This window comes from Pisolithus orientalis (assembly GCF_024613125.1).
Source record: "Pisolithus orientalis strain OTSU chromosome Unknown F5J12scaffold_6, whole genome shotgun sequence".
NCBI classification, from domain to species: domain Eukaryota; kingdom Fungi; phylum Basidiomycota; class Agaricomycetes; order Boletales; family Pisolithaceae; genus Pisolithus; species Pisolithus orientalis.
In genome coordinates this window covers 1,030,419-1,277,226 of record NW_026260787.1, presented here as the reverse complement: position 1 = coordinate 1,277,226, position 246,808 = coordinate 1,030,419, and the positions used below count along the sequence as shown (strand labels likewise).

The window sequence follows — 246,808 nt, the reverse complement described above, 5'->3', positions numbered from 1 at the left end:
CGACACTTATTGGGCAGAGTATTATTGCATATCTGCAGCAGAAGGGCTTCCCCGAGGTGCGTGGCCTCTGGAGAATGATCACTGCCAACTTTGGCCAACTGTCCCTCAGATCGCGCTCCATTTCGTTCAAGACAAAAATACTCGGTTTGACCTTGCTATCGAATGTGGAAACCTTGACGTCGCACTGGAGACCGCCAGAAGTATTGACAGACCTGAGTGCTGGGATCGACTAGCACAACAGGCACTCAAACAGGGTAATCACAAGGTTTGTGAGGTGCTCCTTCCATCACAATGGGGAGCCTGATCCCTGGCAGATCGTTGAAAAAGCCTTTCAACAAACGAAAAACTTCGATCGTTTATCATTCTTGTACATGGCTGTCGGCAGCACAGAAAAATTGTCCAAGATGCAGAAGATTGCTGATGCTCGAGGCGATCCGATGTCTAGGTTCCATAACGCCCTCTACGCGGGCGACGTTCACAATCGTATTGCCGTTCTACGTGATGTCGGCCTTTGTGAGATGTCTTTGTTTCCTTTGCAAGATAACGTACTGAACCAGGAACAGACTCCTTGGCGTACCTTACTGCAAAAACGAACGGGCTTGAAGACCTGGCGGCGGATATTCTCGGAGCCGCAGGGTTGACGGAAGCCGACGTCGATGATGTTCCTTCTTTCGGCCAATCAACACTCAAGCCCCCACCGATCATTAACTCTACTCAGAACCTCAATTGGCCTCTTATCTCTGGAGCAGAAAGCTTTTGGGACAGAGCCCTTGCGAATGGACATCTGGATATGGATGGCGAAATTCCCCGTGCCAACGGCGCTGATGCTTCGGGCGGTGCGCTATCTTCTGCTCTCGACGACTGGGCGAAGGAAGAAGAAACCCACGACGTCATCGACCCCGAAGAAGGTGGCTGGGAGCTTGACGCCGATACTGCGGAAACCGAAGAACAGGAGGACGAGTTCGAAGACGCTGTCGACGAGGAAGATGGTCTTAGTGCGGGAGCTGCACCTGGCGTGAGTGAGACTGAACTTTGGGTTCGCAATTCGCCATTTGCCGCGGATCATGTTGCAGCCGGTTCTTTCGAGACTGCTATGCAGGTATGCGACTCTCCACTCGAGCATTGCATTGTGGTTTTCATCCTGATGCGTTCCAGCTGCTGAACCGTCAATTCGGAGTCGTGAATTTTGCACCTCTCAAGCCTCTATTCCTATCGACCTACCGATCTTCCCACGTCTACCTTACCCCCATTGCTGCTATGCCACCAGTGCAACTACACGTGAGACGCAATCCGTCAGAAAGTTCCGCCAGTCGTGTGTTACCTGTAGCAGCCCGGACACTCGCTACAATTCGTACCGAGCTGACCGAGGGCTTCCGTTTCGTCTCAGGCAACAAGCTTCATGACGCCCAAGCCACATTCAGGTCTGTTCTTCAAGCATTGCTCTTGGTGACTGTGTCATCGGATGCGGACGCAAAGGAGGTCAGTAAATTACTTTCGTCGTTCCCTGACTCTGGCTAATGCATTCTCAGTGGCGAGATACAGTCACAACTGCTCGGGAATACCTATTAGGGGCGTCAATTGAGCTTGAGCGGCGTCGCGTGATGCAAGAAGAGCCGGATAGCGTCCGTCGTGGTCTCGAGCTTGCAGCGTACTTTACACATTGCCAGCTCCAACCTGCGCATATGCAGATCGCTCTCCGTAGTGCCATCGGTGTCTTCGCCAAGGCCAACAATCATGCAACGGCTGCTAAATTTGCCAGGCGTCTTTTGGACCTCAACCCTGACCCGAAAATTGTCGCCCAGGTATGTATCTTTGATGTATGGCGCTTTTCTAGTTGACATCACATCGTTCCAGGCACGGCAGCGCATTGCGGCGGGCGATCGTAACCCGCGGGATGCTATCGAGGTTCTCTATGACGAATTTACCGAATTTGAGATTTGTGCAGCGACATTCACACCCATCTACAAGAAGTCGCCCTCGTTGCGCTGTCCGTACACCGATGCGGCATACTTGCCAGAACTCAAAGGCAAGCTGGACCCACTGATTGAGCTGACTGAAATTGGCGCTGCGGCGACTGGACTGCCTGCCCCGCGATGAGGAAATGGACGTTTTAGATTGGACTAGGGTAGCTTCTCTTGTCAGCGACAATAATGCGATGCTTTTCGATGACTACAGGCAATTTTTACAACCTACTCCCTTGTGTGCATGATGCGTCATGTGACTCTGCGTTGGTATAAAACGCGTCTTCAGTGACCTGGAACTAGTCTGACCCGACGTACATTCTGCCATGAACGCTACTGAGTATACCTCGTCTCCCCCCACAGCAGACGATGACAGAGCTGCTAGTGATGACATTTGCATCACCACTGCTCCGGCGACTGATATCCCTTCACAACTGACGAAGGCACAGTCATCGGCACCCACTCTGGAAGAGGTCCTCACTCAGACCTCGACCACTGACACACTTATATCGTCGATCGCCGGCACTGTTGAAGACTTCGCGGGAAAAGACGAAGCCTTCAGAAAAGGTAACATTACATTGTTAGCGCATGTATGCGGGCGGTAGGTCGACGAGAATGCTACAGAGCTCCGCAAGCGGCTCTTCCAACTTGTACTCAAGAAATATGCTTGGTGGTCCGCCCGCCTTGTGCACGAGCGCAACGTTCATAACTATGACTTGGAGCGAGAAATCACCGAGTTGCAGCAGGCCGAAGTAGAAAGAGGCAAGTCGCCCGTCTAACATGCCTTCCCACTGAACAGTCGACTCTGACCTTGTCTCTTGAAGATCGTCTGCATGCGAAGCTCTCGGAGTTGTTTGCCATGGTCAACAGAGCTGTCGAACTTTCAAGGCAATTCTGAGAGATTACTAGTGTCACAGTGTGTGTATGGTTGAATAGGGGCTTTTCTCGATTTATGCATGCCTCGCCAGAAAAGGAAATGTGATCAAAGTTGCTGTTCCCAAGTCGTCGTTGACGAGGATCACCAAAATCGTTATGCTGCTCTAATCGCTACATAAGTGTCCATATCACAAAATACCCCTGGAATAGTCATTGTGGACGTAATTGTCAACAACTGGATACCATGGTCACCAAGGGACCACACTGCTCCTTCGTTCTGCTCGCAGAATTCGACATTGATAGCGGTGCGCAACTCACATATCAATTTCCCCAACCTTTGGGCGCAGACGAGGGGTGCGAATTGCACAACTCAATTCCCATCTTCGTGGCTGACTCTCGAACGCAGGTTACTTGCACATCTGATGCTCCCTGATGGGGCAGAGCGACACCTCGAAGATTGGACCATATTCTTCCTTAATCAGACTCCCTTCAACACTATTGCCCCCGTTCTTGCCTTGGAGACGCCCGAACCCAGCGACGACCATTCCGGCACAGAGGGAAGTCGCCCAGAGCTGATATATGTCCTAAACCTTGTACGGACAAAACATGATAAGTCGGTTCGAAGGTGCGTGTTTTGAGAGTACTTGTCTGTGGCATCCCTCATTGCAACTTGTTATATGTAGAGGTGCCGTAGTCAAAGCAATGGCCGTATGCACGCGTCATCCCTTCATTCAAATATTTAAAGTATGTACCCGCCGAGATCATTGCAGTTTTCACGGTTGAAACACCTGCCATCAGCCTGTGCTTCTTTTGGCCCTTGATGACTATTTCGCCAACCCATCCCAGGACTGTCTCGCTCGGCTCTTCGACACGATAAACTCTATGGATATATCGACCGCTCCAGTGATGACTCGATTTGAGAAGCTCATTATGCGTGCATCCGAACGGAAAGACATTTTCTCCGAGAAGTTCGCTCCTCCCAAAGTTCCCCACACGGCAGCAACACCTCTAAATGGATCACAAGGCTCGCAGACCAACAATCAGCACAAGACCACCTCATCTTCAAGTTCACACTCGAGTGAGGAAAGTATCGTGGCGAAAAACCGCAACCCATACAACGGAAGCGCTCGGGAACAATTGGCAGCGAAGAGTAGTACGACAAGTTTACATCAACAACAGCACCACCCATCTTCCCCGTCAGATTCTTCATTTTCTCTGGGGGGGAGTGCCGTTTGGGTCAATGACGACAGCGTCATTCTCGATTCTCAGGTCGGCCTAGCCATTGGAGGGGGCCCAGGTAGCGTTGCATCTGGCAGCGGTACTCTAGCAAGTCGTGGACGCAGGTCTACCGACGCGTCATCCTCGTCATCCAGCGGGATAGGGACAGATCATACGCACGGTGTACCGATACCCACAGCCTCGGACTCCCAATTGCGTTCCGGAATATCGAAGGATACCCACTTCTTCCAGACATCTATAATTTACAAAGAACATCATTTGCCCATCAAGCTTCCTCTTGCTACCTTTCCAGAAGAAGTTGGCGATGTGAGTGCCTGTTGCAACTTCGAGTTTACTTCCTCCCGTCTTACTGACATCCTTCATTAAAGTATTCCTTAATTCAGTTAATTCAAACATTCTCTACACCACTAGTTACGGTCACAGGACCTTTACATCCTCATCTGCACTCCAACGGAAGTCTTACTCACCCTATAATAATACTCTTCAATGCCCTCATCACCGGAAAACGCGTTCTTTTCTTGGGGCACAACATACCCGCTGGACAGGTGGCCAACTACGTGTTGTCGGCCTGTGCTCTCGGATCAGGATGTGGTGTAGGCATGCGCGGGTTTATCGAGCGGGCGTTCCCGTACGCTGGATTAGCTGGTGGAGAAGATTGGGCTTCAACGTTGGTTTCATAACCATAGTCTTGCCGTCAGTATGTGCTAATAGCGGAAACTATAGGCCGGCATATATTGCAGGAGCTACCAATCCCATCCTCGAGACCTCCATAGCTTGGGACTTGTTGATGGACATTGGAACTGCCAGGGTAGTGGCACATAGGGATATTCATATCAACTTCCCGACTACTCCACCGGCGATCGGACCGCTGCTAACTCGTCAAGCGATTCGTGCTGAAAATTCTGGCGCAAGCGAGGAAGAGATTGCACGCATCGCGACGCGTGACAAGGAAACAAGTCAGAAAACTGATTTCACTGCCAAAGCTGACAGCTTCGACAACATATTTATGGAAGATGCACGTGTTTCTCTTATCCGTTCCCTGCTACTGCTCACCGAGCTTGTACAGATCATCTCGGCTATAACGTCACGCTTCGGTGAGAACGTCGTGCGTCTACGGTTTGTAGAGTACGTTGTGCGTTTTGTGAGGCTGGCGTCGCGGTACGAGGAGGTGACTTCTGGGACTACGAAACTTTACTACCCGAGCGCCGCTCTCGCCGAGGGATCACTAGGCAGTGGAGTGGTCTTCCCAGATGAAGCAGCGGCACTAAAAGAGCTTGCAGCCAACGCTAGCAGAATAGAGGGTTGGCGGCGTACAAAGTTGCACCAATATTGTGTTTCCGTAAGTAAAGTCTAACTGTCAAATCGTTATAGCGTGGTGCTGATTGAAAGACAGGATTTTCAAGTATTTCTGGCGACCAGCTCAATCAAGGGGTTCGACCTCGCTCACCAGTTGTGCCGCCTACGTTTCGGGAAGAATGTGCCAGATGTCGAGGTAGAGCTAATCACGCGGAAGATCGCCGAAAACGTTCGATCGCACGAGCAGGTTGTCGAGGTATGTCACCGTTCACGTATGTCTTCCTTAATACTCACCTCGGGCGCCAACTCGGAACCTTGTGCACACATAGCTTTTGGCACATACGCCGCTGTACCTAGGCGGACTTCAGCCACTAAGCTTTTGTCTATTCCACCAACAAGAGGTGGTGCGGGAAGCAACGCTCGACATCTTCAACGAGCTGAGGGCACATCCGGTGGGTAGTTACTGCAGTTTTTGTCAACCTCAGCGAAAAGCTTATGAAGTCTCGTTTGACCTCGTAGGTTGGAGTGATGTTCCTTCAAACCCTAAACCATTTCCAACGGTACGCCTACGTCCGCCAAGCGCATGCACGGGAGATGCGGAGCAGGGACCAGACACAACAGCTCATCCCTCCTCTCCCATATGCCGCTAGGACACCCTCATCCCGAAGTGAAGTCAGCTTAGGTGGTATATGAAGATGGGACAGTGTGTTCTTAGCACAAAGAGTAGCACAGTATGCATCCTGAGTTTGACTGGACATTGGATTAATACCATACACGCCTGGCGATGTTTCACAAACAGACAGCTGAAGAAATGCCATCTTGCCTGTTGGTAAAGCGTTACGCAGGTCAGGTACAATCACGGTACATGTGAGTTTTCGTTGTGCAGGACTTCAGACGTCAAATCATCTCAATCCTGCACAACGAAAAGTCAGTCAGGTAGAGCCCCTCACGAAGAGAGGAATGAAGAAAAAAAAATGGTTTAAAAAAAGCCATCCACGACAGCCCGAGAGTAGTCTGAATCGAGTTTCGCAGAGGTACTGCGAGCCACGAAGTGCACTGAAGGGGTGGAATTACTCGACCGGTCAAACGATGGACCCGTTGTCACTCCCCATACGGCGTACGAGCATACCCGTACAGTGGAAGGTCGGTGATCGACCGATATCCAGTGCAGGACTGGAGTGCGTAACAAGGCGTGTGCCTTGGGTGAGCAGGCGGCAGGGCCGCCCCAGCTGCAGGGAGCTGGAATGGGGAAGCACCGCGGTTGAGCGACTAAAATCCACGTTCGATGGGAGAAAAAATCCGCCCGATCCCCACGACGCCTTTCAAAGTAAGCTATCGCCGTCGCTCTCCCACATGAACGTGGTCATGGAGTACAGACGACTCGCCACTGCTTTTCTGGTACGTCGCGCTGCCCATTAGGACAGGACCCGGCTAGAGTCGATCGAGGGGGATTAAAATACTCAGACCTTAGCCCGCTCACAAGTGAAGAGGCGCGCAAAGACGCTTCTCGTGCGTAGTGAGCCTCGTAGCTTTCGAGCTGTCGCAGGATGAAGGAAAGGGTTGAGGTGGGCGAGCCAAAGTTGGACTGTCGACGGCAATCGCCGGAGAAGATCCGGCGATCGCCGAGCTTGAGTATGACGCTTGTATGACGCCAATGGGTGAACCGCCTAAGCAGCATATCTCAGGTGGTTGCACTAATGCTCGCTGATGAACGGGCAAACTGCTAGCATACCAAAGAGCGCGATTATAATCATCAGAAATTATTGCAGAATATCGACTCTGACACAGGCGTCAGATCTATTTGAAGACGAAACTGCCGTAGTTGGGGTATAAAAATGTAGTCCCGTTAGGTCGCCAACAGAGAAACCTCCTAGCAGAAGGCCACCGAGCCACACGACATCTCTGGCTGTTACCTGTGACGAGCTGTTGGAGTCCACGATTGTGGTGCTTCGGGAGTTTTATTGGCAGTTGCCCATGGGTCATACGCCTTCGTGTCTGGTTCCCGGCGGTCCGATTGTGCTTTTTTGGGATCCAAAGGAGGCTCCACGTGTTTCGGTATGCCAGCCCTCAGCGCATGCGAAAGCTGAAAAGCAGTCTGAGATGCCAGGCGAGCGCGCTCTTCCTTTTCCTTCGCCTCGAGTCTGGCAGCGTTCATTTGTACCCGTTTCCGATATGCTAAGTCCGCCTGAACCTCCTATCCATGCATGCCAACAAATGCGTTGTGATGTCCGATGACGAAGTGATAGACTGATTAGCAATATAGCATACCTCTATTGTCGGAGCGTCACGTCTAGTATAGGTCAACCAAGATGACCATTGCACTACCAGGCCATCAGCTTTTTTGAATGAGAGCACCAAAGAATTCTGGTACCTGGTAAGCGTTTCCCACTAGCAACGTAAGCCAACATATCATCGTCGCTGGTGTACTGTATAATGCGTTTTGGACGATCTATCACGGCTGTGTAAACGAGCAGGACAGGGCAAATTGGTATGACTGACTGACCGCCCCCCCGGTTAGGGAACTCGAAATATCGATTTCCTGAAGGAATCTATTAGCGCAGCCCGAACGCAACTGCGCCATCATGCAGCCATGTACCTTCTAAGTCTTTGCCTACAAGATATGGCTTCCTTGACACGTCAAAATGGAGACGCTATTGGCTTAGACGTGGCCTGACTTACTCGCCAGAAGCACCGTTGCCACATACTCCGTAGGAAGGACATGTTCGCTTGTTTTCAAAATGTGGAAGCTGTGAATTTCTGTGTTAGCGGCCCCGATAGACCGGCCGGACCGAATGGTCAAGGAAGAGAGTGGCTCCGTGGGGGTATAGTCTCTCCGTGCCGAATTCAGCACGAAGACTGCAGCTCTGCACAGCAAGGCCTTATAGCTCAGTGGTAGAGCATACGATTGCAGATCGTGCGGTCCCGTGTTCGAACCACGGTGGGGCCTTCTTTTTTATCTCCCAACCTGCCGGCTCTCCGCCGCTGCATTACTGGCCTACTGAACTGTAACAAGTGGAAAGCTATGGAAAGGGATATGTAGACATGTACACTAGAGCCTTGTGTTTGACTTTCGAAGTTGTTCTTTTTTTGTTCACTTGCTTTGGCGGTCATAAATATTTCAGTGACACGTCAACGCGGAACGGAAGCATCAGACATTCTCCTCAACCATGGTACCCCGCATTGCACTTCACTTCACTTGGCTACTTCTTGCCGTCTGTGTCCATGCTGGTTCCCTGTCGCTTCAGAACCCCCGGTTCACCATAACCTCTTCAACAGCAGCCCAGCTGCGTGCGGATACGTATGTGTACTAGAACCGTTCGATATCCCGCAGCACCTGACAACACGTCCCAACAGTCTCTCGCTCACGGAAAAACCAGAGCCCTTGAAGCTCGAACCCTCCGACACGTTGAAGCTCACGTTCCAGATAACAGAAAAGAGCGAGGGCAAGGGTGTGCAACCTCACCAGACATTCCTTCGCTTCTATGACAGTGTCTCCGGAGAGGAAGGCATACAACCTGTCCGAGTCACTCCGGGAGGCAAGGCCAAATTTGAACTGGTCTGTTCCCAGTTATGGGTGCCAAGTACTTGAACTAATGCGCCAGAAGAATATGGCACGCCCTCCGGCATCTTTGCCACCCACTACCGATCACCCGCTGGAGGTATCCCTCATACTTGGTTCATTCGTACACGAACCTACGACATTTGATCTATTTGACCTCTACGTGCCGTCATCGTACACGCCAGCACCACACCCCGACGAGGCCAAGTTCCACGAGCTGCCACTAATTCACCACACTTTCCGTCCCGAACAGAAGCTCCCTCCAAAATTCGTGTCAGCGGTATTTGCGGCTCTCGTACTCTCGCCGTGGCTGGTCTTACTTGGTTTGGTGAGTTTGTCCAGAACGCGAAGCGCTTTGCCTTTAATGCCTTGCACAGTGGAGCAAAATAGGTGTGCGGGTGCCACATCTGTTCTCTCCCCGTATCATCCCCTTCACTGTTCTGCTTGGCGCTTTTGAAGCCCTTCTTTGCTGGTATTGGGTGGACCTCAAGCTTGGCCAAGTTTTGCTTTATGGGGGGATCCTCGCTGTACCGACTATCTTTGCCGGTAAGACGGCACTAGCGGCAACGGGAGAATGGAGGACAGGGCAAAACTGAGTATAGCGGATCAGTGTAAATGCAACATTCATATGTTGTCACTCTTTGGACTTGCATTCCTACCTGCGACTGGCTTAGACTGCTGCTTTTCGCCATGAGTCTCGAATGTGTGACATCTGCGGCAGTGCTCGATGCGACTGATCAGGGGAAGATTGTACCTCGAGAATGCGCGCTGAACCGCATTACTGTAACAACAATTAATTGTTGTAGGCATGCCCAGTGAATGTTCCGGAAAGTGCTGCGCTGGATAAGGGGCACTGAAAGTTCACCTGACGTGATCCGATATAGCCGTCCAGACTAGTGCCTCAGCCCATCTTGTTATCTTACCACCACCATCGCCTCACTGGTAGCCGAGCGAACTCAGCTCGTACGAGGCTAGAGACATAAGCAAAGAATCTTTCTGGAATCTGCTGTGGGTTGACCCAACCGGTGGCTGCCATGAGTCGTCAGGGACTACCCCTTCTCAGTGGACCGCCTCCGCCTCCCTCGCTACCTGAGGCCAGTACATGCAGGAAATGTGGAAAGGAGTTCGGTATTGTCTTCAATCGGCAGAGGAAATGCATGCATTGCGGTATGTCGTCATTCCCGCCTCTGTACGAAACACGCACCTTAACAGATCTCTATACCTCAGGATATACCTACTGTACCAACTGTACGGACTATCAGGCCCTAATGCCTCGCCCTGCCCCAGTGCGCGGGTATGATCTTGCCCACGTGTGTGCGTACTGCATCGAATTACTGAATGGTACGTGTAAACGTTCTACATGTTGCTCATGTGGTCCTATCATTCATTTACGATATATGTTGTGCGGAATTTAGTAACTTCTCTTGGGAAGAACCAGCTTAGGACCCTGCCTCTTTCTAAACTCAGGCGCTACGTCGATGCCTACAACATTCCGATCAAGGGAGCAGTGGACAAGAACGACATCGTTGACGCGTTGATAGCCACTCGGGTTCGTCTTCTTGCAGTTGTCATCCTGTGTAGTGGCTAGTGCACGCGACTCTTTTGTCTCTCCTCTTCGGTTTCTTTGAGACATAATGTAGTCTAACACCATCTCTTATTTTTTCTTCGCCACCAGACACCACAAGGATGTCTCCCAGCGGCAAATGAGGCACACTACCGAAAGCACGCGGTGCCGAAGTATGCCAGCCGGGGTGGCCCTTCCCATCATTCTGCGGCAGCGTATGCTCGGAACTTATTCAATCGTGGCACGTCAAACAATCCGCCTCCCGCCTCCTCCAGGACTGGCTCAAATCACGCAGGGAACACCAGTCGTACACCGAACAGCACAACTAGTCACAGTGTTAACTCGCGAGCGCAACCGTTCCCTCGCCCGGATCTTGATGAAGTGTATGGTCATCCAGAAGCAAATCGTAGGCCGTATGCTTCGCGATCCGCACCCGCGAGCGGTGGAAGAGCTCGAGCGGCATCTCACCCCTCGAATTCTGGTTCCCCGCGAACTTCAAGTAACTCACGGTCTCAAGCGCCACATGGACAATCTCGCACTACCAGTTTCTCTCGACAAAATCATCCTGCTTCCGACCGTCCAACCCCACCTCCCCCTGCCCCACCCCCGCCCGCATCCGCTGCACCCTGCACCCCACCTCCACTTGAGACGTTGCTCACCCAGTCTCGTTCTGCGATAGCAGGGTTATCGGTAGCCATGCTTAAGAAGATTCTATGGGAAGCACGTGTAAGGATACCACCCGGTGTCTGCGAGAAAGAGGACTTGGTGGACCGGGTTTGGATATTCTTGGAGGAGGAAAGAAGAAGGGTGGACGGTGACAATGACGAAGACTATTATGAAGATATTGATACTGAGTGGCGTGATGCGCGGCCAGGACCTGCAAACCCAGGACACGAGTTTCCTGACTATGACAATGACCACATCTACGATGAGTTTGGTATGAGTGGGCATGAACGAACTGGCGGGGATGGTGGAGGACATTCTTCGGCACCTGAGACTGACACGGGCGCGAGACCACGACCAATTACACCACAGCCATCGGGGCCACAGTCCCAGTCACACGCGTCGACTGATTCGACGCATTCGAAGGGCAAGTCGCAGCAAAGTAAACACCTGGATGCGGATCGCTCTGGTTTGTGCGTCGTCTGTCAAGATGCAGATGCAAACATTGCCGTCGTTGATTGCGGGTATGCTGGCCCTTCCAGTTACTTGGATAATCTGAGTTTCTGACCCTCATTTACTGCAGACATCTTGCCATGTGTCGTGAATGTTCTGACCTGGTCATGCAGAGCTCAAGGGAATGTCCATTATGTCGTACACGGATAGTCACGGAGGCACGCCTTTTGAGGATTTTCAAGACCTGATGGTTCGTTTTGATGGATGTTTCGAATACCCTTGGATATTGGCGACCATAGCTATTTATCACCCTGGTGTCACGTCCAATGGCTTGATATTATTTTGATACGGCGCTTATGATGACTCCGTTATTATGTAGATTTGTATATAGCTGCGGCTTGTGCTTATATAAGACATGCAGACGGTTAAGGGTCTTGTAGTGTAGCGGTTATCACTCAGGATTCTGATTCCAGCTTTCCTGAAACCCAGGTTCGAATCCTGGCAGGACCTGTAACTTTTCTTTTTCGCCAATTGCCTGGGGGCTGGATAGGCCAAGCATTATATACATTGCAGGTGCTCAGTATTTCGCCCTCGCAACCTTGGTATTAACCGTTGTGAAGGAATTCTGCAAGGTACGCGATCACGTGATCGCTACGCGTCCAAGTTGGTCGGAAGACGAGTTCACCTTCTCTGTACTTATCATTGTTCACAGGTCCAGCCACTGTTTGGCTTTCAGCGAACTTAACCAGCATATCTTCGTTACAGGTAGAAACGAGAACAGGAGAGGCGGCGCCTTTGACAAGTTTTGACAGCGATCACCTTTGCTACCGTTCTGACCTGGGCAACTTCCCCAGACTGCTCAATCATCGTGCACACGCTTGGTCATCTCACCGATTCACATACATACCGTCATCATAATCTAGGACTTTCCATTTCATGGCCACTGCCACCCACAGAATCAAGATTGCAGCTCGCGTTCGACCACGGTTGCCGCACGAGATCGACGACGAGGGCATACAAGTTTCCCATACGCCCGGGAGTCTGTCCTGTATAAGTGTTCCTAATCCTCGTGATTTGTCGCAAATATTCAATTTTCCGTAAGCCCCTCCATCCCTTGAGGTTTTGAACTATCATGTTCTGATTCTCAATGCAGCCTTTCGTCTTGCTATGACCAGAATTCCACACAAGAAGAGATTTTCGAACGCGACGTACGACCACTGATCGACGTTGTTTACAGCGGTGTTGTACGTATTTCCATAGATATTTCTCGTCGAGGCTTATCCTAGGACGCTTGTATTCTAACCCTCACTCTCGAACCACTTGTAGACGGTGACCATTTTCGCATATGGCGTCACTTCGTCCGGCAAGACTCATACGATGCAAGGTACCAAGGCAGAAGCTGGAGTTATTCCTCGTGTCGTGGAGGTCTGTCTTTATCAAATGCCTTTACCCCTCTGTTTATGAAAACTGTGCTGTAGGCAATGTTTCAACAAAAGGCTTCCCTCCAGAAGTCCAGAGTTGAGCTTTCTGTATCCTACATGGAAATATACAAAGACGAGGTCTACGATCTTTTTGTCAATCGAGACACAGTGAGCACTTCTTTTTTTTTTTTTTTTTTTCTGCACGTGCCTTTCGCGTCATGAGGTGGAACCTCAGAAATTTGTTGGACACGGGAGATTAATTTATCTGTGGTCAGGCTCCGAAACTTCCGGTGCGGGAGAACGACGCCGGCCAGGTGTTTGTTGCAAATTTAACGTCGCTACCCATTGAATCCGTGGAAGAGTTTGACACAATATATTCGTATGTTGGGTTATGGCCTCGTTCATAGCGACGTGAACTGAGCTGAACTTTGCAGACGGGCCTCTCGGCACCGTTCCGTTGGTGCAACAAATCTTAATCGTGCTTCCTCTCGTTCACATGCAGTCCTTACTCTCGAAGTAACAATGACAGACTCGACTGCCCAGAAGAGTGAGTACACTGCACAACGATTAGCACCATGCATTTGAAACGAGTGTGCCGCGGCCAGCTCTCACAGGCAAAATCAACCTCGTCGATTTGGCCGGTTCCGAGAACAACAAACTCACCGGAAATGACCCAACCCGTATGGCGGAATCAGCTGCTATCAACAAGAGCCTGAGTGTTCTGGGCCAGGTTGTTCATGCGCTCAACCAAGGAGCGGTGCGTAGTTATTGTCGAGTGGACGTTGTCATTCGACTCATGAAATTAGGCTCGCATACCATACCGCAATTCCAAACTCACTCGAATCCTACAAGATGCATTGGGCGGTTCCTCTATTGGACTGCTGATATGTAACATAGCACCCGGAGTTAAATTCAGACAGGATACATTAAATACCCTCAAGTACGGTTTTGCTCTTGAGTGATAACCGATTAGCTAATGCTTTTCCAGTTTTGCTGTGCGTACGAAGAATGTTGAGAACAGGCCCGTCGTCAACGAGCGCGGTGTGTACTTTCCTCTTGACTTTGTACCTTTCTCATAGATTGAGGCATTTTTACGTCTTTAGACAACCGACCACAACCCAAACCACACTTTGCTGCCGTTCAGCCACCTCCACCCAAACTTGCACCCGCCATCCTTAATTCTGTTCCAGTACATGCTTCCTCTACCACCGCAGTGATGACCACCGCGGTAGTCGGTCCAACTAGAGGTCCGCGCCCGTCACGGGTTCCTCGTCCAAGTAACGTGGGTACAGGGCTCTTACCTCCAGGCCACTCCAGGCCCTCTTCTCGCCATTCGTCGATTCTCGCAAAGCCGGAACTCGCCGTACAGTTGACTGACAAGGAAATTGACGAAAGAGTGAGTACCTACACACATTCCGGAATTTCCTTTTGTTGGCCAATCTGACGGCCGAAACTTGTACCAGATTGCAAGGGCAGTGGAGGCCGAAGTCGCACGGCGCCTCAAGGAGCGTGAAGAACGCGAGCGAGAGGAGCAGGCTCGCCTTGAACAAGAGAAGGAGAATATTGCAATCATGGAGAAACAAGCAGCCGAAAGGGAGAAAGCAGCAGAGCAGAAGTTACCACCTGGTGTGTTGACTCCATTGCTGAAGCGACATCGCGACTTGGACGAAGAGCTCCGCGCAAGACTTGCGGAGCTCGAACAGAAGTAGTGCGTTTTCATTCAGTCATGGGAATTGTCCGTCAAATGCAAGCGCTTATATTGTGGTAGTGAGCGCGGAAACAAGGAGCTGCAGCTTGCAGATGTCCTCTCGCCCTCTTCCAGGAAGAAGACCGGACGTGCATATGTAGCCCTTGCACGAGCTCACTCTGAAAAGTTGGTTCTTTTTTCATCTTGACTTCTCGCTACTGTTTGCACTTGATCTGATCAAAACCTCGGACAGGGGCGATCTTGACGTGGCCCTCGAACTTTACCGCAAGGCCGAGACATATGTCCCGGATAATATCAAACTCAGAGAGAGGTGGATACTTTTCATCATCAATGTTTTTCTATGTAAATTGTGCATGAGTGGAACCTAATTCTGACTTATTTTTCTCTTATGGTTTCTTTCCCGCATGTGCATCGGTGCTGTTCCATCGTCCGCACGAATGAATATGTACGTCGACTGGACCGTTGCACGCTGTAGAGTCCTTGAAATCGAGTGGGCGGTCAAGAACGGGAAGGAGTTCATCCCTTCGCCGAAGAAATCGCGCAAGGTCAGGGGGAAAAAGCGCAAAATCGCCATCGACCGTACCCACGAAGGCCCTTCCGTGGATCACGACTCGGTCGTTCAGACTACAACGGATGACGGGGAAAGAAGGAGTGGAGACGGCGCTGGAGAAGCCAATTCGACAGGGATATTCGGCAAGGTGAAGGAAGAGGAATATGAGGGTCAAGCAATGAACCTGGAGACACCGGCGAAAAAGTCCAAGTGCGAGATCAAGGTAGAACACTAGGGCGTCAAGGTTATAAGGTGTTACATGATCCGGGAGAGGGAGGATTCCTGGGTGCCTGATACCGTCTGGTTGAGTTTTATTTGTGTATTATATTACCGTGTGCAATGATACGGCTACTGCATAAATCCTTTTCACTCGGGAGGCGGCAGAAGGTATTCAATACTTAAGATTAGATCATACAAGTGAGAACACAACGAATGGTATAAATATCAACACCACCACCGTGAAAGAAAGGCAACACATTTTGGATCGTAAGGATACGTTACAGTAGCCAAAACCATAGATGGCTGATAGGTATCCGACCGACTCGTCGGAATTATTGCCGGTAACCGGTAAATACGTACATTCGTAGCATCGTTCTTTACTTCCAAGTTTTAAGGCACTTGTGTGTGCCAGTCATTGATTTATTTTCCGCGTGGGTTCCTACTCCATATTGAAGAGGTCGTCATCATCCGCGGTTGTTACTGGTTGACCTAATGGGCTGAATGCCCCGTGCTTGTGCCAGTGCCTATCATTGTTCGTCGCCGACTGTGGCGACGTACGACGAGGCGAGTGTGCTGTCGGGAGACGGGAGAACATAGAGTCAAGTCCTGCCATGGAGGACGGCAATGGGACAGGACCAGGAGATGGGGTGGATGTTGTTTCCTGGCGAGACGAAAGGGAGAGGTGCGAAAAGGTTTCTGTCAGAACGTGAGAGTGGTTGGAGAGCCAGTCTTGTCCCACACCCAATCCCGTGCTTGAACCTGCGTTGGTCCCGAAAGGTATTTGTCCCTGACCAGGGCTGAGCGCAACACCACCGGCGGACGTTCCAAGGGACCCGGGGGACACTGCAACTGGGAGCGCGTGGATACGGGAGTAACCCGCTGCGAGACCCTGAGGAAGACTCTGCCCTGGTGCGTGAGCCTGGAGAGCTCGGATAGATGGAGATAATGACTCTCCAAGACCGGCACCAGCACCGGTGCCCGCTCGCCCTTCATCGATAGCAGGTGTGTGCAGAGGAGTGTTCGAGAGGGGAGACCGGCTCAGTCCACTTAATCCACCCAAACCTCCACCAACTCCCAGTCCGTTCGTATTTGAAGGCACGCGTGCATTAGCCGCGTTCATCTTAGAGTAGTAGTGGTGAAGACCTGGAAGGAATGCAGCGGATGCATTAGAAGGCGCAAGCAAGGATGGTGATGGCGAGTGGAGATCATCCGAAAAGGGGGATGCCCCAAACGGAGACCCGGTTGTCGCACTTGGTCCGCCTAAACCGGAACCTGGTGCTCCAAAGCCGTTTGACTTGAGAGAGCTCGGTGTACCCGAGCCGATCGTGCCCACACCGAAAGCATGCGTGTCAGGAGATCCAGGCAACCCATTATTTGGGGCTGCACGGTCCGCCCAAATCGACTTGACGTCGCCAAGAAGCGAAGGTGCTGGTACAGAGCGAGAGTAGCGGTGGTGCGGCTGGTGACTCTGATTTTGGGAGTTATGCTGGGGGTGAAGGGGTGACGACATGTCGCCCAGGTTTGTTGGACGGGAAGAATTGGAGTGAGTGCGAGACATGCGGCGGGAGCGCTCAGAAGGTGTGAGTAGGTCAGTAAGGGAGGATGGTAGAAACTCCTCCAAATCCTCCTCAGAACTAGTGCCGTCTCGGTCGCGGTCCTTCTCCGCCCGTGTGATCTTCAGACCCACAGTAACATCCATTGTTGTCTTGGCAGTCAATACCTGGGAAGGAACTGGGCCAAGCTCCGTTTTCCATGCGGGCGGGTGGGTGGAACCAAGCGACGACGCTATACCTCCTTGTCCGGACCCAAGGCGATTCCTTGTCTCAGTGAGCAAAGATGTCTGAGCATGGAAGGTGGATGGCACAGGGTCTTTCGACAAAGGTGAATGAGCGAGCAATGAACCTCGTGGAGGAGATCCTATTGGACCAAGGTCCGAGGCTTCCGCAGAGAGAATGGGTCTACGGGGGGCACTGGGCACACTGACAGGAAGTGTTGGCGGAGAGGGATTCCTGGCATCTGTAGGGGAGTCGGACGGTACAGAAGGATTTGCGGAGGAAGGTCCGGATTCATCCTCGTTGTCAGCTTGCCCTTTAGTAGACTCGGCGAAGTCCACAGCATCGGAAGTGTCAGCGGGCCCGTTAGCTGTGGTTGTGTCATCGTCGTCCTGAAGCACAAACGCCGCAAAGTCTGTGTCTTTGAGCGGTGGTGCCGGTGCAGAGGGAGAAATGGTGGCTTTCAGGGGCATGGAGATCGGTGGGCGAGACGAGGTAGCACGTGTCGGTGCAGTCGATCCAGAGAGAAGGCCTGGACGTCCATGAACAGGCGTCCCCTTACCCGAACCACCATCAACTGGCTGTCCACTCGGACCGTCCTTCTTTTTCGAGCCTTTACCTCCCCCACCACTTGCGCCAGCATTCACGCCGCCGTTCGCGGCTAACTGGGCAGCCTTCTTATTTTTCCTGTCCATAGACATACTCTGACCCGGAAGTACATGTGCGAGTGCGCATTTGTGCCCGAATTTACAATTTCCCTTGATAAACCACGCACAGACGTCCTTGGTTTGACCAGGTTCCGGAACAACATGGGAGAAGGGGCAAGAGGAACCCGCTGTGCAAGCGCCAACTTTGAAGAATTTGCAAGGAACATGGGATAAATCTTTCTCTGGATGTTCGACGGGTTTAGGATGTGCGAGTACGGACACCGGTGGTCAATGAAAACGTACGTTTTGAAGAGGAAGAGGACTTTGATTTGCCCGACTTTTCTCTGTCGGGATCGGCATCCTTATCGTGGTCTGACATTCTTTCAGCTGTGCTCTGTTTTTCTGTCACTGGCATGGCTGAGACTCGGATGTCGTTGGGAGCAGAGGACACGAGGTCGGGTGAGTCGAAATGCTTTGGGTCTCAGTCAGGGCTTTTTGCTTGGGCAGGCAAGGCAAGGCATTCGTTAATGGAATTATGATATGATAAGCTAATCAATAAAAAAACTGAAAACAAAATTAAATATTTTATTTTTCGACACAGGAGGTGGAGAGGCCAACGACCAGAGATTCCTGAATCCCCACGTGCGGTGGACACGTCAAAATCGGTGGCCGCTGATACACTTCACCCGACAGGCGAAGCCCCCCACGTCAACCCGCTGAATTTGCGATTTACCCACTAGCTATGGGTCACCCTCGTAAACCCACGGACCCACACGCCAAGCATGCCAAGTGAGCAAAAATGTCGCATGCTACGAAGTTACTGACTGTGATTCCCTTTCTTTCACCCAAGCGTAGACAGCCCACACAAGACTTGAAGGGTCATTGGCTTGGACGGCAGCATGTATGATGTCTCCCAGGTCTATTTCCACGCCATCCAAGTGTGCGCTAGCAGATGCCAGTTGCCGGGTATTGGGGACAGAGAGCAGTGTCAATATCAATTGTTGTGGAACTTTTGAAAAGGGCGAGGTGATGTGATAAGTTAGACGCAGCTCGTTCTCCGATTCCGCGCGAGGAGACTCGACAGATAGCAGAGAACGATGGGCAGCCAACCCTACTTGTAGCCTGCGAGTAGTTCAATGAGGCCCCACGCGGCCCAGATAAGCTGAAGCACTAACCAATCATAAAATTTGCCTAGTCCCGGGTCCTCATCGCCGCATTCTTTACCAACAAGCTCGAGTTCTGCAATGCGTTCTTTCTCCACCCCCCTTAGTCGTTCTACTTCTCGCATTCCGGCCTTTATCTTCCCCTTGGATTCGTCTATCCCCTTCTCCAAACCTTGTAGTTCATCGTCCAGAGCTTGCATTTGTGTAACCTGCTCGTCGAGCGTGGCAGTCGCTGTGGCAATGGTTAAGCGTGGCTGAGGATGAGCTTGCCGCAGTCGAGTGAGCGCCAGTTTCGCATCTAGAATCTTGGCTGAGAGTGACGTTCCGAGAGATGTGAGGGAACGTGCTTTTTGATAGTCTTGTGGTCAAAGCGTAGTGGGCAGTAAAAGGGAAGAAAAGCCATAAATGCCTACACACCTTCCTCCACCAGAGGAGCGAGCGTCCGCACGTCTTGCTGTTTCTCTAGTAGTTTCATTTTTGCTTCCTTCAACTTTCGTTTCTTCTCCTCATTTCGCAGGCGGATTTGCTCGTTGGAGGCGGCGGTTATGAGCGGAGCGTCGTCCGATACGATGGTCTTGACATACTTATCTTTCGCGTTCTGTTCCAAGTACTGAAACTTGAGTTTCCGCAGAAACAGCTGCAATGAGATGGTTACGGTTGCAACCGGACTGCCAGGCTTGTGGGGGGACGAACAGTTTGTGCAACGACGTCGCTGGCTATGATAGCTGGATCGCTGAGTGCACCCTCGCCAGAGGTCGAGTCGTCAAGGCTTTCAAAGTGATAGGACTTCAGTTCCGCGCGGGCATCGAGGATGTGTAGTTTCGCGATTTCCAGCTTGTCTTGGAGTTGTTTCACTGCATCGGAGGGGGTCGACATCGTCGTCGCGTTCAATGGTCGCGTTTCGTCACGTGCACGACAACAGGACTACATACTACATGCTTTCCTAACAAAACCGAAAGCCCCCACAGCTTATGTCGTTGATAAACTTCACAAAACCGATGTGCTAGGGTAAAAATGAAATGTTGCGTTTGCTCCAATGGCATCATACCATTGGCGCAGGAGGTGAGCCTCTTCAATGTCCGGAGAAACCGTTATGACGCTAAAAATTCTCATCTCTAGTGATCTGCCTTAGGGTACTACACATAAGGAAAAAAAAATAAAATAGGTGACTATAAGCATGAACTTACCACGAAAATCTCCGACCCATACGGTCTTCGATGCGACAACCGAGAGGTCTTCTGCAAGGAATCTTTCCGCCAGCTTTTCCCACAGTGTAACCCTGACAACATGCTGAGACTTGTCCACAATGTTAAGGTGGCGATTAGTGGCCTGCGAGGGAAGTAGGGAATGGCATTGGTGCTAGCATGGAGAGAGAACGCTCACCGTTCTTCCAGTGGTTGCACAAAGCCTCTTTCTCAGGGGGCCGATGTCCTTCAATATACCAATAACATCTGTATGCAACATTTGACATGCTTCTATGGCAACAGTTAGAAGAAATACCACAGTAAGAACCAGGTTTCAATTCTCCGAGCGACGCAATCGGTATGAAGTTATACCTATTGATTGGTATACTGGTCGGCTCCAGGCACTGTTATAAATTACCTTCGACGTCAGCCAATGACACGGCAACGCAGTAAGCTAATACCTTCTCCACTTTTGTGTCCTTATCAAATCTCAGTTCGTATTTGCGCCAGGCTCGTAATTTCTCCTTTGCCTCGACCACGCGTGCTTGTGAAATATAATACACATTTCCCGGGTCCAGCTTGTCGCAAATGGCATCGACAGCACCATTGAAGCCAACTCCACCGATTTCCTCAGACTCGTCCACCAATGTGACGGTGAAAATCCACCCCCCTCCTCCCGACTGGTAGGGTCGAATGTCAGACTTCCCTGTGACACGAGCTCTGATGGTCCAGTCCCGCATGAAGATGTCAAGACACTTGATAGAACACATCCATCTCCCTTGCGCAGTAGGACAAACTGGAACACATCTTAAGTCAGGGATGTCAGAATGTAGAGCTTCGTCAGCGAGTGTTGGTGAAGTGACTCCAGGCCGAGCAGCCACTGGTGGTAATGATGAGGGGATCGGGTTACCTATCCTCTTTTCTTTCCGGAATATGACACGTAGATCCAATATAATGAAAATCCCGAAAGTTCATACCTATGTCATGACAGATCGGTGATGATATCAACAACAACACCTTTTGCTTTGAATGATACAGCAAGTAAAGCCATCGATTGCGATGACAGAATTTTTGGTGATCTTCTTGTTGGTCACTAGATTATGTAGTCTCCTGGCGAGCGTGGCTTGAACGAAGTATTTGCCATTAGATATCGTAATCCAATAGCGGTCAAGGGCCCGAGCGGTGGTCCTCTTGATCGAATGTAACTGAACAGCAAATCCTGCATTGATTGCGTTGACCTCGCATAGTGGGGCATTGCCCAGCCAACCGCAGATGTCAGAAATGAGCGGATTCATACCTCGACCCAAGGGAGCTATATCTATGGTCTTCTATCGCCTTTGGTCCGCCTGGCGGAGAGGCCCCAAGACCGCAACCCAAATCAGCAAACATCCTTGACTGATGTACGATCAGTACATATATAGTGTCGAAATATCATATCCAGAAAAACTGAAAGTATGAAAACAAGATCTCACAGGAGGGGAGGAGTACTTCAACCCCAAAGCAGTAAATATCTTCGATCGATATAGATACATATGATGTCAAAATATCAATACTCCCTCATAACCCATACATTTTTCCATTTCCCAAATTCCCATACTTCCCCCAAATAGCTCTTAGAAAACCCATACTCTCTCATACCCCATACCCTATGGCCTATCCCGAATGGGTATGGGTTATAAGGGAGTCGACTGTATATCCAAGAAAACTCAACATATGTAAACGAGACTTCGCAGGTCGGGGGTCATGCATGCCCTATGTAAATCAGTCATCAAATTTGCGATGCTACTGCGCGCTTGGTCCTCTCCTGGACGGGTTTCGACTGCACAGACATGAACTAAAAGACGGTGTGTGTCAGCGAAAACTACATGGCACGATGGCATTTGGACACACCTTTTGGTCTACTTCGTTCACCCATTCCGCCTGTATCCTCTTCAACTTCTCGTACAGCGTCTTAAGGTCTGCAATCGTATCTTCATCGGCCATCTTTGCAACCTTTAGTTCCTCCGCCTCGTCCTCGACTCTCTTAATATTTGTTCTTGTGTCACTGAGTTCCTTGTCCGTCGTCTCAAGCTTCTTACGAACAGTAGCCAATTCTCCACGCGCAGTGTTGAGATCCGAACGCAACATCGATACAGTTGTCTGCTCCGATACCAAGGCTACGTGCTTCACCGCAAGCTCTCCTCGGACTTCTTGGATTTCCATCTCGGCTTCGTGCACCTGCTCTCGCAGCTTGGCTGCCTCGGTTTGGGCAAGACCGAGGGCTTGTTTCGTGGCTGCGCTCTTTCCGGCCTCATCGTCCCGAGCGCTCTGAACTGCATCGACGGTCCCCAGAAGCCCCAGAATCGCCTCCTTCGCAGCAGTATGCTCTGCACGCGCTCCCCGTAGGTCACGAGTGAGGGAGGTAACTTGGCCGCAGAGCTCTTCATTTTGCGTGTCCGTGCTTGCCTTCTCTGCGCGCAGGACTAACATAGCAGCCGCGAAACCGTCTTTTTCCTTGCGAACCGCGTCGATGGTGGCACGCAAGTCCGTTTCCATCTCAGTTTTCTGCGTTTCGGAAGATCTCAGGCGCTCGATCAGGTCGTCCATAGAAGTTTGCGCCTCCTCCAGTTCTTCACCGATACTTTGTACATTCCCTTCAAGCTCTGCGATGGTAGCATCCTTGTCTGCGATCTGTCTGTTCTTCTCGTCGAGGTCGTCCTCTTTCTGTTGGATAGTTTGTTCCATCTCAGAGAGTTTTTGCAGCACCCCGCGGTGCAGACCTTCAAGGCGTTCCTTTTGCTTTTCGGTTTCTCGTAGACGGTCGCGGGTCGCATTGAGCTCTGCTTCTGCTTTCAAGACCAGCGTTTTTCCCTCAGCGTGGTCTTGTCGCATTTTCTCGAAGGCCTCTTGTTTGGCGCGCGCCTCGTCACGCACGGTAGTCACCTGCGATTCTGCCACTTCCTTTGCACAGCGCAAGTTGTCGACTTCGGAACGCAGTGTAGTAATGATACCGTCCTTATCCTTGAGTAGAACTGCCTGGTCGCGCAGTTTGTCTTCGATATCGACCAATGTAGCGCGCGTCTTGGACAGTTCGACATCCTTCCGAGACAAGATACCGTCTCTTTCTGCAATGGCGATATCTTGATTAGCAACAGCATCCCGTAGCTGGGTGAGTCTGTTGTCCTTAGACGTAAGAGTTTGGTGCAAATGATCCATTTCTTTGCCCTTCTCCTCAAGGGCCTCATCTTTGCGCGCAAGGTGGGACCGCAAGTCGGCGAGCTTCTCGTCCTTCTCCGCCAGGACCCTCTCCAACGAGGCGAGTTTCTCACGGAACACGCTCGTGCCTCCTACGTCCTGCTCCTCGTGGACGGAAGGTGTCATGTCTGGAGTAATCACTTGACCACCCTCTGTGACAACCTGCCACTCCTGACGACCGTTTTCAAGAACATCCTCCGCGTATGCCATGTCACCCTCGTTAGTGGTATATTCCATTCCCTGGTCGGCATCTATATCTAAGTGCTCTTCGTCGGAGGGAGCAGGTGTAGGCTGCTTGCTGACACCATGAATCACGGAACCGGACTCCGTGCGAAGAAGCATCTGCGACTCGCGTCTTGGAGGCGTGGGCGTGGGCGGCGTGGTTCGTACATCCCGTCTTTGCAGTGTCAACCATTAGACCTCTGTATGATGTTTCGGGCATGACACGTACATAGATGACAATAGACCAGCGACTGAAGGTGGTAGAACGTGATCTTCCACATCGGTGAGCTCTTCGTCCTCGGCGCCAAAGATAGCGGTTCTGCGGCGGTACAGGTTCAACTCGGTGCGGACCTCCTGTAGTTCCTTGAGGAGGTCCGCTCTTTCTTCGTTGGATCGTTGCGTATCATCGTGTGGTGTCCCAGTTCGTGAAGCAAAGAGTATCGATTGGAGTTCCTTCACTTTTGCTTTAAGCTATAACGATGACGTCAGGGCCGAAAGCAGGAAAGGAAAGTCGACTTCTTCACCTCAGTCTTGTTCATCTTTGATAATAGCTTTGAAGGTGTAGGGTGGGAGAACGGATCGACAGCTGTGGTTCGCCTCCTCTTTGAAACCGGGGTCGTATATTCCGACGCAAGCGGTGCTTCAGAATGGTCTTCGTCTTCAGTCATACCTCCACGGGATTGACGGCGGCTCCGCACCGACCGTCTCCGTTTTCTACTCGATTGTACATCCGAATAACGTCGACTTCCCCTACTGATGTGAGATGCAGGGGATAACTGTTGGTTAATCGAACGCCACAGTAGTCCCTCTTCCTCTGGTGTCGGGTTGTGTTTAGCGGAGCTACCAAGAACTTTCCGACGTGCTACATTAAGGCTATAATATGTTTCTGAGTAACTGGCACGACATGGCAGCTAGAAACGATAGGATATAACTTACACTTTCTTTCCCTCCTCGGTCATACGCACATATCCACTAGAGTCGATAGGCTCGAGCACACCCTGTTCCTCCTGTACGCATCAAGTCAGTGCGAGTGACACGTAGAGTAGAACGACGGGTATGCATACTAGTTTCCGCACCGCCTTCCCTACCCAGCTCGCCCAGTTTGGGCCGAGTTTGTCTTTGCGCTCCTGGGCAGTCTTGCGGACTGTGGTAGGTCAGTGGGTTATAGGGGTGTTTGGTAAGAGGTTGTCACCTTGGGCACGAAGAGTAGCGATGTGCAAACTCTGCCTTCTGTGCTCCCGCTGCGCTTGCGAGTAGGCATTGAGTACACCTGTAATGCAGCATGCGAATCAAATACGAGTTTTATCGAGAAATCGTCGCGGCGGAGAACCATGTGGCGCAACTTACGTTCTGCGTAAGTGTGTTTCGTAGACTTTCCGGATCTCGTCGAGACCATGCTAGGCTGTGATAGTTACAGATAGAACTAAGTACAAGGGAGGGCAGTCTTCGTCGTGGACAAAGCAGGGGGCGTGGTTTGCTCGTGGCCAGACGGCTGGTTGTGGACAGGGGCGGGAACACCACGCTCAAATTATATAACGCGCCCCTCACGTGACGCGCATGACTCAAGAACGGAGGTGTGCCTTTCCTAATTAGGTGTCCACAGCAACGTCGGGGCCGTCGGGCAGCGCGCTGTTTCCAGAGTGTAGACTACTACTGTAATAATACCCAGCTACGACGACTTTCCAGTCTGTGGCGATGGGGGCGTGCGTAATGGATTGTCTTGTCGAGCCTGCTCTAGCAGTTCATCTAATCCCCGGTCCTTCAAAGCTTTCTGGAGAGAGGGGTCAGTCGCGTCAACGGTTAAGAGTGAGTGGATGTCTGATGCTGAAGCAATGTTCTGCTACAGCGCAACTAAGCACATACCTGCACACAATCTTTGTACTCCCGCCAAACAGCTCCGCAATTTTGATCGAATTCCTCTGCTTTCTTCTTGGCGTATTCATTCCGCTGTCCCTCCGAGAGCTTTTTGGAGTTCGCGATTGCCGGTTCAAGGTAGCCCTCGAACCAGCTGTTGAAGCAGGAGTCGTACGCGTGCTTCAGCGGCGTACATTCAGGTGAAAGGGAGTGGGCCATGGTGGGACGATTGAAGTGGCCGGGCGAGCGGGCTTTAAATTGTGTCGGTGGGCGGGGGCGTGTATGCGGTTGTCGTTCCCGTCTCCCTCAATACTCAACACTCTTGCCACATACTTCTGTGTGGATTATGGACCTTTCAATTGTGATTTCCATCATCTTTGGTCAAGCAGGTGTTCTGACATTTTGCTAGTCTATAGACAGAAAGAATTAATGTCCAGGCGATGCAGGGTGTCATACTTAACACAGCCTTTCTCTTTCAAAACACGGCAGGGAGGGATCTCACTTGTCCCTGCATCGGACCACCCACTATCATGGGTGATCTGACTGTTTTCCAATTCTTTAGCTTGGAGTGTCGATGGTATTCCACGCCAATTTCCTGCCCCGAGCGACCGAAACGGCTCCACCCCTGGTCTGAATATCAAACAAAGTGATCATGGTGCCTGGGTACGAAGCCATGCTGGAAGTGTTACATGGAACTTCTCTTCTTGCCATGCACCCGCGCTATACATGGGAGAAACGTGGATTGCGCCACTGCTAAGCTTCATGCAAACCATAAATCGGTGCCGGTTGTACCCCTACGTGCAGGTTTGCAATCCCGAAGCTACATATAGAGCCAGCTCAACATTGCCAAGCACTTGCATGTGACTGTTCCTTGGATCTATAGTGATCGCACTGGTTGCATTGCCACATGAACGAGTCTTGACCTACCCATCGTCCCCGCCGTGACAGTAGATTCGAACCCACGGACCGAGACTTGTGCAAATGGTATATGAACGGAAATGAATCAGAACAGAGTTTATCTTCTTTTGTCCTAACATATATTGTTGTTCTACTTCACGTTCAAGCCGAAATCGTCCGGACTCTTACAAGTACCGCCACACAGCACAGATTTACTATGGAGGTACGTGTAATTACCGAATTAGGCCAACTAGCAAAAGAGCTTGTTATCGATGAGGAACTCAGGCTGTGTAAGACAGACCCTACTCAAGCGCGTTAAGCATGCAGCGACAATAACATACAAGACGGGCTTCGCGACAGGCATATACTCGACTCATACCTTGCAGAAAAAACTTAGGTCTCGCACGGTGAGCGTATCACCGAACGATTCTGCTGATGAGCGTTTACATATGTATATGGAATTGTGGAGAACCGACGGTGTAGTCCACATTGGCCTCCCGTGTAAACGTGCAGCCTCTCACGCATCTCCCTGTGCCTATAACGCTCCAGCCCTTGTCGTTGTCATGGTCATCATCATGAGAACACGTATTAGACTAACCCACCGGAAAGTAAATTTGCCACATTGCGGATCTCCCCCCAAAGCAAGTAAGGTCCCTGGCGGCAACGCTCCGCCCCTAGTTTGAAAAACGTCACAAATACATCGCGTTGTCGGTATCAGGACCGATGATAAAGTAAGTCTGGTTATGTTGGTCGGCGGCTTAACATGCAGAACGCTAAATCACAAACCAACGTCATTGCACGTGCCATTACCGTGCGCGATCTCTGCGCAGCTTCAATGCTACTTCGCATCGTACAATCTCGAACGCACTCGGTCTTTTCTTTAGTGGGTCAAAGGAAACATTTGCCTAAAAACTCTCCCTTCGAGCTTCACGTAGGGAAAATAGTAATCGGGATTTTTTAAAGAGCGTATTTTTTTGAGAGATCATTGAGGCTGTTTTAACCTTCTTTCAGATCCGCAAAGCCACGGCACACGTTGGTTTTCTGGCCAAATGAAACGGGGAATTAGGCCAGTGTCTTTGACGCTTGAGCTGAACGCATCTAACCTAAGCTTAATCGGAAACTATGCCTTTCGGAAAACTTAGCGGCCGCGAACGCGACTCGTACTACATAAGATGGAAGAGAATCGGATGGGCTAGCATTCATCCCTCATATCAAGTCTCTTATCCGTGGTATACAAGTCTAAGATGAACCCACCCCAGGGAAATGAAAGACAACCCAAAGCCATTAAGCAGCGGGTGTACCGGAGAAGGGAAGGAGATGATTTCGACGAGCTCCGCGATACTGTCAAACAATTGGATGACTATCAACCCGAGACTCGGCGCGAAATTTTGCTGGAAGGTGTGTCCCTTGTGTGTTGCTGAAGAATGGCACTGACTTACGTTTGCAGCGACTCGATTGTTGAAGAAGCTCAGGGATGAAAATGCTGCTTTAAGACGTCAAGTGTCCATGATGTCACCTACACCAGGAAGCGGGGGAAACAGTTTTGGTTCCCCAGGCCATCCACTCCCTCACGGCGGTGCGTAAGCCATTGAGAATATAAAGGGGTTATTTTCTGAAGTCTTGACAGATCCCCATGGATTGCGAGGGGGGACTTTGGCGGCTAGTCAGGGGTTCTCCCGTACTAACAACGCGCAGGCTCCTGGAACGTCTCAGAGTCACGCATCAAATGCATTGCTACTCTCCGACAGTAGTATGCCTGAGGTCGACCGGTTATTGCGTCTCCTCGACGGAGACTTCCAACGCCTCAGTGACGACTTCGCGTATGACAGGAATTAAACCGGGGCCAGGACTATTGGACTCCCTAATGCTTTTTTTTTGTATTTAGCCTTTTGTTTTTTGCCTTTCACAGCTTTTTATTCTTCGCGTTATGGGATGTTATTGTATCGATGACTCTTATTTATTGTAGCGCTAGATAATATCTTGGTTTCCGAACAGTAAATAGCTAGCGGTAGTTGACCAGCAACTTGGTTTCTAATAATAACAATGTTGTTGTACACAATCTACTTGCGTGTATGTTACCAAGCTAGCTTCTTCGGCTCCTTAGTCCTACGGCCTGCAAAAGACCACTCGATCTGGTGGGCAAACTTGGCCGCTACTCCAAGATCACTTGCAAATCTGAAGTGGATGTCGTATCAGCACAAGCGCAACCTGTGTGATAAGGTAGGTACTTACGCCCATACCGAAGCCGGGTTCTTTTGGAACTGTCGTCCAACGGAGACAACGTCTGCCTGGCCCTCGTCTAATACTTCCAGGGCGATATGACCATTGCTGATTGATCCCACAGCATCAACCAGAATCCGGTCGCCGACTGCCTTTTTGACAGCTTCCGCGAAGGGCGCCTGAAAAGCAACAGCCTTTCGCACCACTACCGCCTTGGGACTATTTCCACCAGTAGAAATATCAAGGAAATCAACGCCGTGGTCAGCAAGGATACTAGCGAACTTGACAGTATCTTCCGATCGCCACGAAGGTTCGTTAGGCAGTGATTCTTCCAGCCAGTCAGTCGCCGATATTCAAAAATGAGATGAGCGACACTGAGACAGATATGTGTGCTCGCTTTACCTGAAGAATAGAGGCATATCGTCTGGAATGACGTTCCTGACGGCATCCACGACTTCCAAAGGGAATCGAACGCGATTCTCGAAGCTGCCTCCATATTCATCCGTGCGTTTGTTGGTGTATGGGCTCATGAACGATGTCAGTAGATACCCATGGGCCCCATGTACCTCTATCACGTCAACCCCCACTTTAAGCGCACGTCTCGCTGCTTCCGCAAAGGCAACAACGACCTTTTTTATTTCTTCTTTGGTCACCTCTTTTGGATATGGATGATTTTCGTCATAAGGGATAGCAGAAGGACCCCATACATCATCAGGCCATCCCCCCACCTCTTCCGTCGCCACCATACCACCGTGTAACCAAGGGGCTATGGTGGATGCTTTGCGACCCGCGTGCGCGAGTTGAATGCCAATCTTCTGGTTTTGTGAATGCGCAAACTCGACGATGGGATGAAGAGACTCGGCCTGGCTGTCCTTCCACAATCCAGCGTCCTCTGGAGTAATCCGACCTTCCGGCACAACAGCGGTAGCTTCAACCATGGCAAGACCCGGTCCACGAGATATGATTCCACCGACTGTGCATTATTTAAAAAAATCTAAATGTCCAAACCTGTCGTTTGCCACTGAGACTTACGATGTGCCATATGCCATGACGTGAAGTGGCCATCATCAGATGAGTACTGGCAAAGGGGCGAGAGCTGTACGGAAGACCAATGTTATTGCCTAAATGAAGGCCTTCAATCATATAAGACAGCGCAACTCACAAAAATACGATTGTGGAAAGTCGTTCCGCGAACCTTTATAGGCTGGAACAGCTTTGGGATTGGTTTCCCATCAGGCTGGGGGTCGCACGCAGTACCCGCAGCAGGTACTTGAGCAGGTGTATAATAAGAAACAGCCGGAGCGGGCTTGTTTGCGATAGTCATAGATGCAGAGGTGATTGATTGAACTGTGCGATAACGATCGCAAAATCATCTAACTAGTCTTTATACTCCTTTCCACAGCATACTGAGTCAGACAATTATTCATGACATCAGACACGCGGTGAGCGAGGGCAACGTCGAACATGATGAAGTGAGGGATGCGTATTATTGATGATCCAACTGCCACATTCTTCTACATAAGTCAGCGAGTTGAAATGTTGGGTAATCTTTAGTAAGGACTCATGGAAGTATGTAGTTTCATTATTCCGAGAAATGAGCAGGTGGCTGTGGGCATAGCCACTAAAAACGTGGGTGCTGGCCGCTGACTAAGCGAAGGGCGCGCGTGGGAGCGAGGTCGACATCCGTTGGTACTCGTCTCGATGCTGCCACAAGCCACTGCAGGTAGCCGTATTATTGTATACGAAAAAAATAGCTATTTTGCAAAGAAACGTACCTGAGCGCTTGCCCAAAAAAATTGCTTATCTACTGCCGATGTGGTCACTTTACAACACTTACAAGCCACTCCCTGCACAATTCTGCTACTTTTCATGAGATAGGAGAATAGATAAGAGGCATGGCGTGAACAGAGATCCTTTAGTTGGCACCCGATCTACTGCCCTGCTCGAACACTCCACCCCCACCCCCGCTTAGCCGCCTGCCAGTGGTTTTTCCCTTTCGGAAAACTCACGCGACATCGCCATCGCCGTCTTATCTAATCGTATCAGCTTGCGCGCGCCACGTGACAACGTTGATCAACGCGAGGAAACGAAGCGTATCATAATTGTGCTGTCGTGCAGGGGCCACTCGACGTCAAATTTGACCATGTGCATGAATACTGTGTAAAAAAATGGCGCTGACAGCCGGGCTCGGAAAGTGAGCGCCCGCGGGGTTCATGGAGGAATGCAACCCAATGGTCTTCTTTTGTTTACTTGTCCCGGAGGGGTCATGAGGAGGATCGGGATGGAATATCCGTTACCCATGTGCCCATGATCTTCATTCGGGCACTCAAGGTGCGCTCAGCAGAATCTGTTTAGCCGGACCAATGTGACCCTGGCGCTCAGCGGAGAACCATTCAAAAAGTGACGGCCAACCAACAAAGCCTTCAGTTTCTTTGGCTCATCCACGGACAACGGATTGATAGCAAAGAATCCCCAGAGGTTGCAGCAAAACATGGGCGTAGGTCCCGCCGCTGTCGCTGGTGCTGTCCAAGATACTTCCTTTGCACATCTCCTCAATCCTAACAGGAAGTGGTACAACAACAAGCGGTTGGTGTTGCCGTTCCATTACCACTCTCTTGGCGTTGTTCATTCGTGTCTCCAATAGCATCATCATCCTCAATGCCTGGATAGTTCTCCTGTGTGTTCCGTCGTTCTCCCTATTGCTGTCATTTCTGACTCACGGTTCCGCAGTCTGATCACCTCTTCAACTAACGGTTACGATGGTAGTATGATGAATGGTCTCCAGTCTCTTCAACAATGGCAAGATGACTTTAACCACCCGTCAAAGGGAAGATTGGGCCTTCTCAATGCCATCCAGGTGAACAAATTCGTTCTCATTTGTCTGTGGTTATTTTTCAACGCCCGCATCAGAATGTTGGCGCCTTGGCAGGCTATCCCTTCGCTCCTTACCTCTCTGACGGTATCGGCCGCCGTAAGACGGTTTTCCTTGGCGCAACCATCATGCTCGTCGCTACAGCGTTGCAAACCGCTTCTCAGTCGGTTGGCATGTTTATCGGCGCTCGGTTCTTGATTGGCTTTGGTCTGACCTTCGCTGGTGGGGTCCTTACGATATCATACAAAATACCGAAAGCTTAAGTTGCCTGCAACAGCTAATGCTGCGCCTATGCTTGTCACCGAACTGGCATATCCAGAATACCGCGCTCCTTTGACATCCTTGTACAATTCCCTTTGGTATTCCGGCTCCATTGTGTGAGTGTTTCTGTCCTGGTCTTGTGGAGTTCCCCAAAATTGACGAAAATCTCAAGTGCTGCTTGGGCTACATATGGGACATTCAGGATCAACAATACATGGGCGTGGCGTCTACCATCCTTGTTGCAGGGAATACCTGCAGCTTTGCAGTTTTCATTGGTCCTCTTCTGCCCAGAGTCTCCTCGTTGGTTAGTTAGTAGGGGTAGGGATGCCGAGGCTCTCCGTGCCTTGGCTTACTACCATGCCGATGGTGACGAGTACGTATTTTTTGCACTCGCGTGGGATACGAACCTAAAGTCCGGATAAGGCAGGATCCTCTCATCCAGTACGAATTCCGTGAAATCAAGACCGCCATCGAATTTGATCGTAACGGTATGTTACACGTGGACGCTGTGTACTGAGCTCTAATATGCAGACATGGCTTTATTACAGTTGCTGCCAACGTCGGTTGGAAGTCTCTCATTGCCACTCGGGGCAATCTTAAGCGCATGCGAATCATCGTTGCTCTCGCCTTCTTCTCACAGTGGTCTGGAAACGGTCTCATTTCGTACTACCTGAACGAGGTTTTCACTCAAATTGGCATTGCGGATTCGGGCACTCAGTTGCTCATCAATGGTGTCCTGCAAGTTTGGAACCTGTTTTGGGCTGTCCTCGCTGCCTTCATGGTTGATAGACTTGGGCGTCGATTCCTTTTCCTATCCTCTGCCGCTTTGATGACCTTGTTCTACACCGCACAAGCCGTTTGCTTCGCGGAATATAGTAAGCATGGAGTGGCCGCTGCTGGCCACGCCGTCGTCGGCTTTGTCTTCCTGTTCTTCGCAGCCTACGACATTGCATTTACTCCCCTCATCGTCTCATACACCGTCGAGATTCTTCCATTCTCTCTGCGCGCGAAGGGTTTCAATGTCTTCAGTTTCGTCATTTCCGTGGCCCTCATCTTCAATCAGTATGTCAACCCTATCGCACTTGATGCTCTTGGGTGGAAGTACTACGTAAGTTTTGAACTTTCTCTTCGTTTCTCCACGTTGATTTCCTACAAAGCTCGTCTATGTCTGCTGGTTGGCAGTCGAGTTCGTGTTCTTGTGGTTCTTCCTGGTCGAAACCAAAAACAGGACGTTGGAAGAGACCGCAGCTATTTTTGATGGTGAAGATGCCCTTCGGAAGATAGCGCACGGAGGGACGGTCCAAGAAACCCCTGATATTTATGAGAAAGCAGACGGGAAGGCATAGTGTATCGCTGCGTACCTCACACATACCTTTAGTTATTTCCCTGTCTCAAGAAATTTCTTCTTGTGTATACTATCTAATTTAATCCTATAAGCTTGCGCACGTCCACCCACGACAACGCTGGTGCCAGGAGACTAAATGATGTATCATTGCGATGCAGAGGCCACTCAACACGGCGTTTATGACTCCTAAGGACACTTACTCTCACCAAGCCCTCGTACTCCGCTACCTACTCCAGTTCGTGATGGTAACCCGGCAGTGTATACGGACAGGTCAATGTGAATGTTGCCCCAAGACTGACCTTTCGCCGCCTCCAGCGCATCATAGAACTTCCTAGATGCCTTCATGCTCGTGAGTGTATCCTCCATTTTTGTTGCTCAATGCGCCATTAGGCAGATGTCGACGGCAAGCTTCGTAGTTTTCTGAGGGCATGTACTTGGAGTAGTGCACCTTTTTGATTATGGTACCTTTGCTTTCGGACGCTCCCCCCTCGATTGGGCGTCCATGAAGGAGGTCGCAGATGTACTGGACGGTCGGTGGCGTCGATGCATGGCGATGCCCATCTGTTCGAGAAAGTCACGCGAACTTCTCTACCGCTCGATTATATTGAAGTCAAAGTAGGTTATTGCGCAGAGGAACGGGAGAACGAAGAGCAAGAGGCAAGAATACTTGCCTTATATCAGAACGGTAGTAGCATTTGAAAAATTGGTAAGCATTGAGGGGCTCAGTTGTCGAGTAGACAAGTGAAGAACGAATTGTAGAATTCGATAGGGATTGAGGAAAAAATCCCCAAGTTTATATACATGAGTAGGTACGCATGGACCAGTAGTGTAAAAGGAAACTACTACTCAGTATAGTAAAGAATAGTGCAGAAGGTCATGGAATATGATGTATAATATGATGTCACTATGACATCATTGTGGAGCTGATTGCTAAGGAATGTCATGTGATGAACAACGTGTTGATACATGTGTAAGTCTGGATCAATCTAGATGTCGGAACTATTATGAATATTTCCAACACTCCCCCTCGCTCTAAAATGGTAAGGTCACAAGACCCATTGACGAGTGATTAGTTTCGAACTTCTGCCAAGTGAGAGATTTTGTGAGACCGTCTGCTTTTTGTTTGTCAGTTTGAACATATTCAATACTGAACAAATTGTCTTGAACACATTTGCAAGCGAAGTGCCATTGGACGTCAATATGTTTTGATCGTCCATCTGATACAGGATTCTCAGCAATAAAGCGAGCTCCCATATTATCGCAGTAAAGAACAGTTTTGTCGGTCTTCAATTTGAGTTCATCAAATAGCATTGAAAGCCATTTGATTTGTCTGGCAGCATCGCATAAAGCCATATATTCGGCTTCAGTGGAGGAAAGTGCGATAGTCTTCTGTTTTCGAGATCGCCAAGAAATGAGGGAACTGCCAAGATACATGGCATAACTGGTAGTTGAATGATGTGTGTCTTTATTAGCAGCCCAATCAGAGTCTGCAAAGCCATAGATTCGAGATTCAAGTCCCAAATAATATAAAGCCAGTTTCGGAGTAGATGCAATATAGCGTACTATATGCAAGGCTTTATTTCGGTGATCTTCGGTAGGATTTGCCATATATTGAGACATGCGAATAACTGCAAAGGCAATATCAGGACGAGTACCAAGAGCCATATAGAGTAATGACCCTATGATTGACTGGTACTGTGACCGAAGAGAAGATGTGGCTTGATAATCTGATGGTGCTTTTTCTGGTTGATATCCCGAGGGTAATGGAGTATGAACATTTCGAGCAGTCTCCATGTTAAACCATTTGATAACCTTTTTGACATAAGGTATTTGGTCAAGATAGATTTCCTTCTTTGACCTATTTTGGTGAATTTGAATGCCAAGATATTCCTTGACTTCACCAAGATCTCGGGATTCCCATTTCTTCATAAATTGTTCTTTCTTGGTTTTTAGAAGACGTTTGTCCGATCCTAGAAAGAGTCCATCGTCGACATAGACGAGAAAGATGACAATTCCGGCTTTGGAAACGTGGATATAAATTCCAGCATCCACTTTTGAATGAATATAGCCCATTGCGAGTAAGGATTGATGAAGGGCTTTATTCCATGCCAATGCAGCTTGCTTTAAGCCATAAAGGGCTCTAAGCAACCAATAAACCTTGTGTTCTTGACCCGAAACTTTGAAACCTTCTGGTTGCTCCATATAAATTTCTTCATCAAGGTTGCCATATAAGAAGGCAGTTTTAACATCCAGGGCTTCAGTATCCCAATTTCTTTGGGCAGCGAACGCAAGTAGAATGCGAACAGTTTCAAAACGAGCCACTGGAGAGAAGGTATCTTCAAAGTCGGTACTGAATTCTTGTGTAAAGCCTTTTGCCACAAGACAAGCTTTGTAACGACCATCGCTTTTGATAGCGAAAACCCATCGACACTTTACAGGTTTCCAATTTTTTGGAGGATCCACCAAAGTCCATACTTGTCTTTCTTCAATAGATTTTAATTCATCCTTCATAGCATCGAACCACTTCTTTTGTAAGTCGGGAGATAATTTTAGCACATCTTTATAATGTTCCGGTGATTCTTTAATACAGGCAGCCAATGCAAACTCGAAAGGATGCATTTCCAGTTGTTGGTCTGGCATGCCTTTTGGCGAAGAAGGAGTATCCGGAAGTGGAGTAAGTGGAGATCCAGGAGTCAGAGGTGTAGTTCCTTGTGGATGTTCAGTCCACTGATGAGGAACTTCAGGAGGAATCATTGCAGGAGGTAACCTCAGAGAAGGAGGTCTTCTTTCTTCTGCATACCTCCGAATATCCTCTCTGGAATTGCGAGCATGTTGCTCAGCATTACGAATCCACTGTTGTGCTTGATCCTGATTTTGTTGAATATCTCATTCAATTTGGACTGGAGGTCTGTCTCCATAGAGATTTCCAGGACGAGATACTGGTATAAAACAACACTTTGGATGAGGTTCTCTGTCATTGGTAGGAGGATGAGCTCTGCGAACATTATGCAAGTCTCCTTGAATAAATTCTGGTTGATAAGGATGCCTAAGATGATGAGGGTCGACTGTTGGTGCAGCAGCAGGTGCTCTTCTTTGTTGTTGTTGAGCTCTAGGCTGGTCCGCAGCTCTCTGCTGTGGGATTTGTGGTTGTGGTGGAGTATTAGGACAAGGTGGTTGCCGGTGATGAGTTGGTGGTTGGATCTGATCAGGATCCGGAAGTGAATGTAGGCTTTCTGTATCGGAAACAGATGATTCATGGTTGTCTTCGGTATCGGGGTCAAAGGTTTCAGATTTATTTTGACCAGAGCAGAAAGGAAAAGAGTCTTCTATGAATTTTGCAGTTTGAGAAAGAATAATCTTCTGTCCATGAAGGAACTGATATCCTTTTGTATTAGGCTTGTAGCCTAAGAAAATCATTTCGACTGCATGAGGTTCCAATTTGTCTTTTCTTTGTTCTTTCGGAACCCATACAAAAGCTTTGCAGCCAAAGGTGTGAAAATAGGTAATATCTGGGACTTTTCCTAAGAAAAGTTCAACCGGAGTTTTGAACTGGATCCTCTTGAGAGGAGTTTGGTTGTACACATGAAGTGCACAGTCAAAGGCAAAGTTCCAGAAGCATTTTGGAACACATGCATGGTGTCAAATGGTCCCAGCTTTCTCGGAAATGGTCCGATTAAAGCATTCTGCATGACCATTTTGTTGTGGTTGATCGGCAATAGAAAGTTGATGAGTGAGTAATACCACGCGAAGAAAGGAGCGCCTTGAAAGTAAGACCCATAAACTCTCCCCCGCAATCCGAACGGAGTGCAAGTAGATGATGCCCAGTGGTATTTTGCACAGAGACCATCCAGTTGGCAAAAGCAGTATAAGTGTCGGATTTGTTACGAAGGTAGAGGCAAAAACCGTAGGATGAATAGTCATCCAAGAGGGTTAGAATGTATTTGGACCGAAAATAAGATTCGACAGGTAATTCGAGAAGATCAGCATGGACCAACTCGAGAGGTTTAGTTGCTCGTTTCCATGATGGTTTAAAAGCTTCAGAAGAAAGTTTGCCTTGTGTGCAACCTTTGCAAGAGGTAGTCTCCCCCTGTATTGTAATATCTGGTTTAAGACCTAATCTGCGAATATGTCTGAGAACTGCTTGTGCAGGGTGACACATGTGATTATGCCAAAGAGACTCTTGTGTTTCCTTGACCAAAGGGCAAAGGACCCCAAAAGCAGTGGTAGGTGGAAGCGGTACGCCCACAAACCAATGTAGAGGTGAAGTCAGTGAAGCTACTTTTGCTTCAAGGACAATCCAGCCATTTGGTGCTCTGATAGTCTCGCCAGTAAGTGTCGCTGCGCTCCTATACCCGTTATTGAGGAGCGCATTTCATGAACATAGTCACTTTGAAAACAAAGGACTGTAAACAACATTATGTAGTGGCAGGTTACTGCCATTTTCCAGGCGAATAACCACTGTTCCTTGACTGAGAAGTTGAACCTTTTTAGTGCCTGTGGTAGAGGCCAAAGGTGGATTTTTAAATTCTCGATAGGTTAGGAAATCAGTTTTAAATGGAGTCACATGATGTGAGGCTCCAGAATCCAACATCCATAAAGACTCACCCTTTGGTAGGTTCTTTTTTAGATTCACATATGACATAGGCACACCCAAGGGGTACAAGTCATAAGAATCGAAGGCATGACCATCAAATTGCATGGGTAAATACCCAGAGGCAGATTCGTTGGGATCATACTCGATGTCTGGATTATGCTTTATACGAAACATTTTACAAACAGGTTTATCTGGCACAGATTCGTGAAATTGTGACAAGGACATAGGGCGATTCTTCTTTTTAGAAGAATTTTTAATTAATACGGATTTTCAGAGAGATCCTCCGTCTCTACTATTCTGTCCTCGAAGTCGAGGGGAAGAGAGATTAAAAGTCCGTTGTTGTGTCTCAGATGCATTGCCATTGTCCTCAACATTCCAATTCTCCACCAAGTTCTCGCCAGCCAAAATGGGAGTTCCCACTCGTACTGAGGGTTTGAGGGAACCACTCGTACATGTCCCGTTCTGCTCAGCAGGGGGAAGGGAAATCTTCCTCAGATGAGAGTCCGAGTACTCCCATTGCTCCGGTTCCCAAAGGGAAACCGCCAGCAGGTTGCAAGTTGTGGCTGTTCGGCGACATATCGAACATTGGCAGGAATTAGAGCCGGGAATGTTAACACGAATCTTAACTGACTCAACTTGATCTGGTTGGAAATTTTGAATTTCCTCCAGATACCAAGGAGCAAGATTTCCGGTTGTGACATCAACTGGATAATTTGGGGAGTCCCCCACAGTTTCCATCGCCATAGTTAAATCTTGGTGAGTTAGATCAGGATCATACATCTCGGTGTCAGTAATGACATGTTGCCCGAGATATGTATTAAGATCGCTAGAATAGACTTGTTCAACCGGAGTTTGATCTGGGAGAGAATATTCTGGGGATGGTTCACGGTGTGGAATTTCGAGAGCATCTAGCTCCAAATCGCAATTAAAATTTTCAGCAGCATTCTCGAAGTTTTGTTGATCTGGGTAAACATCCCAAGATCTAGAATTCGGATCATAGGAACCTTCTGGAAGTTCCTCAATATAGGCAGCGTCAATTGCTTCCACGCCTTCTACTTCGAGATTGTGAGCTTGGGCTTTGCCCTTGCCTCGGCGTCTATTCTGGCCTCGGCTACGAGAACCAGAACCTTGCTGCTGTTGTTGTGGAACATAGGGAGTGTAACCTCCACATCCATGTCCACAACCTCCGCGACCTCTTCCACGACCTCCATGGTAACTGCAAAAGGATCCTGATCCAGATCCAGATTGATGATCGGAAGTATTATGACCGCCTCTGCAAATTTGACAGAGTGGCAGTTTATTCATGCGTGCCAGAAGAGAATTTGATTCTTGTTTGATCTGGGTAGATGAAGACCCAGCTTTATCCTGTTGTGGAAGCATAGTTTTGCCCAATTTGTGGGCCCAGACTTCTTTCATGTGAGGTATTACAGTATCAGGAGAGAGTTGATCGGCAGCAATAGATGATAGGATATTGACAGGTGCTTGTTCCCAAGCCTGCATCATTGAATGGACTAAAATTAGCACTTTCATTTTGTCATTTAAGGCAATGCCTTGAGCGCTGATGGCCGCGATGAGCATAGTTATTTCCGTGATTTTGGCCATTATGTCATCCTTCAGTTTAATTTGAATGCGGATAAGTCTTTGAAATTCCATGAAGGTTGTCATGGCCAAAGGAGTTCCGTATGTGTTTAACAACACTTGCCATTTCAAATGAGCAGTAGCTTGCCCATCAATAGACATTGTGATCATCGGATCGCAGTAAAGCATAAGAATGCCTTGGGCACGTGTGCCAGAGGTGACCCAGGCAGCAATGTCTGTGGCAGGTTGTCCAGCCTGCAGGACGTGCAACAGTGCCGTCAACGATTCCCATAATACCAAGAGTTTGCATATAAGCCTTCATAAGAACTGACCAAGAGGCATAATTCAAGCCGTTAAGCTTGGGGATCTGCTTGGAAAGACCTTCAGACATCTAGTGTCAAAAGTCCATAAGCAGATGTTCATATAAGAACGAGTGAGTCAGATGAGTTTGAATGGATGGAGGGATTAATTGATAATGATTCTGATTCTTTTTGGGTCTGCGAGCGGATGCTCTAGCAGCTTGAGATGGTTGGCGCCGATGGGAACATTGATTCTTGAAATAAGGACGAGGATTTCTTCGCTTCTCCATTTTTGTTTCTGGTGCCTTGGTACCTTTCTCAGCGAATCTCCAAGATGAGATGCAAGAATTGTTGCACTCTAGACTTAAAAAGTCTAGCAGAGGGAAATAGTGGTAGCTCATAAAGCTCCAGTTGCAGTCATGCAACGAAATCCCATCCGAGCGAAAACCCAAATAGGTTTCGGCGCAAGAATATGGTACATTGATGGCAGGAGAATAGCGAAAATGTTTGTCCTTAACTAATACTTTGAGACAATTGTATGACTTGTACAAATTACAAGTATTAGTTTCCCAGTGGTTTCAGCCGCCTGATACATACGGTGCGTCCAGCGAGTTTGGAAGAGGATAACTTTTGACGTATGGCTCGAGCTTCACGAGCTCGGCTAAGAGCCGTGGTGCGTATTCCTCGAGGTCGGGGAGCTGCGAGATAGTCAAAAGTAGTGTCGTCCATGACACGTTCGAGATCGTGTAGAACCTCTTCTGTTCCAGGCCAGTAAGCGAACTCTGCGTTAATGGGGTCGAGACCCCATGAAAGATGCCAGTTAGCAGAGTTATATCGCAAGGTAACTCCCACATCTGCCTCATCCCTATACTGTCATATAGACCTAAAGAGGTCACTATCAAACCTGTCTCCTCTGCGTCTGCGTTCTCTAAACCACCCTGGGATACAGGCAACGTTGGTCGATCCGTCAACCCAAGTTCCTCTGAAATGGAACTCAAGATGCTGGTTCCAAAGGCGGAGAGGAGGGATGATGCTGTTGAAGCAGGGATCGTAAAGTGGGTGGATGTTGTAGTAGATGTAACAAAATGTATCATGGGTGACTGAGAAGGCAGGAACAGTGTCGAGGGAAGGATCTTCATAATAGGCACTGGGAAGATCACAACCGTTAAAGTTAGCGATGGCGTGAGGAGTTGACGTATGGGATAATTTAGGGAAGAAGTCAGTTAGATAACCGTGAAAGGCTAGATGGAGACCCGGATAGAAGAAGGGCAATTCAAAACCAGGAAAGTGGGGCATTTGTTGCCACGCTGTTTCCACAGTGTCAATTGGGACGAGATAAGTCGCAGGATTTGGCTTCTTGAAGAAAGCCACTGACGACAGAACCGCTTCTCTCCAACTTGCACAGTCGCATACGTATAACATCTCAGTATACTCTATAATCTCTTTTACCACATACTTCTGCCACTTTATTTCATACATTCCATCCCGCTGCTCAGCGATAGCAAGCTCGAGTTTCTTTGCAATGATGAGAGACATTCTTTTGAACTTATTAGTTCCCGTAATTCTTTTAGAATAACCACAAACGAGTTAGAGTAAATCGAACTCTGCATTATCATCATCGACGACAGCGAGAATGAGCTCAGGATTGAGTAACTCGTTAAGCGCAAAAACTTCCTCAGAAAGAGGAGTCAATGCACGACATGGAGAAGGCAGATTACGTGCTTCAGCCTCACCATACGGTGGTACGGGATCTAAGTCAGCGTTGAAGTCGATATCAGGAAGATGGAAGTGAAGATAGTGTGGGGGCGGAGTCAGAGGACGAAGAATGAGTCGCTGTAAAAGCGCTCTGCGAAGGATCTGCTCTTGAAGCAGAAACTGTCACCTTTGCCACCAAGCGGAGAGACCTAGAAAAGAAAACCAAAAGGCTACCGAGCATACAAACAACTCGTGTAGGTGAATCGGATCATGGCCACCATAATGGAGTAAAAGTACTGCTTGGTTTAACCCAGCAGCAAGCGACACAGCGAAGACTACTACTACCATTCCTAGCATGTCTAGGCCTACGACATCCATCATGATTTGCCCATTGGCAGTGATTGCTCGATGCAAATGTGTAAATAGCTGACCACCTAGTTATAGGCGGGGCTCATAACCTATTGCGCAGAGGAACGGGAGAATGAAGAGCAAGAGGCAAGAATACTTGCCTTATATCAGAACGGTAGTAGCGTTTGAAAAATTGGTAAGCGTTGAGGGGCTCAGTTGTCGAGTAGACAAGTGAAGAACGAATTGTAGAATTCGATAGGGATTGAGGAAAAAATCCCCAAGTTTATATACATGAGTAGGTACACACAGACCAGTAGCGTAAAAGGAAACTACTACTCAGTATAGTAAAGAATAGTGCAGAAGGTCATGGAATATGACATATAATATGATGTCACTATGACATCATTGTGGAGCTGATTGCTAAGGAATGTCATGTGATGAACAACGTGTTGATACACGTGTAAGTCTGGATCAATCTAGATGTCGGAACTATTACAAATATTTCCAACATAGGTATCTTCAATCACTGACTTAAGATACCTCTTACCGAGGAGGTGGTGCTGCATCTGCGGGTTAATAACAAGACTGAGAAGAGGAGAATACGATAGGTATGGCACAGCAATCTCAGTTACAAAGAGACGCTCACATCCACCAAGCGCCGTAGCGTGGCCATCAAAGTACTCCGATAAACTGGTGACGATTGTATCGGCGTAGAGAAAAACATCCACATTGGCGAACGTCCCCATGGCCTCGTCGATGACGATTAATAAAACTATTATTTATCTGCCAAAGCGCGCAATCGGGGCATGTCGCAGCAGAGTGTTGGATGGGCATTCGACCTACAGCGCTAGTATAGGAGGCGAGGACGAATTTTCCTCGACTTTCCTCGCTAGCAACTTGTCTATGTCATCGATATCAGAGTCTCGGCCATGACCATAGAATATGGCATCTGGGTCGCTTCGCTGGAGCAATTTGAGAGTGTCGGTGCACGAAAAGCTGTACCTATGTGAGATGTTTATTACTGTATCTCCGGTGCATGGTCAGCAGAAAATGGCTTGCCCAGACACAACGCTCTTGTCTGGGGAACGAGCTGCGAGCAATAGCTTTCCAGCAAAGCTAACATTCCAGTCGGGAAAGGAGCCCAGATATGTCCTGAGGTTTGGACTTTGGCTGCCTCATCAGCATCGGGCACGAAGTTCTCTGACAAGAATGCCGGTCTACGGGAACCCTGGAACACTAGGAGAGATAGACAGCGTTCGGCGTACTGAGATGAAATACCTAAGCCACGCATCTGCCAGAACTGTCTCGCTACCATGTATGTATCGGCACGGAAGAACAGGATATAAACTTCAGAGCACTTGTGCAAAAGTACTGACGGAGGTATGGGGACGCTTACTGTTCCGTTCGTTGGTGGGGAACTCGCCGGCTCGATGGGATAGCAGACAACTCTGACTTCCGATGGTTTCCTGGTCAACGAGGCTTGACTGGTTACGAATGAATTCCTTTTCGTACTCTGCAGTTTTGTCTGTGGGACACAACAGACACATTTCGCCGTCAAGTCCAAACTCTTCCTAACAAATTGTTATGAGCTAAGGGGGAGGTCGGTCAGACGTAGTCACTGAATAGCTCGACAGAATCTACCCACATACCTTCTGGACACTACGATGAACAAAGAAACAAGGATAGCCAGTCATTATCGCATTGACAGCAGATGATTCACTCTTCCTGAGTGCGACATCACTCAACTTCGGGTACGACACTGCGATGGCATAAATGGTAAAAGGAAGAGGCAGTCCTAAAGTATGACGGCCAATTGGGATCATTAATGAGTAGGTGGAGCCTTCAAAGTCGGAGAATCGAGTAAACTGGGAATGAATGGGTGAAATGGATGGAACGTTGGAGTGGAGCGAGGAGATGAGGGGAGTGTGATAAACACTCAATCACGCGCCGTATTGGATCCGAAGAAGGGCGACATACTTCAAAGCGCTCCCACAACCAGAAAGAAAGCGGAACAGCATTACTGACACGGGTTTGAACACACGCACCAGCACTTCAGGATGGAATGGACAGATAAGGTGTCCCTGCACACAAGGGTTTAATGTGTCAGAGTTAAACCTGTCACTCAATCGCAACAACATAGCCAGTATAAGTCAATCAAGCAGTGAACTGCATCTCAAGGACCCCTCAAGGGATGCGAGGACATCGAGTTCCCGACAGCGGCAATAAGAGTCCGAAAACTTCCGTATCCCTTGATTCCATCGATGATCATGAATAGGTGGTAATATATTGCCAATGTCAAAGATAGCAGACGGGAAATGGCTAGTTTCCCCCAGACAAACCAAACTAGAGAGAAAATAAGCATCGGGAAAGCGCCTAGCGTCCTCTCGAATATGGATGGAATCGGGAATTTTTTCTATCCCCACCTCTGCCATGCGTAGGTCGCGTAGGAGGCGCCACAGTCGCCTTCGAAGATGTGAAGTCGATCTGCGTCCGTTTTGACTGGGCGGCGGCTGCCTGCTCCGAGCGCGCTTTTTGTTGCTCGGCTTTGAGCGCACAGGTTTCGGTCGTCGTCAAAGTCACCCGTTCGTTGCACGACAAATTGCGTGGGGGAGCCCAGGTTGACCCGGTGATGGATTGCAAGTCCAAACGAGGCAGAACCGGCATGAATATGCATTAGGATGACATCCAAGAAGTCAGTACTTACCAATCTTATCCGCAAACCATTCGGGTTCCACATCGTACGGATCCCATATATGTGACGGAAAGTTTGTTGTTCGCTCGTCTACATCAACGAATTCGACGAGTTTCGCGTAAAGATGAGGATTGCGAAACGAGCGATTGGACATTAAAGAGTCATTAAAGTGCTTAGGATTGACTGGATCGCGTTTCAACGCATGGAATTGTGCTAGTTTTGCCTGAAACGACATATGGAAACCTTGCAAGCCCCGATCAAAGTAAACAACACACTTCAATGGCAGGATCACATGGTGCAGCAGGTTCGGGGGGTATTCCCCAATCTACCAGACCTGGTATTGGGCACGGTCTCAAAAGATCACGGAGTAATGAGACTTCATCAACTTCGGAAGAGGAAGTCGCCTCTGTTTGGATGTCTAGTACATCTTCTGCGGAAGGTGGTGGCGGAGGAGGCAGAGACTCCGTAGGCGTCGAGCTGCCCACGACGTCATCGGATATTCGCGCTCGTGGATGACTTTTCAGATGCGCAGGTCGACGAATGATTACTTGGGACTTAGGTAACAGTCGAGCTTCAACCAAGCCGTCTCAGCAAAGCTGCATCGCGTCGCATGTCAAAACAAAGATGTATAGACGCACCATCTGGCGGGGCAGCAGGGGAGCTTCTCGACGGCTTATCCTATCCCAGGCAGAAAAAAAAACACAGCCAGCAAAGAGGGAAACTATTGTGCCAAGTGCTGGCGAGGAAACTCTTACATTGCTGACAATCCCTTTGGCAATGGTGGATGGAGTCGAGGCAGCGTGCGCTTCCGAATCACTCTGAGAGTCGTCGTCGTATGCAACCAGACCTGGTGTAAATGTAAGAAATGTCTCCACCGTTGTTAGCTCTCGTCGAACTCACCGTGCATGGGGGGGCGAGGAGAGTAGTCTGTTTCAAACTCCGCGGTTGATCTTGTCTTAGTTTGGCAGGTCATGCCGAGCCAGTGCCGACTCGACCAATAAGAGCTAGTTCGGAAACCTCGGGTAAGTCGCAATTAGTTCCTTCAATGCTTGTACATGTGTTTCCACCGGGGCAGTTTGCATAGTGAGTTTGAATTGAGTTTGAAACATTTCCTCCTGTACATGAGATGGACGACATTGATATCGGTGGTGATCATGAGGAGATTCACTGCCAATGCTTGCTGCACCATATTGCTCTTGTTGTCAACATCATCCTCTGCATGATTGGTCATACTGAAGTGCAATCTATGCCAATCTGAAGGATTCTGGAGCCTTACCACACATCAGCACTAACTGGTGAGGAATGGCTTATTGAGCTCCTTGCAGGTCATCCAGGATGAATCCAATGCGAACTTGGTGTTCATGCTGATGTCTTTGCATGACTTGTGGAGGAGCTTTGCCAGATTGGTCATGGCAACTCTCAATTCATTTTGCTTGAAGAACAACTAGCTATTTTCCTCTATATGAGTGTGATGGGTCTGACTATCAGGCACATCAGTGAATGTTTTCAATGGTCAAATGAGACCATATCTTGGTATGTCATCACCCTTAGTTTTCCAATACTTTTCTAACCTCCTTGATCAGGTACTTTTGCAAGATACTCTTCATCCTATTGTCATCACCCTTCTATTCCATGTACATCAAGATGCCTGGTGCTGATGATATTCAGCCAAAGATTAGGGGAGATAAAAGATTTTGGCTGTATTTCAAGGATGTGATTGGTGCATTGGATGGGAGCCATATCCATGCCACTCTGGCATTGGAGGACCAGGCAGCATACCAAAACTGCAAAGGCTCCATATCACAGAACTGCTTGTTTGCTTGCAATTTCCAGCTGATGTTTACATACTCATTGACTGGTTGGGAGGGTTTGGCTACCAATGCACATGTATACCAGGATGCATGTACAAAAGGGCTTGACGTCCCAACAGGAAAGTTTCTCCTTGCAGATGCTGGATTCCCCCTGTGCCCAGAAATTCTAGTCCCATATGGGGCAACTCACTACCACCTCACAGAGTGGCACCAAGCACATTTAAGGTAACTTTCTTTGAATTATCTGTCTTATCATCCTGCTGAACTGACAAGACCCAGGAACAAAGAAGAGTTGTTCAACCTCTGGCACTCATCTGCATGCAACATCATCAAGTGAATATTTGGTGTCCTCAAGCATCATTTTTGCATCTTACTACTAAGCCCTGAGTACAACATCAACATCCAAGGCTGAATCCCCTCAGCACTCTGTGCACTGCACAACTTCATCTGTACTCATGATGCCAAAGAAGGTCCAATGCCAGGACAGGATGTCCATGTAGATGAGCAAGGTGTGGGAGGGCCTGGGGGATCAGCAGATGAGGGTGGAGCCAATGAAGATAATCCCAATGTAGGTCAGCTCGAAGTGGCATGCACTTTCCATGACCAGATCACTCAACATATGTGGGATGATTATCAGGAAATCATTCAATTGCAGGATCTCAGGCAATTGCCCTCAGGTAGTGATGACTATAGCTCTGATGACTCCACTAACACCAGTAGCAGTATGAGTGATATATCAATGTTGTAGACATGTAGTTCATTTGTTCCCATTCCATGCAATATATGTACACTTTCAGATCTCTCATGTGTGATGAAGAAAAAAAAGATAGATTGCAATAAAGAAAAAAAAAGATTGCAATACAATGATAGCAGGTATGGAGGTACAGCAAACATCAATCTACCTATAGTATTTTTTACTGTGTACTGGTCTGAGAACTTCCAACCCTGAGTTTCATCTGATACTCCAGTTCAGCAAGCACCAAACGATCTTCCTTCTTTGCTGTCCTCAAGTATACATCAGCAAAGCTGAGATTCTGTGCAATCAATGATCGGATGAATGCTTTGATGGGACTGGGGAAATCTTGGTCTTGATCATCCAGTAAATGAATCACTTGTGCCCTTGTTGTTGATGCTTTATCAATGGCAGATGTCATTGATGTGTTGATTGATGAAGTGAGGAAGTTGATCAAGCCTTGTAGGCCTACCGTGATAGGGTTTGATATCGCAAGTGAAGGTGGAAGTGGAGGATTGTGAGAATGACAGGAACAGGAGCTTTTTGCATAGTCCAAAGTGGCAGAGAGGTTGGTGCATTTGTTGGAGGCAGGAGCAGTAGCAGAAATGTCACTTGCATTGGTGTATGGGAAAACAGACATGGTAGTCAAAACCTCATCATCACCAAGCATGTCAGTGTGAGACCACTTCCCACTAGATGGTGGAGCACTGGATGGAGGGATAGAAATGTCAGATGGGTTGATGGTAGATGGCAGATTGTTGAAAAATGGGAAATGGTCATCATCCAACCCAGGCAGGACTAGGGGAAGCGCTGGCACAGAATCAGCAGGCACTGAAGTGGATATGGGTTCAATGGGTGTGGGAGTGGAGGAGGGTGCAGATTTGGAAGGCGCTGAAGTGGAAGTGGTTAGTTGAATGGTTGGCACTCCACCATCTCCATTGTCTAGGCTGTTGGTGGTGGCATTGGAACTATCTGGACTAAAGGCATTGGCCCTGTTATGCCCGAGCGCGGTGACTTCTTCAAATAGAATAGGCACGAAGCGCGCGAGGGGGGGGAGTCTATGGGCCGAACTTGTCGTAACCCCTATGGCTGAGTTATAGCGATAATCCGGCAGAGGTTCCTTCTTCTGGCGAGTCCCTAAGGTTGTTCGCACGGAGAGAGAACAAGGATGAAAGCCAAGTGATTAGCTCAGTTGCAAGCTATCGAAAAACTGGAGATACAGGGTAGAGTACGTGGGTTTAAATACCTCTAAGTACGAGTACCCTACCAGTCGCGACGGACGCGTCGCGACGCGTATCCACAGTAGTAAACAGACTAATCACTGAAATAAATATGAGTCACCTGGAGTCAGAGATGGGGATAGACCTGGGGACGAAGGCTATACCGGCTGCGCAATCAATGCGCAGCGAGGAGCCAGACTCCAGAGCTATAGTACAACATACAGGCAATATAAATGAGTCAGAAGTGTCAGCGGAACACCAACAGGACATCGCTACGATCATGAGGGCGGTGAACGTCACGGACGGATCACGAATGATGAGTCTCGACAGGTATTGGAAATACCTGGACAGCGGGTGATCCGAACTCTCCCTGTAGCATCTGCACCCCTAGAACAACCACCACCACGAGCGACGCGACGAGGCACGTGACGCACGTGACCGCGAGGACCGAAAAAGGAAAGGGGCCGAAAAGAGAGCGTAACATCACCCCCCCCCTACGGTCCTCAGACCCTTGAGGACGAAGGTCCGGGCGCGTTGCTGAGGCGGGCGGATAGGGGTTGGCGAGTAGTATAAACGCGGGAGCGCGTTCGACCAGCGATAGGCGATGGTGGCGATGGAGATGGCGGTTCCTCGAGGGCCGGAGTATAACGGGAACCCCGTCCGTTGTGGCAAGACCAATGTCCCAGGTAATGGCATTGGTAGCAGGCATGGGGGTAGAGAGGATGGTCGGTGGGTACCAGGGACTGTCCACCGAGGTAGAACCGAAGTTGATTCGAAGGGACGGGGACGAAGGGAGACGCAGGGAGAGGATCGGAGGCGTGGACGGCATTGAAGTAATTTTTATGGATTCCTGCCCACGACGCATCCTGTAGTAAAACCTCCCAAGCGGAGTTGTGAGTCCCTGTTCCCAAGCGCAAACCGACCTCTTTAAAGAGTTCTCCCGAGTCTACAAACCCTAACTCCACGGCGCGCCACTCCTTCTCCTTCTCCTGATCCGAGAGATCCAGCTTTACTGGTTGCTTTTCGGAGATTGCTTCTTTCGGGATGATCTGATCGAGAATTCGAGAAGTAGGCAGGGCGAGGAAGTCGTTTATTTGCTGGTGGCGCAAATGGTGATAGGCACCTCCCGTGATTGCTTCGGTGATTTCCGCCGAAGCCTTCTCTAGCATTCCGATCATTATTACTTCCGACAAAGGGGCAACCCCTGTAAGCTGCCTGGTCCGGATTTTGGAGATGAGCCCATTGATCACGTCTGATGCTCGGTAGATTTCAGACAACAGCCCAAAATACTTATCTTGTTCTGATGAGCACCCGTCAACGTGGTCCCCGTCATTGAAGAGGTCAAGTGCCCTAACAACGTCCACGTATTCACTTGCTGGGACTGGTAATCTTTGCTCGTCAGACCGGGCAGCGGAGGCGACTGCAGCAAGGATATCAAGGGCCGCCCTGTTGCCTCGGTCAGCGTAGGTTGTAAAGGCGGTGCATAAGTGGGGAGTGTCGGTAGCATCGGCTTTGCTGGTTCCGGCTGTTGCACTATCGGGGTCATTGTCAACCCACGCCTTACCCTTTCCCTTTCGGCTACTGTCCTCTCCAGGGGGGACTCTGACCTTTGGGACCGGGACGCGTTTGACGCTGATCCCCTGTAGTGGACGCGGTCCCGTCTTTCGGGGGACAGAGGGCGATATCGAGCGGGGCTGGGACACGGGCGAGGAGAACCCGGAGACAAAAAAGCCGGCGGGAGAGGTCGGGGGAGAGGTTGGCATATAGACGGAGACTGGGGGAACGAGCCCGTCGTCGTCGGTGTGACAAAAGGATTCTGAGGGAGCGGGGAGGTCGGTGTAGTCATTCTCTGTGTCTACCGAGCGAGGCGAGTCCATTTAGTTCCTGAGGTGTCGAGCGAGTTTGTATTGGTCCAGCACATCTTTTGTGTGCTCTTTTAAATGTTCCTCGGGTTCCCACATATTGGACGAATGCGGGAATCCTTTCCATTTAACCAAATATTTTCTTTTTCCTCGTTGACCATCAATCTTATGATTAAGGACTGACTCGACCTCCCATTTGATCTCATCGTCAACCAACTCCGGTAGGGGGGCTGCGTCCACAGCTCCGTAGGTTTCGTTCTCGACGAACGGGAAGATCCGCGACCCGTGAAACACCGGATGTACCTTCCACGTTGCAGGGAGGTCCAATCGGAAGGCGACAGGTGACACGACCTGAGTCACTTCAAACGGTCCGAGGCGTCGGGGCGCAATCTTGTCGCACTGGTTTTTGATGTGGAGGTTGGACGTATCCAGGAGAACCCTATCTCCTACTTTAGGAGCAACATATGCTCCTCTGGACCTATTTCTCATCAGTTCCTGTGCTTTCTTGTGCGCAATGACGGCGACGTCTCGGTTGGCCGCAAGCCGTTCCAGCCTTTCGTCAACAGATGGTACCGGGGAGATCCGAGCCTCTGGATAGGGGGAAGGGTCGTATCCAAGGAGGAGCGAGAAAGGAGTCATTTGATGTACCGAGTGAATTCGCGAGTTATGGGCAAACTCAGCGGACGGAAGTTTCCCGCTCCACGAGTTAGGAAACTCGGAGCAGTACAGTCATAGGTACCCTTCCACCTCCTGATTTACTCGTTCACTTTCTCCGTTAGTTTGAGGGTGATACCCGGTAGAAAGCTTGGATTTTACCCCTATCGCTTTGTACAGTTCTTTCGTGAATGACGAAGCGAACTGTGGTCTGCGATCCGATATTACTGACTCCGGCAACCCAAACCGGGTATAGACAAAGTGGTGGAACAGCCTTGCCAAGCCTTCAGAGTCAATTGCTTTGTGACATGGGATAAACAGAGCCGCTTTTGTCAACCCTTGATCGACAATCGTGAGAATAGAGTCATAGCCTTCCTTCCTGGACACCGGGAGGTCGGTAATGAAATCCATTGAGATTTGCTGAAAGGGGAAGGTTGACTGGGCAGTCTCGTGCGGGGTAATAGGGGGTCTCGGAGGGTGCGTGATAACCTTGCTTCCTTGACATGCTGGGCACCCGGCCACGTAAGACTTGATATCTTTTCCCATACCATCCCACCACACCTCCTTTCTCATTTTAGCGAACATTGCTTTCTGTCCTGGGTGACCGGACGACTCGTGGTCATGATAGGACCGCATGCAGTGTTGGCGATTTTCCGGCGGGATATAAAGGCGAGTGGTTCTGAATCTTTGCGTGCCATCGGAGGCGGTAGTAACATTTTCTTGATTTATCGGTGCTTCCTTTCTGGCGCTTTTCTTGACCTCCTCGTACAGTTCCGCTGAAACAGCGAACACCCCCTTTGCTCCTTTGATGGGTCCCTCTTTGGGGCGAGCTACAGGGTTCCTCTCTCCTTTGGTCTTTTCCTCAAGTGGGCGAGAGTAGGGTTTGGCGTTTTGAGAGCGTTTTATCCGTGCGGGGAGGCGCCGAAGTCGTATACACCGGTTTATTTTTATTTGTTTTATTATTTTTGTAAGAGAAAAAGTTGGAGAAATGAGTCAAACTGGCGTGTCCACCCCCTCTGTTAGCCAAAGGTCCGGAGGGAGGACCGTGGCAACGGGGGCCAGCTCGGCGGACTCATTCTTCCGCGAAAGAGTGTCAGCGGGAACCTGCAGGCGACCTGCCTGCCAAGAAAAGCGGATGGGGTAGGACTGTACTGTCACGGCCCACCGTGCCTGCCACGGGGTCAGCTGCTGAGGTTCCCGATAATATTCTAGGTTTTTGTGGTCAGTGAAGACCACCGTCGGCTCGACCGGGGAGAGTAGATAGGGTCGGAAGGCTTTGAGCGCTCGTATAACAGCCAGCATTTCCAGGTCATACACCTGGTACCGCTGTTCCGCACCCACCAATGACTGAGAGAGGTACGAGCAAGGGTGCCACTCTCCGTCGGAGCCTTTTTGTGCGAGTACCGCACCTGTTCCGAGCTTGGACACGTCAGTAAACAGAGCGAAAGGTTTTGTGAAGTCGGGGATAGAGAGGACCGGAGCCGAGCATAACAAAGCTTTTAACTTTTCGAAGGCAGCATTACGCTCGGGGGTCCAGACATAGGACACTCCCTTCTTTGTGAGGTCATGGAGGGGACGAGCGACGCTTGAGAAAGATGGGATGAACTTTCGGTAGAAATTGCAGAATCCAAGGAACCGGCGGAGCCCTGTTAGGTTGTCAGGGGCCTCCCAGGTACTAATCACGTCTGTTTTTGTTGGCGATGTTTCCATGCGGCCTTTTCCGATTATCATTCCTAAGAATTCAATTTCTTCAGCTTCAAAGACACATTTGCTAATCTTCAGCCGAAGCCCTTCTTTCTGGCAGATTAACAAAAACTCCCGTACACAAGCTCGAAGCTCTTCGCAGGTTTTTCTGTGAATTGCCACATCGTCCATATATCCTACCTGCTTTCCGTGTTGACTTTCGAAAGTCCGGTCCATGTATCTTTGAAAAGAGGGTGGTGAGTTACACTGCCCGAAGAACATTACCGTTGGTTCGAAAAGTCCACGAGGGGTGATGAACGCTCCTTTCCACTCATCTCCTTCCTTCACTCGTAAATTTGTGAAACCCCACCGAATATCGAATTTGGCGTAGTATCTTGATTCGACCAATTCATCAAACAGCGCTTGTGCGTTTGGCAAGGGGTGTGCGTCCTGGATGGTGAAGGAATTAAGGTATCGGTAATCCTGAGTTAACCTTTTCTTCCCATCCTTCTTGGCTACGAAAAACACCAGTGCTGCTTGAGGTGAGGTTGAAGGGCGAATCTTCTTACACTTTAAGTTTTCTTCAAGAAACTCGTCGAGAACCTTGAGTTCGTCCGGTGACATAGGATATACCGCGGCCTTCTTGGGCTTGAAATCCGGTTTGAGACGGATTTCGTGATCCAGGCCCGGTCGATGAACCGGAAGCGGTATGTCTTCTTCAGAGAAAACCTTGCTAAACTCGTCGTACTCTTTTGGGAGTTCTACCTTTTCTTTGCTGGAGGCTAAAGCGGCCTCAAGTTCGGTAGACAGGGTAGTTTTGTTAACCGGGACCGAAGGAGGTTCTTCAACGGAACCATCTTCTCTAATCTTGACCGCTGATCCCTTATAAAAAGGGAACCTTTTATGAATGTCAAGATCCGTGTCTCTGCTTGGTACAAACCCGTTGTCCCAACAAGAGATCTTGTTAGTTTCCCAATTTACCCTTGGTTTATATTCCCGAAGGAACGGCATCCCAAGTAGGATGTGTTCCTTTCCTACCAGTGGCCCAACGTAGCATTTTACCCGGACAATTCGGTTCTTGATGAACAGCCGAAGCGTGACCTTCCTGGTAACCCATTCTATGTCCTTGCCGGTAAAGGAAGTTGTCTTGAACTTGCTCTTGACCCGGTAAGTTGGGATTTTGAGTTTTTGTACGATTCGCTCCGAAATGAGCGATACCTCTGCACCCGAATCGATGCATGCCATTACTCCTGCTTTGTGATTCAGCATGTATACCATCCCAAGTGGTGACCCGATTCTCATGGTCGATTCATCATCTATGGTGGTAGTACATATAGCGGATAACACTGAAGCGGGACCTACGTGAGGAGTTTCCGTGGTCCCCTTTAAAAATCCTTCTCATTCAGACCGTAAGCCTTAAGCTCGTCTCCAGTTGCCTGGCGATCTCCCACATAAGCAACCTTTCTTCCATCGTCTGAAAGAACGATTCGAATGCTGGGGTGACTGTTGGTCTTCTGAGATTGGCAATCACGTTTGTAGTGGCCTTTCTTTCCACATTCGTAACACGTGATGTCGTCATTTGATCGGCATACATTTCGCCTTCTTTTGTCGACGTCCATCGCATCAGAATCTCGGGAGTTCCCGCGGTAATGAATGAATTTGCGTTCATACCGGGATTCTTTGCCTTCAAGTATGTGTCTTGTTGCGATCGTGGTCCTGGCTTCTCCCGCGCACTGTATCCACTCGATGACGGTGGTGGGGGCGCGTCCTGAATTCAGGACCCAATCTCGATACTCCTTATTAAGGCCTTTCCCAAAGAAGATTCCTGCTTCTCGCGACTCTTCTTTCAGCTGGGCTTTATTTACAAGTCCGGTAAACTCAGCAATGTAGGCCTCGAGTTCTCGTTTGCCTTGGGTTATGTCGGACAGACGAAGGATAGCGAGCGCGGTTTGGTCTCCAGATTCGAAAGTAGCCTTGAGACGTTCAACGAACCTTTGGAAAGTATCGGAGTACCAAATAGTTCCGTCGAGGAGCTTGTTCTCGTTCTGGTAGTTTTCGGCGAACATTACCACGGCTCCCTTTGTCATATACGTGAGAGCAAACGAAATCTTGAGGGACTCCGTATTGTAGACATGTTTGTTAAGGTTCAAATATCCTTCGACTTGAGTTACCCAGGTTTGAAGCCCATTGTGGCTTCCATCATATTCTCCGGGATGCCCAACATTAAACTCCCGTCCTCCATTGGGTGGGCGGACACCATACGAGTCGTCGCCAGCATCGGCCGTGGCCTTACCCTTACTTGACCCACCTGCGGGGTCATCTGGGGGGATTACCTTTCCGAAACTTCTGGCGTACCAGGCTCGCAGGGCCGAGTCCGTAGGCGTTCCTGTTGGGAAGGGATCACTCGACTGTCCTTGACCAGCTATCTTCTGCCAGTCCTCGGCCAAAGAGTGCATCTGTCTTTCCAACCTTTCCTTCAACTCCTCTTCAGAATATACCTTCGGTGGCATTTCAGGAGCTGATTCCCCGTGACCAATTGTCATGGACATTTCCGTGATGCGTGCTTCTTGTTCTTCCTTGAGGACTGATCTGAAAGAAGTATCGGACTTCTGATCGTCTTCTTCTTCTGAACTAAGCACGATTTCTGATTCCCTAAAGTGGGACAAGTAAGACAACCTAGGGTTACTTGCTGTGGCGGACGGCCCAAGTCTTCCTAGCGGTATTGGCGGTAAAGGCGGGTTCCTTCCTAACCCAGTTGGTTTAACACGAGGCGGGACAGGAGGTCTCGACTTTGTAGGGTCTGACACTTTGATGAATAGTGACAACGAAGGCTGAGGGAGGATTTATTTCTCGAAAGAAACCTGTCAGCGTAAGAGGGATTGTGTGCGAGTGATTTTACATGTAGGGAACCACGAGCACAAGCTCTAGGGAGGCGATCTATTAAAGCCTAGTGGCTGCCTGTAGAGCGGTGTATTTGGTTAAGAGTAGAGGGATGCTTTTCAATTTCGAGAGGCGAAGCGAGTTAGTCTTTACACGTAGGGAGACCAACGAGCTTTTGTTTGAAAGTGAAGCGTGGTTTGTTGAAGTTCAGTAACCAGGGACGAGTAGACTTCCGCGGATTGGTCGACGAGTCCCGAAAGCTGCGCAGAGTTTTTCGATTTTGTTATGCCCAAGCGCGGTGACTTCTTCAAATAGAATAGGCACGAAGCGCGCGAGGGGGGGGAGTCTATGGGCCGAACTTGTCGTAACCCCTATGGCTGAGTTATAGCGATAATCCGGCAGAGGTTCCTTCTTCTGGCGAGTCCCTAAGGTTGTTCGCACGGAGAGAGAACAAGGATGAAAGCCAAGTGATTAGCTCAGTTGCAAGCTATCGAAAAACTGGAGATACAGGGTAGAGTACGTGGGTTTAAATACCTCTAAGTACGAGTACCCTACCAGTCGCGACGGACGCGTCGCGACGCGTATCCGCAGTAGTAAACAGACTAATCACTGAAATAAATATGAGTCACCTGGAGTCAGAGATGGGGATAGACCTGGGGATGAAGGCTATACCGGCTGCGCAATCAATGCGCAGCGAGGAGCCAGACTCCGGAGCTATAGTACAACATACAGGCAATATAAATGAGTCAGAAGTGTCAGCGGAACACCAACAGGACATCGCTACGATCATGAGGGCAGTGAACGTCACGGATGGATCACAAATGATGAGTCTCGACAGGTATTGGAAATACCTGGACAGCGGGTGATCCAAACTCTCCCTGTAGCATCCGCACCCCTAGAACGACCACCACCACGAGCGATGCGACGAGGCACGTGACGCACGTGACCACGAGGACCGAAAAAGGAAAGGGGCCGAAAAGAGAGCGTAACAGGCCCCACAGGCACCACCATGGGGTATGATATCTGCAATATAGGGATATAAATCCCATCCACTCATTTTGAACTGGCAAATGAGGGGGTGACTCTAAGAGTAATCATCAGTTCATCAAGCCACAGGGTTAAAAAATAAAAATAAAAATACCTTCACAAAATCCTTGAACACCTGCTTGGCATGCTGACCCTGAATATTAGCTCCCTTCTCATTGTCCCAGTGGGCTCCAGATGGTTGTGCTCAATAGTACTTGATATCATGATATATCTTTTGAATCTATGACAGAAGATCAGTAAAAATCACAAGTGGTTTACAATGCTGACTTACATAGCCAGTCCACTTGTTTCTCACTACTTGATAGTTCTTAGGAGGTCCATCTGTGCAATAGTTGGTGATATGCAGGGCAGCAGCTTGATATGTAGCCATCTTGAAGTTCCTGTTATTGCCTGCCTCATGCCAGTTGTCATGCAGGAACCTTACAAGAGCAGTGGTTTCTTCATGGTTCCAATGAACTTGTGGAGTGGGAGCACTAGTCTTATTAGGCATCAAGTGAGTTAGTGAATCCAGAGTGTACTGGGATACAAGGGCAACAACAGTGGCAGCCAATACCCAGGCAAGCCTAAGCTGATCCAGATCATCATAATCCATTGCAGGACATGTTTCAAACTCAATTCAAACTCACTATGTGAACTGCCCCAGTGGAAAAACATGTACAAGCATTGAAGGAACTAATTGCGACTTGCCCAAGGTTTCCGAACTAGCTCTAACAGTGACCATGCAATGGCTGCAACACCTGCCCAGGCATTGTCTGTTCTTGCTGGCATGTTTGGCAGCTTGGACATCGGCCGTCTCTCAGGACGAGCCGGTGGCTAATTTCTTTGGAAAACATAACGGTACGTCAGGGCACACCAACAACTGGGCAGTTCTCGTATGTGCATCGAGGTATTGGTTCAATTACAGGGTATGCCCACCTGCTTTTGACTTTTTCCCAACTCTCATTCTTTCCAGCACATGGCCAACGCGCTCGGGATGTAAGGTTCCCTTGGTCAGAACCTGATGTTCACTTCAATCACATCACACGCGTCGACCAGGTATCGCACTGTCAAGCGTCTCGGCATTCCCGATTCCAATATTATCCTCATGCTCGCAGACGACGTGGCGTGTAATGCGAGGAACAAATTCCCTGGAAGCGTTTACGCCAAGTCGGGACGTCACCTTGACCTGTACGGCGGAAATATCGAGGTAGACTATCGCGGGTACGAAGTCACGGTAGAGAACTTCATACGCCTTCTGACGGGTATGTCCTCCTTTTTCTGGATCACGCCTTTCTCCTGCGTTCGAAGCTCACGCGTGCGACAGGACGAGTTGATCCGTCGGTTCCGCGTTCCAAGCGTCTCCTGACAGACGATCGGTCTAACATCTTCGTGTACATGACCGGACATGGGGGTAATGAATTCCTTAAATTCCAAGACAACGAAGAAATCAGCGCATTCGATATTGCTGATGCTTTCGAACAAATGTGGCAGAAGAAGCGGTAAGCATGTTGACCAAACCGCTTGCGACGCAGCAATCCCATTCCTTGTCCGTCAGCTACAACGAGATATTCTTCATGATCGATACATGCCAAGCGAACACGATGTACTCTCAGTTCTACTCTCCGAACATTCTCGCAACGGGATCTTCTGAGATCGGGGAGAACTCCTATTCCGTAAGTTTATGGCTGCGGCACCCCCCAACCCAACTTACACCAAACAGCACGAGAATGATAACGACGTTGGCGTCTCTGTCATAGACAGTTATACACATTTCGTACTCGAGTTTATGGAGGGTATTAATAAGACAAGCCAAGTCTCAATGCAAGACCTGGTTCGTTCTCCCTACTTGGCTCATCTATAGCATAAACTAACCTCCGGTGATACTCAGTTCTCCTCGTACGACCCCGTCAAGATTCGGTCGCATCCAGGCGTGCGGTCGGATCTCTTCCAACGTCCATTGGAGGGCGCCCTCGTTACGGATTTCTTTGGAGGCGTCTCGCAAGCAGAGATTTTCCCTGTGACCGAGGAGGACGCAGACACCGCCCTGCAGTATATTACAAGGGTTTCTTTCCCCGACCACGTAGTCCACCCGGACCCAGTCAGCCCACAAGCATGTCACGACCAAGGCGTCAACACGACAAGATCAAATGCCACAGCTTTGACGCCGGAGAAAGACAACATAATGTTGGATGTACGCTGGAAGGACATCAGGAAATGGACCTCAATAGCTATTGTGGGCTTCCTTGTAGGCTGGGTCTCTTTTGTACGCTAAGCGCCATCGGATAATGCTAGCTGTCCACGACGGGATTACATCTGCAATTTTACACAGGCTAATGATTGTACATGGAGGATCAACGAGTGAAAAAAAGTACACTATTGCACAACAGTGTTCGCGATGCACAACGAGGGTTGGGTGAAGTCCATGGATTTCCTTCACTGGTCCACCCTCACCCCTGCCTGGCTGATACACCACTCCAAGACCGAACACGGCGGCCATAAACCCTCGGGCTCGTCACCCGCGTCCTGAAGGAGCAGCGCGACGACACCGTGCGGAGGGACGTTGTGTGCCGTGAAGCTCCTTACAGCAGTGCCGTTGTTTGTATGGGTCCAAAGGTCCTATGAGGGCACCATTTTCTTGGTATTAGAGAAATCCTACTAAAATGTCTGACTTACCCTAACGGAATACTGTCTACCCGCTCGGATCCACGGAGATTCGGTCAAATTGAAAGTCAGCGAAGCAGGTTCGTCCAATGTATTAATCTACTACCGTTGGAGACCATTTCGCAAAGAAGAAAAAGAAAAACTTACCAGCATAAATACGGTCCCGTTCTGGCTTTGTCCACTCCAATACTGTGCGGGATGCGTGTCGTTACTGACGAAGTCCGGCTAGAGGGGCTCAACCATAAGGGACAGATATTGGATCGTAACCACCAGCACTCACATTAATGCCCCATCGGAAAGGAGTGACACTGGTTCCGACGACAGGATCCTGATTAATGGCGATGATTTCACGGTTGGTAAGAATCTCTATGGTCTCTTTACTCGCTGTCTCCAACTATTTTCATCGAAATCAGTGGATGGAGCATAGAACACAGGTGTAAACCGCACGTCAGTTCCGATCAAGAGGGGAGACTTCATCAAGGCCCAGGCAACAAAGTGAGTCTTGGCTTCTTCGTATGTCAAATCGCCGTTCCCACTGAATAAAGAGGTTTAGCGGGGTCGCTTGTTTCCTGGTTGCCACTCACATTTCAAGCTGCAAGAGTCTGTGAAACTCCTTGACTACATAATGGGATGCTGCTACTCACCATGTCCATGTCGTTGTGTCCGTAGAAGTCATTGGCCCAAGCGTAGAATGAATTCCTAAAAGCACGTTAACGAATCCGGGCACAGGCATCAGAAAGATGGAGTACTTGTTGATAATGCTAGCGACAGACTTCCAGTTGGCACCTACGAGTGTTCAGTACATGCATATATGCGTCCCAAAATCGGATCTGGGCACACCAATATCGTCCGTAGTCTGGACCGCGGTGTCAGGTGTGGTATGATGGTTGCATGTACAAATACCTACCCGCCAACTCTGTCCATAGTTTCTACCCCACAGCCATACTTGCTCCTGTATACGAAAGTCATAAGTAACGCAATAAGGCGCAATGTGCGTCGTGCATACTCTTCCCCATTGACACAAGGACAGGATGAGAGGCGGCTTGCCAGTCGACTTGGATAAATCAGCGATAGCACTTGCCATGGGCTCGTACCCTGAGATCGGCTAAGACATTGGGTAGAACCAGACAATGCATTCATTACTCACGACCAATGATATTCTGTCGGGTAACATTGTCAAATGGTACGGCACAGTTGTCGTACCTAAGAACAAGAAGGTGAGGGTGATCCGAATAGAGTCTTCGGAATCGTACTTGAGATAATCGAATCCCCACTCCTCCCGAAACAATCTGACATCCCTAAGAACGTCTTAGCATACGGATCATGAGAAATCCATCAAACACACCTTGCTTCATTTTGGTATGAGCCTGGATAGAGCTGGCAAGTGAACCATCCCGCGTCACTGTACTTCAGAGGGGGTCAATGGACCTTTGTGTTTAGTTAATCAACTTACGATTCCAGCCTTCCTGTTAGACAGTCATTATCGCTCACGACATACGAGAAGCCAGGAACTCACAATCCCAAAGCGTGAATCCTGTCTGTCAGGGGCTTCATTCCTGAAGGAAACTTAGTTTTGCCTAATAAATGAGCTATTTTGACATCCCAGTATGCCGATACACGAGCTTACTTGCGACGATATCGCCCACAGGACTGCGCTGTCTCTCGGAGTAGCAGTCATCGATATTAACATAGTTGTATCCGACATCCTACAGGTGCAACTTGAGTATATGCGCTGAGGGTGGAGCTACTATGGAAATACGCACCACCAAACCCAGGGATATCATGAGGTTGGCATTCTTGATGATAATGTCCTCGCTGATGTCGCACTGTATGCGGTGTAAATCAGTCATAGCAGATTACAAGACATGCGAAAGACATACGTAGTATGCATTCCAGGCTGTATGTGGAGAATATCGTATCAGTCTGCGGTGGGGAAGCAAGAAGAGTGCCTACTATTATAACCCATGACTGGCAGAATCATCAGAACAGCACTGCAGAGGATTAATACAGCACATACCAGGAAGCTTTCCGACGCGGTAGTCGTACCCATTATATCCCTTGCCAGCGTGGAAGAGAAAGAAGGACGATCCGAGGGCAAGCACGAAGACGACAAGGCCAACGAATGCACTTCGAAACCTTCGCTTGGGTATGGTGGCCACATCTGCAGACGGCCTAGCGGTCAGCGTCGGGTCCATTTCAAATATCCTCTTTGCGTGTGCGTGTGACCCCTGTGAAGGATTAGTACTCACTGGGTCTGAGTAGGGGTGTCTGTGACGTCGATGGCTCTGGGGCCTGGGGAGGGTAGTCGTCCCCTGCAGTTGGCTTGGCAGTCATATTAGGACAAGCTTTGTCCTGATGGAAGTCGTGTCGTCGTATTAGTGAGAGGATGGACGACGGTCGGCAGGCGACGGGACATCAAGTCACCGGGGTCACGAGGCGAACTCGACGAATCGGCTATGGACAGGGGCTCGGGCAGATAGGCAACGCATCACCTCGGAATCTCATTCGACTGCTCTATGGTGTCTAAACCAGTCGACTCGACAACATTGCATTGGAAAGCACAGTAACAGTTTCTTGGAGAGTTCGAACCTCGGAACTCGCTTCGCCCGTCCGTAGAAAGTACGGTAGATTAAAAAATAAAATAACTCATACAACTAATTTACAACAGCCAGATGCCAAGAGTAGAGAAATCCGCAATATGCCCAAGATTACTTGGTTGCTGAGCTCGAGAACTGCAAACAGGATCAGATAGAGGTCGAGAAAGACAGCATCGCAAATAGGTACCTTGGTGACGCTCTTCGTGCCCTCTGAGATGGCATGCTTGGCAAGTTCACCCGGCAGGATCAAGCGTACCGCTGTTTGAATCTCCCGCGATGAGATGGTAGATTTTTTAGAGTATGCAGCAAGTTCTGAGACCATGTCAGTCTATAACACGCATTAGCCAAGTACCTGACTCACTGGATGCCTCGGTGGCAATGCGTTCAAAGATGTCGTTGACAAACGAGTTCAAAATGGCCATGGCCTTGTTTGAGATGCCCGTGTCAGGGTGGACCTGTTTGAGGACTGCAAAGTATCGTTATAAAGCGTTTTCATTGTTAGCAAGTCACTTCACGTACCCTTGTAGATGTAACTGGAGTAAGTCTCCTTGCGAACCTTGCGCTTCTTCTTCTTCTCGCCATCGGCGCCTGCATTAGCCGCAGAGGTCTTTGTGGCTTTCTTCGCCGCTTTGTCTGCAGTGGTCTTTGCAGGTGCCTTCGAGGCAGGGGTGGAAGCGGGGGCCTTGGAAGCGGTGGAGGCTGGTTTGGGTGCCATTGTAAGTTGGTCGTTGGTCGTGTGGTGTGAGCTGTGTGGATTCGACTGTGACGATGCATTTATAGGGCGGGGTCGCGTGTGGTCTTGTTTGTCACTCATATCTGATCGTGTCGCGTCTTTGTTGATTGGCAAACCTTAATCAGCCATGTCACGTGAATTAGTATAAATATCCGGCAGCTACCCCTCAGACCGCATCCATCCATACATCCGTCCATCCCACCCGCCACACCGCACCACACCCACAACCATCGTTAACATGTCTGGCAAAGGCGGAAAAGCAAAGTCCGGTGGCAAGGCCTCCACCGATTCCAAGTCTCAGTCTCGCTCGGCAAAAGCTGGCCTTCAATTCCCAGTCGGTCGTGTACACCGTCTCTTGAAGAAGGGCAACTACGCCCAACGTGTTGGTGCAGGTGCACCTGGTAAGCGCTTTGTTATTTCGAGAGGTTGGTGTATTCACTTACGCTCTCTGTAGTCTACCTCGCTGCCGTTCTGGAGTATCTCGCTGCTGAAATTCTTGAGCTTGCTGGCAACGCAGCTCGGGACAATAAGAAACAACGTATTGTACCTCGGCACTTGCAACTTGCCATCCGAAACGACGAAGAGTGCGTATTTCTGGTAGAGTTGTTGGCTTTTGACTGACATGCCACCAGGTTGAACAAACTCCTCGGTGACGTAGTCATCTCACAGGGTGGTGTCGTACCCTTCATCAACCCTGAGCTACTACCCAGCAAAACATCCAAGGGCAAGAAGGAGAGTCAGGAAGTGTAGATCTCGCTGCTATTCTTATTGGTGTTTTCGCTACTGTGTAGGATGTATTGTACAATATAGTCTTTTATTTCATTCCCTCTTGTCAACACTGATCTAGATCGGTTTGGTTCAGCACTTGTCGCATGAACCAGTAATTAAGCTAACTCACCATACGATGCGGCAAACCCAACTTATACAATTTCCAGTACTTCAGGCTCGTTGTTAATGATACTGGCTGAGCCCTGAGCGTGAGCGATGATTTTGCAATCAGATGCGATCCTGGTGTACTCGTTGTGAGGCAACGTCTTGAGCAGAAGCGCATGGAATGGTTGCTCAAAGCGCTCCAGTAGCATCCATACAGCGCTGTCCTTCGCTCCGGGAAGCAACCATTTTGGATCCCAAGGACGAATGAGAGTGTATGGCAAGTGACTGCCTGAACCTTCCTGGAGGTCGACCGAAATCGTGACTCGGAGAGGCTTCAGATCAGATGCATAGATTTCATATTCGTGACGCGAAGAGTCGTATGACGGTCCTAATAGTTTGACTGCTGTAATTGGGTAACGGAAACAAGGTAACGCAAGCCTGCGGTTGACGAAACGGGGGCGCGGTAACTTGACGATGGTTCTGTACAGCTTCCACACCCGTTTCATACTAATGTCGCTCCGTCCGGCAGGATTACCGGGGGTCGATTGCATGTAGGGCACAGTCTGATACGGCCTGAGCGTGGCAGGGAAACAGCTATGGAAAGTTGACCGCTGTCCAACCCAGTCCAAAACTGAAACATCTCCCGACTGTGAAATGATCTCCGCTAAAAGACGTCCCAGGGCTTTCTCCGCAGACTCTCCATATAGAACTGGTAGGTGGAGGTCAAAAATTCCAAAAAGCGAATAGGCAATATCTTCCGGTTTGGTGGTACGACGTGCTGACGCCCATTGGAGCCTCGATCTTGCATCATCCATACCGGGGCGGAAGTTCCTGAGATGCCCATCGGCTATGCCTGTAGCGCTTCGGAGCTTCTCAAGCACGCTGACATCTGCTTTGTGATTCGATGATGCGCTGTCCATGTAGAGTGTCCAGTCGGGCATATAAAACAAGACCGAGGGAGAAGCCAGCAACTCCTGGAGGGTCCAACCTCGTTTGAACCACACGCTGTTGGTGAATGAGGCTCTGTCGGGCACGTCTGACAGGTACACGATCGTCAGAGCTGCCCGACGGTACCAAGAGAACATGGACCCAATGGCCTCTTGCACCTCCGCGCTGCTGCCTTTATCGATGCAGCACGTATCGCTCCACGCCCACAAAAAACCTTGCCTAAAGGCAAGAAGACAAAAGCTCTGGAGCTTCACGACCCCGTCACCACTAGGCAAGTAGTAGATGCTTGTATCTCGCATGTTGCAGAGTAATGGTTCACCCCTTCCCCACCTATGAGACATCATGGCGTACCGAAAGAATTTCGAGACAGCCTTCCGGACCAGGGCTTCCAGTTTCCGGTCATCCAACATAGAGACCGACGAGAGTAGTTCACTGTATAGATCACTACGCTCGAAACGCAACATCTGTGCATCCCGATCGCATAGGGCTCCAGTTTCTGTGTTCAGCAATCGCAGTGGGATAACGGTTTCGTCAACGATGTTCGAGATCATTTGTTTGATATCAGAGTTAGGGGTGACAACTGGTGAGTCCCGTTTCTTGATTTTCAGTTCGATACAGTTCGCAAGGCATGCTCGAGCTGATAATCGATGTTCCGGAGGACAGAGTGCCACCGCATCCTGCGCAAGTCTGATAGCTTCATCCAGTTCCGCGTCCGCATCCACACCCAGTCTCTGGTATTTTTCACGAAGGCAGGTTGCAAGGTTGACTAGAGACATGAATCGATCGGGAGAGGCTGGAGAAGTGCACTCTAAGATAACTCGTCGGAGAGAGATCCTTCCTTCTAGGTCCGTCAAGGTACTCTCGCTTTCGAATCGCTTGTCCAGAAAGTCCACAAGGGCGACGAGAGGCGCAAGGCGTCCTGGATGCCCTGGCGGCATGAGTTCCAATGCAGCACGTCGATGGGTAATGATTTCTGTCAAATCTTCTTTAGCGCGCTCCCTCCTAAATCGCTCATCCAAGTTATTCGCAAGGTCCGTCAGACACACACGGCGTCGAGGATGCCCTTGCGGAATGAGCTTCAGTGCAGCACGTTGGAGGATGATGATCTCCGTCAAATCCTCCATAGCACCCTCCTTCCTAAATCGCTCATCTAGGTTATTCATGAGGTTGACGAGTGCCACCAGGCGTTCTGCTGAGGGAGTGGATTCTACCACAGCACGTCGGAGAGTAATGACTTCCGTCAAATCTTCCATAGCACCCTTCCTCCTAAATCGCTCGTCCAGGTTGTTTGCAAGGCCGGCGAGAGACGCGAGGTGTTCCGGATGCCCCGGTGGAATGAGTTCCAATGCCGCACGTCGGTGGATTATGGCTTCCATTAAATCTTCCATGGCGCCCTCCTTTCTAAACCGCTCGTCCAGGTTGTTCGCGAGGTTGACGAGAGCCTCCAGACGTTTCTCTGAGGGAGTGAATTCCAATATGGCACGTCGAAGAGTGATGATTTCCATCAAATCCTTCACGGCGCTCTCCTTGTTATATCGCTGGTCCAGGTAATTCACAGCGATGATGAGAGAGGCAAAGTGTTCTGGATGTTCCGGAGGAGTGGATTTCAGCACACCCCGTACAACGGTGATTATCACATCTAAAACAACTTTCTCCCGTTTGTCCCAAAATCTTTCAGAAAGTGCATCGGCAAGACCGACAAGAGCTGAGCGGCGGTCTGATTGCTGCGAGGGAGCGCATTCCAACAGAACGCGTTGAGATGCGAGGTTTTCCATGGCATCTTCAGCTGCACCATCCATCCTGAATTGTTCCTCCAGATATCTCGTGAGTTTAGCAAGAGACGGCAGATATTCTGGATCCTCTGGGGGCATGAGCTCCAGCATAGCATGACGAAGGGCAATGATCTCTCTCAAATCATCCATAGCACTTCCCCCCCTGAATCGCTCATCCAGGTAAGTCGCGAGTCTGGCGAGAGATGGAAGATGTTCTGGATCCTTTGGGGACGTAAGTTCCAGCACGGCACGGTAAAGGGAGATGAGCTCCATCAGATCTTCCATGCAACCATCTCTCCTGAATCGCTCCTCTAGGTAATTCGCAAGGTTGAGGAGAAAAGTTCGCCGTTCCGGATCACCCGGAGGAGTGAGCTTCAGTGCAGCACGTCGAAGGGCAATGAGCTCCGCCAAATCTTCTATGCCGCCGTCTTTCTTGAACCGCTCGCCTAGGGCTTTCGCGAGTTTGAGGAGAAACCCAGAGTAATCTGGATGCCCTGGTGAAATAACTTCCAACGCAGCACGTCGGAGGTTGATGATTTCCGTCAGATCTTTCACGAGATCCTCCTTCCTAAATCGCTCATCCAGGAAATTCACGAGCTTGACAATAGATACAAGGCGTTGTGGATGCCGTGGAGGAATGAGTTCCAATACAGCACGTCGGTGAGTGATGATTTCAGTGTCACCTTGCATGGCATGCTCCCTCTGAAGTCGCTCGTCCAGGCTATCTGAGAGGCTGACAAGGGACGCAAGATGTTCTGGATACCACGGGCTACTGAGTTCTAGCGCAGCACGTTGGAGGTTAATGATTTCCGTCAGGTCTTCCATAGCCAGCTCCATCCGGTATCGCTGGTCTAGGCAACTCGCAAGGCGGACCAGAGACAGACGGTAATGTGGATGCCACGGCGGAGTGAGTACCAAGGCAGCACGCCGGAGTGTGATCATTTCCGTCAAATCATTCATTGAGTCCTTCTCCGTGAATCGCTTGTCCAGAAGATTTATGAGGCAGTTGAGTGATGCCAAGCGCTCTGGGTGTCCTGGGGGCGTGAGTTCTAGGGCAGCACGTTGGTGAATGATGGCCTCGCTCAAATCTTCCGTGGAGCTCTCCCTCTGGCATCTCCCACCCAGGTAATCTGCGAGGTTGACTAGAGACGAACGACGTTCTGGATGCCCCAAAGGAGCCAATTTCAATGCAGCACGTCGGAGTGTGATAATTTCCATCAGGTCGTCTGGGATATGTTCCCTCCGGTATCGCTCCTCAAGGAAATTCGCAAGGCTGACCAAGGATGCAAAGTGTTCCCGGTGCTGTGGAGGAGTAACTTCCAGCACAATACGCCGCAGGCAGATTATCTCGTCTAAATCGGCCTTGATCCCTTCCTTTCCGTACCACTCAGAGATTGCATCAGCAAGGCTGATGACAGCTGAGCGACGGTCTGGATGTCCTACTGGAGCACTCTCCAATGCAAGCCGCTTGAGGGTAATCTTGTCTAGGGCCGCTTTCTTCGCGTCCTTCAAGAACGGGGGCCCCAACTCAAGCCAGCGCTTTTCTTTAAACTCCTTGGATCTCCGCCCGAACGGGCGCTTCCTTCGTCCTAAGCAGTTTAAAAACTCCTGGATAATGAGCCGCGCCATGACGGGTGCTCCGTCGAACACTATCCTGAGCATCGATGCACCTACGACATTTGCCTGATGTCGCAGCTGTGCCATTAATGCTCCGAAATCCTGAGCGGTTAGCCCCGCCCGCGAAAATATTGTGGGCACGATATGCCCGGCGCTAGGGCCAAGATTTCGAGGGCAAGCACGCCAGAATGCTTCGAAGTGCTTCGATACCCTCATGTCTGCATCGTCCGGGTTTGATTCGACACTGTGCATGTACAGAATCCCAGATGCCTTGGAAAACGCAGTAAAACTGATCGGATAGGGGTTATTCACCACATGGAAGAAGAAAACATGTCTTACTTTGAATCTATCCATTTTTTCAAAATCTCTTCCCCGCCAGTGTTAGTGTAAAAGGACGGCGTGTCCACAAGGACGATGTCTCTTTCGTCTCCCTCGAAACGGCACCTTTCCGCATAAACCTCCGTTGTAGGGGATTTCCGTCCACCATGGAGCGAAATATGAGACTTTGCGATTTGTAAAAGGATATCAAAAAACTGGAGTAGCAGAAAGCAAAATGAACAACAGCACAAGGAGAGGGAGAGGAGCGCTGATATTACCCGACTCTTTCCCGAGCCTGAAGGGCCTATGATGCTAATTGTACTCTTAGTGATACTGCATAACCGAGGACGGTACCAGTGCACTTACAACACTATGGTATCTGTTGGTGAAATGACCTTCGCGGCCTTAGTCTGTCGAGACCAGGGAAACAGGGACATTATCTGGTAAACGACAAGTACTGAAGTGTCGGTTGAGCAGTGCGAAGGCGAGATAGAAGAATGACGCTCGTGCGCCCCTGAGCGTCTCGTCCGGCACCGCCCTTGGCGCTCATTCCAGTGGGTAGTGCATCATGGTTACTACTGCCGGAGCACCTTACTTGCAAACCCGGCTGGAATCCTGCCTCAAACGATTGTAGACATCTTTCAAGTCGTTATATAGCTTCGTGTATCTGGGTCATGGTGTAGGGCCATGCAAGTCGCGGTCGATCGTCGATCGTATTTCGCACCGGGCCGGGTGCGTAGCCGGGCTACGCAACCGGCTAACACTAATGTTGGCATAGCTCAACCGAACAAGAGGGTTGGTCATCGAGTTGCCTATCCCCAAATGTAGCTTCATATTTTGACATGACAAACAAAAAAGATATATCTCAACATCTAGTAATGATTTGGCTGAACTTGTGAAGCTGTAGCAACCCCATGTAGCCGAGCTGGTCACCCGACCCACGAGTAGGGGTAGTATCATGGTCCAGAGCTACGCACAGAATTGCGCAGCTGCACAGTGGCGCGCTCCGCTTGCTTGTAGATGTCACTGGAATGAGTGATGGGTATGCTTTTTCATATGAGTTTATATGCTAAGAGTATGCCTTCGAGTGTGTCACCGTGCACAGGGGCTTCAATGAAGTATCCCCGGATCCGGAGCCATTTGCGGTCCAAATTGCGATCAAGCCACACATGCTTCTTTATAAGGAAACACGAAGGAAGTATAAGCGTTGGACCTCCCTACCAGCTAAATGATAGTGCAAAATTCTCATAACGCACTGTTGTACGAAGAAGTAGCTACGTCGACTGACCGTCAGTCTTCAACGTTCTCCACCTCGTCCGGAGTTGGTTAGGCTCGTTCAAGGTGCGTGACATCCTCACATTATATTTTTGTTATCAACTGGCGGAAAAAGCAAAGTCCGGTGGCAAGGCTTCCGCTTCTACCGGTCCTAAGTTTCAGTCTCACTCAGCAGAAGCTGGCCTTCAATTCCCAGTCGGCCGTGTACACCGCCTCTCGAGGAAGGGCAACTACGCCCTAAGCAATTTACTATTTCAAGAGGTGGTGTGTTCGTTTACGCTCTTTGTAGTCTACCTCGCAGTTGCATGGAGTACTTTGCTTTTGCTACTGAAATTCTTGAGCTTGCTGGTAACCCATACCGGGCCAACAAGGAATAACCTACTGTGCCACGGAACTTGCGACTTGTCATCCGAAACAATGAGGAGTGCGTATCTCTGGTAGAGTTGTTGTTTTTGATCGACATGCCGCCGGGTTCAACAAACTTCTCTGTGAGGTCGTCATCTCACAGGGTGGTGTCGTACCCTTCATTAACCCTGAGCTACTACCCAGGAAGACATCCAAGGGCAAGGAGAGCCAGGAATTGTAGATTGGGTTGTTATTTTCATTGATGCTGTGGTGGTGTAAGTTCCAACGCAGAACACCGAAGGCTAGTTATCTGGTCTAAATCAGGCTTGACCCTTCCTCTCCACGACAAAGTTCCAAGATTGCGCGGGTAAGACTGGTAAAAGCTGAACGACAGTTTGGATGTCCTGGGAAAACGCCAACCAACGCAATCCGCCTGTGGATGATCCTGTCCAGAGCTGTTTTCTTCTGCGCGTCCAACTGTCGTCCTATGGTGTTTAAAATTTCCTGTGCATCGTCCCACGACATGTCGGGTCTTCCACCAAATGGTCTGCAAAGCATCGAGACACCTACGTTATCTGCCTGATGCTGGAGGAGTTCCATCCTTGACTTGACCGTCTGAGCAGACAATGTTTTCCCTGAAAGCATAGCCGGCACGACGTACACGAGGCTAGGAGCAGGATCTCCATGGTAGGTGCGCCGAAAAGCATCGAGATGTATGACACCCTCCACTGCGGGTTCGATACGACATCGTGCATGTACAGAACCACGGCTTCCCCACACGGGGTGGTGTAACTGCTCAGGTAGGTTTCGCGTCGCATGTGAGGGAACAAAAAAAAAAAGAAGCGTTTTACTTTAAATTCACCCATTGCTTCAAATTTTCTTCCCCGTTAAGTCCTTCGTTGGTGTAAAAAGACAGCGTGTTCACAAGGGTGACAACGCTCTCGACTCCTTCGTTGAACCCTAAGGACCTATGACGCCGAAGACGGCATCAACGCACTCGCAGCACTGCAATAACTGTCGGCTCCGACGGGACGAATACATCTGACAAACGGCAGGTGTTGAGAGTTCGGGTAAGCAGTGAGGAAGTGAGGTGAAACTACACAAGCCTTAGCCCTCTATCCAGCAGTTGGTATACAGCACTGTAGCCGACCACTGAGTCATCTTACTTCCATCCCTCGCTTGGATCAAGTTGAGCGCTTTCAGAATCATATTGGACGTTGAACTTCCTCCTATTTTACTAGTAACTGAATCCGTATGCGGGATTTCCATATTTGTGGCCTTCGCTTATGTAATGCGTTCCCTGTTGGAATACCGAACGACTTTCCTTGTGTACTTACGCGGTGACGACCTTGCACGATTTTATGGACGAAAAGCAAACACCACAGCAGACCTCGTCGCCTTGCGCGTTGGCGGGATGTATGAAGAAGTGGCTGCTTCGACTGATGGTATTCTGCGCTCTCTACTTCGTCTGGAGTTGGTTGGACACGGTCAAGGTGCGTGGCATCCCTAGCGTTCTATATATTTTATTTTAATAGACGAGTCGTGTCGTGCAGAGCCGGTGGTATGTCTTTGACCCACCGTTTCTTCATGAACTCGCCAAGGATGCCGTCGCTGCCCACCCAGACAACCTCGACGGCATCATCCAACACATTGTCACGAACCTTACCAACACATATCCAGCCTCTGCGGGCATCATTTCGCTCAATACCGACTCCTCCGAATGGACATTCAATAACGCAGGAGGTGCCATGGGTGCCATGTACATCATACACGCCTCTATCACGGAATACCTGATCATATTTGGGACTCCCCTCGGTACGGAGGGGCATACCGGTTTGCACCCTGCGGATGATTATTTCCATATTCTGCATGGCGAACAATGGGCGTTCGAGCCTGGCGCACTTGAGATGGAGAGGTATGTGCCTGGAGACGTGCATTTCCTCCCAAGGGGTACTGCGAAACAGTACAAGATGCACGAGGGGTGTTTCGCTTTAGAGTACGCTAGAGGTGAATATTTTTTGCTCCTGTCTCTCCTTGTAAACTGGGACTGACGAGAATGACCCTCTAGGATGGATTCCATTGATGTTGCCTTTTGGTTTGGCAGACACGTTGACGTCTACACTCGATATCCCAACGTTCATCCGCACTGCACACATTACCGGTCGTGAAATAATCAACAACTTGCTCATTGGAAAGATTTGAATTCCATCATCCAGAATACTTAACCTGTGTTATCTGTCTGGGAACCATCCACAACAGTTTGCATGTATAGAGTACGATACCCACCGCCAAATTTAATCTGTTGGACACAATCGTCCAGTCTCATGCTGATGCAGGGGCCGTATATCTTTGGAAAGGTTACTCCTTTTTTTTGCATGACCCACGAACTTTGTGGAAACTATGTCTGGCTCACTTTTAGAGGTGTTTGTTGGATCAATTTGTGGTTCGCAGGCCACTGCTAGCTACCTGTGGTCACAGCTCCCGCTACTGAGTCGTCCAGCTCAAAATCGCAGACCCTAAAATACCACAAGTAAGCTAGTATTTGAAAACCATCCATGTATGAGACAAGTATGCGGGGCCTCAAGCAGATTTTCCCTCCATGGCAGCCTCGACGAGTTCACCAACCCACCGCTCGAACACTTCCTGTGCCATGACACCCTTTTCGTCAAAGAAGGCACTGCACTCTTTAGATCCCTGTGCGCGGTTCTTGCAGAGCAGGGACTTTCCACTCGAGGTAGATTGAAGGTACGTGATGTTTAAGGAGTAAGAGGGAGCGTTAGAAGGGGATGCGATTGGGGTGGGCGATGATACGGGGATGGTCCGTGAGGATATTGTGATCTTCTCGGTGTTGATTCGTTTACTAAAAGATTTACGTCTTCCGACGAAGATGACATCCCCTTCTACGAAGTAAGCATAGAGGGTTTGTAGGGTGGTTAGGATAACATAGCTAATGCGGAGCGTGGTCAACACGTTCAGAGAGAACGAAATGGCTTAAGTGCGGGGGACGTACAGGATGAATCCTGCCCATACGGCTGGCTTGGCTCGTTCAAACTCAGTTTTCCAACCGTACAATCCCGTCGCCGCAGCGACAAACACACTAGCCCATCCTAGTGTCAGCCTCACGTCTGTGTGGAGATGTATTTGCTTGAACAGGTTCGGACGCGAGAGGTACTGCACGAGAGACGCATGATATGAGTCCACGTGAACTTTAGAAGAAGAGATAGAGAGAGGCACGGACGCGTTTGAGAGCGTCGTCACAAGCGTTCTTCAAGTCGGTCGCATTGGCATTATTGACCTTGATCGTCTCGCGCTCTGAAGAGGGTGCGGCGGGGATGCTGAGTGGCCCTGGTGGTTTCTCTGGCGAGGCTGAGCTTGCCCGACGTGAACTGGCTTTCGTTGCTGGTTGTGGGGAGCTTGTCTCGTTGGGGGTCATTTCAGTAATGCCTCCTGGGGAGTCCGTCACTGAGAACCCGCGAGACGACGTGTTCAGAGGTGGGAAACACCTTCCTTTTTAGTCGCTCACCCCACGTCGCTCAGCTCTGGACCGCCCCACAGACGCTTGACAATGGGGCCGACGTCCATCGCCGTGCTTGGTGGTGGTCTGACAGGACTGTCAGCTGCATTTTACCTTACAAGGCGATTTCCGACTGCACGCATTGCAGTTTACAATTCAGAGGCACGTTTCGGGGGGTGGGTGCGTTCTGACAGAGTCAGGGTCTCATACACGAACCACCACAATGGCAAACTGGAGAACGCAGACGTCATCCTTGAAGCTGGCCCAAGGACGTTGCGTCCAAACGCGCGCAGCGTACTCGAGTTGGTGGGTCGCTTTTTTTCGCTATGAGGATGAAGAGCCATCCTGTTCTCACAGTTTGCACGCTCTCGCTAAGACTAGATTCATCTCTTGAATCTGTCATCCACGCTGTTGACTGTTCCGAAGACTTCTGACGCCGCGAAGAATCGCTTCCTGTATATCCCTGACTTTGGCGAACTATGTCGACTTCCATCGGCACCTTTAGACTTCCTCACATGGTCTGGTCCATCCAGACAAAATATCAGGAGCTTGCTACTCTCATCCGTCGCACGGGAGCCATTCAAGCGTCGGAACAGGAGACCAGGTCTTGACGACGAATCCGTCGACGACTTCATGACAAGAAGATTCGGAAGTGAATGGTCGAGGATCTTTGCAAGCTCACTTGTGCACGGCATCTATGCTGCAGATGCACGGAGACTTAGCCTGCGATCGGCATTCCCTTCTCTTTGGGAGGCTGAAGAACGCGGAAATGGCTCCGTTGTATCTGGGATCCTCAGACGGTCTCCTCCACTGACGTCAGACGAAGAGCCTACGTCATCGTACGAGTTAGGGAACTTAGCAGACACGATGCGGGATGTTTCTGTATACACCTTTCGCGAAGGTATCAGCACATTGACAAATGCGTTGGTCAGATATCTGCGAGAGCATCCCAACGTTTACATGTATGGCGGGGTGCGTATAACAGGCCTTCGCATAAATTCAAGAAGCAAGCACTTTGAGGTAAAGCAAATGATGCATTGTTTGCACATTCCATTCCTCGAATCACTGATTTCCGCGCTTTACGTAGCTGATAACGACGGTTATGGAGACTGCGTCCCCTACCCACGTTGTGTCCACCCTCCCCTTGTTCCGATTGCACGGCTTACTCACACCCGCAATATCACTTCCACATCTCACAGCGAATACCTACACCTCCGTTACCGTCGTCAATCTTGTGTTTCCGCGCCCGCCGCCTTCCACCGCCCCGCTTCATCCCGAAGGGTTCGGCTACTTAGTACCCCGTCCGACAGATGGGTACTTCAACGACAATAGTCGTCTAGGGATTCTAGGCTGTGTCTTTGACTCATCATCCACCGCCACCCAGGACTCTAGCGATGCAGTCGTGAAGATGACGGTGATGCTCGGTGGACCTTACGCTTCCCGTTCTCTCCCTCAAATCAACGTCTCAGACCTGCTTAGCGAACTATCTACTCATCTCGGTAGAACGCTCCCTGAACCCGTTCTCGTAAAAGTCCACCATAATCAGCACTGCATACCACTTTATTCCGTGGGTCACCTGCAACGCATGGAAGAATTGAGGCATGTATTAGCAAGCGAGCCATGGGCTGGCCGGATGGAAGTGATCGGTGCGGGTGTGGGAGGCGTTAGCGTTGGCGATTGCATCGAGGCTGGGCGGAATGCTGGAAGATTCTGGTCGTAGAGATGATCTTTCCAATCTCACTCCTACTGGGTTCATGTGGTCGTGGGAGTTGGCAGGGCAGTTGGACGTGCGAAGGTAGGTGCCAACCTTTGTAATGTGTCTCAATTACAGATACAGCACTTGGGCACGTTGAAATGAGAGATTCGAAAGAAAGAAAGAAAAAGGGCTAGTTGGTCCTGCCAACTACTAGTTTCGTTGTTGCGTTGCGAACGATGAATATTTGATCCTGGACCTGATCTGATATCTCCCACGCCGTCAACCATTCACCTATCAAATCGCTGCGTACTTGATGTCAGACAACACAGGTTTACACTAGTCCTATGTCCGGGAGGTACAACAGCGACTGGGGATGGTTTAGCAAGGATAGTCTCAGGATGTCCCTCAGTGGAGGAGATGAAGTCCTCATGTGAATCGTGCGTTGCGTTGGCTCCTTCAAATGCGTCGCGGGACAAATTGAGGAGCGGTGACACGATTTCGAAGTCCATAATACTCCCCTGCCCAGCGCACAAGAACAGCATGCATTACACGTTCATGGTGGTGTTTTGGAGCTTTTTTTTTGGCCGTTAGTCGTTTCTTCGCTCCGACCAGGCGACTTTTTTTAATCCGACCTTACTACACTGGTTGGTTCTCAGGGTGTATCCCGATCGCAGCGTTCAGACTCCATACGACCCTGCACACGGGTCACATCGGCCAGTGACCTGTGCGGTCTCGGCTTACTGGAACACAGGTGGCTCTATTCGCCACCATGATCAAATTGCCTATTCCCTTTTGAACGTGGAAGCTATTCTTGGTGAGGTATATCATTCAGCTCGCTGGCACTGTCGTATTCATCCCATTCATACCCACTTCTCACGCTACTCAGACCCTTGTGCCCTTTGGGCCATTTAGGTCCCGTTTTCATTTATCGATCTTTGACATCGTCCACACACCGTTTCAACCCTCCTATCACTTCCTTGTTGCCATGGGCAGTATCCCAGTCTACCGGCAGAACTCAACCACTCTCGACTGGGAAGTCGTCTCGTCGTACGACAGCGATGACTGCGAGAACCGTAGTGACGGCATACCAGTGGTTCCAGATGGTGGAGCCCTGAGGCTCTATGACGGAAGTCACCAGTACCAGCGTCACGGCCACGTTGCGCACAGTTACAGAGACCATCCTGTAGATCCACGATTCGCACAAGGCGAACAACCAGTGGAAGGCCCAAGCTTCGTTGTTTCCCGTCTCTCCCCGTATCCACCCCCAGGCACGATTGTGCCAACAACTATCGTGACTGTCCCTTCCGTGGACACATACAACAAAATGCAGGAAAGCATGCACCGTGGGCGACGCAGCCCGCATCCTGGTCCTGTGATGCCGGAGCTACACTCTCCCCTGCCGACTCCGCCGCCACCTCCGTATATCCATACACCCCGCCCTTCGCGGATGTCGACACCCGTACCTGTACCGACGCCCATTCTACACCCTCCCCACGCTGAGCGATACCGTGAGGGTACACCTGTTCCCCCAATGCGTTATTGCGAGTACTCGCCTATCCCCGACGGGACCGGATATCCCTCGCGGACCAGTCCCGTGCATGAAGTAGCCGACCATCATCATCACTATAGCGAGCCGCGATCGCACTACCCAAGTGAGGATCGTGCCTTGTACCACAATGCGCAGCACGGTTCACGGTACTCGTCGTCGTCGTCCTACCAGCGACGATCGCGGTCTGGTGATCGGGCCTCGAGCAGCAGCAGCAGGTGCACATCTAGATCTCCAGCAAGGGTTCCGCCTCATGCTCAGGTCGGAAACCACAACATGCTGGCTGTACCGATTCAGACTGCGTACGGATGGTAGGGGATGCCGATGCGGTACATAGTATAGGAAGCCTGCGGGAGCCGTTCTGTCGCATGCAAAACGAGTTAATTATGCGGACTCGGGAGAAGTGTTAAACATCTTATACAGTACAGTATCGACCTATGTACCGATTTTGTCGTGACTGATCGTATATGGTATGACAATCTGACAAATGCCCGATTGAAGCGAGCGAGGAGTCATAGTCATCGTCGTCATCCCCTCCCCCGCAGCTGCCCTGACTCGACCGACTGTGTCAGCCCGCGTCTACTATAATATAGCAGACATGGTTACTGGTAATGCTCCACAGTCATCCCTGCCCACCACCTCCATGGCGTTTGGCGGCGGTGCCGTTACTGTACCTGCTGTTGTTCATACCGCCGTTACTCCTTCATCTACTGTCGGTAGTGACAGTGGGAGTTCTGGATCTGCCGCGGATTCGACCGACTATTTCTTCGGGTTCATCGTCACCTTCGTCGTCTTGCTACTACTCTTCGTCTCGTGCGGACTTGGCTCGCGGAGACGGTCTGCACTGCTCCGTCCACTATGGGCACGGAATCTTGAAACCGATCATGATGGTGCAGACTTTGGTAGTGGTGGACTGTTCCTTGGAGATCGACCAGGGTGGGGTCAGGGAAAGTCAGCGCAGCTGACACGACCCGTATGCTGGGAGACGTGGCTGCTTCCTCGGCCGGATGAACGGATATCACCTCAGTGGAAGGATCTTCAGGTGAGCCATGTCACACCGGTCGTGGTCGCTCCCTGCATGGTGATGATCGTCCCAGCCGATATCAGCCACGTTTGTGCGCCCGACTTCGTCTGTTGGATTGAGGGGCCGGTCCAAAATATCATCACCAACGTCGTTGCCGCTATCTGCTGCCGCCGACTCACGCTCGCCGGCCGCATCACAACCTAGTCTTTCGGTACTTACCCAGGTGCGGAGCTGGATAGCCAGTGAACCCTCGTGTCCCCACCCACCCGAACCCCCACCCCTGCCTGTCCTTCCTCCACCTAATGCCATCAAAATAGCCGTCATGGTATCGATGCCATCACCCTTTACCTCGCGGCAATGCGTGCAGGGTAAGGGGGAGGGTCCATCTTCGCTTATCTACCCGACGTTGGGTGACAGCATATCAGGCGGGTATGAGATCGGCCTCATACAGTTGCCATGGACAAGCGGCGAAGTCAAATAGCATTTTTGCCTTTCTCCCTTCATCATACCTACTTGTGAAATACCCCATCATGACCCTACGATATCTCACGTTTTTGGTATAGTGTTTGCACATCTTATGTACGCCAGATCAAAGGATTGACGGACGGTTTTTGGATTCTTACCAGTGACAGGTGTATTCCTAGCTTGACCAACAAACTTGCTATTTTCTTGGAATTTGTTCTGCACCAGAGAGGGTGTGTGTATGTATGTTAAACCTTGGGTTGTACAGTATACTATATGTTTCTCAAGAGAGAATTTACTGTATCCCACTTCTCATGACGAGTCTCGTGTACATTGGCCGCTGTCCAGTGAATATTGGCGGCGAGCGCGTAAATAAGTCAACAGAATACCCGTTGGGAATGTCCATAGAACCGCGGAAAACCCGGCGACTAATCGATCAAGTACTTGCGTTTAAAGTATGCTCGAAGATGGAAGATCTGCCAGACTCCCAATCCTATGAGCGAGAAGAGCGTGAACCAGGCAAAGTTCTGGACACGCTGGTTTGTCGAAACTTCATATAAACGAGTCAGTCATGTTGTCATTTCAGCGTAGAGAACGCTTTTGTTACGCACGGTTCGTAGTTGCGAATCGTTCTTCTCGTTTCTTGAGGTAGTCCAACTCGTCTTCAATCTCTTTCACTACTCCCTCCAGTTTACGCATCTCCGTTTCGAGTCCTGAAAGCGACTCCTGATTTGCTATTGCGCTGCAGAGGGAAAAGTTCAGTTGTGATGTTGTACTGAAGACGGTAAAATTACGCACTTGTAGTCTACAGCATCCACACCAATGTCAATGTCGAGGTCGATTGTACGCGTCATGTTTCGAGCCAAAGTAGTCTTGACGTCTACGGTCAACGACCTCAGCATTCCAGCCTCTTTTGTGGTGTCCAGCACTACATGTCCACTCACCAGGTGACAGCCAATTTTTGAGGCATACGCCAACCTCTCCTTCAGCATGTGCAGTGACAGCAAGCCTCGTTTCGCCCTTTACGTCACGTTTTGAAAGGTAGACGTTCCGCTGGGGCGTCGAGTCTATGATTTCGATATCGACACGTTGGCTCGGGCCAGGACTGACGTTGGCAGTGACAATAACGAGTGCGTGGGTGTGCACGGCGTTCCATATGCATTTTGGAGCTGGCACGCGTGCGGGTGGCAGCGCGAGTTTGATGGCAGAGACAAGAGGTGCCAGTAGAACGAACAGTAGAAATGAAAGAGTACGTCTGCTGGTCATCGCTGGTGGTGGTGTCGGTCGACGTCAAACACAATGCATTGACGGCACGTGATGAATATGGAAACTACTACCATCCGCTTACATTCACCAACATATTATCTCGCTCTTTGCTTTGGAACACACCCCGTGGATTCAGGGTCGAGGTTTCACAGTGTCCATTATCCATCGTCGAGTACACAGAGACATGCACCCCAGACCCCCGGGCCTCAGGGGCTGGTTCTAGGATCGTCCCTACCATGGACTACCCTGGCGAGGCCAATCCTAGACTTAACCCGGGTACCATAGCCCACGTCGTGGAAAGACAGTGTGACATTTGCATACGCGATATGGGCTCTCTGCACTATGGTGGGGCGATGGAATGCCGCAATTTCTCTGACCTGGGGGGCACGCGGCATCGATTCGTCCCTTCCTGGCGGGCCCGGCCCAGCGACAAACAGAGCACCTATCGCTGGTCCTACCTTTGCAAGATTTGGTCTCTAATTTCTCCAGACTATTCAAGGTTGGCGATCTATTGGAGCCAATGTTGTGGCTTCGAAATAGAAACGCCTTCGATTCCCTCGCGTCCATGGAAGTTAAGGTTAGTAGTATCCACTATTCTACATTCCCGACAGAATTGATTATGCCAGGACCTCCTGTGGGACAGAGACAATATTCCTTCCTGCTGTTGGCAAGTGGATAATATTTCTGACGCCGTTACTCGCATGGCGGATTAGACTGATGAAAGAAGGCCCGCTGCTCCCCCTGTCCTGGCCTAAGTATGCATACACGCAGGTGGGTTGATTTCCTCTCGGTTGTAAAGAGTTCGGCGGCTTAGCGCTGATGTTATTAGGCTTCAAATGCATTGCCACTTCCTCTGCAGGGAGATTATTGGTGAGCATGCGCCACATCACGGTGTTTAGGATTATACCCCACCTTATGCCCTGTTTGTCAGGCCACAACAGACCGTGTGGTGCCTGCCTTGCCATTCACTGATTCCAGACATGGCGATTACTCACCGGCTGTGATGGTTCCTGGCTGACTTGAGTCATCCGTTACCGTAGATATAGACGTTGCGCGGTTAATCCGAAGCCCCTCCTACAACATATCCAGTGCACTTTGCAGGATAGCCAGGTGGCTTCGCTGCCCACTTCGCCGCCCTGCAAAGTGCTACTGTTCATACTTGACTCTTGAACTGGTTGATCGGCACGGCATTCCACTCAAGTCACCGAGCAGCGCCGCTGAGTCGGATAGAAGTGAATTTGAGTGGGGCAGTTCCGGGAGCTGTGCGACGTGCACAAGGCAAACTTTGTCTGCGTCCATCTAAATGCCGAGTATCAATATGGTGGCACTCGCTTAGCCATCCTTGTCCCCCTTCAAGTCCGCCTACCTGCATGGTCCATGAGTGTATCCGCCGTCGCGGCGGTACCATTCCCCTACGTGACGGAAGGGATGCCAGCTCGGAGCACAAGAGGCCGGTGAAACCGAAAATAAATTCCGAAACACCGGGAGTGATTACTGCGGCACCGAAATCAGGGCGCGAATACAGACCGAACAAGTGCCACGATGAGACTATGCCGAAGCAGACCAGAGTGATCAAGTAGGAAGAGCGCTTTGACTACTGGCATTGGTGGTTCTGAGGCATTCGCGGATGTCGTGGTACGGAAAGCCTAAAAGTATCGTGAGATTCACTATCTCTTCCTCGGAACGAATAGTTTCAAGTGCTCCGGTGTTGGTTGGCTAGCAAAGTCTCGGAGGAAGGGGGGTGGGTAAAGTCGGAACTGCCAAACACTAAAAGGCCGCGGTATGTATGTGCTGTTTCCCCATTGTCAGGCTGGCTGGCTCATACGCTCTGTAGGCCTGAGCGCCCCCGCCGGGCTACACCCTCTTTTTTTGGGCTACGCCGCACACGTGCCATTTATGCATGGTAGACAAGGCTGTGAAAAAGTCGCTAATTGGGTCTTCTGTTCGGGACTTACGAGACGATACAGGCGGCCTGTTTTATAACCCAGCACCCAAGGCTAATAATCAGACAGATACCATCCCACATACCTCTCCCCCATGGCCATCATCATCAAACCCACACCCCCACCACTCCATCCAATACTACCATGCAGAGCAAAGAGGCCACCCTTGCAACTACCTCCGTCACCCCTCGTGTGTGGACAACCGGGGTCCAGTGATGCCCCCTGTCCAACGGACGTCTTTCCGTATCTCCCCGCCGAGTTGCATCTCCGAATCATTGAAACCATCGCTGCGCGCATTCCGTCCATCCCAAACAGCGAACAAGGATACGACCCCCTAGATCTTGCGACACTCTGCGCATGCTCACTCGTGTGCAAACTATGGCTGAACACCGCACGCACAGGAATATGGGCAGGTGTAAGACTCAGCGGTCGATTGAGAAGCATGGCATTCATCGACTTGTTGGAGGCATACGCCTGCAGTTACGGTTTAGGCCCAACTGCTTGTAACGATACAGAAGATGTATTCCACGAGAAGCGGTGTGGACGGGGCACATTTTCTATTCCGAGTTTCGCGTCCCATATCGTGTACTTCTCTGTCCGCGAGACTCGCGGAAATCCATGGGATCCCAAGTGGCTCAATGATGGATTGCCGTATCTCGCAGCCCACCTGATGCGTGTCCACACGATCGAATTGGAGCGAGTGACGTGGGAGTATCTCTCTTCACGTTCTCGCAAGGCTTGTTTGGAGAGTTTCAGACATGTCAAAGAACTCACGCTGTGTGGATGCACGTTCCGCACCGCAGCGGATATGTGCGAGTTCCTAGCTGAATTTGACAAGTTGGAGACGTTGACACTTGATGGGATACACTACTCGAGATTGGATCCACCGCAGTGGTATCTTGATACCTGGGCAGACGGACAGAAGTGCATCAGATTGCCCCCCGCTGCGTTGAAGGCGGTTGGCATGAGAGGAGCACCGATGGAGACAGTATTGGAATGGATCATGTCAGGTATTGAATATCGAAAGGAGACTAACGACACAAAAATTACGAGTGTGAAGCTGGGTGGTGTGGGAATTGCTGAGGCAGAAGTCGTAGGAAGGTTCCTAAGGGAGGTGGGAGCAAGCTTGCGGGAACTTCGTGTGGGATTCGATCAAGACTTCGTAGAGAGAGGAGGTGAGTATCCCTGGGCGCTGTTTTCTTTTTGGCAACTAAAGTGCATGGGTAGACGCTTTCATAGACCACATAGACCTTGGACAGAATGTCCGACTAGAAGAGTTGCACATTTTCGGTCTTGTCGTTCCTTCGCCGCCTCTGCCGGATCCACTAGAGGAGGAACCTGAAGACCAGTCTGCATCGCTGACTCAACTGACATCGCTTTTATCATCGATACGGTCGCCGATGCGGGTACTTTCATTAGCGATGTACCCGGCAGATATCCGCGCGATGTCGACAGTTGATTTCGAAGGGTTGGCTGGTGTGTTCAAGAAGTCCGAGTGGGCAGCAGTGGAGGAGGTGCGGGTTGTGATATCGAACAAGGGCGAGTGTGGGCTGGGCAGAGTCGTCAAACAGCAGCTGAGCGTCCTCGACAACAGAGGCGTCCTCAGGGTCAGCGTCGGGTTCGACGAGCGACAAGTTCTGTAGTACCGTATTAGTGATTATGTAATTCAATTATGGTCTTGATATTCCCACGGCCGACTCTGCCTCACACACCGAAGCTTTTTCGTTGTCAACCTACTTGGAACCACCATGGCTGACGCAGGTGCGTATAACCTCTAAACAGAAGTTCTCATGGCATCGACACGGCTGTTCAGGCTTCTTCAAAGGCACGTCTGCCGATCAGGACAGGCGCTTCTCTGACAAGGAGCTCAAACTGCTCAAGTCCATGAAATTCCCTCCTGAGTTCGAGAAAAAGGTAACTGGCTAGTTACCATCGGAAAGAGCTTCATACAATCCTATCTCCTGTCTAGGTTGACATGAAAAAAGTCAATATGGAAATCATCAGGCCATGGATCGCCAAAAAGGTGACAGAGCTTGTCGGCTTCGAAGATGAGGTCGTCATCGAGTATGCCATGGGTCTACTCGAAGACCCAAATCATACGGTTCGCGCTCGGTCGTTCTGTTGCGTCTTTTTATGATCTAAACGGGGGTACATACAGACTCCCGACCCAAAGAAAATGCAAATCAATTTGATGGGGTTTCTCACGTCGTCCACTCCAGCGTTCATGAAGGCACTTTGGGACCTTTTATTAGAATCTCAGGACAGTCCTGGCGGTGTTCCAACTTCTATGGTCGAAGCCAAGAAGGAAGAACTTCGCAAGGCAAGGGAGTCCGACCAAAGGGCAATCGGTGAAAGAGATCGCAGAGCACGCTTAGATGAAATCCGAGAAAGAGAACGTGGAGAAAGAACAGAGCGTGGTGGCGGCAGAGGTCGTGGACGAGGGCGAGGACGTGGCAGAGGCGGCTATGATGGAGGCGGAAGGGGAAGGGATAACCGTAATGGTGGTGTACGTTTTTTCTTCATCAACTCACTTTATTCCATTGACGCTGGTCACGTAATATTAGCGTCCCGGTCGTCGATTTTCTCGTTCGCCTCCGCGTCGTCGTTCACCGTCTGGTTCTCCATTCGATGCCCGCAGTTCTCGCTCGCCTCCTCCAGCCCGTCGGATGTCCCCAAGACGAGATCTGCCTTCTCCCCGCCGTTCCCGGTCCCGATCTCCTCCCTCGTATGCAAGCCGACGCTCTCGTTCTCGGAGTCCCCCTCCCCATTTCACTCGTCGCCGCCTCTCCCGCTCATTGTCACCTTCCCCTCGCCGCCGCCGCCGCTCTCCTTCCTTCGACTCTCGCGGGTCTCGCTCGCCTCCCCCTCCAAGGATCAGGCGCAGACGCTCACCCAGCTACGACCGGTCCCCGCCCCGAAGACACATTCCTTCTGGAAAGGATCGAGCAAGGGACAGCCGGAGCCCCCCTCCACGACGACGCCGATTCTCGCGTGCTCTTTCACGATCACCAACTCGCTCTCGTTCTCCCCCCCGATACATTGCTCGCCGAGGCAGCCCAAGTCCCCGCTCAAATCGTCGCGACAGGCGTGATAGCCATTCGCGCTCTCGCTCCCGCACGCCATCCTATCGTGCGGGGACCAGAGAACGCAACAGGACTGACACGACAAGAGATAGACGCAATCTAAGGCGAAGCCCTTCCCCTGTGAAAATGAACATGGACAAATCCGAGGAATCCGGCCGAACTCTTGACCCTGACCTCCCTCAGAACAGCCGAGGCGAATTAAAGATCAAGGGACAGGCATCCGCGCGAAATTCCAAGTGGGATGACAATGCCACTGACGAGGTTGGTCCTTTTCGCAGTCTAGGCGCCATTTTTCTAATGTGCCTCGCCATTGAGTAGGACACGGGTGGTACCGGTTTGGGCAGCCAAGATGTTCCCATGCAGGATCTAGAGAAACGCGAGAATGAGTTGAAGGAGAAGGCTCTCAGGAACAAGGTCATTAGGACACGCAAAGGGAGCGGTGGAGCTGTCGCTGGCTCAGGTTGAATCACCTACCGTGTGATGTGGTAATATTTCCGCCTTTTATCTGTCCTCTTTGCTGTCTACTGATGTTAATTGATACATACGCATTTTTCATGATCCCTCTTTTGAGACTTTCGGAGACCTTTGCCTATCGGGAGGTAACCCTCACAAGGAATGTGTACCCCATTTTGTCGGCGGCGTTGGCTGTGTGGTTGGCGAGTAAACCCCCCAATATTGATATGTTTCCTTTTCCTTCTGTCCCGCTTCAGGCAGGTTATTTACTCAAATTGATGTGCAGTTTTTAGCCATGGCAGTATATATCCTTTGACAGCGGGACCCTACTGGGAATTCGTGTTCGTCAGTCCCTTGATCCAGGTTACTCAAATGTGAATTTTCATCGCCATTTATTTCGTTTTGGGTTTGCTCTATCCATCTTTCTCTTGAGATCCGATGCCTGCATTTGATGAAATAATTTTGAATCGGATTTCAGTTCAAAGTCGTTTCTTATGCGGGCTATCCTGCATCTCACTGACTGCTTCCTTCTGTGGCACCACAGGAAATATGGTTATCGTTCATAGGCTTGAGGGTCGCCTGACATATCCTGAATCCTGATCAAGTATTGTCAATCTTGGGCTTGACAAGGCAGACAGCGCTCAAACAACGTTCAAACGGGTATGTCAAGTCTTCCTATTACTCTATTTTGTCTCCCGCTAGCGAATGAATACATCTCATACTACTTAATATGTCCTCATGTTCCTGCACACCGCTTGACTCTTTCTGTACAAGGTGCTTGGCACCGAGTACTTTCGCGGCCTTACCTCTCCATCTAGTTACACCCCCATGTAATAAGTCTTCGATATCCCTGATACTCTGACATTCGCTTATTGCGCTGCGGAATTTGGCGTACCACGGGCGCCGTGAGCTGTCCCACCGACATCAAAAGTAATAAAACCGTATTAAGGACATTTGTACTGACCATTGGAACTCAACGAAGTGCCGCACGTGGGTTCGGATTGTGTTGAGGGATGCGACGCCAGGGAGTTGCTTGCAGATGTCAAGGTACTCAAGCGAGATAAGCACAGGGTCTGGCAAACCTCCCGTGAATAACCTAATAAACCATCGTCAGCCAGCCCAGTCCGAGACTAGTTCACGAATCGACGAGAAAGAGAAATTACGAACGTAGGGTTCCCAAGTAATGTCTCTCCGACCATCGCCCCATCTGCTTGAGTATACTCCATATTAGCACGAACGTCGTCCGAAGTACGAACGTTGCCGTTACTGATGACAGGTATGTTCAATGTCTCCTTAAGTGTGCGCACAGCCTCGAGATCTGCGGCACCCTGGCGCCGGCGTTTGGCAGAAACATGACGGGCGTGTAAGGTTACCCAAGATGCCCCTGCGTGCTCGAGGAGCTGTCCAAAGGCCGCTGTCGCAGACATCGGATCCGAGGATGGACACAGCCGGATTTTGGCGGACGCAGGGACGAGGAGGGAGTGAGACATAGATGAAACTGAAAGGTCAAAAAAGTTGTGTACGATGTGATTTGGTTAGTCGGGTCGGCCAAGGGAATAGACCGGGGTCATACCTATGGACTGTACGAGTGGCCAGTCTTGCTTTCCAAGCAAGTACCCTCCAAAGTGACCGTCTTTTGCATGCTCCTGTGGGCAACCCAGGTTAAGATCTGGTGAACTTGGGTGAGTTCGATGGTCGGAGAGAACAGAACGTCGTCCTTCAGCAGTGGGGCTGTGTGAACCCACCTATTCCATCGCAATGCGTCTGTACTTGTCTAGCAGCCTTTACGACCAGCTCTGGGTCATTCCCGCACAGCTGGACGACAAGTGGTCTCGCATATCCGTCCCAACCACCACCAAAATCGTCGAAGTCACCACTGCCCTGTGCTAGTGCTTGGATATCACGCAAGTGGAACTCGAGGTATTCACGATCGTTGAGGAGCTTGCAAGGCTCAAGCATCTGCGTGTATGTGAGCGTCGCACCATACCGCCTCGTCAAGAGACGGAAGGGAGCGTCGCTTTGGTTGACCATCGGAGCTGCGATGTAGGTCAGGTCTGGCAGCGACATCGCTGGGAGTTTCCCCAGCACGCTGTCGGGCTCGCTCGTTGGGCAACCTGCTCCCTTGTTGGGGGTGTTTGTCCCTCGCACGTCATCTGACGTTCATGTGTGTTCACTCCTGCACATCATGAACCTAGTACTTCGCTTCAGTTCGACCAAAGAAGGACGATTCGCCCGTCCTTCTTTGCACCACTCGCTGTGTTAGATTACCCAGCAAGGGTCCGTAGGGCCGTTTATAATGTGTTCGCGTCCGCGGGGCATGCTGCCACACAGCCATCCTATAGAATTGGCCTGCCACAAGTGGGTTGCCGGGTTCCAGAGCCTTTCAGTAGCGAGACGTGGTCAATGCACGCTTACCGCAACCCTCAAGACACAACACACGCATGTGTTCACTTGTCCCCGCGAATTTCGAATATCCAATGATACACATGTGAGTACTCTGTGTGTCTTCTTATTATCCTTCTGTTCGAAAGTTCATCAGTTCCCCCTCGTCCCCATGAAATGTAATTTCATCATCGTTTGCAGTGTCTGCCGCATCAGGGCTATCATGAATTTTAAAATCTGAACGTTCCATGAGAAACTCAGCCCATCCCTGAACAATGTTTCAAGTTCCAACCGAAGGTTCTCAAATCGTGTTCACGCCTACTCGTATACGTACGAAACGTACATGAAGCTTCGCCTTTCCACTTGGAGCTGCGCCCCTCCCCGATCTTTGATCGATGTACCTCGTGTGGAGTCCTCCTGACCTGCAGTGACCCATTGTCGATCGAACTCTTGAGTTCACATGAGCGGCAGCCGGTCTTATCGCCTGCCAATTGGTAGGCGGCGTCAACCTGGAAGCGTTGGATTCTATTCCATCGGATTGTCCGTGAACTCATCGTGTATACCTGCCTGACCGCAGCTACGTTATTTCTTTCATGTGAACCACCCCAACCGCAGGCTAAGATGGCGATATCCCGTCACGATCTATTTCAACTCTCAGGAACATTGACGGTAGGTAGGTTTGCAACACCCCAGTTTGCGTGCATTAACAGCTTCCACCGTGCAAGTGGGGGCTTGTAATTTCGTTAGATAGAAAGTGTACCCATACCACTCTACTGCCAGTCAGGGCCAAATTCAGTCCGGAACAAAGGGAAAGACTGGATGACTCATTATCTCTACCATCAATATTGTCGAGTCGGCCGTATACAGAAGGGCCAATAAGCTTCCGCACGGCCGCTCAAACCCGGCCTAACGCTGCCAAGGCGGGAGTTGGTTTGCCCGACCTGACTCTATATACCCGATCACTCCTAGTCCCCTTCTGTTGCGGCTACAGGTCCCCAGGTGCACGGAAATTAGCTCGTCAGTCGGAGCAATGCGATCACTCGACGTATCACAGCCGTGTGTGTCGTCTGTTTGCTTATCACTGCTGACTAGTTCATGAAGAAACCCGATCTGGACTGTTTACTGTATGCGGGTGTGTAGACACTAGCCGTCGCTGCTATCACCCAGATTTACCCGGCCAAAGGGGATCTCCGAATGGGATCGCACAAGGATGTATTTCATATCTACGCGATGATAGGTCTGGAAGGTGAACCTATTTCGCTCCGCATTGGGAATTAACGCGGCCATGGGTTGCTTAGAACCGTTGGTGGCGGGTCACTGGCAAACATCTTACACGTAACGAAGTCGCCTTACTCTCTCGAGTCTTCCGGTACGGACACCCGTGCCTTCCTAACAGCTCTGTACCCACGGAGCGACAAAAGTGTCATTTGTCTTTCCACGAAAACATGGGCGAGAGGAAGGCGTGGTAGTACATCCATTGGGGCGGTTGGCTTTTACGAAAGTAAGTAAGTTGCAGAGAAGGTTCACCGACACGTGGGCCTGCATCACCGGGACGGCGCCACAGCGGATGATGATTTTGATCATGTCGTTCTTTTTCTGGACGAAAGCGTGGCCAGCCTCGAGTCTGGCTAAAGCCATGGGAATCGTTTGGGGGCAAACCGGTGTTGCAGATCACTGTTTCCGAAGCCTGGAACAAAGGGGGGCGTTGCTTTTGGAAGACGGCGACGGGATTGCGGAGGACTTTGATTCCCACGTGTGCGAAGGGGATGGTCGATAGAAAGGCGTCATTGTGACGGGGCTTTATAACAAGACATGCATGGAATGTTTATCTTAAATTCAATCTCTGTCGGTGTGACCACCGCGGATTCTTTTACCCTTGCTTCTAAAGGGCGATGACGACCCATGAGGGGGCGATTCTTTGCGAACTTTAATTCGGGTCGTCACGTCAAGAGGGTGTACTTTGTTCAGATTGGATGGTACCTGGTGCGTGGAAGTGAGTCACAAGGACCACGGAACTATGCCAAACTGCGTGTTTTCCGTAGTACTCATACGTAGTGGTCATTTTCAAATGCGACGTTCTCGGCGGCGAAATCCCCTCGCAACTTCCTAGCGGTTCACGAACGGTGAAGGCGTGTACTCGAACGGGCCGTTTCGGCAGGAATATTGCAGCGTTGCCACTGCCAGTATTAGTATTTACCTACTTCTCGACGTATCCACTTGCTCTAACAGTCTGAGACACGTCCGGCCTGCGTGCGATCTCGATCCGACGGTCTCATGCACCAAATCATCCCTGGGCAGGCCAACACAGGGCGAGATAAGCATTGCGGTTCAGCAGTATAGTTTCACCATTGCGTAATATAATTTCATGTGGCTTTTCAATGTGCCGATGGCAACATTGATGGGACCATAGGATATCCCTGAATCAAGCAAAGTTGCAGGGGTTGAAGTGTTTGAGAATTTTAGCGCTATGAAAAGTGATAAGGCAGCAGCAGTCCGACTCGGTATGAACCGACGAGGGCAGCCCGAATGAAACTGATAGTGGCTAGTCTATAGACTGATTTTGATTTTTCTCTCAGGCGAGGGGGGTTATTTCTTTCTTCAGTTGGTCCGAAGTTCCGAGAGATGTGGCGGCCCGAGAAGTGGTTTGCCAGCTGATGGTGATTATTTGGGTGGACGTCCCACCATGCGTGATATCATCTTACCGATAGTCTCAGTAATTGTGCGGAGTCGGCAACCGACGGCAGGCGGGCGCTGGTAATCTCCACCCGGGACTGACGGGCCGGATGGAGCGGCGTGGAGGGATAGAGGGCGCGTATCATATCGACAATGTTCAAGCGGTCCTTGATATTGGTGCAGTTCTTTTCTTGATAGCGACTCCACAATGCCATGCTCAAGATGGGAAAAAATTACATTCACTGCGCCTCGTCGAGAGAGGGGCTCTAAGTCGGAAAGAACATGACAACCTTGTACGTACGAAGCTCAATCTGATAAGGGGAGATCTGCTGCCGTCTCAAGCATGACATGCGTGCGAGGTTCTGCATCTACAGCCTGCCATCCGTCCGCCATCGGCATCTGTCAACGATAATTGTGTTGTGTGCATATAGTACACATACGAAAACTTTGGCAAGGTATCTAGCTGTGTCTAGCCATCCTGTCTCACCTCCCCATCCATCCCTGAGGACATGACATAAGAACGACAGTTGACGCCAAGAACATGTCAAATGGGACGTACGCCGTCGACAACAAGAAGTTCCCCGCAGACGTATTGACTTGCATCGCTGGCGAGAAAGACGACAGGGCCAGCGTAGTCGCGGGGGGTACCCCACCTTCCAGCGGGGATCCGCTCCGAGATCTGCTTGTACCTGACTGGGTCTTCCAGAAGCCGTTCATTCCTATACGCAAGGTGGATACCCCGTTATTCGCAACGTCAGGGGATGCGTGAGCAAGATAAGGGGACGTGCTAAGTACTCGAGATCCCCGAAAATCGGGGATTAATGTTGATGCGGCTATGTAACGCGAAGGGGGGGTGGCGGATTGGCGCGAGGGACGAAACTCCGATGGGATGGAAAGAAAAAGGTTGCACGCACATATCGGTGGCGACGTAACCTGGACATATACCATTGACCTGGACGTTGAACTGAGACCATTCGTTGCTAAGAGCCTTTGTGAGCTGGCCGAGTGCGCCTTTGGCAGAGGCGTAAGCGGGCACGGTGATTCCACCTTGGAATGTGAGAAGGGAACAGAAGTTGATAATTTTACCCCTTCTAAGGGGGACCATGTGGCGACCCGCTGCCTGGGAGAGCAGCCAGACAGATTTGAGGTTCACGTCGAGGACCTCCAAAAAGGAAACGTCAGTGAGAGTAAAGTTTACCATGGTGCAATACGATAAAGTCTTACATCATCCCAGTCTTTCTCTGGAAAGTCCACGCTCGGAGATCTCCGCTGGATACCTGCACAGTTCACCAGAACGTGGATGCTGCCACCCATGGCGTCGAGCGCCCGGTCAAACAGGCCCCGGACTGCCTCCATGTCGCCTAGGTCGCATTCGACGACTTTGACGCTGCCTCCAAGCCCGTGGATGGTGTTCACAGTGTCCATATTCGGCTGTTTTGCTGATTCGGGTGGACGCCGGACCAGACAGATTGCAGCGCCTGCCTGCGCCAAGGCAATCGCGCACGCTGCTCCTATACCTGACATGTAGTCCAATTTATCATATTGAATACAGTTCACGCGCGACGTTACCTCTGGTAGCTCCGGTGATCAGAACGTTCTTCCCGGTGAGGGAGAAGAGCTGCGGTGATGGACGATCTGGCGTAGGATCCATGGCGAGTACTACACCCACCACACGCGTTCTATCTGCTTATATTACAATTTCACGGAGGCGTGATTGAAACGAGGATAATAACTTTTTTACCCCACATCGGCGATTGAACCGAGGGTGCCGGCAAGGCATGTCACATATTATTATTTTATTGAGGAGACCCACCCCCAGCATCGGATCAGTCTAGACCGAGGGAAAGGTGACCCCCGAGATATATCCCGTTATGGTTAATTGATATTATATGACAGTGTTTCCATATATTGGAATTTCTGTCAGCGGCTATGCGGACCGGTGGAAAGACATGTCCATATGCGAACAACGATCTCCTGCCTCGCTCTGTCTTGTCTCGCCTCATAAAAGTCAGTTCTGTCTGGTCCAAATGTCCCCCCCAAGCAACCCACATCCCTCGCAATGTCCCCCGTCGCTTTCCCCACACACCGTGCAGCCGTCCTCTATGGCCCAAAGGACATCCGCATTGAGGACCGTCTCGTATGGCCCCCTCAATATGACCAAGTCCAGGTCGCTGTAAAGTCCACCGGCTTGTGTGGCAGCGATCGTGCGTGTCTCCCTTGGTTATCTCGCCGTATTACGCGTGCTCACCCTTTCGTCTCAGTACACTACTACACCGACGGCAGGAACGGTGACTTCGCCGTCCAGAGCCCTCTCGTGCTTGGTCACGAAGCAGCTGGCGTCGTCGTATCCGTCGGCCCAGGCGTGAAGCATCTCGTTCCAGGTCAACGTGTCGCCATCGAGGCTGGTGTCATGTGCCGCCAATGCGACTACTGTCGCTCTGGTCGGTATAATCTCTGCAAATCACTATGGTTCGCCAGTAGTGCCAAAACAATCCCTCACCACGACGGCACGTTGCAAGATCGCATGAACCACCCATCACATGTCCTTCATCCGTTCGTACATATCGTTAACGTCCCATCGTCCCCTCCTAACTCCACTTACGTAGTCTGCCTGACAACTGCTCCTTCGAAGTAGCAGCGCTGGCAGAACCATTGTCCGTCTTGATACATGCCAGCAGACGAGCCAACCTTCAAAGGGGCCAGCGCGTTCTCGTCTTCGGCGTCGGTTCTATCGGCATTCTTGCTTGTGCCCTTGCAAAATCATATGGTGCTGCCCAAGTGGCAGCCGTAGACATCAACCAACAACGTTTGAACTTCGCAAAATCAAACGGTTTCGCCTCTCGAACCTACTGTTTACCTGCGGTCGACAGGGCCAAGACGACCGACGAACAACTTCGGCGGGCCAGAGAGAACGTTCAGCGAGTCTTGGCAGATTTCGGTACACCCGACGGCTACGATATCGTCTTCGAATGCACAGGTGCCGAATCGTGCATCCAAATGTCAATATACGTAAGTGTGCCCCTTCCTATTCTGGTTCTCGAGATTAATGACTTATCGTTGTTGCCAGGCCGCCGTAACCGGAGGCAAGGTTATGTTGGTCGGCATGGGGTCGCGCAACGTCATGTTACCCCTCTCCGCAGCTGCCCTCCGTGAGGTGGACATTCAGGGCTCGTTTCGATATGCCAACACCTACCCGACCGCACTTTCATTACTTTCTTCAGGAAAGCTGCAAAACGTCGAAGAACTGGTTACTCATCGTCTACGGCTGCACGAGACTGCTCGCGCATTCGACCTATTAGCACGGGGAAGGGATGAACAAGGGAATATGGTTATGAAAATTATGATCGCCCCTTGAAACTTGTTTGATTTTCTGCCCCATATCACTTCATTTCATCGGTATTCATCAACGACCCACATTTTCCGTTATTCGTAAACGCACTCACATCGACGACGCATCACGGCATTCTTGTTTTATCTTTTGTGTTATTTAAAGGACGTTGCAACGCTGCGCTACACTCCTCATCATTCTCACTGACAGTTGGCCTTGTTTCTAATATTGACTCAGCATTTTTAAGTACATGCTTTCAAAATAAACCCTCCATTCTGTACTAGATCGGGCTTTGAGCCTGAAACCGCTAGCCACGTACGCGATGACTTCCTTTAAAAGCTACATGCTGTGGACGGATATCAGATCAGCGAGGTTAATGAGGCAACTACCAGGATCAACTGATCCGTATGTGAGGCTCGTTGGAGCTCCTCCAAGTCAAATGACTATTGTAACGTCTCGACAAACCCTCGTGTGTTCATGCTTACATCGATGCAACACGCGGTCGTACATACATATCGCCGAGCTCGAGGCAGAGCTCTCCCGATCTCTTTGATGATCTGATCAGTACTTGTATTTGAGATACTACAAGCACGTGAAAGGCTAAAAGTGTAGTAGACATATATATGTGTGTTGTCCTATGTATGCTATCCATGACAGTACTTCGCCTCCCCAGGCTGTCAACGAGGATGCCCTGGGGCCTGCAAGCTGCGAGATTGTCAGGCCCCGGATGTCGGTGCGATCACTGCGCACCGCTGTCCAACCAGAACTCGAGGATGTATGTATTATAACTTGCGGAGGGAGGACCAACCACAATATACATGGTTCCACGCACTCATGCAGCGTCTGCGTACGGACTTGTATGTGCATACATGGCCTTCTCCCGCGATGACCAGATGACACTGCGTTCCGACATGTGAACATGCTGTAGCGTTGCATGACTTCCACTCACCTCTGAGAAATGTGGAACATCGGCGGAGTTTTGCTAGTGTGAGTAGATAGCCAACTACACACTAACACTGGATCCTTGCCAATGACGGCACATTATATTGAAAAGAAGGCAACCCGAAGTTGAAGAACGCGCGTTAGAACGCGGCGCCAAACCGGTCACTCGCAGGAAAAAATGGAAACGAACCTGAATACGTATGTAGCGGGTATGTAATTTATTAGATACCGGGCACTTGACGGAAGCCAGGAGGAAAAAAAAAGCTTACATTTAACCGTCACGTCATCGAGATGCTGTAGATCTGATTATGATGCTTTTCAGGTTCAAGTAACCATCGATATCCTGTGTACGTACGTGGGTGTTGTATGTGTACTGTTATGAGATAAGTTATGCACATATGTCCATATGGGTGTGTCGAGGGCGAGCGATAGCCTGTGAAAATGCGCCTGACATAATGTGAAGGTTCAGTACTTGCAAGGTTAGATTGTTGCACTAAAGGGGCACGCTAATGAAAGAAGGAGGCGTCCAAAGAACACGACCGGTACTGCACCTTGACATGTTATGATATTACGGTGTCCCCCTGGTACTAGTGAGTCACTCAGACGTCGTCTTGCTGCTAATTAACGCGGGATACAGCGGACACCGTGGGGTCGATCATGAAAAAAGTTTCACGGCGTACATTGTTCTGTGGGAGGGAATGAGGGTCAAATGCTGGTCAATGACGTGGGAAACGTGGCGAGGACGCTACGAAAATGGAGAACCCCATCCCATGTCACGGAAAACATAAGAAATATCGGGGTACCAGGGGATGGGGGCATGCCCATATAATAACGTATGCAACAATCAGTCATCGTTTTCTAATGTAATCCGGCCCGCATGATATCCACTGATGCGATTGGATCCGCCTTGGACGACCATGCTTGATCAGCTTATGCGGCGCACAGCGTGATTCTGAATTCCCAGGTTACAACGCTAGACCCACGGTGAAGAATATGGTTTAGTAAGTGAAGCTAGTGAAACCGGAGCGGAACGGATGAGCGTGAACCTACGTCGACGGCGTGCGAGATTCGTCCTGCAAGGTCGGAATGCACATGTGGGAAGTTTAATTGAGTTCACCCCTGCATGCAGATGCTATATGCTGCAGTTGCAGGGCGGCGAGTAACAAAGTCCGTGTCATCTAACCCTGCTGCCAAACTCGCAATAACCCTACCCAGAGTGTCTGATGGCATGGGGTCCACTGTCAGTGATTCAGTGTAAGCCAGAAGAAAGAAACACCACCAAACCGATTCCTAGCATGCGATTCGAGTTTCTTTATCAATTCAAATCGCGAAGCTACCCTGGCTGTAGTAAGCTTCCCATCGTGATCATATCATCATTAGCACCATCATATCATTGTCATACCCGATAAAACATGCCCTTCCTGCACTGGCCAATGGCCATCTCCGTGATCATTATATGATACGAAAGGCTCAAGGTCGTGCGGCTTACTAATCGACAGGTGAGACATTTCAAATAGATGTTACTCACATACTCTCCTATCGCATCTGGACGCGAAACTTCTTAGACTGGGAAAATGGCTAATGTGGTTCGAGCGTGCTTGACTTCGTCGGGTCCAACCACGACTGGAGGGAGGGTCAAGGACGACGAGTAAAAATCACCTTCACCAACAGCTGCCGAAAATTGCTATCCCCATGATGGGAATGCAGTTGAGAACGTGGACATCCACGTACACTCCGACCGGGCGGCCACTGAATTAACTTACCTCCCGGTTCTTTGGGTGCGGACGTCAAAAACATGAGCTTTTTACGCTTTGACAAAGCCCACAACCCGGTCTGGCTGTTTCACCGATTTCCCTCCCCAGATCCAATGCATACTTGAGAAGGCTACATAAATAACTTGGGAGGGACACGACGCCACCATGCGTCCGGAGGCTGAAGAAGCGTTATCTAGGCGGGGAAAAAACATATGGGGTCCAGCCGATTACTTGGGGGATGTTGTGGATGATCAGAGCAGCCAGCTTGCGCGCGACGTGTTTGAATCAGCCGGGAATGGAGGGAGTGTCGGTGGCCCCGTCAGCGTTTCGATCGAGAAGTCGTATTACGTGTCAGCCGCCGAAATACAAGATCCAAACTCGAGCCACTTGAAGTGTAACCGCGACAGGTCGTCTCACGGATACTAACGTTAGCAGGACCACTCACTGACACTAGATTTAAGTAAAGATAATTAGGGCTGTTGTATAAAGTATTTCCCGTAAGTCTTTTGGAAGTTTGGGTTAGTGGTAGGGCAGCACCCCGGGGGAGTTCTCTGAGTTAGTCGCGCGTTATCCCTTCATCTTAACTTGCAAAGGGCGATGTTTTTCCCCCCCACAAATTGACTTGATACGACTCCCATCGTTGTGTCCGATGGTGATGGGGGACTCCGAAGATAACTAAACTTTATACTCTATTCGCTGAATACACATTTCTACCCACTCTGTGTTACACCCTTCCATGACTCTGATGAAACATATCAGTCCATCCTCTCCATACAAAGAAATACGGAAAAAATCACTTCACTCTGAACCCGATTCAAATGAATCGTTTTCCGCATCCCAATCCTCGCATGAATCCCACACACAGGACGGACCGAGGGACTCCTCGTCATCTGAATCTTCATCGTCGCTCCCTTCAAAATAGTCAAACTTCTCCAAATTCTTCTTTAACCAGCTTTCTTCTTCGGGGGTAACAATTGTGTTCTGATCTACAAACACCATCCGCAAGGGTGCACCAACCCGTTGTCGCTCATGCACAAAATGTCGAACGACGTGACCGGGGACATTGGAAATAAAGAGTGTCGTCAAACGGGGAAGGAGGACACGGTAGGACACGGTGGTATCAGGGACTCCACTCTCCTCCAACTTCAGCGGTGGTTGCGGGTAGAGGTTTCCGAAGAATGGAGAAGAAAGATGGTACATGGATAGGTTGAGTGACTCGAGGTTCACAAGCTCGCTGTACATCTGTTCTATGCTTTGCTCGTTGCATGGTAAACCAGCGATTTTCAAAGACTCGAGGCCTCTAAGCAGACTGGGTGGTTCCTTGCATGAGGAGGTGGAAGCTATGGCCGTGGTAGCGGCGGTAGTCGTAGGTCCAACTAAGTACGTGACGAGATCGGTATAGTCCTCGTCATCAAAGTCGAGAGCGAGGCCCTTGAGCGAGGGCATACATAATTTCCGCAAGAGCGAAACGACTTCAAAGGGCGGGATAAACGCGAGCTCGAGTTGGATCAGTTTAGGAAGTAAAATCGGATTATTCACGTCGATGCTCCATTCCGGGGTACCCGGTTCAATAGTCCATTCACCAGGAGACCCAGAAGGACCCGACTGTTCGAAACACAGCTTCTCGAGCGTGGGTGCTGCGGCACGCAACATAGCAGAAAAGGTAGACCAATGAGCGCGAACATCTTGCGTATGATAAGCAAGTTCGAGTTCGACCAGGTGAGGAGACCGAAGCCAACTTTGAGTCCAGTCGACGTGTACACCCCATAGACTGATGCTTCGGATTTGCGGCGCAGAACCGCTGAAAAGCGTAAAGTGATCAGAGTATTCCGGTTTGGAAAACGTAGTGTCATCGTCATCGGATTCTTCGTGATGGTATAACTGGAGATCCCGGAGTTGAGCAGCGGGAGGAACGGATGGATCCGAGACTGCCTTCAGGATTGTGTACATGTGCTCATAAGATCCAACATGGACTTCTAATGAACCCCATCTAGGAACGTGGGGAACCAAGAGAGCAAGGAGCCTGTCGAGGTCAACTTTAGAGAGCTCTTCTGGTACATCTTCATCGTCCGAGAGGTCATCCGGGGGCTCAGAATCGATGTAAATGTCCAGTGGAAGACTTTTGCTACGCTCCAAGAAGGCAGTCACTTTCTCGTAAGGAGACTGGTCCATACACGAGATTTCAATCTTTGTCCAGAGCGAGGGGGTTTCTAGCGCAACGGTACGCCAGTGTCTGCATACTTGGGAGACAGCAAATCGGAAAGGCAAAAAAATCTCCGAGTCGCTGGACAGTTCGCTATCATCGTCACAGCATTCGCAGTCTGAGTCGGATCCCTCTTCATCAGATTCGTGTTCGTCTTTCTCTTCCTGGACTTGACCCTTTTGATCGCCAGAACCTTCCTCTTCTTTATCCTCACCTCGGCGCTCCTGAAACTCGCTCCAAGTCACAGACCCTTCCTCATTTGTTTCTTCGAGGTTTTCCGCCGCAGTCCCATGTTCAAAAATGAGAGACAAAATTTCGGGTGGAAGTTGATTGATGGGACATGAGCCGTCTGATGGAGGGACTAAAGGGTTATTTTGGAGCCTTTGCGAACATCTGGCTTCCACTTCTCCGTTGTCTGTAATGTCCGTTATATGGTGAAGTTGTCTGGTGGCAAATGATACCAGTTGGAGCATGGGCAAGGTCATTAGGTCAAGAGCTGTAGGCTCACTTGGAACTCATGGAAGAGTCGCTTGACTGGTCGTCCGGCACTTGAACGTAGGCTTCAACCAATTTGTAGCGCGATTGGATAGATATTCGTTGTGTTGAGGACAAACTGTCAGAAATTTGTCTGCGGTGTCACCCTGAAAAAAGAAGTCACCCTCACAGCCCCTATGTATGTAATCTGATTGCCCTACACTTTCTACATTCCCTCTAATAGGACACACTTGGAACCTACCACATACTCAGCGCTTTCACATACCAACAGACCCCCCCAGCAGAATGATAAATACGGAATAAGTCAGTGCTACAATCAGTTGTAATAATAACATACGCTTCACATGCCAACCGTGGATGTTAACCTCGTTTTTGGGTCGTTCCTGGCCAACTTTACAGTAGTTATCATGACATACTTAGCAGCGCTGAGACGTCTGTGGGGTGGGCGAACGCCGCATTGCGTCGCCCAGGCCAGTGGCTTACCATCCGGGCGTTGAAGGGCATTCCCTGTTCGTTATATCAACTGCACGCTTACCCGGGAGCGGTGTTCCGCGCTACGCCCTCCAGACTAGAAAGTGGATATGTCGTCAGTACTGCGTTGAAGCGTATCAACACTCAGTATTTCAATTTGGGTGGCATAACCAGAACACTGCGTGGGTCATGCGGCACCTCATAATCTTACATTGAGACCTATCGAGTCGCGTTTTGCAATCAAGTCATAATCAATCGGACCGAATGTCCACTGGCCGTAGCAAATACAAAACTTAGAGTTGTAACATAAAGATACACCAGATGCAACAGGACACGGATCCCCCGACTAAGGATACAGTAAGATGAGAACGAGATCCGCCTACTTGGTTCCCCCAGAGCTAGAGTACTGTGATCAAAGTGAGTGGCGTAAGTTGCCGTAGAAAGATGTGAAACACACCTTGGTTACTGACTTGGTACCCTCGGAAATAGCGTGCTTTGCAAGCTCTCCAGGTAGAATGAGTCGTACAGCTGTCTGAATTTCACGGGATGAAATCGTCGACTTCTTTGAGTATGCAGCCAATTCTGTTTGTCAGTTAGTAATTAGCCCCCGAGCACGTTCCGCAGATTGACTTACTGGACGCCTCGGTCGCAACACGCTCGAATATGTCGTTCACGAAGGAGTTCAAAATGGCCATAGCCTTGTTGGAAATTCCCGTGTCGGGATGAATTTGCTTCAGGACTGCAGAGGACACGAATCAAACCTGGTTCGGCTCATGCGGATGGTATTAGCACTTGCCTTTGTAAATGTAAGAAGACCAAGTCTCCTTGCGGACTCGTTTCCTACCCCTCTTCTTTTCTTCTCCTGCAGTACTGGGAGCCGCTGTCTTGGCAGTCTTTTTTCCTGCCTTGACTCCCTCGGTTGTTTTGGCTGGGGTCTTCGCCGCCGCCGCCGGGCCTTTTCCACCAGTGGATGCAGGCTTTGGAGGCATGACTATCGAGACTCTAAACGAATAAATAAATAAAATGCGGCGGTTTCAAGTACCAATAGCTTGCTACAGGCTTGGTTGGCAGATAAGATGAAAGAGGTCAATGTTCATGACGAAAGACTCCTATTTATAGGGGCACGTGACGCTGGCTTTGTTTGGCGCTTACACGCGCCCCAAGCTCTGGCGTGTCTTGACGCGCATCGCGACTGTACAGAGTTCAACGTCAACGCAGCCATGGCTAAAGAAACCGGCAAGGGAAAACGAGGAGGCAAGACTGTCGGTAAGGGGAAAGGTGGGGGGAAGGCCCACGAGAGCGGGAAGAATGTAGCACGCTCCACTCGAGCTGGCCTCCAATTCCCCGTCGGTCGTATTCACCGCATGCTAAGGCGCGTCAACTATGGGAAACGTATTGGCTCAGGAGCGCCGGGTGAGCCACCCCATTTTCCATTCTTTCATCCGAATATTCCCGTCTGCTGTCCTGAGCACAGCGTATATGCATAGTGTACCTGGCTGCGGTTCTGGAATATCTGGCTGCCGAAATCCTGGAACTTGCTGGTAACGCAGCTAGAGATAACAAAAAACGCCGAATCAACCCAAGGCATATTCAGCTAGCCGTTCGCAACGACGAGGAGTGAGCCCCTTTCCCACGCATTTCTTCGCCGAGGAGCTAATTCACTACCTCAGGCTGAACAAGTTGCTTGATAAAGTTGTGATATCCGAGGGAGGTGTCGTACCTTACATCAACCCTGCGGTAAATTGTGATTCCATCATCTTATGCGAAGGTCTCACCGGGTTCCTGTAGCTCCTCCCCACCAAATCAAAGAAACAGAGTCTTGAGAGCCAAGAAGTGTAGATTATATTCATCTCTAATCGTTCCTATCACCGCATTCCGTAGTCAAAGAAATCGTCCACGGCCCAGTGTCACTAATGTTGCTCTGTGTGTCATGTAGGTCACAGTTGTGACATGTTACCCCATACCCCACTAGTTCCTCGGCCCACCTCGGAGCGCCAGCTGGTGGTTGTCTCGATAGGAGAGACCAGCCAACAGTAGTGCATGCAGTCCTCATCGAGGGGTGAGGTAACAAGAACCCTAATTAACCCAGCGATTCTTGCCATCTACATGACAAGAACATCGAGATTTAACAGATCTTTACTGGTATCGCGCTGGTGGAGGCGCCAACAATCAGAAAAACTGTTCTCGAATTCCGTGAGGCAGACGATAAGTACGTACACTGAACAATAGAATACGGCCCTCGTCCATCATCACCTCTGTCGCATTGAAGGTCTCTTCAGTGACAACTTCACTGTGCGGCAGGCCATTTCCCCAAGGCTCCGCGAATGGCTTGATACAGGCGGGTGATCCTATGGCTTCAGCCGAAATCCCAATGCGATACACTGAGTATCCATTTCCACGCTCGAATTGGGATCCATGGCGGCGTTCAAGTGGGCACAGATGTCCGCTTTCCCCAACCCGAGGAAAGGAATAAAGCAGGTTCGGATTAAAGTCCCTCACACGTAACCTGCGTGGTTCCGTCGAGAACAGTATTTGACTGTCGTTGAGCAGTTCTACCGTGCGATACCCGTACACTGAGTTCTGCCAATCCACGTAATTGCCAGGGGACCAATGCGCCCGAGATCTCCCCCATATGGAGTACGGTAGACACGATCTCTGGGAACCTTCTTGCTTCCTAAATTCCTTCTCGTAAAGTGACTGGAGGCCGAGAAGCTCACTGCGGAATACAAAGAAGACATAGGAGTGCATGTCATCCTCGTTAGTCATACGATAGACCGTTACGTGGAAGGCCAGAAGCTGGTCATCGGCAGTGGGGTGGAACATTGGCGATTCCCCATTCTCAACCCAAGGGCGAGAGAAGTTCGTCATAGCGCCTATCGCCGGTGCGGGATTTCCGCCAAGGAAAGCATCTGCGAAATGCCAGTCCCGCATCAAAGCAGGCATGGCCAACTTCGCAGTACATTGTGGAGCAATTAGGTTTTGATCACCAACAAAAGAGAAGATAGAAATGGTCCCATCGTCGGCAAGGAGGAGGAACCTGTCTTCTGCCAGGAATATGAAATCGGTCATACTTTCGGTAAATTGCATAGTGAACTGGGATTCTAGTTGCTATCACGATGGATGTGAAACATCTGTAATCCACGTACTTTAGCATCTTTGTCCGTTCTCCACTCCCAGAGCTGGAAGTAATCTGTTATTTCATCGCCCTCAACAACCACCTCACGGCACAATATAGCCAGATATTTATCGAGAACCTGGACCTTGACAGGCCCGTTGGCATGGTAAAATGGGTACTGCCGATCGTTGACTGCCTTGAGTACTGACGACACAGCTCCTGGATGAGATTTATTCGTGGATAGAGAGCGCAGATGTAGATCGTAACAGTGGTGGTGACTGATAAGGGGACGTTAAGTGGCAAACACGCGGAAGGGTGAGGGGATTCGACAAAAGGCTTACTCATTGGCGGCCAGGCTCACGATGACCAAAAGGTCCTGAGCAGGGCAGAACGTGAAGTCAATTAGAATTGCCATGTCTACGGGGTGGGACCAAGTACGTATGGGCTGCGAGTCCTCACGGGGATTGTGAGGTAAGATGGAGAAGTGCAAATAGCCTTCGCCGGCCAAGGCATAGATACCTCCCACAAAATCGTACACGAGACCAGACGTCAGAAGCTGGAAGTCGCATTTGCGCCTGTACCTTACATTCCGCCACGACGTTTCAAACTCGCGGAGCTCCTTGCGGCGGGTGGCGACGGGACCACGGCACCGATCTGAAGGGATCTCTAACATGCGAAGGAATCCTAGGTCGATGATGTACTGCAGCTGTTCAGAGTGGTCTACCACAGCCCTGATCACTTTACATATCTGGGGACGGTCAAATGGTTTGCCCGGTGGAAGACAAGACGATGAATGATGGGGACATACTTGTCGCACTCGGGCGAGCTCATTGGCGGTGAGGTAACTCAATACCTCGCAAATCAGCTCTACCGGTAACTGGGTTAGATACGAAGTCGTCCCTTGTAACATTCCTGGTCTCGCTGTCTGTGTGAGTTCTGCCTGAAACACGCGGCCAGAGGGAATTGGTGAGACCTGGCAATGCTGGCAGACCACGCGTCCTACTGTTGCAAGATATGGTCGCGGACTGCAGAAAGCAAGTCCTATCACTGGATTGCAACCTAGACCTACCAGGAAATAGCCTGTTACAAATGCAGCATAACCTCACTACAAGCTGGTGTGGGTCCGACGTCTCACCAAGCGACCCGCCTGAGGACCGTCATGATCTATAATGCTGGCAAGGAGAACTAAGTAGGGAAACTATCCCTTTAGAAGCGAGTATAGTATGGAATACGTCAACAATTGTATAGTGTAACTTGTAAGTATTTCTGATGTATAATTCCAGCCCACTCGCACCGTCAGTAGACCGTTAGTACCTCCATCAATCATAGGGTCGCATGGCCTCCTCTAACATGTCCGCATCCATATCAAAGGATATATCAAATGATGAATCAGGGTCCGTCTCAGGACACACACAAGCCACCTTGGCCGGGGATCGCGGCCCCGCTCCAACGCCAAGTCGGGTAATATCGCTCTCGGTCCCATTAACCACACTACTGGGTCTGCTATAAGCAGACCCAGTAGAGCCCTTCAGAATTGGCGGTTTTGGGAGAGGTGGCTTAAACCGTGGAACAGCTGTGGCTTTCGGTGGTTGTGACGGGGCACCGTATTGGGAGGGAGATGGGAAAGCCGATGCACTACCAGGGCCATTACTAGGCGTTATTACGGGTCGTCGCATGCCAAGTGCCGGGGGACGGTGAGGTGTGGAACGCGCTTGCCCGACTGCAGGTCGTTGAGTGCACGTCACGGGCTGCGGCTTGGAATTATCTGGTACCTTGGGACATGGTTTCGATTTGGGGAACGATGGAACATCCATAGTATTATCCGAATTAGTACGGTCTCCAGAACTCGTGTCAGGATCGACAGCCATAGGGCTATCTTCTGTCACAGTACCGGTGTGCTTTAGGCGTTCCCCGGCAACGTTACCGCTCACTGACACTTGGACTCGTGTATGACGATCAAAAGTGGGAGTGATTGGCTGATATGCGGCATGTTCGTGGTGGGAACCTGAAGTAATTGTAGATGTACTCGTAGTCCTGCTTAAGTTACGAGTATGGGATACAGGGTCTCGCCGGGAAGGCACGTTGGGGTCCATACTGGAAACCCTCATTATGGTGCGAGAGCCCGAAGTGGCAGACTTCGTCATAGACCTTCCACTGGGGTTACAGTTGAGCTGGGCGGAAGGTGTTGATTTGACTGGGACGTTGGTATTGCGGCAGGGAACCCCAAACGTTTCACCGGGCCTTTGGTCCGTTCGCTGAGACACAGTATCGAATGAAGTATCCGGGACCAGACTCGAGCCATTTAATGACAAGTCGTGACTCCCGCCTGCTCTCGCTCTCTCCCCTTCTTTCCCCCTCTCCCGGGCAGGTGGTGGAATGTGACTTCCGCGGAATGAGGACTGGTGTGTCTCATCTCCCTCCGCGTCTCCCCGTTGTCTCTGATCCTTAAGCTTGGTGGAAACAATCTGTTTCTTCCTCGCGTTGTCATCCAGTTGTTTTGACACATCCCTGAGGAGTGCCAAAAATGCAGCTGCATCTGGATCCTGTTCGCGATCAGCAAGACTCGCCTTGGGCTTTTCCTTGCCAGAAGAGGAGTATGAGGATGACCTAGGACGCTTTGATAGAGGATCGTGTTTGGATGTTGTTCGCCCTGAGCGCGCAGGATGATTTACAGAAGCCGAAAGGGGTTTGCGATGAGCACCTGAAGAAATTTTGGTGCGTCCAGAGCTCGAAGAGGACGAGGGGTCTGAGCCACTTGGCTCGCGGGGAGGCACTAAAAAGGATGTGTCCCCAAAAGAGGGCAGTGACGACACACGCGAAGTTGGCGGGGCTGTGCTCGAGGGCCAAAGAGTGGAAGTAGTGGATGGAAGAGTATGAGTCCAGAGCGGCTCAGATATACATGGTAGCGAAGGTTGACCTGTAATTGGCAAGTGTCGGTATACGAACGATGGTGAATCGTGGTAAGTAGAAGAGATAGGCTGGCGAGAGGGAAGGAAAGACGTGACTCACTCTTCTTGTCTTGCTCTGCCTGGTGTATAAGTGCCTGCAAGACCGGGTTCGACGTTTGAGATGGCACCCAACGAACGACGTCGTCTGGTTCATCTACCGCTACAGGAATATCTACCAGCATATGGTTATCGCTGTCCATCTGGAAAGTCTGAGAGGCGGTCAGTAGACGCTATCGACCCAATGCTGGCGGCCAAGGACAATAAGCAGGTGAGCGGCTGGTCAGCTTGACCTTTTATTGTCCCCAGACGCGTTTCTTTTGTTCCTCTTCGCTTTGTCGGGATCGACGACGAGCAGCGTCCAAATGCAACGTCCACCATGCGACGGTCACGTGAACAATAAATGAGGTCTTTGTCGTGCACCCGCTGTAATGTTCATTGATACATCGATTCTCTGTTCTTTGTTCTGGAAAATGAGGACAATGTCACATTTTTGCAGTCAGTTGGCTCGACAAGGCCGTACTTTTGTCCAAGAACTCGTGGAATGAGCTTGGTGCATAGGGGCACCCATTACGTAATACAGCGCTATTTCTCCTCGCCGATGACACGAATGCCTCAGCAGCTCGCCATCGCATTCAGGACGACCCCATATCAGACTCGCCCGTTGAACGGACGGTCCTCGTCGTCGGACACAAACTCAGCTGCGCTCATGGACGATCGCTCGTCTCTCGACACGGACAGCGAGCGAGGCTCCACGTCGTCCCCCGCAGCCCACCCAGCCATGAATGGCCGCGCCCATACTCCAGAAAATGGAGACGACAGCGAGTCTTTGCAAAGGAAGCTCCGACAAGCATTAGAGGAGAAGGAGAACCTGTCCACGCAATACCATAGCCTCCTCGCCAAACTCACTGCCATGCGAACATCTCTCGGTACCAAGCTTAAGCAGGATGCCGTACGTGCTCGTTGGTGACCCCATGCTTTGCACCTTGGTTTAATCTAGTCGGCCAGGAAGAACTCGATCGGAGGGAACAGCAGATTCAGCAGCTTGGAGCTCAAAATGAGGATCTGGTCTCAACCGTAGAGACCCTCAAAGCTGAGCTTATTGCCTCACATGAAGAGGCAGAGAGGACTACACGAGAACTAGATTCTATGCGAAGTAGGGCACTTAGCGAGAACGCACAAGAGACCATCCAAAGGGAACGTGAGCTACGCGAGACCATGGGTGAGCTTGAACGGTGTCGTATCGATAGGGACGAATGGGAACAAGCGGCTATGCAGGACAAGGTAGCCGCTGATGAGGCGCGCTCGATGGTGGAGTCCCTTCGGCGTGACTTGGAGATAGAACACGAGGCCCGAGATCGAGAATTAGCACAGCTTGAAGCCGCCAAGTTGACTGCCTCCAACCTACAGTCTGTCCTGGAAGACTTTCAGATAGGTCAGTTGAGTTCCTTCCCGCTCTCTCCCTTCCATGCACCGATCCGAGTGCCCTCAGCGAAAGAACATGAGCTACAACAGGCAGTAAAAGACTACAAGTCGCGACTTGATGAGGTCACGTTATCACTTGCAGAGTATAAGAGACGTGCATTAGACGCGGAGGTAAGCCTGTTGCTGAGTTTCTGGTTACAATTACTAACTCGGTATCGTTCCTCAGCTTCAGTTGGAAGAGACCAAGACAAGCTCGTCGAGAACACAGGAACTAGAAAGAGAGCTAAAGGAGAAGAATGCCATTGTAGGGAAACTCAGACATCAAAGTATGTTCGGTTTCGTTCCTGCGCGTGCGATTTTGGTGTCATTTACCGTGTTCTCCCAGATGTCATCCTCAACGAACACCTGATAGAGGCCCTGCGTCGACTCCGGAGAAATTCCTCTGACACTAACGTCGACAGGCAACTTGTCACTAATGTTCTCCTCTCTTTCCTCTCGACACCTCGCGCGGACTCAAAACGATTCGAGATGTTATCTTTACTGGCAACCATATTATCATGGAGCGATGCTGAGCGCGAAAGGGCAGGTTTACAGCGTGCGCAAAGTAATGGCGCTAATTCCTCGCCGTCCCTCTGGAGCCGTTCATCCAACGTCCTTAATTCACCGTCAAAGAGGAAATCTATCGAGCTCGAGAAAACGGATGAGACAGAGGTAAGTAGACAGTATATTTCTCAATCATGTCTTCAACGCTGATCTCATTAATTTTTGCAAGTCGTTTTCCCGTTTGTGGGTCGAATTTCTCCTCACCGAAGCCAATCAAGGCGAGACACAGACACATTCTGAATCACAAACAACGCCTACGAAACCCTTCGTCCGGGCGAATGCTTCTTCACCGGGCAGTCCTTCACATTCATCCTCTCATATTCCAGCATCACCTTCTGCTGGGTTCAAGGGCACGAGACGACTTGCGTCATTAACGAGCGTTGCTGCAGCAGCGAGTTCACCAAGTCTACCCTTGGGATCTCCACCGCCCTCGAGGAAAGGGAAGGAGAAGGAAATTGTTCCCTGAAGATGGTGGAGTTCGCTGTTTTATCTGACGCATTCTAGCAGTTTTATGGACTTCAAGTTATATCCTGGTTGCTGTGCCTTCATCGTCCCTATTATCGGATATGATTGTAAGAATACCTAATTCCCGAGTGCTTATGCGAGTTCAACGTGGATTGCCTGGAATGGCCTCTACTGAACTCGAGATTAGTAGATGCCAGGTCTGCATAGGGGTGGCCGAGCGGAATAATGGACAAGTCGTCACCATGCATCGTAATCTGTACATACATTTTCTTAGGCACACGGGGAAAACGAATATTGACCCTTACTACTAAACCGTAGGCGAGCCACTGCTTTGGGTTTGGAAACTGTCATTTGAATGTCAGGACTTGATATGTCGGCCCGAAGGATGGCCTCATCGCCACGGACACAGAAATCTTCATGGCACACCATGTAATACTTTTCCAAAGAGACCATATGGTGCATTCTACGAGGTGGAAAATCCGGTGTCGGTAAATCTTTATACAATGTAAATATGCATGCGTGCAGATGGAACCCAAAAGAAATGAAAATGAACGGAGTTGTAACGCAGTGAGACCAGAACGAACAAGAGAAATATACGTGCAAATGAGAGTGACGTCCGGAGTTTCCGGTGTTACCAGGGTCTAAGATCTTATCCACGATGCAACCAGCCCACCTCCAGCCCAGTCATCGTCCGCAGACTCTCGGGGTACGCGCGCGTACTTTCCGAGAGTAACGCAGCTAACTTCCTACACACGTCCATCGGGTAGAACAAATGCTCAGCTTGAGGGAAGCCAGGGTACTTGTTAAGCAGTCTGTCAAGATGTTAAATCAACACCGTTCTGATATATGAACTACAAGACCCACTCTTTTATATCCGTTGTCGAATCTGGACCGAGGATTTTGTACAACACCTTGGACGCCTCGATAGAGTCATTTCGCGGCAGGAATAGTGGCGAAGAAAGCATATATGATATCCGGATTCTCGGCTTGAACAACCAAACCTTGATAGTATAATTTAGGCTGGAAGAAGAAACTGCGGGACTTATATACGCACCAAAATCCTGGGCTTTTCTTCCTCTTCATCGGACAGTACAAAGCGGTAGGTCGCATGTGCCTGCACGTGTTCAATCATATCGCGGACTATGAATGCTGACATTGGAATCTTGGGACATCTGCAGGGACACAGATAGTGATTTTAGCAAGGCCTCATTCAGCGTGAAACAGTGACTTACTCGGCAGCCGGACTGATTAGCCGGATAGCATACTTTGATAAACGATACATCCTCAGGGTGGATCCATTTTCCAATTTGTGTTCTTGCCGCCGCCCGACGATCGCACCACATAGGCACCGGATCAAACATGCACTATCACCACGCTAACAGTCAAACGCGTTAGTACCAATTCAGGGATACAAAAATCAAATTGTGGGAAAAGGAGATGTGTCCTCAAGTGTAGCTCTCATTGCACTGTCCTTGGCGAAAAGAGTTTGTTAAGAGGGCTGTAGCTTACTCTCGGACGTCTGGTATCAACCGAAAATCCCCATGCTTTCCCCACTAGAACCAGCATGGGCTCCAGCGGGGAAAACAGGGTGCACCGGTGGAAGAACGGTGTCGGTCTTCTTAATCGTCCATCGACCCCAAACAACCAGGAAACAAATATATAAAAGAGTAGACTCACGCTGGTGATGACTTCCCTTACATTCCCTCCAACGACCGCGCGCCCCTCAAACAATATGTAACTTCCACCTACAAGCGCTTCACCCTCCGCCGGCCAAAAGCCAAAACTCTGTCCACTCTTGCCTGCTCCCCCACGCATATTCACCTTAAGATCTGCGAGTGTCTGCCCCTCAGGGTGACACATCCAAGCATCAACGAGCTCTTCCCAGTACTCGGATGGGAGGTCCCGGTATTGTGTTGGAGCCGGAGTGACGAGTGGGAGGAGGCAGGATACACAAGTATAGGATATCGGCAGGAGGGTAGTAAGCTGAGAAGCTGAGAGCAATGGTGAGTCGTCGTTTTCGCTAGGGGTGACATTCATGCTGTTGCGAGTACTGAGCGACTGGGTCCGCTGAGCACAACTGAGCTTAATTTCCCAGTGCGTACCCTTCGCGAGGGCATTTTTCAAACCGGGAGTGACAGAGACCGGAAGCCCGAGCGGGAGGGAAGGGGTTCCAGACAGTCGCAGCAAGAGCTGGTCGCCACGTGTTTGACCGATCATGTCAGCGAGAACCTCGGCTGTCAGCGTCCCTGATGAGGACGACTGTCCATTCAGATTAAAGTTGCCATTTGATGAGAAAGACCGCGGTAGCGAAACAAAGACCAGGACATGTTTAAGCGTCTCGTGATGCTCGGCTATATACACGACATCAAGCGCGCCTATGGGGATGAATCAATACTTCAACAGTCCGATACACCTTTGAAAAGAAACTCACCGCTTATAGTTGGGCCTCCCGACGAGGTGGGGCGGCTCTTACTCCCGAACCTCTCTGAAAATCGTCTTACAGAAGATGAAGAATTCTTTGATCCATGTGAATGCGAATCTTGTGTCGAGCTCGCCGTGTAAGAACGATCCCACGACATAGACCTAAAAAATGCAAGATGCGGCGCAGAAGCACTCCTGCTGCGTGACTCCTTGTGTGTAGGGACCGTTAAGCTGTCTGACCTGTTCTTCATTTCGGGTGCTGCTAGAGCACCTTTGGACACCTCCGCACCACCACCCTCCCGTAATGAATGATTACTTCGTATCTGCTCATTCTCAGTGACAGGACTATTTTGTGACCGAGGATTGACAGTCAGGGATGGAATACTGGAAGATGTTGCATCTTGCGAGTGGAGCCGGCCAGCAGTGGAGCGCTGGACAATATGCTCGATGTATGTATAACGCTGTGATGCACTAAGTGAGAAGTTTCTGAGTATTTGGTCAATATTCACCTGTTCTTTCAGGTCCTGTTTCTTCTTTACTCGTGGTTTTCGGGTCGGATCAATAACGACACTTTGATCTGGGATCTCTCGCGAGCTAGCCCTTCCCAGCAAGTCAAGCATCTTATCCAGCTCGGGATCCTGAACAGAGGTGACCTCACGTGCCTTCCCTTTGTTATTTGTACGCTGAGCCTTCTTCATCTGGGCGATCTTCTTCTGCCGGAGTTCGACTCGCTGGTTAGTCAATTGGGGCGCGGCCGCGTATAACCGGTCGATGGCCCCCGTGACTAGATCGAGATCAACCGAAGTTGACTGGTGCGCATGTGACACCCTCTGCGACAGGGCACTGAATTCCCCAGAAGCCTTCTCGGGAGGATACTCCGACATCTGTTTCTGGTCGCCAAGTGACCCGCATGCAATGGCAAGATCAGTAGCATATGCGGGTGGTAGTTCGCCATGGACCACATCGTACTCGTATTCATACTGCGGGGGCAGATGGTCTTCGTCAAACGAGGGAACGCTAGGTGCATCCACATTTGATTCCGTAGGTTCTACTCCTCCGGAAATAGCAGCTGCGTCTGAAAATGGGTCTGTATTATCGGGGATTTGTAGATCAGAATTAGCCAACCCGCGTGTCTTACACAGTGCAACAACAGTTGCTAATTGTTCGTCTATCCGAGCCCAAAGTAAAGCCGCCTGCAGGTGCTGTGCGGGTGCGGCGGTGGGAGTTGCTGTGGATGTCGAAGCGTCAACGCTGTTGCTAGGTTGGAGGGAAGAGAGTTGCCTTTGCAGAGTTGTTAAGACGGTATGTGGATCATTTTCTGTGGCGGGTGTTGAAGGTAACTGCGGAGAGGATTGGGAGGTGGGCTGCCCAGAGGATAACGAAAGTGATAATTCTGGAGTTGAGACAAACGATGTTGAAAGCTGATGAAGGTCTGTTAAGAGGCCAACGATGGCTTGTGCGAGGTGTGCGTCATGGCGATGCATTGAAGGCACGTGCGCATCAACTAGGTCGCGTAGTTGCATGAGCAGAGTCGCTTCACGAACAATGTCTCGGCTTCCTCCCTCAGCAAGAGGGTGTGAACCCCCGTAGTCGACGATCCCGTCCAAGACTCGAAGTGCGTGGACCAGAGCTCCTAAAGCACTGGTGTTCGACTGCGTCTCAACAGCAGCTATTGCAGGCACAAGTAAGCCTTGTGAGCTACGCAGAGAAACAGAATGTTCATGTGCAATGGGGGGCTGAACGGATATAGACACGGAAAGGAGATTTGCGAGAGTGGTCAGGCATGATTCCTGAACGGCTGCAATGGAAAGCTGGATATCTTTCTGTTGTAGCAAATTAATTTAAGATGGCACAAGATGTATAGATCAGCCAAGCAAACTATTATTAACAAAGAGCAAGCTCACCAAAGGTCTCTCAGAAGCAATTTCGGGCACGTCATACTCAACGCGCTCGGCGGCCAACTCGTTGAGAATCTCGTCGTCACTGGAACCCTCTAAATCGATGAGACGTTCGGTTGGGAAAGGTGAAGGTACGCTGTATCGGAGAGACCGAGTAGCATCATCTTGGTCAAGTCCCTTGGACACCGCCGTACGAGCGAGGGTGGCCATCGCGCACTTTCTCGAAGGCCAGTCGTCAAGCAACAAAAAAAAAAAAAAGCCCGTAGTTGCAAGCTTGGCTTTAAGGCTGTCGCCTACGTTAAACGGTCACCTTGAATACGGTTAACGTATTGCCCAGCCAATGAAGGACCACGTGATGCGGCACCCCCACAGCAATACTCTTACCGACTTAAACAGGGTCCTCGAGACCGTGTACCGTGTCGCAGTGCACGTCGACGGTGACGTGGGACAGTGCAACGATGATGAACTGTCCTCTGGAATGCACTGCACGGCACCAGGTTCAGAAGACCATGATTTCATCAAGTCACATCACTTACTCATTTCGTCTCACGGCGATACTTGTTACACATTACAACTACATAGCACTGGTGCACTGAGCCATGAGTTGACCCCGGTACGCACCCCTACATAGTCATTGCGGTTGAATTTGCAGGAGCCTTCAAAGCGAACCAAGCTACCCAAGTACTTCTTTCCTGCCTTACGACTTCCAACATAACTGATTCACTTGCCATTGCATATTCCGAACTCCCTTACATAGAATGTGCTTGCAGGAATTGCGCGGCGAGTAGGCTCGGTAAAACTTTTATTTGAGACAAGCAGCTGATAGGTGAACATTTCCGGTTGACCTTGGCCCGTCGCTTGCACATATCTCTAAATGGGTGTCCAAAACCTCGCATGAACAAACCCTGAGTCAGTGGGTGTGCCCCGTGATGACCGGACTGTTAAAACGGGTATTCTTACTTCCCGGTTTTCATGAAAAACATATAGGGCAAATGTGTATATCCTGGATGATGGAGACTAACCTGGTAAGTATAGCTGGAGGACAAAATGAGGGTCAGTTATGGAGAGTAAGGGCAATGTACATGCAGCTCGGGTGGTAAGTCTCTCCCTTTGGAGAGACATGATGACTGATCAAGAAACGATGCACATCGACTAGGATCAGCCTATCGTGGTAGTAGGATGCCTGGGATATGGAAGGAATTTGGTGCACCCCACTGGCCAGGTTACAGCATTGAACGACCCCTTCTCGCACAGGTATGCTGAGGATGGCTGAACTGCCAGACACTAGCTAGTGGAGGCGAACAATGGGAACACGATCGACTGGCAGCCCGCAAGTTCAGATTCCCAGCTCCTTTTTCGGTGAGAAAATAATGCACATAGAGGGGTTTGGATTGGGTCAAAGGGGCGAAAGCGGAAGTAAGGAGAGCGCCGACAAAGACCACCATAGGTGCAGTAAATGAAGAAGAATACTTGAGTGGATCGTAGATACTTACCCGCGTCATTGTTGTAGCGCCTATGAGATGTATTCAACTCACGCAAGTGACAGCAACCTACCTCGTGAACATATGGGTCATGTCTCCAGTTGGGTAATAGGTACGGCAACCGCGCCACTTGGACAGGGTCAGCGGCCGAATATGTATACCTGCAAACACCGTAAGAACCCTCATTTGTCCACAAGAAGTATGTACCCACACCAGCATGCAGTCTGGCACTCGTTGGAGTGTGGAAGTACCCCAAATCAATTCTGCTTAGTCAGCGGAAGATCGCAGCCAGCCAATAGCCAGTGAGATTTGCCAGCACCCTGTGCCCAAATTCGCATGGCGGGGGGTTGATGACGTAATTCTCCTGAAAGGGAAAGGTGATGACGTCTGCGATGGAAAGTGGTGGCGCGGAAGACCCTGGTTTTGTGTTCTGCAACCGTCTGTGGAGCTGTTCGCTGCAGGTGGTGGCTATCACAAGTGTAGTAAGATTTTTTACTAACCGCTCGTTTCCCTCTTCTCTCTCATCCCTACAACAGCCGCGTCCATCGTGACGCGCATCGTATTGGCTGACAATCTAGATACTCTAAATACACAAGGACACATATCCTCAGACTGGTCCACGGCCTGTCACAATCATCATAAAATATAAACCATCATTGTCGGCGTCGTGCTGCCATGTCCGACACCTTTCCGCTTTCTGTATGTTCATTCTCCGTATATAATAACACTCACCGCTCGCTTTGCTCCTTGTCTCTTCTCGCTCATGTCGTCACAGGATCTAGCGCTCTTGTCCTCTGAGCCGCCACCACCAATCCCGTCTAACGATGACATTGAGGGTATCATCAGGATGGTGACGGCGTCATCTGCAGATCGCCCGCAGGCAGCGCTCAGAGACACTCGCACACAGCTTTTTGTTGGAAACGTATGTCTTCCTTTTGTGTGGCGGCATCGCTCGACTCATATCCTCCTCCCAGCTTCCATACCGTGTCCGCTGGCAGGACTTGAAGGACCTCTTTCGAAAAGCTGGGACCGTTCTTCGTGCCGACGTTTCCCTCGGCCCAGACAATCGATCTCGGGGTTATGGTACCGTCCTCCTCGCAACCGCCGAAGACGCTGGGCGTGCGATTGATATGTTCAACGGATACTGCTGGCAGACTCGTGTACTAGAAGTTCGTCCTGATCGCCTAGGCTCTTCGCCGGAACCAGACGCCCACCTTGTGCCACCCACTATCCCACAACCTCTCGCTCTCAGTGGCATTCACATTAACGATCCCACGAAAGCGTTACCCGTTACCGATCCGCAAGCTGGGAGCCCTGGAATGCGGTCCTTGTTCATCGGAAATGTGCGTCTACGAGCATGAACATCTTATTACAATCTTCTGTGTCGTCATAAAACAACTCCCCTTCATTCACTTACTCCACCAACAGCTTCCCTTCCACATCCAATGGCAAGACTTAAAGGACTTGTTTCGCGCAGCAGGCTCCGTAGCACGTGCCGACGTTGCCCTAGGTCCTGATGGAAGGTCTAGAGGGTTCGGTACCGTTACATTCATGACTGAGGACGGCGCAGAGCGTGCAAGACGTCTCTTTGATGGGTAAGTTCAGCCTCGTGTTGTGCCCCCTGCCGGTGGTAGGTGCGGCTTGCCTTCTTCCCCACCCCGGTCCCTGTTGAATATTTTCATAATGTTCCTATGATCCCTGACTCTTCTTCCAGGTATGAGTACCATGGCAGGCAACTAAAGGTTCACTACGATAAATTTGCGCAGTCATCGCAGGTGTATGCACTCGGCGTTACTCCACAACAGACTTCTTGTCCATCATCGCTATTAACCGCTTTTGACCCCCTTAGTCAGACAGGTCAATTAGCGCTAAACCAGAATAACCTCGGTGTCCTTATACACCCACACCCTCAGACCCATATCAATTCTCTCCTAAACCACGCACAGATAGAGCCGTCCTTATCCCCTGCCCACTTCGATCAAGCACGACTGCCGTCATTAGCCTCTTCCCCACCTCACCTTCATTCACTTGCCCAGTCCCCATTATTACACAGCAGTGCTTCTCACTCACTTTCTCCTGCATCGATCTCCAATGCACAGGTACACACACACAACGTCATGCAAACCCCACCTCATTCGCTTTCACTTTCCCGTTCGCTTACCGCGTCGCCACATATGACGTCTTCGAGTTCGGCATCAAGTATATTTGCTGCACATGCTGGATACATACCGGGTTCGCTTGCTGGTGATGTGAAATCAAGTAGTGGTGTGCTCCCTCCTGCTGTTGGTGGCAGTCTTGGGGCCGTACTCACATCTTCGGTTTCGGTGGCAGATTTGAGAACGAAGTCAGATACGCGTACCTCTCGGGCATCGTCGAATTTTGGGACATCACCTCGGCCGAGCTCTCATCAGACTGGGACAACGAGTTTTGTGGTGTCACCTCCGCCTTCATCTACGACATCAAATGCGGGTGGAGTGGGCAATGTACACAAACTAACGAGCATGAGTACGGGTCCATCGAGGATGGAGTTAGTTGCTGAGGCACCGAGTGGCATCAATGGACTCGGTTCTGCTACTTCTCAACGACCTGATCTATCAAACTTGATCCATCCATCCTTCGCCGCACCCGTATCTGAGTCGGGATCGGCCGAGCGACCAAAACTCAATTCGTCTCTCTCGGCGCCTTCAGGACCGAGTGTAGTCCCCGCTTCGTCATTGCCATCACTTGTACCTGTGTCCTTGTCGCAATGGCACAAGGTGTGTTTGCCTGAAGGTGGCCACGGTTCTCAGCCTTCCGGATCTGCTTATACTCACCATTTATCTTGCTCGTCGTCCTCGGAGAGTGGTACATTGGCTACCTCGGCTTCCCCGCCCTCTACAGCATTTTTGGGTGCATCTCGAGTTCTAGGAGCCTCGATAGCAGCGTCGTCGCCATCTAGCTTTCCAGCTTCTCGATCCGGCTCTCACCCGGCATTTGGATCGACATCGAGGGCAGCATCGCCGCCTTCCTCTCTTGGCGCCAGTGTCAGCAGTAGATGGCCAGATTTAGCGGACATGTCTATGCAAGCGCAAACCCAGAGCACGTCATCTTCGACACGGGGCTCTCCAAGCACACGTTCATTGTTAGGTTCTACAACGGATGTTTCCCCGAACTCGAATGCCATATTTGAGTCAATCCGTGGAGAGACAGGGGATGCTTCTTCTAGTGTGGATGTGGGAATACCAGATGCTAAAGCAAACGGGTGCGTTCTTCGAAACGGGAACAGGAAAGGAAGTAGAGAAGAAGGCAAGGGAGGAACCGGTAACGGGGATACAGTGGAACGAGCTACTACAATGCTTGGAACACTTGGGCTCAGGCGAGCGGGTAAAGTGCAAAATCGGCACCAGGCATCTCCATCGCTGGAGGAAAAGAAAAAGGCTGGGACGTATTCCATGAACCCACAATCTCCTACCCCATCTACCTCTTCAATGTCTGATGGACAAAAACAACATGGACACGGTCCGCAGGCGACGCCGGGTACAAACAACTCTAAAAAGCCCTCTCAATCCGGCCCGCATCATCGTCATCCCGGACCGATATCTTTACCACCTCCAGCGCCATTTACATTGCCGCACTCCGTCATGCACTCTCCATACGGGCACCACCCCCAGAGTCCGGTATATCGCCCGGGGACAGGGTACCCCCTCAGCCCTATGTACCCTCACCCTCATGCCCATCCGCACCTCCACGGACATGTATTGCATCCGCTTGGAAGTCCGCTTCACCATCCAGGTGCAGTACATGTGCATAGCCCCTTGCATCACCCCAGCCAACCGCCCCCGGCTGCCTACGGCGCACCTGGGGTTGCGTACGGAGTGGTCACGCCTGCTGGTCTCCCCCCAATTACACCGAGCATGCCTCCTTTCATGTTCTCGCACCCCCGGACGCAGGACCAGAGTCAGGTACAGCAGGCCGGGTCTAAAAACGAGGAAAAGAAAAATGAAGAGAGGAATCTAAGCGCAGGGAATGACGCGATACAAACGCAGTCTCAACAATCATGTAGTCAGTCACGAAGTGACGTCCAGAACAAAGTTCAGACACAGTCTACCCAGCATCCCTCCTACTATACCCAACCATCCGTCGCTCTTCCTGGCTCTTTCTCATATGGTCCACCGCTGTTCTCCCCCGGCATTCCGCTCTCGCCCGGCATACCCCTGTCACCGGGAGTATTGGTTCCTGTTCCGCCCGTTTCGCTGTCATTGCCGAGCGCGCCAGATCTGTCAATGTCAGGACCGTTGAGTCCTGTGCGAGGCGTGCCAGTCGCCGGGCAAGCAGTAACAATGACTCCTGGTGTAGCGATGACACCGGGTGTGACAATGACTCCTGGAGCTTTCTGGTCGCATGCACCGTGGCTGAATCCTGTCGTTGGCGCACCTGTGCATACTCGTGCGCCTATTAGTGAGAGTGAGAGTGTAAGTGTTAGGCACGGACACAGACAGCGTGACTCATGGCATCAGCAGTACCATGGTCAAAGTCAGGCGGGAGATTACTTCCCTCCAGTTCCGCCCCATAATCCGTCGCAGCAGGCTCCGTCACCTCCAAAGCCGAGTGGAGAAATAGGCTACTTCCCTCCGGTGAGTGTCGCGGACGAGATTTTGAAAAACGGTAGTACGTTGGGGGCGACATCTAGTGATGACGAATCGCGAACTGGACGGGAGTATAAGGACGAAAGTCCCCAGAGTGTGACCACTGGTATGGGCACGAACGGAGGTAGCAGCGAATCTCCGGCTGCACCGGCGACGAGTCCAGCTACTCGTGACTGCGGAGAAAAGAGGAGCACGGACGTGGGGTGTGGGGTTCACGTAATCAGGCGGACGACATCCGCGCAGTGTGATGGAGGACTTGCGAGAAGAGGAGTCCTACCTCACCGAGAGTCTGACCCAGCTCTCACGACGATTGGAGCAAGCACATCCAAGGAGGTTTGATGGGTGGGTGGTTCGTATGATGGAGTTCGGTTGCTTCGTTTGTGATCGAGCTGGTGATTGATGTCAATATCTGGGGGGGATCTGGGGTGATTTGTAGGGTGCTACATCAGGATCGGGGTTTGTAACATTGGTTCTCGTTTCTCGGTGAGGCCCGTCTCGATAGCATACCATTCGTGTTTCTTTTTTCTTCTTCTTGTTCTTTCATTTCTAGCGTTGTATATCTCGACCATCAGGCTGGAGTGTTCGTTTACCCCCCACATTAGTATTTCTCGTGCACCGTCGGCTATATCCATCCTATTGGGTCTCTGGGTATGTAGTATGTACGTAACTAATTATTAGTCTTACTATCTGCACTTCGTTCGATGTTTTATTGACTCGTCAGCACAGCTGCTATTTTATATTTATCTCCCCGTTTGCTTTCGGCGTCTGATAATATATCATTCAGGTCCAGGGACGGAGGAAGATGAACGTCAGAAATGCAAGTTTGACTTGCCACAAGATTGGCTTCGTCGCGGAACGTCGGAACGCGGAGCCGTTGATGATGTGAAATATTACTGAACCAACTTGTCATTAGCCAATCAATTACGAGTGAGTAAATAAGCTCTAAACGCGCACAACACAGCACCTTCATCCTCTTCGCTCATCATCAGTAGTGACCGTCGTTAGGTCTCAGTCTCAGTTTTGGTTGTGATATGCTTGAATACCAGCTACCCATAGCTGGTGCTTTGGCAGTCACTGCTGTCGGGAGTTTGGTTTTGCTTCTCTGTCGTCCTAAAGACGAGGGCAAAATTCAGCTGCCCACACATGGCGAGGGCAACAATTCACTTGTCCACGATCCATTCGACGTGACCAAGTCCGAAGATGTCATAGACGGATACCCAATTGACGAGGAAATGTTTTGGAGTAAGGTATGTAGTGGTCAACATCCAGCCTTGTAGTCCATTTCACTCATTCGTCTCTAGGCTCGGCTATGGAAGGTTGTAGCGTGCCTGCTGCTCGGTGCGAATCTTGTGCTGCAGGCGTTGGCCTTAGGTTGGACCTTCGTCGTCGATGAAGAAGGATATAACAAGTACGCGTATGTTTTGCACACCATATACGCGTTCTATGTTACCATTCTCGCCGGGCGCGCTGTTTACCAGAACACCGTCGATACTCATGCCACATATATCATCCATCTCGCCTCTCTCACCTTCGTGCCCACTATCCTCCTCTTTGTAGTGGCTATTTTTCCGTCTTCGCGCCCGTTCAGCGTGAACCTTGCACAAGACATCCCATTCATTGTCTGGCTATCTTATGCCGCCCTGCTACTCTACTTCATCGCCACCTATATTATCTGCACGATACCGATGGGTCCATCTTTACACTTCCCGCCGGAAGCCATCTATTCGGAGAAGACGGTTAGGAGTGCTACCAATACTGACCGAAACAACGTCTGTGGTATCGTCGGCGCTTCCGTTTGGAGCTATCTCTTGTTCAACTACACTACCAAGGTCGTTATGCTCGGGTACACTTCCGAGTCGCTTGAGATATGTGACCTGCCTATCGTACCAGGTAACATGCGCGCGACACATCTCTATACCTCCATGAGAAAGGCGATTCGCACAGTGAGGTGGCGCCTCAATTGTTGGAAACCGAGGATCGGGTCTGGGTGGCAGCTCGGATACCAGCTATTGAGGGTGAACATCCTTCCACTCACAGGGCTTGTAACATTGGCAATGGTCTCGGCATGTTTGTTCTACACCTCTCCTTTCTTCCTTAGGCAGCTTGTTTCTTATCTGGAGTCCGACCCAGAGAGAAGGGACCGGAGTTTGGGATGGTTTTATGTCGCTTGTATGTTCCTTGCGACTTCGTGTACATATCTGGGTGAGTCGTCTTTTTAACCGATAACCTCAATGTATGAGCTCTGGAAAAGGACAACGCTCATCGAGTGTCATTCACAGTGACCGGTCAGCTGTGGTCCATTGCAACAACTACTGTCCAAGTACGTTTACGCACCCAACTGAACACCGTCTTGTTCGGAAAGACATTGGTGCGGAAGGACGTTGCGTCCTCATTCTCCACTGCTGACAGAAGCACAAACGGAGAAATGGCCAAAGACAGTGAAGATGATTTCTCAAGTAAGGCGCAGATCATGACCCTTATGACAACGGATGTCGACCGTGTCAGCGATTTCTCGTGGCACATGTTCTCTCTTGTTGGTGAGTCCTGATCTCACTTTATGATAGTCTATAGTCACCCGTCCTCTGAAGATTCGCCGATCGAGATCGTCATTGGGACCATCTTCCTATACAGCCTCCTCGGCGTGTCTTGTTTCGTTGGGCTTGCCGTTACATGCCTATTCTTGCCTTTGAATCATTACGGGGGAAAGGTTGTAGTGAGAGCCCAAGAGAGCTTGATGAAAACGCGTGACGAGCGTGTTGCGTTGATGAACGAGGTACGTAGCAACACTGCGTTGCTTTACGTGATTGACATCCTTCGTAGATTCTTGGCGCTATTCGTATGCTTAAGGTCAGTTGGATACATCGGTGGTTGTTCCAGATCTTTGACAAGAGTATAGTTTATGGCCTGGGAGAGAAGCTTCGAGAGAAAGGTCCTCTCTGTCAGGGAAAAGGAACTCAAGTATCAGAAATTAAGCTATATGATCGAGGTGCTCTTTAACGCGCTCTGGTCCGTGGGTTCTATACCATCAAGAAGGGTACGACTGACGCTAGTGTTGACCTGCAGGGATGGTTCACCTATTTTTGTCACCATTGTCGCATTCTGGCATTTCGCCGTTGTCCGTGGTCAAACCCTGACTCCATCGATCGCCTTCACGTCTGTGAGTTTGTTCGTTCATGCATCCAATTCACTTTGGAGCTGAGAATTTTCTCCTTTCCGTAGATCCTTGGTGAGTAATTTTGATTTACCTAAGTTTCTTGCTGAGGTTGTGAAGTCTTCAATGAAATGAAGTTTGCTTTGAATGCCCTTCCAGAAACATTCATTAATATGCTCCAGGTCTGTTTTCTGCCAACCCTGCCGTCTAGCATACTCACTACAGACATGTCACCAGAGTTTCGTCTCTCTTCGTCGTATCGAAAAGTACATGAACGGTGCTGAAGTCACGCCTGTCCCACTGCTTTCGGTGCAAACGCGGGCCATTGCTTTTCAAAATGCAACAATCACATGGCCGCAGGATCGTGTTCAGTCTGGAAGCGCGACACCGTCCGCAGCATCTACGCCCAGACACAAGTTCATGCTTCTCGATCTTGCCTTGTCCTTCCCCGAGGCTAAGCTGTCGCTTGTGTGCGGGAAGCTAGGAAGTGGAAAGACGCTATTGCTGCTTGGTAGGTCATATCAGCTGTGCGCAAGTTCATTAATGCCGACCGGGTTTTAGCGCTGCTGGGTGAGGCGGATGTATTGGCGGGTCAGGTTGTGTGCCCTAGGTCACCCCCGGACGCCCTTGCGCAATTTGCTGAGCAGGTTGCTACACCTGAGGAATGGATCGTTGAAGGTGTTTGTGCCTATGTTCCACAAGTGGGTGTTCCGTGCCACGTTTCTAATCTTTGCGGTTCTGATCGTTGTTGTCGGGGGTAGTCTGCATGGCTTCGGAACGCATCTATTAAGGGTAAGTCGGCGAAGTGCTCAGGGTACGTTGGTGCAAGAGTTAATGAGGGACTAGATAATATCCTGTTCAATTTACCTTACGACGAGGAACGGTATCAAAAGACACTGGAAGCTTGTGCGCTTGTGAGCGATCTCCTTATTCTCGAGGACGGCGATGCCTCCGAGATCGGAGAGAGGGGCGTAAGTCGTACTCCGGGCATTTACTTGTAGCAGCTGCTCACCTATCACCCGTACAGGTCAATCTGTCTGGCGGTCAAAAAGCCCGGGTATCCCTTGCTCGTGCCGTTTACTCCAGAGCATCTATTCTGTTCTTAGATGACGTTCTTTCCGCCGTCGACGCACATACAGCACACCATCTCTACCACCAATGTCTAATGGGCGACCTCATGCGTGGGCGCACGATCATCCTTGTCTCGCACCATGTTCAGCTGTGCATGTCCGGTGCGAGCTATGTTGTTGCGCTCGACAACGGACATGTGGTCTTCCAGGGTGACAGGGATACTTTCCAGGCCTCTGATGTCGTCGGTACTCTTGTACACTCTGGGAATGATGACGCCGAAGAGAAAGACAAGGGCGCAATTCAAGCAACGGAAGCGGTGATGACCGATATCCGCTCGCATGCAACTCCTGTCCTTATCGGCGAGGAAGTGGGCAATACTGACTTGGGTGAAGCAGCAGTTGCGGTCACTCCTACTGTCGAGACGGAGCCCAGTTCAGAGACGAGCTCGACGGCGTTTACATCTGAGGAAGCGAGCAAAGCTGACAAGGCGAAGGACCGCAAAGCGCCTCGGAAACTTGTCGAGGAGGAAAGACGCGCGGTAGGACATATCAAACGCGATATTTGGGAGACGTACATTAAAGCTCTCGGTGGATGGAAATATTGGTCTGTTTTTGTGGTCGCGTTGGTCCTCGGCGCCTTGAGTCCAATCTTGGAAAACTGGTGGTTGAAGTAGGTCCCCGGCAGCTTTTTAGATTTGATCGAAGGTGATGAAATGCTCTGATGTTATCCAGGACATGGTCTGGAGCTGATCCCGTCGAAGCCGAACAAAACGGACCTGTGTTTTATATTACCATTTACGCTACAGTGCGTGTCCTCGTGTCTCACTATATCGATTGATTGACCCAGATCACAGGTGACTCTTGTTGGTATGTAGAAGTGAAAGGACTCCATGTGTGAGGAAGCTCACTCCCCGTAGGCCTCTTTCTCAATGTCTTCCGTTTTTACGTTCTTTGTGAGTAAATCCCTCAATTTTTGCTGAATTTGTGGCTGATACAGGTGCAGACACGGGGTCCATCAACGCGTCGACAGTTCTTTATAAGAGTAAGAACGGCTAAAGGTGTTTTGTCCATCATTCTCATCAATTTACTAGGATTGTTGGAGGCGATCTTGTTTGCTAACATCCGCTTCCACGATACGGTATCTCGCGGGCGTCTCCTTAATCGCTTCGGCAAAGACTTCGAGGGTTGGTTTCCCCTCAATCTCTGGCTGTAGTCTCTCACGCTACGATACAGGAATTGACAGCAAGACGGCGGACAACTTTGGGCGCAGTGTCTTCTATGGGTTTGCTGCACTAACTACTGTCGTGACAGTCAGTGTAGTAGGCGGGATTCCCTTCATCTGCGCAGGAGTTTTCTTGGGGTACATGTATTATAGCGGTGAGTCGTTTTCGGTATCGTTCTGAGCAAGGTTCACGTTGTTTTCCAGTGGCCAAGGTATATGGTCAGACTGCCCGGGATATGCGTCGCCTTGGTACGACTTGTCTCGTTAGTTTTGCCGGTGGTCTGACTGTCTCATGCAGATTCCGTCACACGTTCCCCCTTGTATTCAATTTATGGTGAGACAATCGCAGGGGTCACCATCCTGCGTGCATTCGGAGCATCTTCCATGTTTCTGAGGGATATGATTCGTTGTGTCGACACGGTGAGTTGCCGTGGAGAAGGTGGCCGCGGCGACTGTTGACAAACTTGCAGAATGCCAATCCATACTATTGGATGTGGGGCGTCAACCGTTGGTTGTCGACACGATTCAATCTGTTGTCCTGCGCTCTCATTGGTCTGACTGGTTTTGTCGCTGTACTGTCTCCCAGCATCTCTGCGGCATTGGCAGGTTTTGCGCTTACATTTGCTTCGAATGTTACGCACAACGTATGCTATCTCATGTTCCTAATTCCTGGAATCTGCTGATATTGACGTCACCCGTAGCTACTGTTCTTGGTTCGCCGTTTCGTCGGTCTCGAGCAATCGATGGTAAGTGCTACCGGCGGAAGCCTATCGCAACCGCTAACAATGCTTATCTAGGTTGCCCTTGAGCGCGTCAAGGAATATTCTGAGCTCAAGCGTGAACCTGCGGAATTCATTGAACCCAGGCCCAACTCAAACTGGCCAGAGAAGGGGCACATTAAGTGCGAGGACCTCGTTATCCGATACGCGGTATGCTTCCTTATTACATGTACACTGCTGGTGTTCACCATTGTACAGCCTGACCTCCCCGATGTGCTCCATCACATTGACTTTGAGATCATGCCAGGGGAGAAGGTAAGCACTTGTTTTTCTCGATCAAGGCCCCTGGTGCTGATAGCTTTGGAAGGTTGGTATTCTAGGTAGAACTGGTTCCGGAAAGAGTACTCTCGCTCTGTCGTTCTTCCGCTTTGTCGAGGCGACTGAAGGAAGAATTGTGATTGACGACATCGACATCTCCAAGATTGGCTTGACCGACTTGCGTGGCAAGCTTACTATCATTCCTCGTGAGTGTTTTCATGGTCGACAGAACTTCAAGGCCTGAACATTTTCCAGAGGACCCTACCATCCTCAGTGGAACACTACGGTCTACTCTCGACGTCTTTAATGAATACACGGATGCAGAGATTGTTCGTGATACGATTCTTCTGTCTTGTTCAATTTGACCATACTGGCCTCTAGTTTGAAGCTCTCCGTCGTGTCCATTTGATTCCGTCAGAGGACAACCCAGAGGAAACCCCAGATACTATCAATGCCAACATTTTCCGCAATCTAGATTCCGCTGTTTCTGAAGGCGGTGAGAATTTCTCAACGGGGTTAGTAGCATTTCTTCGCAAGGTCTCTCAAGAACTAACCTTACTTTTCCAGTGAAAAGCAACTCTTGTGCATGGCAAGAGCTATCCTTAAAAGATCTAGGGTCCTCGTGATGGACGAGGTACGTTTCCCCCTCATAATACCTAGTGCGCAAAGTTAATTCATCGGTGTCCTAGGCTACTGCGAGGTAAGCACGGGAAGAGGTTTTAGTGCATGGATTCAAATATTTCTTCGCAGCGTGGACTACGCAACCGACGAACTGATCAGTAAAACTATTCGGCAGTGAGTACAATGTGCGATCTATTACTCGCTTTCCACGTTGATTCACTTACGTAGAGAGTTTGCCACAAGCACGATCCTCACAATCGCACATAGGCTGCGTACTGTGATTGATTATGACAGAGTATGTTCACATCTGTTCGTTTTGCACAGTAATCAATTCAATCACTTAGGTCATGATTCTCGATACCGGTCGCGTTGTCGAGTTTAACCGTCCTGCCACACTATTGGCAGATCCTAACTCCAACTTCTATCGCCTGTGTAAGGCGACTGGGAAGAAAGAATTCTCAGTATTGAAGAAGATGGCAGGCGCGGCATAGACCGGTTTCTTTGTTTATTTTTCACACCGATGTAGATATAGGAACGTGGGATACGATGCCTATCTCGAAGTGTCGAGATAGCCACAATCTGTGAGGCAGGTCAGAGAAAGGTTCAGGAGGCCGTAGTCGTGCAGCACTGCGCTACGCGGTCAAGACATGATTTGGTGAGACAGTCCTTGAATGCTGTCCGTGGTGTCACCCCCACCGCGATTGCTCAACCGCTTGATCTCTTCGTCCATCAAATGACGTGGTTCTTCCGTGCACCTCCTTCATGCAAGAGGGTCAACATTGCTATCCACTTAACTATTGCATCACAAAAGGCAGCAGCAATGAAGATCCACTCTTCAGCACCCCTAAACCGGGATATATCGACTAAATGGACCCAGGAAGCCAATCTCTCGATTTTTCTCTCCTCCCCTGCTGCACACATAACGGTCTCTTTGCTTGAGTCACAATTGCCGTCGCAGCCATTCCACACTAACTCACTCAGTCGACGAGTTTTCGAAATTGCATGAGGGTAATGTGCGACACACACAGCCCCCGAACGAGTAGTGAGGGCGACGGTCTACTGACTTAACCAAAGTAGATAGCGTCGCAGACATCATCAGGGTCTCCACATCTTTCTTCGGACGAATTCAAGAAGCTGAGTATCTGACATTCGCCTGAGATCCGTGAAGCGGTCGACGCCCTATATATTGCCTTCAGTTACAGAAGCCTCGCATGTTAGAGCCAGCTTGCTGCTGCCTGAGCAGCACGGATCACATGCGCTGCAACGTGAGCATTGATATCCCGGATTCGTGCTATTCGCGAACGGATGAGCTCAAAAGCGCGTTCAGCCCAGGTAAGGCATTTGGTCAGCCCAAGCACAGACGCGACAACCATGCTGCCAGTGACGGAAGACGCGCAACACAGGATGGTGCTGAGGGCCAGACCTGAAATAGTGACTCAGATGCACTCTTACTCTGCTTCTAAGCTCAACATACCTGGAAGGATGTACGTGTTGTTAGTTTGTCCTGGTTCCCACTTGCATGCACCAAACGTTCTACCTTGGAAATGGGAAACAGACGCAAAGATGACACTTCCGCCACTTGTTCGGAGTGCTTCCGCGGATGTACGCTCAGAGAATCGCGAAGGGATCGAGAATGGGAAGGTGATAAGACGTGGGGTCCGCGAAGCCATATGACAAATAACGGTTTCTGTGGAACCACCTTTGATAGTAGAAAAGCCCAATAAGTGCTGTGGGCTTGATAAAACGGGCGATGTCTGAGAAGGAGCTGGTCATGGGTTGTCCGGCGTGGCCTCTTCTCGCGAAGCCTTTGGTCAGGAGATATGTTAAGAAAGATGTCGTGATCAGAGCGCGTCATAGTCTCACATTTCTCATAGTCTGTCACTCCTTCACGCCCTTGATACAGGATACCTTTGGAGTCGACGAGCCAGATACGGCTCCGCGCCTCTTCGACACTCAACCTGTTGAACGTAACAAAAGCCCAATACTTGTTTAGCTACACCAACGCCGTCGGAATCGGTACCGTAGAAGAGGAACCAGTGATCTTTTGGTGCCAGAGGCAAGAGTAGCGCAGCGGATAGAAGACCGGCAAGAACTACCGCGCCTATACATTGAACGTCGTCATCAATAAGTGGGAGCCTTGGGCAGAAACGAGACGAGTAGGAAAAGGCGCGGCCACTCGAAAAGTCCTACAGAGACTACAAAGACTCAACCACTGTGATACAAGGTGCCAGATAATGGTACATTTACCTCTAATTTGCACCAATGCCTTGGAAACATGAGGGCCATCTCCATAAAGGATTCGTCTATGAATTCTTCCATCTCGGCTTCCGAAGAGCGCTGTTGCCGAAGCCCTAGATAAAGGGGATCTCCCAGCAAAGCCTGGTTATCGGTGACAAGATCTAAGATGATGGACAAAATAGCAGGCAACCGAGTTCTGAACATGGAGTTGGTATGGACACGTATATTGTCTCCTCTAAATCACCCAGCGCCAACGACACAAAGGCTTGATTATTATCATTGGCATATCGTTTGCGCCAAGATCTCCATGAGAAAAATTCGAGAGCCTGTATCGTATCCAGATTTAGAGGGAGTTTGGAAAAAGGACTCACTGTCGGTCACAACGGCCACTTGTACGTCGTCTTTTTTGGGACAGTTTCGAAGGATGAAGCCAATCCTTCCCTTGCCCTGTACGGTAACGAACTAAATCACTGCTACCTCAGCAGCACTGCCGCTAGACATAGATGCCAAGCACGAGTCCTTCTGCCCTGACGAAATCCTTGGATTGGCCTAGGCATACCTCGCCGATTGCAGGCGGATGCGTTAACGCTGCTACTTCCTGTAATGTTCAACGGCGTTCATTTTCGCTCGATGCAGGGGGTAAGACTGAGTTCGGACAGACGTATGCGCGAGGAAAAAAAAATCCTCGTCGGCGCTTCTCAAGAAGCTAAAAAAATTAAACTTCTCAATGTCGTTTCCCTTGGAACGCAATTGCGAAAGGAGTCGCTGGATGTGGACTGGTGAAGAGGAAAGAGGGTGGAAGAAGCCTGGGAGAATGGAGAGGATTTGCTATATATGATCTATGTCATCAGCCAAAAAAAATAGGAAAGAACGGTGGTGCTCTAAGTTGAACTTTTGTACACCTTCTGGAGACCAATATAGGGTGAGCACAATCGGCGTCCGAAAACGGTCAAATCACGGTGGCCACAACAAGAACATGCGCAAGGCGGGCGCACGAGTTGGAAAGGACGATGGCCTGTTGCGAACTTACAGGCCATAAAAAGAATGTTATCGATGGGCAAATTCCCAGTCAGGGGACCATCCAGCGGGAAAGTCAAGCGGATACTAGCCTACATCGTGCATGCACAGATACTAAAAGCCTATTATGGAAGCGCATCACAATATCTGAGGGAAAACCAAGTCAGCAGTTGTCACTAACAGCTCTCACCGTCATGGGGAACCCTGCCTCGGATCAGTCGGCTCCGTCTGCCGAGAAGTCACGGTGTGATACGGTCACGTGAAGCTTGTCACGCGTGTCCGTTGTGTAGGAAGGACGCGTTCAATTGACTTGCAGAGAGCCTTGCTCGCTCGTACTCATCGCAGCGACCACCACGATGTCAGACGATGCGGATACCTCGCCAGAAGTCATGCTTCGATTCTACAAGATGTTATACCCCTTTCAATCCATCTTTACGTGGCTCAATCATGAGCATACGCCCACGAAACTCTTCACTCACCGCGAGTTTGCGTTTACCCTCCAGGGCGATGTATATCTGCGATACCACTCATTCAACACCGCTGAGGACCTGAAGAAACAAGTATGTACTCTCAACCCAACACGTTTCGAGATTGGTCCCATGTATTCTGCAAAAGTACGCATCGCTTTGTATTACCAGGATCGCCTCCTGAAGTTGATTGATGGTTGCCTAGCCACGCGACAAGAAGACCGTCCGCTCTGCTGCCTTTTCCCCTCAAAGACGAGAGCTGGTTTTTGATATCGATATGACTGACTATGACGGCGTTCGCACTTGCTGTTCCGCTGCCGACATATGTTCTCGGTGTTGGGGTTTCATAGCAGCAGCAGTTAAAGTCCTCCAGTCAATCCTCGTCGAGCAATTCGGATTCAGACATCTACTGTGGGTTTACTCTGGGCGACGTGGCATCCATTTGTGGATAAGCGATCCCGAAGCTTTGGACCTCACGGACGACCAACGTAGGGCGCTCGTCAGCGCACTCACTGTCGTGGAAGGCGGGAAGGAGATGGTGAAAAAAGTTAATGTTAGAACTGCAAAAGGCTTGCCCCCCTTGCTGTGGGACGCCCTAGAGACCTTGCGCTCAGCCTTCGTACCACTTGTCCTAGATGACCAAGATTGCTTCTCTTCTCAGGAAGGCTGGGAGACTCTGTTGCAACTTATACCGGATCGCCCTATTGTTGAAAAGCTCCGTAATGAATGGTCTCAAGATCCTGATCGGCCTTCTGCGCAGAAGTGGGAGGAGTTGAAAGATCTGATCCACAAAAAAAAGACTGATGTACGTGTGGAACAAATCCAGGTATCTTTCCAGATCTGAAAGCGTTCCCCGAATGTCTAGTCACGACTGAAGGAGGCTTTGGAAGATATTGTCTTTCAATATACTTACCCGCGCATCGACGCCGAGGTTTCAAAGCACCGGAACCACTTGCTCAAAGCCCCCTTTTGTGTACATCCTAAGACAGGGCGAGTTTGCGTGCCACTTGACCCGAACCATATTGACCGTTTTGATCCACGCGATGTACCTACTATCGGGCAGCTGTTGCGTGAACTAAACAGCAGCACAAGCACAGGCGAAGGAGCAGGTTGGGAAAAGACGAGCCTCAAGCCGTACGTTGACTTGCTGGACAGACACACGATGGGAATACTAGAGGAGGTACGCATTATGAAGCGTAACAGTGAGATCCGTCATTGCCTTCGGGTTGCTTGCATCTAATGCCTTGCACAGATACAACCTGGTGAATGTTTTGGACAGCATAGTGTACTATACTGTAATGACGTCATAAGGGACGATTGGCCCCCATGTGACATACCGAGAATGGCAGGCACAGTGTCACAGGGTCCCTGGGTGTGTCAGACGAGTGTCAGCGTCCTTCACAAAGGGTTCCTGCGCAATGCCACGGGACCACCCATACTTGCTAGTACAGGAAGTCCCTCTTCACTGAGTCGAGTGTCGACGGGGGACGACACCCAGGATGTCTTCTTTATTATCTACTGGTCCGCCGTCGGCGGTCACGTCTGCACCGTCATCTACGGCCAGCTCAACAACCGCAGATCTCGGTAGCTCATCTACCCTTCTCTTTGTCTTTCTGATCAGCGTGCTCTCTCTATTCTCTGCGTTCTTGACATGTGGCATTGTATGGCATCGACTGGTCGCTCGCCGTAGGATGATAGAGACTATGTTGCAGACAGGATCGCCGCCAACAGTAGAGATGTTCGAGAAGCCCGAATTCTGGGACGTGAACATGATGCCCAGCCGCGAGCTGCCCAGATGGGCCGATGAGAAGGTGAGCGAGTTCGCGCTCCACTTTTCGTTATTATTAGAATTCGTAACGTTGTATAGCCACTAGCAGCGAAGGTGGAGCAGAGTATTCTGCTACTGGACACCCAGTCACCTCAGCCAGTACCTTCCACATGGAGGCGACGGCTGATAGGATTCATCCCTCGAGAAGTTCTGCGTCTTTTCCACCGTCCGTCTGCACCTCCCTCACGACGTGCCTGTGTGAGCACCCCCAGGGCAGCGTGGCCCCAGGACAATTCGGACGTTCGGTTCTCGGTGTTAATTCAGATGCCTTATTCTCCACTTGCGGCAGCTGATGATGGACCCGAACATAGGGGGCTCCATGATGTGGTTATCGGGACTACGGCTGTGTGTTATTACGATTCAGATCCGTCCTAATTGCTCCACTGTACACTGTTCACGCTACGTGCCTGCTTTCTTACTGCTTATTTGTGCTGGACTTGCTAACTAGTGTTACTGTTGACATACCGTCGTTTCTTTCGATTCGTCGAGGTTTTTCTTTTTCTTCGCTGTAGCTCTACTCCTAATGAAAGGGCGGGGGACTGTTGTTCCACTCATGAACTGCTCAAACGTTATCTGAGGTGCCCACATTCCAAAGAAGGAATGATCGCAGTGGATGTTTTCCACGACGCCGCCGGCGCCGCTACTTCCTGTAGTAATTGCCAAAGATGTGCGCCACTCGCCACTCCCTTCAATGCAGATGCCATGGATGCGATGAACGGGTTCGACTCACGGGCGATGCATACATTTGTATACGTCTTATACTGGCAGGTGCGGTCCAAGCTTGCACTTTGCCATTCATATCTTTTCACATACACTACGGATTATTAACCCTTGTCACCTCAGGCGCTCATGCGCCTGCTCCATCACCCCGACTAGGTAACTGATTGAGTCACGCTAGGACAGAGGTCCTTGCGCAGTGCCCCCTCTTGCTTTCGACATCTGCCCCCATGCGATGCATTCAGCCAAGCGGTGTCTTTACATTGGTTTGTCGGGTGCCTAAGTTGGAATTTCACGACGATTGATTGGCAGCTCTCGCATGGCTGTTGTCCCCGGCCCCCATTCGAGACGAAAACCAGTGTCAGTGACGCAAATGGTATCTAGGGTTTACCCGATATCTTCCCAGGTATGTGCCCAGAGATGTCACATTTCTTCAGGGTGGGGTAGGTACGCGCCTACGTCTGCCGTAACGCGCCCGTCGAGTCAATACTTTGCATTCATTGCTCGCGCCCTCGGAACAGTCCGAAAAGAAATTCATCGCCGTCAATCCAATGCCGCTCCTATAAATCCAGAAGATATGATAGCTTTCTTCCGCAGTCTTCCCACCACAAGGCATACCCACCAGCTGTAATGTCCTACGCTCATGCGACCCTCAACCCCATCCTTTCTTGCAACCAGGCGGGGGGACGTGGCGAAGTCCCCCTGAAGTGGGACGCTCGCTTTGCCCCGCATCGTTGCGTATTCGTCTCCGATGCCGCTATTTCTCCTTCCGAGCTGGCGCGGCCAGCCGTCTATCCTCCAGTCAGGAGCCTTGACGTAGTATCCGGACTAGTCTCTCCGACTTGGCCCATTACCGTCACCAACCCTTCGGGGGTGACGGTATGGGATGTGCTTGCCACTATTTACGCTACCTTGCAAGTACCCATATCCTATCCCGAATGGGACTCCCTTGTCGGCCAAGCAGCGCGCCCGCATCCAACAGGTCTTTTATGATCGGTGTTACGCATCTACGAACTTCGAACGCGAGCGCAACGGCGGTGTACGCCGAATTGACTGCTTGCTCACGACCACCGTGTTTTCTGGACTCTCGTCACCGATGTGCCGTGACGGCCGTCTAGAGGTCGTTCTGACCCTTTCGAGGGGCTTCGGCGGGGGCCGAAGAGATCAGTAAGAGACAAGGGGATTTCTCCCTTTGTCTGCACTTATGTAAGAACTGGTTATTGCATTCCCTGGTGGTGATGCACTGTTTATTTGCATCGGTGGGTCGTGCCAAGTCCGTAATCTCCGTTGCCGTGCTCATCCTGATCTGCCAGAATCAAGGACACTGCTTTTGTATCATTTCGCACTCATCCTCCCATGAAAACCATACATTTATATCGCATTATCCTGTATCACATGTTTGCTGCTACTTTACCGCTGGTTGTTTGCGATGCTTCCAGTTAGTACTGGTTACTACTTGGAGCCTGGATGGAGTCTGTAACTGTACCTACTGTAGAATCGAATGCACCGTCAGTTGTGGTTTCGCAAGAAGTAATGACCTAAGTTGAAGTTCCTTTTGGTCGCAACTGCCGACTGATGGTACTAAGCAGTACCCCTCCACCCGGTACCTGGTCTTGCATGCGCCTTCACCCTTCTCAAAGGTATTTCCATGGTACCGATGCAGAATTCAACTAGTTCTTCATTGGCATTCATACGCTCACGTGTGGCATATCTCGACGGGACTGACGTAGATAAGGTCGGCATAGCAATGGTGACGGCGATTTGTATGGATGTCCTTTTGATTAGTAGATGAGGCGGTCGTTCCTTCTTTGATGCCGGTGGTAAGGGCAGAGGGGGCGACAGCGCCGGGTAATGACATTTAACTGTGGATAACACTGCCCGCAGCATTTCCCTGTCACCCGACTCTTGCACTGTGGCAGGATCCACAAGGTTACTTTTCGGCACGGCTGCTAGTGGCTGTACACCGACAGAGGTATCCAGGAACAAATTCTTGGTCAGGGCACATACTATTAATCTTGAGAGTAGACCCCTTACTACGACGATTTCCCACATGGTCCCTTGGTCCCCCATACTCCAATTCGTTTGTGCCCATATATCCCAAAGAATGGGTTTCATCCACACCGTTGCTGGCTTTCTTCGACGAGTCCGAGCAGGGCGACCAACGGCGAGCCTCCGCACATCAAGTCTCGATTCCAATGGCGAGGAAAGCCACGATGAGCGTGGCGCACCGTTGCCAGCGAAGATGCCTCCGCTGCCATAAATGTTAAAATTCTCTTGCACGACGTACTCGTATGTTGCGGTGGAGGCCAGATCCCTTGCTTTCTGTGAGTGTAACGAGAAGGCGTTTACGAGAGCACCCAAGAGTGCCATCGTGCAACCCATGACATAGCTCGCCGTTGGCTGTTTACAAGGACTTCACCAGCGCACGATAGCCTCAAGGATGGATGGATCATGGGCGATCGACTGGCTGCGCACCACGTTATACGACTGATGCGGCGTTACAATTCCGCGTTCCATCTGCGGATGAAATCGGCTCACAATCAAACAGGAAGGCGACATATACCGGGGAATGGAAATCTCAAGACGTCATATACATATAAGCTTGGAATGGCTCCGCATGTTACACGTAGAACAAGGGAGACATCACCAGGATAAACATGGCAATATTCTGCGAAAGATGAAGCAAAGCAACCAACAAGACACTAGACATACAGCCGCCGATGAAGCAAATCAACAATTCGATGAAGAGGCTACGATAATGAATATGTTACACAAGCCTTCAAATACCTCTGCGCTTGATTCCCACACGACACTCCAATGGCTTTCTCAGGAAGCCTTCGCGCGTGTCCAGCTGTTACGTCGGTACGTAAGCAATAGGAGAATCCAGAGGTGAAAAGCGCAAACGTACTGGCTTATCGGGCTCGGCGAGAACGAAGTGGTATCTCCGGAAGATAGATGAGATTATAATAAGTAATTCCATGGAAGCAAGGTTACGTCCAACACATGCTCTACAACATCCATAGTTAATATTATTCATTCAGAGAGAAATTCGTATCCCACCTCGGTCCATATGAGAACGGGTTGAAAGCCTTCTGCATTGCTGCATGGTCACGCTCAAACCACCGTTCAGGACGAAACTGATCCGCGTCTTCGCCCCACGCCTGTGTATCGCGGTGGATAGTGTATGTAGGTACGCTCAGAACAGTTCCTTGAGGGAAATGAACGCCTTTGATAGTTAAACCACCCTCAGGAGCCACTCGAGGAAGGCCCAGTGAGGAAGTGGAGTGAACGCGCAAACCTTCGTTGATGACAGCTTCCAGGTAAGGTAATCGCTTGACCTGTTCGTAAGTGAATACACCATCGTCCTCAGTACCTGATGCCTCGTCGAGCTCCTTCTGGAGTTTTTCCTGGACACGCGGGTGGAGAGCTATGTAATACGATATGGCGCAGGATGAACTAGGAGTAGTCGAGCGAATATACTAGCAAAATCGAAGGGCACTCACTTTGAAGTGGTGTCTGAGCCTGCGATGAGCTGTGTGAGCGCCTCGGCGGTCAGTTCTTCTTTGCCCATGGGCCTCCCCTCATCGTCTCGACCCTCTTGAAGCTTGCTGAGAAGGTCAACTCGATCCGTGGGCGTCGTCAACCGCTTAGCGACAGCAGCAACGGCGATCCCTGCGAGATTTTCGACAGCTTCGCTACCCTGGCGATACCATGGAAGTAACCGAGCGTATGGTCTCCAATGTGGAGGAAGAACCCCCATTGAAGCAGAGTATTCCCCACGGCGGTTGAGAATTTGAACAGCAGGAATGTGAATAACCTCACACTCATGCTCCGAACCATATGAACCCATTGCATCCTTGTGTGATACTGCAACCTGGGGCTGAGTCTTTCGCACTCATAATCATTCCGAATGGGGACCCAAACGCGAGGTCACCTGCACTAGTATCAGTACCACTTTTGATCACCTACGAAACAGGATAGATTATTACCGATGAATGTCAAAGGCTAGATAGTTGTACCCTACGCCATAAAGATAAGCCGACTGTCGAGTATGCCAAACTGTCGAGTCACCTACAGGGTAAGCAGTCAAACCAAAGCATCCCATCTCGGCCATACCAACCACCTTCCCCGTCATCACCTGAATTCCCCTTGAGTGCCGAATCATAAAGGCGGTCCCACTGTTGAAAGAGCTGGACCATGTAAGACCGTGCGATTGGCTCGAACTCCAAGACGCTCTTCGGTGAAAATATGTGAGATACAATTTTCCGTTTGCGGGTATGTTGCACGCGGTCACGGGTATTGAAGAGGCCACGACTGGATCGAAACAAAGGCGTCATAAAAATCGGATTTCAGGCTTCCGTTTCCATGGGCATAGACTACTTGCAGAGTATCCGGGTCCGCTACGGACACATGATTCGGCGCCAGTCGAACCAACGGTCCTTGAGAATATCATAGCACTAAGGAGACACTCACTGAAGTTAGGAACAGTCAACAACGCACCGTATTTCTTGTGGAGCTCGTGGACGACGTCCGAGCGGTGGCCAAGGCTACTCACCCAACCCAGCCAGATGTCAGAAAACTTGGCCAGGAATGGGCCTGGTATAGACCGCTGATTGAAAGGGTCGGTCAAGTACTGGAACGAGATGCGCGAAGACGACCGCGAGTGGTAGCAGAGTCGAAAGCTTGATCACGGTGTCGCCACTGGGGATACCTAGATCAGACAATGGTAAGTTCATGGTAGTTAAGGGTAACGTCGGGGGAACGAGGTAGAAAGTGCCAAGGTATGTACTTATATACCGCCGGGTCATCTGATTTACATGTAATTTGAACCGGCTCAGGGCATGGTGCACGTGGGCGCGCCTAGTGTTTATAAGGACGATCTGTAAGTATTTGATCATACTAATAGATGATATTCGGATACGCACGCTGATGATGCCAACAGTGCAAGGTAGTTCCGTGCCGTTTAGATGTGGAGAATGGAGAGCACTTGTTAGTCACACATTCGCCCACCATCGCACATGGATCACCTAGAAGTCCTTGCTCAGCGCTCAGCGCTCAGCAATCACATGGATTCAGTGAGGGAAGGCTTCAGAGCGCTGCGAGAGATTCTCAAAACAAGCTGAGGGGTCATCTTGAATGGGACAAAATCACGTCTTCTGATCGAATCTGCCATTTTGGTCGACCTCTGTGGCCTAGCAACATTGCAACATAGTAACATGTCAAGGTTTACAGTACTAGTACTGGCTCTGTTCGGATATGCTGTGGAGCAGAGAATTCAAAAGGGTCAGGTTCAAATTGAAAGACTTGCTGTTCACCTTTACATAGGCTGCCGATACAACAAGTACTGGTGAAGTACTATTAGTTCCGAGGTCTAACTGTATCCGGTGATCGAATTGCTGGCAGCCCCACGGAACCTACGATGGCAATCTCTTCACATGGACGACAGGAGTAGAAAGTAGGTTCCCGCGTGTGCTATACATATACGTGGCACTCCAAGCTTCAATTGCAGTGATACGCCGTCTACATTCACCGTGTGCTTGGTAGCTTATGTTGTGCCGATCAGTACTTATCAAGGACAATACTGACGGTAAGTGTACTCGAGCACATTCAATACCACTGAGCAGCATGTAGCTTAGCCATGGTCATCACGCAAGGTGACATTATTCGCGGACTCACTGGCCCATCAAAGTGATTCGGCCACGTTCCTGGCATGCCTAGCACCTGGCTTGAACCTCGTGCAGACGACAAAATGGACAAAGGTGTGCACTGGTACTGTATGTCTGTGGCGGCACGGACGGCGCAGGATGCTTGGACTACGGACGGCCGGAGGCAGCTGGAACACCCTCGGACATTAGTTGCACGCGCGTGCGAGGCCTTGCGTGCCAGTGCCCTGTGCGGCGTTGCACCGCTATACATCCGTGTGCTTCCATTGGGATGTGGATATATAGCCATGTACGAGTCGCAGAAGAACCAACTCTCCTGCCTCCGTTCGGACTGCTGCCACGCGAGGTGGTACTCTCTAGCGCTGTCCTGAACATGCCATATGCTAGTTCGATTATCTTCGCAAGTCTCGTACTAGTCCTTGGTTATGTCCACGCCCGACATATCGACGCCTATACACCTCAGAGTGCACCATATCAAACGTGGCCTGGACAATCGGGGTATAACCAGTGCGGAACCAGCTACAACCAATCTTCGGAGTGCCAAAATGTCTATTGTGCGTAACCTCTCAGGGTCGACACGACCTAAACACGCATTCTTACTGACCGTTCATCGTGGTCAGTGAACAATGTCCAGGACTTCTGTCTCTGGGCACCCCCGTACCCAGGTTCGACCATCGGCGACACAGAGGTCAGACATCATGCCGTGGAAAGCTTTCATATAACTGAGAAAACGTGGAAACCTTACAGCAAGTGGAGGTCGCATGGTGCATGCAGGTCTGTCAGGTGTCGGCCGTAATCCGGCTGAACGCTGAAGTAGGTTTACAGAGTGGGTACGGAACACGTCTCATCCCAGACGGCACCATCACCGGTGCCCACCTAGTGGTCACCCCTGATTATGTTCAAATCACAGGCGAGTAGCGGCAATTCGGGGGTCATAACACTCGTACTGCAGCCCTGTACTGACTTCGGCACTAGGTGTGGGTAACTTGACCAATATAAATATCCTCAACAATGACCAGGGCGGAGAGCTTGACTATTATGGTGCGGCGGGTGGTGGTTATCCTGTAGGCGGACTTGTCTTCTCTAGTGCGTTTGGTCAGCTCCAACAGGTGGACACATGGACGGTAATGTTACACTTTGATATGTAATGGTATGATCCTAATTCCGAGATTCTAGAGTTTCATCTCCTATGACCTGTTCTGTTTCCGCGCTTGTAAGCCTTCAGTGAATGCATCGACACTGTGCCAGTACGCCTACTCTGTCATGGGTTGCGAATGGAATATGCCCGCCAATTACTCTGCAGGGGTTTTCGAGGAATGTGTCGGAGATTCAGGCCAAGTGAGTCGCTGTTCTGGGCCACTCGTGTATCCACTCTGATAGGTGTTTTAGCCCATGGGCGTGTATGGCACCTCGACATTCTCGCAAGGTCAACCTACAACACCTGCACCACTTCCCATGCCGCCTTCTTCTAGTTGCACCTTCTATAGCACAATCACTAATGGGCAAGGCGTACTCCCAAGTGGAGCCGCTTCAACGCGAGCGACGGAAGTACCAATAACTCCTGGTGCGACAACTAGCTTTCCACCGCGACTTACGCTGAACTATGACTATTTTCCGTGATCGGAAGTTTCGAGTTCAGGTTCGACAATTTCAAACACTCTTTCTCCATCCGCTGCTCAGCCTTCCGCTCCAGACTATACATCCTTTCAGTCTGAGAGCTCTTCTTTCTCGACAACATCCATGGAAATAATCTCCACTGGACCTTCGTCATCTCTACAAACTTCAGTTCCTCTATTATCTCCCTTGTCCGATAGCTTGACATCATCAGCGACGCATGTGGTGTCGACCCCACCTCCATCCTCATCTTCAACACCTCCGCAATGTCCGCCAGGGTACTTAACGGCCATACCATCTAGAGGTGCCAATTTAGAGACACCCAGAGCACCTGCGTTGATGAGTCTCACTATCGTTATAGCAACTCTTGTTGGCTGTGCTTTTATATTGTGACCACTAGGATCGAACTGCTGGACCGCCATCTTTCTTGATTGTACCTCTCGGACGGGTGGAATGATACGTTGTTATCAGATCTTTGGCAGCAATGATAGTACATGTCACTGTCAATCGGGGTGTCCCATGCCACTCCATTCGGGGGCAGATCTCTGCCTTACTGCACCTCCCCGGTGTCTTCCTCCAGGTTCTTCACTGCAACACTAGCACGGTGTCGGGAGGAAATTTCCGGGGCATATTCGCCACCTCTGCATCGTTGGCGGTTCGAGGGACCTTTTACACGAACCCCTGGCCGGCCTTGACTCCCGCACATCCAAAATCGATAAGCGGATTTTCCTGAAACGTCACTTCAGTATAGACGGGTATAAATATTGGTTTGTGGAGGAGTGCGCAGATAAGATGCCTGGCACGGCGATCATTGGGTGTGCCATTGAATGAGTTATCACTGATCACCTTGCAATCACCCGCGATAAAACTTCAAGCAGGAGAGGTGAACCGAACTCGAATATCGCATTCCAGAAAGAAATCCATGAATTACCTTGATAGGTACGATAAGTATCCAAGATCTGACGTGCCCCAGAGAGCCCAGAATGGCTGAACATGAGAGGAGTGATGAGAAGTCGGAATTCCGCGGAAAGTCGTGAAGCCAAGTTGCCGGCGCAAGAGACCAACTTGGGACCCTGGGTGGATATCTTTTGCCTCTCCAAATACTGACGTGCACACATCTGAGCAAGACTGGTAGTTCAAGAGACAAGTGAGACACGCGATAGATTGTCCTTTTCCCCACGACATTGAGAGGCGAGTCATTAGTGCATATTGGCCAATCTCCCTTAATGCACGTCGATGATACGTAAAATACACAATCGAACGAACGAAAAGCTCGCCAATACGTGCCGCAGCAGCCATACTACATATGCGACCACGGAAATCCCATCCTACAGAACTTTAACTTTAATATCGGGAACCAGACCTACAGAAACGACCCTCGTTGGGTTAACCTGGGACATAACAATCTCCGAAATCCTAACCTACAACGGCTCAATATCAGGAACTGGGCCTACAGAAACGATCCTCGTTGGGTTAACCTGATATATATACTCTATGAGATCATAGTTTCTTGGGGTAACGTGCATAAGCTGACCTTGGTTTGGGACCAGTAATAATGGACCTTGATATGCCGGAAATCTGTTGACGAACGGAAGGCTTCATTAGTCCAGTAGAGATTCTTCATCCACCTGGGAATCACTTAGTGTTGGGAAGTCTTTATACCACCACTCTTACCTGTTGATAGCTGGATACCCGTGGCGGATGTCCCTCAGACTACACTTGAAGTGGCTAAAGTAAACAGGGTCGAAGCGAACCTGCGCAAATTCAATTTTTCGACGGGTAACGCAGAAAAGGGCGAGTAGTCTTACCACCGTAACAAAAAGCCTAATGTCCGCCTCTGTTAATCTGTCGCCGACGAGGTAATTCTTTCCCGTCAACATCTTCTCGAGTCGATCAAGGCTTTCGAAAAGAGGATATACGGCCGCCTCGTAGGCTTCCTGAGTGCCGGCGAATCCCGCTTTGTAAACACCGTCTGCAGAATTTTTTGACCATAATCAGAAAGGACACAGTGAGTCATGGCAGACGCCTCACTATTGACGGTATCATATACCCAACTGTTCACTTCGTCAATCTGTTTCTGAAGTTCTTCCGGATAGATATCGACCGCAGCTTTTTCGGGGGGGAGCATGTCATTGAACGCAGAGTTCAACATACGAACGATCTCCGAACTCTCGTTATTGACAACCGTGTTCTGCTTCTTATCCCAGAGGACAGGCACTGTGAACCTTCAAAGTTTCCCTTAGCTGCACCAGACCCCAACGTTGTTACACCTGCTCACCTTCCGCCATAGTTGGGGTCTGCTTTGAAGTAAAGATCTTTGACATGTTTAGAGTTGTACAGTGGGTCAACATCAGCACCAGGGAAAGGGTCGACGCTTGCAAAAGGCCATCCATTCTCGCCCATATGGGGGGAGACGACGGTGACGGCTGTTCAGAAGCAAACCGATAAATGTGGGCATCATCGCAAGGGACATGCGCTCGACTGACGGATGATATCCTCGAGACCTTTCAATTTTCTAGTTATAAGCGTTCTTGTTGCCCATGCTGTTTCAGATGGCGATCCAATGTGAATTGGCGGGGGTCGTCAGGTGTGAACACTCGACTACTTACGACATGCGTACGAAACATAAAGATGGTACCGGTCTGCGTTCCGGGTCAGCGTGGAAAAGCGCCTAAAACTTCTGAAAACACCTCTCTCAGCGGGGAATTGGGTGTCCTTCGGGTGGATCCAGTTCCTGAAAGCAGATGAGGCTCTTTTGAACGAACCGTCATTCTCGAGTTTCATTTTGCCAATGTCAGACTGAAGCGTAGTGTTCCTCACAGAAGACATTGCAGCTACTTGCAGCGATATACGAGGGCGACGGAAGCCCTCGCCTGGCCGAACTCGCCGACTTATATGTCGAAGGAAGATGGCCATACAAGGAAGATATTTCCATGCCCCTTTTTATCGTAGATGACGATGACGATGCGATGACAGCTTGGATTACAGTACATTTTTCCCATGTGATCCCTTTGCGTGAATGTGGTGACTAAACACATTGGTAGAAACCCTCAGGCCACTTCTTTACGTGCCGGCCATTCCAGATACCCCAACATAGTCCCGAATCCTTGCGATGTCGCTAGCCTTGGACATCGCACCCTTGCTTGCGCAAAGGAAGTTCTCGAATGCGACCAATGCGTCATTATCGTTGTTAAACTGCCTTTCTAGGAAAATCAATAGCATGGGCGCAGGCGACGACGGTGATAGTCGTGGTGGACTGACCTCAAGAATGAAAGGAGGTTTTCCCAAAATTCAGGTTCGCAGATAGTTGCTTGATATGACGACTGAGTTGCGGGGGACAGCGAAGCCGTCGGTATAGAAGAGGTATCCAACGTGAGGTTGATGTCTTGTGGTTTGCCCTCAGGTTCCAAGGATATCACAGACGGCGACGGGGAGAGGACGATGGACGGAGTGCGTGTATGCCTAAAACCTGTACTGAGCTTCGGTAGAGAATCTGAGGATAATGATGATTTCATGTCCGGTTCTAACAAGGATTTTGTCTCAGGTTCCGACGACGGGAAAGGTGCCGTGGAAGGATCCCAATCAAAGCCTGGTTTGACCATCAGATTTATAGTATCCCCGTCCTTTACGTTGTACTCCTTGAGGAGCTTATTATCTGCAAGTGCCTTTCCTTTGAGTAAAAGGCGTTGTGCGTCTGCACGTGGCGCACGTGGCTGGGATGCCAGCTGCGATTTGATACCGGAGATAGAGTCAGTGGGCTGCACAGACAGCGTAAAGGACTGCGGTGGTTTCAATGACTTGAACGTAATATCAATGGAGGCAACTTGGTTATCCGTGCTGATTAGCGGACACGTAGAAAACGCGTGATGATCTATGGGTACCTGAAGGCGCAGATGGCTGTCCTTTAGGTTCTGGAACGGGCGGAAGCTCGATCTAAAGACCACGGAAGCGGTGAGGGATGGATCGAAGGTTAATATGGCTGATACCTACTGGCAGGATGGGCACTTTCTTTGGCCAGTCCTGAAGGGGCTGCTGGTAGTCGTCGGGAAATGTGACTGGGTGGTTTGCGATGGTCTTTATAAACGTTCTAACGAAAACAAGTTCCGCTTGGTCTGCCATCACCACAGCCTTTTGCAAGTTTCTGTCGTAGAATTCGACGGACAACCACAAGCGGTTGGATCGAGCAAGCAAGCTCCCGACACGGACAAGTCCTTTGTGGCTGTGCCAATCTCGTATTAATGCCGGTGCATTTTCCGTTTGCATCGTCAATACACTAGCAGACTCATGGCCGTACGTGCTCTCTGGCATTTCATTGCATGTTTTGACTAACGGATGCGCCTTCGTTAGTCAGGTTTTGGCTATACTGGAGGTTCGTGGTGTAGTCGAAAGTTGTGAACGCCCGTCTTACACGACACGTACGCAGGACGTTCGCGGTGCTTTGCGTACTGGCAAGAGTTCTCCAAAGTATATATTCGACGTTCACCTATCGGATTTACTGGTACTGATGAAACCGAACCACGGTTACAGTGCTACTCGCAGGCTGATGCACCCAGTCAATGCCGTGTCCAGGCCGACGATTACCTCGAGTGCCTACACCACACCAAGGAGGTATGTCTGTTTGCTCGCTTTAGGTATTCAACCCTAATCCTCCTTAGATCGAGCGCGCAAAGGCTGTAAGAGCTGAGTTTATCAAGCAGGCAGAACACCAAGCAAAGGAAGGGCGTAAGGTGGCTGATTTACTGGCTGACGGCGTGATCGTCAGCGTTGGCCTTATACAACGCGACAGAGGTTCCGACGGTAAAGAGCAATAGATTATAGGACCTTTTCTGTGATCGCTCGGTTCGAGAATATACCAGCTACCAAGTATCTGCACCGGTTTCCGGTCGGCGGTCCCGCGTCTCCGATGGCCTCATCCGTTTCACTCCGCCATATGCATCCCATTTCTCTTCGGTTCCCGGTATATAGCTCCATACGTATGTAGCTGTTCACATCCTGAGCTCGATGGCCTAGTTCCAGCAGTGAGCCCTTCACCCAAAGGTAGGAGCAGTACGACTTTTCTGGCTCCTCGATGGCCGTTATCGCTCCCTCCACGCCGCACTACAATCACCGATATCATCAATTGCAGAGTCGGCAGGGTAGGGCATGTATACCCGTGTCGCAGGGCTTGACACATTAAACAGTGCAGAGTGTGTGTGCCTATGGGGCGTCGAGACATTTCTGGGAGAGCACTGCCACCGTCGCCCGTGGTTAAGGGTTTGTCAGCAGCCAAACAGATGACAAACATCCGAAGTAGTTACGGTCTCCAGTTAAGTCGTTGTCCCTTCACTCCCTACCATCACCGCATCTACAAGTACCTCCCGTCTCTGGTTGCACCTTACTGTAAGTTAACTTATTTGAAGATAGTTCTGAGGATCCGTATGCTCAGTGCCGTATTCTCTGTTACTTCATACTGACTTTGGTTTTTCCTCATTGCATCGTCATGCTGTTTCGTCCCGATCGTGTGCGATTGTGGCGATCTCACATACGATCTTCTTTACAACGATAGTACAACCTCCAGTTCTTCGTAGGACATCTAACGCAATGGCACTCAAACGCATTAACAAGGTAGGGGCTCGCATTTCCGCCAACCGCACCGTCGTCCGGGCGCCTCTTGTTCTGTACCTTCTAACTTACTTTCCAGGAATTGATTGACCTCGGGCGTGATCCACCTTCGTCTTGCAGCGCTGGTCCGACAGGTGACAACATGTTCCAATGGCAGGCAACGATAATGGGACCGGTGAGCGGATCTATCTGGTTCTGATGTCATCCGGAATGTTAACCCGACAAATTTGTTAGGGTGACTCGCCGTATGCTGGTGGCGTGTTCTTCCTTTCGATCGCTTTCCCTACGGACTATCCGTTCAAGCCTCCGAAAGTCAGTTTTACGACGAAGATTTACCACCCAAACATCAATGCAAACGGATCGATCTGTCTCGATATCCTGAGAGATCAATGGTCTCCAGCGTTGACGATCTCTAAAGGTTCGAGGCCCTCTGATGGCGTGCTGATAATGCAAATATGTAATCTTGCCCCGTAGTTCTTCTTTCGATTTGCTCGATGCTCACTGATCCCAACCCGGACGATCCATTGGTGCACGACATTGCGCACTTGTACAAGACAGATCGCGCTCGATACGAAGCAACTGCGAGGGAGTGGACAAGGAAGTATGTCTTCCCTTTTTACGATCGTGTTGGATGTGTGAATTGACCGCCTTCTCCAGGTACGCTATGTAGTGCGATGCGGCCGCCTTGCATTACTCTACTGTGCCGATGAGTTGTATTGGTTGGCTGCTGTACGAAATTGTATCAGTGTCTATTATTGCATGTTCATGTTCTAGTACCCTCCACCCCGCCTCCTTTTTGTGACAATGAATTGAATAGGCTCCATTTGACATACCTGCCAGGATGCATCTCATCAGACGCTGCATTGCGACGGCGGCCAAGCTTTAGGTTTTATTACAGCGGGGGCCGGACTCGGGTCCCTCGCACCAGAATGTCAGCCAGCTGTGCACCCATTGCCATTTTGCGCTGTACATGACGCATGGCATATACGTACTTCGTTCTTTTCGCTCCACGTCTCTCGCTGTTCCGCAAGGTGATAGTCTCCATATTGATCCAAAACTCGTCGTGATTGACTTGGCAGTTCCAAAGATATTCGCAATTTTGTAGGAAAGTCTACTCTCGAGGTCTTGGGGTCGTAACTGGGGTATCTCAGCACCATCCCTCTCGCTTTTCAGTCCGTACGTTCCCATCGCGGAGCCCCTCCTGGGGATGCCTCGTTTGTCCAGTTCCGAGCGGCCATTGTCAAGATACGCCTGTTTTCGTGTTCAGAGGGCTGAGGTAACTTTGAGCATGACTCGGGATCAGGGGCGCGGATCGACGCGATCCTTTTTCTCTGTGTACGTCTGCGGATCTCCTACCTACCCCTAGAGTTTTGTGTTGATTGGCTTCAGCTGTTGTCATTCTAGCGTCTCTCCTTCCGCTACCTTCGAGGACTCGCTATTGTACCTCGCGTGCCTCTAAGCCATTCCTTTCGATTTTCCGGTCCTCCATCATGCTTGTTGAGCACTCTCTAGGGACACCTAGTTTGTCAAATTCCGCGTGGCAGTTACGGAGATATACCCCTTTATGTGGTTAGAGGCACTTTCGGACAACTTTGCAGATATTTCAGGACCAAAAGCGTGCATTCACCCCATTTGTTTTGCGTTAGGTTCATCCCATTCCACTCCACCATCTCCCCGCGTTTCGTGTCCTTTTGGACACCCGTCGACATTCGGTAACAGCTCTTCCTTCTTGCGGGTGTCTGACGACATTTCACCGCTGGGCCTCTCACACTTGTGGGACGTGGAACTACTGGATGAGGGCTTTCGAACAGTATGCGATACGTCATGGTTACTACAGACATCAGGAAGCGAAAAAATGGTTTAAACCTGTTTAAACCTGTCACTGACTGGTCGTGACCGCGATTCTGTCATTCCCCGTTTCTCTGATGGAGGTTGCGGAAATATCAATATCTCGGGATCGGTTGCGCAGATTCACTCCGTCTTTTTTTTGACCACGACCTCCACATTCTTCTCAATCGTCCCGTCGCATTTTAAGGTGTTTCGAGCACCTGACTATTGAGCAAGGTCAGCGCCCACTTTCCCGAGTTTAGTTGCCATTCCACAGCTGTGCTGTACCGTCTACAAGGGGTTGTCACACGTGACACTTGGTCTAATGCTCGCCTCCTATTACTTTCCGGACTATAACAATGGAGTCCCTTTCCCTCTCACTTCTCCTCCGCTCGTTCAGTCATTTCTATGCAGCGCTCGAACATCTCCCCCACCGGCGATACCGACCTCCCACAACTCAGCCGCCACGATGACTCTGTGTCTGGCGCTCCTTCCATGCCGTCCATAGCAGAGGCAATGTTTTACTACTCGGGGCTGCGCTCTTCTACCAGGTTAGTGTACCGCACAGAGCCCATGCCATGGGCGATGCCCACTGGACCCAAAGCCTACCGCCGGTCGAAGGAGCTTCGCCCAGTCTTCGGCCATAAGCTGAACGTCGTCTGGAAGGACCTGGGTCCCAAGGTATGTCACTTCCTAGATTCACAGGGGGTCCTCTGGACGTCAATAGACGTCGTTCGCTCTGTCACGGTCGGAGAGGCAAAAGTCGGTCCCGTCGTACTTTGGATTGGTATTATTCCCGAAACACTCTTGGGTGAGAACGCCTGTGCCTCAGCGAACGGTTGCCTATACCTCCTCAAGGAGCTCGGCAGTGATGACGTTGAGGTTGAGTTCCTGGAGTCCATCTATACTCGGTCGACTGGTCCAAACCTCCTCGAGCCCTCTTCCTACCTAGGACCCGGACGTCGACGTTCGCGGACCTCTTACTCCAGCACTCGGGCTCTCCATCGCTGCCCCATGCCACACCTCATGTTCAGGGTACCGGAGGTATCTATCTCGCCGAAGGCGGCGATAGCAGGAAGGTCTTGCTCGTTACCGCTCACTATGCTCTCTTCCAGATAACTGGCCCAGCGTCGCCTACGCCCGCACAACCACCAGTGCGCCTCCTCGCGACGTCCTCCTTGGCACCAAGGCGTTTGATGACTTCCTTGCCTTCATCACAATCAAGATAGCAGAACATGGCGGTATGGTCAAGTGGCATGGGTGGAGGACTAAGGAACTTGCGGGTGAGAGGGGTTGAAAAGGACGAGGAGGAGATTGAGCCTGCTCAGCGTCAGTTGGAGTGGGCTCAGTGGTCATTGGAAAATGCGAGGAAGACAATAAAGGTCCTGAAAAAGTTTCGCAACGAAGTCGAAAGGAGTGGAGGCGAGTGAGCCACTGCATCATAGGCCACATCGTCTAGTCCCCTCCGATTACTACTGGTGCCGGCACGGAGGGTTTCATCGAAGACCTATGCGGTTGTCGAGCTCGACAGCTCCAAGATCAAGAACGCCTTTAAGGGAAACGTGATTGACCTAGGTGCGTTTTGATCTATCTCAGCAAGGCCGTCTAGTCTAACTGTTATATCCAGGGACGAAGATTTTGCCTCGCGAGTTCATGCTGAAGATGTACCCCCCCGCCCATCACTTCGGGACCTCATCTCGAAAGACCTCATGTACAACCTAGGTATGCTCGACCACGACGGTGAACCTTGCCTACCAGTTGTAAAGAACGGTAGTGCCACCGGCATCACCATAGGCCGCGCTACCGGCATATTCTCATACGTTCGCAAATATTTTAGCAGCAGCACTCACCAGACCTCGACGGAGTGGGCTATCCTCCCCTACAAGTTGGGTGCCTTCTCGGCCTCCGGCGATTCGGGCTCTATCATTGCCGACTGCCATGGCCGCATCGGCGGTGCCGGCGATATGGAGTCCTCCGACATCACATCCGCGACGCCCTTCCTTCTGGCTCTTCCCGCGCATCAAGCAAAACGGATTTCCTAATGCCCACCTCTACCCGGTCATGGACTAGGCACCGTGGCATTGGCCAGAGAGACACCGGGGACGCTGGCGAGGCGGTGAGGGGTGGAGCCGTCTGGTTTCTTTCGTTTCTCCGACTTCTTTTGTTTAGGTTCGTCCCTTTTCTCCGTCTCACCTATTCGTATAACTTATGTCGCAAAAAAGTAAAGTACCATATCAATACTCGTAACGCACCTTCCCACACGGATGCAATCTGCAGTGATATTTTCCACGAAGGATATCAGGAACGTTCCAACTATGTTGGAATCAGAAAGTTGCATGTCTTAGGGCGTGTACGAGTAAATTGTGAAGCTTCAGCATTAATGTATATCAATGGTAATCATTTCTAAGGCAGTTTCCGGGGGGAAAGTGTGTGCCAAGGGCTGCTTGCAAGTTGCATCCTTGCACCGTCTTGTGGCTAGGTTGTGGCCTGCCGACTGTGATCCGCAGCTGAATGTATTACTGGCATATCCACGCTATAAACACCACGATACAACCACTAAATAATGGATATAGACATCGTCTGCCAGTAATCATGCAACCTGGATAGATTTCATGAGGCGCTCGAGCGCACTTGCTTGGATGTGTTGTAGCCTTGTCGCTTCGTCAGTTCCAGTGAGCCGGACTTGAGACTGGTTACAAAAAGTGTTAGTCCAAAAATGGGCTGATGCCTAAATGATGACCTACCAGTGCGAGGGGTTTCATTTGGTCTAAGTTCGCGGTTAGGCCAGATATCATTTCAGATAATGCTACCATATGCCTTGGATCCGAAGACGAAGGAAGAAGCTCTGGAAGACTGCCAATTAGTTTGGGTATTGACCGTGCAAGATTTTCTAGCTCTTGCTCCTCAGCCTCATCGAGGGTGTCAGTATCCGAAAGTGAGGCGTGCAGCTCACGGAGGCGGATCATCGCACGGGCATAATCCATATAAGCCTATTTAAACGTGAACACGATGAAACGGACGAATATCTTCTTGAAGTTCACCTTGCCCTTCAAATACCACCCGTCAATAGTCTGACTGCTCATTCGCTCAAACAATGAGATTAGAAGCTCGAAATCGTGCTGTATAGCTGCCTCTGGTGCCAGCTCCGCTATAGCCAGATCGTGAGCCGCTTGGTATAATCCCGAAGCCGTATACAGCTGATAAGCTTCGAAGATATCGCCTTTGTAGACGGCGTACAGCGCCTTGCCTCCTGTTTCAGTTGTCGTTTACACACTTAGTGGCAGAACACACCTTCGCTTCATTGACCCAAGTGAGAGGGATCTTCAGGCTTCCGATGATGCCGCTCGTCATCCAATCGTCGAGCTTATCTGCAGACCTACACAGTAGATCTTTGATAGCCTTCTCTCGCCTGTGCACCGCTTCAGTTCAAATCGGCTTGTGCTAGGCTTCCTACTCACCCTGCTGACCCCTCGAGATGTAAGAGAACAAACACGGCTTCCTGAAGCATGCCCAGTTGCTCTAGCTGATGGGCGTAGCAACTCGCCAACAAGTCTGCACTTGAGCTGTGACCCTCATACCTCCCAGATTCATCGTCGTAATCAGGTGATCGTCGTTCACCTGAACCCCTGTCAGAGAAGTCGCGCACGCGCATACACCGCGATATCACAATATACAAGTGCCACGGAAGGGAGTAATCGCAAGGAGAGGGGCTGAACGAAAGCGGGTTAAGGATCTGAGAAAGCGAGCAAGCGGGTTCGGCGTGCAGTCGGATGAGAGAGAACAAAGCGTCAGTGGGAAGCGGTCGTGGGAGGTTGAAGGGAAGGTTGGATCCTTGACGGGATTCAAGGTAATGGGGATGCGGAGGTGCGACTCGCGAAGGAAGCTCCTGTGAAGCGCGATAATATGACTCGTAGACTTGTGATATAGGCACATCCATGGGCTCAGCGAACCAAAGATACATTCCAAAAGTGCGTTTCCAATCCAATTCTTTGAGTGGATCAACATCTGAACACCGCTCAAAGCTGCTCGCTTTCGAACCCTCTAGAATATCCATGCTTCCAGCCAAGGTTGCATACAATTTCCTTGTGTTCTCGTTGACGTGAACGTCAACACGTTGTTCGCGCCAAATCTGCAGTTGTTCCCCAAGGTCTTCCCTGAACTCGAAATCCCCAGGTGCTTGTGAAATAAGAGTTGCGAGTTTGACAAGCCCACAATCTATGGCGGTTTCACAAGCTTTTTCGACCTGATGGCCAGTAAGAAGGGCGAATATGAGACTCTCTGGGTCTCCGGAGGCTTGATTTAGATCTGCGTTAACAGATGATGTGACAGCTTCTTCTAACCACACTGAAAGGGCTGCCTTGCGCCGAAGAGACTGTATTCGATTCCGTATGTCAACTGTGATCTCCGGAGTAAAGTGAAGGTCAAAGGGATCGAACAAAGCATGGCCAAGACGAAAGAGAGAGGCCTCATAAGAAGCATCAGTTTGGGGATAAACCGTCGTGAACGATGAGAAGCACAGCTCTGGGCAAGGGTCGGCGAAAGGAACGCCGTATTCATCCTTTACAATAGGAGTTTTAGAGAGGTGATGCTGTAGTAGTCGGGACAGTCGATTATTGGCCTCGTCTCGGGCCGACGAGAAGAGCGGGGCAGATGCCAGCGTCACGACAGGCGAGTTTGCAGAGCTTTGCCTAAGTGCCCTTCGGTCAGAAAGCAGTGGAATGCCATCGGCGCTTGAAACTTACACTTGGCTTGATGGACTACATAGTTGTCCTAGGTAAGCGACCGTACCACCTGGGCCCCAGCCTACGCGGAAAGACCTGCCGAGCGCCAGACCTGCGTCAACTAGTGCATCTTCACAACCCGCCACTACCGAATGGGAAATTTCGACGCGGGCATACTTTCGCGAGGGGCGGTAAACAGGAGGTTCGATATCGTGTGCAAACGAGGCTCTCTAAAACACACTTGAGTTTATGAAAGAAGTTATCAGTAGGTCGACAAAAAATACGAACCTCTTGAGAGTCTAATCGCCCTTCTCCGAGTGAATCACGACTGTGTTTCCGAGTTACGCCTGGGGATAATCGAAATCGGGGACGAGATGGCCTGTTCATAGCCTGTAGCATCGCTGCCTCTTCAGGCATACGGAAGAGAGACGTCTGCATGACGTGCATTTTCTGCACGTCCATGCCAACGGTTTGAGCCCATGAAATAGCACCGGAGTCAACACGAGACTGTCCTTCAGTCTCGGATTCCGACGAGGTGGAAGAACGCGACCGGTGTCTGGGGTGCATATACTGACCTTCTGCATTTGAGTCCTCCACAAGTGCATGGTTGCGTGTTCTCTTGGACCCATGCAGAACAAGTTCATTTTCGTCCATTTCAGAAGAGCTTTCACTCTCGTCCTCGTCCTCGTCCTCCTCATCTCCTTCCTCATCTTCGTGGCCATCGTCAACTGCTACCTCATCCCCGTCCGAACGCGATTCGGAAGATTCCCTGGCCTCTTCCAAAGGTTTTTCGGCGTTGTTGATCTGACGCACGCCTTGTGACGCGTAAGACTCGTATTCATCGTCACTGCTGTCACTCGCGAGGGCACTGAATCGTGCCATATTGTCGGGGGTATGTGTATTGGGCCGTCAACGGAATGGCCAGGCGCTTGCCACTAGAGGGAACAAACAATAGCAAACAAGTCCCCTAGTACCTACCAGTTAGCTACGACGAGCCAGCGAACTCAAATGTTACGGTGGGAAGGGAATAGAACTACTTTCAGCAAGAAACAGACGTGGGCTCCAGGCATCAATGCATCGTTGATGACACAAGTCGCGCGGTGTGCATCGCGTATGGTGTAATTATTGTCCTAGTGCGAACCCAGAACGGAATGAAAGGGAATCCTGGTTTAAAGAGATAGAGGTGATGGACTTTTAAATGAGCAGGTGGTTCAAACGTTCGTTGGTCCTGGCGCAATCTTATCATAAACTGTGCTACATCGCAGCACTCCCTTCCGTACGACCTGAAACGAGAGATATGTAGTTCAAAGATCCTAGTGCATCCGCATTGCATTTCCTGGCGTACAGCTATCGATGCCGCCAAGCTGGTCAATCTACGCTCCGTGGAGAAACGGGAGTATGAACCCTACTATTAATTTGACAGCGTAGCTGGGTCGAATTCAACCCACTCGTTGACCCATAAATACCTCGAAAACAACATATAAAGATAGCGGAACCATATCATCTGAGAATCATGTTCTCGGATGGCACGGGCTCCTATCAAGTATTCCCTGAAACCAGAAGTAAATACCGGCGTAGACGGCGAAAGGAGCCTGGGTATCAGCCGAGACAGGATAATCCTGGCGCGAGCAAGTGGAACAGAAAGGATACCAAAGTATTTCGGCACGACTGGGACAGTAAGCAGGCCAAGTACACGGGGAACGTTCTCAGTTCGAGACGTTGTAGAAGACAGTATACGAGTGAGATGCGATGCACCAAACGGAAGGGAATAGTGGTTCGGGTGTGAGGAAATTCCCTGTGTGTCGAAGGTCAAGATCTGTTATGGTGTTCGTGAGATGTCGAATGGCCAACTTTCCAAGCTGCTTACCACTGAAATGTTGTTGTCCACGACGAACGGGGCAAGGACATCTGCAATGACTGATGCCTCCCATGTCATGGTAATATTATCCTGGAGTAAGCTAAAATAGGACCTCAGGACGCTAGCAACAGCACTCGATACAAGACATCCTTACGGGTGGTCAACCACCCAGCGTTTGTCGCGGTCAACGCCAAGCACGTCGAGACTGCGATCTAGCTCTGCTCTCCTTTTGTTGCCTAGGCCTTCCGCATCCCCTGTGGACAAGCACAACGAATAGACCTCAAGTTGTGAGACGTCTTGTCGAAGTGCCAGTATAGTCGGTGTGAAGAAAAAGCATTCATCGTCGGGGTGTGCCGTCAACAAGAGTATCCGGGCAGCGCGGGGGAGTAGGACGCTAACTTGCGAGTGAATTGGGAAACACAGCCAGGACACCAGTCCAGCTAAGAAAGCAAGCAGCAACTGAAACTTCATGGGCAACAAGGGTAGTCGTCAAGTAAACATGTTAGTCTCATTCTCAAGTCCAGATTCCTACCGCACCAAAATATCGAACGAGGTACATACATACATAATGCTACAGTGTTGAACTCCCTAATAATAAGAACCTAGCGATACGAATGGTAAAACAAATTCCCCTATACACTGGTTAGATATTATACTTAGGCTAGTGTAACGTGGGGCGAATGAAGCACACGAGGTTGGTGTACATATGTCATTAAACACGCCAGTTCCTTCTGGACGTGTCGGTATTGAGCGATATATTCGAGATGTCGTTCGTGGGCTTCTGCAAAGTCACCACTGGAACCGTAAGGTCGACCGCGGTCGATGCAGCGCCGCTGGGGCTTGCATGCGGAAGTTCATTGTCAAGTGGGTTTCGGCGCGTGGTAAACCTCGGGATATTGAAATGATGCCATGGTCGGCTCCATTCTTGCAGGCGAGCAACAAGGCGTTTAGTCAAAGGAGGCCGCTTTTGGTGTGGAGCGAAACGGGGGTCAGGCTCCCACCACCACCGAGCTTTCCGATCCTGAGCAACATGGATGCACCAAAATATGACCCCACCAACAACCACGAGGACGCTGCCGACAATGGCCCTTGAAATCTTATCGCCGGGTTTGCACCACTCAACGGAGAATGCGAGCAAGAAGAGAAGCATACTGTCATGACGGTAAACAATAGTTCCAGCACCCACAACATGGCATCCCACCTCCACATAAGAAACGCATATGGCAGGCTGTAAATGATGGCGAGTTTCTCAAGTCCGTGGCGCTCGTCGCTCATTCGCCGAAGGAAATTTGCCTTCATCATTGCGATATCATGAGTGCCAAGCAAGTACTGTAGTGCATTGCAAACCTACAGCTTCAGATCCCCTTTCACGCCCAGTCAGGTTGAGACCGATGAAGGTCAAACCCAAGGCGAGACTACCGAAGCTGAATACCAGCGACGTATAGCTGGCGATTTGGGTTACAGAGCGTCCGTTCCCCACATCGACAGACTGAATAGCAAGGAAACCAACGTTTGCCCCCAACAACACAGTACCCTGAAAATTCCGGTGTTAGCTTCAATAAAATAGAAAGACATCAACTGACAAGGAGATTGAGATTCTGTAGTTGAACGTTCAGTTTCGCAATGAATACGCCCCACTCAACGCTGCTAGCGATATTGTCCACAAAGCTCCTGTGCAACGAGCGCACGTGGGCGACTGGGGCCATGCAGAGGAGTGGTGCGAGCACGATCATAGCTTTTGAAGGACGATACCTCCATCCATGGACGGTTTGATCGACACTCAGTCGAGCGCACGGTTGTCCGTGGAAATTAAGATATTGGTTACGGTCTGGAGTGGAAGTGTCAATGTGCGTACGATATACCTGTGACCGGCACGTACAAAGAATGTTCATTAGTCGTCCTGATGACAAAAGGAATCAGAATGGAAAAACATGCTAGGATTATGTGCCGTACCGAGAATGACGACTGTATGGTCACAACGGGAAGAGGTGTTTACTGGCGAGAATCAGATCAGACAAATGGCTACACCTCACGCGACCATGAAGCTCACCGTCAATCTTATCCACCAACGAAAGGTAATTCTGCAGCTCGTCAGTGTTCAGAGCGGCTGTCGAACGAGTGGAGCTGAGGTGGTCTACGAATGTTACACCAGACACGTGTCACTCCGATGCAAACTTACCACAAGTTGCGTGCAACATCATGTTCTTCACTTCGCTGACGAGGTCCCCAGTGACCTTACCCAAGACCGGAAAAAGATATCTGTGTTTCCTGCAGGACTTTTGAGTACTCATATAAACACCTGAAAGAAGACAGATATTAGTGACGGTAAAGGAAAAAGACACTTTACATACCGTGTCGACTGCATACCAGTACTGCGCTTCGATAGCAAGTCCTGAAGAAAACATATCAATCACGTGATCTGGAACAGCACGCTTAACAGTGGCACCAACTTTTGTGAGACAGAGCATGGACGCCTTTGCAGTCACCGAGAACACTGCGCGCATCGAAAACCTCCAACCAGAAGAGACACCTCTTGTGTCGATGAACGAAGTAGTAGCTGCACAAAACTCCATAGTCATCAGACCTAGGCTCCAGAACAAGTTCTACATCTTTCAACTGCAAATCGACCCTTCCTTCTTGTATAGCCTGACGAAGTTCACCATATAATGTATATTGAAAGTGTTCTATGTCTGCAAGAACAGTCGCATTGCATATATCCACTTCTGTAAACGTTTTCTGAATTTACGTTAGTACAGCGATAACGAACTTGTTTGATATATGGAACATGCCTTTTCGTCGTGGAGGTAATAAAGGGCTCCTTCTGGGTGGACATGCGCCGACCATCCATGAGGAAGGGCACCCCTTACACAACCGTTAGCCCGGTATATGTCAGTATGATGTAAAAACACACTCGAAGGTCGGGTAATCAACCAAATACTCCTTGACGGTGTAGTCCGAAACTGTGGGGTCTCTGAACAAAGGTTATGGTAAGACTCGAGGGAATCCGAAGTCAAGACTTGCATCATTGCATGGCTCTTCGCAGTTCTATCATATCGCATAACGTCGTTCGCGGACATGGGAATAAAACGTGGTTCAGGGAAAACAAACACAGCCTCTTCAGTGTGGACCATATCGGAAGATGCATTGAGGATCGCCCGTGTGTGGAAACTGGTGGAGGACTCGGCCTGCGTCCCGTAAGGGAGGCTGGTTGTGGAACTGGCTTTCAAATGTGACGTGGATACCCCATAAATGCTTGGACAGGGAGAGCGTGGTCGAGGCATGGGACCATCGTGGCGTCTGTAAGCCGCACGACCAAGGGACATCTTGCTAGTTTCAGAAAGTGCACTTGATGGCCGATGTGACCCATCCTGATTTTCCGCTGGCACAGCCAACGTATGCCTTCGCGGTTGCGAACCAATTGCGAAGCCTCCCAAAGGATCGCCTGGAGTCCCGGCGAATGTAGCTGCCCGAACGAGTCCACCTCCGGGGGACGGCGGAATAGAACAAGATATAGGACTTTTAAGATCCTGTTTTGGAGTGGTGTCTAACAACCGACACTACGTGATAATCGCATGGTGAGTTGAAGTAGCAACTTACCTTCGTTGTCTACTGTAGGCGTGAGCGGTGCAGCTAAACTGGCATCAGAAGGATTGTCAAAGTATAAGGGCGTCTGTCTAGTTGGCGACGAAGGCGAGTACGGGCTTAGGTGGCCAGAAGGGCTGATGTATGGGGTGTCCGACAAAGAGTGGGTCTTAATTACGAGCCGTTGTTTTTTGGAAGGTTCGACGCTTGGGAGTATCGTCACCGACGAATCGTGAAAACGTCGCGGTTGCCTTAGGAACGAGAGGATATACTCTCTGATCAAGCGGACAAACGAAGTTGCCAAAAGCCGAGATTTTGCGCGACGAATACATTCGCGCAGCACAGCCAGCACAAGTAGAATGCGGGCTGCAGGTTTGTTAGATAGCAAGTACTTGCGCAAATTCGCCAAAATGCGACCAAGGCCTTGAGAGACCATTCAGATGCCGTGGACAAGAGCGTCAGAGTGTAGAGAAGGAAGGAATCATGAATTGCTCAGAAATACATAGTACGAGCCACGTTTTAACAAGTGGACAGCCTCAATGTTGCGTGTGGCACGTATGGGTGCGTTCGTAAGGGGAGAGTGCCCTCTGAAGAAGTGTCCGGAATAGAAACCTATGAGAGACGGTGGAAAAGTCAGCTGCATTGCAGGGTACATTCACAGGAAAATTTCCAGTTTGCACTCCTCGCGTACTGCCGTGGTATAGCCGACACAGAAAGCCCTGTGAAAATGAGCATGTTAAAAACGGCTGATCCCACTGAAACAAGGATGAAGCTCAGGGCAGGTGGGTCTATTGCTAAAGACGCCCAGCCTATATCCTTGACTGATATCCAATTGCGTTCCCACCACTGATCTTGGTCTTGGGAGATTTTATAAAGAAAACGGGGTTCAAGGACGGCTATAAACCCCCGATCACTGCATTGGAAAAAGGATCCTGGTGGTTACCCGTGCTCATTCCTGAATCCTCGTGGGTTCCAGTGACTCGCAGAAAAGTGGTGCAGGACTGGGTTCGAGCGCTGGCCAGATCAATAAGGCGGTGAGGCCTCGCCGTGAATAACTGACTGAAATGAAGAAATCTGACCGCAGGGCTGCTCGTGGCAAGCATGCCATGGCCACGAAGTGCACTCAAGAATTGGAAATTGATCGAGCTCAGTGGTTGTTTGCTTGTGTTTTGTCGTCCGAGGTTCTCGTTGCTTGTGTCCAAATTACATCCAAGTCAGGATGTCTGGTCCATTCGCCGAGTCGCACGACGACCTCCGTGTAGACTATCTATTCCGTTCCCAAAACCATCACCAGGGAGACTCGAGACTACGGAAACGACTTCCCATACCAGACTTGCGCTTCGAGCAGGTCTATCTTAGCCGGATACGGAGCTGTCTTCACATCGAACCACAACTGCCTGCTCCAACCAGCGAGGACGGGCAATATGCTGAAGTCACCCATGTTGCGCCTCTTATCACTGCTTCGCAACAAGTCACCAGCATCGACTGGCGAAACCTCGCCTATATTACGTTTCGAGATCAAGTCGTGATTCCTTTGTTACAGGGGATGCTTTGGTCAGTCATACTTGAAGTCATATGATGAGGACCCTCTTGATCTGTCACGTTGCAGGGGTGTTATCGGCACATACTACAGGCCATTCATCAACTTGGCAAAAGATAAATTCCGTGGGAAGTCGCCATCTCCCTATCCCGCAGAAGGGGAGGGTGTGAGCTGGCTTAGGAAGTGGGCTAAGAAGTTGGGGTTTAATAGCGTCGTTGTAGGACCTTCGAGTGTTCAAGGGCGCACATAAGGTAATGTGTTGTGTATAGTTGGGCATTCAGTATGGTGGAGGGGAGGCCACGTTGATGGTTTCCTGCCTAAGGGTCATGTTTATCTGGCTCACGCCGATACCTCGATACCTAAGTAGGTGAGCGGGTTGTAAGATATAGCTACCGACCAACTAGAGAAACAAATACATGCACCAGATCGTTCGTCTCTTTCCGCTTCGAAGCGTTCCAAACTAATTTACTACTGATGGGAATTTCACCTGGTTGATTGATGTTGGCAAGACTGGTTTCCTTCCCGTGTGTAGATGAACATCGCTTTCTCAATTGGCGCTACTGCCCCAAGCACAGCATTACTCAGATTCAATTGTGGTAATTGAGATGCAACTAAATAGCTTCGCTACCGTGAAGGTATCGATTCAATGGCTCCGAGTGTCAGGCAATGACGTGGGAGGTGTCTTGTGGGAACAGAAGCTCTACGAGCCCTGGTCATAGTGCATAGCACGTAGTGGGCTTTGACGGGTTCTACGCTTAGAGCTTTCTCCCCTGTCTTCTGTGTACCTCCGCGGTGGCCGATGCAAATTCTTCCACCTATCCAACATTCAAGGGTTCGTACCATGACGGGTGAAAAAACATCCAATGCGACTGTATAACCGGACAACAGCAAACACTGAAGTACACCTCCGGGAGCTACGACATACTAGCTAATATGCATTATCATTAACTGTCGGTGGGCGTGAGACAAGAAAATATGAAGAGAAATGTCCTCGTCCGTTTGTCCGTTCGTTTCAGACGTCATCAGTGTTAATCTCCGCCTTCCCAGGTGTCGCAACCAACCTCCGTCAGCCATATGTCTCTTCTTTCTCTCCTCCATCTACGTAGAGCACTGCAATACGCTCGTTCAAAGGAGGTACATTGACACTCCCACCACCCTGGCGGTCTCCAAGACCCTTCCAATGGTCTTCGTTCAGCGGCTGAGACCGGGTCTCGGGCAATGATGGTTTTACTTCTATCGCTACCGTGTTTTACCATAGGCCCGTGACTGACGCATGGTAGGGTCCTGATGTCAGTTGCGTAACGAACAACGCGTATGAGCTGCTGATAAGAAAGGGCTGGTGCAAGGGACGCGAAGATCTCCAGTTGTATTTCAAGAGGTAATTTGAAAAATAGGCAAGGCTTCTGGCGGCGGGAGACCTTGGAGCTCGGACCCAAGACGGATTGTAGTGGATCTAGACCTGCTCGCTGTCCTGAACGCAGATAAAGGGTGCGGCAATAACGCAAAAGCATTATAGCCTGCATTTTTACCGTCATTTTGGACACCGAATTGCGATGAGTAGCGCTGGAAAGGATACGCCAGCTTTCTTGCCAAGCAATAGCCCTCTCCTCCGCATCACCACCGTCCTCGTCCATGTGCTGGTCATCGACGTTCACTTTCCCTAGAGTGTAGTTGAATTTCTCGATGGCATCGATAATAGAGCGAGCTCCGGGCAATGACAAGCTATTCGCGTTGCACTGTAAACGTTCAAGGCGGCATCGAGGCGATTTGACGTAGTCAACAATGATAGGTACGGCGGCTCGCGTCATGTTGATGGCTGACATATCCAATTGTCGCAGATACGGCGTAGTCAGCCTTGGGAGGAACGCCTGTACGAAAGGATCCGACAAGGAACTACTGTGGAGCAACTGCAAGGTACATAGGCGAGACGAATTGAGAGATGTGACGAACTCTCTGATAACGTCAGCATTCTTGGTCAGAGGGTTCTAATAAATAAACTTCGTAAGATCCGTGGGTGAATGAAAGAAACCTAATGACCTACTCCTGACAAACACAACTCTCTCAAAACGACATTGTTTCTCAGAAATTCAGCTATGGCAAGTAGCCCTTTAGGTCCGATGTCGTTCTGAGTAAGGAAGAGTTCCGTTAAACTCTCCCGACACGGACGACCAGCCGGAGAATTCAAAAAATCGAACAATCGCACACATCCGGAATCGCCTAAGGAACTGTTTCCAAGGTATAGCCTGTGCACTATCCCGCGACGTCGTATCGCCCTGATAATGGCCTCAACACCTAAGAATAGAATAGTTAAATCGACAAAGGTGCACATGCATCGCTTGGCAACTCACTCATCCTGGAAGCCAGGCGAGCGCTGATACTACGTATTCCGGAGTTGACAGCAGTAGAACAAACGGTGGCGGGATCCTTGTCATACTTATGACCGGATTTCTTTGAAAAAAATCTGACCCGCTCGCGCATAGTACCGATACGCAGGAACTGAGAAAAGGGTAACCTACTAGTTGGCCTGCCATGAGGCTTTTATATGAATGCCACACGGCCAGGGAACACCGCTTTGACGTGTGGTGGAGTGAAGAGAACAGTCCAAGAACACAAAATCTGTAAACTGACTTTATTGGATTTATTGGATGCTATCAAATCGAGTCAATATTGCCGAGCGAGAGTTGGCTGTCGCGTCCCGTTTAGCTCAGTTGGTAGAGCGCGTCACTAGTAATGACGAGGTCAGTCGTTCGAGTCGGCTAATGGGAATTTCTTTTTCTTTTCTTTTCGATGTGTATTATAACTACCACCGTTCCACCCTGCCTTCCTTTGCGACAGTACCACTGTAGATCAATCCGGAAGCAAGCCGCGGTTGGCACAGCTGTAGCTGCGATCATGACACTCTAGACGTCAAGGTGTCTGCGGGTCTGTGTCAAGTCAAAACCCACTTGACCCAAATTGAAAGGTAAATAGATAATCGTTTTTCCTCAAATAGGGATCTGCTTCAGACCAGGCAGGCTAGTGTATGTCAGGGGGGCATGGTGCAGTATCACCGCATTGAACTCCTTCAGGCGAGTACGCGGTTGTCACCGTGTCCTAGAGAGGCCTCAATGATTTTTTTTCCCAATCCAGTGACCAAAGGCTCCATCGTACCAGTTTGCTGGGTTTCTAGCCTTTTTATCTTGAAAAAAAAAAAAAATCCTTGCACCGGTAAGCTGTGGCGTTTTTCTATAACTTATTTCTGTCCGCGCTGGGCTCCCCCAAGAAATTCTTTGACGGGTGATTATGTCCGCGGGTTCGAGGTTAAATATCTACCACGGCGAGAGAGACCACATGGTTTGTCTTTTTTTTTTTCAAAAAAAAAAGAGAAAAAAAAAGGGACGAATACAAGCACAGCCAACTGGACGTGCGCCCCTGTCTGACACCTATTGTCCGACACTTCAAGCTTCAAGCAGCAAGGCAGAATCACCCTAGTTAGGGGGAAGGATCAATATATGGACTATGTGTGTATAATGAATCCTTCCAAGTGACATGTTCTATTTTTAGGTTCTTTCGTTGGCTTGTCGGGGGGAGTTACGTCTCAAGCGCCCAAAGAACTCCAGCGCACATTTGTCCTGAACCGATTAAGTATGCCCGCCGAAGAGAGAGTTCTGTAAGGGTAAAGTCTGTCAAATCGCAGGATCTCCGTTCTACATGCCGTCAGAAATCACCACCGATCTGCAAATATTTCCACCGCCGGGCGGAGCTATTATGCAAAGAGGAAAACGGAGTCCCGCAGTTGCTTGTCGCCCTGTGAAATTTGGTATGCTCTCCTTGATGGATCGTGTAACATTTCCAATGATTTTGGTTGATTCAGTCGCTCAGTGGGTCTGACCAAAATGATTAGCTCAACGTTCATACTACTTTCCCTGCCCCCTCCCTGAGGTGGCGCAGGGAGGGATCGGCGGCATGGGCGCCGGTTGCGGACCTCATTGGCAGGGGCGGGCCGCTTTTACAACCGCGATTATTCACTACTCCGCTCCAGAGCCTCAGTTAGGAAGCCGGAACTCCGATTTCACCGCAAACGTTGTGATTTGGGGCACAACAATAGTACTATTGCAAACTCGGCATGGTGGGCTCGTTGCCTGTTACATTTTTCGTGGATATCCCGAAGTACCTCACTGATAAGCAACTGACACGGGTGGGGGAGCGCCCATGGGGCAGGTGGATCTTTTGTAATTCCCTTGCTTGATTAGTGATGGGCACGATATGTCTGGTGGAAGCGGATGCTTTTTGTTCTCGTAAAGATGGGGGCGCGACAAGGAACGTCGAGTGCCCACTACCATTTTATCCGCCGTAACGCCGGGATGGCGCTTGTTGGCAAGGAAATTTAGCAACCAAGAAATTGTTCAATGGGACCATTAACTAACATTCGGAAGGCTTCGGATGGAAGGAAGGAAGGGAACCTCCAGAGGGTCTGGAATGCTTGACACGAAATGGTAAATACACAGCAAGTGGCAGGTATTTTCCACGTTGTGCCGCCATCTGGCCAAGCACCAAAAGAAGGACCGGGATATGTCCCCATTCATTCACGGGGACTTTTGTCACATTCATTTGATTTAGATCTTTCATCGGCCTGGTTTGGGCACAAAGCGGGCGGTTTGTGGAATGTTCCTAAACCCTCCAGGGTCAAATAGAAATGGTTGGCTAGACCCACGACTGCGCCATGCTGTGCAGCATTGAGCCACTCGTACTGGGGAGGGTTCGTGCCACTGAACATGTATAAATATCGTATCTGCAAAGCCACATTCACAGTGGCAGCATGTTGCACAGCAAGCCAGTCGGAGCACTTCCGAAAGCGGATTACATAGCAGTCAACAGACTTTTGTTTGTGATTGCTTATCCCGGTGCCGTAAGGACGCAAGCCATAAGAGACACGACTCCAGTGTGCCCACCCACCCCCTCATCCACAATGTCCCTCGTCATGCCCACACACGCATTCGCATACCACCCATTCAAACAGCGCCGTCGAACAGCGACAGACGTACTCGCCGGAAATTTCGATCTACGTCCACCACGAGATGTCCTGACCAGCTTACTCAATGGCGTAGGTCCGTACAAGGAAGTGGAGAAGGACGAGGAGATGCGCAGGAGCAGGAGGAGAGAAAAGGAGAAGGAGAAGGACAGGGAAAGGCGGGAGCGCGAGAGGGAGAAGACACGAGCTGCCCTGGCCACAGCAGACGAGCGACCCAGCGCCGACCCTCCCAGTGCATCCCATCTGCCACCCCCCGCTCCTGCCCAAGCTATCAGTGCACAGTCAGCCCAGCCCTCGTCCTTCTGGCGTGCCAGGGGATCCAGTCAGCGTCCAACAATTAATATTGCCACCAATCAGCGTTCCGTGTCGGTCACCCCACCACCCATGGCGTCATCTCCCCGCTCCACGCCTGGCCCATCTAGTTCCTCAGTCACGTCTCGCACATCCTCGAAGCGACCGCGAACTCCCTGCGATGATGGCCCTATCGATGAGGCAATTGTTGCTACCTCACCGCCATCACAACCCCCTCCAAGAAAGAGGAGAGTTGCAGTCAGGAAAGGGTGGAAAGGATGGGTAGAGGGCTCGCCACCTCCATCGGAGAAACTTATCAACCTTGATATCGTCCCCGTTCTCCACGAGAGGCGCACTCGCAGCGGGAAGAGCTTCGATGCTATCGGCGTTGGCAAGGAGACCTGGGTGTGAGCTGTGAGTGACCATCATTCCGAGATCTATCGGTTCGAAAAATCTGAAAAATGCGTCATTGCCTGTACAGCTACTACACTGATCCATCTGTCGTTGTCTACCTCGTCCCTATCATCTCCCCAGGGCCCCACCTGCAACAATGCATTGTAGGATTGCAACACAACACGGCTCGTTATTCAACTACCATATCACTCCCCATATAAGGATCAATCATACCAATCACCCCCACTACCAGTCCATATTCGTTTATTTTTCGGTTCTTCAAGTGTGCTGTTGTCGATGTTGTCTCCAGTCTCGCTGTTACTTATCCATTTCTCTTGCTACAAGTATTCCTTGACACCTCGAATTACAGAGTAGAAAACGGATAGCCGTTAGCATGTCTAAGTACCCACTCATTCGCTCAGGAAGTATTCTACCGCCGTAGTCTATCCGTGATATAAGTTGTGCTTCCGTAATTTAAAGCCTGTGGTCATTCGTGTAGAAGTAACAGCGCCAAACAATTCAATGGCTGCCAACGAACTCGGGCAACGTTTCGATGTTCTTCTCGAATCAATTCAATCACAAAAGCGGGCGCCGGCAGAGTCGCAAGCCTTTTGTAAATTGTGGCTGGACCTCTAACAGCTTCCGGCTGCAGTCAGGTGTACTTGAAAGCGTGACTAGGGGAAAGCTGGACCTCCTTGCGACTCAGGGTTACCTTGTCTCGGTTTTGGCGCGTTTCCTCGTACTCAGCACCCCAATAGGATAGCCTCAGATCACCCCTTGTTTCATCTCGATCATCAACTATGCTTCTTTCTATTCCCTTCCCTCCCCTTCCATCCCCGCCATCATGGTTCCCTGGACATATGAACAGATTCACCAAACAGCTACCAGCGTTGTTATCGCGCACTGACATCGTCCTCGAACTTAGAGATTCCAGACTTCCACTGACCAGTATTAATCACAACTTTGAGGGTGAGTGACATTCTTAGTATATGGCTGCGACTTCCGTTTTTCATGAGACAATAATATTTTCGCATCTGATGGCACGTGGAGACTTCACCTTCTCACGCACTAGTTTCCTTTGACAGTGTGGTAAACAGATGGCAGAACAGCTTCCTTGCTGTGCGCGATATTCTATTTGGGAAGCGTACTGCGCCGTTACCACTTTTTTGGCTCCCATCAGTTCTAACCTTCTTTTCACAAATAGGCGCGATAAGAAAGTGGAGAGCGGAACGAGGAAAGGTGACTTACTCGTCACAGCCCCTCCGCGGTGCGGCTGTGGAATCATCGCCTGTATCGGGCTATGGCGGCATGACATGCGAGCGTATTATTGTTTTAAATAAACGCGACTTGGTACCTGAGTGGGGAATGGAGGTATGTCTCATACCGCCTTAGTTGCCAAGGCTTAGCGATTATTTGCAAAACAGCCTTTCCGGAGAGCCATGGCCTCCCGTTTCCCTGAACAAATAATTCACTTTGCATCTTGTAACCGACGTGAGGATATTAAATCTCTCAGCGCCTTGCTCGTAAGTATGTTATATTTTCTTCTGACCTTATTCCTTGTACAACTGGTTCATTTTTTTTTTTTGTAATTTCCTAGATATAGCAAAAAGAAACCCCCACGCGACAGAAACAAATGTCTTGGTGGTTGGCATGCCCAATGTTGGCAAGTCGACATTATTGAACTCACTTCGAAATTTTGGCATTGCGGGTCGTACGTATGCTCCGGTCCTGTCAACTATTGTATTCGATGACATTTCTATTTTTGCACAGGGACGCCGAAGGCTTTGCAGACGTCCTCTCAACCTGGTCATACGCGTGCTTTGTCAAACCGTCTCAAATTGTCCGAGGACCCACTTGTCTACTCTTTTGACACGCCGGGTGTGATGCTTCCCTTCCTTGGGAGAGGGGACGAAGGCGCAGAACGAGGAGTAAAGCTTGCTTTAATCGGCGAGTCTTCATCCTCTAACTGCTTGACTGAATTACATGCTAACCTCATAACAGCTGGTATCAAAGAGGGTTTATACGACGTGGAGGCACTTGTGGCCTACCTGTTATACAGGCTGAACGTCCTACATCCTGTCTGTGAGTAATTGTGATCTCCCCTTGTGTATTTTGGTCGTTATTTTATTTTATTTTATTTTATTTTATTTTTTCAGCTCCTGCATACCTCAAAGTTCTTCCGCCAGGCACTGCGCCGACACCTAGTGTCTCTATATTTTTAGAGCAGCTAGCCCGTAGATTGGGCATGCTACTTCGCGGGGGTGAGTGCGACACGACGAGAGCCGCAAAATGGTTTGTAGAATGGTGGAGAAGAGAAGGTGGTCTCTTCTCTGCCGCAGCGCCGCACGCACTGCCTTCTGCCGTTGCAATCACCGGGTCACAGGGACAGCAGCCCCAACCAGGTCGCGGCTCAGTTGTCCGTCGAGGGTGGGGGTTTGACCTGGAATGGTCAGTCGAGCAAGGCGACTTCGTCCCCGATGTTGCGGTGTCGATTTTGGAGCATAGGATGGGAGAATGCATTGACGAGTTTGTGGAGCGCACACAGGAATATGATCGTCAAGGCGGTACGGTTAGCCAGACTCAGGAAAAGAAGCGGACTTGGGAAGAGAAGCTAGCCCAGCGAGCCGCTAAATCCAAGGCCAAATTTATAGCGCGGAAGAAAGGCTTTTAAACTGATAACTAGCTGTCTTGGCTTAGTCTGCTCATACATGGACACACTCGCGTTGTATACGACTTCTCGAATGGCTCCGTTCAGACCTGAATTCACAGTCAAGCCCAAAGGAAAACCGGTGATTTAATATCTTACGTTCTTGAACTCCCTCCGCCAGTGTTTGGAGGATCCCGCATTATTCTGGCATGAAGCATAATTGTCACGGACTGTAAATTTACAGCAGGTTCGCTAAGCCAGGATGCAGTGTTGAACGGCGCTGAGCATCTAGGGTTTGTGGCCCGGATAACGGTCGATATTCCTCGATTTTCGTACCGCTCGGAAGCATTAGATCGAAGGTGGGTGGTCCAGGGAGGGATGCACTTTACACCGCCGGTAAAGGTCGCACACCGTGGGCGCAAGACTTCACAGATATTTGCTCGCCTTGCAAGACGGACTTACGCCGTTGAGCCCAGCAAACCTGTTGCCAAGTACCGATGTTCGCCTCGCCACCCGGTATTTCAATTAACCACCAGTAGGCAGTAACTTTTTTTTTGTGCACAACGTGGCTAGGTTTATGCCACGATCATACGCACAGGTTGCCATGAAATTGTTAGTGACGAACGTGAAGCTGTTTTCACTGATCATCATGTGTGAAATGGCCAGACATCTCCAGCATATGTAGATGTTTTTATGTACTGGTATGATCCCTTCTTCCTGAGCAGTCAGCCAGAAGCATGTATAAAAAAACTGTCAATTGGCCCCCTGAGTGCTGCAGCAGCTATATCACCATGTTTGCATTTTTGGTCAGCTTTTTTTATTACTTTTACTCTACTCGACCCCTCACGCAGCTACGACCAGAGAGAAAAAAAGGACAGCGCAAAAAAATACTGGTAAATGAAATGAGTACGAGGTACCCGACCTGAGGAAGCATTGGACAGTGGATGAGGGTAAAAATAGAGGCGAGTGAAGGGGATAAGGATACAACAAATGAAACGATGGTTAGCCAACGAGGGCAAATGTAGCAATGCCCAAATACCATACACCAACCCACGACACCTGCCTAGCATCTCGCCGTCATTTCCTATCCAATCCTACTGCACAGGGGTGTCGAACGTCATCGCGTGTCTACTTACCAACGGGAGGACCGCCCCGTCCCCGTCCACCTCCCCCACGTCCACCTCTGAATCCACCGCGTGAGTCGCCATTCACAGGACCACCGCCCCGGGGACGGCTCTGTGGACGGTCACCTCGTTCTTTACGAGTCTCCACCACGATGCGAACTGTCCCAATTTCTCCACCAACATCAACACGGATACCACCCTCACCTCCTTGGGCTTGCGGTAGTGAGGCGATGATGGCTTTCTTGGCAGCGTCCAGCGAGACAAATTCAAGGAAGGCACAAGCCTTTGGGCGGACAATCTCGACATCTTTGACAGGCCCGAACCGCTGCGTCAGTGTTTGGGACAATTGATTCTGAGTCACAGGCTCAACAACACCCTATTGAAGTTCAAGGAGGATTAGAAAACGGGACATGATATTAATTAGTCGAGACGACGCACCTTAACGAAACATTGAGGAGTAGTAAGTGCTTGTGCAGCAGCGACTGCAGCATATTCTCGCGGACCATGGTGTTGACTGCGGTGGCCATGTGGAGCAGGGGAGTGCGGAGTTGGCACAGGGCTACTCGATGATACAGGTGCCTCCGACAAGCCCTTTGACTCTTGGGCGACCGCTGCGCCCCACCTTTTAGAATCCGCAGCAGCGAGGCTTGCCCAAGTCTTGGGCTTGGCGGGGACCGGTGCGTGAGGCTGGGGTTGTAGGGCAGGCGGGACTGGTTGGGTCACTGGAACGGGTGACGCCTGAGGTGGAGACATGGGTTCAGGTTGTGCAGGTTCAGAGGGAATTTCAGTAATGGAAGCGGCAGGAGAGGGCTGTTGGGAGGTTGCAGGGGGTTGTGCTTCAGGCTCCACAGGATGGATGCCATTTGGCTCGGGCAACTTAGTCTCTGCGGCAGGAGGAGGGGTAGGAGGCTGAGGGTTGACGGTGGTAAGTTCTTCCTCCGAGAGAGGGACAGGTGGAGAGGGGACAGGTTCCGCGGTGGGCTCTGGGGCCGGGACTGGCTCTGGCTCTGGCGGAGGGGCAAGTACAAAGGCAGGCTCGGCAGCAGGCCGTTCAGGTGTGGAGGGCGGTTGATCAACAAGTGTAGTTGCATCGGTTTCGCTCGCGTCGTCTTCGGTAGTTTCCTCCTTGAGGAAACGGAAGATATCATTGAGAACGAAGTAGCCATTGGGTTGTTCCGCAAGGAAGAAGGTTTGAACAAATTTCTTCCACGGGTCTCCATGATTGGACATTTCGCCGATAACCTGAATAATAATACCACCATTTGCAGAAGATTGTGCATCTACGGAGTGGATGTAAACCTTGCAATCTTGGAAACCGATGGAAGTGATCTTGTTGTGAATTTCCTGTGCAAAAATTGATATCTGAATAGATGATGATATGTAAACATTAGAGAGACATACCTGTTGTCCGAAGCAAGGCTTAACATCCTCTCCCTCCATGCCGTGAGTGAAGGTGGAGGTTTTGGTATAGAAACAATGCAAACGATTGGGGTGTTTGTTGACATACGTATAATATTGAGGAACGAACTGCCATCCAACCTCAGAAGGAGCGACGTTCTGATGGATTGTAGATGGCGGGGTTGTTGACATTATGGAAAGCTACAGGAGATCTTGGTGAGTTTGAGAAGAAAGAAACGAAATGAGTAGGCAATTTACCAAACAAACGGGAATAAAATGGACGTGCAAGTGCGTGCGTGAGTGGGTCTAAAGTGTACAGGCCGACAACTTGAGCCTCAGCTACAACGCTGGATGAGACGGTGAGCGCGGGTGTCGACGACGATGGACACGAAACTTTTGGAGTTTTACCTCGGCATTTGCCGCGTTGCTGATTCAGCAGGAGTGGCGCTCCCTAAACCTTGGTCCGGCCCAGGCCTCAATAAACCCTTGTCACATTGTGGGGTTTGTGTCGACTACCATGAGTCATATAGCTCTGCCTTGGTTGTATGTATTAGACCCACATTCGCGGGCAGTGCTTGAGGCAGTCATACCAAGGGAATGCCAAGGCTCCCGCTTCCTAAACAGGCCAGCAATCGACACAGCCAATTGGAGCAGTGACGGCAGACGATAAAAGGTCACCCATCTGGCGACTGGCACAGACATCGATCTATCAGTGTTTCTTCACAATGCCTAACCGTATCTCACTATTTCTCGTTGTCTTCGTCGTATTTGCCTTCTGTCTCTCCGACAAGGGTGTGTACGCTTTTGGAGCAGGTAACATTCCATCGTAAGTCTGATTTTGGACGATCATCGTGTTATCTGAGAGAGTCATCTCGCCTTATAGCTTTGCTTATATGGAAGGAAAGGCATTCCGGCACGGTGACATTGTATACCGTCTTGCATGTGACCGAAATTGTCAATGCTTACTGGCCTTCGTTTAGGAGGATACTCTATCTGAACTTCTGAAGAAAGGGGCTGCCGGCGGATTCGGTCTGGCTACTCTGATCTCCAGAGGAACTAAGTTTGGAGGCCTCGACGTCAAACGTGTATATTTCGGGTAAGCTGCAATCTGAAAGTTAACTTCCTATTTCCTCAATCGTGTGGTCAGAAATTGGTTAAGGGATTATAGTCAGGTGACGGCGTTGATCATGTCCCGCATCACTTGTGTTGAAGTATCATCGTGTGTGTAGGCAGTTGATATCGGCACATTGAAGAAAGTCAATATTCAGGCAAGTATCCACCTACCAGATCCGAGTCAGTAACAGTGGTTTCACGCGACTCAGACCATCGTTAACCTGTGCATGGTTCTTGGATTCATGGTATGCGACTACCATACTACGTCAATTCTCAGCTGCATCTAACAATTGGAAGGCCCACGGGTATGCTACAGAAGAATTCGAAGTAACCGTAGAACGCCTGGGCTGCTACCTTCCGGTATACTGTTACTTTTCCGCGTCAGCTTAGCCACTCATCAACTGGACAGACTGAACACATCGACAACCCGAAAGGTTACGGGGATGGTGAAGACGCCCGCAGATATCATCCCGGATTGCGAGGACCAGTAGATGTAATTGTTCAGTGATATGTGCCATGCCCTCCTCATTGATAAATTGGCTTTAGCCTCGAGAGCTGGAAATCGACCCCCGCACCGGGATGAAGAATTACATTGCCAACGGTGAGTTACCAAGTTTCCAGCGAAAGGGATGTTGCCATATGATCACCTCAAGAAAATGGAAACTGGGATACATCTAAAGCCCTCGTCCGACGCACGCTCGAACGATGCATACACCTTGGACGTCAATATCGTTCGACGAATAACAAAGCCGATCAGTACGAGGCGTTCCGCCTTCTCGGACAGGCTGTGAGTGCTTGTACCGTATTTAAGACATTATTTTTTTGATGGGAGTTCCTTATAGTTGCATACTCTGGAGGATTTCCCAGCACATTCCAACTTCTGCGAGCTTTTACTTGTTTCGCAGGGATACAACCAGGTATTTGTTCACGTCGGCGATAGGGTTCGTGTCCAGGCTCCTGGCGGGAGAAGGGTATCACCCCTTGTGACCGGATCGTTCGGGTCCAGCGACTTTTTGCACAGTCTCCTTGGAGGTAAGATCACCCTACTATACGCTGCAGTTGCGTGGTACTGACGGTGCCTGCGATTGACTCACCAGAGGCCACCGATCACCTTGTAGGTTTTACTCCCCCTCCTTACTCCCAGTATAAGCTTACCATAGACCGCCGCATATGTTCTAGAGCGAGGTACGTTGTCCAAACAAGTGATGGACGGGCTTTCACACTGCTGCAGGCATCTGTGACCGACCTCAACAAAGAATTTGACACTGCACGGTCCAAGTCGCAGTCTTCGGGGAAGAGCCCGTTTGACACCTTGCGTGATTTGTTTGTCAGTATCCCTGGTGATACTGGGGGTGACATGACCCGCCAGATAGAGGGTGTTGAAAGGATTCGTGCAGGCCCTGCACAAGGGGGCAAGCGCCCTGAAGACATGAGCCCACAGGAAATACATTCCGTCTTATGGCAGGTCTTGAGTTTCAGAGACTCAGGTCAATCTTTCCTATTTCGTTTTGCCAGAGATTTTCTCACATGTATCGGCAGTAATGAAGAAGATATCTGTAACCATTGGTTCGCCAGCCGGTTCACGCTTTGCTATCCCAATGCTGAACATTCTCTAGAAAAGATTCCAGGATTGGGTACTCTCATAGAGAAGATCAGCGACTCCATTTCTGGTAAGTAGAAACGCATTCGTTTATTAACTTGGGTTTAACATCCCCTGATCAGTGTTCGTTTTTACGACCGTGGAGGTCAGCGAAACCCTCTCGCCACATTATTATTAACTCTTATGGGTGTCTGTTGTCAGCCTTTCGTAAAGCCTGTCCTTCAATCTGCGACGAATGGACTTCAGCTCGCCTCCGCGGAGGTTGTTAACACCCATGATCAATACGAGGTACGACCTTGTACCTTGCAGATGGCCAATTCTACATTTTTTTCCCGCCAGGTGTTCAATGACCCATTGGCTGTAAGTATTTGCACCGGATTGTTATGATCATCACCTCTTTACGAAAGGCATCCGCGCTGCGGGTTTCATTTCTTTTTGTGTCGGATGCTCCAACAGAGCCTCTTAACCAACTAGTGCTGACAAATTCTCGATCTTCCGCAGAGTGATCCCACACATTCCTTCCTGAGCAAGGATCATTTCGTACGTGATCATTGTCTCGTTGTGACTTTCGTAATGAAAGATGTGACATTCGCAGAACCTGATATTGAATGAGCCTGCTGGGCAGTTGGCCAAGATCATCCTCGTGAGTGCGGGAGATGTTCGCTGAGTACACAGGCTGACGGAGTCGTATAGATCCACACGGTCAACTCGGTGGTCAAGGCATGGGATGATACATCCGTCAACATTCACCAAGTCACTGAGGATGTCTTGCAGTGTTTGTAAGTTCTCCCTTCCGCAACTCCATTGCCAATAACGGCTTGCTCTCGTATGGTGTCAGATTCCACCCCGATTTCCATGATCCGAGCTCCAAAATTCAGCGTGAGATGATGCAATACATGAATAGTTGGGTCCAAGGACTTGGCCAGAAGCGTGAGGAGGTGTTAGGGAGACTTACCAAGGAGTCCGTGCGTGCACACCGCAACACTCGCACAGGGGAGAGCGGAGCTTCGGAGGCTCAGGGCACGTTTGCCTACAGCCAGGGTGCCCAAGCCCAGCAATCCGTCCAGGGGTATGCCCAGTCTGTCCCGGGGGTTGCACAGGTTCAGTCGCTTCTGGGCCGCACGGGCGGGATTATGCGAGAGGCACCAAGTGAACCGTTGAATCCCCGTATTCCATCGAGCGAGTATACTCCGGGTCCGCAGCATTCGATTGGCATGGGAGGTACGCCGTCTTTCCCGAGTGCTGCAAGCGCGTATACACCCCCGTCCGGTCCTCCTTTCCCACACAAGAGCTCATACGCACCGAGCTCTGCCTATGCCCCGTCTCCGTCATCTATGGGGGGTCCCTCGTTCCCCGGTGTTCAAAACGTACCTAACGCGAGTCCGCATATGTCTTCATATGCACCGTCATACACCAACCCTGCTTCCCGTGGCGGAGGGCCCTCATTTCCTGAAGGCCGTGGACACGGGCCTGCTCACCATTCGAGCCCGTCATCTGCGTATATGTCCCCGCATGGGCATGCCGCCCACATGGGCTTTCCAAGTGCGAGCATGCCGCCCGGAGGAGGCCCTGCTTTTCCAGACGTGTCTCATGCGTATGGAGGGGGGACAGGTGAATTTAGGATCTCATCGCCTGGGAGAGGACACAGGCATGAGCCTCACCAAGAACAACGCCAGTACGGACAACAGCACCAGCCTCATCAACACCCACGTGGTGGTTCATACGGGGGCAGGCGGTATTAGCGTGTATGTTGTATTGATTCGTAGTGTGTTCAACTCGAGAGCTTCGGTCCTGGGAAAGAATGTGGGAAGACAATGACGAAAGGCAGTAAATTTGAGATTCAGATCCGTTTGTTGAAGCAGTAGATGAGTTTGATATATCAAGTTTAATGTCTGCAGTATCGTACTCTGAAAAGTGGATTTTACTAAGTGAACCAATAGCAGACACGGAGCTGAGTTAGAAGTACAATGTAGGGTGTGATAATAAAGATATAGGTTACGTGGCATAATCAGGGGCAGATAATTGCTTGGAACATTACTTGCATTAAGAAGTGACTTCCTCACGTTCCAGGATGGTCATGAGGCCGGGGATGTTACGGACTCTATCAAGTGCGATTGGTTTCTGAGGATCGGGTCGCGACGACCGTGAGGCAGAAGCAAGATAGCGTACCTACACGCATCTCATGAGTAACCAGGGAAACAGATGGAGCAGGACAAAAGACATACCCGAACCCTGTATAGCCCGGTTCTGGGGTCCTTTGGTATACGTATCGTGAACTCCCAGCTGTCAAGGGAACATGCGATAGTCAGCCCCAGCCCCATGCTCTGTCGCCACAACATTGTGTTCTGAATGACAAGCATGCAGGGAACCTACCTCTCCTCCACAAGCACGTTGGCACCCAGAAACTCCGCTTTCTCCAGTAGACTCATCCGCGTGGCTCGCAATAGCTTCGGAACATCGACGCCGCCCTTGCATGTAAATAGGTCGGAGTGGACTACAGAGACGCGACGTCGACTGGTAGCACCTTCACCAGAGAGCGACGGATGTGTGTGCGGTTCATCGCCAGAGGAGCACTGGAGTACCTCGGCTTTGGACCTGTCTCTGGCTCGTCGCAATTTGACAAATACGTTGGCCATGGATGGGATGGTTAAAGGCATAGTGACTGGGGACGGTGGAGGCGACGCGATCATGTCTGAGAGTCACTATAGGGTAGCTTTTTGAACTCTTTTATGGTCTCAGGCGAAGGTGCAGGCCAGCGTCAGTGGTGAGCCGTGAATCAGGCTATAAGTAAGTTATCGCGGGCGGAGTTTGTATCGAGGCATCCATCTCCATTTGGAGGGTGGGAAGGACGCCATCAGCCATGGTACGTACATACATACTAGCGTCACCCGCGTATGTATGTACAGACAGCTTCCGACTGTTTCAGTGAGTGGTGCCGGCCAACGTCATAGCAAGCCTGCTGCCTCGTGCCAAGGGTCACAACAATATCCCTGCATACCCAACAGTTTTCGCGACGCCATCAACATCGCCACGCATCCATCATATGCATATGATGGAGAACACCGTGGATCCCCGCTCCGCGTGTCGTCTCTCTCGTACCACGGTCACAGCTTCAGGAACGAACACCACACCACTCCTCTGGTTCCTTTTTTCCTTTCTTCACCTTAGGTTTCTTTGTCCTTGCGGCTACTAAATCATCACCGGCATCCGTCCTCTTCAGGCCCAACATCGTTTCATGAACTACACGTGTTCCATCTAGTCAGTCGCCTAGGCTCGACCTGGACACGACGATTCCGCTTACCGTTGCCCTCCACAAGATCGTCGGCAATCGGTCGACTGCCAAACGTGATATATTTCGCGGATACACCTCGTACGAGGAGAGGTTTGGAGAGCAGCTCTCGTAACTCGGCTTTCAGAGAAGCTGTTTTTGTTTTGGTTCTTTTTTGTTGGCGTCTCGAAGGATTGCTTTCGTCCTCTGAGGCGCTGCAGGGGGATCAATATAGAATCGCGAGTCCTTAATTGCGTGGCCACTTGCCTCATGAAATCAGGGTCAAGTTCTATATCCATCGCTTCTGCCGTATCTTTCAACCAGTGACGCTCATGGTTTTGCTTCTTGACTTTGTGCTGCTGTAGATCGATCTGTCGTGCAAGATGAATACGAGCCTTCAAGTCGTCGAGTAGGGTCGTCTCGACCGAAATTGCCGGAAAGTCATCCTCGCCTGTAGCCGGACGTGTAACCTATCTGAGCAAGTGTCGCATTGCGAAAATGCGAGAAAAGACATACGACGTCCGAGCTTCGCTAACAGTGATCTCGCAACTCTCCTTTCTTCGGGTGAACACATGAGCAAGCTAAATCCCTTCTGCATCGCACGTGCGGTACGCCCATTCCGGTGTACGAACACATCCGCGGATCGCGGAATCTGATAATGTATAACATGATCAACAGCTGGGATATCAAGACCTCGTGCTGCGATATCGGTGGCGAGTAGAACAGCCTTTGGTGTCAATTTGAACCTGTCAGTCATTGAGACTCCGATCAGCAAAGAAGACAGGGGTGTCAAAGCGTGCGAGAAACCAGAACTACCTGTCGAGATTCTTCAGCCGTTGGCGCTGCTCTAGTTGGGAGTGCAGTGGGAATGCTTTAAGGTTAAGCAATTCTAGTAAAGGAAGGAGGCGCCGGATGCCGTCGATAGCCGATAAGAACACGAGGGAACGTCCTGGGTACCGTAACAGGAAGTAATAGAGATACACATCCTGCGGATGATGTCAACGGATATCCCGGTAATATGAAGCCGGCGTACCTTGTCGGAAGAGAGGCACTCGAGCCTGCTGAGCTGGAGTGTGGATACAGCACCATCACTTGGGCTAATGTCAATGATGTCTGGCTGTGGATCACGGAAGTCGAGGCGTAAAAGGAGGTCATCTGTACAAAAGATTCTGGGTTAAGGAACGCGGTCCAAAATCGAAGTTTAAGGGAGTTACTGACCGATGGTGCTGAGGGGCTTGTGATCACCTTTTGTGCGACTTTTATGCCGTGAGCGTTTTTTGAGGTTACGTTGGAGTTCCTTGCTGAGCGTTGCAGAGAACACGAACGTTTGCATCGAGTCTCGAGTCGGCTGTCCTGCTGCATCTGACAGGTCACCGCTTTCAGGTTTTATCTCGTCTCGCCTGGGTTGTAATTAGCGGATAGTTCAGAGTAAGGGGTTACTCTCACTTCGACTGACGCCTAGTTAGACGGAGAATCTTATCCATTTCCTCGAAGTGTCCTGCCTCGATCATACGATCGGCTTCATCAAGGACAAGAAACCTCAATCTCCGTATTTGGTTCACCAACGCTTCATCCTACCGGAGATATAAGTCAATTACATATTAAATAAGGACAGGCCAAGACTCACCTCCTCAAGAATATCCCACAACCTCCCAGGGGTTGCAACAATGACATCGACCGAGCGGTCCAAAACACGGCGCTGTCGTTGTACGGACATACCTCCGACAAGTACAGCAATACTCACGAGGGGCACGTGGTACCCATGCTGCCTCACCGATACTCCTGGCTTATCCGACAGCAACTCCCTAGCAGTGAGATCAGTCTCTTCCGGCTCATTCTTGACACCACCATCGATAACCCTAGCGAATGCGTTAAGATGATCTGAGACCTGTAATGCGAGTTCCCTGGTTGGGGCAAGGATCAGAGCTTGCAGCTCTCTCTGGTTTGTTGGCGAGCGCGGACCCGAAAGTATGTGGTGAATGATAGGGAGACCGTACGCAAGCGTTTTTCCCGACCCCTGTGGATAGAAAGTCATCAATTTCATGCTGTGGCGGAATATGCATGTTCACAAACTGTTTCCGCGACTCCGATGACGTCGCGACCAGATAGAGCGGGTGGAATAGCTTTGGACTGGATAGGAGTGGGAGAGATGAATTTGCGTGAGTGGAGAACTTGAAGGATATGAGGGTGGAGGGTGAAGTGGTGCCAGTCGGGTAACAGCGCTGCACCTGTGGAAATGGAAGTGTCAATCACTAGGTTAGGTGCAGAACGAAACCAGTCCTACTGTCGAAGGTGCATAACGGGGGAGAATGAGATTCATTCGCCTCGATTGCTTCTGAAGGTGAGTGATGATCATGAGCAGGCTCTTCGTCACTGCCTAGGCTCTCGTCGTCAGGCGTCTGGAGCACCTAACCTGAAGGTTAAACTGGTTGCGCAGGAGGGAGGGCTTTTGGAACGAACGTTGAATTTTACAACTCGTCCTCGATCCGTATTTTCATAGATCACTTCAACGTCGTCGACCTCCTCCAGTTCCAAAATGCCGTCGTCTTCTTCAAGGCCTGACCCCACAGATTTCGAAACGGCTTTCCACGGTAGGCTCTCCGCTGATGTGAAAGAAGCCTTTACGCGTTTTCTCGAGGAGCCACGCTGCGAGCTCGCTTTTCGTTTCAATTTTGTCTTGGACAAGTTCGCCTCCATCTTTGTGGGCTCCTTCATATGTTCCCTTGGGAAAATTTGGCCTGTATGATCGACTGGTACTAGTACGTAAACGGTAAGCTAGTTGATCCTGAAATCAAAGTCTTGCACCTTTGTTAATGCAGTGAAACATATTGGTTAGCTTCGCCGTCGGAGTACAATTCGAGGTCCGGCATCAATAGCAGCCAAGTGATCGACCAGGCACACGTGCAACTCTCAGAAAAAATTGTAGGGAAGGCAGCATGTTTAGCACGACGGAAGAACTTTACGTCTAGCGGATTAGATTGAAAATATTGGAATGGGGGGTTTATTGACCCAGCTTTTTCTCTGCGGCAACTGGCCCCGAAGAGCAACCGCGGGATTTATATACATATGTACGTAAAATATTATGATGAGAGTATGATAAGAGCCAACATGCCCTTAAAGCCCCAGTGATGCTTGTCTCCGCAATGATATGTTCTTCGAGGGAGAGTTGGGGTATGTATACCCTGGCCACGAATCACGATGGTCTCAGTATCTTAGATTCCTCTATCAATGTTTGGCAATGGCCTTCCAATCCGAACAAACATTTTAAGTGCTCCGCATCCAAATTGGGGACATTTGTGGGTCCAAATTTTAACGCCTGTCTAGTGACATCCCTGAGTACGAACCTGCTTCTCCACGTTTTCTATACATACACCTGCTCGTCCCTACCTCGAGCAATTCTCCAAACACTGGCTAGGTCTCCCGACCCTTGTTCGTGTCGGTCGGTTCTTAACATGTGAGTGGTAAACACACTTGGAGCCACTTAGCTGAGCCGATCTATGAAGCTCAAGACAAGACATGCTGTCACTCCCCAACATACCCGTGGAGGTCTGGAGACATATTTTTGTCCAGATCATCAGAATACCCGGCCTTCTTCTGACTGACCGAACAGACCCCTTCTCGCCGGTTAGGGAGGCCGATCTCTTCTGTGACCGAGACCTTCGGACACGAGTAGCAATGTTACTGGTCTGTAAAGGCTGGCACGGCATGATATCTGAGTTGATCCACGAACATGTCCATCTGACTTCGGTATGCCAAGTCGACATCATGGCATCTCGCTTCGAACGGAGCAAGTTGTATGACGGTCGACGCCACCTTGGCACCCACACTCGCCGTATAGACATTAGCATTCACAATCCTACCCCAAAAGTCATGACCAATTTGGCTCGGATCTTGAGGTGTACTCCAAACCTCGAGATATTCACCAATAGCAATTCCTACACGACGTTATCTGTAGGTTCTCAGTACATATCCCCTCCATTCTGCACCTCCAGCGACGTCATACAAGCCATCTTGAGTACCAGTGCATCCTCACTTCGCCGTCTCGAGTGGACGTGCAACGAATGTCCGTCGTGGGACGATTTGATGTTATTGTTACGCGCGTTGCATGGCCTTTGCAGTCTCACCCTTGCAAACATTTATGGCTCATACCCCGAAAGAATCAAGAGGGAGTATCTCATACTACCTAACCTTCGGACCCTTATCCTAGGAGATAGTCCCTCATTTTCACATGCATCACTTGGCAACGTGCCTCTCAATACGCTCCTGACGATGCTTTCCGACTCTTCGGACCAACTCCCCTGTCTACAAAGATTGGAGGGTTTTTCACCCTTCAGTCCCACCTTCTTGAGCACTCATGGTTACAAAATTCGCATCATCCGTACCGTCGCGTACACTCCTCTATTACCAGATATCATCGCCAAGTGCACCAACCTCGAGACATTCATCACCATATTCCCCCACCAATTCTTAGATCAGCTGACACATTCGTCGCTGAGACGCATTGGAATATTTCCAATCAGTGAAGACGTGGTTGGAGTCCCCGCGCAGATATTCAACGCGTACATCATGAAGCCGTTAGAAGATCTTATGTGTCAGATCGAACAGTCCGATCTGCCTAGCTTGGCTCACGTCCGTCTGAGGAACGTGGGCACGCTCGCTGGTGTCGTCAACTACCCTGTATTTATCCGGAAATGGCAGGACCGCTGGAGATCCAGGGACGTCCGGTTCGATGACAAAGGCGGACAATCGTTCGATGCTGATGCTCTAGGTAAGTTACAACTTTATAACATGATAAACGCTAATCGGAGTCAACCTGTAGACGCGGACGAGAGATCGGCAATTGATTCATAAGGGCACCGCTGATACATTTTGCACCTGACTCGTTCGTTTTCTTTTCGTCTCCTTGCGTACTCTTTTACATAAAGCCGCGCGACTACCCTCATTCCACATTGACACTGGTTTTTTCTTCTTTTCGGCATCATCAGTCATATATATGTTAGTAGGGCCCGAGGTCTTCCACGGGCACCTTTCTCACCGCCCGGAGAATAATATCGCCTATTGCGTACGGTACTTATCATCCAGCAATATCACACAAGCTAACTGCCTCGCTACACTCCAATTCCTAGTTATAATATTTGTGAGTCCGTCCGCGGTCCCGATGGTCGCCCTAGATTAGCCTATAAGATACATATCATGCGAAAATAGTCCACGAGAAAGGAGTGTTGGTGCTTGGCCCATGATGGTTCATAAGTTAGATAGCCGTATAGATACTAGACATGGCTGAAGGATGTTTGCCGGCTCCGCCGCTGGAACGGAAGTTAGCTTACCAGTGACCAAAGCCACAGCGACGCTAAAGGGTCAACTTACTAGGTAAGAATGTACGCCCTGATAGCAGCTTTCGCGGTGGGAGTAGCTTGAGGACTCTCGTCTTCTTAACTTCGTGTCCACGCCTTCCGAAGTAACGTTCGGTATCGAACGACCAGTGTAAACTACCAACTATCCAGTCCGCAAGTCCCTCGACATAAATTGCAACGTCCCGATCGATCTTGGGATCCCATGAAGGCAATTGCCCGCGGCATTCAATAAAGCGGTCAATGGACTGTTTGCAGAGGTCCCCGACGAAATTGAAGGCACTTTGCAAATCAATGCCCCGTTCGTTCATGATGACGTCAATCATATTATGCGTGTGTCCCTTTGATTGCTCGACATTGTAGGAAAATATGTCCTATACCGCTTCATGATGAGAAAAAGAAAGTCCAACAATAATGGATATGTTACTGACATTCGACCAGGTAACGAGATCGTTAGTCGCTTCTCCTAGACTGAGAATTAACGGATGATTCATGACTTCATCGGGTATATCGAGGTCGTAGGCGTATTCCACGAGCGCCCAACATGGCTTGCATCCGCTTGTATCACGACGGAGCGCAATGTATGACTCGAGGTCAGGGATAAAGCTCTTGGCGCGGTCGGTCGCTTGCTCGTTGATGGCTTGGAAAAAGAGTTCCAAAGTTTCGACAAAGCGTTGGCATGCCCCGGGGCTTGCGGTCTTGATAATCCGCCTATAAAAGCTGATCAAGTGAACCGTGAGTGTCCGTGTCGCTGGGGGTGCATGTCAAAAACTTACCTCCGGGTCATCCGACTCAGCCGGACATTGGATCGGTATGTATACGGATGATGCAAAGAATTCATAACGACGTTCGCAACCTCTGTTATGGAGCGGTTGTCCATGTCATCTGACAAATTATCGAGATGGAATAGCCAATTCAGAAAATCGCTAACAACACGGAGTTGAGGATATCCGGCGTTCGGGTAGCACATTGCAGTGAGTTTGCCGGCCTTCAGCCCGCGGAAGGAACGGCGAGTGCTCTCGTTGAGATTGTCACTCCTAAACAGCCACCTCTCGGACTCTGCGGAGAGCCTTCTTTGATGTATGCTACTTCGCAATGCGAATACACAGTGTGACACGAGGTCAGGGATGATGACCTTAGTGGGGGAAGAAGGACATAGCGTGGGCGGAAACATGGCGAGTGTGGTGGACGAAAGTGGTGGCAGGAGCATCTCTTATAGGATGTCGAGAAGACCGATGAGTAAAGTTCTGATTGCGATTGCCTGCTAGCCCGCGGCGCACGACTTCTACTGACCTCAAGCATCTATGAATCAGCAAGAGACACAGACAGCGCACAAAGGTAATGGTCACAACTTTACGGGATAGGGGGGCAGTGATCGGGTAAGAGGAGTCGAGTGGCTAAGCAGAGTCCACGCTCGCTCGAAGTCCATTTTGGGGTTTCTCCCCGGACATTCGGACATTCCGCTCACTTACTGTGTACTTACCTCCATGGTCGTACCGGAATTGTTTCAAAAGTTGGTTCAAGATAGGTTCACGTTATTTCAAGGCACGAAACCTTCGGGAACAGGGCATCCCGACGTCGAAGGTAGCGTGGTGTATTCAGGGGATTGCGAATAGCAGAGGCTCGTCATTCTTACTCGCTGATATGGCATGCGGGGAAAGGCTGCATAGTCGTATGTATATCCATCGAAGATTTTGGTGAATTAAACCAGTTTGCGCATGGAAGTGAATCATGGAGGACGGAAACACGGCGATGACGTGCCCGGCATGTTGCTTCAATTGTACTAGTACGATCCGTTCCTGACCGCACCGCACCATGAACAGCGCTGAACGTCACCGTTCTTGCACTGCACTACTACAAAGACCGATCAGTGAGATTGCAAAACGGAGGGCAAAAGGTTTAATTCACAATTCGCGATATCTCTAGACCTTGGCGGCATCTGGGTGACAAAACACCACGCGGTGTTCCCGAGATTTAATAATTGGCCTCAACGCTGTGCTTTCGCCGGCATCATGCAAGCTAGAAGTGGGACTGACTAGGATGCTTATGTAATACGACCGCAGTTCGTCATTGAGCGTCCAAGGATTGGGCTTTGCAAGACCGCGTCCACGGGGAGGTAACAGGGAGACTAACACCCCGAGGCCGTCTTGCCTGCGACATTCGTTGTTTTCCATGAGGAATCCTGTGCAATCGAGTAGCTCCCCTTTACCACCCAGAAGATTGTTCGGTGTCCCCAACGCACTAGGGATCCAGTTACATGGAGATGCTAGTCCGCCTTCCGCAAGTTGGGATGATAGGCAATCTTCGGCAACATCCCCACCTCGGATTCAGCCTAGAGCAAGCTTCCCACATGGGCACACGGTGAAGTCCTCAACCTCTGAGCGCCCACCAATTCCTAGTGCGCTCCATGGCGGAGAGTCGGGGATGACCCCCCTCCCCATTCTGTCCATGACAGTTTTGTCTATTGTCAGTTTCACGCCTACTGTGCCGCGTCCCTGCTATGCTGAGCCGTTACATAGACCATGCTTGGAGAGTTCTTGTCTGCTAATGTAGCCATGCCATTTCTGTTATTCATGGTGAAGGGTGCGCGAACTGAGACAGGTATCATTTTCGAGAGGGGATTCACATTGTTCCCTAGGGTTCCACGAGTTTGAAGACGAGGCAGACGTTGCCTTTTATACAGGTGTACTAGGTGCGGTGGTTTAACACCGTCTATGAACAGGCTTCTCATCGCCGTCCAGTGGCCGCGTTCTTCTTCACTCAGTTCTTCACGTCTCTCCTATGGGCAAGTTTGATAGCTTTCCTTTCCTTTCGTGAAGTTCATGCAGTTGATCTTCGATTCAGGCCACTGTTGCTGAGCGGCACGGTCGTCGAATTGTCCTGACACTTTCGCTATTTGGCAGCGCAGTTACTGTTATGATTTTTGGTACATGCACCTCTCTCCGTCAGGCCCTTGTCGCTCGCCTTCTCCAAGGTATCTTCGCAGGGGCGGTGGGGGTTGCGCGTGGAACTGTCACGTCAGTGACCGATATCACAAATGACGGACGAGCGTATGCGATCTTGGGGTGCGAATTATGGTTTCCTTCTTATGAAGAAACACTCATATTCTGCACAGTTTCTGTTGGGGGATCGGTGGTGTGGCGGGCGCAATCATTGGGGGGTCGCGTACGTTAGCCACTTATGACATCTCAACTCTGTATTTGACTTGCTTTTTAGTCGAACAACCTGCGGAGAAGTGGCCAGAAACTTTTGGACAGGTACATATTTTGGTGAAGTACCCCTACCTTCTTCCGTGTGCCGTGGCCGGAAGTATCACTATGATTGGTCAGTTGTCTCTTTAACTGCCCCTTAATTACTTTCACACCTTGTTAGGTTCGTTCTTGTCCCTGTTCCTGACCCGTGACGGAGGACCAAGGGGAGGCGCGATTCGCTTGCCTCTGGAAAAAGCCTCAAATCAACCATTGGTGATACCCGAAGAAGCCGATACGGTTGATCCACGAAGCAGAGAGTCGCCGTTAGGCATTATAGGGTCATTGAAGAAGAAGTGGTCGGGTCGACTGCCGGGGTTCCTTTCACCATCGTCTCTATACTTCGGTGCCAAGAATCCTTCCGCGACCTCCGTTCCTCTCTTGTCATCGCCCCTGGATCAACCCCATGCTCAGGCAGCTCGATTCAGTGGGTCAGCGTACGGGTACAACGGAAATCATGGGCTTGCTAGCTCACTAAGTCGTGGAAGCATGGAGAACAGACTGAGGCGGCGAAGGGAGTACCATGATGGAAGATCGTTCACGGACCGTGATTACTCAGACCTCAATTTTACCCAAAAGCTTCTGTTGGCGAATGAGAACGCGGTGACAAACATTGCTGATCTTTGGGTTGCGGCCGCGATGAATGTAGACAAGGAGGATTTATACTCAAACCGTGAAGTATACTCAGCAGAAGACGGGGTATTTCGCGAGGAATATACTGATCGGGATGCCACCGGGTCGTTACATTTGGATCGCGCACCCCAAGACGCCAACAGCGTTGGGCATGCCGGCATCATAGCACATCGTACCTCTCCTGGCGTTCGAAGCATATTCTCTCATCCAGGTGTGCGCACGCCATCTGCTGTTCTCGACGCATTGGCTCGCGCGGAAATGGACTGGGGAACCTCTCCTGTTCCCAACCGGACTCACGCAGGTGGCGTGGAGGACGATGGCATTGACAGGACTCCGTCACTTGCATCGCAATTACCCATCCCCATCATTATTCAGTACGGCTTGCTAGCACTTCACAGCACCACACATGATCAAATTTTCTTGTCGTACCTCGTGACGTAAGTGGTATTGCGCTTCTCATGTTCCAATGCTGACTATGCAAAGTGACTACCAATCTGGAGGCCTTAACCTCAACCCTGCCGATTTCTCGCAGCTCAGTATGTTCAGCTGATAAACGTGCTGGCTTGGCACTGACCCCAACGACTGTAGTTGCATTGATGTGTCTCGCACAGATCGTGTATCAATTTTACCTTTATCCGTAAGTGCTGTCTCGCTGCGTGCACTCATTATGCGCTCAAAGTGTTTGAACAATGTAGGAATATCGGGCACGTAAATTCGTCCTACTGGGACCATACTACTAACTCTATTGCAGGCCACCCAGGGGGCGTTTCTCCCACCTTTCCATGTTTCGCCTAGGATCGTTATTATTCATTCCGGCATACTTAACTGTAACCATATATCGCGTTTTTGCCAGCCCTTCTGCTGAAAACAATTTCATCCTGTTGTCTGGTATGTTTTCACTACGTTTTGTGAGATCTCTGTTTGATTTTCTTTGATTTTCTCCTTCATTTTTTCGAAGCCCTTGCTCTCAGCACGTAAGTATCACCTCCAATTGCGAGTGGTTCCTCTGTGAAGCTGACCCTGCTAAAGTGCGGTGCGCTTTTGCGGTACTACTTTCGGATATACCGCAGTGTCTATCCTTCTCAATTACAGTGCGTCTATTTACTCAACCCTTTGTATACTAACCTAACTTCTAAATGTCCATCAGTGACGCCCCCACAAGCTGTGGGTTTTGCCAACGGCGTAGCGCAGAGTATAGTGAGTCTCGCGCGTTGTCTTGGGCCTATTCTGGGAGGCTACGTGAGTGTGCAGCTCGTTTCATGACACCATTACATTGAATATGTCCAGCTCTGGTCCATAAGTACCCAGAATAACCCCTCTGGATATCCGATGGGTTTCTTCGCCTGCGCAGGTGCATGTGGAATTGCTGTGGCCCTTAGCCTTCTCATTCGATGAGCGTTGTCCACTTCAAACTAATTTTCTGCAGCATTTTGGTATGGCAACGAGCAATGTCTTTTGTATCATAGAAAAGTAGACAAAATATGCTGAGTTCCCCCTCTTCCCTACTGAACTACGTCCACCTGGAGCTCATTTTCAGGGAAACATGAATCAACTCGCCAACTGAGAGTCGACCAACAGTACCTGAAGCGCAAATGTCAGACTGTTTAGATGTAGGCAGATCGGCGTTGTCACTGCATCCTGCGTAGCCAAGTCTAAGCTTCCCTAGAAACTAAGTCATCGCAGTGGCACTGACAAAACTAGGACATTGTCAGTGGAACAGCAAGTATCATGACAGTCGAGAATGATCAATGAAGCTTGAAGATCCGTCGTACGGTCACCAGCCCGCCAACTCGCATCTTGGCGGTAACAATGAACTCATTGTTGCGCACAAGAGGCTTGGTAAGTATGGAATGCAAGCAAACCCCGGATTTGTGTACATGACCGAACCCGAGTGTTGAAGAATGTTGTACAAAGGCGTCGACAATGGCGTGCCAACAGACCAGGAGTAGTTCTGTAACTCGGTCTCGCGTTACACCTATGAACACGGTCTTCCGGCGAACAATACCACCAGCAACCTGCTGCCGATATTGGTCGTGGTACACCAAGTGGAGGGTGATAGCAGAACAATTCATGGACTACAATCGCCATGTACGTAAATACCGCGCAGTGGCGAATCGACGATGTACAGGTAGACGAGCAGCAGTATGTGCAACATAGTATGCGCAACAAGAGTCTTGAGTCAAGGAAATGAATATTATGTAAAGGAAGGTGTGAGGTACGCACCAATGCACTTCACGCCTTCTCGTTTGCTATCTCATGAGTAATAGGGGTTCCTTGGGCCATCTCTTCGTGTATTATCTTCTCCAGGGCATCTTCACCATCAAAAATGGCTGCGGTCTCTTCTAATGTCCTGTTTTTGGTTTCAACCAGGAAGACCCACAAGAACATGAACTTGACTGCCGACCAGCAAACATCATCAGCAAAACACAAAAATGTGTTAGTAACTCATAGCTGCCCATAGTATTTGCACAATTCCATATTAGTCCAAAGCAATGTCAAGCATCCTAGCAACTCATAGTGCCAGAGTAGACTACACCAGACCCCAAAGTAGTGGCCAGCATCCAAGCAACTCATAGCACCTGAGTAAGCCACACCAGTGATACCAGCAATCCAAAGACCAATAGCTACCTAGCATACAAGGGAACAGACACACCTAGCTAATACAGCAACCTAGATTCCCACTGTAGTAGAGAACTTGGTAGATCTAACTTTGTTCCTATGCATGAAGGCAACAACACACAGACATAACATACAGCATTTTTTGATAAGTACAGGAAAGTAATGGATAGTACTAGTCTAGATGAATGGCAAGTATTTGACTACCAGCATGCTCAATAACTGTGCCTATCAAGATCCAGCATAAGTAAAATAGTGGCCCAAAAGAAAAGAGCAAGCATAGCATACCATCAGACTCAAGAGATGGCTGCAGCTCACCAGCCAGAACACTAATGTCAAAAATAGGCTCCCCCAGTCTGTGTTTTTTCATTGCTACATGTAATGAGCTGACCTCCATATCTTTTTTGTGGACTCTTGCCCTGCTGCTGCCTGCCTTGTACTTGTACAACTTGGCCATCAATTTGTATTTGTGGGTGATGCATGTGGCCAGAGCTTGTTCTGCATGAAAGACTTTGCATTGTGTGCATGCTACATCAAGAAGGAGAAGTGCCTTGTGATTCAGCTGACTCTTTGATTCATGCTGCAGATTGAAAACCTATCAATGAGCAGTTATTAGGAAGGAAAAAAAGAACTTACTGTGTGAGTGGATGACTCCAATATTCCATACATCTCAGCTAAGACACCAGTTGTCTCCACTTTGACCTCGGCACTGCTAGAGGGACTGTTGCAGGAAGAAAACCTGCCATCATGAGGCTTATGGGGCAGTCCTTTGCCACCCAGGTGACGCTCAACTGTGGGCATGGTTGATCCAGCATGAAGGTGTGTGTGATTGAGGTTATAAACAGACATGAGTGACTATGTTTGTGAATGGGATGTGATTGGGTAGTATATAAGAAACACACTCCATAGTGATCTGAACAATGTCCTGATTTGCACTGAAGTGATAATCATGTAACATGGAATCAGCCTGCCTGACCATCTAGAGTATGCCCTGCTGTCCAAGTTGCAGTAAAGGCAGCTTCCAGAGTCACAGTGCTGTCACAATGCACATGAGCCAGCTGTCCTCTGGGTGCAATACCTGGGTCAATAACTTAGTCCACCTTCACAAGTCTCTCCAACCTTTGAGCTTGAACATTCATAACTCTCAACACCCAACACACTTAGAAGATGTCCTGATGAGCACCAACCCCAATGACTATGCAACTCATGATTACCTGGATTTTGTTCATATGGCATTTGACATGTGGGGGCCAACCACAGACAACTTCGAGGGCACAGCTAAAATGTTTGGACTTGGCCCAACATTTATGGACAAATTTAATGGCAACCAGTTCAGCAACCTACAGGCATCAAATCTGTACTACCCCTTCAACTCCCACAATGAATGGGAGCTGGCATCATGGTTACTTTGTTCAGGCCTGAGCATGAGAGCTATAGACTCTTTCTTGTCATTGTCAATTGTAAGCCTGTCCCTATTCTCTCCAAAGATCATTATTGACGTGTGCCAGATACAGCTACTAAATATTTCCTTTCATACAGCCAGAGCACTTCATGGGTTGGCTGAGTTACTCCCTGGCAGGCTGTGCTGGCACTCAATGGAGATCACTCCTTCACAGCCAACCAAACAACCTGTGCACTTGTACTGGCACAATCCCCTGGAATGCATTGCATGGCTCCTCAACCACCCTTTGTTCTCTGACCAGCTTGATTTTGTTCTGAGGCATGTATACAAAATGCCCAAGAAGCTTTGTAGGGTGTATACAGAGTGGATGACTGCTGATGATGCTTGGTGTATGCAGGTATGTTTCCACTGCAAGTTATAGATCCTTTTATTCAATTGACATACCCCAGTCACAGCTTCTGAGCAGAGTGACTCTTCTTGGCACGATACTTTCTTCAGACAAGATGAATATTACTACTTTATGTGGTGGCAGAGTTGCTCATCCACTTCTCATCAGCCTAGCAAATATCAAGATGTCCACATGCCTAAAATTGTCATCCAACTCATTTATGCTTGCCACTCTCCTCCCTGTCCCCAAGTTCATGCACAAGAACAAGCATATGTGTGGCCTCCTTGAAGATAGGCTCATTCATGAATGCCTGGATATCATACTTGAACCTGTCAAGCAAGCTGCCAAACTCAGCATTATGTTACCGGATTCTCTGGGGCACATGCAGTACTGTTTCATGCCAATCATGGGTTATATTGCTGACACTCCCAAGGCTGCCATGCTCACAGCTGTTGGGGGAAAGACATCCCCAATCACCATGGCGATGTACAAACAGTTCAGAGACCCATTCCGACATGAGCCACAAACTGTGTCCACCACTTTGGCTCAGCTTGCAGCAGTGAAGTTGAAGGTCCACCCTACAAACATCCAAGTCTTCTTTTGCAAAGCACAGTGCTTTTGCCTCAGTGGAGTTAGTGACCCATTTTGGAGGGACATTCTGCTTTCTTGTCCAAGCACTTTTGTAACTCCAGAGCCCCTTCACCACCTGCACAAGGAATTTTGGGACCATGACATGAAGTGGTGCATAAATGTGGTTGGTGAAGCCGAAATCAACTTTTGCTTCTCAGTTTTACAGCCTACTGTGGGGTTCTGTCACTTTAAAGGTGGTGTTGCTAAGCTGAAGCAGGTGACTGGACACATGCACTGTGATGTCCAACATTACATTGTTGGTGTTATTGCTGGAGCAGCCCCTCCCAAAATTATTACTGCTATTCATGCACTCATGGACTTCTGATACCGAGTCCAAGCTTGCCACATTGATGATGACAATCTTCATATAATATCTTCTGTACTGGATAAGTTTCACATGCACAAGCAGTCAATACTCAATCATGGTGCATGACACAGTAAGGGGAACAAGCCTATTGACAATTGGCACATCCCCAAGTTAGAACTCATGCAGAGCATCATACCAAGTGTGAAGCATGTTGGGGTCACCATCCAATGGACTGCCAATGTAACTGAACATGCCCATGTATTGGAGATCAAGACACCCACATCAGCTAGCAATAACAATAACTATGATCCTCAAATTTGCCAGTACCTCGATCACACTGAAAAATGTAGGACATTTGAACTCACAACATCATTACATGAATCGAAGACTCACTCCCATGGTTATGTGGAAGAAAAGTCCTTGGAGGTTGAGGATGGGAGTTCTGATGATGGCAACAGTGAGATCAGTGATCACGAGGAGGCAAATCTAGTTTCCAAGATGCCAGGTCCTGTGTGACCCATCACTGATTACTTCACCATCTCTATGCACCTCAGGACCCAGGATCCAGACTCCATTCCCTTCCCCTTGTGTAGTTTTATTGCAGATGGTACGGTGATCAACCTTTCCTATGACCCACCCTTGTGATGCATTAGTGTTGATGGTGCTGCTGAGAATTTTGGACTACTTGACCTCTGAGCCACCCTTGTCAATTTTCTAAATCGTGAGAAGGTGTATGGACCAAGCTCTGTGCACACTATAAGTGGGCAATGTTGGGGATCAAGCTCTTCAACCCTGCCTTTTACTGATCTGCAGGTTGGTACAAGATGCAGCTGCAGAACATGGTGATACATGATATCATGGACATCCTCCCTGCCCAGACTCTCTTCTGTTCTCCACCTTGTGAGACCTGGACCCTTGGCCACTATGATGCAGCTATCATCAATGTGGACCCCTGTTTCAAATGGCCAGAGAGCAGCCTGAAAGGTTCATGGTCCACACTACTTTTCCATGTCACTCACAAGAGTATCTTAGGTCATGTTGTTGGCCAGCTCTGTCTCCTGATGTGCCCTTTTGGCAAGAGGGGGTAAGATGGTCATGGACAGACTGTTTTTTGGTCTACATACAACATTTTGACATAGCAGCTGAAGATGCGACACACCTACATATCCTTAGGTGTGCAAAGAGAGTGAATGGCCAACATCTTGGTGATGTCATCCTGCTCAGTCAGGTCCAGGCATTCGCACATCTCATACCTCACTTCAGGCAAACTGCAGATGATTGATTGACAGCATACAACTCCTTCAAGCATTCTACCAAATTCTATCTCAACAAATACTTTGACAAAAATACATACTTTGCCCTAAGTCCTTCAGACTCTCCTCCCATCCAGTCAACATACATGTTACCTTACTGTATACCAGAGCTTATTACATGTTAATGTTGAAATGCATCAGTGTTTTGAGTGGTGGCACCATTTTTGAATGTGTGACCCTACTTGTCAACGACCCTCAGAAATGTCCAAAGACTTGAACAAAAACAGATATCGAACAATAGATGGTACCTACAAGCTGATCGGTTCTCTCCCCCTGCCCATACATGGCCACATGGTTCATGTTATGGACAAGTTCACTGCTTCAGAACTTGAGGGCACCATCATCCATGAACCATGGATACAAGTTAGCTCTCCTCAGAGCCTTGGTTATGTTACAAATATTATCTTTGAGTCCTTCAGAGATACATTTACCTTCATAGCTCCCAGGTCCCTGATTGTCCCTCTGAAAACAATTCCTGCATGTGTCTGTAGCTATTCCACCTCCTTCAACCAGGGTGGCTTGTCAGAGGACAGCCTGGTCAGCCTATATGATGACGATAGAAAGCACTGGAACTGGGAGCTTCATCCACCCCCAGGCTCTGATTCACCTCCTGAGCAACCCAAGCCACTTGCCTCAGAGCTGCCAGTAGAATCAGAAAAGCTCTGCTTTGAAAAGCAAGTTGCTCTGTTTCTCAATGCTATTGGAACCACTGCCAAATCCACAATGCCCAGTCTATCCAGCAAACCCCAGTGTCAATGGATGGCAGACTGGAGCAGAACCAGCTTGCAAGGTTCTACAGGTTATTCCTGAAAGCCCAACCTCATCCTTGTTGATAACACCTCAGTATCCCCTGATGAGATTATGTGGTTAAGTCCCAAAGTCATTGCCAAGTACTCAAAGGAGCCTTTCAAGCCAGCATCCCACCTTGGGAAGACAATGGACACTAAGGCATATCTAACCCTTGTCGACCAGCCCTGGAGGCACTATGTCCTTGGATTATCAATTACTGATAGTGAACTTCTTTGACTTCACTTTTATGACCACTCTGGTGGTGCAATCTCACCCTCTATCAATATCCACACTGATGCAGAAGTCTTCATATACATTGTATGTGCTGTTGCATTCAGCTCCTGCTCAACCTTTGGCTTTGATTTGACCATAGAGATATCCCCCCATCCTGCACACAGCTGCAAATTCACAGCACTTGTGATACCTCTCTTCCCTTTCCCCTCTCCTGCAATGCCTTCTCCTCACTTGGAGTCAGGCATCCTCTCCAGTGCAAACTCACTCCTGACTCCCACATCACCCAAACACATCCCAGCAATCAGGAGGATCCAAGTAAACAAGACCTTCTATGAGGTGTTCAATGTATTATTCTTGAGCACAGGCTTTCTAGGAAGGGGTACTGTTTGTTACCTTGCATGCTACAATGGGGAATACTATGTCATCAAGGATTATTGGGTGGAGGAGTCAGAGCGGAGGACAGCCCTGCATGAAGTCAACATGATGAAGCTGGTCCAGGACATTGATGGAGTTCCCAAGTTGCAACACTACTGGGTTGTTGAGGTCAAGCCAGGCATTGTTGATAAAACTGAATGATATCATGATGAGAAGTGGTGATCATGCATGAAGTCTCAGAGAACTCATGTGCGATTGGCTATGAAGCCATGTGCAAGGCCAATGGCAATGTTCAAGACAAAAAAGGAACTCATTTCATGCATCTGAGATATTTTATGAAGTACATATCCTCTTCCACTTGTAAAATCAATACTAATTGCTTTAACAGTCCAACAGCAGGCTCTCGAGAGGGGTGTCCTCCATCAAGATTGTAGCATCAACAATATGATGATCAAGGACTTTGCAAATGGGTTGCGTGGCCTGATCATGATCTTCTGACCCTTGCACACAACTCAGTCAATGAAGTATCTCAGCACACCAGAGCCCCTTGTAACTCCAAGAAAGCTAAGGATGAGGGCCCATTGCCTTCACAACTGAGATTTTACAAGGCAGTATGGAAGGACTGTCTCAAAGATGCTAAGCAAGAATGCAGGGCTGCACATGCACTTTCTAACCTGTTCCCATTGAAATCTCATGACCTCAACCTCTCCATAACAGAGGCACTTGTCACTGTCATCATTGAGTGGAATCAATGTGGTGTGCAATTTGAAGATGGTGAGTAACAATATTTTCGCTTTATACATGTCTCATTATCCTAACTTTATAGGTTACTGGCCTGACCACAAGCAAGATATGGCATGCCTCATAAGTAGTCCCATCTTTCAGTTACAGCTACTGACATACTGCTGGTAGCTCCTTGGTGATATATCTACCTGGCACATAGTGTAGTCACATTTAGTCACAACACATGGGCAGCCTGTGTGCCAAAACACCAATGCTCATATAGACCCTGAGATGGGCCCACCTAAATAGATTAGCTATTACACATGGACAGGCCCAAGGGACTAAAGTGAGAGCAACATATGTACAGGCCTGTAAGTGCATTACCACAACATATGGGAGGGCCTGTGGTGGGTAAGGATGTTGAAACATTTAGACAGGCCCATGACCAATTAAGTATACTGAGTTGCTGTAAGACATGGATAGGCCTGTCCTGGTAGGTTACCCCCCTGTTACAACATCAAGGTGGGCCTGCCTATCATAACATGGAGAGGGTCACAACATAAGGATGGGCCTATCTATGATTAGAATACAAAGTTGGCAACATATGGACAGGCCTGGGAGTAATATCATTTATGGTGTTGCAACATCTAGACAGGCCCATTCATAATGAGCCATACCCCTGTTGCAACATAAAGACAGGCCCATCACTAGTATCATTTAATAGAGTCACAACATAAGGTCAGGCCCATCAGTAGTATTATGCAACATATGGATGGGCCTGTCCACAGTAAGATGTACCTCTGATGAGACATAAAGATGTGCCCATCAGTAATCCCATGTATAGCATCACAACATATGGGTGGGCCCTTCAGTAGTATTATTTATATCATTGCAACATATGGGCAGGCCTGGCCCCAGTAAGATGTACCCTATCAAAACATAAAGACAGGCCCATCACTAATATCATTTAATAGAGTCACAACATATGGACAGGCCCTTCAGTAGTATTATTTATTTTTGAAGGATGCTGTAGGTATCCTCAGTAGTGGAACAAGCTATTATTGTATTAGACCAACCTGTAGGTATCTACAGGACATCAGTAAGTATAATACTGGTAGTGAAAGTGAGCTTACCCTCAGTAGTGGAACAAGCTACTGAGGGAACAGTGAATAAACTACTGTAAAATGTGCGCTCTAAGGTGATTATGTATGCACCCAAACATCGCACCAAAGTGAGCAGAACACAGGGGAGAATATATCTCCAACATTTATATCATCACAACATATGGGCAGGCCTGGCCCCAGTAAGATGTACCCTGTCAAAACATAAAGACAGGCCCATCAGTAATGCTGTTTAATAGCATCACAACATAAGGATGGGCCCTTCAGTAGTATTGTTTCTATTGTGGCAACATATGGATGGGCCTGTCAGTAATATCATCTAATAGTGTCACAACATAAGGACAGGCCCTTCAGTAGTATCATGTATATCATCACAACAAATGGACGGGCCCATCTAGCAAGATGCACCCCTGTTGCAACATTAGGATGAGTTTGTGTATGGTATTCTTAGGCAGCAGAAAGGGTGATCCAAGCTATCTACATAAGGACAGTCCATGTAAGGCATTCTCAGGCAGCAGAAAGGGAGATCAAAGGGATCTACATAAGGATGGGCCCATCCATGGTATTCTCAGGCAGCAGATAAGGGAAAACAAAAACCAGTGTTACAACATAAGACAGGCCCAGGAAGACAAGAAATGAAGAAAGTGGAACCTCTCGCACTATAGAGTATCTGAATTTCCCACTATAAATTGTGTTTCATGTTGGATGATTTGCCTATTTAGTTGGAATCTCAGGTGCTGTCTATGCAGCTGTGAGCCAGGCTCCACCATTGGAGCAGACAGGAAACATGCAAAACAAACAGCAATGCTATTCCAGAACAACACATCATATTTTTATCTGAGCTTCTGCTTCATATATGCATTCAGGATTATTGACTTGTAGTACTGGTATTGCCATCATGCCATGGGAATCATTCATAGGCAGGATAAAAAATGTGACATCTGCATATCTCATTGTCCATCTTTAACCTCTGACTCTTCCACTCTTCAATCACCATCACCACTCTCACCATCAAACTACTCCATCATCTCATCATCAGAAACATGTCATCATCATCGTCTCACAAGCTCTTCAAGAAATTGCCTGAGCTTGATGCTGTGGCCAACTGCATCCTTCACATTTACTTCAAGGATATCACAGAAAGCAGCAAGCTGGGAAAGGCAGACAAGATTGTGAAGTGGAGAGGTGCCATCAAGGCAATAAATGTTGAACTAGTGCATCATAGCATCATCACATTTTTTTCACTAACTGATGCATTCAGGATGCTGTACATGACCTCATCACTAGGATGGATGAGATTCTGATGACCCTCATTGGTGTTGACATGTTCTTAAAGTGGCATGAAGACCTTGGCTTGATTGAGCACCTGTGGCCTGAGTGGAAGACCACCCTATCCCCTTCCAAAACCAATGTCACCAACCACAAGTGGCTCAACATCATCAAGTGTCAATACAACTACCACTGGTTGGGCCTCCCTATGCCCTGCATTGTGCCAACACCAACACCACCCACTCAAGAGACCAAAATGCCTATGAGCAACAAAGGAAAACAGAAAGTGACTGAGGCAGAGGTGGAGCAAATGATAGTGGATAGCTTGCACAGGATGGAGGTGGATGATGAGGGTGAAGATGAGGTGCCAGAGAAGGAGGATGACAAGGAAGAACCAGCATGAGGCAGGCAGAAGTGCAAAGCTGCTGTGAAAACAATGTCCCATCGATCCAGATGTCAATCCCACTCTAGGAAGGCAACAGCAGAAACCAACAGTGACGAAGATGTTCCTGCTCAAGGCCAATCGAAATGCAAGCCTTGTCCACTGTTGGATGGACTATGTGGTTGCACTGCCATAGCTGCCAGAAGGATGCCTTCCCCTGACCCCCATTCCTGCGACTCATGCCACAGATGCAAGGTCTGATGCTACAAGAACCCTGGGAGTCCTGCTTCCTGTGTGATGGTCACAAAATTCAATGTAGCCATGCCAAAGGCAGGATCACTGCTCCAACTCAACAGAATCCATCATGAGCCAGGGGAAAAAAGCAAGCTCAAAGTCTGTCCCTGATGATGGAGGCCCAAGAATCCCAAAGTCCAAAGGAACATCCCCCAAGCAACATGTTTCGATGGCTTCCAAAGACATCAATGCCAGGGTTGGGCCCTCCAACCAGGGAGAGATGATCCCCAAGGGATCTTCACTCAGTATGTTCACAATTTCATGTATTTACGCTGACTCAAATTTTATTTAGAGATTCGTATTCCTGCATTCAAATGCAGGGATTCCCACCCAATCCCAGCCACTGTATGAGCAGATTTGATCATTGAGGCTGGCCCATCCATTGCACAGGAGGTAGAGGGATCTATGGCAGCAGGTACGTTTAATCAATCTACATTTACACTAATTATCATGGTTAACCCTTGTATTCAAAGCAGACACCTGCCCATTGACAACAGCAGCACCCATCCAACTCGCAACCACTGCAACTCCCAGCACACCGTCACCCATCTGTGCCCCAATTGCCAAGGTGTTGCAAATGTCCAACACAATTGAAGAGCAAATCAAAGATTTGGAACATTGACTCCACGATGCTGAGGCCCACTGCCAATACTATGAGGATTGAATGTATGATTTCCAAATACAACAGGATGAAACCATGCAGACGCTGGGCAGGATGGCTTGTGAGCTAGAGGCTCTGCATATTCAGGTATATGGACAAGCATTGGGTGACAATCTCATCAATCTCTTAGGGCCTCTGGCAGATGAGACAAGGGCAGATAGGACAGCAGGGTGAATGAGGCTGTCTATCATTTTACTCCTCCACAGTACATACAATGTCATTTTGTATTTCCATTTTAATTGACCACTCATGCCACATCGCATATTCAACCTTTATTTAAGAGTGAGAAAAAGACAATAATGGCTAGACAGCCAACAGAATTGCAAAGGATAATCTCATTCTACTAAAACAACTGCTAATGTATCCTGATAGGTGGAAGCTTAGCAAATGCATGGCTTTTTGACATAGAATAGTTAACTTGAAACTTAAAAAATGAGATAGTGGGATAGTCTCAGTCTGTTAATATGGCCACTGATGAATCCAAATAGACAGACACCTGGTGAATGAGTGGGCTATGCTATTTACAGCATTCACTTGAGAGTTACAAAACAAGATAACAGCTAATAATAGGATAACGATGCAAAGAAAGATGTCAGCCTGTGAAAACAGCATTCTGTGGATCCCAATAGACAGAACCCTTCCAAATGAGTGGCCTGCACAATATGCAAGGTTGATATGGACTGTCTTGACCTGCTAACATGGCATTCAATGGATCCTGATAGACAGAACCCTTCAAAATGAGCAGACTGTGCAAGATGCAAGGCTGAGAGCAATTGGTCATCAGATGCAAATGCAAAGCAATATTCTCATTGCACTAATGTAGGATCCAAGGTATGCCCACAGGTGGGACATGTGCAAATGAGCAGATTGTGAGATTCACAAGGTTCAATTCAGGGAAAACATTGCATTCTGCTATTGCAGGAGCCAATGTATTTCAATAGGCAGAAGCTTGGCAAATGAGCAGATAAATATTTCTCTGCAGATGGAAATACAACCAAGGGCATTCAGCCAGTCACTAGTGACCAATTCACCCTCTGTAGTGAGAAATGAGTATTCTGTTTCCCAACAATGGTTTGTTGCCATTCATCTCAGCCCATGGATGCATGAGCCTTTCAAGACAAATGACATACATACCCATGTCATACCAGACATATCCACAATGGAAATAAAACATGCAAAAGGTGAACAAATGGGCTAGCTTGCCACTGGACATCTCCTGTGAAGTACCTGCTGACCTGCCCATCAGCTACAGGGTGGAATGCAAGGACAGGGAATGGAAACTGCAGGTTCACATTAAGCTAACATTTAACTACAAATCTTTCTCCAGAACAAACTGAATATCAGTCACATTCATGGCCTGCCATTTGCATTCAGCATGCTTGGCCAACCTTGAATACATCATCCTCTGCCTCGCTGCATAGCACCACACCCCAGGAGCTCCAATAGTGCTGCTTCCCATCTGTATCTTATGCCATTCTTTTGCTCAAAATCTGAAGAAACTTATAGCCCATTGAAATTCTGATATTATGAGCTCTTCCTCTTCTTCCCAACAATCTTTGACAGATTTTGCTCACAGCCAATGAATGCGATAAACTAATTGAAGTTCATCAACCTTAAAGCACTGTTGAACAGTAAGGTCAACATACATTCAGACATCCAACTCTTTGATTCTGTGTCCCATGGGACATTGATCAACCAAAACCATGGAAGATGGGTTCCACAGTGCTCCTGTGCATTTTGGGAGAAGGCCACTGTCTGCACAGCCAGGTCTTCTTTATGAAGCTCATGATAATGTCCTAAGATATCTGCACCCACACCAAGTACAACCATGGCATCTCTGCATCGATTATAAATTGTGGCCTGTTGTTTTACTGAGACATTGATAGTGTGGATCATATCCCAGGCCCAAGTTTTCGCAGAATAGCTCTTAGCTGTGTGCACCACCCCCCAAAAGACAGCCACCTTGTCTGCCAATGTAAGATGGAGGCCATGTAGTGCATCATTAGCTTGACCTGTGCAAAGCTTCAGCTCCATTTCTGCAAGATTTTGAAGCCCTCAAGCTTGACATGCATCAATGCCAAGAGTGGATGGAAGTGGCAATTTGTCCTGCAGTCCTGCCAGGGTTCCATCTGAAGCGGGCAACTCATCCCCCACATTGTCCAGCAAACCATCATCCAAAGCATAATCCTGCTCTGAATTTGTGTCAAGAAATGCAGTCTGCTGTACAGATTTGCTGGTGGAAGTGTTGGAGCCTGCTTCAAGGTGCAGCTTCAAGTAAATCACAGCATCTGCAATAAAACCCAATTGTTCAGATGCAATTCAATCAGCACAGTGTGCCATAGCCAATTTTTTCAATTCCGATGCCCATTCCCCAATGTCCTTTCTGTCCATGTGAAGTGAGGTTATGGCCTCTTCCAAGTGTAAACTGCATGCTAGCCAACTAGCTGCTCCATGTAGGCTTCCACTGGGTCTTGGTTCCTCCAATAATGCTAGTTTGATGGCATGCACTGTTGGTGCTTCTCATGATATGTCAGTATTTTGCATTTATCCAAAAAGGCGGACACCATACCTGCCCTTAATTGAACTTTGAAGATGTCCATGACAGATGGGTCATTGACACAATCATGCAGTGCACAAATCTCTTGCATTCGCCAGCTGTTTCACTGCTCTGCAGTCAAGGCTTCATCTAGCTTTATATATGCTTGCCTTGCCAATGGCACTGCTGCTCGAGCCGCTTTGAGCTTCCACAATAGGCTATCTGCTTAATCTTGGATGTCAGAGAGTGTGCTACAAGTGGATCCTCAGACTAACCAATCTGAATCATCTTCATGAAGTTGGAATCATTCATCTGGAAATCCAGCAGTTCTTGGCAGTGTGGTGAGGTCATCCCATGTGCAGATGCAGATGCCACATTAAGGATGGACCACAACATTTCAATGATTTCTCTGTCTACCCATCCAGCCCCCTTGATGAACAGTGGGGCATACCATGCATAACATTCCTTCTTGTGCCCATGCACATGCCATATGCTGATTCCAGGGATAATCTGAAGTGATGACAGGATATCAATCATCTCACTTTGACCCACATGCTTCTGCAGATTTGTCATGTAGCAGTTAATGTCATAGAAGCAAACCACTTGTTTGATCCCTTCCATATTGCATCCCAATGCATTTGCCAAAGAGTAGTAGTCCATGTTCAACTGTCTGCAGTGCCATCAGCAGGTGTCAAAATTGACAATTCAACCTCATACCTTTCTCCTTTTTGGAAGTCAACAACACAATGTGGATAAAAGCATCCATGCCATGCACATGCAGTCGCCCCAATTCTGGTTGCATGAAGCTTTCCCCAGGCTGTGTTTGCCTGACTGATAGCTCTGTGGTTGTTGCAGGTGGACTTCTGTGCCTGAGCTCAGATCATGTTTTGCATGGGTTGAATGAATTCATACTTCTGCAATATGTGGAGTGGCCTTCAAATAGTCCACATAGTGCAGATTGGTCACCATATAACCTAGTCTGTCCATCAACCACACCTGATCTTCAGATTTCTGCTCATGCATGTGTTCTGCTTTAAAGTTTCTGTCCATTACTACTGTGTGGGTGAACCACCAGCTGGAGAAGGTCAGCATATGAGGATTGCATTATTGGAGCCACTTACTGGTCCAAATCCTCATTAGTATCAACATTTATTCCAGGCTGGGGGCATGCTGCACAAAATAATGCCAGTCTGCCTTTCTCTGCTGACCTGGTTGTCCCACAGAATCCATTCCATTTAAGTAGCTTGAGGTATTGCCATTTCCATGCAACCTGCAGAAGCTCATGGTATCTATCCTGATTGACCCTTCAGACATTCCAACACTTGGAACCAAAATACCAAATCTTACTGGAATGAGGTGTGGAAACACACTGGATGTGATCCAATGCAACTTGCTGTAATAGTTCATACTGGATGTTCCACATTCCAGGTTGTCCCTCAGGAAGTCATCCAGGACCACGAATGTGAATGTGGTGCTTGGCTTCTTGAACATTGAGGGAAATAGTTTGGCTCTGAGTAACTGTATGTATCAGGTTTCTGCAGTCTTGCATTCACACCAATTCACTACAATGAAATGAACACCTGTGACATCCATGATGGTGAGATATCTTGACCCTGCTGGAGGATGGAGGTGCTTTGGGTTTTCTTCAATATCTTCCACATCTTCCCACTCTTGATCATCCATGGGCAGAGGTTCACCTGCTGCTTGCTGGGCTTGTGTGATTGCATGGGGACAGGGTGCTCTGCCATGTCCCAGGTGCATCTGAATGCCAGTCTGTGGGTCTTGATGTGAATGTAATTCTGGGCAACTGACTGATCTCTCACCATGTGGAGGGCAGATTCCTCATAGAAGTCCCCTGTCCACTGTTGGATCCTGTGGAAAGGCAGGCTCTCATGACTCTTCTGGCAACATTCTGTGCAGAATAGGGGCTGATGCAAGCAATCTGGACATCTGTATACCCTGTCATTGCCACACCAGGTGCAGTTCCTTGGCTCTGGGGAGGCTTCCAGCTCCAGGATTATCTTCAAGAACTCCCCCTTCTGTGGAACCCATTCACAGATGTAATTGGTCTGTGTCTGACACACCATGTGAAGTCCACTTTTGGGTTGGTGAACTGCTGCATACCTTTTTCCACAGTAACATCAGTTGCTGGACTGGTGGGCTCATGCTTTCATGTCCATCAAAGGCTGAATCCACCCATGCATCAAAGTACTTGTGGGAGTGAGACCTTGAATGCTTGGATGGTGAGGATCAGGGAGAATGGACAGGGGTTGTTGGATCTGGCTGTTTGATCATGCCTGTATAGTTCCTTCCTCATTTTTCCACCCAGCCATACACACTATGTGCATTCCACAATACCTCCACATCTCCATCGCAAAGTTTCAGACATACTTGTACCCATACTTGGCTGCATTCCTGGGAACCAGGATAAATTGAAGACTGGGAAGTTGACCTTATACAATTGCACCTTGCTTTTGTCTCTGGTGTGGGGCCTTCCTGCCCATTCCACCTTTCTGCTATATCTTCAGCTGCATCCAATTGTTCCTCTGTCAGGTCATCCTGAATAAAAGCCATCAATGTATTCTGATACTGTTGGATCTGCTTGCTTCCATGGGTATTGCCTTCTTCTACTTTCATTTTTGCAAGCTTCTCCTGTATTTGCTCTTGGTGCAATTCATGGACCACTGCCTGCACAGAGTATTTGTAACTGGATCTAAGGGTAATGTGGGGCTTCTTTGACCAGAGGGGCTTTTTCAACAAATCTTGTATTAGCTACAAGGGTGCTTTGAATTGTGAGCATCCAAATCAGAACTTTTAGAGCATACCTTGCACTTGGTCTGGACTTTGCTCCCTCTCAACTCCTTGTTCCTGTCCAATCACTGCATCTTCTCCCATATGGATAGCAGAACTGCAGGCTTCTTCTTCTTCCCTGCTTGCCTCCATTCCTGGCATCAGTGCCCAAGGATCTCCAACTCTTCCACTTCAAACCTTTCTTCCTCCCTTTCCCCCACATCTGATGGTTCTATGTCTCACTCACCATCAGCATCATCTCTTTCTGTCTGATCCCAGGCATCTGATTTGTACTGGGACTCCATGGAGTATGATGTGGTATGATGTATAATGGTGTATAATAGATGGTTGGCTACTAAGTTTTTTCATGCCCTTGTTTGGTCTCAATGCATTTCAGTACTAGTGTGGTCATGCCAAGGAATTTGTTCAGACCTCCATGAAGCAACTGAAATATCCAATCAGGCTGATCTCTTTGACAGGATCCCACCCAAAGGTGGATTAGCTCCCAGTTTGCATCCAGGCTGTCAGTTGGCTTGCCCAATCATATCCATACTTATATTGATACTGAACATCTCATTTCACCTTCATCAGCTAATATAGCATCCAAATTCACCATCATAATCCAGGCAAAGTGCCCAGGTAATGTTGCAGCAGGAAGGGAATGTGCAGGCAGGGATTGAGCAGTAATAAGAAGGCAGCACCATGCATTGTGCAAGGCCAGTGTAGTTTCATTTGTATTTATGCCCTGACATGTGTTAAGGTACTGACATTGATAGAGCTAAATGATAAAGTGACTTGCACTAGCAGTAGCATTTCTAACAACTGAGCTCATACTGTGAAATCAGCAACCTCCAGATGGCCAAGGGAAGCACTCAAAAGGGTATGAGAATGATTGGTCCTACCCCAGGCCATTGGGTGAAGCAGCTGAAAGTCAAGACTTGGAGAACTGGAGGTAGATATAGATCATGATTGGTAGAAGTCATGCACATGAGTCCACCATATTCTCCTCTAGGCCTAGGTAAGACCCATGCAATGACAGTATGGACTTCAATAACAAAATTGCAGATGGGATCCCCTTCAATGATGTCCACACACTGGAAGGAAGCTGGTGAGAGTACCTTGGGGAAACAATTGAGGAACCAGGAACACTGCCCAAGCATGATGGTGAGTCAAGTCCTGAACATGCTTGGAAAAGGACAGCAGCCAAAGCAGTGAGGATGGGCAAGGTTGACTCTGTGAAATTGGTGAAAAATGCCAATGGAGAGATTTAGATAGGAGAAATTGTGGGCCTTAGCTGGGACCAACTACAAAAAATGGTTCATGGATTTGTGACTGCTCACTACTGTGAGTGGCCAGAGTATTTATTGTCCTCAATCTCTGATGAGTGCTATCAGGATTAGCATGTGGAAATCCCTTGTCAGCAGTGCCATTCAAGAATTTCAGTCATCATCAAGTGGAAATGATAGCAGCCCACCATCTTCCTGAAGGATTTACCTTCAACCATGACCCAAGTCACATGTGGATGACAACAGCTACCCAGCTACTGTCCTTTTGGTGCAAGTGACAGGAATCCCATCCAAATGATGTGTTTGGATTTCAGAAATGGATTGATTGATCTGGTGAGCTGCAGCCACCAGTGGATAGAACTTTGGTACCCCTCCAGGTTGTGAGGCAGCAGAAATACCAAAAGACACCTGCCCCCAAATGCAAAAAGAATCCTGGAAGGAAAAATGTCAAGGGCAAGGGTAAAGTGCAGGAAGAGGGAGTAGCAGATGATAGCATGGATGATAGCATGGATGATAGCACAGATGACAGTGTGGATGATAGTTTGGATGATCATGGCAAGGCTGAGGTGAGTGATGTTGGAACAGATGGTCCCTCTACTAAAAAGGTGTGCCATGTGTGATTTTCATGCACAACAGATCAGCACTAAAGTGATTCTGGTCTTCAGGTATCTGGCAGGAGGCAAAACCATGCCAAGACACCATTCCCTTCTCATTCCCACTCAAATCCCCCACCAGCTGATGGTTCCCATAGTGAGCAGCTCTCTGCACCTCCAGCCCATGCAAAGACCCCAGTGCATTGTCTGAAAAATAAAGTGCTAACTGACTATAATGGGCAGGAAAGCAATGGCCATGATTCTGATGATGAAGCTGATGAAGACACTTATTTGCCCACCCTATCCAATTCAAAGAAAATGGCAACATCCCTGAATAGTGAGCTTCCCACTGTAACTTGTATTCACAGCAAACCCTGATCTGCACTCAGGGAACGAGTACACAACTGAACTACAGGACCACTCAGAATATGCAGATGAAGATGGATTGGAGAGCATTCCTTTCACTGACCACCCAACTGAGGAGGGGTCAATGAGCAGAAAAAATGGTGGAAAGCTGAAATCTGCCCTGAAGTGCACACACCAGGCAAGTTCAGTCATGTTGAATCAGCTGTTATGGCTAACAAGTTTGCACTGTATATTAAGCAGGCTCTGTCAGAATCTAGTGAGCCAGACATGAATTGATGTCGACCTGGGGCCAAATACTCATCCAAGTCCAACCATAATGGATCTGTGACCACCAATGCAGCATCTGCAAATGTGAAACAGGGGGTCCCTGGGAGCACCTGGAAGTCATCTCATGTCAGAAAGGCCCCTGCAAGGCCAGATGCAGATGTTCCATCTCCTGATGCAAAGAGATCATGCAAGCAAACAGGCAGCAATCAGAAGCAGAAGTAGTTGTCGAATCCCTCAAACAGTCAGAGCAGAAACCTTTTTTGGAACTTGTGCATGGTCTATAGAGGGCTTAGCCTAGTGTGACACATTAGAATACAAGTGTATGGCATGTACAGTAGCTCATGACACCATGGTGGTTGTGAGAGGCATCTTTGATATCAGAGAGAGGGATAGTTAAGTGGGATGGTTGAGCATGACAATTGAGCAGAGAGCTGAGCAGGACAGGTCCACATATTGGCCATGTGGAAGTGACTGGTAGCTATCTATGTAGGGAGATATTTCTGCTCATCTCCCATGTATTGCTGTTACCCAAAATTTGGCTCTGTCTGCCATTGTCCAACCTTGCTTCCCACAGTGTGAATGATATTCTTGCCATTGTTCCTACAAGTTTAAATCTTGATTGATCATTGACCTATCAGTGAAACCATCATTGTCAAATATGTCTGCCAAACAGTCCTGCCAAGTTCATTTCCATTTTCAAGGTGAGGTTGTCTTCATTGTTGGATCCAGTGACCTAAGCCATCCACAGCTAATGTAAGACCAATTGAGCCAAGGCAATCTAGCTCCCACATGAAGCAGTCCAAAAATCTGGAGGAGATGCTAGTACAACTGCATGAGTTGCAAGAGCCAACCCCTCCACCAATTGTCTCAAGTGGATGGGCAGATATGGTGGGGTCAAACATGGATATCATGGCTGGTGAGTGAACATGATTTCTCTCCAAGCTAAACAACAAACATTCTTTCACTATAGATTCATGCAAAAGCTTGGTGGATCAGTTCCTGCAGGAAAGGGAGCCAACTGCTCTGGCAGAGGGCAGAATCATGGCTGGTGAGTTGGCATGATTGCCCTTCAAGCTAACAAACAAACTCATTTTCTAGTAATAGATCCACATGACAACTTGATGAATTGGTTCCTGAATGAATGGGAACCAACTGCTCCCCCAGTGGATGGTATGAACATGGATCTACTTGAGCAATTGCTGAATGCATGGGAACCATCAGCACCACCAGTCATGCACAAGAAATTAACCAGGATGGATGGGTCTTCAACACCTGCACAAGATGTTACTATGCAGGTCAATTTTCTGGCAGACTTGCAGAATGTGCAGGAACCATCTCCTCTGCCCATCACCTGTGAATCATCAAATCTGAGGGACTGATCTCCTTGACCTGATTCTCCAACTAACCTGCTTGCTCAATTGCAGGATATGAGGGAACCAATGCCTCCCCGACTCATTTCAAATGTACCCATTGAATCTTTTGACTTGGCAGCAGATGAGGACAATGGCACAAACCATTTGACTTTTGGCATGCCCGAACAATCAGAGATGAGGGATCTTTTCGAGGAAATATGCAATGGTGAGCATTGATTTGGTTCTATTCATGTGATCAGTGATATCCATTGATTATGTAGGTGATCTTCCATCCGCTGTGAGTCAAAGTGTGGTTCAGTGGTGAAAACCAACCAAAACCAACACAAAAGACAACAAAAGCAAGTGGTGGTGTGCCTATGTGGTACCTAGATGGTAGAACCTGTTCTTTGGGAGGGTTTCTGCGAGCTACAACACTCAAAGATGAGTGCTGAGGGTTGGGGGTGCTCCTGACAAAGAGGGAGCAAGAATGTGATAGAAAGCAATAGGGTAGACTGCTGTCAGCCTACAGAAGGATGGATGATGACTTAATTCAATGTCCTAAGCTGTACTGAGCTCAGGGAGGGCTTGGAGTGAAGTATATGGATGATAGATGATGATAAGTGAAGTAGATGATAGCTAGACCCTTAATAAAGTCTCAACTATCGAAGCTGATGAATGATTTACTGAGAGATGATAAATTGCAAGCAAGAGGGGCTCTCTGATGTCTTCTTTTTTTTTTTTTTGCTACCTAAGTACAGTGACTTATATACAGTACAGGGGCATTGCCTATGGAAAACAAGGTGCAAACACTTGGTAAGCAATTGGTAACTGATGAGTAAGGAGTGTAAGTGATGGGTAATCATCTTGGAAAGCATTGGTAAGCATTGGTAAGGATAAGTAAGCCAAAAAGCGAAGAATCAGTAAGCAAAGTCAAAAGATTGGTAAGTATTGGCAATAGGTGAGTCAAAGACAGTCAGAATGTCAAAGTATGAGTCAAGCAATGTCAGGAACTGGGAAAGTGCACTGGAATTGCATTAGGGGGAGGCTGTGCATGTCACATCTTGAAGAGATCGCTTCTAGGCCAAAGTGGGATGACAGAGAGGCAGCGCTGATCTGATGCCGATACAGTACATCCAAAAGCAGACAGGGTGAGTCAGATGTCAACAGGGGTCAAGCTTTGGGGGTCTGTGGGGTGACAGGAGCATAGGGGATTGCAACTTTCCCCCCCGAACCATCCTCTCAGTGAAGCAAATAAAAACTTCATGAATGAGGCTCTGTTGGAAGAGAGGATGAAGGGGGAGCATCTTCTGCTGTATCTTGCAACAAGGAGGCAAGATGTGCATCATACTCGTCATGGATGCGATCAGGGAGAGTGGAGAACAGTAGATTATACTGTAGCTGTCGCAATTTTGGAAGAATGATGGACAAGACTGGTATGAAGACGTTGCAGGTGGCAGGGAGGAAGGATCCATATGCTTCTTGGACCGGAGAGACTGAAACGACCACATAAGACCTTTCCAAGCAAATGACAGACCTGAGGCAACCAAAGAATGTCCTCCTGGAGGTCATACTGACAAAAAGAACACACTGTCCAAGCTGGATGGGCTGAGAGGGGGCAGATGAGGGTGGGATGTACCAGGACGCTTCAGGACGGAAGCTGGTAGGAACCCCTGGTAGATATATGTAGCCATGGTCCCTAGCAAAGGGGACAAGCGAAATGACTGATGTGGAGGCAGCCATATCAGAAGAATTAGCGAAATGAGCATCTTTTGGAGGGAGTGCTGTAGAAACGTGTGGAGTGCGCAAATCCTTTTCAATCTTGGAAGGTAGGATCGCGTGGCTGAGCACTACAAGCGAGTGTGGGAATGGTTTCGGTGTCTGCAGAATTGGTGGAGATACGTCGAAAACCGGAATGCTGTACACAGGCGCTTAAGAATTTTATTGGCGCTTAACTTGCCTCCTCCTTTTTCTTTGGCATTGACAACTTGTTCTTGTGCGAGGGATGACTGCCAACATTGCTGGCTGTCCTTCTTCGCATGAGGGCTATGGTCTTCACCTCCATTCATCAGCTACATCCATGTCCACCTCACCAAACACCTTTGGTGTGTGATACCGCACAGCAATCTCTTCAAATGGAACAATGGGGATTGGCACCTGTTCCATGATGCGATCAAGGTATGGGCATGAGCTTAATCTGATATGCCTTTGACATTGATAATTTTAGTCCTGCATGCCTTACATGCTGCAGTATCTCACTATCACAGAAACACCACTCCCAGTGACACACCGTTTGATCCCACCCTTGATAGGCACCTTGTGCAGGCTGTGAATGCCATTGTGAGAGAATTGGGCACAGCTGCAAGGAACCAGTATGGTGCAGCCTCTCAGGGCCTTCAACTCATCAATATGCTCAATTTGATGGAAGTCATTCATTATCTGCATTCCACCTTTGAAAATTGTCCCAAGCCATTCATTGCCAGCCAATCACACCCATCTCACCAGTCTGTGGTAGAGATGAGTATCCTCTACTTGGCATGCTGGATTGAGGTGGCCTCTGTACATCTGAAGCAGACTGCCAATATTGTGGGATGGCCTGTGCATTGGTTTGCAAACCTAGCAATGGACTTGGTAGGTTTTACATCAATTTTTCACAATGTGGGACTGATACATAATTCCTTCAGAATCAGCTTAATAGCTTGATTCTGGTGACAGTGTTGCATGCCAGTTATACTCCTCCCCTCCCAGCATGCTACCATGTGTACCTCAGACACCAAGATGATGAGGTTAGCTTCCACGATCAAATGCAGCTAATTCCCCTTAGCGCATTTAGCATAATTGACAATATCAGCACCATCATCCTGCATTGGACCCCACATGCAGCAGATTCCCAAAGATTGCAAGGCAAGGGATTGTTTTCCATGGCCTGGGATTTTTTTAAGGTATGCCACTTATTCTTGTCACTGCAAATAGTTGATGATGGCCCAGGGCTTATGGCCATTGCCTGAGGCACCAATTGCAGACCATCTTGATGGCCATATTGAGGAGCAGGTAAACTACTGCATTGAAAATATTTGGAAATATGCTGATGTTGTCAATGGTTGGGGTCGACAAATTGACCATTTCTATGCTAGGTGGTGGGCATTGCATGGGTTGTTGGGCATGCTGCTTCAATAGTTTACATGTTTTTGACTGTGGAGTTGGTTGAATATACATTGCTGTAAATGTTGATCATTTATGAGATGCCGCCCATTCACATGATGTCTGAACCCCCACCCATCTGCACAATGTCCAACAATCTGCCCATCTGCATGATGGCCTGAGTAGGTTTATTTTTTTTGCAGTTTATGATGCACACCCTTTAGCTCTGAGTACCTGCCCAATCTATGATGTTGAAGCACCCACCCATTTGCAAAATCTTGGCAACACCACCCATCCAAAGTTCAAGAACCAGCATATCCTAATGAAATACGAGATCCACATTGCCTACTAAATCTTACATTAAATTTTGCAGCTTCAAATCAACAGTTGTCCAGTTGCAACTGGTCTAGGTAGTAGGTCATCCATCCACAGTGATTGACACATGGGAACATGCACTGACTGATGTACATTGGCATGCATGTAGTACACCAGGCATGCTGTCACCGTCTACAGCTCCCACCCCATGCTCCAGTGCTGAACCTGAAAATGCAATGATCATCCCTGGGTTGTAGCACAGCTGCAGATTCAACATTGGAATGACAAAGTCCAAGGGCAGGTAGTCACCCACAGTTACCAGCATGTCATACCATGGATCCCATCCATTGACATCCCTGTGGTAACAAGTTGCCTGATTCACCATCATGGACATGCTGCTATACATGGAGCTCCATATTGGCAGTATGGAGCTCATATCTGAATCCACCTGTTGTTCTGCCTGTTTGCCAAGGTGGATCAATGCTTCCCTGCCATCTGCATACATTCATAGATGGATGACATGCAGGATTGCAAATAACAGGGCATTGGTGTTGGACATTTGGTCGACCCATTCCCTTGTAGAAGTGTTTTCTGTCCTGGATTTGAGCAGCCATGAGGCTTCTGGGAAGCCATTTTGGGGCTTCAAGACAGATGAGCACTTTATTCACAAGGAAAGAAATGATCACCCACCCCATGACCCTGTTGAAACCATGCAGGTGACAGGTTGATGGCACCTTTCAACTCAGCATTATTGCAGAGATATGACTTGTCCATCCACCATGCCTGTGGGGAAGCCTTTATGCTCTCCTGCAGTGGTTCCCTCAGAAGATGAAGGTGGTTCCATATGTTGGCCTGCCATTGCATTAAGTCAGTAGAATATGAGATTCTGCATTCCCTTACCCTTCTTTTTGGGCTGAGAGCATCCAGCAAATACCAAATGCAGATGGTGTTTGAGTTGGTCACCAGAATGGATGGCTCAGTCACTTCCATGTATCTCTCAGCAGCTTCTGCATTGCAGGTTTTTCCACCCCGATTTTTCCTGACATTGACTGCAGAAAGATGAAAACTTCCATTGCACCATTATGATGGACTTACTTGGGTAATGATAGGCCTGTGAGATTACTGACAATATGTGATCCACTTCACATAACACTGGAAACAGAATCAATATATCTGGAAGGGCACAAGGTCTGCTGAATACCTCCTCTTGAAATCTGGCTTTCATGTATGACACAATGCAGTCTGTTAGTTCCATTCACCATCTGTGGGGGGTTTTAGACATGTCTTGCATAGTATTCATGCTTGGGGCAGATGAGGTCAGAGTTGTATAGTGGGCAAGCCACTTGCAGCTTGTTGGAAAATTACAGCATGTTGGGACACTTGCCTCAATATTTTGCTGTGATCCAATCAATATGTTGTGATGCTATATGTGCTATTGGTTTTGGGCCTGTCTTATGTTGCAACAGGGGTGGATCTTACTAGACAGACCTGTCCTTGTTTTATGGTGATATGAAAGACATTACTGAAGGGCCTGTCCATACGTTATGACCATATAAATAATACTGCTGAAGGGCCCGTCCTTATGTTGTGACCACATAAATGATACTGCTGAAGGGCCCTTCCATATGTTGTGATGCTATAAATGATATTACTGATGGGCCTGTCTTTATGTTGTGACAGGGGTGCATCTTACTAGACAGGCCCATCTATGTGCTGTGATGCTGTAAATGATATTACTGACAGGCCTGTCTTTATGTTGCAACAGGCATACATGTTACTATTGACAGGCCCATCCATGTGTTGTGACCATGTAATTGATATTACTGACAGGCCCATCTCATGCTGCAACAGGGGCATATCTTACTAGACAGGCCCATCCATCTGTTGTGACAATGTAATTGATAATACTGACTGGCCCATCTTTATGTTGTGACATGGGTGCATCTTACTAGATGGGCGTCCATGTGTTGTGACCCTGTAAATGATATATATTGAAGGGCCTGTCTTTATGTTGCGACAGGTACATCTTACTATGGATGGGCCTGCCCATGTGTTGTGATGGGCCCATCTTTATGTTGTGACAGGGGTGCATCTTACTGGATGGGCCTGTCTATGTGCTGTGATGCAGTAAATGATATTACTGATGGGTCCATCTTTATGTTGCAACAGGCATACATGTTGCTATTGATGGGCCTGTCCATGTGTTGTGACTGTGTAATTGATATTACTGATGGGCCCATCCTTATGTTGGGACGGCATATCTTACTAGATGGGCCTGTCTATGTGTTGTGACACTGTAAATGATATTACTGATGGGCCCGTCTTTATGTTGTGACAGGCATACATGTTGCTATTGACAGGCCCATCCATGTGTTGTGACTGTGTGATTGATATTACTGACAGGCCTGTCTATGTGTTGTGACACTGTAAATGATATTACTGATGGGCCTGTCTTTATGTTGCAACAGGCATATGTGTTGCTATTGACAGGCCCACCCATGTGTTGTGACCGTGTAATTGATATTGCTGAAAGGCCTGTCTTTATGTTGTGACATGGGTGCATCTTACTAGATGGGCCTGTCTATGTGTTGTGACACTGTAAATGATATTACTGATTAGCATACTTACTTGGTCACAGGCCCATCTATATGTTGCAGCATCCTTACCCTCCACAGGCCCTCCCATATGTTGTGGAATTGCATTTATGGGCCCATACATATGTTGCTCTCACTATAGGCCCTCAGGCCTGTCCATGTGTCATGGCTAATCTATTTAGATGGGCCCATTGTGGGGTCTATATAAGTGTTGGCATTTTGGCATGCAGGCTACCTATATGTTGTGACTAAATGGACTACATGGGGTCTACCTGACATTCAGAATTGAAGTTGGTTATGCTGGCAATCATGCCATCCATGTTCAACCTTATCCCTCCTTCTGATGTTGCACCACAGGTTCATGTACAATGGATAGAGACCACTGCCACAAAGCTCCTTGACAACTCGCTTTTCCTGTGAGACAGTTTTGACAAGAATGTATGTTCATGCAGTTCATTGTCTGCACTACTAACAGATTGGTTTATCAGGGAAAAACCAGGAATTTTGCTCACCCTGCCCTCAAGGAAGCTGTCATACAATTCTACTATACTGGGACCTATCAAATCATGGATAAGCATCCTGAGTCCTTCAACAATTCAGTTCCCCTTTCCTGTCTGGCTCTCGTTACAGCCACAGTGAGTTATTTTACACCCTGAGTCACTGCAACACAAACTTTTCTTGCAGTATCATTGTGTGTTGGACAGATTTGTGAAGAACAGCACAGGAAAGATGATGCCTCAATTCTCCAGCAAGGCTTACAATTCCATTTTCCATGGCATGATGAAGGTGCTGAATGACATCCTTCATAATCCCTATCACTGTGCAAGGTTGTGTGATCAGCTTTCTCAGTGGGCAAAGGAAGGATGGTAAGTACTGGGGCAGCCAACATGCTCATGCTGACTCCTCATATCAGGGCTGCACTGCAAGAGGTTGATTTGAATGTAGAGAGGTACCAGCACATTCAGGCAGTCCTTGATTGATTTCATAATACCTAGTCCTGTTGTACCTGTCATTACACATAGTATGCAATTGATGCCAATGCTCCTGTTCCTGTCATACCTGCTGTGAACTGTTCCTAGTTGTGGAGTGATCACATGTTTGCAAAGTAAACATTGAGATGGGGAGTACTGGACAACACCCCAAGGAGAATACAGTCTAGCCAGTTTTGTACAGTGATATCTAAGCATGAAAGTTCCATAGCAATCCATAGTAAGTAAGATACTGGACAAAGTTCCATGACAATGTGACCATTCCATAGTAACAGGCAACTAGCCATAGCAAAAAGTGTTGTTGGGTGCATCTGTCCAGCCTGGACCTAGCTAGGGGACTCTGTGTATTATGGAGCACTGTGGAGAGCTCCACAGCTCAAAGTGATTTACTGATGATAAACAAGCTTTAAGGGAGATTGACTTGGAGAAATGAAGAAAGGGTTGACAACTTACATAGTACTTCCACCCAAGAGTGTCAAGGGTGATGGGGTTGACATACTGGTTGAAGGTGAGGGCCACAGAAAGGACGAAACTGAAGACAATGAAACCCTTCGCATGCAAAGAGAATGGAGCTCAACAGGGTCTGTTGGAAATATCTTAATAGTTCTGACGTCTAGATTGAACTAGACTTACATGTGTATCAACACATTGTTCATCACATGACATTTCTTATCAATCAGCTCCACAATGATGTCATTATGACATCATATTATATGTCATATTCCATGACCTTCCATGCTATTCTTTACTATACTGAGTAGTAGTTTCCTTTTACGTTACTGGTCCATGCATACCTACTCATGTATATAAACTCGGGGATTTCTACCCCAATAACCAACCAAATTCCACATTCAATTCTTCACTTGTCTATTTGACAACTGAGCCCCTCAACTACAAGTTGCTTATATTCAAATCTACTACTGTTCTAACACAAGGCAAGTGTTCGTGTCTATTGCTCTTCATTTCTCCTGTTCCTCTGCACAATAGGTTATGAGCCCCACTTTCTAGGCAGTTAGCTATTTACACATTTGCATCGAGCAATCACTGCTGATGGGCAAATCACGATGGATGCTGTAGGCCTAGATGCGCTAGGGACAGTAGTAGTAGTCTTCGCCATGTCGCTTGTTTTCGGCCTTAATCAGGCTGTTCTTCTACTTCATTATGGTGGTCATGATCTGATTCATCTGCACAAGCTTTTTATCCACTCGGTTGCATTTTGGCTTTCCTTTATAGGTCTCTCCGCCTGGTGGTGACGACGACAACAGATCCTCCAAGACGCTGTTGTTCGTAGGGCCTTACTACAAAGGCTTATTCGCCGACCACCTACTCCGCCTCCACACTATCTCCACTTTCATCTTCCCGATATTGACTTCGACACTGACCTAGATCCTGTACCATGGTGTCACACACCAAAGGTGTTTGGTGAGGTGGACATGGATGTAGCTGATGAATGGAGGTGAAGACCATAGCCCTCATGCGAAGAAGGACAGCCAGCAATGTTGGCAGTCATCCCTCGCACAAGAACAAGTTGTCAATGCCAAAGAAAAAGGAGGAGGCAAGTTAAGCGCCAATAAAATTCTTAAGCGCCTGTGTACAGCATTCCGGTTTTCGACGTATCTCCACCAATTCTGCAGACACCGAAACCATTCCCACACTCGCTTGTAGTGCTCAGCCACGCGATCCTACCTTCCAAGATTGAAAAGGATTTGCGCACTCCACACGTTTCTACAGCACTCCCTCCAAAAGATGCTCATTTCGCTAATTCTTCTGATATGGCTGCCTCCACATCAGTCATTTCGCTTGTCCCCTTTGCTAGGGACCATGGCTACATATATCTACCAGGGGTTCCTACCAGCTTCCGTCCTGAAGCGTCCTGGTACATCCCACCCTCATCTGCCCCCTCTCAGCCCATCCAGCTTGGACAGTGTGTTCTTTTTGTCAGTATGACCTCCAGGAGGACATTCTTTGGTTGCCTCAGGTCTGTCATTTGCTTGGAAAGGTCTTATGTGGTCGTTTCAGTCTCTCCGGTCCAAGAAGCATATGGATCCTTCCTCCCTGCCACCTGCAACGTCTTCATACCAGTCTTGTCCATCATTCTTCCAAAATTGCGACAGCTACAGTATAATCTACTGTTCTCCACTCTCCCTGATCGCATCCATGACGAGTATGATGCACATCTTGCCTCCTTGTTGCAAGATACAGCAGAAGATGCTCCCCCTTCATCCTCTCTTCCAACAGAGCCTCATTCATGAAGTTTTTATTTGCTTCACTGAGAGGATGGTTCGGGGGGGAAAGTTGCAATCCCCTATGCTCCTGTCACCCCACAGACCCCCAAAGCTTGACCCCTGTTGACATCTGACTCACCCTGTCTGCTTTTGGATGTACTGTATCGGCATCAGATCAGCGCTGCCTCTCTGTCATCCCACTTTGGCCTAGAAGCGATCTCTTCAAGATGTGACATGCACAGCCTCCCCCTAATGCAATTCCAGTGCACTTTCCCAGTTCCTGACATTGCTTGACTCATACTTTGACATTCTGACTGTCTTTGACTCACCTATTGCCAATACTTACCAATCTTTTGACTTTGCTTACTGATTCTTCGCTTTTTGGCTTACTTATCCTTACCAATGCTTACCAATGCTTTCCAAGATGATTACCCATCACTTACACTCCTTACTCATCAGTTACCAATTGCTTACCAAGTGTTTGCACCTTGTTTTCCATAGGCAATGCCCCTGTACTGTATATAAGTCACTGTACTTAGGTAGCAAAAAAAAAAAAAAGAAGACATCAGAGAGCCCCTCTTGCTTGCAATTTATCATCTCTCAGTAAATCATTCATCAGCTTCGATAGTTGAGACTTTATTAAGGGTCTAGCTATCATCTACTTCACTTATCATCATCTATCATCCATATACTTCACTCCAAGCCCTCCCTGAGCTCAGTACAGCTTAGGACATTGAATTAAGTCATCATCCATCCTTCTGTAGGCTGACAGCAGTCTACCCTATTGCTTTCTATCACATTCTTGCTCCCTCTTTGTCAGGAGCACCCCCAACCCTCAGCACTCATCTTTGAGTGTTGTAGCTCGCAGAAACCCTCCCAAAGAACAGGTTCTACCATCTAGGTACCACATAGGCACACCACCACTTGCTTTTGTTGTCTTTTGTGTTGGTTTTGGTTGGTTTTCACCACTGAACCACACTTTGACTCACAATGGTATGACAAGGTTGAAGCACTTGACCTGCCTTCTCCACGTCATGCGCTGACTCCTCTTCCCGAGGAAGTTGCAGCTATAAACAAGTTGCTCATACCTGAGCACGTTCTCGCTGTCATCCATGATGATAACGCAGAGTTCACTTTACTTTAACTCGTTTGTGGCTGTTCTTCAAAGAACAGGAACTAATCTATTGGTCTAAAAAGATGTCATTGGTCACTGCTAAAAAACTTGAGCTCGCTATCGCTGAGCAATGTGACAGGATGTATGAAGTGAAGTGGCAGAAGTATGCAGTAAAGGAGATCATAGAATATACCGAGATGTTATATGTACAGGGATGTTCCACTTGGAGAGAAGCAGTACCTTCCTCAGTCGTGTACTTCAAAAAGCCGAATCCGGCTACGTACCTGGTTCCTATCGATACCATGGAAACAGCGTGGCAACAAATGCCCCACTTTCCTGGTTTCGAATCTCCATTTTTCTACCCCGGCCTTCATTTAGCGTTTCATGGCTACCTCACCAATTTCTTCCCTAAACTCTCTCATATGTCGACTCCTCACACAATTGCTAATTTCAACGGTTGCAATCTTCCCTCAGCATACTATGAAGATCCTGCCCTCGACACTGTTCTGGCATTCTCGGTCACCCATGATACTTTCATCTATGTCTACTACAACGTCCACCCCCTCTACAACCCATGCTTTGGTGGGATCCTCCCTTCTCTCTGCACTTGGAACCAACATCTTGAGTTCCATTTCCGAGGAGTTTGGGTGGACAGGACCACAGACATCAGATGCATGCCGAGATGGTTCCAAGAACGCAGACGTGGAGGAGACTGCTTTGATAGCAGTCTGTTTAGGTTTATACGATGGTTCAGAGATGAAGCCGATGTGGGAGATAGCCTGCGATATTCGCCTTCTAACAGGCATCTTCAATGGGGTAACTCTCCCATTAACGCTGAATTCGCTTACTGGCCCGGCACAGCAGAGATTGTTAGTGATCTCGAACATGTCATGGAGAAAAATGATTTCGACTATCTCGCAGAACCCTGACCTCGAGGAATACGCACTACTGCTCTTAGCCAAGCTCATGAAGCTTGAGCCATACGTCAAAAACTATCCTCTTCCAAGTACAATGGATGTACTGTATGTATCTGGCAGGCGAAACCATTTGGGGAGTAATACTTGTATTATTGACAAGTCTTACAATGCTCTTGAAATTTTTATTCGAGATACGCATTTTCACCATATTTTTGCTATCAATGTACCATACTCTTGTGCTGATCCCTATTTGGGATTTACCTCTGGTGGCGAACCTTTGCATAATTGCAAGTGGCCTCTATTGAGTTACCACTATTTCGCCCCACTAGACTTTGAAAGTCTAGAGCACAATAACTCTCGCATCCCCTTATGGAGATTCACTGAGAGAGGTACTCCTATTGATAAGCCTTGGTGAAATCCTCGTCCTTATACTCCGAAACTTCACCGGAAACATCCATCTCAAGCTGCTAGAGCATCTGCTTGCAGACCAAAAAGGAATCGGATTCATGAATTAAATCCTCCATCCATTAAAATCCATCCGACTCACTTGTTCTTATATGAACATCTGCTTATGGACTTTTGACACTAGATGTCCGAAGGTCTTTCAAAGCAGATCCCCAAGCTTAACAGCTTGAACTATGCCTCTTGGTTGGTTCTAATGAAGGCTTATATGCAAACTCTTGGTATTATGGGAATTGTCAGCAGAACAATTGCAAGACCTGGAGCTGGCGCTGCTGCTGCAGATATTGCTGCCTGGGACACCTCTGATGCACGTGCCCAAGGCATTCTTACACTCTATTGTGATCTGATGATCGCTATGTCCATTGATGGGTTGGCAACTTCCAATGAAAAATGGATTGCCTTAAATAACTCATACGGAACTCCTTCAGCGATGATGACTTTTATGGAATTTCAACACCTTATCCATATTCAAATTAAACCCAAGGATGACATAATGGCTAAAATAGCGGAGATCAATATGCTCCTTGCTGCCATTAGCACTCAGGGTATTACCCTTAACGATAAAATGAAAGCGCTCATCCTGGTCCATTCTATGACTCAAGCCTGGGAACAGGCACCCGTCAATATTCTATCATCTATTGCTGCCGCACAACTTACTCCCAATACCGTCATACCTTGTATGAAAGAAGTCTGGGCCCACAAATCGGGCAAATCTATGCTTCCTCAAACCAAAAAGACTGGGTCTTCTTCAACTCAGATTAAACAAGAATCAAACTCTCTTCTGGCACAGATGAATAAACCACCTCTTTGCCAAATTTGCAGAGGAGGTCATAATACATCTGATCATCAATCTGGATCTGGATCAGGATCCTTTTGTGGTTACTGTGGAGGTCGCAGAAGAGGTTGTGGAGGACATGGCCATGGACGTGGAGGTTATACTCCCTATGGCCAACAACAACAGCAGCAAGGTTCTGGTTCTCGTGGCTGAGGCCAGAACAGGCATCATGGCAAGGGCAAAGCCTGAGCCAATAATCTCAAAATAGAAGGCATGGAAGCTATTGACGCTGCCTATATCGAGGAACTTCCTGAAGGTTCCTACAATCCAAACTCTAGATCTTGGGATGTTTTCCCAGATCAAGATCAATTTGAGAATGCTGCTGGTGAATTTGATATCACCGCTATAAATGTTCCTTCCTGCAAACTGTCTCCAGAATATTCTCTCCCAGATCCAACTCTGGTTGAAAGAGTTTATTCTAGTAACCTTGAAACATACCTTGGATCACATATCATAACTGATACCGAGATGTATGATCCTGATCTTTCCCACCAAGATCTTACTATGGCGATGGAAACAGTTGGGGATTCCCCCAATTATCCAGTAGATGCCACTACAGGAAATCTTGCTCCTTGGTATCTGGAGGAAATCCAAAATTTCCAACTGGATCAAGTTGAGTCAGTCAAGATTTGTGTTTGACTTCCTAGTTCTGATTCCACATGTACATGTTCTATTTGTTGCCGAGCAGCCAACTCTTGCAACCTGCTGGAGGTTTCCCTTCAGGAACCGAAGCAATGGAAGTACTCGGACTCTCATCCGAGGAAGATTTCCCTTCCCCCTGCTGAGCAGGATGGGACACGTCAGAGTGGTTCCTTCGAACCCTCAGTACGAATGGGAAATTCCATTTTGGCTGGCAAGGACATGGTGGAGAACAGGAATGTTGAGGATAATGGCAATTCAGCTCCGCTGAACAAATGGACTTTTAATCTCTCTTCCCCTCGACTTCGAGGACAGAATAGTAGAGATGGAGAATCTCTCCGAAAATCCGTACTTATAAAATCTTCTAAAAAGAAGAATCGCCCAATGTCCTTATCTCAATTTCATGAATCTGTGCCAGAAAAACCTGTATGTAAACCTTTTCATGTAAAGCATAATCCAGACATCAAGTATGATCCCAACAAATCTGCATCTGGGAATTTACCTATGCAGTTCGATGGTCATGCCTTCGATTCTTATGACTGTTACCCATTGGGTGTACCACTGTCATATACAAATCTAAAAAAGAACCTACCAAAGGGTGAGTCTTTATGGATGTTGGATTCTGGAGCATCACATCATGTGACTCCATTTAAAACTGATTTCTTGACTTATCAAGAATTTAAAAATCCACCTTTGGCCTCTACTGCTGGCTCAAAAAAGGTTCAACTTCTCGGTCAAGGAACAGTGGTTATTCACCTGGAAAATGGCAGTAACCTACCACTGCATAATGTCGTATACAGTCCTTTGTTTTCAAAGAGACTATGTTCACGAAATGCGCTCCTAAATAATGGGTATAGGAGCACAGCGACACTCACTGGCGAGACTATCAGAGCACCAAATGGCCGGATTGTCCTTGAAGTGAAAGTAGCTTCTCCGACTTCACCTCTTCATTGGTTTGTGGGCGTACCGCTTCCACCTACCACTGCATATGGGGTCCTTTGCCCTTTGGTCAAGGAATCACAAGAATCTGTCTGGCATAATCGCATGTGTCACCCTGCTCAGGCAGTTCTCCGACACATTTGCAGATTAGGTCTTAAACAAGAAATACAAATACAGGGGGAGACTACTCCTTGTAAAGGTTGCGCACAAGGCAAGTTGTCTTCCGAAGCTTTTAAACCTTCTTGGAAACGTGCAACTCAACCTCTCGAGTTGGTCCATGCTGACCTTCTTGAATTACCTGTTGAATCTTACTTTCAGTCCAAATACATTCTTACCCTCTTGGATGATTATTCATCTTATGGGTTTTGTCTCTATCTTCACAACAAATCCAACACCTATACTGCTTTTGCCAATTGGATGGTGTCTATGCAAAATACTACTGGACATCATCTTCTTGCACTCCGTTCGGATTGCGGGGGAGAATTCATGGGTACCACTTTCAAAGCACTCCTTTCTTCATGCAGAATTACTCATCAATTGTCAATTGCCGACCAACCACAACAAAATGGTTGTGCAGAACGATTCAACCAGACCATACAGGAAAAAGCTGGTACTATTCGACACCATGCATGTATTCCAAAACACTTTTGGAACTTTGCTTTCGATTGTGCACTTCATGTGTACAATAGAACTCCTCTTAAAAGGATTGTTTTCAAGACTCCAGTTGAACTCTTCTTAGGAAAAGTCCCGGACATTACCTATTTTCGCACCTTTGGCTGCAAAGCCTTTGTATGGGTTCCCAAAGAACAATGCAAAGACAAGTTGGAACCTCATGCAGTTGAAATGGTATTTTTAGGCTACGAGCCTAATACTAAAGGATATCAGTTCCTACATGGACAAAAGATTATTCTTTCTTGCACTGCAAAATTTATAGAAGATTCTTTTCCTTTTTGCTCTGGTTCTACAAAATCCGAAACCTTTGACCCCAATACCAATGACGACCATGAATCATCTACATCCGACTCTGAAAGCCTACATTCCCTTCCGGATCCTGATCAGATCCAACCGCCGCCTCATCACCGGCAACCACCTTGTCCATTAAATCCACCACAACCACAAAACCCACAGCAGAGAGCTGTGGACCAGCCTAGAGCTCAACAACAAAGAAGAGCACCTGCTGCTGCACCACCAGTTGACCCTTGTCATCTTAGGCATCCTCATCAACCTGAATTTATTCAAGGCGACTTGCATAATGTTTGCAGAGCTCAACCACCTGCCGATGACAGAGAACCTCGTCCTAAACGTTGTTTTATACCTGTATCTCGTCCAGGAAACATCTATGGAGATAGACCTCCAGTTCAAATTGAACAAGATATCCAACAAAATCGGGATCAAGCACAACAGTGGATTCGTAATGCTGAGCAACATGCTTGCAATTCCAGAGAAGATTATTGGAGATATGCAGAAGAGAACAGACCTCCTTCTCCAAGGTTACCTCCTGCAATGATTCTTCCTGAAGTTCCTCGTCAGTGGACTGAACATCCACAAGGAACTACTCCTACATCTCCTGGATCTCCACTTACTCCTATTCTGGATACTCCTACTTCTCCAAAAGGCATGCCAGATCAACAATTGGAAATGCATCCTTTCGAGTTTGCATTGGCTGCCCGAATCAAAGAGTCACCAGAACATTATAAAGATGTGCTTAAATTATCTCCCAATTTGCAAAAGAAGTGGTTCAACACAATGAAAGACAAATTAAAGTCTATTGAAGAAAGACAAGTTTGGACTTTGGTGGATCCTCCTAGAGATCAGAAACCTGTTAAGTGTCGATGGGTTTTTGCTATCAAAAGCGATGGTCATTATAAAGCTCGTCTTGTGGCAAAAGGCTTTACACAAGAATTCGGTACCGACTTTGAAGACACCTTCTCTCCAGTGGCTCGATTCGAAACAGTTTGAATTCTACTTGCATTCGCTGCCCAAAAGAATTGGGACACAGAAGCCCTGGATGTCAAAACTGCCTTCTTATATGGCAATCTAGATGACGAAATATATATGGAGCAACCAGAAGGTTTCAAAGTTTCAGGTCAAGAACACAAGGTTTATCAGTTGCTTAGAGCCTTATATGGCTTAAAGCAAGCTGTGTTGGCATGGAATAAAGCCCTTCATCAATCTTTACTTCAAATGGGCTATATTTGATCTAAAGTGGATGCTGGGATTTACATCCATATATCCAAAGCTGGAATTGTCATTTTCCTTGTCTATGTCGATGATGGACTCTTTCTAGGATCGGACAAATGTCTTCTTAAAGCCAAGAAAGAACAATTCATGAAGAAATGGGAATCCCGAGATCTTGGTGAAGTCAAGGAATATCTTGGCATTCAAATTCATCAAGATAGGTCGAAGAAAGAAATTTATCTTGACCAGATACCTTATGTCAAAAAGGTTATCAAATGGTTTAATATGGAGACTGCTCAAAATGTTCACACTCCATTACCCTCGGGATATCAACTGGAAAAAGCACCATCAGATTATCAAGCCACATCTTCTCTTCAGTCACAGTACCAATCAATCATAGGGTCATTACTCTATATGGCTCTTGGTACTCGTCCCGATATTGCCTTTGTGGTTATTCACATGTCTCAATATATGGCAAATCCTACCAAAGATCACAAAAATAAAGCCTTGCATATAGTTCGCTATATTGCATCAACACCAAAATTGGCTTTATACTATTTGGGACTCAAATCTCGAATCTATGGCTTTGCAGATTCTGATTGGGCTGCAAATAAAGACACACGTCATTCTACCACCAGTTATGCCATGTATCTTGGCAATTCTCTTATTTCTTGGTGATCATGGAAACAGAAGACTATCGCACTTTCCTCCACTGAAGCCGAATATATGGCTTTATGTGATGCTGCACATCAAATCAAATGGCTCTCTATGCTATTTGATGAACTCAAATTGAAGACTGAGAAAACTATTTTATACTGCAATAATATGGGAGCTCGCTTCATAGCAGAGAATCCTGTATTGGACAGTTGATCTAAACATATTGATGTCCAATGGCACTTTGTTTGTGAATGTGTTCAAGATGGTTTGTTCAGTATTGAATACGTTCAAACTGACAAACAAAAAGCAGACAGTCTTACAAAATCCTTAATGTGGCAGAAATTCGAAACTAATCGCTTGTCAATGGGTCTTGTTACTTTACCCTTTTAGAGTGAGGGGGAGTGTTGGAAATATCTTAATAGTTCCAATGTCTAGATTGAACTAGACTTACACGTGTATCAACACGTTGTTCATCACATGACATTTCTTATCAATCAGCTCCACAATGATGTCATTATGACATCATATTATATGTCATATTCCATGACCTTCCATGCTATTCTTTACTATACTGAGTAGTAGTTTCCTTTTACATTACTGGTCCATGTGTACCTACTCATGTATATAAACTCAGGGATTTCTACCCCAATAACCAACCAAATTCCACATTCAATTCTTCACTTGTCTATTCAACAACTGAGCCCCTCAACTACAAGTTGCTTATATTTAAATCTACTACCATTCTAACACAAGGCAAGTGTTCATGTCTATTGCTCTTCGTTTCTCCCATTCCTCTGCACAATAGGGTCTTCTTTCCCCACTGATTCTGCCAAGCCCATTCCCTTGGCTGTGGTTTCACTAGATAGTCAATTGTGTATGAGATGATGAGGGGAGTAAATGCAATGTCATAGGCTGCGAAGAACAGGAAGACAAAGCCAACAACGGCATGGCCGGCGGCGGCCACTCTGTGCTTGGTATAGTCCACGAAGCAAATGGCTTGCGCGGTGTAGAACAAGGTCATCAAAGCGGCAGAGGACAAGAAAAGGAATCGACGCCCGAGATGAAGGCAGCAAGGACAGCCCAGAACAGATTCCAAATTTGCAGGACACCGTTGATGAGCAACTGAGTGCTAGAGCCTGTGATGCCAATTTGAGTGAAGACCTCGTTCAGGTAGTACGAAATGAGACCGTTCCCAGACCACGTTGAAAAGAAAGCGAGAGCGATAATGATTCGCATGCGCTTAAGATTTCCCCGGGTGACAATGAGAGACCTCCAACCGACGTTGGCAGCAACTGCAGTAAACCCATGTCTGCATATTGGAATTCGGTGACCACTTACAACATACCGCTACGATCAAATTCGATGGCAGCCTTAATTTCACGGAATTCGTGCTGAATGAGGGGATCTTGTCTTCTCCGGACTTGAGGTTCATATCCCATAAGAGTGCAGAAAATACGTACTCGTCACCGTCGGCATGGTAGTAAGCCAAGGTACGGAGTGCCTCGGCATCTCTACCCTTGCTAACTAACCAACGAGGAGACTCTGGGCAGAAGAGGACCAATGAAAACTGCAAAGCCGCAGGTACTCCCTGCAGCAAGGATGGCAAGCGCCATGCCCACGTATTGCTGATCCTGAATGTCCCATATGTAGCCCAAGCTGCGCTAGATATTTTCGTCAATGTTGGGGAACTCTACAGGACCAAGACAAAAATACACACACAATGGCGCCGGAGTACCAAAGGGAGTTATACAATGATGTCAGAGGAGCTCGGTACTCTGGATACGCCAGTTCGGTGACAAGCATAGGCGCAGCATTAGCTATTGCAGGTAACTTAAGCTTCTGGTATTTTGTATAATATTGCAAGAGTCCCACCAGCAAAGGTCAAACCAAAGCCAATCAAGAACCGAGCGCCGATAAACATGCCAACTGACTGAGAAGCGGTTTGCAACACTGTGGCAACAAGCATGATGGTTGCGCCAAGGAAAACCGTCTTACGGCGCCCGAGACCATCAGAGAGGTAAGGGGCGAAAGGATAGCCTGCCAATGCGCCAATATTCTGATGCCAGCGTTGAGGAATAACCACAGACAAGTGAAAGCGATTTTGCTCACCTGGATGACATTGAGAAGGCCCAGTCTTCCCATTTGACGGGTGGTTAAAGTCATCCTGCTATTGCTGCAGAGACTGGAGACCATTCATCATGCTACCATCATAACCGTTAGTTGAAGAGGTGATCAGACTGCGGAATCGTGAGTTAGAAATGACAGTAATAGGGATGTCGACGGAACGTACAGGAGAACTATCCAAGCATTGAGGGAGATAATGCTGTAAAAGACGCCAGATAAATAACGTTAAGAGGGTGGTGTTGGAATCATGACACCAACCGTTTGTTGTTGTACCACTTCCTGTCGGGATTGAGGAAACGTGCGAAGGAAGTTTCTTGGACAGCATCGGCGGCAGCAGGTCCTGCGCTCAGTGTCTTGCTGTAACTTCGGTCAATGAGAAAAGAAGCAGTTGGGGGTTCGCGATGCGATGCAGCGAGCAAGCAGACGATTGGACTTGGTATGGGCGGAATGGCCGTTAGCAGTTTAAACCCTCCCCAGAACACGAATGGGGTTCTTCGCTATCAAGTTCTCCGTGGATATGTATACGAAGCTGGAAGCTTTGCTGGGTGGTCATCACTTTTTAAAATGGTTCTCCCGTAGACGCCAGGGTCACATCGGTCCGGTTAAACTGATTATTCTGAGCGTACCTTAAGCGAATGGAAGATCACGCGCACAATGGGTAACGGATAGTCCATCCCAACCCTCCTCATAACCCTCCTAGGCCCAGTGAACAAAAGAAGACAAGTCGTAACCATTGGGTTACATTCCTCCGTGAACTCCGCGGAAGCTCACTTTCTGATCAGTACTGCTTGTTAGAATCCATGCACATGGTTTGATTTGACGTCCGTTTCCTCGCACTGGTATTGTCACGTGTGGGCGCGTGCAAGCTTATAGGATTAAACCGAATAACATACACAAGAAAATTCATGAGACAAGGAAATAATTAAAGGAAGGTGTGAGGTACGCAGCAATACACTTTACGCCTTCTGCACTGATTTCTCATAAATATCGGGGGTTTCTTGGGCTGTCTCTCCGTGTGTTATCTTCTCAAGTGCACTTTCACCATCGAAAATGGCTGCGGTCTCCTCCAATGTTCTGTTTTTGGTTTCCACTAGGAAGGCCCACAAGAACACGAACTCAAATGCCAACCAACAAACATAAACGAGCTTTGGGGGAGATTAACATGAAAAAACGAAGAAAAAGACGACCCAATACAACTTACGTAGTACTTCCACCCAAGAGCATCAAGGGCGATGGGGTTGACATATTGGTTGAAGACGAGGGCCACGGAAATGACGAAATTGAAGACATTGAAACCCTTCGCACGCAGAGAGAATGGAAGAATCTCGACAGTGTATGAAACAACGAGGGGACAAAATGCAATGTCATAGGCTGCGAAGAACAAGAATACAAAGCCGACGACGGCTTGACCAGCGGCGGAAACTCCATGCTTAGTATATTCCGCAAAGCAAATGGTTTGCGCGGTGTAGAAAAAGGTCATCAAAGCGGCAGAGGACAAGAAAAGGAATCGACGCCCGAGTCTATCAACCATGAAGGCAGCGAGGACAGCCCAGAACAGATTCCAAATTTGCAGGACACCGTTGATGAGCAACTGAGTGCCCGAATCCGTGATGCCGATTTGAGTGAAAACCTCGTTCAGGTAGTACGAAATGATACCGTTTCCAGACCACTGTGAAAAGAAGGCGAGCGCGACGATGATTCGCATGCGCTTGAGATTTCCCCGGGTGGCAATGAGAGACCTCCAACCGACGTTGGCAGCAACTGTAATAAACCCATGTCTGCATATTAGAACTCGGCGACCACGTACAACATACCGTTACGATCAAATTCGATGGCAGCCTTGATTTCTTGGAATTCGTGCTGAACGAGAGGATCCTGCCTTCTCCGGACTTTAGGTTCGTATTCCATATGGGTGCAGAAAATACGTACTCGTCACCATCGGCATGGTAGTAAGCCAAGGTACGGAGTGCCTCGGCATCTCTACCCTTACTAACTAACCAACGAGGAGACTCTGGGCAGAAGAGGACCAATGAAAACTGCAAAGCCGCAGGTACTCCCTGCAACAAGGATGGCAGACGCCATGCCCACGTATTGTTGATCCTGAATGTCCCATATGTAGCCCAAGCTGCACTAGATATTTTGATTAATTCTTGGGAACTCCGCAGGACTAGGACAGAAACACCTACATAATTGCGCCGGAGTACCAAAGGGAATTGAACAAGGATGTCAGAGGAGCCCGATACTCTGGATACGCCAGTTCGGTGACAAGCATTGGCGCAGAATTAGCTACGCCACGCAACTTAAATTTCCAGTATTTTCCATAATGTGGCAAGGGTCTCACCAGCAAAGGTCAACCCAAAGCCAATCACGAACCGAGCGCCGATAAACATGCCAACTGACTGAGAAGCGGTTTGCAACGCTGTGGCAACAAGCATGATGGCTGCACCAAAAAAGACCGTCTTGCGGCGGCCTATACCATCAGAGAGGTAAGGGGCGAAAGGATAACCTGCCAATGCGCCAATATTCTGATGCTGGGGGTGAAAAATAACCGTGGACGACTGGCAGCGAATTTGTTCACCTGGATGGCATTGAGAAGACCCAGTCTTCCCATTGACGGGTGGTTAAAGTCATCCTGCCATTGTTGCAGAGACTGGAGACCATTCATCATACTACCATCATAACCGCTAGTTGAAGAGGTGATCAAACTGCGAAAAGCGTGAGCTTGAAGTAACTGCAACAAGGACGGCGACGAAACGCACAGGAGAGCGATCCAGGCATGGAGGATGATGATGCTATAGAAGATGCCGAATGAACAACGCCAAAATGGTGGTAATGAAATAACGACACCGACCGCTTGTTGTTGTGCCACTTCCTGTTGGGGTTGAGGAAACGTGCAAAGGAAGTATCTTGGTCGGCACCGGCACTGGCAGCTGCAAGACCTGCGCCCATGTCTTGCTACAACTTCTGTCAATGAGAAAAGAAACAACCGGGAGGATGGGACGCCAAGTTACACGGTTGTTTAGCCGATTTATAGGCGAATTGACCGTTCTTCGCTATCAATCCGTTCTCCGTAGATATGCCGAAGACACTGGAGACTTCGTTGCGCGTTCATCACTTTTTGAATGGTTCTCCACTGGGCCCCGAGATCACATTGGCTTGGTTAAGCCAATTCTTCTGAGCATACCTTCAGTGAGTGCCCGAATGCGAGATCACACGCCCGATGAGCAACGAATAGTTCATCCCGATTCTCTTCGCGGTCCTCTCGGGCCTGGCGAACAAAACAAGAAAAGTTGAAGCCATTGCTCCATGAACTCTGCGGAAGCTCGGTTTCCGAGCCCGGTTGTTAGTACTATTTCTTAGTATCCGTGCACATGGTTTTCGATGTCTGTTCCCCCCCACATGTCAGGTGGAGACAACGCAATGGTATGTTTCGTTTCCTCGTCTCCGCGCCCTGATTCAAGTGGCAGTTAACACATAATGAATCGAATACCACCTTGGAACAACTCGAAATGTCTCCACCACAACCCACAGTGGCGATTAGATAACACCGAGTTATCGCCGAGTGCTGATCTAGACTGGCAATTGCTTTCGCGCTCTTTTCATATGGAATCCACCTGAAGGTCGCTGGGTTTTACCCTTGCATCAGTCTATCACGAATCAGGAAACTCAATCGTGCATGCAACTGAAGTAGAAGTCTATGGAGTGTCCATGGCACTAATAGACTCGGATAAGATGCGTATATAAGATATCATGCAACTACATGCAATGTTGGGAAACAGTTGCACTGAATATGAAAACAGGTTCGGGTTATCTTCGGTGGAGTAGAACCCGATGTCCGGCCCACCAAGGTGTTCCCCTGTCCATATGACCAAACCACCCCTCTCTAGAACCGCCGGAGCAAATCGCTGGCAGAAACGTCGTCATCCCTACACTGATATTCACCGACCCCTTGTCCAGTGCTCGTTTCAGAAACAGGCTGGGGTGCAGGATTGTCCCGCTTCCTCCGAAACCCCCAGTTTCTGGCAAAATTTGCCAGGGTACTCGTAGCCGTCTGTGCCGGTCCACCCGTAAATCCAGATGCTAACGGTGAAGACCGCGGTACATGATGTGAAGTTGTTCGTCGTCGACTTAGAAAGTTCGACATTCCATCCGTTAAAGACCCCACGGGCGACGGTGGTCCTACTACCGATGACGTCTCATGAGATGTAGTTATTGAGGATTCCAACGCATGTTCAGTTAGTGCTGTTGTCGCAACAGCCTTGACTATTGTAGGTGAAGTCGACGCTGCAGCCAGTGTGGGCAATCTGGCTGCGGAGAACCTAGAGGATGTTGACCCCCGGGAAGCACGGGAACCTGGACGCAGAGGAGTGGGCGCGTGTGGACTGTGAGCATGTGGTGCCGAGTTCGCTTGCTGAATTGGAGTTGGCACGGCTGGTGTAGTTGTGGTGGCAATTGCAGTGGCGTATTCATTGTGGGAGAGTTCGTCACCGGATGGAGTATCTTTCAATGGCGGATCTCCCGACGGCGTTATTATTTGAACGGATTCTTCGGGCAATTCAGGTGGCGCTTGTGCAAGGAGACGAGATAGTGATGAAGGGCCGGCGGAAGGGGTGGAGTTCGCTCGCGGACGGGAAGGAAAGAGACGCGACGTGGGCGGTTGCGTAGCGCTGAACGAATCTTCAACTTCTGCCTGAGGTGGGCCCGGCAAAATGGAGGGCGGATCTACTAAATGAGAAGATCTTCGGAACGTCGACCCAGGATCTGAAAGAGCAGAAACCTTGCGCGCATCGCCCTTGCGTTTGATGGTTTGGCCGTTCTGCGTCCAGTCCTCAACCTCAAGCATGTAGTATTTTATGCCATCCCCCAGTCCGTAAGGGTTGCTGCTAGGATCCTGATGATGCTCATGATTAGATGGACACAAGCACATTAGGGTTCGTCTTACATTGGGATCTACCACCCGTTCAGTGATATGTGTGATCCTGGCAACGATCCATTCACGGGACTTCAGCTGCTCCGCCAGATGGCCGGTTGCTTGCAAAAAATAATGAGGGAACGATACTAGATGAATGATGACAATCGCAAATGGCTTTTAGTCGTCGAAATAAGAAAGACACACACCATTAAAGGCTGCCCACGGTTTCGAGACAGAATTTCGGGTCGGGAGAAACAACGCAAGATCACCCTTGGTGAAATTTCGGAAGGATATTTTACCCTTCGCACGCTCCCTATACTCCTTGCATTGTTTCTGCCATTTCCTGATGACAGAACCTGTCTTAGCAACGCTTTCCAGGAAGTGGTCATGATCGAACGATCTCAGCGCCTCCACCGCGCCAGCAGTATCGGAGGTGTCGATGGGAGATGGCTCCTCTAGAATGGTGCTGTTGCGCGGATGTGGCGAGAACGCAGACTCGACTAGGCTATGGTTCTGTTTTGCACTAGGATGGACCACCATCGTTTGTAACATCGATAACGCCTTGCAATGAGTGTTCCTGAAGGCAATGGCGATGTCGAGGAGCTGCGCCACAAGCCGACTGCCGTCCTCGAGGCGCTGCTCGAATTCAGATTGCGACACACGACCCGCCATCAAGTCATCGCGAAGTAGACGCTCGACATGTCTGGCCTCTCGAAGCTCGTGCTCTACGCGTTGCAGTTCCTCTCGCAAACCTATGGCGTCTGCATTTGCCAGGTCTGCGACAGACTGCGCGTCCTTCCAATGTCTGGTCATATCCTCGAGCTCCGCTCGCAGTTCCGAAAACTGGTGCTCCAGAACAGCACGGTCACCATCAGCTTCGGCTATATGATCGCGCAACATCCGATCGTGCATTGTCGCCTGAGTTCGCAATAATCTCTCCTTTTCCAGATCAGATTCCTTCAGCATCCGGCTCACTTCGTCGTTCTCTGCCCGTGCAACGCGTATCTGGGCTTCCAAATCTTCCCCTCTCGATCGTGCGGCCTCCAGATTTTGCAGGGTTATTGTCTGTTCTTCCAAAAGCTGTGCAATCTTTGCCGCGTTCTTCCTTTCGAGAGCCTTCACCTCCTCCGCCTGAGCACGCACCTGTACAAGCTCCTGCCGAAGTATATCCGCCGCCTTCGCCTGCTCGATTGCATCCGCCAGTGCCCTGCTACGCTCGTATCGCTGGCTTTCTACGTCCTGCACTAGCTCCGCATTTCGCCGCTCCAGAACTTGTCGTGCCGTCGCCTCGCTCTCGATCTGCGCACGCGCTTGATGCAGCTCGCGCTCTAGGGCGTCCGTCCGCTCGCGTTCAGAGCGCAGATTGGCCTCGGAGTCTCGGAGTTCATCGCTTAGTTTGGATAGCTCAGTCTGGAATGAAAAGCGTTCCTCCTGTACGACTCTTTCCTGTGCTTCTTTATTGTCTTCAGCTTCCCGAAGACGTTGAGCAAGTTCTTGAAATGCTAGTTCATCAGCTTCAGTGACTATAAACAATGAGTTACAAGAGTGTCTTGTGCATGGGAAGGACGTACGTCTTCGCCGTGATGCTGACAGCCACGACGCTGACAACACTGCGGGAAACGTGAGTGATTGTATTGTAGTGCGCAGATGCGCTCAACTCACGAGAACGCTCCGCTATCCGGTCGAAGCCCGACTCCAAGTTATCCATCTTTTGTACATGCTTCTCAAGTGCTAGGCGAGCTTCCTGAACAGAAGCGAGGACGGCGGGACTGGGACTTGATCGAGCATAAGCTTCCAGGTCCTCTAACACCTTAAAGAACGCTGAAAGACCGCATGGTAAGAGGTTCCTAAGACCATTTCATAATTGAGGAACTATAGCCCACCGTCTACGTCCTCCCTTTCCAATGAATATGGGTGGTCCTTTCCTCCAGTCGGAGAAAAATCAATGGTAGGAACAGGGTCTTCCATCCCCTTTGTGTCGAATGGCAACTGACCATACACCTCTCCCCGATAGATTTGCCTTCGTTTCTTCTCGCTCGTTCTAAAAGCTCAAGGACGATTTGGTCTGGGTCGAAGACATGAAGATAACAACAAGACCCACGAAAGCTTTGCCATAACCTCCAATATCGACTGTGCGCGTTGGTAGAAGAATCGTGCTAGTTAAGTTGCTTAGTACGCTCGTGCGTACAAACCCTCAAGTACCCACAGAACTCCTTTCGCCGAACGATCTCAATGACCGTCGCGCCATACGCATATAGCATGTTGTGAAGCCGATGTATGTGCGGAAAGCTGTTCTTTGCTCGGAATTTAGCTTGCAACTGCGAGAGTGTCGTAGGTAATTGAACGAGGTCGACGTTGAGCGTGCTTATGCATTGAAGGGCAGTTATACATTGCTCGGTATACTCATTCTGAAATAGTTAAACCGACTGTTCCAATCAGAAGTACGAATGTACACACCTTGAACTGTGTAACGATTTCCACTTGTCGTCTGAGAACGTTATCGAGCTGTTTGATTTCTGGTGTGGGCTCAGTGTGACAAGTATTATTGTGAATCAGAAATAGCATACCTTGTAATAGAGTGTCGCTGTCACTTGCGGGGCTCTCAAGTGCACCTGCAACTTCAACAACCTTCTCGTATGCGTCATGGAACCGTCGAGCAGATAGCTCTGCTTCCTCGATGATCCTGATATAATTTAGGAAACCATGCAGGACCAACCAGAAATCACCCACTTCACGTTCATCACAATCGCACGTACAGAATCCGTTCCAGTTTTTAACCTCGTCACTAGTTTCTCTGCTTCTGAGAACTGCAAACGCAGGTCATCTGGTGGAAGCCCATATGCGTAAACGTCCACCAGAGCTCATCGAAACGGCACTACAGAAGAACGAGACCTACCATGCGTTCGAGCGCACGTCTCGGCAACCTGCTTCATCTTAGCATTCGATACGTAATCACCTAACGTGCGCCGCTTCTCTCCGTTTTCGATTGCCTTCCTGAACCCAGAGGACATGAACTCAATATGTACCTCCACCCGTCCAATGAGCTCGAGGTCCGCATCAACGCTTGCGAGTGAGGCTGCCTGCCTTTCTAGGTCATGACCTGTGGCCGCCACAATCCCGTCGAAAGCGTCCGTGATGCTAAGTACATTCAATTCAAGACTGCTAAAAGCAATTTTTGTGGCTTGATGCTGCTTGTGGAGCGTTGCAAGCATGCGATTGACGTGCTCAAGGAAGACTTGTGCACTGCGAAGGTATGAAGCGGCGAGCTGAGAGGGTTTATAGGGTGGCGTTGCTGAGAGAATTTCTAGAAATACAATCGGGCCCTTGTTACTGGTGTTATGAGCAGAGTGATGTAACAGACTCACCTTCGATTGGGATCAGCAATGGTGACTCGACCCGAAGTTCCTTTAGGACGTCTTGTAGGTCGATATCGAGATAATACTTGTTGAATACGTATATGGTCTAGTCCTCAGAGATGAACGTGGACTTCGCAACATTATGTGAGGAGGTAGCAACGCACCTGATCATGAGCACCGACCAATTCACGAACGTTGTCGGTCCGTAGGCGCGTGCCGTCCGAGAGGTATGCAAGGATAGCATCCTGATCCACTCCTGTCTCCTGTTGCAGAAATAACTCTAAACTTCCCCTCCTTCACCGGGTAAACGGAATGACAATAACTTGAAAACGTTGTATGCAGTCGAAGCACACACTTGCTCACCTTTCGATATCCCGAAGCGTGGCGTTGACCTGGTGAGGCGTTAGCATGGAGGCCCAGTCGCAACTATAACTTAAGGTCGGTCTGTAACACACACACCTGGAATGATTCTCCGTCCTCAGCACGACATATCTGAATCATAATAAGACGTCAGAGTAATAAAGAAAATCAGAAAGTAAGGAGCAGGTATGTTAGCGTGCGTCACGGCGACTGCCAGCGACTCGACATCGTAATAACCCACAAAAGGAAATTAAACCCCTGTTGCACGCCTCTACCAAACCCGCGCAGGGGTCTGCATGTCCGCATTATAAAATACATCACCGCGTACTCGACGATCAGCGTGTCTAGTCCACGTCCTCACTATCCCTACTCTTTTCGCCAACCGTCTCATCGTCATCAGCGGACACCACCTCCACACACCAGAACATCTCTGCTGTTGGCTCGTCATCTTCCTCCTCCCGTCCTTCAGATGGCCTTCTCCTCGTGCCACACACGAAGCGAATTGGCTGCTTATCCCAGTATTTCATCAAATCAAAAGTTATTCCCGCTGGAAGCCGAAGGATGATGTCCGGGTAGAACTCTAGGAATCCATAACAGAAATCTATCGTGATGATATCCTGCATCAAATCGTAAATAGGGGTAAAAGAGGTGGGCAGTGAGATTCGAAGTGAACGCACGTCAGGACCAAAAACCAGATCTTTTCGGTTCGTCTCTTTATTAAAATACTTCCTCCGCTCGCCTGGTGTTCGAAAACGATACGCTGCATGGTCATCTTTGCATGTCCGGGCCTCACTGCGGTTACCTCTTGCCGGAGATACGGAAGCCATGCTAAGCTGGGATGTGTCGTCTGAGATGGACGTGCGAGGTGGAAATTCTTCCTGCTCTCCTGGTACATGATCCGCGCGAACATGCATGAAATGAGGCACAGTCGCAACCAGCGGTGAGAGTGCCCATGGCTTCGTATCTGATGTGAGGTTGTGCTCCAGCGCAGGATCTACAAATCTTCCTTGCACTATAAGTCTCCATTTGGCTGCCAGATATACCAGGCCGCTCACTCACTTAGCAAACTGAAGCGCAAGACCAGACCCCCAAGGCAACCTTAAGGACCTATCAAAGGTATTCCCGAGCAGAACGTCGTTTGCCGAGTGCGGCTGCAGAAACCTCCCTTTGGGTGTGGTTGCCGTGTCGGTGAATGGTCAGGGTCCCAGTGTCGTGTGTACTCACCCTTCACCTGCACGCTCCATGTTATTCCTTTACGGTCCGGCCGCTGGAAATACTCGCTGTACGACGGCTGTCCGCGCGAGTTTCTAAACCCCTTGATGTACACGGCGACTTCGCCCTCGAACCTGTCACAGCGAAGAGGGAGGGCCCTGCCCGTATTTACGAGTTCGGTGATATCTTGAAGACCTTCGACACAAGTCCCGGCGCGTACACGTAGCCCAGGCATATTATTGTTAACCACGATGTCACGGGGGAGTTGAAGTAACCGAAGTCGGCGTTCTTTAGATCACCGCACTCCTCCTATCTTCTGCGCCACTACCACCATGGCTTGGAGTTACCGTACACCACAGGTCCATCATACGCCATTAATACAGGTCGCAACGTCATAGCGCCGCTAGCGCGGCGATAGAAGCTGCTCATCGAGCATTAAGCGTGAGGTCAAATAAATGAAACAAACTTGATACCTGTACATGCGTCCACGCTGGAAAGGTATGTAGATGAAGTCATCCGCTGTTCCGCGGTGGTGCGTCAATTAGGTACTGGTATACGTAGTTTGCTCGGAGGGTAGGTACGAATCGCGGGGAGAAGTATCAGCGAAGAAAGTATGGTATAAAACCCAGTAAAACCGGCACCATGTCATCCATACCCAATAAATACTTAGAAAACTCCCTTCAAAACAGGAAGACTTTAAGTCGGGCAACGCCACGAATCATGTCGCAAAAAGCAAGAGCGCAAAAAACACACCCAACAGCAGGATGCCCACGTATGGCATACCCGCCCGTGAGAGAGCCGCATTGGAAACATTCACTGTCTGGGCGTAATTCAACCCACAGGCGTTGTCCAGGGTCTTTGCAGCGTTCTCGTACGTCTGCTGCAGGGCACCCAGTAGTGTGCCATTGCTGCTTGCCAACGCATTGGCATACATCGCCATCAGCTGCTCTGTACACTCGTTACATGCGCCAGTCGTGATGCCAACTAGTGGTTGACCAAGAGGCAGCAGGTAGAACCAATAACTTGACGGATCAGAGTTGCCTACGGATTCGACGTAACAATACGCATTTGTTGCCGTGTCGACTTGGCAGGAGACATTCCTCATGAGATCATATGCCTGAAGAGCTACAACATTCCAAAACGTTAAATACAGTTGCCAGTTCACTTGCCCCTTACTTACCAATGAGCGTGTCAACGGCCATTGCGTTTTGATCACCGAGGTCGATCACACAAGAGGACTGCAGCGCCGACACGAACCACGCCATGTTGATGCTACATTGATCCCAGCTAAGGTCGGTATTGCATGTCCCCCAGATGTCGGTGTTCATTTCAGTGATATTATTCTGGGCCTGCTCGGAGCGAGTGTGAACCAATCAGTTTCTAGTTTGGACAGGAGGAAGAGTATTACCTCTTGGAACGCCTGCGAGTGCGTGATGAGAAGGGAAAATGGCCGACATGACCGAAAGGGTATCGTCTGCGTCATGTTAAGGAAGAAGTTGTAACATTCTGTCGTAGAAAAGTTAGTGGAAAGTGTCGTGTCAAAGGGTTGGGGGAATGGTGTTGGAAGCGTGGGATTTTGAGGTACGGGAGGAGCAGTCGTGGGCGTCGCAGCACGACGGAACAAGGTTGGGGGCGAGGTAGTACCCGGGTGGTTGTGCGGTGATGAGTGGGAATGACCGCTATGGGGGCTCCAATCGAAAATCTTTTCTGTCCACTGGTCCCATTTATTTTCCGCGCCGGGTATCAGAAGGTCGAACGCCGCAGGATGAGTGAGAAAGCGGGTCGTGGCTGCAATTATAATGAGGGTGAACGGAACGACGAGGACCGACCATCGAAGTCGGCGTGCAACCTTGTATTTTGAGGGTGAAGAGGTGACAACTGGTGCAAGCGGGGGTACGGTTGTTGGCACCAGAAGCTTATCCGAAACAAGGTGTGCACATGACGGTGGTGGTCGGGTTTCGGGGGGATTGGGTGACGGGGGAGGGGTAAACATAAACGCTGAAAGTGGGTATAGGATACAAACGAATGTTGTTCGAAATGAGCGTCGAAGGGCGTCAAGTCCGAGAGACTGCGCTCCAGTGGTATGAAAGACAGAAATGAAATGGATGACCTGTCGACCTGAGCGAGTATGAGCCTGACTCAAGGACCAGTAGAGCTTTGGATGGTTTGAATAGCGCTCACCGTGGATGCTTTTTTTCGTTCAAAAAGCAGGCTAGCTAAATTCATCGGCGTGGTAAAGCGAGAGGCACGATCAGAGGGCCGTGAGTGACAGGAAAATGACGATAGCCGATTAATAGGGATCACTGGACCCAGTCTAGACTACTGATTGGTTCTTATGAATACCCCTCACGGCCTCTCAAACACCTCCGGACACAGTACCCGTACGCACGTATCACTGCAAGGAAGCTCAGATCGAAAAAATTCGTCGGTGAGGCTTTCGGGATGGTAACTGGTGGACGTGATCTCGAGGCCAACTGGCACTCACATGCCAAGAAACCAGACAACCATTCCTAAGGGCTGTTACACCTATCATGCAGGTCTGACATGGACAGTGTCAGCCGAAAGGAGCATGTTGTTTCCCTGGCTCTACGCAAGAAGAGGCGGCGCCGAGTGACTTGTGAACACGGTAAGTACACATGACTTGTTCCTGCCTTTGCCACTCAAAATGCACGGCCTGATCCGTGTCTTGCCTATCTATGCGATATATAACCCTGTTCCCGGGAAGTATGTATATAGGAATTTGCCGCTGTTCTCGCATGAATACTTGTGCAGCACCCCTTCTCTAATTAGCACGGTGAGATGTCGAGGCGAAATACACATGACCTGGGAAGGAAAACATGGTATGTGCTGTCCTTCCCTCTCACAACTCCTGTCGACGGTGATATCGGCCAATCTGCCCGTGGGGTTCATCGATTTCTACATATTTCTAGGTTCTTCAAGTCCAGATCCTTCGTGCAAGAGGGTGCCCCTGGGACTGATAAATGTTTGTGCAGATCCGGCGACGTGCTCACTGAGTCGCCTAGGTTTGTTTTTGCGGACAGAAAGATGTATCAGGTAAATTTAAGGTGATGACGTGCTGTGGGTACGATCGCCATGATCGACTTGTCAGTACTTCAGTATTCTTCAGTACTAGTGATTTGTGTTGAGAACACGGTAAGGAGTAGCGTGGGAATACTGGGCAAAAGAATTTGTCGCGGACAAAAAGTGAGACGCCCTCTGAGGACTTTCTTTTGCAGTCGACTGCAATCTGCTTCTGCTCTGAATCCCAACTCAACTGCAACACAACAACTGCTTCTTGGCTGTCGTCAACGCCACTCCATCTCGTTGTCGCAGAATCCACGAACACGACAACGAACAAAAGAGCCACTCCCATAATACCCCACGACACTTAGCGTGTCGCCTTTGATCAAACCTTGTCTCGCAGTTGTTGCAGCCTACCGCCCATCCCGAAATCAGCCCATCCCACCTTTTCAAGTCATGTCCCAAGCAACCAGACCATCCTCGTCCAATTCGTAAGTCGTAACTTCCTTTCATGTCCTGAACTGTCTCCTAACGATAACGTCGCCTTTTTTTTATATTAAAAAAAATATCAGTCTCTCAACAGCTATCAGCAACGACTTGTCTTGGAAAGCCGGACTTCGCCCACCGCCAAAAGACCTCAGGCCCCAAACAGAAGATGTGACGGCCACCAAGGGTCTCGAATTCGAAGACATGTACCTCCGCCGCGAACTCCTCATGGGTATCTTCGAAGCAGGATTCGAGAGGCCCTCTCCCATACAAGAAGAAGCTATTCCAATTGCGCTCACGAAGCGCGATGTCCTCGCCCGCGCCAAGAATGGCACTGGCAAAACAGCAGCCTTTGTCATCCCCGCTCTCCAACAGATTGATATCAACAAACCAAAGATTCAAGCCCTTCTCCTCGTACCCTACCCGTGAACTCGCCTTACAGACATCCCAAGTATGCAAAATCCTCGGAAAACATATGGGTATTCAGGTCATGGCGACCACTGGTGGCACAACCCTCAAAGACGATATCATGCGACTATCCGAAACGGTTCATGTCCTCGTGGGCACTCCCGGCCGTATTCTCGACTTGGCTGGAAAGAGCGTGGCTGATCTTAGCGAATGTCCCGTCTTCGTCATGGACGAGGCAGACAAACTCCTTTCCCCCGAATTCACTCCAGTCATGGAACAGTTACTCTCTTTCCTCCCCACTGACCGCCAGGTCATGTTGTTCAGCGCAACATTCCCCCTCATTGTGAAGGACTTTAAGGTCCGTTTCCGCATGTTTCACTTACTTCGTTTACTGATAACACCTCTTTCAATAGGATAAACACATGAACAGTCCTTACGAAATCAACCTCATGGAAGAACTTACCCTACGCGGTGTCACTCAATATTACGCCTATGTAGAAGAGCGACAGAAAGTGCACTGCCTAAATACATTATTTTCCAAGGTAAGTTATTCACTTATGTCCGCGTCGGTGGACTGAGCTAACGTGTCAAATCGTTGTAGTTACAAATTAACCAGTCGATCATCTTTTGCAACTCTACCAATCGCGTCGAGCTATTAGCCAAGAAAATTACCGAACTTGGCTACTCATGTTTCTATTCACATGCAAAGATGCTTGCAGTCACACCGTAATCGCGTATTCCACGACTTCCGCAACGGCGTGTGCAGGAATCTCGTTTGCTCTGACCTACTTACGCGAGGTATCGATATCCAAGCCGTTAACGTCGTCATCAACTTTGACTTCCCAAAAAATTCCGAGACGTACCTTCACCGCATCGGTCGGTCAGGTCGATTCGGACATTTTGGTCTCGCCATCAACCTCGTCACGTATGAAGATCGATTCAATTTGTATCGCATCGAGCAGGAGCTCGGAACGGAGATACAGCCCATTCCCCAACACATCGACAAGAGCTTGTACGTAGCCCCAGGTGGTCCTCGAGGAGCCTGTACCGCAGAAACAGCCCGTGCAACGACAACCGCAGCAGCGACAACAGGCGCCTGGGCAACAAGTACAGAATCATCAGGGCAATGGACGGCCAAATGGCATGCAAGTGCTTCCGCAGGCAGCTCAACCGCAACAGAGAGTTCCGTACCCGGCCCAACCAGGCTACCGTGCGACACCTGTCGCACGATGAAAGCTGATATCCGTCGTATCTGGAGTGGGAAGTGGTGGTGGCCAGCTTAATGATATCCGCATCCGAAGAAAAAACACATTCAACGCCATCTTTCACAGACATCGACCGAGGGGGTCTCATTTTCTCAGTATATTCTGGCGATTGCCGGCCACTTTGTGATCGACATTATCAATGCCGTGCTTGTCGCAATCCCGTCACATTTTTTTCTATTCGCTTGTGGTTTTGTGTTTGACTATATATATCATAGGTTACGTTGCTTGCACTTGTGGTTAAGTGACATCTCCCCCCCCTCCAGTGTCCAGCTACCCCGATCCCCCCCCTCGCGTTGTGTACTGTAGATTTTTGGTGTCGTTGCGTTTTTTGGAGGATGCTGGTTGAGTTGGGCGGCATCAGGTTGTTCGTAGTTGGTGTGTGGGTGTTGAGGCCAGGAATGATTGGGTGCGGTAGCGTACATCTGTCGAGTTGTCTGCCCGCTTCATTCGAGGGCGACTCGTGCAATTGCAGTCATTGCTTGCCTCCATTAGTTTTTCTCAGGATGAGCTAAAATGCTACAGCCAGCTAAATGTCTCGTTATTACATAACTCCCGGGCCTTGGAATGGCTTTAGCATTCTACTTTGATAAGCGTTAGACCGGAAGTCCGAGTGGTGGAGAAAGGAGTTACTACTAGGCAAGGATGATTCAATTCAGAAACCTCTCAGCTGATTGGAATACGAAGTCCAGAGCTTCCAGGACACAGGTCCGCACTGCAATTTATTCATTCAGCGAAGGCTAGAAGAAATGAGGCTAGAGGGTAAGACAGCCCAGACCCATGCCGGTGAAGTCCGACACCCTTGACAACCACTCATCGGTGAAGTTTGTTTTATGTCGTGGATATCGTTAACTAAACCGTGTTAGTTGTGCAAGTATCTGGTTACGACCGGACATCGAAATAAGACATAGGTGACTTGAAGGATGAGCATGCATAGAGCGTGAGGACCGTCGCCTACAATTCCTGCAAGCTCTCCATCAATGAATCTCACCACGGGTGGATCAGTGGATGGAAGACTAACGATATTCTATGATGACACGCTGGGCAGACCCAACATCAGCCGATGCATTAGTCGCAAACTACGAAATACCTCGTATACAGATATGGGATGGTCCCGTGGGCACTGGTTCGCTGCAGGTGAGGGAACACGGTATGAAAGGGTCTCCAGGAAAATGGAGAACCTCGACTTCCCTCTATCTGAATTGTCAATGAACGAGCGTATGAATCAGGACATGGGGGGACGAGGTTTGCACACAGAAATTTTGCTGTCTGTTACCAAGTTCGAAACGTTCGAAAGGCATCTTGTCATTCAACGGGTCTGATCCACGACTCTTTCCCAGATATGGGAGATACTGGTCTGACGTCATGAGTTTGCGCCGTGCGCCGGTTGTTCTTCCAGTCACCATCCACCTGCCTTTCCATCGACTGCAGTCTTGTTATCGAACCAGTCTAGTGACTTTCCAATGAGCAGCAATAAGGACACACGAGTCTTGGCTCCCACGACGCCAAGAATGCGGGTAAGCACCTGACACAATATTCGAGGCTGGCATCTGGTTAACGTTGTCCGTTCTGTTCCCCAGGTTCTGGTAGGAGGCACAGCGCTTTTCATGTCATTCTTCGCGCTGTCCTGGTATGCCCTCCAACGATATCAAGAAAGAAGAGATGCCCGGGCTTCAGTGCAACCAGGAGGCATCCCCACCTGTTGGTTGATTTCTCACTTCAAGGCAGAACTCATGACTGACGGAGCTTGAAGGGGAGAACCGTATGTACCAGGCTCTCTTCCCCGCGAAAAGCGCCACATCGCCTGCGACGCTGCGCAATCGTGAGCACACGAGTGATCCTTCACAAACTCCTCCACTACCCGCGCCGGGTGCACACTACAAATCGCCAGAGGGTTACAAGGGTGAGGCCAAGACTTCCCCTGAGCGAGCGCAGGGGGCGATCCCCGACGCAGGTGAGACGAAGGGAGGCGTGGCGCTTGACCCGAACTCGCATCCTCATCCCGGGCCGCAACCAACACCGCAGCGCACGAATCCGGAGGACGGGAGCGTGTACAGCAAATCCAAGAAGCACTATGCCTAACTTGTAAGAGCAGGAAGTTTCATACACGTATTGTATTGTCTACACGCACATCGCGTTTTGTGGGTTTTCGAGTAGTGTTTTGTAGCCAAATTGCTACAGACTTCGCCGTTGGGCGTTGTATACAGGCAAACAAATGACATCATGACTAGCGTCAGCTTTTCGCCCTTCTTGCCCGGCTCTTCCTTGGACAGAACCAACTCGCACCTGTCACGCTTTAGCCTGAAATTCAATCGATTACACGCCGGAATTCATGCGCCCGTCACAAGTGTATCGCCAGCAACGGCAGAACGACTCGTTTATGGCGCGGTACTGGACCAGTCAATCACCCAGAAACAAATTTGTGAGTACAGGAATGCATGCAACGTTGTCATGAAGCTCACAGTTCCTCTTGGGTCCAGTTGATTGCTTCCACAGCCGCTATTATCGTTTCTGCTGGAGCGTATTACTGGGTTTACGATGATGTAGAACGCAAGCATAGCCAGAGTAAGTCCGCTGTATACCGTAATGCTTCGGTGATTGAGAACGTGCCTGCACAGCCCAGACCAATAACAAGCGCCGTTGAAGTGCCAGTAGGGTCTTTCGATGGAAACTTGCATCCGATGTCGGAGAGACATACCAATTTCACTGTCAGGTTTTAAAAGATCTCCACAAGATCGAATTTACTTGGTACACTAGCTACTTTTCGATTGCAAAATTTGTGTAGCAACATTACTGAGCATGAGATAAAAATCAGTCTCGAAGAAGAAATGTGATCTTTACTCCTCGTACCGTATCTACGCAGACAGAATTGGCTAGGTTGTCGAGTCCATTTCTACATCTTCCGAGCTCTTCCCTTCCCCGTTCTTCATCTTCGACTGGTCGATCAGGAAGCGCATCATAAAGGTATTCTCTTCGCACCTGGTACTGCTGTTATTGCCCAACCTCAAATGAACAAGAAGTCAAAACCCACAAACTCGATATCGATTGCTCGACATCCACAAGAGCTTTTTGTACTGCCCTTAGAACAGGGGCAAATTCCCCGCTCAGATCCTTTAGATACCTCCCATGGCTCATCAGGATCGCCCGGACCCAAATCAAGTCAAACTCTAAATGAGGACTCTTCTCCATGTGCTCCGCAATGAACCGAAAAAGAGCAGCGATATACACTACCGGAACTTGGCGTGCAATGAGACGGATGTCGGTGCAGGGAATGCTCTCGTAAGCATGTCGAATAATAGGCTTTTCGTTTAACCGGAAGGCAAGTACAAGAGCCTTGAGGTACTCCCCTTGACTGAGTACTTCCAATACACTCTGGGGAGTGAGATCAATGGTAAGATCGAAGGGATCGAATGCAATGGTGTCGTCGAGTGAATATATCAGTAGTCCCTCTGTGCTTGCCGCTGCCCATGCCCGCCCTGTTGGCGAGAACCTGACACACTTTGTCCGCACTTCCTGACGATATTTGCGCACCGACATGTCCCCAGCACCACAAACAGCACCGGGCAGTGTCGTATCGATCCTATCCTCCAGATCACTAGCATCCCCTCGGTCGTCGATCAGATCCACGTTTATGCCCGCGCTGTTTACCCTCCGATTATCCAGGAATTCCTCCGTCCCATCGAGGGACAAGTTCTCTGAGATCTGGAATTTCTTCACAAGCACCCCTTCACCCTCGCGGACGTCATACAGGACGACATATTTGCTGTTTCCCCCAGCAAGAATGCACGTGCCATCGGCCGTATACGCCAGACTCGTGAAGGCCTTCCCAGACGAACTGTTTGCAGCCGCGACTTTGTCGTCTGCTTTTCGGCCTCCTGAAATATCTTTCCGCCCTTCGATGAGATTGGTCTGTTTTCCCGAATGAACGTCGAAGAATGTGATTCAGCCCGTCCAGCGTCGATACTGCAAGTTCTGCACCATCCGGTCGGAAAGCAAGGGCAAGCACGTCGGACGATACCGAAAATGTCTCAACTGCGCGAGATCTCCCGAACACATTCCACACACGTACAGTCCGGTCCCACGAACCGCTTGCCAGTTGATTCGTTCCCGAGGGACAGAATGCGAGGCATGAGATAGGTGCTTCATGGCCGGTGAGAATGTCTAGCAACTTGCCAGTCTGCACGGACCAGAGGAAGACTTCAAATGAGTCGGTAGATCCTGCGGCGACGACCTCAGCCGATGGGTCGACAGCTAGAGCTGAGAATTGGACGGGCGAAGGCGACGTAAAAGTCCTAAAGTTCCGATACCTTACCATGTCGAAAGCGCGAACGGTTCCATCGAGAGACGCTGAGAAAAGGACAGATCCCTGCTTCGCAAATGCTACATCCATCACCGGTGCAGCATGGTCTGCAAAAGTAACGAAGCAAAATCCGGAGTGTGTTGCCCACACCTTCACCTTGCCGTCATCCCCTCCTGTGGCGATCGTCTGTCCATCGGGCGCATATGACAGCGTGTTCATATCAAAGAAATGACCCTGCTGCTTCAGGATATATGACTCAGACTGCCATTCCCACACAAGGAGCTGGCCGAGCGTGCGGGCGCCGAACGCCAACCACTCCCCTGATGGAGATATTGTTACAGAGGTAATCTTCTGCTGGGATATGCTCAGCGTGTGCACGTTCGTGAACGCAGGGAGTTCCCAGAGTCCAAACACGCCATTCGAGAAGCCGACGACGAGGAGGCTAGATGACGGGTGGAAGGATGCACAGACCACTTTTGTGTTTGGAAAGTTGAAGAAATGTCGCTCGTGAACACCCCACCGCGTCGTGGCAATTGCCTCCAAATCGCCGGCAGACCTCGAGAGAACCGGCATCGAGTCATCCGACAAGTCAGTGTCGTCGTCGGAAGCCTTAGCTTTCCACGTGAACACAGCCCCGTCACGGCTGATAGTGTATATCTATACTAGTTGTAAACTGGCTTATAAACTAGAGTGAGAACACTCACGCATTCGCCGCTTGCTGAAAAATATGCCCCAACCACCGCGTCACGATGACCGGCGAATGTTTTGGGGCGGAAACCTTCAAGTGGATCCAGAGTAAATAACCTCGCAGTCATATCTCGCGACGTCGTCAAGAAGCACCTTTGGACGACTATTAGCACTGTCAAGATGCCGGAGTGTGCTGTACATGAACACTCACTTCGAGTCTGGTGACCACCGAATACTCAAAATCTCATCATGATGACCCGTGTACGTTCGATGCAAAATGAACGGAGCAAACTCCCGCACAAGGTGATTGGGAGTCCGCCAAACCTGAAGATGTGAATCGTGCGTCACCGCAATATATCTACGTTAACCGTTCGCGAAGCTGTCAGTACACTGCGGTGGGGTGGCAAAGTAGAAAAACCAGTAAATAGACTAACTTTCCATCTGGAGAGAAGCTAACGTCGTTCACGGGTTTTTGAAAATTGAAATGATGCAGCACCACGCCACGCTTGAAGTTGACGAGGAGAGCACGACCACGTTCGTCCACTGAGACGAGGATGCTGGCGTCGGGGGAAAGGCCAATCCGCGAAATGTTCCTTCTGTTTTGGAATGATAGAGTGCGAGACTTGTTGCTTCAGAAAAAAAGGATCGCTTTCAAGACGCTGATGAAGGAGTAAAGGATGTCGGGTACTCACTTCACCAAGTCAAAGACCGAGACACGGTTCCCAACGGGACTCAGCAGGCTATTGCCATCTGGGGTGAAGAGGACATTTCCTTGTCTATAAACCGTTCCACATAAGTTCGAGAACTGGCAGATCCACGGTCCGGCATTCAAGTTGGCGTATGTCTCACAGCATGAGTCCCAACGAACGCACCTGATAGTTGGCCTTCATGGCCTGCAAAAACGAGCACAGCCACTTCACTATCAACGGTTACATTTACCAAGTTCTACTCTGACTAAGCTAGATTTACCACATGCTCATACATCACCTCAATTGCGACATGACGGTACATACCTAGCAGCCCGGCGGGCGTAATCAGGGAAGAGTTGACCCTGCCGGTCGGCCAGTCACCACATAGAGAATAATAATGTGTCACCGTTCATAAACAACCCAAAATCTCACCATGGACTATACCTCAAACCTTGACAGTGTTGTAACAAGCTTTGGACCCCAGATTTTTGTTTTCCGGTAATATGTAACCTAACCTTGATCAAAGAACCAAGCCGAAGCTGCGCAGAGCGCTGAGCTCGGATGAGATAAGATGAACCCACTTCAGCGCATCTCTGGGTGGAAGCTTCCAAAATCGGAAGGGTCTTCATGAGAAGCTAGAAGGTTGAAGGGGGGGATTCCATCATATCATGTCCGTCAGATGGCACTGTAGTAGGCCATTAACGGCACTGTCTAACGTAGCAGTCACACAGACCAATAAAAGAGCTGCAACGCACCCAAGACGCTAACGGCTGCAGCACTGCTAGTTTCTTGATCAATCACCATCCAACACGTCGACCTTTCGTCCCAGTCCGATTTATATGGTGGTTTCGTGCTCCCATAAATTTATGCATCCACGGAGAACATGCCACCTATTAGATACGCGCTTATTCTGCCTTTGAGCGATCCACCATTTCGTACCGTTGCCTCCTCCTTTCCGTCAAAATGCGCTTTACCATTAGAAAGCTCCCGCCGCCAAGAAGCGTCAGCACGCCTAATCTCATTAACTACTCGTGGTTTAATGAGTTGTGTTCATCGCATGCACAGGTACGCGTACGCGTACATATGATTTGGCAGAAAATGAGGTAAAACAGGGTCATGACGAGAAAGAAAGAAAAAACATACGAATGTCCGGTTGATCATTTTCGCGACACTGCACGCCTGACGTGAAGCAACGGAATGAGCGGCCGCAGAACGCAGCTTGATTATTTCCAGGACGACTGCTAGGTACGGAGGAGTCGTGACCTGCCACACAGCAAGACAAAGATTTTTTAAATAAATTTAGGACGACATTCTGCCATTGATGTGGGCAAATACCTGAGGCGTTCAGTTCTGTGAGACCTTAGAACCAACTAGAACTTCTTTGATACTATGGCTCAAAGGAACGGCAATAAAGTGGGTTACCCAAGTGGTGCGCACGGTGTGCGTTGCAAGGTCCGAGCAAGCGAGCAATGTTTAGAGTTGGGGTCGGATATTCAGAGTTATGACCCGGCCGATGATTATTATAGTCGACACTGGCTGGAGGGGTGACTCTTTGTCAGTAAGCACCAAGTCCTTTCCGCGAGACCAAGCAGAGTGATTCCGGAAACCGAGGTCTAGACTAACCCTCTCAGACCTTCACATTGTCACATCACAGTCATGTTTGTCCGCCACGTGCGGGTGTGACATGATCGAGGGTGCCGGTGATAATATACACGACTCATGACAGAGCGCAATCGAACGACGCCCTCCTTCGATGATCACTCGATCCGGAGAACTGGACTCGCCGGGGATTACGAAGATGAAGGTCATTTACTTGTACGAAGTGAGCGATTAAAGA

General features: G+C 49.4%; 86 protein-coding genes and 3 non-coding genes across 89 annotated transcripts in view; 44 read left to right on the top strand and 45 right to left on the bottom strand.

Annotated features, from left to right (window-relative positions):
- Positions 1 to 2,257, top strand: part of F5J12DRAFT_814710 (coatomer WD associated region-domain-containing protein) — a 4,682-nt gene extending 2,425 nt beyond the window's left edge. The window contains exons 9-15 of the mRNA XM_051745004.1: positions 1 to 56; positions 110 to 265; positions 315 to 513; positions 564 to 1,099; positions 1,156 to 1,479; positions 1,530 to 1,802; positions 1,855 to 2,257. The exon at positions 1 to 56 is cut by the window's left edge and continues 185 nt beyond it. Of these exons, the coding sequence (XP_051602836.1) occupies positions 1 to 56; positions 110 to 265; positions 315 to 513; positions 564 to 1,099; positions 1,156 to 1,479; positions 1,530 to 1,802; positions 1,855 to 2,097 (1,787 nt within the window). The 3' untranslated portion in view covers positions 2,098 to 2,257. The remainder of the gene's footprint in view (positions 57 to 109; positions 266 to 314; positions 514 to 563; positions 1,100 to 1,155; positions 1,480 to 1,529; positions 1,803 to 1,854) is intronic.
- Positions 2,258 to 2,280: 23 nt separating this feature from the next.
- Positions 2,281 to 2,877, top strand: F5J12DRAFT_814709 (uncharacterized protein). The gene is made up of 3 exons (XM_051745003.1): positions 2,281 to 2,528; positions 2,586 to 2,723; positions 2,786 to 2,877. The coding sequence occupies exons 1-3, from the start codon at positions 2,288 to 2,290 to the stop codon at positions 2,857 to 2,859; spliced, it is 453 nt and encodes a 150-aa protein (XP_051602835.1). The 5' UTR covers positions 2,281 to 2,287; the 3' UTR covers positions 2,860 to 2,877.
- A 96-nt stretch (positions 2,878 to 2,973) lies between these two features.
- Positions 2,974 to 6,199, top strand: F5J12DRAFT_497513 (docking domain of Afi1 for Arf3 in vesicle trafficking-domain-containing protein). The gene is made up of 10 exons (XM_051739720.1): positions 2,974 to 3,191; positions 3,244 to 3,462; positions 3,521 to 3,581; positions 3,636 to 4,382; positions 4,445 to 4,743; positions 4,800 to 5,091; positions 5,143 to 5,415; positions 5,470 to 5,628; positions 5,702 to 5,824; positions 5,892 to 6,199. The coding sequence occupies exons 1-10, from the start codon at positions 3,082 to 3,084 to the stop codon at positions 6,063 to 6,065; spliced, it is 2,457 nt and encodes an 818-aa protein (XP_051602834.1). The 5' UTR covers positions 2,974 to 3,081; the 3' UTR covers positions 6,066 to 6,199.
- An 865-nt stretch (positions 6,200 to 7,064) lies between these two features.
- Positions 7,065 to 8,181, bottom strand: F5J12DRAFT_814704 (uncharacterized protein). The gene is made up of 6 exons (XM_051745002.1): positions 8,052 to 8,181; positions 7,969 to 7,996; positions 7,876 to 7,911; positions 7,744 to 7,821; positions 7,641 to 7,693; positions 7,065 to 7,566 (listed from the first exon to the last, which is right to left on the bottom strand). Exons 1-6 carry the CDS (start codon positions 8,091 to 8,093, stop codon positions 7,282 to 7,284), a joined length of 522 nt encoding a protein of 173 aa, XP_051602833.1. The 5' UTR covers positions 8,094 to 8,181; the 3' UTR covers positions 7,065 to 7,281.
- Positions 8,182 to 8,247: 66 nt separating this feature from the next.
- Positions 8,248 to 8,319, top strand: F5J12DRAFT_t70. The gene has a single exon. It is a non-coding gene; the product is annotated as a tRNA-Cys (tRNA).
- Positions 8,320 to 8,446: 127 nt separating this feature from the next.
- F5J12DRAFT_814694 (Oligosaccharyltransferase subunit Ribophorin II-domain-containing protein) lies at positions 8,447 to 9,768 on the top strand. The gene is made up of 4 exons (XM_051745001.1): positions 8,447 to 8,670; positions 8,727 to 8,928; positions 8,978 to 9,259; positions 9,309 to 9,768. The coding sequence occupies exons 1-4, from the start codon at positions 8,540 to 8,542 to the stop codon at positions 9,525 to 9,527; spliced, it is 834 nt and encodes a 277-aa protein (XP_051602832.1). The 5' UTR covers positions 8,447 to 8,539; the 3' UTR covers positions 9,528 to 9,768.
- A 60-nt stretch (positions 9,769 to 9,828) lies between these two features.
- Positions 9,829 to 12,084, top strand: F5J12DRAFT_814689 (uncharacterized protein). The gene is made up of 5 exons (XM_051745000.1): positions 9,829 to 10,098; positions 10,159 to 10,272; positions 10,347 to 10,480; positions 10,607 to 11,682; positions 11,742 to 12,084. Exons 1-5 carry the CDS (start codon positions 9,966 to 9,968, stop codon positions 11,857 to 11,859), a joined length of 1,575 nt encoding a protein of 524 aa, XP_051602831.1. The 5' UTR covers positions 9,829 to 9,965; the 3' UTR covers positions 11,860 to 12,084.
- F5J12DRAFT_t71 lies at positions 12,042 to 12,121 on the top strand. Its single transcript has one exon. It is a non-coding gene; the product is annotated as a tRNA-Gln (tRNA).
- Positions 12,122 to 12,303: 182 nt separating this feature from the next.
- Positions 12,304 to 15,599, top strand: F5J12DRAFT_814684 (P-loop containing nucleoside triphosphate hydrolase protein). The gene is made up of 14 exons (XM_051744999.1): positions 12,304 to 12,708; positions 12,765 to 12,855; positions 12,938 to 13,036; positions 13,090 to 13,200; positions 13,308 to 13,411; positions 13,467 to 13,579; positions 13,638 to 13,789; positions 13,839 to 13,972; positions 14,021 to 14,073; positions 14,136 to 14,428; positions 14,496 to 14,740; positions 14,801 to 14,905; positions 14,973 to 15,050; positions 15,216 to 15,599. The coding sequence occupies exons 1-14, from the start codon at positions 12,548 to 12,550 to the stop codon at positions 15,523 to 15,525; spliced, it is 2,049 nt and encodes a 682-aa protein (XP_051602830.1). The 5' UTR covers positions 12,304 to 12,547; the 3' UTR covers positions 15,526 to 15,599.
- On the bottom strand, positions 15,600 to 18,441 carry F5J12DRAFT_814679 (uncharacterized protein). The gene is made up of 2 exons (XM_051744998.1): positions 18,232 to 18,441; positions 15,600 to 18,170 (listed from the first exon to the last, which is right to left on the bottom strand). Exons 1-2 carry the CDS (start codon positions 18,341 to 18,343, stop codon positions 15,949 to 15,951), a joined length of 2,334 nt encoding a protein of 777 aa, XP_051602829.1. The 5' UTR covers positions 18,344 to 18,441; the 3' UTR covers positions 15,600 to 15,948.
- A 9-nt stretch (positions 18,442 to 18,450) lies between these two features.
- F5J12DRAFT_814673 (uncharacterized protein) lies at positions 18,451 to 20,001 on the bottom strand. Its single transcript, XM_051744997.1, has 4 exons — positions 19,785 to 20,001; positions 19,509 to 19,728; positions 19,104 to 19,449; positions 18,451 to 19,050 (listed from the first exon to the last, which is right to left on the bottom strand). The coding sequence occupies exons 1-4, from the start codon at positions 19,965 to 19,967 to the stop codon at positions 18,738 to 18,740; spliced, it is 1,062 nt and encodes a 353-aa protein (XP_051602828.1). The 5' UTR covers positions 19,968 to 20,001; the 3' UTR covers positions 18,451 to 18,737.
- F5J12DRAFT_497256 (uncharacterized protein) lies at positions 19,851 to 21,162 on the bottom strand. The gene is made up of 5 exons (XM_051739719.1): positions 20,737 to 21,162; positions 20,592 to 20,679; positions 20,475 to 20,542; positions 20,279 to 20,420; positions 19,851 to 20,218 (listed from the first exon to the last, which is right to left on the bottom strand). Exons 1-5 carry the CDS (start codon positions 21,043 to 21,045, stop codon positions 20,079 to 20,081), a joined length of 747 nt encoding a protein of 248 aa, XP_051602827.1. The 5' UTR covers positions 21,046 to 21,162; the 3' UTR covers positions 19,851 to 20,078.
- A 4,104-nt stretch (positions 21,163 to 25,266) lies between these two features.
- On the bottom strand, positions 25,267 to 26,191 carry F5J12DRAFT_814654 (mitochondrial distribution/morphology family 35/apoptosis). Its single transcript, XM_051744996.1, has 3 exons — positions 26,024 to 26,191; positions 25,595 to 25,975; positions 25,267 to 25,502 (listed from the first exon to the last, which is right to left on the bottom strand). The coding sequence occupies exons 2-3, from the start codon at positions 25,802 to 25,804 to the stop codon at positions 25,401 to 25,403; spliced, it is 312 nt and encodes a 103-aa protein (XP_051602826.1). The 5' UTR covers positions 25,805 to 25,975; positions 26,024 to 26,191; the 3' UTR covers positions 25,267 to 25,400.
- Positions 26,192 to 27,726: 1,535 nt separating this feature from the next.
- On the top strand, positions 27,727 to 28,318 carry F5J12DRAFT_890285 (uncharacterized protein; the record flags this gene model as incomplete). Its single annotated transcript, XM_051747398.1, has 3 exons — positions 27,727 to 27,880; positions 27,930 to 28,058; positions 28,110 to 28,318. The coding sequence occupies 3 exons, from the start codon at positions 27,727 to 27,729 to the stop codon at positions 28,316 to 28,318; spliced, it is 492 nt and encodes a 163-aa protein (XP_051602825.1).
- A 239-nt stretch (positions 28,319 to 28,557) lies between these two features.
- On the bottom strand, positions 28,558 to 30,026 carry F5J12DRAFT_890284 (uncharacterized protein; the record flags this gene model as incomplete). Its single annotated transcript, XM_051747397.1, has 5 exons — positions 28,558 to 28,657; positions 28,715 to 28,975; positions 29,105 to 29,675; positions 29,735 to 29,798; positions 29,865 to 30,026. 5 exons carry the CDS (start codon positions 30,024 to 30,026, stop codon positions 28,558 to 28,560), a joined length of 1,158 nt encoding a protein of 385 aa, XP_051602824.1.
- Positions 30,027 to 31,193: 1,167 nt separating this feature from the next.
- Positions 31,194 to 33,181, top strand: F5J12DRAFT_716505 (general substrate transporter; the record flags this gene model as incomplete). The annotated part of the gene is made up of 9 exons (XM_051741012.1): positions 31,194 to 31,288; positions 31,347 to 31,379; positions 31,433 to 31,559; positions 31,613 to 31,796; positions 31,852 to 31,951; positions 32,008 to 32,208; positions 32,259 to 32,323; positions 32,384 to 32,943; positions 32,993 to 33,181. The coding sequence occupies 9 exons, from the start codon at positions 31,194 to 31,196 to the stop codon at positions 33,179 to 33,181; spliced, it is 1,554 nt and encodes a 517-aa protein (XP_051602823.1).
- An 8,989-nt stretch (positions 33,182 to 42,170) lies between these two features.
- F5J12DRAFT_716688 (uncharacterized protein) lies at positions 42,171 to 42,458 on the bottom strand (the record flags this gene model as incomplete). Its single annotated transcript, XM_051741025.1, has 1 exon — positions 42,171 to 42,458. A coding segment is annotated over one exon (288 nt), but the record flags the coding sequence as incomplete, so codon positions are not given.
- A 732-nt stretch (positions 42,459 to 43,190) lies between these two features.
- On the bottom strand, positions 43,191 to 43,731 carry F5J12DRAFT_814630 (uncharacterized protein). Its single transcript, XM_051744995.1, has 2 exons — positions 43,344 to 43,731; positions 43,191 to 43,283 (listed from the first exon to the last, which is right to left on the bottom strand). Exons 1-2 carry the CDS (start codon positions 43,515 to 43,517, stop codon positions 43,266 to 43,268), a joined length of 192 nt encoding a protein of 63 aa, XP_051602821.1. The 5' UTR covers positions 43,518 to 43,731; the 3' UTR covers positions 43,191 to 43,265.
- Positions 43,732 to 43,823: 92 nt separating this feature from the next.
- Positions 43,824 to 45,320, bottom strand: F5J12DRAFT_814621 (HCNGP-domain-containing protein). The gene is made up of 6 exons (XM_051744994.1): positions 45,287 to 45,320; positions 45,142 to 45,233; positions 45,025 to 45,064; positions 44,662 to 44,957; positions 44,399 to 44,609; positions 43,824 to 44,237 (listed from the first exon to the last, which is right to left on the bottom strand). Exons 1-6 carry the CDS (start codon positions 45,291 to 45,293, stop codon positions 44,068 to 44,070), a joined length of 816 nt encoding a protein of 271 aa, XP_051602820.1. The 5' UTR covers positions 45,294 to 45,320; the 3' UTR covers positions 43,824 to 44,067.
- Positions 45,321 to 56,824: 11,504 nt separating this feature from the next.
- F5J12DRAFT_814617 (peptidase C13 family-domain-containing protein) lies at positions 56,825 to 58,562 on the top strand. Its single transcript, XM_051744993.1, has 7 exons — positions 56,825 to 57,181; positions 57,229 to 57,251; positions 57,312 to 57,517; positions 57,580 to 57,754; positions 57,811 to 57,928; positions 57,976 to 58,086; positions 58,144 to 58,562. Exons 1-7 carry the CDS (start codon positions 56,996 to 56,998, stop codon positions 58,525 to 58,527), a joined length of 1,203 nt encoding a protein of 400 aa, XP_051602819.1. The 5' UTR covers positions 56,825 to 56,995; the 3' UTR covers positions 58,528 to 58,562.
- F5J12DRAFT_814611 (glycoside hydrolase family 27 protein) lies at positions 58,563 to 61,399 on the bottom strand. Its single transcript, XM_051744992.1, has 22 exons — positions 61,166 to 61,399; positions 60,934 to 61,077; positions 60,870 to 60,884; positions 60,797 to 60,813; positions 60,680 to 60,742; positions 60,544 to 60,622; positions 60,433 to 60,493; positions 60,370 to 60,382; positions 60,262 to 60,323; positions 60,170 to 60,214; positions 60,064 to 60,119; positions 59,923 to 60,011; positions 59,824 to 59,868; positions 59,757 to 59,772; positions 59,666 to 59,702; positions 59,561 to 59,615; positions 59,501 to 59,508; positions 59,364 to 59,451; positions 59,197 to 59,310; positions 59,064 to 59,141; positions 58,929 to 59,015; positions 58,563 to 58,871 (listed from the first exon to the last, which is right to left on the bottom strand). The coding sequence occupies exons 1-22, from the start codon at positions 61,248 to 61,250 to the stop codon at positions 58,689 to 58,691; spliced, it is 1,440 nt and encodes a 479-aa protein (XP_051602818.1). The 5' UTR covers positions 61,251 to 61,399; the 3' UTR covers positions 58,563 to 58,688.
- F5J12DRAFT_814607 (histone-fold-containing protein) lies at positions 61,390 to 62,261 on the bottom strand. Its single transcript, XM_051744991.1, has 4 exons — positions 62,033 to 62,261; positions 61,875 to 61,979; positions 61,701 to 61,825; positions 61,390 to 61,648 (listed from the first exon to the last, which is right to left on the bottom strand). Exons 1-4 carry the CDS (start codon positions 62,226 to 62,228, stop codon positions 61,625 to 61,627), a joined length of 450 nt encoding a protein of 149 aa, XP_051602817.1. The 5' UTR covers positions 62,229 to 62,261; the 3' UTR covers positions 61,390 to 61,624.
- Positions 62,262 to 62,422: 161 nt separating this feature from the next.
- On the top strand, positions 62,423 to 63,054 carry F5J12DRAFT_814605 (histone-fold-containing protein). Its single transcript, XM_051744990.1, has 3 exons — positions 62,423 to 62,647; positions 62,701 to 62,830; positions 62,879 to 63,054. The coding sequence occupies exons 1-3, from the start codon at positions 62,485 to 62,487 to the stop codon at positions 62,994 to 62,996; spliced, it is 411 nt and encodes a 136-aa protein (XP_051602816.1). The 5' UTR covers positions 62,423 to 62,484; the 3' UTR covers positions 62,997 to 63,054.
- Positions 63,055 to 63,166: 112 nt separating this feature from the next.
- F5J12DRAFT_911477 (uncharacterized protein) lies at positions 63,167 to 68,452 on the bottom strand (the record flags this gene model as incomplete). Its single annotated transcript, XM_051749039.1, has 4 exons — positions 68,141 to 68,452; positions 68,053 to 68,086; positions 67,796 to 67,989; positions 63,167 to 67,745 (listed from the first exon to the last, which is right to left on the bottom strand). Exons 1-4 carry the CDS (start codon positions 68,209 to 68,211, stop codon positions 63,167 to 63,169), a joined length of 4,878 nt encoding a protein of 1,625 aa, XP_051602815.1. The 5' UTR covers positions 68,212 to 68,452.
- A 1,062-nt stretch (positions 68,453 to 69,514) lies between these two features.
- Positions 69,515 to 70,597, bottom strand: F5J12DRAFT_814599 (uncharacterized protein). Its single transcript, XM_051744989.1, has 2 exons — positions 70,246 to 70,597; positions 69,515 to 70,186 (listed from the first exon to the last, which is right to left on the bottom strand). The coding sequence occupies exons 1-2, from the start codon at positions 70,258 to 70,260 to the stop codon at positions 69,710 to 69,712; spliced, it is 492 nt and encodes a 163-aa protein (XP_051602814.1). The 5' UTR covers positions 70,261 to 70,597; the 3' UTR covers positions 69,515 to 69,709.
- A 122-nt stretch (positions 70,598 to 70,719) lies between these two features.
- Positions 70,720 to 71,733, top strand: F5J12DRAFT_496999 (ERG2/sigma1 receptor-like protein). The gene is made up of 3 exons (XM_051739718.1): positions 70,720 to 70,887; positions 70,948 to 71,401; positions 71,463 to 71,733. The coding sequence occupies exons 1-3, from the start codon at positions 70,756 to 70,758 to the stop codon at positions 71,594 to 71,596; spliced, it is 720 nt and encodes a 239-aa protein (XP_051602813.1). The 5' UTR covers positions 70,720 to 70,755; the 3' UTR covers positions 71,597 to 71,733.
- On the bottom strand, positions 71,620 to 72,858 carry F5J12DRAFT_496996 (microsomal signal peptidase 25 kDa subunit-domain-containing protein). The gene is made up of 4 exons (XM_051739717.1): positions 72,633 to 72,858; positions 72,405 to 72,565; positions 71,808 to 72,341; positions 71,620 to 71,741 (listed from the first exon to the last, which is right to left on the bottom strand). Exons 1-3 carry the CDS (start codon positions 72,825 to 72,827, stop codon positions 71,975 to 71,977), a joined length of 723 nt encoding a protein of 240 aa, XP_051602812.1. The 5' UTR covers positions 72,828 to 72,858; the 3' UTR covers positions 71,620 to 71,741; positions 71,808 to 71,974.
- Positions 72,859 to 72,907: 49 nt separating this feature from the next.
- F5J12DRAFT_496873 (uncharacterized protein) lies at positions 72,908 to 74,760 on the top strand. Its single transcript, XM_051739716.1, has 3 exons — positions 72,908 to 73,214; positions 73,290 to 73,928; positions 73,996 to 74,760. The coding sequence occupies exons 1-3, from the start codon at positions 72,960 to 72,962 to the stop codon at positions 74,626 to 74,628; spliced, it is 1,527 nt and encodes a 508-aa protein (XP_051602811.1). The 5' UTR covers positions 72,908 to 72,959; the 3' UTR covers positions 74,629 to 74,760.
- Positions 74,761 to 75,332: 572 nt separating this feature from the next.
- On the top strand, positions 75,333 to 76,498 carry F5J12DRAFT_496805 (uncharacterized protein). The gene is made up of 2 exons (XM_051739713.1): positions 75,333 to 75,418; positions 75,491 to 76,498. The coding sequence occupies exon 2, from the start codon at positions 75,590 to 75,592 to the stop codon at positions 76,463 to 76,465; it is 876 nt and encodes a 291-aa protein (XP_051602810.1). The 5' UTR covers positions 75,333 to 75,418; positions 75,491 to 75,589; the 3' UTR covers positions 76,466 to 76,498.
- Positions 76,499 to 76,661: 163 nt separating this feature from the next.
- Positions 76,662 to 77,901, top strand: F5J12DRAFT_496825 (uncharacterized protein). The gene is made up of 3 exons (XM_051739715.1): positions 76,662 to 77,192; positions 77,248 to 77,397; positions 77,492 to 77,901. Exons 1-3 carry the CDS (start codon positions 76,749 to 76,751, stop codon positions 77,735 to 77,737), a joined length of 840 nt encoding a protein of 279 aa, XP_051602809.1. The 5' UTR covers positions 76,662 to 76,748; the 3' UTR covers positions 77,738 to 77,901.
- A 163-nt stretch (positions 77,902 to 78,064) lies between these two features.
- Positions 78,065 to 78,902, bottom strand: F5J12DRAFT_716394 (emp24/gp25L/p24 family/GOLD-domain-containing protein; the record flags this gene model as incomplete). Its single annotated transcript, XM_051741004.1, has 4 exons — positions 78,065 to 78,186; positions 78,248 to 78,378; positions 78,435 to 78,516; positions 78,581 to 78,902. The coding sequence occupies 4 exons, from the start codon at positions 78,900 to 78,902 to the stop codon at positions 78,065 to 78,067; spliced, it is 657 nt and encodes a 218-aa protein (XP_051602808.1).
- Positions 78,903 to 80,716: 1,814 nt separating this feature from the next.
- F5J12DRAFT_814582 (uncharacterized protein) lies at positions 80,717 to 82,529 on the top strand. The gene is made up of 3 exons (XM_051744988.1): positions 80,717 to 80,817; positions 80,870 to 82,020; positions 82,073 to 82,529. Exons 2-3 carry the CDS (start codon positions 80,940 to 80,942, stop codon positions 82,486 to 82,488), a joined length of 1,497 nt encoding a protein of 498 aa, XP_051602807.1. The 5' UTR covers positions 80,717 to 80,817; positions 80,870 to 80,939; the 3' UTR covers positions 82,489 to 82,529.
- Positions 82,530 to 82,657: 128 nt separating this feature from the next.
- Positions 82,658 to 83,171, top strand: F5J12DRAFT_689671 (PWI domain-containing protein; the record flags this gene model as incomplete). Its single annotated transcript, XM_051740366.1, has 3 exons — positions 82,658 to 82,759; positions 82,815 to 82,946; positions 83,004 to 83,171. Coding segments are annotated over 3 exons (402 nt in total), but the record flags the coding sequence as incomplete, so codon positions are not given.
- Positions 83,172 to 84,060: 889 nt separating this feature from the next.
- F5J12DRAFT_890265 (uncharacterized protein) lies at positions 84,061 to 84,393 on the top strand (the record flags this gene model as incomplete). Its single annotated transcript, XM_051747396.1, has 2 exons — positions 84,061 to 84,189; positions 84,247 to 84,393. The coding sequence occupies 2 exons, from the start codon at positions 84,061 to 84,063 to the stop codon at positions 84,391 to 84,393; spliced, it is 276 nt and encodes a 91-aa protein (XP_051602805.1).
- Positions 84,394 to 84,866: 473 nt separating this feature from the next.
- On the bottom strand, positions 84,867 to 86,562 carry F5J12DRAFT_496815 (FMN-linked oxidoreductase). Its single transcript, XM_051739714.1, has 5 exons — positions 86,127 to 86,562; positions 85,955 to 86,050; positions 85,549 to 85,879; positions 85,346 to 85,477; positions 84,867 to 85,291 (listed from the first exon to the last, which is right to left on the bottom strand). Exons 1-5 carry the CDS (start codon positions 86,446 to 86,448, stop codon positions 85,060 to 85,062), a joined length of 1,113 nt encoding a protein of 370 aa, XP_051602804.1. The 5' UTR covers positions 86,449 to 86,562; the 3' UTR covers positions 84,867 to 85,059.
- A 3,099-nt stretch (positions 86,563 to 89,661) lies between these two features.
- Positions 89,662 to 91,213, bottom strand: F5J12DRAFT_496727 (uncharacterized protein). The gene is made up of 5 exons (XM_051739712.1): positions 91,006 to 91,213; positions 90,661 to 90,953; positions 90,351 to 90,598; positions 89,996 to 90,155; positions 89,662 to 89,937 (listed from the first exon to the last, which is right to left on the bottom strand). Exons 1-5 carry the CDS (start codon positions 91,085 to 91,087, stop codon positions 89,920 to 89,922), a joined length of 801 nt encoding a protein of 266 aa, XP_051602803.1. The 5' UTR covers positions 91,088 to 91,213; the 3' UTR covers positions 89,662 to 89,919.
- Positions 91,204 to 93,115, top strand: F5J12DRAFT_496726 (chaperonin 10-like protein). Its single transcript, XM_051739711.1, has 5 exons — positions 91,204 to 91,283; positions 91,333 to 91,640; positions 91,698 to 91,989; positions 92,043 to 92,445; positions 92,504 to 93,115. The coding sequence occupies exons 2-5, from the start codon at positions 91,496 to 91,498 to the stop codon at positions 92,789 to 92,791; spliced, it is 1,128 nt and encodes a 375-aa protein (XP_051602802.1). The 5' UTR covers positions 91,204 to 91,283; positions 91,333 to 91,495; the 3' UTR covers positions 92,792 to 93,115.
- A 2,972-nt stretch (positions 93,116 to 96,087) lies between these two features.
- F5J12DRAFT_814468 (uncharacterized protein) lies at positions 96,088 to 98,325 on the bottom strand. Its single transcript, XM_051744987.1, has 2 exons — positions 98,172 to 98,325; positions 96,088 to 98,107 (listed from the first exon to the last, which is right to left on the bottom strand). The coding sequence occupies exons 1-2, from the start codon at positions 98,180 to 98,182 to the stop codon at positions 96,259 to 96,261; spliced, it is 1,860 nt and encodes a 619-aa protein (XP_051602801.1). The 5' UTR covers positions 98,183 to 98,325; the 3' UTR covers positions 96,088 to 96,258.
- A 532-nt stretch (positions 98,326 to 98,857) lies between these two features.
- Positions 98,858 to 99,720, bottom strand: F5J12DRAFT_814463 (histone-fold-containing protein). Its single transcript, XM_051744986.1, has 4 exons — positions 99,426 to 99,720; positions 99,264 to 99,368; positions 99,087 to 99,211; positions 98,858 to 99,035 (listed from the first exon to the last, which is right to left on the bottom strand). The coding sequence occupies exons 1-4, from the start codon at positions 99,616 to 99,618 to the stop codon at positions 99,009 to 99,011; spliced, it is 450 nt and encodes a 149-aa protein (XP_051602800.1). The 5' UTR covers positions 99,619 to 99,720; the 3' UTR covers positions 98,858 to 99,008.
- A 68-nt stretch (positions 99,721 to 99,788) lies between these two features.
- F5J12DRAFT_496507 (histone-fold-containing protein) lies at positions 99,789 to 100,779 on the top strand. Its single transcript, XM_051739710.1, has 4 exons — positions 99,789 to 100,042; positions 100,117 to 100,246; positions 100,300 to 100,366; positions 100,418 to 100,779. Exons 1-4 carry the CDS (start codon positions 99,850 to 99,852, stop codon positions 100,466 to 100,468), a joined length of 441 nt encoding a protein of 146 aa, XP_051602799.1. The 5' UTR covers positions 99,789 to 99,849; the 3' UTR covers positions 100,469 to 100,779.
- Positions 100,732 to 102,988, bottom strand: F5J12DRAFT_968409 (uncharacterized protein; the record flags this gene model as incomplete). The annotated part of the gene is made up of 6 exons (XM_051750040.1): positions 102,553 to 102,988; positions 102,086 to 102,492; positions 101,776 to 102,022; positions 101,087 to 101,722; positions 100,847 to 101,029; positions 100,732 to 100,779 (listed from the first exon to the last, which is right to left on the bottom strand). Exons 1-6 carry the CDS (start codon positions 102,652 to 102,654, stop codon positions 100,732 to 100,734), a joined length of 1,623 nt encoding a protein of 540 aa, XP_051602798.1. The 5' UTR covers positions 102,655 to 102,988.
- On the bottom strand, positions 102,889 to 105,209 carry F5J12DRAFT_814452 (uncharacterized protein). The gene is made up of 2 exons (XM_051744985.1): positions 104,754 to 105,209; positions 102,889 to 104,661 (listed from the first exon to the last, which is right to left on the bottom strand). The coding sequence occupies exons 1-2, from the start codon at positions 104,890 to 104,892 to the stop codon at positions 103,064 to 103,066; spliced, it is 1,737 nt and encodes a 578-aa protein (XP_051602797.1). The 5' UTR covers positions 104,893 to 105,209; the 3' UTR covers positions 102,889 to 103,063.
- Positions 105,210 to 105,244: 35 nt separating this feature from the next.
- F5J12DRAFT_814450 (uncharacterized protein) lies at positions 105,245 to 107,630 on the top strand. The gene is made up of 6 exons (XM_051744984.1): positions 105,245 to 105,641; positions 105,698 to 106,124; positions 106,182 to 106,285; positions 106,341 to 106,440; positions 106,500 to 106,825; positions 106,887 to 107,630. Exons 1-6 carry the CDS (start codon positions 105,291 to 105,293, stop codon positions 107,181 to 107,183), a joined length of 1,605 nt encoding a protein of 534 aa, XP_051602796.1. The 5' UTR covers positions 105,245 to 105,290; the 3' UTR covers positions 107,184 to 107,630.
- On the bottom strand, positions 107,616 to 111,759 carry F5J12DRAFT_814443 (HECT-like ubiquitin-conjugating enzyme-binding-domain-containing protein). The gene is made up of 9 exons (XM_051744983.1): positions 111,508 to 111,759; positions 110,113 to 111,426; positions 109,844 to 110,064; positions 109,614 to 109,765; positions 108,860 to 109,557; positions 108,415 to 108,557; positions 108,237 to 108,354; positions 108,047 to 108,183; positions 107,616 to 107,994 (listed from the first exon to the last, which is right to left on the bottom strand). The coding sequence occupies exons 1-9, from the start codon at positions 111,709 to 111,711 to the stop codon at positions 107,832 to 107,834; spliced, it is 3,150 nt and encodes a 1,049-aa protein (XP_051602795.1). The 5' UTR covers positions 111,712 to 111,759; the 3' UTR covers positions 107,616 to 107,831.
- A 2,070-nt stretch (positions 111,760 to 113,829) lies between these two features.
- Positions 113,830 to 114,581, top strand: F5J12DRAFT_716395 (uncharacterized protein; the record flags this gene model as incomplete). The annotated part of the gene is made up of 3 exons (XM_051741005.1): positions 113,830 to 113,904; positions 113,957 to 114,199; positions 114,264 to 114,581. 3 exons carry the CDS (start codon positions 113,830 to 113,832, stop codon positions 114,579 to 114,581), a joined length of 636 nt encoding a protein of 211 aa, XP_051602794.1.
- On the top strand, positions 114,509 to 117,997 carry F5J12DRAFT_496470 (uncharacterized protein). Its single transcript, XM_051739709.1, has one exon. The coding sequence runs from the start codon at positions 114,674 to 114,676 to the stop codon at positions 117,944 to 117,946; it is 3,273 nt and encodes a 1,090-aa protein (XP_051602793.1). The 5' UTR covers positions 114,509 to 114,673; the 3' UTR covers positions 117,947 to 117,997.
- A 518-nt stretch (positions 117,998 to 118,515) lies between these two features.
- F5J12DRAFT_814423 (uncharacterized protein) lies at positions 118,516 to 125,309 on the top strand. Its single transcript, XM_051744982.1, has 34 exons — positions 118,516 to 118,854; positions 118,909 to 119,809; positions 119,887 to 120,144; positions 120,196 to 120,380; positions 120,428 to 120,454; positions 120,504 to 120,613; positions 120,671 to 120,764; positions 120,827 to 120,833; positions 120,879 to 120,940; positions 120,996 to 121,269; positions 121,320 to 121,459; positions 121,520 to 121,550; positions 121,605 to 121,729; positions 121,786 to 122,498; positions 122,561 to 122,633; positions 122,683 to 122,695; positions 122,746 to 122,781; positions 122,832 to 122,870; positions 122,920 to 123,012; positions 123,062 to 123,205; positions 123,255 to 123,299; positions 123,349 to 123,470; positions 123,521 to 123,694; positions 123,752 to 123,796; positions 123,848 to 123,979; positions 124,028 to 124,084; positions 124,137 to 124,293; positions 124,343 to 124,416; positions 124,469 to 124,602; positions 124,655 to 124,721; positions 124,777 to 124,787; positions 124,838 to 124,882; positions 124,937 to 125,003; positions 125,053 to 125,309. The coding sequence occupies exons 1-34, from the start codon at positions 118,639 to 118,641 to the stop codon at positions 125,197 to 125,199; spliced, it is 4,818 nt and encodes a 1,605-aa protein (XP_051602792.1). The 5' UTR covers positions 118,516 to 118,638; the 3' UTR covers positions 125,200 to 125,309.
- A 613-nt stretch (positions 125,310 to 125,922) lies between these two features.
- On the bottom strand, positions 125,923 to 127,150 carry F5J12DRAFT_890252 (uncharacterized protein; the record flags this gene model as incomplete). The annotated part of the gene is made up of 4 exons (XM_051747395.1): positions 125,923 to 126,131; positions 126,183 to 126,462; positions 126,694 to 126,894; positions 126,956 to 127,150. The coding sequence occupies 4 exons, from the start codon at positions 127,148 to 127,150 to the stop codon at positions 125,923 to 125,925; spliced, it is 885 nt and encodes a 294-aa protein (XP_051602791.1).
- A 1,126-nt stretch (positions 127,151 to 128,276) lies between these two features.
- On the top strand, positions 128,277 to 129,843 carry F5J12DRAFT_765280 (prim-pol domain-containing protein). Its single transcript, XM_051742174.1, has 4 exons — positions 128,277 to 128,577; positions 128,636 to 129,235; positions 129,296 to 129,632; positions 129,683 to 129,843. Exons 1-4 carry the CDS (start codon positions 128,320 to 128,322, stop codon positions 129,694 to 129,696), a joined length of 1,209 nt encoding a protein of 402 aa, XP_051602790.1. The 5' UTR covers positions 128,277 to 128,319; the 3' UTR covers positions 129,697 to 129,843.
- A 116-nt stretch (positions 129,844 to 129,959) lies between these two features.
- F5J12DRAFT_688756 (uncharacterized protein) lies at positions 129,960 to 130,621 on the top strand (the record flags this gene model as incomplete). The annotated part of the gene is made up of 2 exons (XM_051740354.1): positions 129,960 to 130,241; positions 130,298 to 130,621. Coding segments are annotated over 2 exons (606 nt in total), but the record flags the coding sequence as incomplete, so codon positions are not given.
- Positions 130,622 to 131,605: 984 nt separating this feature from the next.
- Positions 131,606 to 131,968, top strand: F5J12DRAFT_890249 (uncharacterized protein; the record flags this gene model as incomplete). Its single annotated transcript, XM_051747394.1, has 1 exon — positions 131,606 to 131,968. One exon carries the CDS (start codon positions 131,606 to 131,608, stop codon positions 131,966 to 131,968), a length of 363 nt encoding a protein of 120 aa, XP_051602788.1.
- A 521-nt stretch (positions 131,969 to 132,489) lies between these two features.
- Positions 132,490 to 133,555, bottom strand: F5J12DRAFT_496194 (uncharacterized protein). The gene is made up of 2 exons (XM_051739708.1): positions 133,010 to 133,555; positions 132,490 to 132,931 (listed from the first exon to the last, which is right to left on the bottom strand). The coding sequence occupies exons 1-2, from the start codon at positions 133,355 to 133,357 to the stop codon at positions 132,557 to 132,559; spliced, it is 723 nt and encodes a 240-aa protein (XP_051602787.1). The 5' UTR covers positions 133,358 to 133,555; the 3' UTR covers positions 132,490 to 132,556.
- A 199-nt stretch (positions 133,556 to 133,754) lies between these two features.
- Positions 133,755 to 135,711, bottom strand: F5J12DRAFT_904299 (cytochrome P450; the record flags this gene model as incomplete). The annotated part of the gene is made up of 9 exons (XM_051748510.1): positions 133,755 to 133,826; positions 133,884 to 133,983; positions 134,036 to 134,431; positions 134,479 to 134,849; positions 134,910 to 134,914; positions 135,051 to 135,208; positions 135,288 to 135,414; positions 135,476 to 135,584; positions 135,610 to 135,711. 9 exons carry the CDS (start codon positions 135,709 to 135,711, stop codon positions 133,755 to 133,757), a joined length of 1,440 nt encoding a protein of 479 aa, XP_051602786.1.
- A 773-nt stretch (positions 135,712 to 136,484) lies between these two features.
- On the top strand, positions 136,485 to 139,029 carry F5J12DRAFT_814370 (uncharacterized protein). Its single transcript, XM_051744981.1, has 10 exons — positions 136,485 to 136,562; positions 136,630 to 137,192; positions 137,259 to 137,326; positions 137,386 to 137,412; positions 137,464 to 137,548; positions 137,614 to 137,762; positions 137,815 to 137,976; positions 138,028 to 138,202; positions 138,266 to 138,277; positions 138,332 to 139,029. Exons 2-10 carry the CDS (start codon positions 136,910 to 136,912, stop codon positions 138,643 to 138,645), a joined length of 1,275 nt encoding a protein of 424 aa, XP_051602785.1. The 5' UTR covers positions 136,485 to 136,562; positions 136,630 to 136,909; the 3' UTR covers positions 138,646 to 139,029.
- A 388-nt stretch (positions 139,030 to 139,417) lies between these two features.
- F5J12DRAFT_814346 (glutathione S-transferase) lies at positions 139,418 to 141,089 on the bottom strand. Its single transcript, XM_051744980.1, has 9 exons — positions 140,943 to 141,089; positions 140,862 to 140,894; positions 140,739 to 140,795; positions 140,531 to 140,678; positions 140,284 to 140,477; positions 140,061 to 140,224; positions 139,927 to 140,006; positions 139,787 to 139,880; positions 139,418 to 139,730 (listed from the first exon to the last, which is right to left on the bottom strand). The coding sequence occupies exons 1-9, from the start codon at positions 141,079 to 141,081 to the stop codon at positions 139,674 to 139,676; spliced, it is 966 nt and encodes a 321-aa protein (XP_051602784.1). The 5' UTR covers positions 141,082 to 141,089; the 3' UTR covers positions 139,418 to 139,673.
- Positions 141,090 to 141,186: 97 nt separating this feature from the next.
- On the bottom strand, positions 141,187 to 142,460 carry F5J12DRAFT_814326 (uncharacterized protein). Its single transcript, XM_051744979.1, has 3 exons — positions 142,239 to 142,460; positions 141,514 to 142,075; positions 141,187 to 141,451 (listed from the first exon to the last, which is right to left on the bottom strand). The coding sequence occupies exons 1-3, from the start codon at positions 142,369 to 142,371 to the stop codon at positions 141,316 to 141,318; spliced, it is 831 nt and encodes a 276-aa protein (XP_051602783.1). The 5' UTR covers positions 142,372 to 142,460; the 3' UTR covers positions 141,187 to 141,315.
- Positions 142,461 to 142,536: 76 nt separating this feature from the next.
- On the top strand, positions 142,537 to 143,337 carry F5J12DRAFT_968327 (uncharacterized protein; the record flags this gene model as incomplete). The annotated part of the gene is made up of 4 exons (XM_051750039.1): positions 142,537 to 142,542; positions 142,600 to 142,621; positions 142,676 to 142,860; positions 142,908 to 143,337. 4 exons carry the CDS (start codon positions 142,537 to 142,539, stop codon positions 143,061 to 143,063), a joined length of 369 nt encoding a protein of 122 aa, XP_051602782.1. The 3' UTR covers positions 143,064 to 143,337.
- Positions 143,338 to 143,575: 238 nt separating this feature from the next.
- Positions 143,576 to 144,736, top strand: F5J12DRAFT_814319 (ubiquitin-conjugating enzyme E2). Its single transcript, XM_051744978.1, has 6 exons — positions 143,576 to 143,667; positions 143,798 to 143,856; positions 143,933 to 144,028; positions 144,088 to 144,271; positions 144,328 to 144,454; positions 144,511 to 144,736. Exons 2-6 carry the CDS (start codon positions 143,833 to 143,835, stop codon positions 144,521 to 144,523), a joined length of 444 nt encoding a protein of 147 aa, XP_051602781.1. The 5' UTR covers positions 143,576 to 143,667; positions 143,798 to 143,832; the 3' UTR covers positions 144,524 to 144,736.
- A 49-nt stretch (positions 144,737 to 144,785) lies between these two features.
- F5J12DRAFT_780994 (uncharacterized protein) lies at positions 144,786 to 145,679 on the bottom strand (the record flags this gene model as incomplete). Its single annotated transcript, XM_051742524.1, has 4 exons — positions 144,786 to 144,817; positions 144,846 to 145,104; positions 145,298 to 145,413; positions 145,481 to 145,679. The coding sequence occupies 4 exons, from the start codon at positions 145,677 to 145,679 to the stop codon at positions 144,786 to 144,788; spliced, it is 606 nt and encodes a 201-aa protein (XP_051602780.1).
- Positions 145,680 to 146,088: 409 nt separating this feature from the next.
- Positions 146,089 to 147,722, top strand: F5J12DRAFT_890241 (uncharacterized protein; the record flags this gene model as incomplete). Its single annotated transcript, XM_051747393.1, has 5 exons — positions 146,089 to 146,576; positions 146,633 to 146,834; positions 146,910 to 147,062; positions 147,126 to 147,259; positions 147,308 to 147,722. 5 exons carry the CDS (start codon positions 146,089 to 146,091, stop codon positions 147,720 to 147,722), a joined length of 1,392 nt encoding a protein of 463 aa, XP_051602779.1.
- Positions 147,723 to 148,270: 548 nt separating this feature from the next.
- F5J12DRAFT_780992 (nuclear protein 96-domain-containing protein) lies at positions 148,271 to 151,283 on the bottom strand (the record flags this gene model as incomplete). Its single annotated transcript, XM_051742523.1, has 7 exons — positions 148,271 to 148,369; positions 148,425 to 148,670; positions 148,701 to 148,922; positions 148,972 to 149,089; positions 149,139 to 150,368; positions 150,423 to 150,631; positions 150,690 to 151,283. The coding sequence occupies 7 exons, from the start codon at positions 151,281 to 151,283 to the stop codon at positions 148,271 to 148,273; spliced, it is 2,718 nt and encodes a 905-aa protein (XP_051602778.1).
- Positions 151,284 to 151,633: 350 nt separating this feature from the next.
- On the bottom strand, positions 151,634 to 152,765 carry F5J12DRAFT_814310 (LmbE-like protein). Its single transcript, XM_051744977.1, has 4 exons — positions 152,414 to 152,765; positions 152,269 to 152,359; positions 151,811 to 152,217; positions 151,634 to 151,748 (listed from the first exon to the last, which is right to left on the bottom strand). Exons 1-3 carry the CDS (start codon positions 152,728 to 152,730, stop codon positions 151,813 to 151,815), a joined length of 813 nt encoding a protein of 270 aa, XP_051602777.1. The 5' UTR covers positions 152,731 to 152,765; the 3' UTR covers positions 151,634 to 151,748; positions 151,811 to 151,812.
- A 205-nt stretch (positions 152,766 to 152,970) lies between these two features.
- Positions 152,971 to 156,528, bottom strand: F5J12DRAFT_495838 (uncharacterized protein). Its single transcript, XM_051739707.1, has 13 exons — positions 155,857 to 156,528; positions 155,281 to 155,803; positions 155,171 to 155,230; positions 155,049 to 155,121; positions 154,710 to 154,995; positions 154,627 to 154,651; positions 154,439 to 154,527; positions 154,310 to 154,393; positions 154,213 to 154,254; positions 154,139 to 154,159; positions 153,843 to 154,087; positions 153,611 to 153,793; positions 152,971 to 153,552 (listed from the first exon to the last, which is right to left on the bottom strand). Exons 1-13 carry the CDS (start codon positions 156,275 to 156,277, stop codon positions 153,211 to 153,213), a joined length of 2,394 nt encoding a protein of 797 aa, XP_051602776.1. The 5' UTR covers positions 156,278 to 156,528; the 3' UTR covers positions 152,971 to 153,210.
- A 493-nt stretch (positions 156,529 to 157,021) lies between these two features.
- On the top strand, positions 157,022 to 157,886 carry F5J12DRAFT_926003 (uncharacterized protein). Its single transcript, XM_051749377.1, has 2 exons — positions 157,022 to 157,395; positions 157,451 to 157,886. The coding sequence occupies exons 1-2, from the start codon at positions 157,061 to 157,063 to the stop codon at positions 157,629 to 157,631; spliced, it is 516 nt and encodes a 171-aa protein (XP_051602775.1). The 5' UTR covers positions 157,022 to 157,060; the 3' UTR covers positions 157,632 to 157,886.
- Positions 157,887 to 158,245: 359 nt separating this feature from the next.
- F5J12DRAFT_968319 (uncharacterized protein) lies at positions 158,246 to 159,850 on the bottom strand (the record flags this gene model as incomplete). The annotated part of the gene is made up of 3 exons (XM_051750038.1): positions 158,246 to 159,366; positions 159,423 to 159,673; positions 159,730 to 159,850. Coding segments are annotated over 3 exons (1,329 nt in total), but the record flags the coding sequence as incomplete, so codon positions are not given.
- Positions 159,851 to 160,074: 224 nt separating this feature from the next.
- On the top strand, positions 160,075 to 160,147 carry F5J12DRAFT_t72. Its single transcript has one exon. It is a non-coding gene; the product is annotated as a tRNA-Thr (tRNA).
- Positions 160,148 to 162,329: 2,182 nt separating this feature from the next.
- Positions 162,330 to 163,094, top strand: F5J12DRAFT_904290 (uncharacterized protein; the record flags this gene model as incomplete). Its single annotated transcript, XM_051748509.1, has 1 exon — positions 162,330 to 163,094. One exon carries the CDS (start codon positions 162,330 to 162,332, stop codon positions 163,092 to 163,094), a length of 765 nt encoding a protein of 254 aa, XP_051602773.1.
- Positions 163,095 to 163,876: 782 nt separating this feature from the next.
- On the top strand, positions 163,877 to 165,747 carry F5J12DRAFT_716664 (P-loop containing nucleoside triphosphate hydrolase protein; the record flags this gene model as incomplete). Its single annotated transcript, XM_051741023.1, has 6 exons — positions 163,877 to 164,045; positions 164,281 to 164,447; positions 164,501 to 164,603; positions 164,674 to 164,787; positions 164,847 to 165,158; positions 165,233 to 165,747. 6 exons carry the CDS (start codon positions 163,877 to 163,879, stop codon positions 165,745 to 165,747), a joined length of 1,380 nt encoding a protein of 459 aa, XP_051602772.1.
- Positions 165,748 to 166,494: 747 nt separating this feature from the next.
- Positions 166,495 to 168,624, bottom strand: F5J12DRAFT_814279 (uncharacterized protein). Its single transcript, XM_051744976.1, has 4 exons — positions 168,504 to 168,624; positions 168,249 to 168,446; positions 167,286 to 168,191; positions 166,495 to 167,223 (listed from the first exon to the last, which is right to left on the bottom strand). Exons 2-4 carry the CDS (start codon positions 168,435 to 168,437, stop codon positions 166,852 to 166,854), a joined length of 1,467 nt encoding a protein of 488 aa, XP_051602771.1. The 5' UTR covers positions 168,438 to 168,446; positions 168,504 to 168,624; the 3' UTR covers positions 166,495 to 166,851.
- A 130-nt stretch (positions 168,625 to 168,754) lies between these two features.
- F5J12DRAFT_495278 (heterokaryon incompatibility protein Het-C-domain-containing protein) lies at positions 168,755 to 173,012 on the top strand. Its single transcript, XM_051739705.1, has 24 exons — positions 168,755 to 169,071; positions 169,129 to 169,171; positions 169,226 to 169,341; positions 169,393 to 169,417; positions 169,475 to 169,513; positions 169,568 to 169,603; positions 169,656 to 169,718; positions 169,768 to 169,851; positions 169,905 to 169,959; positions 170,012 to 170,145; positions 170,201 to 170,390; positions 170,456 to 170,472; positions 170,538 to 170,543; positions 170,590 to 170,845; positions 170,898 to 170,924; positions 170,975 to 171,028; positions 171,081 to 171,103; positions 171,160 to 171,246; positions 171,298 to 171,318; positions 171,460 to 171,498; positions 171,554 to 171,601; positions 171,652 to 171,737; positions 171,797 to 172,554; positions 172,620 to 173,012. The coding sequence occupies exons 1-24, from the start codon at positions 168,971 to 168,973 to the stop codon at positions 172,715 to 172,717; spliced, it is 2,406 nt and encodes an 801-aa protein (XP_051602770.1). The 5' UTR covers positions 168,755 to 168,970; the 3' UTR covers positions 172,718 to 173,012.
- F5J12DRAFT_904286 (uncharacterized protein) lies at positions 173,002 to 173,820 on the bottom strand (the record flags this gene model as incomplete). Its single annotated transcript, XM_051748508.1, has 4 exons — positions 173,002 to 173,127; positions 173,184 to 173,241; positions 173,332 to 173,563; positions 173,811 to 173,820. 4 exons carry the CDS (start codon positions 173,818 to 173,820, stop codon positions 173,002 to 173,004), a joined length of 426 nt encoding a protein of 141 aa, XP_051602769.1.
- F5J12DRAFT_814252 (ATP-dependent RNA helicase) lies at positions 173,762 to 177,275 on the bottom strand. The gene is made up of 12 exons (XM_051744975.1): positions 176,687 to 177,275; positions 176,511 to 176,634; positions 176,300 to 176,454; positions 175,854 to 176,243; positions 175,673 to 175,800; positions 175,445 to 175,626; positions 175,260 to 175,381; positions 175,043 to 175,212; positions 174,743 to 174,972; positions 174,494 to 174,677; positions 174,260 to 174,441; positions 173,762 to 174,198 (listed from the first exon to the last, which is right to left on the bottom strand). The coding sequence occupies exons 1-12, from the start codon at positions 176,939 to 176,941 to the stop codon at positions 174,071 to 174,073; spliced, it is 2,250 nt and encodes a 749-aa protein (XP_051602768.1). The 5' UTR covers positions 176,942 to 177,275; the 3' UTR covers positions 173,762 to 174,070.
- Positions 177,276 to 177,533: 258 nt separating this feature from the next.
- F5J12DRAFT_495270 (uncharacterized protein) lies at positions 177,534 to 179,500 on the top strand. The gene is made up of 2 exons (XM_051739704.1): positions 177,534 to 178,994; positions 179,046 to 179,500. The coding sequence occupies exons 1-2, from the start codon at positions 177,743 to 177,745 to the stop codon at positions 179,075 to 179,077; spliced, it is 1,284 nt and encodes a 427-aa protein (XP_051602767.1). The 5' UTR covers positions 177,534 to 177,742; the 3' UTR covers positions 179,078 to 179,500.
- A 76-nt stretch (positions 179,501 to 179,576) lies between these two features.
- On the bottom strand, positions 179,577 to 180,751 carry F5J12DRAFT_716587 (isoprenoid synthase domain-containing protein; the record flags this gene model as incomplete). The annotated part of the gene is made up of 3 exons (XM_051741019.1): positions 179,577 to 179,951; positions 180,009 to 180,297; positions 180,354 to 180,751. The coding sequence occupies 3 exons, from the start codon at positions 180,749 to 180,751 to the stop codon at positions 179,577 to 179,579; spliced, it is 1,062 nt and encodes a 353-aa protein (XP_051602766.1).
- An 888-nt stretch (positions 180,752 to 181,639) lies between these two features.
- Positions 181,640 to 184,855, top strand: F5J12DRAFT_814245 (uncharacterized protein). The gene is made up of 15 exons (XM_051744974.1): positions 181,640 to 182,043; positions 182,097 to 182,160; positions 182,216 to 182,269; positions 182,319 to 182,362; positions 182,422 to 182,642; positions 182,693 to 182,742; positions 182,794 to 182,901; positions 182,950 to 183,895; positions 183,942 to 183,994; positions 184,047 to 184,095; positions 184,154 to 184,162; positions 184,210 to 184,346; positions 184,417 to 184,432; positions 184,488 to 184,549; positions 184,606 to 184,855. Exons 1-15 carry the CDS (start codon positions 181,750 to 181,752, stop codon positions 184,719 to 184,721), a joined length of 2,223 nt encoding a protein of 740 aa, XP_051602765.1. The 5' UTR covers positions 181,640 to 181,749; the 3' UTR covers positions 184,722 to 184,855.
- A 1,399-nt stretch (positions 184,856 to 186,254) lies between these two features.
- On the bottom strand, positions 186,255 to 186,875 carry F5J12DRAFT_780979 (uncharacterized protein; the record flags this gene model as incomplete). Its single annotated transcript, XM_051742522.1, has 3 exons — positions 186,255 to 186,302; positions 186,466 to 186,669; positions 186,711 to 186,875. The coding sequence occupies 3 exons, from the start codon at positions 186,873 to 186,875 to the stop codon at positions 186,255 to 186,257; spliced, it is 417 nt and encodes a 138-aa protein (XP_051602764.1).
- Positions 186,876 to 187,381: 506 nt separating this feature from the next.
- Positions 187,382 to 188,819, top strand: F5J12DRAFT_716230 (uncharacterized protein; the record flags this gene model as incomplete). The annotated part of the gene is made up of 3 exons (XM_051741000.1): positions 187,382 to 187,534; positions 187,583 to 187,873; positions 187,926 to 188,819. The coding sequence occupies 3 exons, from the start codon at positions 187,382 to 187,384 to the stop codon at positions 188,817 to 188,819; spliced, it is 1,338 nt and encodes a 445-aa protein (XP_051602763.1).
- A 2,534-nt stretch (positions 188,820 to 191,353) lies between these two features.
- F5J12DRAFT_780977 (uncharacterized protein) lies at positions 191,354 to 191,713 on the top strand (the record flags this gene model as incomplete). The annotated part of the gene is made up of 1 exon (XM_051742521.1): positions 191,354 to 191,713. One exon carries the CDS (start codon positions 191,354 to 191,356, stop codon positions 191,711 to 191,713), a length of 360 nt encoding a protein of 119 aa, XP_051602762.1.
- A 15,516-nt stretch (positions 191,714 to 207,229) lies between these two features.
- On the top strand, positions 207,230 to 208,326 carry F5J12DRAFT_780976 (uncharacterized protein; the record flags this gene model as incomplete). The annotated part of the gene is made up of 5 exons (XM_051742520.1): positions 207,230 to 207,254; positions 207,401 to 207,780; positions 207,834 to 207,935; positions 207,960 to 208,091; positions 208,123 to 208,326. 5 exons carry the CDS (start codon positions 207,230 to 207,232, stop codon positions 208,324 to 208,326), a joined length of 843 nt encoding a protein of 280 aa, XP_051602761.1.
- A 207-nt stretch (positions 208,327 to 208,533) lies between these two features.
- Positions 208,534 to 209,830, bottom strand: F5J12DRAFT_780975 (uncharacterized protein; the record flags this gene model as incomplete). The annotated part of the gene is made up of 7 exons (XM_051742519.1): positions 208,534 to 208,609; positions 208,650 to 208,696; positions 208,751 to 209,100; positions 209,292 to 209,457; positions 209,506 to 209,654; positions 209,701 to 209,716; positions 209,807 to 209,830. The coding sequence occupies 7 exons, from the start codon at positions 209,828 to 209,830 to the stop codon at positions 208,534 to 208,536; spliced, it is 828 nt and encodes a 275-aa protein (XP_051602760.1).
- Positions 209,831 to 211,508: 1,678 nt separating this feature from the next.
- On the top strand, positions 211,509 to 212,179 carry F5J12DRAFT_968260 (uncharacterized protein; the record flags this gene model as incomplete). Its single annotated transcript, XM_051750037.1, has 4 exons — positions 211,509 to 211,615; positions 211,675 to 211,834; positions 211,884 to 212,065; positions 212,113 to 212,179. 4 exons carry the CDS (start codon positions 211,509 to 211,511, stop codon positions 212,177 to 212,179), a joined length of 516 nt encoding a protein of 171 aa, XP_051602759.1.
- A 10,897-nt stretch (positions 212,180 to 223,076) lies between these two features.
- Positions 223,077 to 224,554, bottom strand: F5J12DRAFT_495160 (general substrate transporter). Its single transcript, XM_051739703.1, has 8 exons — positions 224,537 to 224,554; positions 224,445 to 224,477; positions 224,264 to 224,391; positions 224,027 to 224,210; positions 223,872 to 223,971; positions 223,615 to 223,815; positions 223,500 to 223,564; positions 223,077 to 223,446 (listed from the first exon to the last, which is right to left on the bottom strand). Exons 3-8 carry the CDS (start codon positions 224,345 to 224,347, stop codon positions 223,175 to 223,177), a joined length of 906 nt encoding a protein of 301 aa, XP_051602758.1. The 5' UTR covers positions 224,348 to 224,391; positions 224,445 to 224,477; positions 224,537 to 224,554; the 3' UTR covers positions 223,077 to 223,174.
- Positions 224,555 to 225,170: 616 nt separating this feature from the next.
- On the bottom strand, positions 225,171 to 227,227 carry F5J12DRAFT_968251 (hexose transporter; the record flags this gene model as incomplete). The annotated part of the gene is made up of 9 exons (XM_051750036.1): positions 225,171 to 225,423; positions 225,480 to 226,039; positions 226,093 to 226,157; positions 226,208 to 226,408; positions 226,465 to 226,564; positions 226,620 to 226,803; positions 226,857 to 226,983; positions 227,038 to 227,070; positions 227,130 to 227,227. 9 exons carry the CDS (start codon positions 227,225 to 227,227, stop codon positions 225,235 to 225,237), a joined length of 1,557 nt encoding a protein of 518 aa, XP_051602757.1. The 3' UTR covers positions 225,171 to 225,234.
- Positions 227,228 to 231,471: 4,244 nt separating this feature from the next.
- Positions 231,472 to 233,107, bottom strand: F5J12DRAFT_495101 (uncharacterized protein). Its single transcript, XM_051739702.1, has 9 exons — positions 233,006 to 233,107; positions 232,910 to 232,938; positions 232,711 to 232,840; positions 232,556 to 232,652; positions 232,087 to 232,494; positions 231,921 to 232,014; positions 231,758 to 231,873; positions 231,648 to 231,695; positions 231,472 to 231,598 (listed from the first exon to the last, which is right to left on the bottom strand). Exons 1-8 carry the CDS (start codon positions 233,045 to 233,047, stop codon positions 231,688 to 231,690), a joined length of 924 nt encoding a protein of 307 aa, XP_051602756.1. The 5' UTR covers positions 233,048 to 233,107; the 3' UTR covers positions 231,472 to 231,598; positions 231,648 to 231,687.
- Positions 233,108 to 233,162: 55 nt separating this feature from the next.
- F5J12DRAFT_494679 (uncharacterized protein) lies at positions 233,163 to 234,594 on the bottom strand. The gene is made up of 4 exons (XM_051739700.1): positions 234,131 to 234,594; positions 233,966 to 234,071; positions 233,584 to 233,908; positions 233,163 to 233,523 (listed from the first exon to the last, which is right to left on the bottom strand). Exons 1-4 carry the CDS (start codon positions 234,351 to 234,353, stop codon positions 233,251 to 233,253), a joined length of 927 nt encoding a protein of 308 aa, XP_051602755.1. The 5' UTR covers positions 234,354 to 234,594; the 3' UTR covers positions 233,163 to 233,250.
- Positions 234,431 to 236,299, bottom strand: F5J12DRAFT_814208 (uncharacterized protein). The gene is made up of 3 exons (XM_051744973.1): positions 235,527 to 236,299; positions 235,299 to 235,467; positions 234,431 to 235,243 (listed from the first exon to the last, which is right to left on the bottom strand). The coding sequence occupies exons 1-3, from the start codon at positions 236,109 to 236,111 to the stop codon at positions 234,837 to 234,839; spliced, it is 1,161 nt and encodes a 386-aa protein (XP_051602754.1). The 5' UTR covers positions 236,112 to 236,299; the 3' UTR covers positions 234,431 to 234,836.
- A 1,045-nt stretch (positions 236,300 to 237,344) lies between these two features.
- F5J12DRAFT_919916 (DEAD-domain-containing protein) lies at positions 237,345 to 239,266 on the top strand (the record flags this gene model as incomplete). Its single annotated transcript, XM_051749255.1, has 7 exons — positions 237,345 to 237,630; positions 237,712 to 238,039; positions 238,068 to 238,391; positions 238,447 to 238,575; positions 238,635 to 238,759; positions 238,800 to 239,077; positions 239,142 to 239,266. Exons 1-7 carry the CDS (start codon positions 237,596 to 237,598, stop codon positions 239,264 to 239,266), a joined length of 1,344 nt encoding a protein of 447 aa, XP_051602753.1. The 5' UTR covers positions 237,345 to 237,595.
- Positions 239,267 to 241,028: 1,762 nt separating this feature from the next.
- Positions 241,029 to 242,138, bottom strand: F5J12DRAFT_494855 (uncharacterized protein). Its single transcript, XM_051739701.1, has 4 exons — positions 241,758 to 242,138; positions 241,620 to 241,686; positions 241,427 to 241,555; positions 241,029 to 241,367 (listed from the first exon to the last, which is right to left on the bottom strand). The coding sequence occupies exons 1-4, from the start codon at positions 241,989 to 241,991 to the stop codon at positions 241,153 to 241,155; spliced, it is 645 nt and encodes a 214-aa protein (XP_051602752.1). The 5' UTR covers positions 241,992 to 242,138; the 3' UTR covers positions 241,029 to 241,152.
- On the bottom strand, positions 241,803 to 245,185 carry F5J12DRAFT_814187 (WD40-repeat-containing domain protein). The gene is made up of 7 exons (XM_051744972.1): positions 245,155 to 245,185; positions 244,975 to 245,087; positions 244,717 to 244,911; positions 244,494 to 244,640; positions 244,300 to 244,435; positions 243,260 to 244,252; positions 241,803 to 243,204 (listed from the first exon to the last, which is right to left on the bottom strand). Exons 1-7 carry the CDS (start codon positions 245,170 to 245,172, stop codon positions 242,287 to 242,289), a joined length of 2,520 nt encoding a protein of 839 aa, XP_051602751.1. The 5' UTR covers positions 245,173 to 245,185; the 3' UTR covers positions 241,803 to 242,286.
- Between the last annotated feature and the right edge of the window lie 1,623 nt (positions 245,186 to 246,808).

Bases quoted from the DNA above. Each gene is read 5' to 3' on its own strand.
- F5J12DRAFT_814252 (XM_051744975.1), bottom strand. From the start codon at position 176,941: ATGAAGGAGCCCACAAAGATGGAGGCGAACTTGTCCAAGACAAAATTG. The intron at 175,382-175,444 runs GTCAGTAACTCC...TCTTTTGTACAG, and splicing joins CAAGCCCCTCAGCACCATCG to ATGACCTCCTTTTACGCCTC. The intron at 175,213-175,259 runs GTACGCCGGCTT...CATCATCCGCAG, and splicing joins AGTGCCTCTCTTCCGACAAG to GATGTGTATCTCTATTACTT.
- F5J12DRAFT_814694 (XM_051745001.1), top strand. From the start codon at position 8,540: ATGGTACCCCGCATTGCACTTCACTTCACTTGGCTACTTCTTGCCGTC. The intron at 8,671-8,726 runs GTATGTGTACTA...ACGTCCCAACAG, and splicing joins GCCCAGCTGCGTGCGGATAC to TCTCTCGCTCACGGAAAAAC. The intron at 9,260-9,308 runs GTGAGTTTGTCC...TGCCTTGCACAG, and splicing joins GGCTGGTCTTACTTGGTTTG to TGGAGCAAAATAGGTGTGCG.
- F5J12DRAFT_496999 (XM_051739718.1), top strand. From the start codon at position 70,756: ATGGACGAAAAGCAAACACCACAGCAGACCTCGTCGCCTTGCGCGTTG. The intron at 70,888-70,947 runs GTGCGTGGCATC...CGTGTCGTGCAG, and splicing joins GTTGGTTGGACACGGTCAAG to AGCCGGTGGTATGTCTTTGA. The intron at 71,402-71,462 runs GTGAATATTTTT...ATGACCCTCTAG, and splicing joins CGCTTTAGAGTACGCTAGAG to GATGGATTCCATTGATGTTG.
- F5J12DRAFT_814582 (XM_051744988.1), top strand. From the start codon at position 80,940: ATGGCCATCATCATCAAACCCACACCCCCACCACTCCATCCAATACTA. The intron at 82,021-82,072 runs GTGAGTATCCCT...GTGCATGGGTAG, and splicing joins AGACTTCGTAGAGAGAGGAG to ACGCTTTCATAGACCACATA.
- F5J12DRAFT_814452 (XM_051744985.1), bottom strand. From the start codon at position 104,892: ATGGACAGCGATAACCATATGCTGGTAGATATTCCTGTAGCGGTAGAT. The intron at 104,662-104,753 runs GTGAGTCACGTC...TGCCAATTACAG, and splicing joins GGCAGAGCAAGACAAGAAGA to GTCAACCTTCGCTACCATGT.
- F5J12DRAFT_765280 (XM_051742174.1), top strand. From the start codon at position 128,320: ATGTCAGACGATGCGGATACCTCGCCAGAAGTCATGCTTCGATTCTAC. The intron at 128,578-128,635 runs GTACGCATCGCT...ATGGTTGCCTAG, and splicing joins GTCCCATGTATTCTGCAAAA to CCACGCGACAAGAAGACCGT. The intron at 129,236-129,295 runs GTACGTGTGGAA...CCGAATGTCTAG, and splicing joins TCCACAAAAAAAAGACTGAT to TCACGACTGAAGGAGGCTTT.
- F5J12DRAFT_814310 (XM_051744977.1), bottom strand. From the start codon at position 152,730: ATGAAGTTTCAGTTGCTGCTTGCTTTCTTAGCTGGACTGGTGTCCTGG. The intron at 152,360-152,413 runs GTAAGGATGTCT...GTCCTATTTTAG, and splicing joins CGCTGGGTGGTTGACCACCC to CTTACTCCAGGATAATATTA. The intron at 152,218-152,268 runs GTAAGCAGCTTG...ACACCATAACAG, and splicing joins TGGACAACAACATTTCAGTG to ATCTTGACCTTCGACACACA.
- F5J12DRAFT_814709 (XM_051745003.1), top strand. From the start codon at position 2,288: ATGAACGCTACTGAGTATACCTCGTCTCCCCCCACAGCAGACGATGAC. The intron at 2,529-2,585 runs GTAACATTACAT...AGAATGCTACAG, and splicing joins AGACGAAGCCTTCAGAAAAG to AGCTCCGCAAGCGGCTCTTC. The intron at 2,724-2,785 runs GCAAGTCGCCCG...TGTCTCTTGAAG, and splicing joins GCAGGCCGAAGTAGAAAGAG to ATCGTCTGCATGCGAAGCTC.
- F5J12DRAFT_814630 (XM_051744995.1), bottom strand. From the start codon at position 43,517: ATGATCCCAATTGGCCGTCATACTTTAGGACTGCCTCTTCCTTTTACC.
- F5J12DRAFT_495160 (XM_051739703.1), bottom strand. From the start codon at position 224,347: ATGGTCTCCAGTCTCTGCAGCAATAGCAGGATGACTTTAACCACCCGT. The intron at 224,211-224,263 runs GTGAGCAAAATC...CGCTGGCATCAG, and splicing joins GCCTTCTCAATGTCATCCAG to AATATTGGCGCATTGGCAGG. The intron at 223,447-223,499 runs GTATGTTGTAAG...GGTTTACTGCAG, and splicing joins CATCGAATTTGATCGTAGCG to TTGCTGCCAACGTCGGTTGG.
- F5J12DRAFT_814443 (XM_051744983.1), bottom strand. From the start codon at position 111,711: ATGGCCACCCTCGCTCGTACGGCGGTGTCCAAGGGACTTGACCAAGAT. The intron at 109,766-109,843 runs GTCAGACAGCTT...TGCATTTTTTAG, and splicing joins GCACCCGAAATGAAGAACAG to GTCTATGTCGTGGGATCGTT. The intron at 109,558-109,613 runs GTGAGTTTCTTT...TCATCCCCATAG, and splicing joins GGGAGGCCCAACTATAAGCG to GCGCGCTTGATGTCGTGTAT.
- F5J12DRAFT_496996 (XM_051739717.1), bottom strand. From the start codon at position 72,827: ATGACCCCCAACGAGACAAGCTCCCCACAACCAGCAACGAAAGCCAGT. The intron at 72,566-72,632 runs GTCCGTGCCTCT...TCTCTCGTGCAG, and splicing joins GTGACGACGCTCTCAAACGC to TACCTCTCGCGTCCGAACCT. The intron at 72,342-72,404 runs GTACGTCCCCCG...GCTCCGCATTAG, and splicing joins GTATGGGCAGGATTCATCCT to CTATGTTATCCTAACCACCC.
- F5J12DRAFT_495101 (XM_051739702.1), bottom strand. From the start codon at position 233,047: ATGATTCAGATATGTCGTGCTGAGGACGGAGAATCATTCCAG. The intron at 232,841-232,909 runs GTGAGCAAGTGT...TACCCGGTGAAG, and splicing joins ACGCTTCGGGATATCGAAAG to GAGGGGAAGTTTAGAGTTAT. The intron at 232,653-232,710 runs GTGCGTTGCTAC...TCTGAGGACTAG, and splicing joins TGGTCGGTGCTCATGATCAG to ACCATATACGTATTCAACAA.
- F5J12DRAFT_814689 (XM_051745000.1), top strand. From the start codon at position 9,966: ATGAGTCGTCAGGGACTACCCCTTCTCAGTGGACCGCCTCCGCCTCCC. The intron at 10,273-10,346 runs GTACGTGTAAAC...TGCGGAATTTAG, and splicing joins CTGCATCGAATTACTGAATG to TAACTTCTCTTGGGAAGAAC. The intron at 10,481-10,606 runs GTTCGTCTTCTT...CTTCGCCACCAG, and splicing joins ACGCGTTGATAGCCACTCGG to ACACCACAAGGATGTCTCCC.
- F5J12DRAFT_495270 (XM_051739704.1), top strand. From the start codon at position 177,743: ATGCTGTCACTCCCCAACATACCCGTGGAGGTCTGGAGACATATTTTT. The intron at 178,995-179,045 runs GTAAGTTACAAC...GTCAACCTGTAG, and splicing joins GTTCGATGCTGATGCTCTAG to ACGCGGACGAGAGATCGGCA.
- F5J12DRAFT_814673 (XM_051744997.1), bottom strand. From the start codon at position 19,967: ATGTCGACCCCCTCCGATGCAGTGAAACAACTCCAAGACAAGCTGGAA. The intron at 19,729-19,784 runs GTTCGTCCCCCC...ATCTCATTGCAG, and splicing joins GCGACGTCGTTGCACAAACT to CTGTTTCTGCGGAAACTCAA. The intron at 19,450-19,508 runs GTGTGTAGGCAT...TTTGACCACAAG, and splicing joins CGCTCCTCTGGTGGAGGAAG to ACTATCAAAAAGCACGTTCC.
- F5J12DRAFT_496194 (XM_051739708.1), bottom strand. From the start codon at position 133,357: ATGGGTTGCACGATGGCACTCTTGGGTGCTCTCGTAAACGCCTTCTCG. The intron at 132,932-133,009 runs GTAAGGGGTCTA...GTCGGTGTACAG, and splicing joins CCATGTGGGAAATCGTCGTA to CCACTAGCAGCCGTGCCGAA.
- F5J12DRAFT_814611 (XM_051744992.1), bottom strand. From the start codon at position 61,250: ATGACTGCCAAGCCAACTGCAGGGGACGACTACCCTCCCCAGGCCCCA. The intron at 60,012-60,063 runs GTGAGTAATGAA...AGCCGATCTCAG, and splicing joins CCGACAGAATATCATTGGTC to GGTACGAGCCCATGGCAAGT. The intron at 59,616-59,665 runs GTACTCCATCTT...ACGTGCTTTTAG, and splicing joins GTCGCTAGCATTATCAACAA to GAATTCATTCTACGCTTGGG.
- F5J12DRAFT_814684 (XM_051744999.1), top strand. From the start codon at position 12,548: ATGGCCACTGCCACCCACAGAATCAAGATTGCAGCTCGCGTTCGACCA. The intron at 14,429-14,495 runs GTGAGTACCTAC...AACTTGTACCAG, and splicing joins ACAAGGAAATTGACGAAAGA to ATTGCAAGGGCAGTGGAGGC. The intron at 14,741-14,800 runs GTGCGTTTTCAT...ATATTGTGGTAG, and splicing joins GCGGAGCTCGAACAGAAGTA to TGAGCGCGGAAACAAGGAGC.
- F5J12DRAFT_496825 (XM_051739715.1), top strand. From the start codon at position 76,749: ATGGTTACTGGTAATGCTCCACAGTCATCCCTGCCCACCACCTCCATG. The intron at 77,193-77,247 runs GTGAGCCATGTC...TGATCGTCCCAG, and splicing joins CTCAGTGGAAGGATCTTCAG to CCGATATCAGCCACGTTTGT. The intron at 77,398-77,491 runs GTGCGGAGCTGG...CCATCAAAATAG, and splicing joins GTCTTTCGGTACTTACCCAG to CCGTCATGGTATCGATGCCA.
- F5J12DRAFT_496805 (XM_051739713.1), top strand. From the start codon at position 75,590: ATGGGCAGTATCCCAGTCTACCGGCAGAACTCAACCACTCTCGACTGG.
- F5J12DRAFT_496815 (XM_051739714.1), bottom strand. From the start codon at position 86,448: ATGTCGCTGCCAGACCTGACCTACATCGCAGCTCCGATGGTCAACCAA. The intron at 86,051-86,126 runs GTGGGTTCACAC...CAAGTTCACCAG, and splicing joins GACGCATTGCGATGGAATAG to ATCTTAACCTGGGTTGCCCA. The intron at 85,478-85,548 runs GTTCGTAATTTC...ATGGTTTATTAG, and splicing joins ACATTACTTGGGAACCCTAC to GTTATTCACGGGAGGTTTGC.
- F5J12DRAFT_926003 (XM_051749377.1), top strand. From the start codon at position 157,061: ATGTCTGGTCCATTCGCCGAGTCGCACGACGACCTCCGTGTAGACTAT. The intron at 157,396-157,450 runs GTCAGTCATACT...GTCACGTTGCAG, and splicing joins TTGTTACAGGGGATGCTTTG to GGGTGTTATCGGCACATACT.
- F5J12DRAFT_496873 (XM_051739716.1), top strand. From the start codon at position 72,960: ATGGGGCCGACGTCCATCGCCGTGCTTGGTGGTGGTCTGACAGGACTG. The intron at 73,215-73,289 runs GTGGGTCGCTTT...CGCTAAGACTAG, and splicing joins CGCGCAGCGTACTCGAGTTG to ATTCATCTCTTGAATCTGTC. The intron at 73,929-73,995 runs GTAAAGCAAATG...CGCTTTACGTAG, and splicing joins CAAGAAGCAAGCACTTTGAG to CTGATAACGACGGTTATGGA.
- F5J12DRAFT_497513 (XM_051739720.1), top strand. From the start codon at position 3,082: ATGGTCACCAAGGGACCACACTGCTCCTTCGTTCTGCTCGCAGAATTC. The intron at 5,092-5,142 runs GCACGTGTTTCT...GAGCTTGTACAG, and splicing joins ACAACATATTTATGGAAGAT to ATCATCTCGGCTATAACGTC. The intron at 5,825-5,891 runs GTGGGTAGTTAC...TTGACCTCGTAG, and splicing joins ACGAGCTGAGGGCACATCCG to GTTGGAGTGATGTTCCTTCA.
- F5J12DRAFT_494679 (XM_051739700.1), bottom strand. From the start codon at position 234,353: ATGCCTGGGCTACGTGTACGCGCCGGGACTTGTGTCGAAGGTCTTCAA. The intron at 234,072-234,130 runs GTGAGTACACAC...CCACACCCAAAG, and splicing joins ATGGAGCGTGCAGGTGAAGG to GGAGGTTTCTGCAGCCGCAC. The intron at 233,909-233,965 runs GTGAGTGAGCGG...AGTGCAAGGAAG, and splicing joins CTTGCGCTTCAGTTTGCTAA to ATTTGTAGATCCTGCGCTGG.
- F5J12DRAFT_496470 (XM_051739709.1), top strand. From the start codon at position 114,674: ATGATCCCTGACTCTTCTTCCAGGTATGAGTACCATGGCAGGCAACTA.
- F5J12DRAFT_494855 (XM_051739701.1), bottom strand. From the start codon at position 241,991: ATGTCTCTCCGACATCGGATGCAAGTTTCCATCGAAAGACCCTACTGG. The intron at 241,556-241,619 runs GCGTGTAATCGA...TGTCCAAGGAAG, and splicing joins TGACGGGCGCATGAATTCCG to AGCCGGGCAAGAAGGGCGAA. The intron at 241,368-241,426 runs GTGCGTGTAGAC...AGTTAGGCATAG, and splicing joins GAAAACCCACAAAACGCGAT to TGCTTCTTGGATTTGCTGTA.
- F5J12DRAFT_814617 (XM_051744993.1), top strand. From the start codon at position 56,996: ATGCAATGGCTGCAACACCTGCCCAGGCATTGTCTGTTCTTGCTGGCA. The intron at 57,252-57,311 runs GTAAGGTTCCCT...CGCGTCGACCAG, and splicing joins ATGGCCAACGCGCTCGGGAT to GTATCGCACTGTCAAGCGTC. The intron at 58,087-58,143 runs GTTCGTTCTCCC...GGTGATACTCAG, and splicing joins AAGTCTCAATGCAAGACCTG to TTCTCCTCGTACGACCCCGT.
- F5J12DRAFT_814423 (XM_051744982.1), top strand. From the start codon at position 118,639: ATGCTTGAATACCAGCTACCCATAGCTGGTGCTTTGGCAGTCACTGCT. The intron at 121,270-121,319 runs GTAGGTCATATC...ACCGGGTTTTAG, and splicing joins AAAGACGCTATTGCTGCTTG to CGCTGCTGGGTGAGGCGGAT. The intron at 122,499-122,560 runs GTAGGTCCCCGG...GATGTTATCCAG, and splicing joins TTGGAAAACTGGTGGTTGAA to GACATGGTCTGGAGCTGATC.
- F5J12DRAFT_814208 (XM_051744973.1), bottom strand. From the start codon at position 236,111: ATGTTTACCCCTCCCCCGTCACCCAATCCCCCCGAAACCCGACCACCA. The intron at 235,468-235,526 runs GTAATACTCTTC...CGCTCCGAGCAG, and splicing joins ACTCGCAGGCGTTCCAAGAG to GCCCAGAATAATATCACTGA. The intron at 235,244-235,298 runs GTAAGTAAGGGG...GGAATGTTGTAG, and splicing joins GGCCGTTGACACGCTCATTG to CTCTTCAGGCATATGATCTC.
- F5J12DRAFT_814654 (XM_051744996.1), bottom strand. From the start codon at position 25,804: ATGGCCCACTCCCTTTCACCTGAATGTACGCCGCTGAAGCACGCGTAC. The intron at 25,503-25,594 runs GTATGTGCTTAG...CCCTCTCTCCAG, and splicing joins AGTACAAAGATTGTGTGCAG to AAAGCTTTGAAGGACCGGGG.
- F5J12DRAFT_814621 (XM_051744994.1), bottom strand. The intron at 44,958-45,024 runs GTGCGTCTATAC...GCTTGGTTGAAG, and splicing joins CCCTGCTGCCCCGCCAGATG to CTCGACTGTTACCTAAGTCC. The intron at 44,238-44,398 runs GTAAGTACTGAC...GTGCGCTCAAAG, and splicing joins ATGGTTTGCGGATAAGATTG to CCGAGCAACAAAAAGCGCGC.
- F5J12DRAFT_814187 (XM_051744972.1), bottom strand. The intron at 244,436-244,493 runs GTGAGTGTTCAT...AGTCGTCCAAAG, and splicing joins CGGTGGTCACCAGACTCGAA to GTGCTTCTTGACGACGTCGC. The intron at 243,205-243,259 runs GTATCGACGCTG...TCGGGAAAACAG, and splicing joins CGGATGGTGCAGAACTTGCA to ACCAATCTCATCGAAGGGCG.
- F5J12DRAFT_814279 (XM_051744976.1), bottom strand. From the start codon at position 168,437: ATGTCAACAACCCCGCCATCTACAATCCATCAGAACGTCGCTCCTTCT. The intron at 168,192-168,248 runs GTATGTCTCTCT...ATTTTTGCACAG, and splicing joins AGCCTTGCTTCGGACAACAG to GAAATTCACAACAAGATCAC. The intron at 167,224-167,285 runs GTGCGTCGTCTC...GAACTTCAATAG, and splicing joins CTCCTCAATGTTTCGTTAAG to GGTGTTGTTGAGCCTGTGAC.
- F5J12DRAFT_814463 (XM_051744986.1), bottom strand. From the start codon at position 99,618: ATGCCTCCAAAGCCTGCATCCACTGGTGGAAAAGGCCCGGCGGCGGCG. The intron at 99,212-99,263 runs GTAAGTCAATCT...ACTGACAAACAG, and splicing joins TGTTGCGACCGAGGCGTCCA to AATTGGCTGCATACTCAAAG. The intron at 99,036-99,086 runs GTGTGTTTCACA...CTTTGATCACAG, and splicing joins GTACCAAGTCAGTAACCAAG to TACTCTAGCTCTGGGGGAAC.
- F5J12DRAFT_497256 (XM_051739719.1), bottom strand. From the start codon at position 21,045: ATGTGTTCTATCAAGTGTCTTGACATCTTCATGCGGGACTGGACCATC. The intron at 20,543-20,591 runs GTATTTCTTCTA...TGTTGCATACAG, and splicing joins GAAACCTGGTTCTTACTGTG to ATGTTATTGGTATATTGAAG. The intron at 20,421-20,474 runs GTGAGCGTTCTC...CTTCCCTCGCAG, and splicing joins GTGCAACCACTGGAAGAACG to GCCACTAATCGCCACCTTAA.
- F5J12DRAFT_814605 (XM_051744990.1), top strand. From the start codon at position 62,485: ATGTCTGGCAAAGGCGGAAAAGCAAAGTCCGGTGGCAAGGCCTCCACC. The intron at 62,648-62,700 runs GTAAGCGCTTTG...CGCTCTCTGTAG, and splicing joins TGTTGGTGCAGGTGCACCTG to TCTACCTCGCTGCCGTTCTG. The intron at 62,831-62,878 runs GTGCGTATTTCT...ACATGCCACCAG, and splicing joins GCCATCCGAAACGACGAAGA to GTTGAACAAACTCCTCGGTG.
- F5J12DRAFT_814319 (XM_051744978.1), top strand. From the start codon at position 143,833: ATGGCACTCAAACGCATTAACAAG. The intron at 144,029-144,087 runs GTGAGCGGATCT...CAAATTTGTTAG, and splicing joins AGGCAACGATAATGGGACCG to GGTGACTCGCCGTATGCTGG. The intron at 144,272-144,327 runs GTTCGAGGCCCT...CTTGCCCCGTAG, and splicing joins AGCGTTGACGATCTCTAAAG to TTCTTCTTTCGATTTGCTCG.
- F5J12DRAFT_495838 (XM_051739707.1), bottom strand. From the start codon at position 156,277: ATGGTCTCTCAAGGCCTTGGTCGCATTTTGGCGAATTTGCGCAAGTAC. The intron at 154,088-154,138 runs GTACGTGCCGGT...CTTCCACTCCAG, and splicing joins ACGACTAATGAACATTCTTT to ACCGTAACCAATATCTTAAT. The intron at 153,553-153,610 runs GTAGGTTTGCAA...GCAATGATGAAG, and splicing joins GTGAAAGGGGATCTGAAGCT to GCAAATTTCCTTCGGCGAAT.
- F5J12DRAFT_496507 (XM_051739710.1), top strand. From the start codon at position 99,850: ATGGCTAAAGAAACCGGCAAGGGAAAACGAGGAGGCAAGACTGTCGGT. The intron at 100,247-100,299 runs GTGAGCCCCTTT...TCACTACCTCAG, and splicing joins GCCGTTCGCAACGACGAGGA to GCTGAACAAGTTGCTTGATA. The intron at 100,367-100,417 runs GTAAATTGTGAT...GGGTTCCTGTAG, and splicing joins TACCTTACATCAACCCTGCG to CTCCTCCCCACCAAATCAAA.
- F5J12DRAFT_496727 (XM_051739712.1), bottom strand. From the start codon at position 91,087: ATGGATCCTACGCCAGATCGTCCATCACCGCAGCTCTTCTCCCTCACC. The intron at 90,954-91,005 runs GTAACGTCGCGC...ACTACATGTCAG, and splicing joins GATCACCGGAGCTACCAGAG to GTATAGGAGCAGCGTGCGCG. The intron at 90,156-90,350 runs GTGCGTGCAACC...CCTTGCGTATAG, and splicing joins GGTTACGTCGCCACCGATAT to GAATGAACGGCTTCTGGAAG.
- F5J12DRAFT_814346 (XM_051744980.1), bottom strand. From the start codon at position 141,081: ATGTCTTCTGTGAGGAACACTACGCTTCAGTCTGACATTGGCAAAATG. The intron at 140,895-140,942 runs GTGTTTTCAGAA...CCCGGAACGCAG, and splicing joins CCAATTCCCCGCTGAGAGAG to ACCGGTACCATCTTTATGTT. The intron at 140,007-140,060 runs GTAAGACTACTC...GAATTTGCGCAG, and splicing joins TTAGGCTTTTTGTTACGGTG to GTTCGCTTCGACCCTGTTTA.
- F5J12DRAFT_814245 (XM_051744974.1), top strand. From the start codon at position 181,750: ATGAGGAATCCTGTGCAATCGAGTAGCTCCCCTTTACCACCCAGAAGA. The intron at 182,270-182,318 runs GTGCGGTGGTTT...ATCGCCGTCCAG, and splicing joins CTTTTATACAGGTGTACTAG to TGGCCGCGTTCTTCTTCACT. The intron at 182,643-182,692 runs GTGCGAATTATG...TATTCTGCACAG, and splicing joins CGAGCGTATGCGATCTTGGG to TTTCTGTTGGGGGATCGGTG.
- F5J12DRAFT_814704 (XM_051745002.1), bottom strand. From the start codon at position 8,093: ATGTCCTTCCTACGGAGTATGTGGCAACGGTGCTTCTGGCGA. The intron at 7,997-8,051 runs GTAAGTCAGGCC...GTGTCAAGGAAG, and splicing joins GGCAACGGTGCTTCTGGCGA to CCATATCTTGTAGGCAAAGA. The intron at 7,567-7,640 runs GTATGCTATATT...ATGCATGGATAG, and splicing joins GTGACGCTCCGACAATAGAG to GAGGTTCAGGCGGACTTAGC.
- F5J12DRAFT_814450 (XM_051744984.1), top strand. From the start codon at position 105,291: ATGACACGAATGCCTCAGCAGCTCGCCATCGCATTCAGGACGACCCCA. The intron at 106,125-106,181 runs GTCAGTTGAGTT...GAGTGCCCTCAG, and splicing joins CCTGGAAGACTTTCAGATAG to CGAAAGAACATGAGCTACAA. The intron at 106,826-106,886 runs GTAAGTAGACAG...AATTTTTGCAAG, and splicing joins AGAAAACGGATGAGACAGAG to TCGTTTTCCCGTTTGTGGGT.
- F5J12DRAFT_495278 (XM_051739705.1), top strand. From the start codon at position 168,971: ATGCCTAACCGTATCTCACTATTTCTCGTTGTCTTCGTCGTATTTGCC. The intron at 169,072-169,128 runs GTAAGTCTGATT...CTCGCCTTATAG, and splicing joins GGAGCAGGTAACATTCCATC to CTTTGCTTATATGGAAGGAA. The intron at 169,719-169,767 runs GTATACTGTTAC...TCAACTGGACAG, and splicing joins GCCTGGGCTGCTACCTTCCG to ACTGAACACATCGACAACCC.
- F5J12DRAFT_814370 (XM_051744981.1), top strand. From the start codon at position 136,910: ATGTGGATATATAGCCATGTACGAGTCGCAGAAGAACCAACTCTCCTG. The intron at 137,193-137,258 runs GTGCGTAACCTC...CATCGTGGTCAG, and splicing joins GGAGTGCCAAAATGTCTATT to TGAACAATGTCCAGGACTTC. The intron at 137,413-137,463 runs GTCTGTCAGGTG...GTAGGTTTACAG, and splicing joins AGGTCGCATGGTGCATGCAG to AGTGGGTACGGAACACGTCT.
- F5J12DRAFT_814679 (XM_051744998.1), bottom strand. From the start codon at position 18,343: ATGCCAGTGACAGAAAAACAGAGCACAGCTGAAAGAATGTCAGACCAC. The intron at 18,171-18,231 runs GTACGTTTTCAT...TCGAACATCCAG, and splicing joins GTCCTCTTCCTCTTCAAAAC to AGAAAGATTTATCCCATGTT.
- F5J12DRAFT_814607 (XM_051744991.1), bottom strand. From the start codon at position 62,228: ATGGCACCCAAACCAGCCTCCACCGCTTCCAAGGCCCCCGCTTCCACC. The intron at 61,980-62,032 runs GTACGTGAAGTG...GATACTTTGCAG, and splicing joins CTCCAGTTACATCTACAAGG to TCCTCAAACAGGTCCACCCT. The intron at 61,826-61,874 runs GTGAGTCAGGTA...ACATGGTCTCAG, and splicing joins CATTGCCACCGAGGCATCCA to AACTTGCTGCATACTCTAAA.
- F5J12DRAFT_496726 (XM_051739711.1), top strand. From the start codon at position 91,496: ATGTCCCCCGTCGCTTTCCCCACACACCGTGCAGCCGTCCTCTATGGC. The intron at 91,990-92,042 runs GTTCGTACATAT...CCACTTACGTAG, and splicing joins CCATCACATGTCCTTCATCC to TCTGCCTGACAACTGCTCCT. The intron at 92,446-92,503 runs GTAAGTGTGCCC...CGTTGTTGCCAG, and splicing joins GCATCCAAATGTCAATATAC to GCCGCCGTAACCGGAGGCAA.
- F5J12DRAFT_814326 (XM_051744979.1), bottom strand. From the start codon at position 142,371: ATGGCAGACCAAGCGGAACTTGTTTTCGTTAGAACGTTTATAAAGACC. The intron at 142,076-142,238 runs GTATCAGCCATA...CGGATAACCAAG, and splicing joins AGTGCCCATCCTGCCAGTAG to TTGCCTCCATTGATATTACG. The intron at 141,452-141,513 runs GTCAGTCCACCA...TTTCCTAGAAAG, and splicing joins AACCTCCTTTCATTCTTGAG to GCAGTTTAACAACGATAATG.